A 285,839-nucleotide genomic window follows, 5' to 3' on the forward strand; every position below is an offset into this window, starting at 1 on the left:
AAAAAGTGAATTATGCCTTTCTCTTGTAAATAACTGATTTTCTTTTTCTTCGATTTCAGTATGTCCAAATTCTTGTCAATACGCCGTGGCTTCATGACTTGAAATAAATATCAATTGATTTTTTCCTAGCTGTTGATAACACATAAAAATGAACTCGCACGCTCGTAACAGCTATCATACGTGTGCACAATACTGAGGTACTGACGCGGGAGAGAGATACATATCCATAGTGGAAAATCTCAGTCTCAACCGTTGAAAATTATTATATTTGCCGCTCATTGTTGCTTGATAAATTCAGATAAATTTTTCACTTTAACCGGTTTATTTGGTTGTCATTAACAATAAGAGATTAATAACACTGTCCGTAACATACATTCTAAAACAATCAACAATCGAATTGGAAAGCGCAGAGACGAGGTTGTGATGACGTCATCGGTCATGAGAATTCACGACACAAAATACCACGTGATCTCTGACTTCACGTGCTTCTTTTCAGTTCTGCTAATTTAGCTTGGCAACACTGGCTGTCTTGCTTAAGTTTCCGTACATTTGTGTTATTTTCAAAACTGGGAACCATGTTGAAAATATCATTCTCTTCCATTGTGAAAAAACTTCGAGAAACGACATTGTCCCCGATGTCTTTCCATCGTGGAAAATATCATTTCTCAAAGTGATATTTTTAATTCTACATTTTATAACGCATATGATTATTAATTTCATGAGTAGTTTAATTTTATTAACTTTGTCATATCTCAATAAGTAATTTGTGGAGACATTAAGATATTTTAGAGCAGTAGATGTAAAAAATGAGCAATGCCCTTGTCGGGACTCAAACCACGGACCTCTCGGATGCACGTCGAGTTTGCTGACCGCTACGCCACGAAGGCATGCTAAGAAGGCGGGAAAAATACCTCATAAATTTATAAAAGATTTGTGATGAAATAAATAGGAAATCTCAAGATTCTTTTTTCCCCTCACGACATGAACTCATATTTTGAAGAACACATAATAAACTCAATACGTACAAAAACAAAATACACGATAAAGGTGAAATATGCAAATATCATCTTCTATTTGTTTTATTAACTAAGATAAATGGGAAAAGTGTTGAATTAAAAGGTTATTTCTTGAAATAATTATATAATTTATATCAATAATACTATTTACTACATTGAAAAAAATTGAGAGGGGAGAGAGATGCAAAGAATGGGTTGCTTTGAGCCTCCTAATTTCTAATTTAGTCCATTTTGCGGCGAACAAAAACTTCTGAATGGAAATGCAGCTGTCATGGATACGAATTCTGATTAATTGTAATACGAATTCTGATTGTTTGCATGGGAAAATAGCTGTGCAGCTTTCTCCCATAGCGAAGCGTCTTCTTAATCACGTCATAATATCATGTGCATTTAGGAAAAAAATTACGGATCCCTATTTATCACCAGATAGCTGACAGCAGCGCCCCGCTGTTTCCTTCTCTAGGTGGGGGTGTGCGGGTAAGGAGATTATCTTTCTACACACTTGTTTGCCCGTGCAAGGTCGTTGGATTTTTAGGCGCGAATACTTGAGACGCGCAACTTGTTTATCTGAACAGCTGGTGCGTGATATCTTTTGAACTCTAATGTGATGTAAGAATACGTGTTCGCCGTTAGCCGTTACACAGGGCTCCGAGTTTACAACGCTGGAAAGAGTACAGCTGTTATATTGAATTATTTATTCATTTACATGCTGATTTATCCATCGTGATCTCTGGATCAAGATGGCAGATAAATTGCAGACTTACCAGTTAAGTATATTTACTACCCTTTTCATTGGATATGCTTGCTATGCATATAACAGAAAAAGTGTATCCCTTGCCATGCCTCAGCTCATGGAAGAAGGTTTGGATAAAAATCAAGCAGGTAAGCGTTTTTATATTTTTAATAGGTTAAGGAATAATTAATGTACACAGGAATTAACATACTGGAATATAGAATCAATAGTAAATGTCAAATATTCTGATTTAGAATCTAAGTTTCAAGTTACGAAAGCAGGCAGCAAATAACCTCAGTATTTAAGCATTCTTTTTTTAAAACAATAATAATACGAATAAATAAGGCCCTCCGTAGAGCATTTATTATAAATTCCTTAGGTATTTTCGTATTGTTGGAATATTAAATGTAACTAAAATAATTTTTAAGATCTGAATTTTGCCTAAAATCAAATTTTATTTAAAAAAATTATGGAGACTTAGGCAGTTATTCGTGTTTAAAAACTGGCGCTTCTTTTATCATCATGCCAAAAGTAATTTAGCTTAGCGAACATCTAATCTATATTAACCCTCGCTTTTTTTTATTTCTTGAAAATAAGGCATCTTTCGCTCGGAAAACTCTATCCTCTTAATAATGTATTTTACCCGCAATACTTTTATTATGGGAATAAAAGTGATGTTAAATTTATTTGCACATTTTGTAAAGTATGGAATTTTTTTTTAATAAAGCGTTACTAAAAACTACATTATTTTTATCCCATGGAAAGTATTTGATTGTAAAGTATCTTTGTCATATGAAAGATTGAACTTAATAATTGATGAAGGAACGTTAATCAAATATAAAAATGAAATGAATAATGGTCAGTTAGAGCAGCAACGTAAATAAAAATAAAAATTTTATATTTTACTCGTTTAATAATTGTGAAGGACTTTCAGTAGAGTCGGTGCAACTGATTCGGCTGCATTGGGCAACGGAATTTAGGGGCGGCAAAATGTTTTTAACTTATAGAGGCACTGGACCAGCAAAAATTGCATAGGGCACCAAAATATGTAGCGCTGGCTCTGTGTAGTAATTGGAAAGGAATCTAGTTCTTGTACGTATGCAATGATGATCCTAGACCATGGGTCTGCCACGTGCAAATTAAAATTGGGCACCTTTTTTACAAACCTTGTGCTTTAAATTTTTAAATTAATTACTTTAATTACTCATTTAGCAGCCTTAAATTCGGACGTCCACATGCTGTGCACTGTCTAGGATCGGCTCTGTATGTATGTATGTATTATGGTGAATCAAGTAGCATGACTTTATACACTCATACATGCAGACATACTACATATATGCATATGAAATACATTTTAATTAAATTATAAAACTTTCTGTATTTTCAGCCGTATTTCTTGTTATTACTCTATTTAAACGGTCATGAAGGTTTCTTCCATGATGACATGGCGTAAAGATCATGTAAAATTGTAAATTTAAATAAAAATCATGATAAATATAAAATTATATTTTTGTAAAATTTTTAATAATTTTATGTATTAAGTAATTGGAGCTATAATTTAAACGATTACATGTAGATCTTATGCCATGTCAAACGGCAGCATTGCTTAGAACCGACGATATGCCTGGCCAAGTGAATAATAAAGATCTTGAATAACTGATTGGCAATACTTGCGAGGCCTTTCGATGATAGAGGCGTTGGTCGCATAACGTAACGTGATATAAAGTCATAAAAAATATTGGAAAGACTCTTCTCTAGACGTTTCTGACATCAGAAGAGTTTCATCTGTTTTTTCAGATTCCACACTTGAAAGGATTTTTTGCTAATTTAATAGCCGAAATTGGAAGAACGTGCAGTTTTCTAACCTTTATCCGAGACTGCCAGGTTAAAACGTAAATTAAGACGTCCCATTTATTGTGTGATTTCATTAATAAAAAGAGCACGATTTATTCTATAAGAAGAATTGTGCATTAAATACAAAGAAAGAAAGGAGACGTAAATAATTATTGCAGTGTTTTAAATAATGTTCATGTTTAATTGTTTTTAAGTGCCTAGTTTAAAAAACTACGTATTTTGTTACTACTATATATTAAGTGGTAATATAATGAATAATGCATTAGTGCATATCTGACCGTAGCAGTTATCTTATGTAAATGATGAGTCAATGGAATTTAAGCAACTTTTTTCCGAGAGTTTAAAATTTCAGCATTCACACTTAATAACAGCAAAATGCTTCCAAACGAAAAGTAAAAAAGTACGTTTTTATTTTTTAAAAATTACAGATATCTTCTGAAAGCATCTGTTCCGAAACCCTCTTTCTAGAGACCTTTTCTCTATTTTCCCGAAATACCAAATGTCTTATTATACTGATATAGAAAACTGCTGCTTAGCTCATCCCCCTAGTATAAAGAAAATTGTTGCTTGACGATCTTGGTTTGTTGAATTTAGGAACGTAAAAAATTTCAATATAGGAAAAAAAAAAGTTGGAATACCCACGGGGATCTAAGAGAACTGAGACGATTAAGAAACTAGTAAACGTTACTCAACATTCAAAGTATTATATTCTGCCTAAAGTTGACAGTGGACTATCATGCATTCAGCATCATTTTTGAGTTGACTTGCAATACTGAATGCATGCCGCAATGAGTTGAAAAATGATTACAAAAATCAAAGCCTTTTCTTTTTTATATAATTACCGTACAACAGAAGTTAATAAAACGTAATAAAATCTAGTTCATAACCCATTTCCTTAAACAAAAGTAAGTGTAATTTTCCTGAAGTCGATTTGTCAGCTAATTAAATAACAAAGAAAAAAGTTTCATTGTTGCAGAATTTACATTAGTGTCCCCATGTTGTTGCTGTCACTATTATGCAACTTCAGTTCTTTACGGTTTTTATTCGTAAATTTTTTGTTAAGACTGTATATGCATTATTGTGACCAGGGCAATAATGTTATAGTTTCGGCCCGATACTATTGTGAAATAAGTTTATGGCATGTGTTTTACTTATACACTCGATATCTACGTACCTGTCTCTCAGTTCTCTATTACATTATCACATCACATAGGGAAAAAATATTTATTGACTTCATGCCAAAATACTTGAGTATCTCTTAGAAAGCAAATACAGAAATAAAAAAGTGAAAAAATACTTAAATATTTTTCAAATGTGTTGATTGATAATCAGAACTTTAAGAATAGGATGCTGTAGGTTTGCAGATGAAACGTATGAAATTCATAAAAATGGATTAATTTAAATTAGAAAATTTATGTATAATTCTGAGTAGTTTTAATATTTTCTAGAGATTGCTATTAAAAGTAATATGATCAATCATCTTTTAGAATAATTAGTATATATCGTCAGCTTAATATAAAAAAAAAGAATCAGTAATCAGGTTTTTTGAAAGAATTGTAGGAAGATTGATTTTTTTTAGAACATTTATTTTAACTTTCAGCTGCACAAGTTCCAGTCGAGTAGATAAGACCACTGAATATTGTTGAAGCAAATTAGGTAAGCAAAATTAATTGTGGCAATCTATGTCTCGAGAAATGATCAAAATATCCAGTAGCGGATTTATGAAGTCTCACCTGAACTTTTAGAAGCCCATCACCTTTAGATACAATACAAATTTATTATTTAAAAAAATTAATTAACGATTTAGGGGCCTGATCCTTGGAATCCCTCTATGATTGCGACCTGCACGACTTCATACATCCGATTTTGAAACGTATGGTATTATAACTAGTACCAGAAGTAGTCGCCTTCTTCCTAAAGGCACTTATTTAACAAACCGGCGCTTCATGTTTGCAAGCGTATCATAATCCGAACGTGGCTGACGCCATTCACCGTAATAATGTCATCTTCCAGTTCCTATGCTGTGATGGTTGCCAAGATCTGTAGAAATCTATGGCAGTGGTCTTTTCCAGATGTTGTTACATTTAATTTTAAATAGTAGGAATGTATTGTTGTATAATCAACACATTTTGTAATTAGCTGGAGTGAAAACTGGTTTATCTCCAGTATAACGTCTGTCATACTTTTAAAAGGTCTGTAGCCGTCGTAACCAAATTCTTTAAAGGTAGTATCATCTGAAAGGACTATGGCAATCGATGTCTTAAAATACTAGAAAGAGGCATAGCATAGCAGCTGAAATTCGACACCATCGTCTTAAATGGTATCAGCCATGTTCAACTCATTCAGATGCTCTAAAGCAGGAGTTTCCCATTTTTTTTTTTTTTTTTTTTTTTTTTTTTTTGTCCCCAAGAGCACATTATAGGATCTTTATTGGACGGCGGGCACCATTTACGTTTTCAAGGTGAATTTACAGTTGGATAGAGTCTGCACATAAAAAAGAGATCGCTCGCATTTCGCTTTATGCTGGTATCTGTGTCTGAGGCAATTTCTATTTCATTAAAAATGAGACAACTTTCAAATAGAATTTTATTGAAAACTAAAACATTTTTATTGTGATCCCACAGTGGCGGGCACACATTAAACGATCGGTGGGCGCCTTAGTACCCGCGCGCATAGTGTTTAGAACCCCTGCCCTAAAGCATGAAATGCCTTTGAGAGAACTTCATAACAGTTTCCATGATCATGTTCTTTTTCGATTCTTAAGCTGTGCATGTTTCCAAGATTTATAGAAATCTATGGCCATGGTCTTTTCTAGATGATGTTATCTTTCCTTTTAAAAAGGCAAGAGTGTATTACAATATAATCAATACATTTTAAAAACTTTAGTCAGCTGGAGTGAAAACGAATTTAGGAAAAAGACAGCAATTTCTAACACTGTGATACGTTGACAATTCTTAAGTTATATGCCTTCAAAACTACAAATGCGTATCTTACTTATTTATAGCAGTATATAAAGGGTGTTGCAAAATTAACGCAAGATTTGAATTTGCCACTGTTCGTGCAGTAAAGTTTTGGCAACCCTATTTAAAAAAACTATTTGGCAGCTGATAGTTTAGGGTTAGTAGAAAAGAAGCATTACACGATAGTGCAAACGTGTTTTCATTGTTGAAAAATATCTCAAAAACAATGAAAGTCTGGCGGCCACAGTTCGTAAATTTCGATGAAGCCCATTTTCACCTTGATGGCTTTGTTAATCGTCAATACTGCTGTATTTGGATTTCAAAGAACCCACATGTGATTGTCGAAAAACAAATGTATCCTTAACATGTCACTGTCGGATGCAGATTTTGGGCTAGAGGCATCATTGGTTCATAAAGTTAGTCAAGCAATGAAGTTAATGGTGCTCGATATAGCGACACGATAACATAGTTCTTTCTGCCTGAATTGGATGATATTGATGTGGACGACATGTGGTTTCAACAAGACGGTGCCACATGCCATATTGCCTCTGAAACAATTCAATTACTGCACGAGATATTTCCTGGCCGTGTACTCTCTCGTTTCAGTGATGAAAAATCGGTTCCCTGGATCGTGTGATTTAACACCATTAGATTTCTGCTTATGGGTTATTTAGTTATTAAGTCAAAGGTTTATGTAGTGATGGGCAACTTCGGTACTTTCTTGTACCCGATACGAGAGTAACAGGTACAGACAAGTACCCGGTACAAAATACCCGTTACTCAAGTAACCGTTACCTTGAAAAGTACCGAAAGCCGATTTCAAGTACCGAGTACTCAAGTAACGATTTGGAGTACTGAAGTAACGAAATACCGGAGTAACGGTTTGCTGTACCGGAGTACCGTAGTAACGGTTTGCTGTGCCAGAGTACCCTAGTAACGATTTGGAGTACCGAATTACCCTAGTAACGATTTGGAGTACCGAAATACGCAGCTAACGATTTTGCTGAAGGAACTCTGCCACGTCACCACGTGTTTGATTTTATCTGTACGGAGTAAGATTTTGAATATCAGAAAACATGTCAACTACGGAAGTGTCTGAGGAGCAGGAGAGCGCGGCGGTTTGTTTCTGGTGTTGGGGTTTGTGTAAATTGTCTTTGATGGCCAGTGGGGGTTGGGAGGATTGGCGCACTAAGTGGATGGATGAAAACATTTTCGCTTTCGGTTGTGTCTTGTGTGCAGGCGCAGCAAAATCGATGGGTGCTCTATCAATTTCGTGAAAGGGGTCGTCCCTAAATGATATCACGCTTGGAGGGGGTTAGTGAAATTGTGACAGTTTGTGACAAGGCGGGGGAGGGCGTAACAAGAGGTGTGACATCATATTTTGAATAAAATAAAAATGTTTAAAATCAGCAGATTGAATTTTGAAGTTATTTTTAAATTATCAAAATTTGAAGGTATTTCCTTAATTGGGGCGAAAGCAACTTTCATGTGATTTTTTTTTTTTTTTTTTTTTTTTAAGTTACATTCCTTTCTTTCCAAAAAAAAAAAGGCATTCAGAGTAGGTTTTGAGAATAGGGTAGCGGCAGAAATTGTAATTTTATTGCTATTGTGTATTAATTATGTTTTTGCCGTAAACTTTTCTCTTATTTCATACAAAATAAGTGCACGAATCATTATTATTGTTATATTTACAGATGTCATTTAAACATATAGTTTAAATTTAAAAATAAAGTCTGAAATATGATCTATAAGGTTGTAACGTTGCGCGCCTCCAACTTGCACGCAACCAAGAGGTGACTGTTGAAACTGGATAAATGACAGAGTCTTGTTAAGGGTTTAGGTCCCTTTTTATTCAACGTAATAAATTACAAGTGCGTGCTCTTGACGCTCACAAACTACGCCAACTCGGCGGTAAAATAAAAATAATAACCTGAAAAGAAACTAAAGACAAGACTCTAACTACGAGGCGCTCTAAAAGTAAGTAACCTCACCGCGTTTTACAATACCGCTGCTAATTCAGCAAACTTTGAATATCACGTTGAACGATTAACAATACTTCCAGGCAAGCACACAGGCCGAAACGCGGGGTTCTTCAATTTCTGGCTAACTACCTCCACGCTCGTGAAGTAAGAACAGCACACCTCGAACTCGTTTCCTTTCTATTTAACTCAGAATACTTCCGCTGAAAATTTGAATCCTTGCGCGTTCTACTAAAATTTACATACTCTGGCATTGGCAGTTCCAGGGGAAAGTAAGGCTTGACAGGAAAGATAGTTTAAACTTAAAATAAATGTTAGTTAAAATAAATATAAACCCTACAAGGTAACGCTACGTTTTTGAACTGCAAGTATAAATTTACGTAATATTGCGTGACATGTGACAAAGGGGGGGAGGGGGTATGTTGAAGTGTGACACTTTGTGACAAAGAGGGGGAGGGGGCTCCAAAATAATGCAGAAAAGTGTGACATCATTTATGGACAGCCCCAAATGAGCATAGTTGCGTACTTGAAAAACGTCGGAAGATTTTCTTTGTATGATATTGAAGGAAGGGAGAGTGCACTATGTTTTTTTCGGTTGTGTTGTGTCGTGTTGTTGGAGGGAAACAAAGGAAAAAAAAATAGGAAAATAGAAATTTTGATGCAACACTGTACTATGAGTAAAAATGTCGCAATAAATTTAAAATGGAAAATTAACTATAACTAGCTGTGTAGCAATCCGATAGGATGCAGTTTCCTAAGTAAATATCAGAAATTTAATGATCAATCTGTTTTAACATGATATTTTTTATACGGATAAATAACATACCACAGAAGTCGTTTAATACCTTCAATTCGGTAGTAAAGGGCATACGGGTGCGTAGGGTCTAGAAATTAAAATAATCACAAACCTTTATCCCACTTATAGATAAGATAATGACCTTCAGTACCACTGCGAAATAAAACTTATTCAAGCTACCAAATTTTAAAAAAAGATAAATCTCTTATTCTCTACTCTCCCCTATATATATTAAAAATTCTGAATAAAAAGTAAGATAATTTAAACATTAAATATAACATAAATGACCTTGTGTATTTAATTGTACAATACTGGCATAAAATAAAATTTACACATTTATTCATATACACATGATTGAAGAGCTTTTCCACAAAAAAGTTTATACTGTTCCTCTTTAAATTACATTTAGGTTTATTTTGAGTTAAATTTGTACTTTTGGAGATTTGGCACCGTACAATAAACAACAAAATGATTAGAAATATTTTTAACAAAAAACAAAAAATATGATTTTAAAAAATGCATAAACATATATATTTCATTTAAACATTTTGAATTACCAAAAGCACTAGAAAATGAGGTATGTTTTGAAAAGTGAGATAATGTAATATATTTGGATGTACTACAATAATAAGTAAATTTCAGTAAAATGGTTAAAATATTTTTAAAAACGCGCAATATGATTTTAAAAGGCACATTCAATATAACAATTTTGAATTGAAGATTATCAAAAAAGACTAGAAAATAAGATAGTAAAGGGTTTAAAACTGTGAGAGCGCAATACCTGGATGCAGTAACTGCTGTAAACACAAAAATGCAACAGAATGGTAAAAAATATTTTTAAAACTCAAATTACAGCCAAAGCGCATTCGACATAAGAATTTTGAGTGAAACATTATTAAAAACACTAGGGAATAAGGCAGCATGTCTTTAAAACTACGAGAACGTAATATCTGGATGCTGTAACAGCAAAAAGCAACAAAAATATTTGTAAAATCGCATTATAGGAATTCAATAAGTACATTCGATATAAAAATTTAAATTATAGATGATTTAAACACTAGAAAATAAGATAGCATGCTTTCAACTATATGAGAACTTAACATATGTGAGTACAGCTAAGTAAATAATAGAATTGTAGAACTTTATATTATATTAATAATCTAAATACAATTTCAAAATAATATTTTTTTTAAGAAATTGACATTTGAATGAAGTAATATTTCATTTAATTAAAACAAATAAAACTTTGATAGGCTGTGCAAAACGTTATAAAAGTATCAAATTTTCTAACTTTATGGAAATTTTAGGCATTTAATTCCTTCTATTTTTTTTTATAAAAACCACTTAAAATATGTAACGAAAAATTAAGCATAAAAAATTGACTCCCAGAAACAGTTTTGAAAATAATGCAGCGAAAATAAACATAGAGATAAACATTTTAAGCTGAACTTAGGTTGGAATTTTAAGAAGGTCAACAAATGATTAAATATTATAATTGTAATGTTAGAAAATTAGTTGTTTCAACTTTTGTCCACTCAAACGGTTTCGCCCGATCATTCAGATCCGAAAAGTGGTAAGTGAATTTGCTTCGTTATTTAGTGATATTCCAGGATTTACTCAGGTTACTAACCATAGTATTGACACCGGAGATTCAATGCCAGTTCTCCACAAAGCATACCGGTATGATAAGAATAAGGAAAAAATTATAGAATGGCATATCACCGATATGCTACGTAAAACGATCATAACGCCCATCTCAAGTAGTTATGCTAGCCCGATGGTTTTATGTAAGAAAAATAATGACTAACCTTTGACACATCCAAAAAGGTGGAGATTCGCAATTGACTACCGTAAATTAAACTCCATGACTAAATATCCAGTATATCCGTTACCTATTATTGAAGAAATTCTAAGGAACATAACATCCACCAAATATATGACGACTTTAGACTTAACGACTGGTTATTTTCAAATAGGGGTTAGGCCTGAGGACGTGCCTAAGACTGCTTTTATAACCAATTCTGGCACTTATGCATTCTTTCGTATGCCGTTTGGCCTTTCAGGGGCGCCGGCAACATTTCAGCGATGTATGGACATTGTGTTAAGACCTGTTCTTGGATAGTCCACATTTATCTATTTAGACGATATCATTATTACTAGTGATAATCTCGACCAACATGTACAGGATTTAAGACAGGTGTTTTCTTTATTAAATGAGGCCGGTCTAAAAGTTAATGTCGAAAAGTGCAAATTTGCAGCCCCTGAATTAAAATATTTAGGTTACAAAATATCTCAGAAAGAAATCGAGACAGACGAATCAAAAATAATCGCTGTACAAAAGTATCCGACTCCAAACACGGCGAAGAAGCTCTCTTCTTTTCTAGGACTTTGTTCATATTATAGGTCCTTTATAAAAAATTTTGCAGCTATTGCTGAACCATTGTTAAAATTAAAAAGGAAAAAGGCAAGATTCTCGTGGACGGCCGAAGCCAATAGTGCTTTCGAAAAATTAAAACAAGCATTAACGCAAGCCCTGTGTTGAAATTTCCTGAAAAGGATGAGAATTTAGAAATTTCTTCGGATGTTTCGGATTATGCGGTAGGAGCGGTACTTTCGCAAAATCAGCAGCCCGTGGCATTTTTTAGCCGAACTTTAAATCAAACACAAAGAAACTATTCCGCGACCGAGAGAGAGGCACTTGCAGTTCTGTTAGCAGTGCAAAAGTTCCGAGTCTATTTTGAAAAGGCGCCAATAACAGTGTACTCTGATCATGCGGCGGTAACTAGATTGTACTCAGGGAAAAACTTATCCCCAAGGTTAATAAGATGGGCACTCAAGCTACAACAATATAATCTGGTAATCAAGCATACCCCCGGAAAGGAAAATATTGTAGCAGATGCCCTATCCAGAATTAAAATAGATGAAGAAGGTAATACCGTAAAGGTGGCAATGCTCACAGCATGTACAATAAATTCCCGAGAAACTGTAATAACCGAACTGGGTAAGTATCCTGAGTTTCGAAGCATTTATGAGTATTTAAAGGATCCTGAAAATTTTAGCCACCAAGATATTGTGGCGATAAGAAATAGGGCGGCCCATTACGAACTAATAGATGGTCTATTATTCTATACAAAAACTACGAATTCCAACAACGAATTTCGACCTGTTATCCCAGCTAGTCTTAGATTAAATATCCTGCAGGAGCTCCATGGCAGCCCTTTAGCTTCTCATGCTGGTATTCGAAAAACTATCCAACGCGTACGCGAGGCAGTCTATTTTCCTGAACTGCAAAAGTTAACAAGGGCGTATGTCCAGTCCTGCCCAACATGTCAAGCAGTTAATTATATTAATTTCCGCCCGGCCGGGTTTCTAAATAGTATTAAATCCGAATTTCCAAATGAAAGAATTGGCATCGATTTATTGGGCCCTTTCCCAAAAAGTCAGTTAAATAGAAGTCGCTATCTCCTTGTTATGGTTGATCATTTTAGTAAGTGGACCGAAATTGTTCCCTTAAAACGAGCCTCCGCGAAATTAGTTACTGATTCTATTTTAAATAAATATATTTTAAAATACGGGGCGCCCCTAAAAGTTATATCGGATAATGGTCCTCAATTTGTAAGTAATGTATTTGAAGACATGTGCCAAAAACTGGGCATACGTCATTTAAAAATGGTCCCGTATCGGCCGCAATCAAATATAGAGGAACGGGTCAATAGAAATATAGTGAAAATTATCCGTAGTTATGTTAAAAATTTTCATAAAAGCTGGGATAACTATGTCAATGAATTTGCTTTCGCCCTTAGGACCGCAAAACATGATACAACGGACAAAACTCCTGCTGAGTTATTTTTAGGCAGAAAGATTATAACGCCGTTAGATAAATTATTTTATGTGCAACAAAGAGCCCCAGAATTTAAAATGGGTGATAAAGAAAAACTAATTAAAGAAGCAAAAAAGAATACGGAAGTAGCACAGAGAAACAAAAGCTGTATTACGACTTGAAACGACGGGGAGTAATTTATAAAGTAGGGGATGAAGTATTAAAAATTAAGCATTCACTTTCTTCAGCACCAGAAGATAAAACTGCCAAATTTTTTCCACGATTTGAAGGACCATATGTCATAGAAAAAATAACTCACGCTGTAGTGGTGTTAAAAGCCAGAAATGGTGAAATCTGCTCCGCAAACATTGATCAAATCAAACCCTACTATGATCGTAATAAAATGTAAATTTTCAAAGATCTTTTGCAGGATCCGGCACGGCAGGCACAAGCTCCAGAGGTGGAACAACGACAAGTACAAGGGTAAGCCATTAAGAGGCAGGAGCAAGTGAAAAGAAAGTTTCCCCGCGGAAAAATTGAAGGTAACAAGAAAAAGAAGCCGTTCCACCGTCCAGAAAAGAGAACTCACGAACACCCCCAGAATGAAGAAGGGACAAGGACGACGTATGCAAAGAGAGCCAGGAGAAATGACGGCAACTATAACTCGGCTCTAAAACGGAAGATCTACTCATCGGACAGGACTCTACGCAGCAAATGTCGCCGAATTGCGGAAGGACCATCAGCGGCGGAGGAAAAGATGCAAGGAAAATTTGAACGGCCAGCAACGAGGTCCAAGCAGGAACACGAAAGAAGTTTCCCGGTTCCGCCAAGCCCAGCTGCCATCAAACGGCCAAGACCACAGGCAGAGGCGAAAAAGAAGGTATTCAAGGCTGACCGAACTGGGAAAAAAGAAAGCTTCTAGAGGAAGGCACTGAAGGGCGAGCCCGCACACGAAGGAGGATAAATCAAACAACAATCTACGCTACTTTCCAGGACTGAGCTCAGAAAAGAATGTCCGAATATCACAAAGATAAGTAAAATTTTATGTTACTTTGCAAACTTAAGTTAATCTTTCATTCTTACTGCAAGTGGCAGATTTCAAGAAGTTTTACCTCATGCGAGGTCTACCTTTATCGCCAAAAGGGCGAGAAATGAGTTGTTACCGATTTTGGTATTATGTTTTTCAATTACTCGCGTGTAAAACTAAATTTGATGTATAATAGCGATGTGTAAAGACTTAAATATTGTAAAAGTTATTGTATAAATTTTATTTAAAACATTCTGGCAAGAAAGAAGTTTTAGTCTGAAAGACTTTTTGAAATGTAGTATTTCAATGTAGAAAAATTGGCACTTGCTTTGAAAAGAATAGAAGTTAACAATGTACTACTAATGTATGTTGTCAAATGCGTAAAATTAACGGCATGTTAGTATGTTCTTATATACAATGTGAACTGTTATTTCAAATGTTAAGAAATACCGTGATATGGTAAAAGTGAAAGTAATGTTAACATTTTTTTTTATTCGTGTGACTGTAAAAAGACTAAATCATGGTGAATATGTGTTAAAGGTTGAATGAATGTAGTTAGGCTCTCTGACGCTACACTTCAGAGTTAGCCACTTTTAGAATAGTACCTCAGGGTTTAGAGTTGAAATTAGGGTGTGTTAAGAGGTCTCGTTATGTTGAATTTTAACACGTTAGTGTTTTGATTGTAGGAGGAAGTGTGGCACACGTAGACATAAACACATTCGTGTTTGGTGTTCTTTTACAACACATGTCAGAGAGCACGGGGAGAGATAATTAAAATAGTCATGAATGAAATAAGAATGTTAAGAGAAATATAATTATACATGTTACTTGCCATTTCATTGTGTAACATTTCATTAAACTAGTTTTCCTTCCAGATCTCTGGAAGGAACCAGATTTGAATAAAAGCTCCTGTTTAGATGCAGTACAGATGAAAAAATTGCGTCTCCTGGGAGCTGCTATTGTAAAAACAAATTTCTTTCTTTTAAATTTCTAGTTTCTAGCGAAACATTTTTGTAAAAGATTGGCCTCGCGTTAGATTCTAGAGCTAAAATTTTCAACAAGGTCGTTTTAGACCTCAGTTTCAAACTAATTAACTCTGGCGGGAAGTATGTAAGGATCTTAAGTTTTACTAACGTTTATTTTATTTTAAATCTTTACTATCACTTCTTATTTTCTACTTCCGGGCAGAATTATAAGCGTTAACGTATTTATGCAAAGTTTGTCTGGCGAACGCCAAGTATTTAAGTTGTGGTTTTTTGCCAAGCGAGAGAGAGGAAGCAGTTAGTCGAAGCAGGCCGCTTACCTTAGAAGTTTTACTCAGTTGCTGGTTGTCTTCCAGGCCAGAGGTTTAATCCTCTTGATAACTTTAAACGTATTGTAGTGTTCACAGTTCTCTGTACTACATACGGCTTCCTGTTAATATAAGGCCAATCTTCCACGTTTATTATTTTAAAGTTAAATTAGAGTTTAGTTTTATTTTTATATTTTTACGTTTAGACCACAAGTAGTGGGTACGGAAGTACCCAAGTACGAAGTACGGAAGTTATTGTAAATAGAGAAAAATAAAGGGTTTTGTATACCCTTCTTGTGTATCCTGTCTACTTCCCACAGTTATTGAACATAGCTTTAGTAAGCTCTCTGTTCCGAGTCAGGTCCTTGCATGTTCCCGAAGAAAGTAAGACGGAACATTGAACCTGATAAGATGACTTTTAAGTCTTTTATCTTCTCGCTAGAGCACAGATATTTTCGAAGATTTTTTGCAGCGATATTTCTTCTCCTGTAAACTATCACAATATCCCTAATTTTCGTTAGAAAGTCGTTAACCTCGTTTAGAGAATTTGTGACAGCCAAACTGAGAGTGTGTGCAATGCATCCTAATGTTTTAACTTTAGTTCACTGTCGACAGCGTTAATCATATTTTTGGCATTGTCAGTCACTATTAAAGACACTTTTTCCATCGGAAAATATGGTTGGCAAATGCGCAGGATATTTTCTGCAATATTTTTGGCTGAATGACGTTCATCAAAAATTGAGCAGTCAATCAGTAACATTTTCCTTTGCATGTGTTCGTCAATAAAATAGCCTGTCACGGCCATGTAACTTTCAGCCTTTTGATTGCTCCAACAGTCTACAGTCAAACAGATATTTTGTACAGCACTAAGAACGTTTTTTAAACTATTCTTTTTTTCTTCATAAGCAGCACAAAGCAAGGATTTAGAAACCGTTTTCCGTGAAGGCAAGGAATAGGTTGGATTCAAAGCCTTTGAGTATTCTTGGAATCCCTCATTTTCTACGATACTCATTGGTTGTAAATCCTTATATAATATTTTGATCAGTGCGCGATCGATTACTTTTTTTTATGTATATCCATCATATTTCTTTGGACAAACTTATGCTGGACTGAGATTTTTGTGAAAATACACCAACAATATCACAAGCACTGTTGTCTACCGTAAGTTGTGTAGTCTGCTGGAATGTGCATGGTTGCCCACCATCTGCAGGGCTAGTGACGACAGAACGGGCTGCAGCGGCATCAATATCGTCAACATCTTGATTCGGCAAAGCGCGTTTCTCGTGCAGATTTACACAAAGATGCTTCCTTTGCAAATGTTTTTTTTTAATTTCCTGTTGAACCACCTTTGATCGATAAAAGGTCTTTACAAATGTCACACATAACTTTTTCGTCTTCATTAGTATAGGAAAAATGCTGCCAAACCAAGCTGAATTTCCTTTTCTTACTAGACATTTTGTAATTCGATTTTTTTTTCTGAGGCGCAAGAAACTGATAGAGACTAAGCAATTCTATAACGTACCGATACTCACCAGTATGGGACAAGAATGAATCTTATGGGAAAAGTGACGAAGTTGGGAGATGGTCGTCAGCATCGTCAGATAAGCTTAAAAAAAATTCTATTAACGACTTCCGCTGTTCACTCCAGCTACAAATTCTAAAATCAGCACTACGCTGTTAAAAGGGTAAGTGCAATATCTCCTAATGATTCTATTAATCAGGCATGAAAGAGCAAAAAATGAAAGGAAAAAAGGGAGGGACATGTATGTTTACATAAACATGTCCGGATAATTTCCGATGTTCCATTCGATAGTTCCCCCCCCCCTCAAATAAGCTCCAGAGGGAGTTAAAAAAAAAAGAAGATTCGGACTGCCAGGTCATTCACCTCTCTTCCTATCGGAGGAGCGTCGTCACGTCCTGGAGTGTAAAGCAGGCGTTGACAATCCTGCGTTAGGCACGTGACCTGGGTTTAGTTTTTGGCGAGATGAAAATCTGTTTTAGAAGGGGGAAGAATTATCATAAGTGGGTCAGTTATCTTTGTTCTTTCATTAGAAAAGTTTTAAATTCCGTCTGTATTTTATGTTGATTGGCTTAGTGATCCACTAGATGCTGTGACATTTTCTGAAGTAGATACAGCGGGATAAAAAAAGGATCATATGATTTGCGTTGCCCTATTAAGCAAACAAACGAAAAATATTTTTCATGATTTATGCTAAGAATATGTTGAGGGAAAGGAAGTAATCTAGTTGGTAGTTGATTCCATTCACCAATCCAACAACAGCAACTTACCAAATCAATCATTTCAGATCCACGCAGTTTTTCTCCTACAAACGATGAAAAATTAAAACATGCACAATTCGGATAGTAGATCATCTAGCGCTCCCTTCCCTTTCCCTCTTGACTATACCGACTCCAATTACAAGCGAGCAATGCCGGCGAAAGTGGCTCCAACTGCTTCTATTCCCCCCCCCCACACACACACAACGAACGACCTTTCGAAAAATTTCCACCATTTCCCACTCGTCCTCCCGCGCACACAAAGGCAATTAATTATATACTACCTCAAACTCTAGTCTCCGTGACGAACGGAACGGAAGTTCCCCCTTTCACGTTTGCCATTCCATGCCCTATTTCAAGGTCAATGGACACAAGGAGCGCATATCACCATTTCGCAAATACAACCAGATACTACTGTCCTCGTACCAAAACCGAAGTGAGCTGAACCCTCATCGATCCTCCAGTAACGTATACCTAAATACCGAGAAGAGACGCATATTTTCGTTACAAAGTAACGAATACCGAAAAGTACCCGTTTCGGTACAGAAGTAACTAATACCAAAAAGTACCCGTTTCGGTACAGAAGTAACGAATACCGGAAAGTACCGATTTCGGTACTGAAGTAACGGGTACTTGGATGTACCGATTTTCAGTACCCGTTACAAAATACCCGGTTCGGTAGTACCGACTCATCACTAGGTTTATGCCAACAGGCCGACAAGCACGCGTACACTGAAGGATAAAATTGAACGCTGCATCAACGAAATTCAGCCACATTTATGCGAAACGATCAGGGAAAATTTCGACAAAAATGTGAGTATGTGACAGCAAAGCCGTTGAGGCCATTTGCCCGTGTGTTATTCCATACATAAGCCTATCCTGTGTACTCTACGATTCAATAAAAAATATCAATTTAAAGGGGAAAAACTGTGTTTTTTATTTAATTCAAATCTTGCGTTAATTTTGGTACACCCTTTAGAAATCTCAATGTGCGGTATTTTCAAGTTTTATTTCAAAAACAAGTGCCTTGCACTTCTTGTATACGCACTTCTTGCACTTTTTCTATCATAGACGTTGAAATTGTTAGAACAAGCTTCGCAGACCGACAAGGTTCTCAAATCTCAGTCTCTAAATATATATTCCTGAAGAATATTGAAAGTTAATATCAATGCTAACAGATTATGCACAGTCCAGAAAACTTAGAGCGCATAACCACTATAATTGCTGTACTTGTCTCAGAAACGTTCGAAACATTATGCGCCGTTTTGTCGAGTATCTACAAGGTGGAATCGGTCACTTGAAGGTACTGGACAAACAGTTGTTGTAAGTTATTTATTGTAGGATGTCTTTCAAGGTATGTACTATCTCAATTACATTTGCCTGCCTTCTATATTATGTTTGTACTAGACGATAGTTCGAGTCTCCTACGAATGGAACATCATGCCTGATTCATCGTCAGTAAAAGCAATATAAAATTTCAGGAAATAATTTCATCTTTATAGGATAGCTATTTCGATGATATTATTTATGCTTTATGTATTCTAATATTTCAAATAAGCATTTCATTTTGGACCGAAAATTAAATAAATATATTTTGCAGGTCTTATAATCAGCAGTCAGAACGTCGCATATGCGATAAGTAAGTTCCTTGGTGGAGTCCTCTCCGACAGAATCAGCGCGAAACTGCTGCTTTCAAGTGGTCTTGTTGCTTGTGGTTTAGTGACATTAATCTTCGCCAGCTGCTCTTCAGTGGAAGTTTTCGCTCTTCTTTGGTTTCTCAATGGTTTTGGACAAGGCTGTGGTTGGCCTGCTTGCTCAAAAATTTTACGTCAGGTGAGGAAAAATACGAAATATCAAGATGAATCTTTTTAGCTGATAGTGAGTGATTCTAAGATACTTTTTAAAAGTACACTAAATGTCGAAAGTTTTTGTTGAGAAGGCTGAATATTTACAAAGGCACAAATGAATAAAACTTTCGAGAAATCTGTTTTCACGTTTCTTCTGTGTCTTACATAGTTTATAGTCTTACAAGTATCTGATCTTTGAATAAAACTGGTTAACAAGTTGGCTATCTCTACACTGCAAAAAATGGTAACCAGTGGGTGTTAAAATCAAAATTTCCCCTTGAAAGTATAGAATGCTCGAGTAAAGCATTTCGTAGGCTAAACAAACTGGCGTAAAACAAAACAGCTATTACTTTTCATATGTCTGGAATATATTTTAAAATAAACTCTCGGCCCACATAAAATAGTATTTAAAATCGGAAGAACATATCAAAGTAGGCAAATGAAGCAGATTTTTTGTTGCTGAATTGTTATAAATAACTGAAAAAGTCTGTTATTAATATTTTCTTATTACACAAGGAATTTTTCTGATATATAATTATAATTCATATTTCATATATATATACATAAATTTATATAGACGTCAAAGAAGTAATTTATCTAAAACATGAAATGCATACGATCTGCAGCCAACCGTGGTAGTTAGGTCTGAGATTTGAATTCCGGCAAGCGGACTGGCTGCATGGGCGTTTTCGTGGTTTTCTCCATGTGTAACGTTATACGATCCAGTTTCTCTTAGAAAGGCCTCCACAAAGGCATCCCGTCTTTCAGGCAAATAGCCCTCGAGTGATTTGTTGTAATTAACTAAACCAAACCAACCATGAAAGATGTACGACTTTTTGGCATACTTAAAATACTTAAGAATATCTCTCGTGAAGATTCAGATGTCAGAAAGCATACTAAGATTCTAATAGGTTGGAAAACCTTTCTCAGTATGAGAAAAATTTTATAAGAAATTGCAGATACTTTCACATTGCTCATCACTTGAACTTTGGAAAGAAAAATAATCATTGTGACTACTCAAAAAGTGAAATTTAAAATATGATACAGATCATCTATTATTAGTGTCATTATTGCTGCTATTATTTTCTTATTATTATTGTTGGCAGTTTTGCGTTTATAAATCCCCAGAACTTTACAGACATTCTTGCGAAGGGTAGCGTTTTAGACAAGTTTCAGCTGCTGAGTAAATATTTGGTTCAGTTACAGTTTGGAGAAATAAATTATTTGAATTTACTATCACTTTATAGGAATATACTTAATCTGGTAATGCTAATTTAGACTTATAAGCCTAACAGACGTGAAGTAACCTATCGCTATGCCTAAAACAACAGCAAAGTCTTGAGAAGGTTAGAATAAACTTTTTTATTTATTTCAACAGGATTTAGAATATAAGGGTACTTTCTTGTGCTAACAATTTCCACAACTCATGGAAATGGTGATTCAGAATATATAGAACAGGCCAAATTAAATCAGACATTGAATCGTAGTCAAGTACTACCCAATTGAATATGACTGGAAGAGGGCTCACTAACTATACCAGAGCTTAAGAATTAAAGTATTTCCAGCCAGAAGCTGCCAAGCCGAATAATTACTACTATTAGAGCTGGCAGAAAATTAACAACGAAGTGCGCCCGCGAAGCCAGAAACACTCACTATCTCAAATCTAGAGGCCTCAGTTTAAATACTCGCAACTAATTTGCATTCTGGTTGGGCATGCGGAAAGGAGAAGTGATAGTGAAGACTGAAATTATAAATAACTGCTTAATTAATATAAGATTCTCCAGAACTCGTGTTAGAAAATTTATTTCTCACACATGCGAATTATATCTGTTACATATATTAAATTCTTCTTAAGATCTGACTTAAAACTGCAATGAAGGAACAAGTGCTGTGTTGGTGACATTCACCTTGTAGAAACATTAGGTATTCTTTTGGAAACAGGAGAAGTGAAAAATGAGCAACGCCTTCACCGGGAATCGAATCACGGACCTCTCGAATAAGCGCCCAGCGTGCTGACCACTACACTACGGAGGCATACTGAGAAGGCGGGAGAAATACCTTATAACCTTTCCAATTTCTTATTTAATCCAATATTTTGGGTGCAACAGTTTTATTCTATCGTTTGAATATTTTATTTCATACATCCTCCTTTTAAGTTCACGTCTTTTTTTCTTACATTAGTATTTCATTCGCCACAATTGTTTTCCTTGCTATTAATGTTAAATGACGATATTTAGTGATTGAAACTTTATTATAACATTTTCGGACGAAATATTAAAATAACTCGGGTAGTATTTGCATTGATTACATAAATCAACTTTTAGTATTTTTTATGTTATAATTTTTACTAAAGTTTTGCAAGTATTATTTGTGCAGCATTGTATTAAATTTGTAGCTTATAATTTTAGGTTTTTAATTTCATTTCGAAAGCTGCATTTTGTTTTTAACGGGCATTTACTGTCTGTCATTTCAGTGGTTCTCACCGACTCAGTTTGGTACATGGTGGAGCGTCCTGTCCGCCAGCGCCAACATATCTGGTGGCGTCTCACCATTTTTGTCTGCATTTTTAATTATAAATTACGGTTGGAGGTTCAGTTTAATCATAGCGGGTAAGAAAATCACAATTTTGCTATTACTGTTATGAAAAAAATTGTTTTGTGAACTATTGCAAAATGTTCGCAGCGTAAAATTTAATTTGAAAGAACATCTTGCGAAACAGAGAGTGTATATAACAAAGAAAAACATTTTTTACTTTTTTATGCTAAATATTACACTGAATTTCTTCATTTACATACTGTTATAAACTGCACAAAATTATTTTCTTGTTGAGGAAAAAGTGTCAAAAAACGCAGCATGCTAAATAATCTCCAAAAATCAGCATTGCTGACATTGCACTTGTTCCCTAAGCGTGTAATGTTCAAATGTTGTCCGTTTTACTAGAGGTATTTTATAGCGAAAACATTTGGACATTCACAAAGCGCCAGTGTCGTGAAATGCTAAATTTCATCACCTCGAGATGAAACGCATGCGGTTCCTTGGTTTGCTGAATATCAGTCGATTATCTCAAATCAATGACTGTTCAGTTCCGATCAGAACGGATGTTTAAACAAGACACATCTATCTTATAAGAAGATGGAATTGGACAGAAGAGAAGCTATAGCTGATTTACCCTGGTGTAAGATGGATCCAACATGATGGTTCAGTTTCCTTGCGATTCACGTAATATCAGTTTATTAGACGTTTTCAAAGTCTACGCTATCTTAAAATTTCAAGATATCCGGAATTGGTTTCCCTAAATTCAAAGTGTCTTTTCTTTTTCCCTTAAATTCGTTCAAGCTGCAGGAACCTTTTGGCATAATACAGACAATCGACTCGTGTGTTACAAATAGGCTGTCATGAAAGTGATCTAATCGTTTTGTTAATAAATGTAGTAAGCTATTCTTAAATAATTCATAATCTTCCGATTCAAGATTACATTTCTTCACGCGACAACGAATTAGTATGTTCAAACAGGATACCATGTATTCATTTTTCATTAATAAGTGGTTATAGTTGTTCATGTTGAAATGCATTGAGATTATTATTATAATAAATGCAATTTTTCGCAAAAAGATGGTATAAGTACATCGATGCATCTGGTTCTTTAAATTCTCTTAATGATACAGGCGCGTAGAATCTTGGAGTGTTTCTATCGGCCGATAAAAGAAGTTCGTTTGCAATGTAGAGTAGTTTTGTTCACAAAGTAAACTCATTTTGTTTTTTGTTTGGTCATGATAATTTGATTTAACCGGAAAAAATTGCTTTTAAATAAGTGATTCAGTCAAAATTTAATAAGTACTTAAAAATTTTGCAAGTAAATCTAGACATAATACTGACCCTCTGAATAAAGATTTCATGGCTTACTGCATTTATAAATCTTATTCTTTATAAATGCGGTAAAAGTGGCTCCCCTTGAAAATGTTTTCCAAACGAAATTTCCTCATCCATTCAAAATGTTTCGGGATGTGGCATTTCAGATCTGATAACGTAGAGATCTGGTGAGTTGGATGGCTATGGAAAGTTTTTGAAATACGATGAGTGTTCCTCTAATCAAAATTGGCATCTCTAGACTTGTATGTCTACATATTGCTCTGTTAGAGGAGGTAAAATCCATAAAAATTAAGCAGAACATGAAAGGATGTAGTTCAGAGTTTCTCAACCGGTGGTACGCAAAGAAACAAAGTATTTTTAACTGTTAAATTCAAATATTAAATATCCCAGCATCCTTTTTACGTTTTTTCTCTAACACTCGTAAATTTACGCGATCTGAGCTTTGTTGAAGGTCAATAACCGCTCATAGACTTTAACAAAATAATCCGTTTTTATTTTTGCAAATATTCTTTTAACCATAGACATAATAAAATTTCTCATTGATAATGTTTTTATAGAATATAAATAGATATAGTTTGTATAAAATATATTTATAGAATAGAAATAGATGTTGTATATAATAGGAAAATAAGTTCCTATAAAAAGATAATAGTATCTCCTTAATTCCTCCTTAGGTTGGTCGATTTATTAGCATAGCTGCACTTTATGTTGCCACCGTTTGCGGGCTCATAGTAATCTATTTTCAATTAGAATAATTTTTTGCGTCGATTTGCTGTCTCTAACAGCAGATATTTTTCTCTTGTTGCTTTGTATTCTTTACTTTTCTACGCGATTAGAGAATACCGTCGTTTGTTTTTGAAGAACTCGTAACATACTGTGCATTTAAGTATATGTATTTGTGAAAATATAAAAAAACAAACCTAGATTTTCGAAATGGAGAAATGACTAGGATTGAAAGCGCGGAAAAGTGAAGATTCGTAGGTAGTGGATCCAGGACAATCTACTAACACTAAGAATATTGAAAAGAAAAATTATTTATCATTTGGGTTTACTTGGAATGGAGATGAAATGGACCCTCAAACTCAATGTGTTGTTTGTGGGGAATTATTATACAAGCATAAAACCACCATTTCTTAAAAGACATCTTGAATCTAAGCAAGACAATTTAAAGGATAAATCTGAAGAATATTTTAAGAGAAAATTATCGCAGTTAAAAAATATTAAACAAGTAATGAAAGGGTTTCTTATTTCAAGTGAAAAAGCTTTGGACTTTGGAAGCTAGTTACCTAGTAAGCCTAAGAATTGCCAAGACTGGGCAGACTCACAATATTGGAGAAAATCTTATATTTCTAGTAGCTAAAGATACCTTTTTAATATTATTCAAAGAAAAAAACGGTTATTGAATAATATTCCGTTATCAAATGATACAGTAAGTCGGCGAATGAAATGGCTAATTCAATAAAAGAGACACGTATTCAAAAAATAAAACACAACGAGTGTTTCGGATTGCAGTTGGATGAAAGTACTGATATAACGAACTTTGTTCAATTATTAGTTTACATATGTTTCGAAGAAGATAAAAGAATTGCCGAACAGTATTTATTTTGTGAATATCTTCATAACAGAGACTGCAAATGAAATTTTCAAAGTAATTGATAATTTTATGTCTGAGAATGGTATTTCTTGGTATAAATGCATTGCGTATACAGTGGTGGAGCTCGGGCTTTAACAGGAAAAGCATTCCGGTGTTATTTCTCAAATAAAGAAAAGTTTCACCTGAAACTAAATTTACTCACGGTTACATTCATCGTGAAGCCTTAGTAGCCAAAACAGTCCTCGAAAACCTGAAAATCGTTTTGAATCAAGCTGTGAAAATTGTTAATTTTATTAAAAGCCGAGCTTTAAATTCAAGACTATTTATGATTTTATGCGAAAAGATGGGCAGTGAACACGAAACATTTTTGTTACATTCCGAGGTAAGGTGGGTATCCAGAAGCACAGTTTTAAATCGTCTTTATTAACTTCGATCAGAAATTCAATTTTGCTGTGTGATTCAAAATTTGAATATCAAAATTGTTTATTTAGTGAATTATGGTTGGCGTGTTTAGCATTGCTGATATTTATGGAACATTTAATAAATTAAACTTAGAATTACATGGACAACGTGTTAATTTGTTGACCATGAGAGATAAAATAAATGCAATGATAAAAAAAATTCGAGCTAATAATCAAAGAATTGGATAGTAATATTTTTAGCTTTTTACGACTTTTGAAAAGTTTTCTAACCGAAAATAAAAGAAAAATTCGCCTCTGACATTAAAAAATCATTGTTTTTCATTGATAAATAACTTTAACATATATTTTCCCAATGATTATGAAAAAGAAAATGGATTAGAAATTCATTTTGTTCAAATGTACTTGAAATTTTATCTCGTGAAGAAAAATAAGAATTGATAAAAATTTGCTGTGATCGATCTCTAACCGAAGGTTTCAAAAATAACACACATTTTATAACCATATATGTATGCTAAAAATAACACAGAAAAAGAATTTAAAGGCATTTCAAATAAAGCTATTAAACTTTTATTGCTTTTTTGCACAAGCTATTTGTTGAACAAGGATTTTCTTCCGTGTTATATTTGAAAAATAAATACAGACCAAAATTAAAAGTGGATCCAAATTTACGGTTAAAAGTAAGTAAAATAAGACTAAACATAAAGAAATTTATCTCTCTTAAACAGGTCCAAATTTTACACTAAATTTTAGAACTAAAGTATTATAACTTAAATTTTGATAGTTAAAATAGCAACCAATTTTGATCATATATAATACAAATAGCCAATAGGTTGTGCAAATATATATATATTTACTAAATATTGATTATATTATCTCCTAATATATATATATATCTGTAATGAAATGTAGATTCTTATATATATATATATATATATATATATATAATATTTCCCTTGAGGAATTCAAAAATAATCATTGTAAAATATAGTCGTGGTACTAATTTTTAAAAATTTTTGCTTAGATGGTAGGCGTTAGTCAAAAGGTTGAGAACCGCTGATCTAGTTTTCATCAGAAAGAATGTGGAAATGGAGCTAGTCTATTGGAAATGTTTGCAGACTTATATAAGTCCACTGAAGGTCAACATAGTAAACTTTATACCGTACGGAATCTTCCTAATATCTGTATAGTCTCTTTTTGACTTATGAGATCCTCGACTTCGTGGGGTTTTCTTTGCAAAAAGAATTTTTTATCTGCTTGAAACAATTGGAAATGCGACTGGCTAGATTGGACTGTTAAAGACTAGACTATTTACTATTAAGATTAGACTACTTACTAAGTGTCTAGTATCGTAATTGTCGAACTCGAGGGTGCAGCATAACTTTCAAATTAACATCCGTAAAATTAACTTGGAACATAACTCTTAACTTAACGTACCTAATTGGTGTTCGACATTAGTTGCTAAAGCTCCAAACATGAAAGGAATGTTCTGCAATCCTCACGTTGATGTTTGTTGATGCCTTGTCAGTGAATTCATGTTACATGAGGACGTGGGGTAGTGTCCTGCCCTATCACGTGATGTAACTTTTGCCAACTGATGCTGGTCTTGTTTATAGTGAATCTTTTTATGGTCACATTTCTATTACAAGCTCCAAATATTTGACAGAATTCTTATAGTCACTTGAAAGGGATATATAGTATGAAAATCCAGATTTCTCATCTACCTCCAAAATAATGTGACCTGTCTCAAGAACGCTCAACGATATTCACATATTAGTGTATATAGCTAAAAATTACAGATTTAATTCGCGAGATTGTTCTTCCCTGTCATAATGCTAAATTCTTTGAATAGGCATCAGATAATACAGATGAGGCGTAGGAAATGGTATAGTTGGAGTATGTATATATATGTTAATGTAGTAAAACAAAAAGTGTTCATAAATAATGCTTATCAGGTTCAATGTTTCTTCTAACCTTCTTCGGAAACATACAATGACCTGACTAGAACAGAGAGCTTACTAAAGCTATGTTCACTAATTGTAGTAAGTAGACAGGATACAGACGAAGGGTATACAAAACCCTTTATTTTTTTCTTTATATACAATGACTTCCGTACTTCGGAATACAATGACCCTCCACTCGGGGTCTAACTTAAAAGATATCAAAATAAAACTAAACTCTAATTTAACTTTAGAATAAGATTGGCCTTATAATAACAGAAAGCGTATGTAGCACAGAGACTGTGAACACTACAATACGTTTAATTTATCAAGAGGATTAAAACCTCTGGCCTGGAAGGCAAAGTAGCAACTGCGTAACTTCTAAGGTAAGCGGCCTGCTTCGAACTCACGGCTTCCTCTCTTCTGCTTGGCAAAAAGGCCACACTTAAATACTTGGCGTTCGCCAGACAACTTTGCATAAACTCCTTCACGCTTATAATTCTGGCCGGAAGTAGAAAATAAGAAGTGATAGTAAAGATTTAAAATAAAATAAACGTTAGTAAAACTTAAGATCCTTACATGCTTACCGCATTCTCACACAGGCACACTTTACATATTTGCATCGGATTTTAAGGGGACATATGCATGTTAAAAAGATAAAAGGAATTTCCCTTCATGTGTGTACCGCAGAATTTTAATTACCCTCCTCTTTAATTGATTCAAAAGTAATTTTAAATGTTGTCTGTATAAAAGTAGCAGAAAATTACAGGAACAAAAGCCTGTGTTCTATGTCTCGAGTATGAAAGGTACCATTTGTACATTTGCAGAAAAACTACGAATAGGCCACAGAAAAAGAAGAAACGCAATTTGATTTTTATTTTACCAATAACATCTACAAATGATTAGCAAATGCAATAATGAATCACTGTTTTGAGCAATATATTCTGCTGTTTAATAATCACCATTCATTGTCGCTGCTATAATTTGTAGTAAGTACTGCTGCGGTTTTATAAGTGTAATTGACGATAGTTTGAATTACAAGTATTATAAACATTAGATGCATCGTTTCATAGCCTATCGTCCTAAATTTATTCATTAGTTTGAGTAGTAGAAAAATGCCAAAGCAAACAAATATTATATCCTTAAAGGAAAGGCTACTTTCGTGGAGAACATTTTAAAGAAGACTGTCTCGTATTCGCATAACAAATAGGGTAAAAACGCGCATGCAGCTAAGCCGTTCAGAGGAATTCAAATTCGCGTCAAGGTGGTAGTCTTTTCAGTTGGACATTAGTGGGCTTCAGATATCTGATAGCCCGAACTTAGAGGGAAAATAAATAAATAAATAAGATAAAAAAAAAAACCTTAAAGCTTTCAGATTTTACATTACGTTCAAAAGGACTTGTTAACATTTTGTGTGTTACCCGCAAAATAATTTTTAGAATTTCCGATACACAGTTGCGCGCTGGAGATTTTTTTTCTTTTCCGTACAGTTTTGCCATTGCTCACTTTGAAATTGTCAAGTTTCTTAATTAAAAATTTGTTAAAGTTTCACAAAATATGAAATAGATAATAAAATAAATTCCAGATTCCAAATTTCGGCTTCCAGATACCCGTATTCGGGTGGAAACGTAAGTTATTCAAAATTTGATGGCTCTAGGTACCGATGTTTTATCACTATGCATGAAACATACATGCATTTATGCAGAAATTCAATTTCTTTAAATATCACACAGAGCTCTAATATTTGTTGGCAACAATTTGAAAAGTGAACCGAGATTTATAAAAAACAACGGAAAACGCCAAAACGAAATTAATAGTCCCTCTGGGCAAGTTGCTCTTTTGGACTAAAAAGATGCGTTTGGGATTGCTGCTAGTAAGACCTTTTGAGGACAGACTACTTTATAAGATTATGAAAGGTTCAAAAAAGAAGGTAGGAAATAGCTTTTCATTTTTGTACCCTCTCCTCGAACTAGAGTCGAATTCAATTTCTAAGTACTAAAGGCTGTGAAGTACCAAGACGGTCTTACCTTTCCATGTCGTTTGGAGTGCCAAGATGATCTTCCTCTAAAGGAAATATCGTCTTGAAGCTTTATATATTTAGGAATGCTAGTTTATATATTTACACATTTATTGAATTATCTTGGTATTTTGATGTTTATAGTTAAAAACTACGGAGGATGAAAGTCGATATTTAGGATTGAATGTCTCCCTATATGTTCTAAATAATTATATTGCACGTATAACCGAATATTTTTGTTCTAGGTACAGTTTCTGTGGCGTTAGGAATTGTAGCTTCTTTAGTTCTTATTAATTCACCGACAGACGTTGGACTTCAGTCCTTTTCCGCTAAACCGCCAGATGAAAAAAAAGGTAAAAATAGCCATTTTATATATTGAAATTAGGAAATAAAATGGTTAAAATAATTTTAATATTTTTATTTATTTATTTATTTTGTCATTTAAAGAAACTTAATGAGAAAATTATGTCGAAGATGATATCATTATACGTAACTATTAATTTCTTTTATGGCCATTTTCATAATAGCAACCATGTTGATGTTGTAATGCTGCTAGCTCTTTCCTTAATAATTCAGATGAATAGTTGTGTAGATGAATAGCTATCACAAACTTGTGTAAACATGTTGTGGTTATGATATTTTGAGATGTTTTAAATTGACTTTTACCTATCTATTCATTGTTTTAAAGGTATCTAACGTAACAGCAAACAAATAAAAAAAGGTTTAACTTAAAAATAGCAATAAAAAAATCTGCTTGAGGCATTGCAGTTTTACTATTTTCACTACAATACCAACACTTTGACTTATTTCAACTTATTTCCAGCCAAGCAATGATTTTTTTAAAATTAATACGTTTTACTTAATTGCTTAATTTTTTTCTGAGTTACTAATTTTATCTGGAACGTTTGTATCTGTTTGTTATTAAATTGCACATAATTTCTGTTGTCAAGTATCATCTATAAATTTTATATTATAACTTTTTGACTTTAAAAGCCTTTCTTTATAATTTCTTGCTTTAACAATACACTGCAAGTCTGCCGACTTTCCGGTTATCTGCTATTCAGTACCGTTAAAGAATTATTATTGCAGACATATATGATTGATTATGAAAGGTCTGTAGAAGTTTGACTCGCATATAGTTTTCTTGCTTCTGTCATATTTGAACTATTCTTAAAAATATGTCTTTCTTCCGGAGGAGTTGTAGCAATTTTAGTATCTCCTAATAAAATTTATTGCTTTAAATGGATGTTAATCGTATTACAGTGGATATTGTATTTTTGAATGTGTTATTCCAAATGCATTCTGTATAAATAACGTAGGTTAAACATTCTAAAATTACTTAAACTATGATGAAACTGGGCTGAAAAGTTTTGAGATAAATTGCATGTTATATATTTGAATATTTTAATGACTAACTTGTTAATAAATTCCTAAGATTTCTAACTATGATAGTATTTTTAATATCCTGCATTTTTTTGTAATGTTTCTTTATTTAAAATTATTCTAATGGGCATTATAGGAAAGAGTTTTCCACATAATCCAGTAACCATTATATTAGTTTTTATGAGCACCACTGTATTTAGGAAAAACAGATGTTGAACTATTTCCCTTTCTTAATTACATCATGTTATATTTCTTACTTTTAATCTTAGGCGTTTAAATTGATTGCTTGGAAAAAATAAGAAAAGAAAAGAAAATTTAAGAAAGAAATCTATACTTTGAATCCTTTTTTTCATAATATACTCAACTTCCATTAGTCTGCATTAGATGGTTGTCTTTATATGAAGTACTTCGAGTATTCTAGGAAAGGAATTCACATTTGTAAATGCAAAATGAAAATCAAAGTTGAAGCAAGAGCGGTACTGTCCTTTACTAAATGTGGGAATGTGAACTGGAATTCAACTAGCGCTCACTGAATACTCGTAATGAGAAAGTTTTTCAAATCTCCAGATGGAAAGAATGTTTAAATATAAAAAAGTACAGATGAAACAATTATGATCCATTACATTAGTTACATGAATATCATAGTAAGTGGTAAATATCTGTGCATCATGAGTTTCTTTATTTTTTAGTAAATAAAATGCTGTGATAGATTTAATTGCGTCTGAAGAAAACATGGATTTGGTATAACAGTATGATGTATAAAATTATGTAATCTTTAAAAGAGATGAACAGGTCTATTCAACTGTTTGATGGTAATATTCATATTAAAAATGCATTGCTCTTGGAAATTTATATGATTGCAAGCTTTCATAAACAGCTGAAAAAAATGTAGGGCAATAATTAGTGGCGTATTATGTAAAATTAAAATTAAAAAAATAATTCAGTGTTTTCTTGTGGTGATGAACTTAGTCCTTACCTGCGGCCGAAACATTTAGGAGAATTTCAGCTGAGACTGAAAGCACAGATTTGTTAAGGATTCTATTCATCTGTTTACAAAAGAATGGAATTCAAAAATTTTAAATCGTTAATTACATTTTAAAAAATTACATTAATTAATTAGATTTTAAAATATCTGAAACTGTCTTCAGCGGTTTTTGAATTATTTTACATGGCTCAAAGCTTCATTAACAGACAAGTATTTAAACGGTAAACAAAACTGCTACCAATCTGCATTGAAGCTTCCGTTTAACAGACTTCTTCAAAGATCCCTTTTATGGGCTACAGAAAAAATTGCAGAAAATCCTAACTAATAATCGTAAATGGGCAAATGTATCTTAGTACACAAGTAAAACATAATTTTCGCTCATATTATTCATGGATGAATACATTAAGTTCTTGGCATTTCCAAATTGAATTGTGTTATGGATGAAATACCATCTTTTTACTTTAGAGAAAACTGAAAAAACAAGAAAATCATGACGTATTTCGTTGCGATTAGATAACTGAGTAAACAAGCAGAGTAAGAGCTGTTCTATTTAGCTCTTGTTGTATTTTTCTAGAAAATAGTTGTGTGTGATATGTTTTTTTATTGTCTGTGACGATGATAAGATTATTATCCCATTTATGATGAAATTTTCTTTCGATTATGCAATTTAAACACATTGCCCCCTCCCAAAAGAAAAAGGAATGCCGGTTCTTTAAATATATTTATAAATAAAGAAGAGCTTCGGTGTCAAGTTGTCCTACATTAGATATTAGATATCTAATCACATCATGGTGTTGACAGAAAGATTGAGACATTATGCATTTTTATTATTCTAAAATTTGTTTTGATAACTTTTCAAGTATCAAACTAACACTGCTGTGTATGTGACCACCTGCATTCAAAAATATTCGGACTCATACTGAATGCTGTTATAATTTTAAAAAAGTAAGTATTTGCTGTAGGTAACCGTGTCAGTATACAGATGCACTTTTACTAAGCCTGTGCTATACTTCTGCTGGCTAAATTAACTATTAGTATAAAAAACTATGAGCACAAGATGGTAACGGTGAAAATAAAGGTTTGTTAGAACTGATTATAATCTAGTTAAAATATTTATTAAACTTCGATAACAAAATTCAAATATTTATTAAATTTCGATAATAAAATTGCTCCAAACTAAAGTTTAGTTTTTTTTTTTTTTTTTTTTTCTTTCTTTATATTCGCTTACCTTTTGTTTAACAGAATAAAATGAAAACTACTTTCCTCGTTTGCAAAAAGCATGAAAAACTAAACATGCATATTCAGAAAGCGTTTCAGCAAAGTGAAGAATTACTTAGAAAAATATACCGGAAGGTTAAAAAGAAGCATTTGTCAATTGAATCAAAAGCCCAAGCATAAAAGTGAAAAAGATTTTAAATGCATCAAAACCTTAAAATTTTTGCTTTTTCGACATATATGGTACCGCTTTTACGCCTTCGGATGGACGATTTCGCGAAGATCAGAAATAGAGTTTATGTTTAGTGATGTTCTTGTACTTCGGAACCAAAGAATTCTTGAAACTGATATATCTCATATCTGACCCTAATCTTGTAGGAAGAGTCGAACGACCTCAGAATTAAGTCAAGGGTTAAAACTCTTCGAATAGGTTCAAATGAAAATGTCGAAAATTTTGCTTCAGACCAGTGGCGGAGTAATAATATTCAAAGAAATTATAAAAGTATTCAAGAGAAATCTCTGTAAAAAAAGTCTCTCTGTTTTTTCTGCTGTTTAGAGAAAAGACTACAGCGCTAGATTTCTTTTATTACAATGATTCTGTAATCCTAATAAGATTATTAAATTTCATAACTGTGATGTAAATTATTTGCATTCGCCGGTATATTAATCCTTGGACCAACACCGTTTCCATAAATTTAAATTTCAGTAATATTAAAATTTCGTGCAAATAAATTTGATTTTTTTTTTTTTTTTTTTTTTTTTTTTTTTTTTATAAAAATGAAATGTCAGGAACGACTGCCCCTATTTTTAACATCATTTCTGGGAAACAATTCGTGTAGAACGAATTATAGCGTAACCTTCGACGTATTATTACGTTCCATTACAAATGTTTTATATTTAAAATGAAAAATTAAATCATTTAGTTTTTTTAAATTTTAATTATTAAAATAAACGCTTACCTCTTATGTTACTATATTAATCAACAAGATGTTCAACAACTTTTTCTTTAAATGTATTTACTAATTTATTGGAAAGAGAAACAGTAAAAGCTTACGCGAAACTTAAACTGAAATTAGAAGCTATTATATATTAGCGATTCTGTAAACACTATGTTGTGAATGATAACCTTGCATCGCTCAGGCTCAGCAAAATTTTAATGGTGCCTGAAATTGTCAGAATATAGAAAAGGACACATGACATTATTGTGCTTTCGTACTAATAGATGGAGCCACTACGATGGTAAAATATTCGTTCTTTTATTACCAGGTGATCTATCATTTTGATATAGTATTCGTATTTATAATTTTTGCTTCTGTATATTTTTTCCATTTTATTAATCAGTTAGACCTGATATTTGGGAATATTTCCTTCGATGGGAATATATACATACTAGGGAATGGCAGTTTTTGATCGTTAACTAATTAGAATTTAATGACACTCTTCGATAAAATATTAATTTATCTTTAACTTCGCAGTATTAAATAAATAAATTTTAAAACAGTGCGTGCTTTGAATTCGCTTTTAGTGCTATGTTTCCATAATTTGTAAGAAACAAGATGTGAGAAACAGCATAAAATTGCGAAATTTAAAATAAGAAAAATTTAAATGCCAGTTTATCAAAAATATTTAAATTGGAAATACCTTTTTAAGGTAATATTAAAAAGATAATTTTGAATTTTGGCCAAATTTAATTTTGCTGTGGAGATCTTTTATTATGCAAATCTGAACAAATATGAAATTCAATAGGTATTGAGATAGGGAATTTTTTAGTGTGTTATCCGACAATGTCAAACAAATTTTTCTTCAATTTTAAAATGTCCATAATTTAGCCTTCTTTCTTTAGTGTGATAGGGGATCATCTTGGCGTGACTTTGCATTTCCTGAGCATTTACCATCTACGTGGTTTGTGTAGACTTGCCATTTCAAGACGCATATGATTTAAAAATTAGGCAAAAAAGCAAACTTTCATTGACGTAGATTTTTAGCAAAACTCTATCGATTTCGTTGGCGATCTCATACAGATCCTTCTTCTTCGGGAGCAAAAAAATATTCGAGACCTATGTAAGCCATACAGCCTTGAAACTAATATAATTTTATTTAAAATCTTCCCTAAGCAAAGGTTAATTTTTTGACTATTTTAACTGTTACGTTGCCTTGTTTCTCTTCCAGTTTGAGTTTTTAGGTCTGTCATTTTTAATTTTTCAGTCACACAGGGTAAAATGCGAATTATCAGGGGTATAGCCATTCGATGGTTCTTAAGATTTTAAAATTATTTTTGAAATTATAACAATATATTATTTAACTAATTGAACGATATAAAAGTAATATATGTACATCTCAATGATTCTATAATGTTTTAATGTTTATTTTTTAGCAATATAGGTAATTGATATGAATTATAATGTATCTAATTTGTATAATTTGTATGTTATTGGTAATATTTTTGAATATTTGTACCTTTCGATAATTAATAAAAGCTGTTTCTTACTTAGGTGTAGAATAATCGTCTGTTTTCCCTTCAACAACGAATTTTAGTTATTCTAAAAGCCTTTCTGTTAAATATTTTTTGTATTGCTGTTTTTTCTGTTGCTTATCCTTGAATGGACAAGCACATGATTAATCGTCGGTTGTATAAATGATGCTATTAATAGTTATAAAACTTGAATACTAATGCCTGCAAGATGTATTTTGCAAGCTGCATCGACATTCCCCAGGGAGTGGATGTGGAGCATCTTCAACCTCTCTTTCCCCTGACACCATTCTTTTAGAAAATCTTTCGATCGATGGATTTTAAGAGGTCCTCACGCACATATGCTGTATATTATCCAACTTCCTTCATTATTAGGATCCGAATCACAAATCTTCTGATTACTTCCGCTGGATAGCATTTCTCACTTTAATAATTTGTTTTAATAAGCAGTTGCAATAAGAGGTAAAGAAAACTCAGTTATATATATTTTTAGGTGAAAAGTCTGCATCTGAGGGTTCTGTTGCCGATTTATTGCGATGTCCATCTCTGTGGCTTATTTCATTTTGTTACATGGTAGTGTTTTGTGCCAAGACGAGCACAGTCGATTGGGGCCAACTGTACCTCCTGGAGGACAGGAAACACACGCAGTATGTTGGTGAGAACCAGCTTAATCTTTTCTTTATGTATTTTTAAATTTCAGAGTTTAGCTTGTATGTATTAGTATGCTTCATTTCTTTTCGCTTTCTATAATATTAAAGTGACACTGATTGAACAGACTCCTGTATTTGAATGAAGCAGCATGGAACAGAATTTAATATAAAAATATATTTTATTTCACACACAGTAAAGAGATTCGTACCGGAAACAGTCTTTCTCCTCCCAACAGCACCCGCCAAAAAGGACTCAGAGACGAGCCTCGTTAATTGGTATTTGGCCCTAAAAAGGGCCTTTACCAATGCATATTTATCATTCCCTGTTAAGGAATATTCTAGAATATCCCTCAAAAGATGGGAGAATTACCTGTTAAGGAATATTCTATTAATGAATATTCTATTTAATTCTATTAAAGAGAATCAAAAGATGGGAGAATCCAAGTGCGTATCTTGATGCTTGTGGCGCCCTCCTTTGGTAGTGATGATAAGCATAATTTTGAAGGCATGTAAAAACGGCATAAAATAAAAATGGCATGATAATTTTGAAATGATGATCAACAGAGACGAGAGAGAAGTTGTGACTAAAAACATAACACGTGATGTGCGCCTCTTGCTGATTGGCTAATGCGGCGCACCTCTCGCTAGCATGAAAGAAGTGTTACAATATGCTTATAAAATGGTATTCTTTACTATGCATGCATACGCTGAATTCGATGAGAAAATCCGTAAAATGTTTTAAGCCTAATCGGTTTGCAGAGTTTTATATGACAGTTTAGTGACTGTTAACATTTAAAAAGTATGCATTTACAGCCATTTATCGGTAATTAAGCTAGATCTAAAAAGGCATCTTAAAGTTTCAATTAATATGTTTTGAAATATAAACAAGAAGCTACATTAAGGTAAATAAATAAATAAATGAACCAGACAAGAAAAATAAAATCAAAGTGTGTAGAGACATTAGGTATTTTTGAAGAGAGATGAAAAATGAGCCATGTCCTCGCCGGGACTCCAACCACGGACCTCTCGAATACGCGCTGAGTGTACTGACCACTACACCACAAAGGCATGCTGAGCAGGCGGAAAAAGTACCTTATAAGTTGCTATCACACGTCGGTTTGTTTCAGAAGAACAACTGTTTTGAACAATTTTTCTGCATTGAACTGCCAATCACCATAGATCGCTTTGGGGTTAACACAGGGGAAACTGGTTCCCCATTACAAACAAGCTGATAGCCGATTGGTTGAAAACGAACAACTTGTAATTTTTTTGGAAAATAAGGAAAAAGTCCCACGTCTTTGTTTCAATATTAAACCAGGCAGAAAAATTGTCCGAAACAGTTGTTCGTGTGAAACAAACGCCGTGTGATATGGGCCTTATACTCCCCTTTTAAAGGGCGACAAGGGTTAGGGGACCCAATCGCCAAATCCTGGTGCTTGAGAATCATCATGCAGCACCTTTTGTCCCTGTTCGGACGCCGCTGTAGAGATATTAGGCATTTTTGAAGCAGGAGAGAGGAAAAAAAAAGGCAATGCCTTCGCCGGACTCGAACCACGAACCTCTCGAATACGCACCGAGTGTGCTGACCACTACACCACGAAGGCATGCTAAAAAAAGGGCGAGAGAAATACCTTATAAATATAATGTTTGTGATAAAATATGAAATCAAAATTCAAATATAACTGCACACGAAAAAGTATTTATATATCTCTGGGGGAGAAACTGCAGTAAAGCTCCAAGGTAGCATTTTAGTAAAAGATATTATTTATGTATAAATCAGCAACTGATTCTTATAGATAGGCTTTTGATTATGAAACTGGATTTTATATTAACCTTTCAAAATTCCTGTGCAAGCATTATATCAGTTTTTCGTACGGCGAAGAGAACTATTTCTGCTAGTTCTGGAACTATTTCATATAAAATGTTAGAAAAATTCATAAATTTAAGTTAACGGAGAGGAAGAAGAAAACCATTATATCTGAAAAGAAAACTTTCTCTAGGCAGCACTGCAACTACTACGTAGTGGTATGTTGCTGCTATGGGTTGGCATAAAAATAACCTCACTCCGCTGCGCTTTAGTTCGAGAAGTCGCAATGTATAACAAAGAATTATAGAAGTAAACTACATAAACGTGTAGAATTATATAATCGTATAATAAGTCATAGAAGACAATTATCTTGTTTTAAAAGAAATCTTTTCAAACATTCAGAAGGTCTTGTGTCCCGAGGTTAATTGTCAATCTTCCCCAGATTTTCGTGTCCTGTAATTTTTTATTTATTTATTTATTTATTTATTATTATTATTATTATTTTATTTTATTTTATTTTAGTAACCAATTCAGTACTGGGTGTGTGTTCAACCGAGTTGTCTTAGGTCGAGATTATCATTTAACTGGAGTGTTATTTTATACATTATTCTGCACAAACAGAGACATGTTGGCCCTGAAAAACAAAAGAAGGGCGATTTCAGCAGTTTTTGGAACGATTTTATTTCATATGTTCCAAAATCCATAAAAACTTAAGATAATTCAAAATTTAATCTTCCAGTTTGAATTTCTGAATAGAATAACTTTTGCATTTTTATGCTTGAGAAAATTTTATATGTCTGTGCATTTTTACGGAGATTCATTCTACCAAAAGGTAGCATAAGAATTATTTTAATACAAAAATAATCTAAAATTTGTAACCTAAATTTAAAAAAAAAATACCCCTTAAATCAAGTAATGAGCTGGTTGATTCTTAACATCAGAATTTCAAGATAGTGTAGATATAGTAGAATTTATCTCGGACAAATTGCAGAAAATTATTGAACTACTGTTGTAATTAGGAATAAACTTTATTTTGAAGATTACTTTCAGATCCATTTGATATATTACAAATTGAAATTTTGCTATGATTATCATTGCTTAACATTCAAAAGTGAAAGATGGTATGTGGAGAAAAGCTATTTTATTCACTTCGATTATAAATGCATTAATGCATTAATATCCGAGAAGCGTAACGCGTAAGAAGTCGCTCGAGGCGGGAGAGACGATGCTAATCTTAAAGAAAGACAATGCTAATCTTAAAAAAAGAGGGCGGTAGCATACCAATAGCCGCAACCTCAGAATAATATAAAATGTATATACATGTTTTATTTTTAAACAAATCGCTTCAAGATGCATACGGCCATCTCCTAAACACTTGTCTGTCGAATTTTGTTACTGAAGATCTTTCCAACTTTCTTTTATCATTATTTCATAGTGATATTTCAATTTCATGAGCAAACAAACAAAAATGTAAAAATGATTTTCACCCAATAACGATGGAATTTATAATAACGGGCAGTTTGTATTACATATTCAAGCAATTCCATATACACTTTTCTAAGAAATTTGTTTTAAAATATTTTATTTACTTGGAATGATCTTGACATAGTGTAGTTTTTAATTAAGTAAAATAGTTTATTAATTTTTTACAATTCATTTATGGTCTTTTTTTTAATTTAATTTTGAAATACATGGTTATTTCTGCGAATGAGTGGAGGGGACTATCGGATTTTTTTCGCTTTATTGCTATATTAATACTTTTTCACCACTTCGGCTTTGAGCCATTTTTACGATGTTGAATTCTGCTGTCCATTGTTTAAATAGTATTTTAATATATTTTTTAAAATTTAGTTTTGCTTAATTTTCATTGCGTGTTTTGTTTTAAAATCATCCTTTAGTTTTATTACAGTTAGATGTACACTTCTTAGCTTTAATGATTTATTAAATTTATGCTATGGTAATTACAAAGGAGAGAAAGGACAAAAGGTTATAGAAGTTAAATACATCTATTTCATTTTGGCTGTGATTGCTAATGAAGATTCAGCTTTTTTCTATTGCAGCTCTTTTTCGTTTTTTAAATTGATTTGTTTGTGTTTACTTCAGAATCTTTCAGGTTTTTTTCTTTTTTTTTTTTTAGTTTATCCTGTTGTATTGGTATATTTATATGCTTACTGTATTTTAACAGCAAGCGCCTTTACCAGTAGCGTTGAAAGTGGTGGTTTTCTGGGTGGTATTTTGGCAGGCTACTTAACAGACTGGGCACTGAGAAACAGACCTTCCAATGTAAGTAATTTAATCTTTTGAAATTTTTAGTTTTGTATACGTATTATATTCTTAAAAACTATATTTCTCCGGCCCTTTTTTAATACTTAAAGTTTTATATTTACTGTCATAGTAATTTGTACATTGTATTAATTTATTGCATTTTTGTTTTTCGAGTTTCGTATGTTGCTTCGCAATGTCGGTAAACAAACAAGGCTAGGCTGTTTCCAAGGCTACTATAAGTCTATAATGACAGTTTCCATAAAGAAGTGGCCGAAAAAAACATAAAGGGAGTAGGGAATATTTGATTTTGGGCAGATTATAAGTCAGTAACGTCACGGAAGAGCAAACCTTGTGTAATCTTTTTTATTCTTACGACTCGTTTAATAAGGCATATTAATTAAGTTATGAAGAATCTGTATTCTGTATTCTTATGTAGATTGTTCATCTTAACTCTAAAATTTGAAATGCACTCTGTGTTGAGGTCCAAATATGCCATTTTGCCTAGAATACTTGTCATTTGATTTTTAGTGTACTTGAGATTTATATCCTAATCTTGTTGATGTTTTTATCTTATAGCATGCAATATCTTTGTCGCACCTTCCTGCAGTGAATTATAGTAACATATAGTATACATATATCCGCAATTAGATACCACAATTTAAATGTAAGACGTCCACAAAACTGTGTTAGCATTTAAAAATCTGGAGTGTTCGCCTAATAACCGAATTATTTTAATTAGTTTGTTTTTGAAACAACTAGCATACTTTTAAGATGAAAACTAGTCCACAAGAGACTGAAGGGAAAATTATTGAACACTAAAGGCTCCCGCCAATTTTTTTAGGGGGAGTGAAAAAAAAACTGAAGTAGATAATTCCCCCCATATTAAAAAAAAATTAATTAAACTATTTTTTACCTTTTAAGTTTTCTGAATGTCTTATGTTATCTGCCTGTTCTTAGCCTTACTATATAGAACGAAACTGATCAATCCATCGGTTGAGGCATATATTTTGAGCTGTTTAGAAGCCACCCAGCCCTGTAGTAATACATTTTTCTCCTGCTCACTGGTACATCACGACGTCGTTCTTGGACGGGTAGAGAATCTCATGCTTATGAGAAATTTGGAAGCCCTGTTTGTAGTAAAACATAATTTGTTTTTGCTTTCTTGGAAGTTTATTGCAGGACATATTCAATATTTCAATAGCCACCCAACTTTTCGAATGAATTAAATATTTTTGGTGATAGAAATATTCAATGTGTCCCATTTTTTTAACTTATTTTCGATAAATTTTATATTCATTAAGCAAATATGGACTCACAGTAAAAACAGCATCCAAATAATATTGATTTCTTTTTCACTTCAGTATATCCGTTTTGCTCATGATGGAAATCGCAACTGAAATCCTTGTGATTAAGAATACTGAAATTAATCAGTGATTGAAGACAGGCTAATTTAAAATTTTGTAATGAGTCACTGATTACTTTGAGTGATTTTACGTTACCTTATAAGGTATTTCTGCCGCTTCTCTAGCGTGCCTTCATAGTGTAGTGGTTCTGCATGGTGTGCCGGTATTCCAGAGGTCCGTGGTTCGATTCCAGGCGAAGGCGGTTGCTAATTTTTCATCTCTCCTGCTTCCAAAAGTCCTAATGACTCTACAAACCTATGCGTTAATTTTTATTTTAATGTAACATTTCAAGAATTCCATGCCATAGAAATCTGTGGAAGATTTCATTTATGAAAAGTTCGATTTAAATAACAGATGAATTCTAAAATATTGAAATGATCATGAAATTTTTGGAAGTATTTATACTTTCCAAAATTAATTTATGACAAAATCATCAGTATATGATATTATCAGATTTAGAATTGTCATTTATGATAAAAACTAGGTTAAAAATAATAATAATAAGGCGTTAAAATGATAATTGCACATTCATTGCGTTAATTGGATCTAAGAAATATAATTGTATATCTAGTCTATTTAGATTTTTTTTTGAAGCCGGGAAACGTGAAGAAATCAGCGATGGCCCTAGCTGAGATCTGAACTCCGAACTGCCCGATTGCTAGCTGGAAGTGCTTTAACTTACACCATGAAGGCACGCAGTAAGAAAGGAGAAAATACCTCACAACTTCAATTACATTTTTAAATTAGCCAAACAGCAAACTGAGATTAACACATGTTTTGGATAAAACTCTATTGATGTCAATGGTATTCAGACACAGGTCCTTGTTCTTTTGGAGAAAACGTTTTGCACGATTGGGAGGACCAACAAACATAGTTATAACGAAGTCAGTATTTATATGAATGAGTATCATGTGCGCCGCATCGGTTTGGTATTACATATACTGTATATATTACTTCTTACAGAAATATTATATACAATATTTCTGTGATACAGATCCACATTGTATATATGTGCGTTATATAGCACTTGTTTATTTATATTTATACCGCATTATTTATAATTCAAATCATCAGGTTTTCGGCCTCTAATGCTATTAGTAAGCGAAACAGTGAAATAAAAGAATATTGATTTTTTATTAGAAATTCAAAAAAGAGGTTTTATGTTAGGGAAGAAATAAACTTTTCAGTTTATAAATTGATACATTTTGTAGAGAAAAGCTTTCACTTTTTTTAGAAAAATAGGGGGTTGAGAATGCTATGCTTAATTTAGTAACTCAGAATCAAAATAATTAACATAACTAAACTATTTTTTTAATTTATTAAGACGCAATTTATTTATTTAATTATTAATCATGACTTATCATAAACGACAGAATGCAAAGTTTAAAAGAGAAACATTTTGTTTAAAATCTTTTAAACATGTTAATAAAAAATCTGTCGTAATTATGGCTTTTTAAATAAAATGTAAATATTTTGCGCTATACAAATATTTTATTATTTTAACGAACACAATATTTTTGCTTAACAGGCTGATAAGGAACGAGGAAATCCTAGAATGCCCATGGCTGCTTATTTTATGATAAGTGTTCTTTGTTGTTTGCATCTTCTCCAGTTTTATGTCTCCGAATCATCATCTAAGGTAATTGGAGTAAACTTTTTATATTTACATGTCATTCACTAATGGTGGGGGGAACATTCTTCAATAAATGTGTTCATACCATTTCTGTTACAACTGTGTAGATTAAAGACGTTTACGAAAATGATGCTTAAAAAAAAAAAAAAAAAAATTTTTTTTTTTTTTTTTTTTTTTTTTTTTTTTTTTTTTTTTTGGATATGCTATATTAGCATCTATTTCCCGTGATATTCTTCTAAACGCTAGTAATTATTTTTGTTCTTGCAACTAAATTAACAGTATATGCATTTTTCCTGAGAGCAGAATGATTGAATTTAAACGTATAACTACGTATATACGTATAATTAAATATAAACGTATGCTGTCTTATAAAGTAAATGAATCTTCAAAGATATGTCATAATAAAACTAGATGACTCTTTCATATTTCAATTAACGTCATCTTAGAGTCTATTTTTTGCTCAAAGCCAGAAACACGTTAACACCATTTGTGCCCTCACCGGAATTCGAACCATAGATTTTTAAAATTGCTCGAAGGATATACTAATTGCTTACACTTACAGGGAAGAATGTATTTATTTCTTACGTCCTTTCTCAGTTAGGCCTAGTCGACAAAAACAAATCCCGAAGTGTTATGATCCTGTGATTTTTATTTCGGATTCCACTGTATGGACTAATAGGTTTACCGTAGCAGGAAGCTTGAGAAAACTGATTGTGCCCTTGCCGGAATTCAAACCACGGATATTTTTACTGTCATCTGGATGTGTTAACTACTTATATCACAAGATCACGCGCAGGAAATTGCAGTGATCGTTATGTAGTATGTGATCTGCAGCTGAACTTGAATCTTCCCTCTGAGATATCACACTTACGTTATTTTTACTTTATCTTTTCTCTTAGCTTCGTTGGATTCGTAATCTTTTGCTGAGTTTGCTGATTCGCAATCTTTGCAGGTTCTTCATCCCCACCTCCTTCTTCAGAATGTGGAGAAAAAAACTCAGTAATTCCTCGAAAAAATGAATTTTTCTTTAGATAAAACTTATTTGAATGTTGCGCAGAGATTTTAGCTTTATTGTTGTTTTCTGTGTTAAATTTATTGTTTATTACAGATTTATGTGAAGTAAATGTTATGTATTCTAATTTTTTCATTTTTAGCTTTGGATATCAACCATAGGTTTCGTACTAGGAGCTGGATTTTACGGACCCATCGCCATTTACGGCGTTGTTGCTTCAGAATGTGCTCCGGATCATCTCAGTGGCACTTCTCATGCTGTAGTCGCATTAGCTGCTAACAGTAAGTATTGATATTTGTTTTGCACATGTTAAGATACACTAATTGTAGAGAACTGGGATCAGGGTACAGGAAAAGAAGTCACGACATAAGGTTACTTCAATATGAATGATATAAAAAAAAAGCATGGTGATTTCAGTAATACATTTTTTCCACAAATGCGAATATATGAAAAGTAACTCTACAAATTTCTCAGGACATGCACATATATTCGATTACGGCTTCCTTTGTGACACGGAAGATGTATACAGCTTAGTTTAATTCTTCCCATATCACTGCCTATAATAGCTTGGTCACGTGAATCAACCATGTCACCTACGCTGCTCTGACTGCTGTAAGTCCGTTGAAAGGGGAAGGTGCTACGAACTTGTCTTTCACATTCCTTCTAAGAAAATCATAAATGGTGCTTGAGGTATCGTTTTGCTGTTTATGATTACACGGCAGGCCATTGTCTTTCTGCAAAATGAAAATGGATAGTTTTTTTTCTTCATGTGGGTAACAGACATTCGGACGGCATATCGACGTATGTAAACTTTGGGAAGATTAGCTCTGCGAAGAGGAAAGGCCCAGACACATTATGGTTGGTTAGAAGGTCTGTAAACTGAAAGTGGCTATGGTACAGAAAACGTTTGACTTCGGTGAAACACGCTCAACCCCCAAAAACTTAAATTATGCCCGTTCACTGTGTCGCATAAATGAAATATTGCTTCATCAGTTAAGTATGAATTTGCTTACGGAATCATCCATCTCCAACCATGCCTGCAAATGTAAGCAGAATTCTTTCTGTTTTTGTTCGGTGGTAATTTTTAGCGTCACGAACATATGAAGTCTTGAATTACTTTGCCTCGAAGGCCTTGAATTACTTCGCACTGTTGGTTGCATCAATTTAAGTTGCCAACTGGTATGACACATTGACTTGCTGGTACTTTTTAGTAAATCGCACGAAAGTTTCATCCATTTCTTTGTTGCAGTGGGAAAAGCCATCCATTGCATTTTTCATGCATACAATCCTTTTCCTCAATTGATTTGCCAACCTTGTGATTTGGGACAGTGAAAGGCTTTTCTATAAAACTAGAGTCAGAAGTGTCTCCGAACAACAGTTGAAGCTTGTTATGTCTTCCAAACACAATAAGCTTTCTGTTTTGCTGATGCTGCAGTTTTGAATATCAGTGCCCTCTAGTTGGTATTTCCGAAATGGAAAGCTTTTCCATGTTGCCAAATGAATTTGGGAGAAGTAATCTTTCGTGTTACAATTGTATTTATGAAATAAGTTTTTTATAACAGTCAGAGTATATTTTTTGTATTCCATATGTGTATTTTTTGTGTCATTCATTCTGAATTACGTGTATTTATTTTATACCTTTATTTTTCCTGCGGAAGTTTTTAAAGAAAAATATAAAATCGTCTTCTACCCAAACCTTAAAATAATGATTTACATTAGGTTTTGAATATAATTAATTTCTATACTTAACGATTTGCATATTAAGTATTCCTCCCCTCTTAGTAAATATAAATTGTATCAAAACTCTTCATATCGCGGTTGTAATAATAAAAGAAGCTTCTTTCTCATGGTATGCAAAAAGTGCTCAAATTTTTTTTTTTTTTTTTTTTTTTTTTTAAGAAATCACTATTAAAATCATTACATGAATTCCTAAAATATCATTTAGCTATCTTTATAGTAATTATTGTTTATATTTATTCGTTAATAGTCATAATAATTATTATTTCTCTCTTTATATTATATTTATTTCACTATTATAAAATATCAGTTTCATTTCACCATGTAAGTTCAATGAATAGTTCTATATACTTCATAGTATTCGGTATTTAAATAAATATTTAAAATGAAACCGAAAGTTTATATGAATCAAGTGAAGATATGCATTATATTATACGGATATTATTGCACTACTTATATTCATTTCACTGTTATAAAACATTATTTTTATTCCACCATGCATATACAAGGAATAGTTGTAAATGCTTTACATTATTCGGTATTTAAAATAAATATTTACAATGACACTGAAAATCTATGTGAATCAAGTGAAGGTTTCGTAAACATCTCAGTTGGGCACCATATCAGAGCGTGTTTTTTCTGTGAGTACTTGCATTCAAATGCTCAAAAGCTGGAAGTGTACTTTTCAATCATGGTTCAGTCTTTATTTCATTTTTGATTGATTTTATTATCCGTAATTCTAATCTAGGTCAGAAATGCAAATCCTCATCTGAAACACCCTAACATACGTACAATTCATTGAAATAGCGTTTGAAATTATGCACTACACTTCAGATTAAATTACCCAAAAAAGATAGTGAAAATTAAAATATAAAATAAAAACAAAATGCAATCAAAATAGGAACGGAAACAAAGAGGAGAGAGCAAATAAAAAATACAAGGGACTTGAATGGATACTATACTGTTGCAAATGAAGTTATTACATATTTGGCAGCCTGTGAAAGTGAACTGGCTTAAAAAGGGAAGACGATTAAAGGATTTATGTTGCTTACGTAAGCGTATAACAAGAGTGTAGGAAAGAATTTTATAGTGTGTGTGTGTGATTATGGCAAAGCCTCGAGGGCTATCTGCCTAAGAGGAGGGATGCCTTCGTGGAGGACTTTCTAAGGGAAACTGGCTCGTATACACGTTACACATGGGGAAAACCACGAAAACGCCCATGTAGCCAGCCCGTTCGCGGGATTCGAACCTCGGACCGAACTACCAGTGTTCAGCGACTTTACCGCTCGGCCGCTGGTGGGCCGAAAGAATTTTATAGAAAAATGAAAATTTTTGGAGTCGAAAAATAGATGAATCTCATTATTAGAGATTTCCTTTCAAGTAACGAACGTGAAGTTATATACGAACGATTGTAATAAATAAGATGTCTAAATGTCATTTTTCTTGATCTATCAATCAATCATAAGTCTTGGTTAATCTTTCAAACATTTTTCTTTGCTATCTAAATGAGCTATAAATAAGTTCTAAGTTAACTGAATTTCCTTCAGTTCAATAATATTTAGAATGTGACTAATTTTAGAAATCTTAAATAATATTATTTCATTAAAAATAATGATAGTATTTTACTTTGAGATTTGCAAACATTTTAAGATATTTTCAACATTTTCCATAACGATATTCGTTTATCAGTAACAGTTTATGGGACTTCAATGGATACTATACTGTTGCAAATGAAATTAATGAAGAGTTACTTTACGTAATTTAAATCTTTAATGGTTTTGCGGAAACTCCATAACTTATTTCAGTTTTCACATTGCTTATTTGGAAACATGATTAATAATTTTAATACTTCTACGAAATACAATAATTATTACATTATAAGCCATAATATTTAACGTCTGATTTCTTTAATGTTGTGTGTGCATTGTTAAGTAATTCTTATCAATAATTAGGATTTTATTTATGTAAATATATTCCAGAGATTTTTCTTATTTCAGTTGGTGCTATAATATCTGGGCTTCCATTTAGCTACGTAGCGAAGTACTACAACTGGTCGGCCATATTTTTCATTCTGGAAGTGACTACTGTGATTAATCTGCTGATTATGTTCCTTTGTAGAAATATGAACTATAACATGGCCAAAACGAAAGCGGATTAATTAACTATTTATCATAGGCTATATATTTTTAAATATTTCTATTGTACATACGCATTAACTTCATTATGCATTCGTTTTTAATGACTCATTGTTGAATCTCAAATGTGAGTTATTAGAATTTAATTTTTTATTAAATATTAATGTGAAAATTAATGTGTTATTTTTATGATTAAAATTATGTTGTTCTTGGGCACTAAAACTCAATTTTAAGTCAAATCGAAATTTTTTATAATTCCAACCTTCTGATTGATCACCTTGGAAACCTCTACTTACAAGGTTTGGCACAAACGAGAGATTATTATTATTATAGTTATTGGATGCAATTTTGTTGCATTTTCAATACTTTGAAGAAGTTAAACGAACGTTTGCGTTCGTTTCTTAACTGATTGTGAAACACTCATAATCTTTGTAGCAATCTTTTCTATAGTCTTTGTGATAACATAAAAGTATAATAAATGAAGTATTGTTATTATACGTAATTCTTTAAATTGTTGTCTGTAATCTTCAGATTTCCTAATAATCGTATTAAAAAGGGATACGTTAAGGTGTCTGTATGAAAAGGTGACTTCGTTGATTGTTATTCTGTGGAGTTCCATTAAGAAATCTTTCCTTCAATAGGACAAATGTAATTTCTCTTTTTCAAGACGAGTTTCGACTAAATACAGTGGGTCACTGTGTTTCCACCAATAGTTATAACTGCATATTTGTTGAATATTTTAGGCTAATTTTTATAAAACTATCATACAAATTAATAGCTTCTTAAAAATATTAACTCCGCTGTATTTATATTTTTATGTTATTTAAATTAAAGAAACAAATTGAAATTGCTTATATACATTAACAACCATCTTAACTTTATGTCGTCTGAAGAAAAAATAGAAATTAGAAATTGGGTACTCAGATATATGAAGATCGGATAATTTGAAACCTCCTCTAAAAAATTAAATTTGATATTTCATGAATTCGAATTCTTTCACACTTCTATGTTCATACGCATTATAATAATTAAATAACGACATTAAATAAGTAAACCAAAATAGTGAAGAAAAAAGTAGGGATGATACAGTGAAACCTCGGATCACGAATATCTCTCACAAACAAATCGGTTAATGCACAAAATATCTGAATAAAAAAGGCTCCGATGAAGAATTATGTCTCGAGTTGCGAGCAATCAAATCAGCAACAAATGATTTTTAAAAGTTTTTGAAGTAACCCTGTGCCACAGGTTAACACTTACGAGCTGTTACATCGTTTTAATATTTCCATTGCTTAATTCAGTGGTCTCAAACTGGCGGTCCCCGAAGCTATTTTAGCCAGCTCTCGAATACATTTTCCGTTAATTTATTAGTATTGTCATTACATTATTTATTATGGAATGAATTTGAAGAAAGGTTAAAAATTTTTAATTATTTTCAGCCCAGTTTTACATTATTTTCACTGCCATTAAAAACAAACATATGTAACGCCCCAGAAAATCTACAAATGTATTAATTAAATTACACTGTGATATAAATCTTAATGAAAGATTTGAAGGTACAGATTTGATCAAGCTTTCCTGGGAATACATTTTTATTTGAAAAGTCTTTTTCTGCAGTTGAAAATAAATCAATTACAGAAAAGAGTCAGGCTGATCGATGAGCATCTATGATTCATGATACAGATAGTTTATAGTAATTTTTCTCCGAGGTTCCAAACTTTATCGAAATCGAAACGCCATGAGATATTGCAGCTAAAAGTTAAAAATTTACATACAAATATATATATTTTTCCTGTATGCGTCAAAGAAAAATTTAATAAATAAAAGAAACTTAATAGGTTGTAATTATTTATTTTCACTTGGAAAATTTCTATAATTTGTTTAAGTTAATGCTATTTAGCGGTTAATTCAACGCATTAAAATTATTTAAAATAAATGCCAGTCTGAAAATCTAATACAAAGCTATCAATATGTTTGCATTACAAGTATAACCAACGAAAATTGCTTATAGATTTCAGACAGAAAAGAAATAAAATCTGTATTTTTTTCTTATTACATTTTATGTATATTTTAATAAATCAAATTTAAATTTAAAAAAATGTTTCATTAAAAAAATTGGCCTATCAGCTGCTTTCAGATCGTGAATTCGGCATGTATGCTATTTGAGTTTGAGACTACTGGCTTAGTTGGGACCAAGTTAGAAAACCTGGCGCCAAGTGACCATGATGAAAAAAATTATAGCGAGATTCATTTGAAGGCAAAGACTTTGACAGGTATGACAGGAGATTGCTATGACATTTAGTTTTTTGGGGGTGGCTTGGAACTTATCAATGAACACATAGGGGAGTTGCTGAAGAACCATAAAATTAGCTCAGTAAGAAATAACTGTAGAAACTTAAGAATCAGCAACAGAAGCTGGAGACGATATTACCCTGATAAAGAAACAGCAAGCTATAATATAAGTATTTTCAATCAGATTTCATGTCTCACTTTAAAAACATTTTAAAATATGGACAACAATGAATCACATGGAGCAAATTTTGAATAAAACGGATGCCCTTTCGAGTCTGCGCTAGAGTTCAGTGTGGCTGAGCGAGAAAGAATAGGCGAAAGATTTTCCCGGAATACAGTTACGTAATGTTTCTATGGAAAGAGATTTCTCATCCAAACAACCGCATCCTGTTTGTTGGTCACTTATATCAACTTTTCCGACAACTTTAGTAAAATTAAGTTTTCGTCCATTTTATCCGCTTAATTCTTTTGTCTTATATTTAATAGCATCTATTGATTTTGTGTTCTAAACTTTCAGACAAAATATTAAAACATGTTTTAAAATTTAAATGCGTAACTATTTGTTGATCATGCATATTACCTGAATACCTGTAAACAGTAAAAAGAGTTACAACTGCTTCATAAATTCAGTTGTCTCAAGTATAGGTTAAAACAAGGCCGGCACTTCAGCATACATATAGACATATTAGGTATTGCTAGGCCTTCCTGTCTGCTAAACTTCCTCCCAATTTAGAATTCTGAGAAAAAATATCCCAAGCGCGGTCTTTTTTTTTTTTTTTTTTTTTTTCCCTCGCTCTACTCTCAACTTTTCGAGAGGATTTCGAGTCTCTGTGTACTTTGCGTGCCTCCTTTCCGCACTCGTACATTTCCTACAATCAAATCTCAGTTTATTCTTTGATGAATACTACTAAGCAATTGAGTAATTAAGCGAAAAGCGACATATTTCCCATAATACTTAGTAAATGGAATTGAAATACTGCTAACCTTTTATGTATAAATCTCATCAATGTTAAACTTATTTCTAAATATTTTCTCTATCTTTTCAATTTCTTTATATTTAAGCTACATGTGACCTTATATAATTGCGTTTATAATACACAAAATAATAACGCGCTGTTATTAATTCTGTTATTCTATGGTTAGTATGGCGCAGTTTTGTTCTTCACACTACGGTGATTAATGTCCTAGAATGAATCTATGATGTTCAAAATTGCTCGCTCCTGTTTCTAATTTTTCTCATTCAAGAATTAGCCCTCAATACTTTACTAGAATGCAAAGTTCCTCTGCTGTGATTTAATTAAACACTTTAATCATACAGTTTATACGTTTAAGTTATGGGCAGTTCATCAGCCTGATATATGTACAATATTATCTGTAGATTATCTAGACTTTTAAATCTCCATTTCTAATATCAATATAAATTAAAACCGGAATTTGTGAAAAGTGAGATTTTATTAAACGATTATAACTTTATCAATTTTCACATCGGTTACTTTTTTTCATAGGTTGAAATGAAAAAACGCGCTATTAATGCTATTTTTATGTAAATAATTTCAATAACTTTGCATGTGCAACTCCTACTTGAACTTTTTTCACAAATTCTGAATGCTTCATTGCTAATATTTTGTGGGAGGCCACCTTCCCATTAGAGCTCTCAGAGAAGTGTCCAGTTAGCTGTTTCGTAATCATTGTTTTTATTTATGTTACTAAGAGGCGCTAAGACTTGTTCACTGTTATATGCATATAAAATATTGTAAATAAAAATATATTTATTTGTATCATATTCTGCCATTTAATTATTTAATACTAACGTTTATTTAATTTTGCAAGTCTTTATACACATGGAATACAGCGCACAGTGTCATACTTGAATGCTGCATTGCATATATTTAGATGTTGGAAGTGTGTGTATTTCTTTATTCGAAACGTATTCATTAAATAACTGCAATACTCATAAATTTTAATGTTGTTTAACGCATGTATTCATTGTTCATTCATCCATTCGTACTGCTCATGTTAACAGTCGTGCGATTGTCAACTACATCGGAAATTTTCAAAACTGCTTTTCGCAGCTAGGGCTGCTGCTGGCCATAAATCATTTTTAAAGGGGTGCTACTAACGGAGGATTATCTTTTGTGGTCATTTAATCTTAGCATTGGGCAGCATGAAAAATAAAGAAGTTTTACTTACATGTAAAAGAAAAAGCAATTTACGAATTTTTATCTCGATTTGTTAAGGGTTTAAATATTCATGTTAGGATGCTTGGGTTTTGATTGCCGTAAGAAGCTGATACCCAGGAACTGCAGTTTCGAGAATATAGAATAATACATGCATCAAATTCTCTATCTGTAAATAAATATAACTTGAGGTTCTTAAAAGTCTAATTTACAATTAACAATCAAATTAATAATGAATTTCTTAAATAAATTTTATTCTAAAAGCACATGAATGTATTACTTACATTAATCAAAGCATTAATAATTACATTACTTACTCAAATTATTGATGAGCTTACTTCTGACAGTTATATATTCGAGTTTTTCTTAATTGTGATTTTTATTTTTATTTTTCCCTTAGGAAAAGTGGTCTAAGATAGGTAAGATTTTTCAAGTTTTCTCAGCCTTTTTTTTAACGCAATTGTTATTTAAGTGATTTTACCATGTAATGACCACATCCTGACTATGCAATTTGTAAAAGGAAAAATCTGGTTAAATCTGGTTAAAATCTGTGATTTTACTTCTTATTTTAGAAGAAAATTAATATACCTCTATTTCCTTATATTTACCTATAATACTTTATACAAATTGCTAATATTAAATGTTTATTCTTTACTAATATTGAAATGCCTTAAAGAGGATTTGTTTGTATACTTTTCGCTATATTTTATTAATTTTAATTGTAAAATATTTCCCTTTACACCAAATATGAATATCTTCAATAATCGAAGACTACGGGCATCATGTAAAACAATATGCTAGATCATCATGTGTATGTCAAGACAAACTATGTAATTATTAACTGTAATATTTTCTTTCTTTTTAGCATGATAAATTAAAAAAAGATCTATTAATCTTTTACACATATATATTTTATTACTAAACAATGTTTGCCATAAAAATACTTGCAAAAATGTATGGACATTATCATAAATACAATTTTTGTGCATCTTTGCTGTTACATATTTCATTAAATAGTCACAACTCTAAAAAATGCTGCAAGAACTGAACGTAAAAGTAAATTTTACGATCATTCTGGTAATCATATCATACTTTATAAGTCTTTTATGATAAGAGTTTTGACTAATGACTTGAAATATTTCTCCGTTCAGAAGTCATTACAAGAAAATGATGATCTACTGATTATTTCAATGCACTTTGGCTTGGCACGTAGATTCTCAACGTTCATATTGCACGAAACCAACTTTGCACAACAGTAAATTAAGTAATTTATCATTTAAACATCACGACAAATCTTCAAAAGAATCATCAATATTCTTTAAGAATGGCGATAAACAGTTTTACATTTATCAATGTGTTTTACAACATTTTCTCTCTAAAATATTCTATATTTAGAAAGATCTCCCTCAGATGAACGTAGTTACATATATTTCACCCGAAAACAGCTTTTCAGTACCTAATTTACCTGAAAATGTAATTAATATATGTCGTATATGAAATTTGATTCGAAAATCTTCATTTTATAGCTTTCAGTCCTTACCTCTTTCTTTTAAGAATAAGAAAATTATTCTTTTAACTAAGAACAATGCTTTTATCTTAACTTCTTATCATGGATCTAAGACCCTCTTCGCTATTCTGTTTGATATATAATTCTGTAATCTTTCAAAATATCATGAAATTCAGTTACTTCGTAAAAGTTGTAGACCTATCGTGTTTGAAAAGTATTTCTTAATTTTCCAGCATTTGAAAGATTTCCTGAAACAATGTACTCTGATGCGTTTTATGTTCATCTAAAACATCCGCAATGCTATTATTTGAAATATAAAATTCCAAATGCATAAAAATTCTATAATACACTGTAATTTCAGATGCCGGTACCAGACCTTGAGCATATCTGAAACATTTTTGTTTATAATACAAACCTCAGTTTTTCCAGTATTTAATGGACAAGAATTCTAGCTGGTATATTCTTGATTCGTTATAAATAAAATTCAAGTCACCGTTCTCAAATATTTCTGCTTTCAGCAGCGTTCAAGTCTGTTGGAAGCGTTGTTATTCGAAGTTTAGGTTTACCAAATTTAAGTACGCGTGGTCTATTCTGAAACTTTTTGGAAGTTCCTCGTCTACTTTCAAAGTTTTGTGTCTTGTCTTTTGCACCTTCTTGCGATTCAGTAGTAGAATCCGTTTGTTGTGTACCTGCATATTCAGTTGTTTCAACCATTTCATTATACGCTTCAGTTGTGAAAGAGCTTGTATCTTCGTTCACTGATACTTGTGTTGTAGATTCTGATTCATATAAGAAACTGGCATCTGAAGTTACATCAGTGCTTTCGTAATTTAAGAAATCTGTATTATGATCACTGCGACTTACTACTGTTTCTGTTGTTTCAGGACTCTCCGTCGTAGTTGTTGTAGTTGTCTTTCGAATTTTCTTTGTAATCGATGATCTCGATCTTAAGGAATTTGGTGTTCTTGGCACTATCTTTGATTCTTCTTTAAGCAGAGTTGGTGATGCTGTACTCGTTGACGTACGGGGCTTAAATGCTGGCTTTCTTGTGCGTGGCTTGCCAAATAGGTTTAATCGGCTTCCATACTTTTCAGTTCGCTCTGGAGATTCACTTGCGGTAGTTTCAGTTGATGATATTGTAGTGCTTCTACGTGGTTGTTCCGTTGGTTGCTGTTTCCATCTGTTACTACTTCTTTGAAACGTTGTTCGCGTAGTTATTTCCTTTACAGCTGGCTCTTCTGTAACAGATTCAGCGAATGATTGATCTTCCGAATATGGTGTTGTGGGCCTTGGTCGTCTAGGTCTGGGTCTGCGTTTACGTGTTTTGCGGCGAGTTGTAACTTCTGGACCATCCGTTTGTGGATATACCTCGGTCACATGGTCTTTGTCTTTGACATTCTGTGTTACAGCATCAGATGCAGTTTGGAGATTATTTCTCTGTATATTTCTAACTGAATCTTGCTCTTCGGTTATGGGATCAGAAGGATCAATCGCTTCTTTCTCAGATTCTGTGGGCACAGTTCTTGGTCTTGGAGTAGTTACAGGCCTTCGCGGCGGAGGGGGGAAAGTCGGGAAAGGTGGAAAAGTAGGTCTTGGTGGCAGTGGTTTTCTCTTGGGTAAGGGTCTTTGCGTTGTTGTTTCTGGTGGAGATTCTTGCAAATCTTCATTGCGAATTTTTTGCACCTGTTCCCGACTGTGATAATGTTCACTATCTGGAGGTAATACTCTTTCCTCACTGCCATCACCATAAGATTTGTCTTGCGGAAGAACATAGCGGTTATTTACTTCTGGGTTGTTTTGTTCATGATGATATTTAGTGTCTGGTATGTTCTCACGATGATGAATATGGGAAGGAGGGGTGTAAGATTGTTCATCCGCACTTTCAACTGTAGATATGATATTGAGATTTTCATTCTGATGTGGATATGTGTTATACTCTCTATGTCTTGGTCGATCTTGTTGATAAGGTGCTGCAGTATCATAGTTAGGTGGTGGCCTCTCAATTTGAACTTGTTGGCGATGCCTTGGCCTCTGTCTTTGTTCTGTATCATGTTGCGGACGAATGTACTGGTTACTATAAGATTCTGGGTCAGAAGGTCGATTTCGTAGCGGTGGTGCTGATGTTGGATAAAACCTGTTGGTGGCAACTTCTTCTGTCGTTGACGGCCTTGGTCTTGATGGTCGTCTTCTTGTCACCACTCTGTCTTCAGAAGGAGGAAGGGATGTCCTGTAATCATAATACGGTCGTTCCTCCACAACATTACGAACGATATTTTCACTTACAGGTTTAATTCTTTGTCGCTGACCTTCTCCTCGAACAATATACCTTTCAGGATGTGTTACTGAAGGCAAGGGTGTAGTTCTGGAATAATGAGGAGGTGAATATTGTTGAGTATGTTGAGAAGGATTTCTTTCTCTTTCGGTTTGTCTCGAACCTTCGTTGCGAATTCTTGGACGTTCTGGCTCTCTCTGACTATAGATAATTTCTCTTTCATAACCCTCAGTATTAGAAGAGTAGGGACGATTTCTGTATCTAGTATCTTCAATAGTATTTGGTGAGACATTTTCACTTGGTACTTCTCTTGTTATAGGAATGAAAGGATTATTTTCTGGGGGAAAATTTTCCGAAGGCACTTGAATACGATAGGGTTCCCTGCTGCGGGGTGGCAGCGATTGAATGTGATCATTTGTTATCGTATGTTCAGCTGGTCTTCTTAACGTCTGAGGCTTTCCTGCATACCTTCCTCTGTTTCGACCATTTTGTCTGTCTGGTTGCGGAGATGGAGATTGTTCCCTTGTAGCAGATGGCCTTGCTCTGATTCTTGATGGTCTTGATGGAGGAAGCGGAGGTGTAACATACGGTCGAGAATTTTCCTCTGGTTGTTTGTTTCTTAAAGAAAAAAGAATTTTTTAAAAATTCTGTTAGTGTAAAAAGAAGGAAAGAATTTGTCGGCATTTTAAATAAAGCAGATAATTTTAAGGCTTAAACTTACATGATTTAACCTTGCTGCTACATAACATAAATTTTTGGCATACAAAGATTTCATATATAGAACAATTTAATAAAAAAATTCTTTAACACATATTGAAATAAAACTGAGGAATAATCATTTAAAAATTTGAAATTTATTAAACAAATATATTAAAAGTTAAAATTATTCTATAGTTTTGGGTGGAGGATGAGCTTATATTTCGGTTACTGTTTGTTTGTTATATTTATAAAAAACTAATACATTCCAAAAGAATTCTAAAATGTTTGTTAATTTGGTAGCTTTTTAGATATTTTAATGCACTATTATTTTGTCTCTTAATTACGAAGAAAATAATTTCATTTGAAAATGGAGATAGTTATGGTAAAACACTGCTATACTTTTTTATTATTTCTGGATTATTTTATAATATAGTTAATGCTAGTGAAGGAATTATATAAATGCCATTAAAGTTGTTTTAGAAATAATGCTAAACCTTCATTAATACGAAAGTCATCGGAATATTTGAATGTAAAAATAAATATAATATTTCAATAGGGAAATATTGAGAACATGTAAACAAAGATTTTAAAATTGTTTGATAAGTTGACTTGTAATGGACACATACAATAAAGTTTAATTAAAGAAATGCATTGGACATTTCAATAGAAGAATCTGATTAATAAGTTATAAAATAAATTTATGTTAACAGATTAATAGAAATGTTTTAGTGATAATATAAGAAAATTTATATAGAAGTTTTCGTGCAGTATGAGCATGGAAAGGCCGTCAGATATTTGAATAAAATGTTGTTAGAGTCGAATATGCGATCCATAAAAATGAATTTTATTGGCCTGCGATAAAAATAGTTTTTTCAATATTTTAATTATTTTAAATGACCTATATATAAACGTATCATAGACATGGCATTTTACGACATTCTGGAAAAGCAGCGAAAATGTCATGTCATTTTCCAATTTAGTCCTCAGCTTTAATGAAATACGGATGTTGTTCATTCAGAATGATTTCTTTGATTAATTATGAATTTTGAAAGAATTTGTAATTAAGAAGTATGAAAGAAAGAACCTTTTATTAAAGCATTATTATTATAAGCAATAAAAAAGGACCTCTTATTAAATCCTTATTACTATAAGTATTAAAGAAAAAAACCTTTTATTAAATCAGCAATAAAAAAGGACCTCTTATTAAATCCTTATTACTATAAGTATTAAAGAAAAAAACCTTTTATTAAATCTATGTAACTTACCTACTTAGGAAAATGAAAAACAGGAGATCAAAGCAATCAAAATTTTGTTTTTGCTAACTACATTTGTGGAAATTCATTTAATTTAGCTAAGAGTTTCATGTTAAAATCATGTTATTATAGAAAATGCTTCATACTACATGTTCACGCAAGACAAACCACTCTTTTCATGTGAGAATCGATACGTTCGTTATGGTATACAGATTAACCATAAAATCGAAATATCAAAGGAAAAAGTCAGAAGGATGATATGTTTTACAATTACAAGCACAGAATTGAATAGAGGCACCAAATTTTAACAGTAAAAAACTGCAAATTATGTTCCAAATGCTAACCAACTAGAGCAGTATTTTGTTGTTACACAAATATATTTCAGCAACTAAAAATAACCGATCATTAACTAAATAAAGTATTTAAAATCTGATGACTTTACGTCATAGTACAGATTACAAATTTAATAAACACTGAGGAAGCAATTTTGAGAAATCAGTGGAATTATTTCCGTCATTTAGAACATTACAAATTGCATCAAAATGAAAGTAACAGCCAAAATATTGCAAACGACTGCTTATTTAGAAACACGTAAATTTAAAAAAGAATAGCTGTGAAATATCCATTTAAATTTTTGGTTGAGTATACACTCCTGCTCAAAAATTAAACGACAAAGGCAAAACAAGGAACAAAACAAAAACTATTTCATTGATATGCGTGAAATTGATTGAAGAGGTTGGCGCGGCATTACTAGACCACATAGTGAGCAATAAAGGAAAGGTTGTATTATGACCATCGCATCACGAAAGACCAAATGGGATGGAAATATCACGTTAATAACAGGTATGGATGGTAATGGATGCAATGGAAACATCGCGTTAATAACAGGTATGATACTCTGTAGCTGAAATGCATACTTGACACCGGCGAGAAAAGCTGGCAATTATGTCGTTGATGGCTTGTTGTGGCAGTAGCGCCCGTTCCTGTAGAAACCTGTAGGCCTGGAAGGTGCCTGGCGGTACACTGCTATCTTCTATTCGTCGTTCCAACATGGGATTCAGGTCTGGGGATCTAACAGGTTACATTAGATGCGGAATGGTTTCAATATCCAGATAACTCCGCACACTAGAGCTCAGAGCTCTACGCGGGCGGCTATTATCCTCCATAAATTCCGCGTCGGTACTCACTGCAGCTATAAAAGGAGCGACGCGCAAGAGGTTGTAGAATTCAGTCCCGATTTCGATCGGCTGTGACGAAACCACTAAAAATAACGTAGAGGTCGGTGCGGCCGTTCGTTGCTATTGCAACCCATATAAGTAAGCCTCTTTCTCTGTAATGGTGTCTTTCGAAGATGTTTGGCACCCGATAGTGTGTTTCTTTCTCTCACCATGTCATTGCCCTTCGGGAATCGATCTGGATATTAAATGAAACTCTGGATATTAAATGAAATGCGTAAATCTGGATATTAAATTAAATGCGTAAATCTGGATATTAAATGAAATGCGTAAAGAATACGCGTTCCCACTACTCTGGCGTCTAACTGCGATGTTCACAGGCCCAATTCAAACTCTCTCTCTGACATGCGATGGGGACAAAAGAACACAAACCACAGGTCATCGGGCATACATCCCACCTTCTTGCCCTCGATGTGACACAGTTAGGCAGGATATGGGCCGTCGGCTGTCACGCTGTTAGTGATCTACGGTGTTTGGCACATAGCAACAGGAAGGGATCGTCTGCCGTTATGGTAATCCTTCGGTGACCAGACACGCGTCTTTTACAGGTGTTTTGATTACTTTGTAAAGATTCCAAAGGTCTATCAATGACACTACGATGTACATTCTGCTCTTTCGCAACAGCGGATTGTCTTGCATCAGCCTGCAATATCCAGACAGCCCTTTAATGCATTTCATCATACAAATGGTGCCTCAGGCTCATGCTTTCCGTTTTGGCTACCTTGAATCACACAGAGTTATCACTGCTTGCGAATTTACGCATAGGTCCGGCGTGCTCCTTTTTAAGGCGTTGTGATATGAGTGCATAATTGTGTTTAATGCTGATTTTGGTTGCCTATTTGCATTTTAAGTGTTAACAATCTTTCACCCTTGATTTCGTTTGCTGTTAGCGTTTACGTTCCAGTTTTTAGACATGAACTTTTTAAAGAAAGTTTTAAAGAAAAAGTACATCTTATACCGAGAAATACGGTATATTACATCATACTTCTCAGGCGCCATACTATAATTTCAGGCTTAATAGTATATACGAAAAGACTGTATCTCTAAATAAAAATTAGATTGTGATTCAGACGCATATTATTGTGAGTTAGGCAGCTGATTAAGATAATTTTAGCGTGAAAGTGATTACTTACAACTGTGCAAAAGCTAATTTTTTAAAGTTTTACTGTTATTTGTAAATTACACACGTTAAAAATGGATGCTTTTATGTAAAAAGGTTCAAGCGTTACTGTAGGAAAACGACCCAATGTTTTAAACCGTTTGTTTCCTATCACGAATAGTTATGCAATGAGATAATTACAGATAAGCGGAAGAATCATCATTCCTGTAAGTTTTTTATCCGACAGTTTCAATTGCTTTTTAATGGAAGTCTTGGATTTTTAATAACTAATATAAATTCCGTGAGTTGGTAGTTGAACTATGACAAGCAGTCGCAATTCTTCCAAGACAAAATTATCAGCTAGCGAAAGACTATTCCAGAGCCCAAAACTGGTTATAAAATGACAGGTCGTATCACTCAAGGTTCTTTAATATACTAAGGTTAGGCCAGGAACGGAAAAAGCGTGCCATTGGTTGCTGGTAGTGACGTCACCCGGGAGACAAGACGCATCGGCCGACGCGTCTGCTACATGATTTTGGTAATGGAAAAAATGTAAACTAAAGCAAAATGATCATTTTATATGTGGTAGATACACCAGAAATACCGGGTATATACTTTCCGATTAAGTATTTTGTTAAAGAAAATGTTTATTTTATGCACAGAATTCGTACGAATGCTGAAAATAATTGTAAACATTAAATTCTTTTCGTAAAGGAAAGCATTAGAAAATGAAAAACGATATTTAAGTTAATTAAGGGAAATAAATATTGCAAAACAAGGTATTTTTGAATATTTTTTCGTAGTATTGTTTGCACTAAATAAATCTTGTTGAACAGAACACATGATGGCATAAGTGCTAAGACGTAAAAACATAATCAAAAAGTATTATTCTGTTTATTTTCATTTCTCATGCACTTTTTTTTAATACAAATGAACTTTGACATTCCATCAGAAATATATGATCGTGATTTTCAGTTTAAATTACATATTTCAAGCAAAAATATACATAAAAAGATTTGACTTAACAAATTCATATTTAAATACCATAAAATTCTACAAATTTCTTAATATCCGTCATTATACTTTTAAATAGTATACTTATCACATTCTTTTTAAAGTGAAAAATCACTTCATACTGATTCACTTCAGATTTTAGCAGAAGTGCATATATTTTCAGTATAATCTAAAAGTACTCTTATAATCCCTTTAACTCCCAAGATTTCTATATAACATTTATCCTGACGTGATTATTTGCTTTAGTAAATAATCTTCGATATTGGCATCCTATTCTTCCTTCCATACATTAAAAATGGAACAATAAAAATACATTTTCTTACACATATACGCACAATAATAATAATAATAAACTTGCCCTACATCTTAGTTTCGGCCCACCAGCGGCCGAGCGGTAAAGTCGCTGAACACTGGTAGTTCGGTCCGAATCCCGCGAACGGGCTTGCTGCATGGGCGTTTTCGTGGTTTTCCTCATGTGTAACGAGTATACGAGCCAGTTTCCCTGAGAAAGTCCTCCACAAAGGCATCACACCTATTACGCAGATAGCCCTAGTGTGCTTTGCCATAATTAAATACACTACCACATCTTAATTTAAATTCAGACTGTACACAAATTAAATATTTTTAATTACTAATGTATTTTTATAAGGTTGTTTCTTAAAATACTTTTGTTATACTCGAAATATGTGTTCAATATTGAATTATTTTTCTTTCTCTTATAATTAAAAACAAGTTATATGGAATCAAAATTAAAACATATGCAGCAGTTAAATAACACTGAACAGAATATCTTACTTACTCTTTCGCTATTTTTATTCTAGCATTATACACAGATTTGATTTCCTTCAGGTTCAAGCATGTGTAAGTTATATCAATTAAATTACATCACACATACCTGTATGCATCAGTTAAATAACACTGAAAGAAATATGTCACTCACTCATTCGATGTTTGCATCATAGTGAGGTCGAGAAATTGTTCTTTCCTCACGGTGAGGCATGTATCAGTTTACTTAGTTCGCAAAGCTTAACCCAGACGCTACTTCAATACATAGAATTCCGTTTGGGATGTAAAGAAAGTAACCAAAACATGTGAATGAAGTTGGATACGCGAATTTATTAACTAATCATTCAGGTACTCAGTATTGGTAAACATGACATGAGTTTAAATATCTCACTACGATGTAAGCCTCATACACAAAATGAAGATTATGATAAAAAATGATTTAAAATGAGAAATTTTTCAATTTAAATGTAAAATAGCAGTAAAATGAAAAATAAATGTAAAATTACATCACAGTTATGTATGAAAGCTACATAAATTCATTAAAAAATAGTTATTTTATCCGGTTGTAAAGAGTGTTTTCCGCCAAAAAAGGTATTAACGTGTATAATTCTGACACAACGCTATAGCACAATTTGCCACTTCCGCCTAGGTATAATAGCAAATTAACAACACAAATCAAATCAAACTGTTGATGCAACGTAAGTAAACAAAAGCCAAGAACTAACGCTGTCACCCACATGACGTCATGCGTATGTGGCATAACTTTCTCCCTGCACTGCGCATCGCTCTTGGCCCCCCCCCCCTGCGTATCACTATAGGAAAGTTTACGGAGCGATTTCTAGCTCGAAGATTCGCACATCCCTTTCTTAGCAGCCTTTCGATTTATTTAGCTTTAAGTGTCAAGAATTCACGTACGTAAAATTTTTAAATTGCAAATAAGAATGCATCACAGTACAACTATCAAGAATCCGGAATAAATATATTTTTGTTGCATGCATTAGTATTTATAAACTTCGATATTTATCGTTTGTTTGTTTGTTTAATATAATAGGCATTTTTTTTTTCCATGAAGCTGCATAAATCTTTAAGATTTCGATTCCCATCTTTAGTTCAGTTTATATTTATTCGATTTAAATTTTGAAAAAATATATAATAATTTAATAAATTACCTGTCTTGATGTGGAGTTACTGAACCTAAATTTGCCACTTGATTCTGTTGTTGGAGGTAAGGAACGCCATGCCCACCAATTTCAGGTTGATTATTGCTTTGGATTCGGGGATTCTGCTGCGCTGGTCTTTGTTGGGCTAGAAACTGTTCAGGAGTTTGCTGTTGAAGTCTTCCTTGATTTAATGTTTGATCAGGACTAGCCTGGTAAAGCCCTGCAGCTGGTTGTTGTTGATTAGAATAAAGGGAATGTTGGGCTTCAGCCTGCGATGTTGGCCCTAAGTGAAGTATATTTGGATGGGCGAAAGGAGCGTTATACACTTGAAATCCTGGGAAGTTATTGTAGAACGCATTTTGGAAATCAGGGAGATTTTCATGTACTTGTGGATTTCGTGGATTTTCACTTTCTTGGTTATTGACAGCCCCATTTTGAAGATTTTGTGGTCTGCCTCTTGCTTGGTTAACAACACTCTCCTGTCCCCCATGTAATCGGCTGTTAGAAGCCGTATTTAAATGACTGTGGGAATCACTGTTTGTTTGACTTGACTGTGACTGAGGGCGGATGACGCGTTCAACTTGTTCAGGTTGAGCTCGTAAATGATTAGGTTGCCTAAACTGTGTTCCATAAAGTGAAACCCCATCATTTTGCAGAAGTGCTTGAGGATCAAAATAATATGAGGATTGACCTGGGTTATTTAGAAAAGATGGTGGCTGAAACGGAAAGTTCGGTAGTTGCACATTGCTTAAACTGTGAGGGTAAGTGGCTTGGTTATTGTTTTGTACGCCGTTTTGAACTTGTGGTTGCTGGGGCCTTTCAGCTGGCCTTTGCGCCGGTTGCCTGTGTGTTTGTATTACAGAACCTCCAGTGGGGTATCTAGGATCTGCTATTCCAGGTTGCTGTAAGCTTAACTGTCTGACATTCCCTCCTTGGTCAGGAACATAAAATAAAACATTTCGTTGTTCAGATGTCTGCTGATAATCCTGAAATTCATTATCTGAGGAAGAATGTGCTTCTAGTGTTTTCTGTGGGCGTTTAGATTTCTTTGATTTTGATTTCTTTTTACGGCGTGTTTCTATAGTGACTGGAACTACTGGAACATCAGCTGGGACTATTGCTGGAGCAAAAGGCACCTCCAATCTATCCTGTGGGAAAATTGAAAAAAAAAAAAGATTATAAACGATTTTAACTTTATGCGATTAATACAACGATTTTAACGATTAACACAAAATTATGAAGCAGAATTGAATGAACCCAATGAAAGAAAACTGTTAAGTATTTGGCAGTAAAATTATTAAAATAACAATCAAATGCTACCTCATGAAGGTAAACAAAATAAAGTAATCGTTACCTGACGTGAGCTCGCGGAATTATATATTCTGCTTTCTTCAGTAATGTCAGGAACTTTGGCATATATAATAGCATATGGTCGATGAATGTTTGCATTTTGTACATTTCTTTTTTTTCTTCGTGGATTTTTAGCCGCAATCTTTTTATCTGATTTAGAGATTAAAAATAATTTTTTTGCTTTCCTTTGAAATAAACTGTAATTTGTGCCTGCATTTTTCTCATCTTCATTTTTATGTACCTCTACTAGAAACTTTCCATTTTCATGCGCGTTTTTTTCTTTGCCATATAATCCATCTAGTTCTGAACCTCTCATTTCTGCAGACGAATGTTGATGAGAACCACGACTAAACGTGGATGGTTTGAACCTAAATTGACTTCTGCTACGTGTTTCATTCACTAATGGTTGATCTGCTTCTATTTCTTTCAAAATGCCGCTGAAAACTTCGAAGATACTATCCAGCTCCTCTGTTCTTTCATTATCAGCGTCATCGTTGTCGGAACTTAAGGGTGTGGTATTAGATTCCTTCGCATCGAGCATTTGGTTTGGCTGAGGAATAACGTTTGAAATTTTGTAATCTGTAGCATCGTTTATAGCAGCCGCTGTCGTGGAATCTTTTTTTCCTATTAAGTCCTCTGGCAGAACGAAATGTAGACCCGAACATGCTGTTGGAGTAGTCTCCTTTAAATGACAAATCCTGTGCTTTTGACTGCCCTGGAAACAAGGGATGGTAACCCGTGTGCCATCTTTGTGGCAAAAATGGAAAACTTCACAGTCGAAATGTGGATCTGCATAGTAACCTAAAACTCTGTTCTGACAGTTGAATTTTATCTCGGAAAATATGCTGTTGACATCAGCTGTTGATTGTTTCCCAGCTTGTGTCTGCAAAAAATATAAAACGTTTTGTTAAAAGCGGCAACACTGCAATATACATTTGTAAGGGCATTTTGTAATATTTTAAAATTTATTATGCAGGTTGTTATAGCACATTCCAAATAAAACAGAGGAATATTAGTTTCAATTTATGAATATGACAAATATTTATAAGCAATGTATTTTTTGGAATGTGTCTGAGAGGTTTGTTCCATGGGATACTTTATAAAAAAAAAATAGTTTATATTTTTGGCTTGTTTACTCGCTAATTTTAATACATACGAAACTCGTCATGAGAAACCCGTGTAATTTGCCTTCTGTACTAGGCAAAGTTAACAAAGGTCTGACGATTTCATCAACTCGATAAGCTACAGGTCCCTTTATACAATATTATTTCTTTTACATATTTCTTAACTGCTGCAATAAATTTATAATTATCCAATTTTCCAATATTTGTTTAAATTTAGGAATTAAAAATTATAGTTTGAGAACCAAACCTAACTCTGTTTTTCTGGGTTATTTTGTATTTCCGTGTAGCTTAGCATTATGCTTGTTTGTCAGAAATCTAACCACTGTGGTTTCGAGAAGTTATCTACATTTATTAAATGATTGTCAATTTGAATGCTTCAGTGTATTTATTATGTATCCAGGAATGCATAATTACCTATTCAATAATTATAATGCGTGTTTCATGAATATTTAGTCTAAAAAATCTGCATATGTAATAATAGTCGAAGATGACTTTAGGCTTCAAATCCGCTATCCTCGTGAATTATGGTTCCCGGAAATTTTCGAAATATTTCTTCTAAGAATACGGTTAAGAATCTAGCTCATCGCAACCTGTTACGCCAACACCCGATAGCGAAGTATCTACATAGATAATGGCTTACTGCTTTCTTTTTATAAGCATAGCTGTTTTCAGAAACGAAGTTGTTCCTAGGATGGACATATTAAAAACTAGAACAAGGTCACAACGCCGCTACTAGACATGCTTTCCTATCGATTAAAAAACAAAACAACTGAAATGATGAAAATAACAATAATAAGTAAAAGAAGCAGCTACAGTTAAGTGGAGGAAGTGATTTGGGTCGCTCGAGCGCAAAGAAATTGTATAGTCTGACCTTGAACTTCAGCAGTTTTCATGACAATAAGCAGACAAAAATGTGCTATGAAAGTGTAACTTACGCATTAATATCAGTCTTTGCAGCTGTGATATGTTAAGTTTTCACACCATACTTCTGGGAACTCACGTGTCATTGCCCCTAATACATGATCTCATTTCAAAGTATCATGAAAACAATTCTCAGATCATCTTCCAGGCATTGTGATGGTTAAACCCGCGTTTAACTTTTAAAATTGTCTAATATATGCGAAATGTCAGGTATCCCTAAAGGGTAAAGGGTTATAAAATCTAAAAGCGAATTCAGGTTTTCTGATGAGTTTTATTATCGTTTTTCATTAAAAACGGGATGGCGAGATAGCCACATAATAACATAAGAATTTAAAAGCAAGCATTAAAAAAACTGAAAACATCATTCACATTCCTATATTAAAAAATTATGAATTTTTTAAATCTTAAACTAGAACCAAAATTTAATAAATATAAAGATTGTTTTCAAAATTTTGCTTTCTTTCTTACAACAGGAAATTTCTTACATCGGAGATTTTTTACGACCGGAGTCGTCATAATTCTCCATGAAGAAATATCCCATGATCATTCGCAATTATATTAGCTGTGTAACTCCTTTAGGTATTTAAAGCTTATTTACATTACATAATAATTTGTGACATAGCGTTATAATTGTTTAATAGGCAAACATATCAAAATCGTAAAAAACAACCTTATATTTAGCGTAGGTATAATGAAACACTCAATCGATTTCGAGGGCAGCTAAAGGTCCCTCCTCATCAGGAGAAAGAAATACATAGAAAGAAGAAAATAGGAATCACAGAAATAAGAAGTTCAGATTTTGAGCGTAATGTGCATCTGCCCCTCGCTCCCTATTTTAACTTCGCTAATATTTCTTTATGCTTGATCAGACAGCCTGGCTCAGTAAAAGTAGGCAGTCTGGCTCAGTAAAAGTAGGCGGCCAGTGCAACTCTGATTAAAAATCTAGTTATAACCACGTGCAGTGCTGATAAGCACCACGTGTTTCTGTGATTCCTATTTTCTTCTTTCTATGTATTTCTTTCTCTTGATGAGGAGGGACCTTTAGCTGCCCTCGAAATCGATTGAGTGTTTCATTATACCTACGCTAAATATAAGGTTGTTTTTTACGATTTTGATTGTCACATTAGCGTGTTTCTCTTCTAGTCTAGGCAAACATATATTCATTTTTAAGTATTAGGCTTTACTTTTTCGCCCTAAAGATTTTTTTGAGGACTAGAGAGGGAGATAGACGAAATCTGGTAAAACCTGGTTTTATATTAGCCTGTTAAAAAATATTTAATTTCATGTAATATATTCATAATAAATCCAGTGATTTTATTATAAGTGATTTTTTAAATACATACAAACTTAATACAAGTTTACTCTGTGTTTACATAATTCACAGAATTTATTTTAGCATAAATAAATTTTATTATTTTATTTTAACCAGCATTTTATGAAATACGCAAAAAACATTTCAAATCTGACTTTGTTTTTATACATTTATTTTTATTTGAGCTTTTCACTGTTTCGTTTTGACAAAAAGGTGCTACTATTTATAAAACGGTAATATCGCTGTACACTGGTAGTTTAACCTGCGTCCAAATATGGGCAAACGAATATTTCTATGCAATCAGCCCATCAAGCAAATAGGCTGATTGCATGTGTTCATTCATAGTTTTCCTCATGTATTCCATAAAAATTAGTCTTCTTCCCGAAGATATTCGTTCCCATGAGCATCATAGCCTTAGTGTATTTTTCCATAAGGCTTCCATATTAACTATAATAACACGGCATATAATACACAGTTTAAAACGCCTGCGCTGAAAATACAGCAAGACTAATTTTTATAGTGGTCTTTAGATGATAAATTATGTTTAGTCCTCACCCTTACGCGTTTTTGAAATTTCGTTGTTACAACTGCTTTGCCCCTATATACACAGTTCTGCGAATTATAAATTGTACTAAATTTATTGTTCAAGAAAGATAAATCCTCGCCATTCAGTGCAAGTGCTATATTCTGAAAATTTTATAAATCTATTTAATGATTTTTGACTGAATTTATATAGAAGTCTTGTGGTCTGTTTTTATTGTGTAGCAAGCAACCTTTTATAAAATATGCCCAAACTTACCGCTTTTTTCTTGTAGATTAATGCGATGTACATTTTAATGTTTTATTATTATAAGTTTTCAAGAATTTTTATGTAATATGCATTCTCAGGGTATCAATTTGTGATGAAGTAGATCAACATATAGTATCGTTTCGATTGATAAACTGGCTAAGCAAAAAACCTGAAACTGAGGATCCAAAAAATCTGCTCACTATTTTGACTGCAACAAGCACCATAAAAGAAAAAGAAATTTAAAGAGAATGTCTAATTTCTGATTTAGTTCTTTATTGTTGTTTAGAAAATAGACATACAGTATACGCAGCATTTTTACCTAAAAACAGAATAATCGTATACCAAAATATTCTCTTATTACATTCATTCAGTATCTCAGTAATTTAAAAGTCTTCCAAGTTATTTTAAGTATTAACATTTGTATTGGTTATTATTCTATATGCGCGTACCCCTAAGCGAAACATAATGAGTTAAATGATACAAAAATTAGGAGAAACACAGATTTAAGCTTTGTATTTAAAGAAATAATTTTTCTCTTTTCCGTTATTTAGATGGTGCAATTAAATATTATGTATATGATGCTAATGAATACTGTTAATATTTCACGGTGTTTACTGAATTTCATTATAAATGTTCACATTCTTCCATAACAATGACTATTGAGGAATTCTATAACAATGATGTTTCCTATGATACTGAGTTAATCAAATATTGCATTGCATAACAAGCTATTGTGCTGTTAACGAATGAATGATGCACGTGTGGTTAAATGTGTAGAATCAAATTACGTAATATCTTGGTTATGTCTACATAATAACTTGGTCTAGATCTCAGACGTTAATCTCTCGATTTAGTTTATTTTATCGATATCAGTTTGTGAGAAACTATCTAGGAAAAATCTAGGAACGTTTACTTATCACATTTCTGTCGTCCTCTATTTTCTTTAGTGTTTTTTAAATCTGCCTTCTGGTCTGCATAAAAAACGACATAAAAGCTGTTGTTTCATCAGAATAATATTCTAATTCATGGAGAATATATAATATTTTGAAGAAGTCGAGGTATAGAAAAGAAAATTAAGAATTTCGGGTACACTGCAGAACAACGTCTGATGTTTATGAATTCATTTACATTAAAATTCCGCAAATTATTAATCAGTAGAGGCATCTATTAACACTCAGGTTTATATTTCAAATGGTTTATCTATAAGGAACTATTATATTCCTCTGCACAGGCTCTCGAGGTGCAACTGCTAGCCACGTCCACCAAAGAACTTATAGATCTATTCGCTTCGGTTCTTAACGAGGGCATGACTTATTTTTTTGTTTCTAGTGTTCTAAGAAAAAACTTATATTTTTAAATATTCAGATTGCGTATAATCATACTACTTATGATGAGACTATTAACTTACGACTGCTGAAAAATAGAAACAATAAATGAAGAACTGCAGAGATTTTACAAGGAAAACAAAGAGATATTATACACAAAATAGATAAATAATATGAATAAAGTTAAAATGCTGTTTCAACCTACATGAAACCCAGACTAATTTTACAGACCTGAAAATAAATGGATTGACTACGAATATTTTTCTTTAATAATCTTTAAGTTCTGGAAAATTGTAGAGACATTAGGTAATTTTTGGAAGCCGAAGAGATGAAAACTTAGCAACGCCTTCGCCGGGAATCGAACCACGAACCTCTGGAATAACTCCCCCTTTTAAAGGGCGGCTGGGTTTTTAGGGGACCAATCGCCAAATCCTGGGTGAGGAGAATCATCATCCAACACCCTTTTTAGTTCGATCGCCACTGTAGAGATATTAGGTTAATTAGAACAGCCGGAGAGAAGAAAAATGTGCAAACGCCTTCGCTGGGAATCGAACCACGGACCTCTGGAATGCCGGCCCAGCGTGCAGAACCACTACACCACGAAAGCACGCTAGGAAGGCGAGAGAAATACCTTATAATATATATATATATATATATATATATATATATATATATATATATATATATATAATAGGTATTAAGAATTTGTGTGTCTTCAAAGGGATTTTTAAGAGAAAATTTAATTAAAATTGCAAAGACATCATATTTTTCGGAGCAAGAAGCGTATGCCTTCTCCAGATTTTTGACCAGCTTCCTCCAGTTGTTAGATGGACGTTCTAACCGCTTACACCACGACAGTATGGATAAAGAATGTGATAATTTCTTTGCTAAAATTCCCACATTACTCAGCTCGTTCTATCACCCTAATTTATTGAAACTATCTCATAATTTCTGACATATTTATACAAAATACATATTATCAGAAACGTCGTTGGGCAACAACATAAAATAAAGTATTCCTTCCTTAAAAAAATAATCATTTCAGACCATATAATAGAGAAAATAAATAAATAAAGTTTAGAGCAATACAATAAAACTACCTCCTCTGTCCTTAGATCTGTTTGTTGCACTACTGCGCACTATTCTAAACTAGTCGCATTAAAATCAAATACTTGAGTACATTTATGTCAAGAGCTTTCACGCATGAGTTTCGTAAAAATTTTAATTAAAGTTAAGCTTAGCCTAGGAAATGCCTAATCTTAATTTTTTGGGGTATCTTGCACATCTTAAGCGATGATGAAGCTTTTCCTGCTTCCATTTCAGGAGCATTTTTTTCCTTCTTCTTTTAGAAGCACGTAAAAAACGGAAACTTCGCCCAGATTCGAATGTAGCTAAAATCACTGAAATGCATAGGTTACCGTGCAGTAAAATAAAGTAAGTGTTCTTCTTTAATAATATAAGTAAAGAAGACATAACAGTTAAAATTGTAGTTCTCTTTAATAGAATGTATTGTAAATATGTCGAGGCAATGACCATTTATGGAGCAAGAAAAGTTATTGCCTTTTCCTGATATTAATCGTATTTTTGGCAGTGGAAGATATACACAAGATGCTATTTCAGATAAAAAATATTTCTTAGTAATGTTATTTATGCAAATAATTTTATAATTCTTATGATCAATCTGGTCTGGATTGCTTAATAAAAGCAAAGCATATAACGTTTTCTTGCTTAGCTTCATCCCAGTTTTCAACGAAGGCACTGAAGAGTAGAATCTGATAGTCTGTGGCACAAGCCTCTCGATACAAATTTCATATAACCAAATTTTAAGCTTCAATATTCCATAAAGACATTACAATCACATATATGCCGGCTTTATCTGGGATTCCAACTGATACCATCCGTGCTAACTAGTCCGATTATCAACGTATGGACAAAGGTAGTTTTCATCGATAATAATTAATTTCTCAAACATTTATTTCTTTTCACAAAGTTAAAATCTTTTTAACTGCTTCTCTTGGGAAAAAGAAACATATATTGGTAGTGATATACTTATGAAATGAAGATTAAATGTAATAAAAATTTATTCAATTACATATCCGTCTTTATTTGCCTTTTTCCGCCTTTTTAGCTGATGGACCACAAGAAAAATAATTTGCTTTACTATTCTCGGACATTTTCCTAGTTATAAATCCTCTTTATAGTTTACCACGCAATGTGCTAAATGTCACTAAATCATTTTGCATTGATAGACATTATTCGGAAGGCTTTTATATAAATGCAATGGCACTTCGTGGCCAAAATCTTTGTTCATGATGATGTATATGGGATGCCTGAAAAAGATTTTGTATATCAGTTCTCCGCAATTCTCACCTGCGACGCACAAAAAATCTTTCTGGAATTTCGTGGCACACCAAAGAGTTCCGAGTTATCAAGGAAGTGCCGAAAAAATTCAAATGCTGACACACTTACAATCACACACACAACAGTGAAATATATAAAAACATTTAAAAAAGACATTATTAAGGAAAAAAATTGTCATTGTGTATTAAATACATGATAAAAAATTGCAAAATGTCAAATACATGTATTTGATTGCGGCACACCTATATCCTACTCATGGCACACCAGTGTGCCGCGGCACACCGGTTGCGGAGCACTGTTGTATATTAAGGGTATTAATCTTTTTCTTCATTTTTAGTCTAAAGCATAAGATGCTTAGCAGTTAATAAATGCTTTTTAAGTAGATATTAGCTAAGATATGCTTTCTTTTATCAGAAATGCTAGCAGCTAGAAAAGTTACCAAAGGATATTAAAAGAAGTATATAACTGTTTCGTTGATGAAAGGTTCAAGTAATGTAACTCATTCAGTACGTTATAGAAAGTGTATTATGCTCTCGATTTTTTACTAATTCATTTAATCAACTCTAGGTAACAGATTTATTGTGTCACAGTTCGTTTAATAAGAAGTTTATCAATTAAATAATAATAAACAGCAATAATAATTTCTGAGACTTCAGAAGACGAATTATAAATTAAAAACTTATTGTTGTAGCAAATTTGATTTTATTGTCATTCGATTTCCAGTTTTTTTTTTTTTTTTTTTTTTTTTGTAAAGTACCTTCAAAAGGCTTAATGAGTTTTTGAAAACGTTTTGAAATATCATCTTAGAAACAGAGGGGGGGGGGAAGAATACTAAAGAGAAAGGTATTGAGGAATTTTTTCCTTTGCTTTTGAAAAAGAATTAGAAAATGTTAAACTATGTTCCGAGAACCCAAAAAAGGTTTAGGTAAATAATGCAACGAGCATTTCTTTAGCTTAACTTTTTTTTTTTTTAAGATCAAGAACATAAATTCTTTCTTATACATACTATTAACTTAAAAAGAAATTATTTTAAAATCGTAACGGCGATGTAGATCTCCCCCCCCCCCAAATGTTAGTGTACTGACTGCTATGGAAACCACAGGCTTTCTAAGGGAACAGCTGTTTAATACCAGTAATACCAGTAATATTTATGTAACTTATACCGGCGAAAAATTTAGGATATGATATAGATTATAGTCTTTGTTACGTACGCATTTCCTCCTTTTTCGTGTCTAATAAAGCAGCAATCTGATGTCAAGGATTTATTCATTTCAGAATGTAAAGTAATTTTTGAAAGATGAAAGTAACAGTAGCTGACAGAACGTATCAGGATTTCAGTAATAGTCTCGTTTACTCCCGGAGGCCTTTCACTCGTCATTGTGTTACAACACGCTCCATTTACTTCCTAAGCGTTGTGTCCTTTCTTCCGATTTGTTGCTATACAATCTCAAAGTAGCTACGTAATCTGTCATTAAATGTTTCAGAAGACTGCGTAACACAAGTCGAGTATGATACTGCCAATGTTTGTGTCATGTTTTAACTTTTGAATCGGATTAACAACGATAATTCTAATCCTCCTAATGAGGGTCATTGTGCGTACTAAGTTCCAATAATTTTCCCGAAGAAATAGTTGCCTCAATTAAAAAAATATTGTGGATTTGATAATTGTCTGGTTTTAAGATCGTAATGACCTTACTAATTTATTAAATTCTGTAACTTCTCTTTTTTTTTAGACCAAAAGGTGTTAGCCCAGAAAGGCTATGAATTTCGTTTTAGCATTTTGCATTGATTCACGGTTCACTTTTCAAATTGTTGCCACCAAATATTATCGCCCTGTGTTATATTTAAAGAAATTAAGTAATGAAGACTCTGCTTAAATGTATGTAAGTTTCTCGCATTGTGATAAAACAACTGCACCTAGAGCCATCAAATTCTGAATAACGTAAGTCTCCACCCAAATATGGGCATCTGAAAGTCTTAATTTGGAATTTGAAATTTGTCTTTTTATCGATTTCATCCTTTGTAGCACTTTAACGAATTTCTGATTAACAAACTCAGCGATTTCAAAGCGAGCAGTGGCAATACTGTATGGAAAATAACGTTTATCTCCAGTGCGCGGGACTGTGTATCGGAAATTCTAAAGATATGTTCTGTAAGGATTATGTTCATTTTGTTAACAGTTAAATTTTAAATTCCTTTCCTGTCGATTCTTAACTTCAACTTACTATTTCCGGCCAGAACGTAGTTTTAGAATCACGACTGAATGCATAATGAGGAAAAGCGGTATTTAACCGCGAAATTCTTTGGTGTTTGGAAGAAAGATGCCAGGTTTCTGGCTGCACGAGTCCGCCTTTATACGCGCTAAAAAATTAGAAAACAATAACTAATTTAATTTAATTTAACTCTTTGTTGCAATGTATGTTCTTTTACATGAACTGAAACCGGAAACTAATAAAGGAAGATATCTCATTTTATGAAACATGATATTCAAAATTTATATACTTTTTTGGGATATGATTATATTCACAAAATTATGCGTATATTTTTAGAATTGTATTGCTTGGTAAAAATGTTTCTTATTTAATTCCATTGTGTTATTAGTATTTTTATTGAGATTTTATTTGTTCGCTGCATAAAAAATGATAAATAACATACGAAAAATAATTAAATTATTTTAGTTAGTTCCATAAAATAAAAATATATTTGTGCTAAAATAGTTCCGCCTTCATGTTTTATAACTTCGATTACGCGTGATCGATGCATCTTGAACAAGTTTATTATTATTATTTTTATTATTATTATTATTTATTCACTGCTGTCTATTATGGCAAGATCGAAACTTCACTTCTTCAACGCAGAAAAACTACATGAATGCATATCCATCAAGAGTTAGTTGGTTATAGAAAATAACAGAATTTAACTGGTTCTTGATAAAAGAAACTGATAATGCTAAACATTTATAAATCTTTCTGAAATTCTTTTGAGAATGATTTTGTCATTTCTGTGGATGTAAAAAATAGCTTGAATGCCTGTGTAACCACTATAATGAAACAGTTTCATTGTATAATTTCTTTTAATCAGCATGAGGTAGACATAGTGACTCCTGTTTTATTCAGTTGGTAAACTGTAGCACATATTTATTATAATACTGTATTTATTTTATTGGTAACTGTATATATAGCCAACTTAAAGATTACCATATTTTAAATATAGATCTTCTACATAGTAATAACGACAAATTTTATAGATTTTGAAATAAGAAATAAATTTCATACTGATTTTTTATTAATGAAGTGTCAAATAATCATTACATGTTATCGTACTACTAGCCTATCATATTATTGAATTATATTATAATTAACATAAATAAGAATGCTGTCTGGTAGACAATCATTCCTTCTAATAAAATTCGCTAAAATTTTAGTGTAAGTTTTTTTAACAGCGATGTATTTAAACAAGAGGAAATCTGAATTCGTGTTTAGACTTTAATTAACAATTCTGTCAATTTAATTTAGGATTTTACAAAGTATCGTAAATTATGAAACCACCTGACACAAATTCTCTGGTGTAGGTTTAAAAAAAAAAGTATCTTAATACGTGAAATTATATAGCACAAAAATTTTTCACTCCAATTAAATGTTAAACTGTACTTTTCCAGTATTTTTTAGCCCAAATGGGATTTAAACCAGAAGGGCTATTAGTCTCGAAATGGCATTTTGCGTCGAATCACTTTTCCTATTGTTGCCATCGAAGATTATCGCCCTGTTTTAAAGAAAATAATCGATGAAGAATCTGCATGAATGTATGTATGTTTCTAGCGTTTTAAAGAAAAACAACGGCACCTACATTCATCAAATTTTAATTAACATAGTCCTCCACCCGATCATCAGCACCTGAAAGCCCGAATTTGGAATTTGTTTTATTGCTTATTTCATATTTTGTCAAACTTTAACGAATTTTTGATTTAAAAAAAAACTCAACAATTTTAAAGCGAACAGTGGCAACACTGTAAGGAATAAAGCATTTTTATCTCCAGCGCGTACGACTCACTGTTGGACTTATGCTGTTTTTAAATATTTTTAGCCCAGTGTAGCGTTAGCTGAAATTCTCTTGAAACATGTATGTGTAAATGAAAAAAACGCACCTTTGGGCGTAACATAAAATTTGAAAGTTTATTTTATTTTATTTATTTATTTATTTTTGTGCACGTGTAATGATTTGAGCGAGAATGTATCGGATAAAGTAATTCACAATATTTAATTTCAACACATCAGGTGGTTCACTGAACCATTTCAACACATCAGGAACTTATAGTTCATTTTATGCATTGCAGACTTTAAAAATGAGAGAAAATGTTAAAATAATAACTGATTATGAATGTTAAAACAATGAGTTAATATTTAAATCAGAGAGTAAACTAGTTACATCATTGTAATAATTTAAATATTATGATTAAATTTATTTACTATTTTTTACACCGTAATCCGCAGAACTTAATGTATAGTTATGTATAGTAATGTTAGATAGTTGTTTCGTTAATAGGATATCACTTCTAGCAACAGTCCCTAACTTTTCTGATAAACGAGACTTTTCTGAGAAACGAGATTCTGGTAGCACTGGTTTAAACAGGAGGATTCCTAAAAAAACGAGCCCCGTTGGAAGCGAAGTTTTGCCTAGCTACGGAAACAATGTTGCAGCTATACAGAAATTTTTCAAACCTCACCGAAAATATCTGGGCTGGACCTGTGTCCTGGATAGAGATAAACCAATCAGACGAAAGTTCTGCTAAGATTACATGATCCCAATTTGAGCGATAATCGATTACTGTTCTGGCCTTTGTGGTAAGTGAAAATGGTAACCTAGCTACTTGGGTTTCCTGGAAATGTGCGAGTATTGATAATTGTCCCTTTCGACGTCCAGTCCCTCGCAGCGGAAACATAATGTGATTAGACCTTGCTCAACGCATTTCAGCAGAAGATCTCTGGATAATAAAAAATGTTGAAATAATGCTCTGGCATCTGTTATGTAAGACACCTTTTAAAGCCATTCTGTTGAATTTTATGTTTAATATATCTTTGAAAGGAAACATTCTGCGAGAAATTTGAAATTCTTTCCAAACATATTCGTTGTTTCAAGAAGATGTGAACGCGACTTTCGCTAAGCACATTTTTCACAACTAGATTTTGGGAGATCGTAGAAGTTTAGGCTTCCCTTTTAAAAATTATCATAATACTTTTGCAAGAATATATTATTTTCTGTTGACAAGTACATGGATAATAAAGGGTGTCCCAAAATTCACGCAAGAAGTAATTTTGATAGAAAGTGCAGGTTTATAGTTAAAAATTGTAAAATGGCCTCCACGGCTGTGTTGGTACACATGTGCTCTTTTGTTCACATTTTCCGTGACTGTTTTGCATAAATGTGACTGAAGTTCGTTGATACAGAGCTCGGTCTCCTCCTTCTAGGCGTGCATGGTCGTGGACTTGTTGGCATAAATCTTAGATTTAGAAATCTCACCCCCGAAGAAAAAGGTCCAACAGGGTTAAATCACGTGATCTGGGCTGCCAGTTCTCATAATCAAAACGGGAAATAACAAGACCGGGAAATGACTCATGTAGGAATTAAATTGTTTCTCGGGCTGTATGGCATGTGGTACCCCTCTTGTTGAAATAGCATGTCGTCCACATCCAAATCTTGCAATTTTGACACAAAACAACTGGATTATCATGTCGCGATAGAAAGCACCATTAACTGTTATTGCCTCACTAGCCGCATTTTCGAAGAAAAATGGTCAGATGATGCCTCAAGCCCAAATTCCGCACCAAACAGTGACACGTTCTGGATGCATTTGTTTCTCAATCAATTGTACATTTTCTGAACCTCATATGCGGCAATTTTGTCGATTAGCCAAGCCTTCGAGACAAAAATGAGCCTCATCGCTGAAAATAATTTTGTTTGAAAAAACAGCATCCGCTTGTTGTTTCATAATCCATTCAATGAACTGTGCGTGGTCAGTAGGCTTCAAGTTCTTGAGTCAAACTGAACTTTACAAACATTAAGATGCATGAGAATGCACTGTAGAGAGCATCTTGAAAAGTGAAGTTCCTAACCACACTGTTGAACTGATGTCCCTGGACTCTCAGCAACGATCTGACGAACTGCTTTGATATTTTGTGTTGAACAACTTGTTGATGAACAGCCAGTGTTTAAGATCACTTCTAGTTTTCCTAAATTTTTAATTAATCTCGTCGCAGCTGATGAAGTTAAATCACTATTCCGACCATATTTTGTACAAAAATTGCGAACAGAGCGGATAAAGCTTCGTTATTTTTAAAATATTGGTCAACAATGAAAACATATTGTACATTCGTGTAGCGCTCCATTATCAATAGCCCTCAATTGTCAGCTGTCACGTCTTTTTTTTTTTTTTTTTTTTTTTTTCGGGGTATGTTGTTGTTGGCAACACTTTATCTGACAAAAGGCGCAAAATTCAAATCTTGCATGCATTTTGGAACACCCTTTATAAAAACAAAGTTTTAAAAAAATGCATGAAAACAACGCGTTTTAAGATGTTCATCCTTATTTTCTAATAGCTCACACATCGTGAAAGATGTTTAATATTTTTGTAGTCCATAACTACCGGACTGAGTTAAAAAGTAGTATAGATGTTCCACTAAACATTTAGCTATTAGCCATAACTATCTAACTGTCACTATTTGTTCCTAAGTTATTTCTTTTTTTCTTTATACATTTTATGAAACATTCATGTAAAATGGATGGAATTTATTAGTCAAATTTGCTGTTTCAAACAAATGAATTTATTATTTGCTGCTTCAAACAATTGAATTTATTTTCTGCTGCAGATTTTCAGGCTTTAAATTTAATAAGCAGGTACTGTAAAAGTTTCGAATGCCCTATAATATTATTCTTTCGTTTACACCCATCCTTTTAACAAACTGCAGTGAAAATATAATTAATATGTATAATTGGAATATACGAGAAGTACCATATATTAATTTAAAAGAGGAAAACTACATTTGAAGAAAATGGTGTATTTTGGAAGAGGATAAAAAATAACAATAGATCAGATTATTATTTTGATACAGTGCGATCATCGAAACTGTATTAATTACATTTCAAAGATTTTGCACTGAAGAAATTGTTGCTAAATGAAAAATGATTAAAAAAAGAATATTTCTAAAACGCGACTCCCTCTGTTGCTGATAATTAACCCAATAATTGACTAAATGAGGATAAAAGCATAATATCCATCAGCGAATCAATATTATAGAATAAACTTTCTTTTCTTTTTTACTCAACAACAGCGATTGTACGAGCCTAAATGAGATATCCAGACCAATATTTGTCCTAATTTCTGTCTAATCCCATTAATTGCGTAATAATCGGATTGTTCTCACTGGTGTATTCCGAAACTCACGAGATCTTTCCAAAGTCAGTTTTGTACATGAAAGTAATTGTTCATAATCCTACTTTCTATTATTTAATCATTTCACTAAGGAAGTTTATTTGATCTAATCATTTGCTTGAGTACCGATTAGACATTAGCGTATTCATGGGTACTCTGATACGAGGAGGAAAAGTTATCGCTTCAAATAATCGCTCTGGTTTTCATTAACTCCTCAGCTTTAACAACTGAAATTTAAATTATATCAACAATTGCTTACCTCATTCAATCAATTCCATATAATCCGTGATTCCCCTCTAGTTATCTATAAACATATATTTTTCAAACACGTGACAAATTTGTCACGTGTGTAGCAAATATACGCTCTTCAGTTGACTGATTTATCCCTCAAATAAAATCTGTAATTTAAAGTAAAATAATTGTATGGGATGCTTCCAATTATGTTTTTAAATTACTGTTGCAAAGAGAAATTATCCGAATTTTAACTTTATTTAATAACTTCCGCTATCAATTTCAAGAAAGGCTTCTTTCTGAAGGCAGAAAATCCTTATTGTTTTGTTTTAAAATTAATTATATGAATATAATAATTTTTTCTTCAAATTCTCGAATAAGATTTTGGAACAGAAATGAGCCGTTATTTTTAAGAAGATCAAGCGAGGAATAGAAAACACAGCGTTTTTCTCGTATGCATGGAATTTGCTCTAGCAGAATTTTTTACATCCATTTACATGAACATTCAGACCTGTTATGTTTCGAAGCAATGTAGAGTAATGTAGAGATTTACAAAAATATGCCGCTTGAGATTCGAGAAATTATCGAAAAAAATCAAAAAGAAATTTCAGACATAAGAGAGATAGTTTGAGGTCTATTTAGAAAGTATTATATGTTTTTTTATAATGATGGTTACCAATAAAATAACTATTTAATGAAAAACATTAACCATATAGTAACTGTTTATAAATATGAATCTAAAATCCATCATTTCAAAATTAATCTGCACCATGGAACCGTACGCTACGGGCATTGCAGATATCTTTCATCCACTCACAGATCAGTATTTCAAAAAAGAACATAATCTTTACTTCACGCTTCTGCTTAATGCGTACTTACTTTTCCATTTTGCCTGACTTTGCTGACACGTTGAGAATAATTGCTGTTTGTCGTCCATTGTCTGAAAATGCAAGCTTCTAAAAATTGGTCTAGAAAGCCTATTGGGTGCCTGATGGTTTGTGATATGTATATCAAGAATGAGTTGTCCAGTAATAAATTATGTCTTGTCTTCGGCCACATCTGTCTGTAAATGTCATCTTTATAGATATACAGAAAAGCCTTCGCCAACTTGTTGCAACGCCACCATCTTCAATACATTGCAGCTGTCGCCCAGCCATCAAGATATTAGATATATATAATGTGTGTGTTCTCTTTCTATAATTACTGTTTTATTAATTTGTCATTTAATTGTTTTTGAAATATGATTTATTTCCTTTTATGGAATACAATAATAAAATTCCAAGTAGATCGAAATGAACAATTTTTATATCATTTTTTAATTTTTAGCCAAAATGTTAAAGCATCCAATGCTGTTCAGAATAATTGTAATATGAATGGAGAAGACATTGTTAAAGGAAGAATTGCATTGAAACCGTTTTTATGTTTATAAAGGGGTAATTCGACTATATATACTCTCACTGTGACCCTCTTATTCAGTTCAATGAGGATGGATTGGACAAGTTTATCCGAAAGGATGATTGAAATCTACATCCAAAATGCATCCAAATTCCAAATGTATATTCATGTGATACTGTTTTCTTCATTTATTGGATAATATCCAGAAAGAATTGTTTCATGGGCCATACGCTCTGAACAAACAATGTCATTGCTCCACTGTTAGAGCCAATTTTCTCACTCATTATAAATTTCTCGTGGACACAAACAGAGATTTCTTTATTACATCTTTAGCGAAGATGGAAAATGAAATGTTTACGCCAATATAAAGTAAGGAGAGACTGTCTTTATTCCGACAACCGATCAACATTTCAAACCAAGCTTGAATGCATTCATGCTTAACAGCGTTATGCGTTTAAACTTAAGAGCATTATGCGTTTGGTAGGGTTGAGAATACAATAACAAATTACTGAAAACAACAACATGGTCGTTCAATCTGAGTTAAATTAAATTATTTATAAAAATAGCTGAATGAGAGGAAATTTCAGAAATGTAGCAAATGGTATACGAATATTTTATCGTTTCTCCGAAGACAACATACGTTCAGAGTGATTTTCCGTTGCTTCATTGTACTTTTCGATTTATTAAGTGTTATTGTTACTTTATTGGCGCTTTATTTTTCAGAATGCCAGTGCTGTTTTTCAGACTCGTATGTACGTAATTTGATGTACATCCTATATGTATATAATCTAATATATGGCATTTACATCTATAACGTATTTTTTTTTAATTTATTTTAATTTTCGTTTTAATTTTTTATCATTTTATATCATTCTATTGAATGTTTATCGATCATTTTTATCTTTTTGCTCTGAAAGATTTGCTAAATTAAATCTCATGAAATTATATTATACTTAGTGTACTTACTTTTACATATATATATATTCACATATTGTATTCAAAACTGGGTGGATAATACTTAACTTCCCTAAGTATTGATTGTAAATAATATGTAATTCTAAATCCGAAAGTTTTCAAAATAAGGTAAGGAATTTTATGGAAAACCATTTTTTCAATATTACGGGCAAGAGGTTATATAGTTATAAAAATCTAGCTTCTTATATGCAAAAATTCCTATTAGCAAGAGATTCATAATGCTTTAATATGTTATTCTGGCACCAAATTCCTGCACTCTTATGTATCAAATTCGTGAATTCATTATTTTATTTAGAAATTTAATAGTAAGTGATATTTTACCCAATATAGATCAGTTAACTGCCAAAACAAGCAACTTTTCTTCAGTTTCTTATTGAACTTAATTTAAAAAGTTTTAAATTTTCTGAATGATAAGATTGGCAAAGTGGTAAAAAGTAAATTCGTTCTTGAAAAGAACTCGTTGAAGAACGAAGCATTATCATTGTCATACAGATTATTAAAGCATCAGGAATATTTTAATATTAATTGAACCTTGCACCATAGAAATTATATGAAAATTATATAAGAAATTATATGAAAAATTAAGAATCATTTCGGTTTACCCAGTACTGAAAATACTTCCATAAAATGTCATCTCGAACTTCGAAATTTTTGTTTAATTGGATCAAAGTCTAGGATCAATAGTTAAAGAAAGAAAGCCTCTTTTGCACACCCTCTGTGTATTTAAATATAGTGTATACATACGTGTTCTATTATAGGATTTTGCAAAAGCATTTCATCTAATTTCGATAAAGAAGCAGGAAAAAAAATCGAATAATTAGACATTTGAGTTACAAGAATATCAGCAAGGTACGTCTATGTAACACCGAAGGTTCTAAATAAATAAACTTACTGTACAAAATATTGTTACTTAATAACGAATATTTAACCTTCAAATTAATTTTGGATTTATTTTCAATACATAACATAGTTACAGATGCGCTTTGTTTAGAAGGATAATTCCTTTTCTTAATTTTGATATGCGAAAAAAAATTATGTGTTTTGCTTAATAGCCAAAATAAATTGAAACAATTTGGGGGAAATAACAAAGGGAACTGAAGAGATACATTATTTTTCCTACTAAAGGCGGTAGACTGCACTCTGTCTTTAAAAAGGTGTCTGATTTTTTTCTACATTCAGTTTAAAGAAGCTGATAATAACTACTTATCCATGCTTTAATTGATTTCTGCCATATAAACGCCATCTTTTAATTAAGAAATGATATTTCGTAAAAGATTCTTATTTATGTACTTTTTGTATATGCATGAAAAAGATTATCCCAGTACTTTATGAGAAAAGATTATTGAACAATAAGGAAAGGAATTATCTTCTATGTATGTTCTGACAGATCTGAAGAAATATGGATAGTGTAATTTTCTGTAGTATTCTGTGGCGAATTTCAGTTAAAGGAAAAATTACCAGTCATTTAAATTAGTTGATTTCGGAAAACACAAATGTTCGTCATCCGGGTTTCAGCGGCACTCTTACTTTCAATAAATTCCTTATATATATATGATTATGTCGACTGGTTTGACCAGTTTTTAAACTAGAATAATACGCCCAGACAAAAAGAGAAGAAGTGAGTTTCCATTTCAGTTTCTAGGAAACAATTCGCTTTTTTCTTTTCTCAAGGAATCATGACCATTGTTACCGTCATATAATCACTCTTATAAACCTCATTTCTATCATCTTATCGGTAGTGGGTAACTTTCGTTCAATGTAGTGACAGGCGCTACTCGAAATATGGGTGTGTGAGCATGAAGAAAATTTCGTTTTCCTTCGAAGTCGATTACGTAAACTGCATAATGATGGTTATAAAGCTATTTGTTATTCCATTAATCACTGTTCCTCTAGTATATGATTTTGCGCAATGCCTGTCAAGTTTTCTTTTTCATTTTATAATTTTAATGAAAATTGCACTGCTGTTGAAAAATAAGCGATGGACAAGAAACTAAACAATGGCATAACAATTTTTAAGCGGATTTGAATGAAACGTATGTAAATATTACTACAATATAGGGCACTAACGAGAAGATAATTCGTTGAATGTTTAATAATATAACGATATAACCAAACGTAGATCATAAATGGCCAAAAGCCAGCAAATAATAGAAAATATGTTTGAAACAAGGATTAAGATTTTCCTACCTAAATGGAAATTTATCTTAATTTATGTTTCGAATAAGATTTCTGAAACAGTTTTTGTCAGATCATTAGAGCTTCTTAGGGTTAAAGATCTGAATTTCATCTTCTCAGAGGGCTCCGCTATTGGTGCAAATAAAAAAATATGAATAGACAATTCAAATATCTGATAACTTTCTAAAACCATTTTGCTTACTAAGGTTGTTAAAGCCGAATTTTTCTTAACAAGACATAACAAGAATGTCTCAATTTAATATTAAGGGTAGTTACTGTGCATTCATCAGAACTCTCTGCAAGGTATAAAAACAATGAATGATTTTAATAGCTCGTCATACCAACGTTAAAATATTTGAGCCGCTGCAGTGGTATTTTCTGCTCTGGTGTGGATTATGATTTCTGCCTATATTAAAGAATAATACAACAGAAATGTCTCCTGTTGCATGGACACTAATGGATGATGTCGCGTTTCTAGTGCTCTCTCCATAAATACGCAATTAAAATCCGCTTAAATGCAAATTATTATTTAGAGGGTGGGAAACGCTTATCAGAACATATGAAATGGATACTCATTATAACAAGGTACTTGAAATTATTCATAAGCATAACATAGTATTTCTATGGAATTAAATTAAATATCAGTAACAAAAATTGCTGTTAAATTGCTGAGAATGCTTGTCAACAAATATGTTAATAAATTAATACAGATGTATTAATATAATAGAGGTGGAGCGTTAACATCGAAGAACATGTATTAAAAATCGCAATATGTATATCAATAAATCTGATCATTCATTCTTCTCTTTGTGTCAGCGAAAAAGCAGACACTGATTGGTCATAAATCGGAACACAAAATGATGATACGAAAATCCTAAGAAAAGCTCTAGTATATGCAAAACTTGAAGATAGGTGACGGAGGACGGGGACGCCTGGTGTTTAACAGAGGTAAACAGGCATATGACCCGCGCCCTCCCCTATCTACCGGGAGTTTATTGAGGATTTAAAAGAATTATTACATTGCCATATAGGGGCCGATGAGAGATACATTGGCTACACACGTGCGTTGTAAAGAAATTAGGAATTTTGGAAGTAGAAAAGATGAAAAATGAGCAACACCTTCGCCGGGAAACCACGGACCTCTGGAATACGAGCCCAGCGTGCAGACCACCACACCACAAAGGCATGCCAAGAAGGCGGGAGAAATACCTTATATACCTCCTTTTAAAGGCGCCTGGCGTTTTTAGGGACCCAATCGCCAAATCCTGGGTGTGGAGAATCATCATCCACAACCCTTTTATTTCGGGGGATACTGTAGAGTCATTAGGTAATTTAGAAGCAGGAAAGATGAAAAATTTGCAACGCCTTCGCCGGGAATCGAACCGCGGAATGAGAATACAAAATGGAATTTGTCGGCACCGAAAACCATATTGACTTTTCGAATATTTACGAGGTAATGAATTGAGATTGTGTGACCGAGACTGTAAGAAACTGTTACGAATTTTATATACGTGTAAATAATTTTAATTAAATTTTATGCAAATTGCAATGTGTTTTGTATAGTGTAATACGGAAAGACTCATATCGCGAAACATCGTTGGAAAAATGAGTGTGGAGGGGTAAGTCCATTTAGCATTGAGGTAAATGGCTATCTCGCCAAACCAACTATGGTCATTTGGCGACTAATTTTTGTCACCAGATTTGCGAGACATAGCCAAAAGTCGCCAAGCTTGTCAGCTATTTGGCCACGTTTTGGTCCGATTCCTGTGTAACTGTATCCGGCCCTACTTAACTGTAACTATGTATGCCTTCCAACAGTTTCGAGATGTCGAAGGAACTAAGTTCTAGGCGAACGGGGCGAAACCACATAAGTTAGGAGAGAGCAGTGTAGCTCAGAGTATTGAGAGTTCAGTATACTAAAGAAATCACCGTGCGAGCTTCGCTTTTAGATGCGCTTTGCATTGTCTTGTGTTCAACATTCTTAGTAGTTTGAAATGGTAACTCTTGATTGTGCTTTGTCATATGTAGAAGAACTGTGCGAAAATTTTTGTGTGCAAAATTTCAAAATTGTAAAGTGCTTTTGGAAAAATAAATTTCATCAAACTGTCATCGGTTCTGTGTACATTCAATCCATTGCGAATCAATACGCACGTAATTGGTCCGATCCCTGTGTATCCCCCGTACTGGTCCGATCCCTGTGTATCCTTTCAGGAGACTTTATATAATACTAATTCAAATTCCGAAGTCAGTCTTGGATAGAAGGAGAATATACTGGACAGGGCGACAGAAGGAAAATACATTGGATCTGCTAAGATATCAAAATTTCAGAGAGTATTTCAGCAGTCTGAATCATCTTGATGTGTTAAGAGTTTTAAAGTGATATGTAAGGATATACTTTTTAACTTCCTGCATTAATTTTCGAACACTATAACATCTTGCTAGTGATTCTCCCTAAAACTGATGATAAGTACAATAATTGACAACGTTATGGTAGGCCTTGTTATTCAAGAATTTAAGAAATGCAATAAAATTATTTTGTTAGCTTTTTTAATGAAGCTGCTTTCTGTTTGTAGAACTTAAGGGTATTTTTATGAAGCTACGTTAATTATTTTAGTTACATACTTTGTATTTTAAGAAGCTTCCTCCATGTGGTCTTTCTTCTGTGGAATTCTTTCAACCTGCATTTTCTCAATTTTCCACTCACTTAAATTACTATCAATTGTTAACTTCCTGTTTTCAATTAAATAAATTAAATGTCTCTAGTTATTTGGAATACAGGGTGCCTTTTAAATCGTTTTCGGATGCATGTGTTATTTTCCTTTTTCAAATGATTTTATTAGAACTAAATTATCTTATTCTTATTAAATCTCCATGCTTAAAATATGGCTTTTAGTTTAATTTGAACTACAAGAGACAGTCAACATAACAATCAAGTACTAGGTTTTGGGATCTGTGATATATGTGTGTGCAGAAATGGAAGGGAACTAAATCGGAATCAGTGACATTCCGCTAGCAATTTTACTCATTTTGGCATCCATTTTGTCGCATGGATTCTATGTTCATTCTTGAACGTATAGCACAGTTGCCCCGAACCTCATATCGAATCTCTCTCTAGGAGTTTTCGCTTTCACATGTCATTTGGATGTCACATTTCCTCTACACAGAGAAAAAATATGTCAAACAAAAATCTCAAGTTATTGAGGATGTAATGTTTTAATTTCAATACAACCAGTTAAAAATTGAAGTAACACTCATTCAAAAACAACGATTCACTTATCAAGCACTCTTTCACGTTTTGAAAAAATCGGATGTAGACATCCCATGACTTTCTTGTAAGCTTATTAAATTATACACATTTTTTGCTGCACTTCATTTAAATTTAGTTTCTCGAGTTATTCTAACTTAATTAACAGATTCCTCAAGGCAAGTTGAAAATCACATCAAAAATTGCAAATTTTGAAATTAAGTATTCCGGTCAATTTTTATTGCACGGAAGTCAAACTTCTTGTATTTTTATTTTTTCTTAACTAGTATAACACTTTCCTGAATATAAGTGCAGGAATCGAGAGACCGCATTAAAAGTTAGGTTTCGTCATTTGTTCAACCAATGATTGTGAAAATAAAAGTTGGGTAACAATTTTAAGCTGATTAAAAGAGAGATGCACAACTAGTTGTTACAGTAGTTCCATATGCAAAATTTCAACTTTCTACGATTAATCATTTTTGACGGATGCGAGATACATACGTACATACAGATGTCAGGAAAAAAAAGCCATTTTTAGCTCATTTTTACAATGCGTTTTGAAATAAAGGGTCCTTTATTCTGTATTCCTTAAAGAGTTGTCCACCAACGGCCGAGCTGTAAAATCGCTGAACACTGGTAGTTCGGTGCGAGGTTCGAAGCACGCAAACGTGCTTTCTGTATGGGCGTGTTTTCCCCCATGTATAATGTATATACGAGCCAGTTTACCTTAGAAAGTTCTCCACAAAATCATCCGTCACCTTAGGCAGATAGCCCTCGAGGGCTTTGCCATAACCAAATAAACAAAACCAACTTTAAAGAGTCCTTTATTCTGCACGTTCAGAAATCATGCAAAAAATAGTCCAAATGTATTCGGGAAAGGTCAAAATGGATATTTCCTTTGAAATCCGAAACCCGAAAGTTTTCGCAATTACAGTACCTCCTTTACTTTGCGCGTGGAAGTAAAAACAGATAAACAGGCTTAGTCATCTGTAAACGTTTCATCATCACTATAAAAGAAATTTTGACTCTACGGTCATCCGCATGAAAAAGGCCAAAATTAAATTCAGCTATTACATTATATATTTCGCAACTCAATAAATAACTTTGTCGATTTACCGTATAAAGAGAATGTCACAGCAACGACTGAAGCGTTGGAAACGTCAAGATCATAAAAATATTTCTCGTTAAAAGTAAGGGAAGAAATTTCAATCCAGTTTATGTTTCGAGTTGCTCTCTACAAGTTGAATCTGTTTTGGTAGCATATTAAATTTCAAATAAATGCAGTTTTATGCAAAGTAGTAAATAAACAAATATCGGTGGTTGTTTCGTTATTCTGAGATACGTCTTCGCGCGTGGCGAACGTGATATATTCTAAAAATGAAACTGACATGTGTACTCTACGAGTTGTTACAAAAACGTCGACCGTGCAACGCAGACAACTAACGACTACGAGCGTGTCCGTTCGCGACTGAAGAATTCCGAAAACGAAATCTTTAATATTGTTCGACGGTGCGTGAAGTTGAACGCTTCTTACTAACAACAGCATGACTTGTATACGCTGAGATCTTAGCGTGCCTGCGAAACAATGGAACGAGACAGCAGTTTTCGTTGCGCAAGTGGAGCAACAGTATTGTTAGCAGAAGCAAAAGCGATTGTTTATTCCATCCAGAATATTTCCCCAGTTTCTTTCTTAAATTAATTCACGCGCTGGAGGATTTAGATGGTGGTGGTGAAGGTAGCGCATATGCGTTCCTTTATACAATGAAGCTTTCCAGAAAGAGCAGTGAGCGGTAAGAGTTCTTAAAAGGATTCTGAAAGTAGTATTTCTTACACCCGAATGGCATAGGAATGCTGAAATATTTAGAGAAAGCATTGCTATTTGTGTTATTTTCCCCTCTTCTTTACTTACTAAGAAAAAAGATTCGTACTGGGCTTCCGTCTAATTCAAGTGGCGGTCTCCTTGCTTATGAATTAAAAATTCAATAGGAAAGTTAGTTTAATTTTGTTATGGATCATGAATACTACGTGTGATAAAATACTGACTATTTTCTCAGAATCGCCAACTGATTAGTTTTTAAATTTTTTGCGTATCTTAAGTTACAGTACATGACGTTACGCTACCATTTATCGACCACACAGCTTGGTAAATTACCAGTTTTACGTGTTGCCATTCTACCAGACTTAAAGTTTTAGTTTAACATTCATCGCTACCTAGCAAATTGAAAGCTGTCATAGATGTTATCGGTCCGAGTGACACAAGATCGAGAACTAACCTTTCAAATTAAAAGTGTCTTTCATCCACCTAGTGGTTTAAAGCTCTCTTTGTCTCTCTCTCTCTATATATATATGTATAATTATATATATATATATATATATATATATATATATATATTTAATTAAATATATTTTATTAATTAAATTAGTAAGTATAGAAAGGCAGTCATTTGAATTTACTTACAGCAACGGATCCATTTATGTTGGAAGCATCGATGACATTTATTCTTGAAACACCTATTATAAATAAGGAAGAGAGCTATTATATGATAAATTGTTTAAAAACATTACTAAAAAGCATGGTAAAATGCATATTATGATATTTGATAAAACTTGTATTTAACTTACGCTGTTGGTAATGAATGTATAAATAGCATATGCCCTCAATGAGCCTTTAATTTACACTAAATTTAAGAAATTTCTAAACGTTTTTGATTGAGCTAGTATTTAAATTAACGAAGCATAAATAATAACTGGAAACAGTGTTTACTTTAAGGGATAAATTATTACTTGAGGCAATCAAATTTTTTAGGAGTTCAGAAGAACTCATGTAAATAAATTTTGAATAGGAGGCTGGGTTTTTCCCATTTCCGAAGAAAAACATTCTTATTAATTTCAGTAAAAAAGATGTAAAAATATTGAAATTAAGATATATAAGGGCACAATAAGCAAAGTTGCCCACCAGCGGCCGAGCGTTAAAAGCCGCTGAACACTGGTAGTTCGGTCCGGAGTTCGAGTCCCGGCGAACGGGTTGGCTGCATGGGCGCTTTCGTGGTTTTCCCTATGTGTAACGTGGATACGAGACAGTTTCCCTTAAAAAGACCTCCACGAGGTATCCCTCCCTTTCCGTGTGGTCCCTAAGGGCGGAGCACGTAATAAGCAAAAAATAAATAAATAAATAAAAATAAAAATAAATAAATAAAAATAAATAGATAAATAAGCAAAGTTATTCATAACGAAGTAAAGAATCAATAATCACTTTTTTTCTGAAGAAAACCGAAAATTAAATTGGTAGTCCTAAAAGATGCACTCACTCATCGAGAAATATGAACAGCTTTTAAAATACAAAACTTTCTACATTATGAAAAAATGATAAACAATGAAATATAAAAAGCAAATGATACAATATTTATCTTTCTTTTTTTCCCTTAGTTAATGGTACAGCCTAAAATTATACTAGATATCTGAACATAAGTCTTTTCTAGATCTAGCAAATGGAACCTCTTATATACCTTTCGCGCTTAATAATTGCATTCAGGCTATTCTTTTAATTATATTAGACTATTATCCCCAAATTATATTTAGACTATTATCCTCAAATTACAATAAAACATACCAATATAAAAAAAATTAAATTTTTAGATCAAATTACTAGATCAAAGATTAAATTTACTAGATTATCTTATTAGATCAAATTTTTGGATTAAAAATTTTTAGATCAAATTGCAAGGACAAATTTTGAAGCACATCATTATCAAGTGTCTTCCTTTAATAAAAATACTGTGTAAGAAACTTCATGGTGATCCCTCCCTAAGACGACTGTCCTTGCAAAAGACCAATCTTCCTATGAACATAAGTAAATAACATTACTGAACATCAACAACAGTGATGTTCTTTAAGTGTTAAGCTCTAAAAGAACCAAAGTTGGCATAATTGGTCCAATTAATGCCAACTTTAACCCATTATATTATGGTATTTATCAAATGATGCTACGGTTCGTAGCATAATTGACAAAGTATATCAACCAATTATGTTATGGTTCAATTGGTCGTCTTCGAAACTTTTGATGCTATTTACAATATTTATAAGCTAATTTTATGTAATTTATAAACCTTTTTCTGAACACTAATTGACATACCTAACAGGAAAACTACAAATGAAGCGAATATCCTCTGTAAACCCATTTTTCTTGCGCTAAATCATATTCTTATCACAGCGACTGGAATCCATGATACCTGCAAATAAAAAAAAATATAAAATGCTTAAATTTTTCAAGGAAGGGAGTAGATGAAACTACAAATGTTAAGAAAAATAATAATAATAAAATTTTGAAAAGAACACATTTTTCGCAGATGATATTTCATAACATACTCCACTTTAAACTACTTAATTCTCTTTAGAGGAGATATAAATGACTCTCCATTTTTTTTATTCCATTTTTTTAGTTTTAGAAAATTTATCTCCATTTTTTTAGTTTGTAAATAACTTGTTAATCAGGATAGAAGGAAAGTCATTTGAAACTAAAATTCACAGATAAACTTCTGGGAGAGTCCACAGCAATAGGCTTATTTTTATTTACTTTTTTTTTTTTTCTGTTTGTTTCTTTTCACCCACGTACACAAAGTATATCATTATACTCCACTATCCCGTTCGAGTTTACGAGCTACAGCCTTTCATTTTTTTTTTTCGTTGCGTAAAGTCAGCCGCGTCTTGAAACACTGATAGTTGTGTATGCGTTCTGTCGATCTATAATTTATTTTGTGAATTATGGCAACGAAGTCAATCAAAATTTCAAAAATTAAGAATGAAACAACTTAGAAGTGATACTAAAAATCGAAAAGATGCATGCAAAAAATATTCTCAAAGCAGTGGTTCTTGTAAAGACAATTTACGTTATGTGTCAAAAGAAATTGTTTCACTGTAAAACACAAGATAACCGTGTGAATTAGGAGTCACTTCTGCAAAGTTTTAATATACTAGATATTGAGGTTACATATTTTTAATTTCAGATCCCCATTTCAGAGTAGTGCTGCTGTTAGCATGCGAGTTCAATACTGGGAGAACTTTCGTATACTTTGCATCTAGAGTTTCTACCAAAAAGGCAATTCCTCCTCTAGTACTAATGAGTCTGTCTTTCCTAATTACTGTTTGTTCTTTTATTTTTAAGTTCAGTTTAGGGTATGGTTTACCGTACTTGGGTAAGAGTCCCTCAGAGCTCTCTGCTAAGTCATCTTCTCTTCCTTCTGTATTTGAATACCATTGACCCTCAAATCAGTGCGAAAGTGGCTTGCTTTCCCAATGACATTGCAGTCTGGCGTACTCACTCAAATATTCCTTTTTCGCAAACGGTTCTTCCATAGCAAAGGGATGCAGGGCATTGGAACTTGGTCAAAAGAACTTAATATAAATACTGATAAAACTAATTAACGTACTTTTTCTACTAATAGGAAAAACGGAAAATCTTTTCATCCTATTATAAGTTTGTATGGTTCTGAGATCAAACAGATTTCATATCCCTAGGCCTAACACTAAATACAGAATTGAGATTTTTTTTACAACACTTTAAACAAATCTCTAACAAAGCCTTAAAAAGGCAAAATATTCTAAAAAGATTATGCGGTGAATCTTCGGAATCAAGACCAAAGACATGTATTTCGCTTGTTAGGCCCACTCTAGAATATGCTACATCCATATGGACACCGGCTTCATCTTCTGTAAAGGAAAGGATCGACAGCATTCAATACAGGGCTTCCAAATTCATCATTAGAGATGTTTCGGCCACAAACATTAAAGCAGAAACTGAGTGTAGCCTAACCTCCTTGGGAAACTGAAGCCACTATCAAAATTATTTAGACGCCATCAAATTCATAAACGAAATTCGAAGCTTTGCAGACTATCATTTCTCTAATAAAACATTCAGAGCATGCAGTGGGAACAATAGACTGAAAAGGTTCGTCACCCTTACAAGTGGACCAAGAGATCAGAAAAATGTCTTACAGCTTGAAGCTATTGGTATATTTAAAGAAACCACTTCTTTCCATCCGTCCCTCTCCACACTCAGTTATAAACTTAAATTTCTTACAACCTTGCACCAAAAAAGAATCAATTGCATTACTTAATGAGAAAGGTACCGACACCATAAATGAACTTACAAACTTATTTCCTAGCTACTGCCTACACAGATGGTTCCTCTGACTTCGATCTCAATAAAGGAGGCGCTGGAATACATTTCATATACGCAAACGGTAGACATAAATCCCATAAAGTTTCTGTTGGAGAAATTGCCTCAAATTATGCCTGAGAACTGGAAGCTATTAAGTGAGCTTTGAATATTTTTCACTCCATTGAAGTTCAGAATTCTAGCGGCATCATAATTTTCTCTGATTTCAAATATGCGCTCGCGGCGATCCAGAGGGACAACTCTCAACTTACCCAAGATATTCTTGTGCTCGTAAACACAATAATAGGTGTCCCAAAAGACTTCAGCTTACAGTGAATTCCAGCGCATGTCGATATTTCTGGCAATGAGTAAGCCGACTACCTTGTTAAAGAAGTTCGAAATGATACTCAACTTTCCAACAGTTTAACCCTTGCCACTGCAGATGCACTAGCCAGCCGAAGACTCCTCTCCTAACAAGTTAAGAAAAATCTATTCCCGAGCTAAACTGCTACCGAATTATTTCAAAGTATTTCATCTACCATAGCCAGAGGGATAACAAAACATTTTAAAAGAATGAAAATATCCCTTGATGGTCAGCGAAATGGAAATTGCTGCCCTTACTGTTCTGTTATACAACTTTCTCCCAGTACACATCTTTGCCTGTCCTTCCATACCAGCCAAGCTCTTCAGAATTGATTTTATCCCCCTGGAGTGCCAGCTCTTATATTCTTCTACGATCTTCGACATCGCTAGAGCTGTTTTCGTTGCTTTTGGCCCTATTTGACCTTTCTGCACTAACTTTTGGAGAAGGTAAGAACATTTCAGAGCAGTATGCGACCTGACTTCCGATCGCCAGCACTTTCCCCGCTATCGTGCTGATCTTATACTAATCACCTGAAAAATTTATGAAGCAGAGAGCTTCGGTTGTTTACGGCAGGACATCAGAATTTATAGCAAGTAATTAATATGCGATAACACAAAAATGAGCATACAAACACGCAAGAAAACATTGTTGCCATTAACACAATGCGTAAAGTAACAGATAATTTAATATAATAATATCCTTTATAGAAATATATTACTGACACCTAAGATTGACCAAAAATTGCATTGTTACCGACCAGTTGGTCGTGCCTGGTTTGGTTAATGAGCGATAGATTTCTTCAGTTTTAATTTTTATACAATGAAGTCAACGCTATCTAAACCGACAGTTCTTTGTAGGAATCATTTCATTAATAATGTTCATAATTAATGAATAATTCTGATGTCATATAATACGTACCTCATGCAGAATCATTTGATTTTTTTCCCCTGTTTCAATGCTTAATCCGCATTTACATGAGGGTAAGTATTTTTATTAATAATAAATAATAAGAAATAATTTATAATAATTATTAATTATATATATTGTAGAGTCATTAGGACTGTCGATGTCAGAAAGCTGAAAAATGTGCAAAGCCTTCGCGGTGACTCAAATCTGGACCTCTCGAATACGCGCCGAGTGTGCTAACCGTTACACCACGAAGGCATGTTTGGCCCCCTTTTAAAGAGCGACTGGGATTAGGGTGCCCATTCGCTAAATGTTGGTGGTTAAGAAGCAAATTATGATGATTCTTAACCTTTATCCATCCTTTAATCTATCACCTTTTAGTTTAGTCACCACTGTAGAGACATTAGCTTATTCTGAAGTAGGAGACATGAAAAATGAGCAATGCCCTCGCCGGGACTCGAACCTGGATCTCTTGCATACGCGCCGAGTGTGCTACCGTTGCACCACGAAGGCATGCATAAAGGATGGAGAAAATACCTTATAATATAATTTAAAATATTAAAATAATTATTAATAATAAAAAGATAGCTGTATTTTTATTAAAACGTAAATCGCAAACATTGTTTGGGAATTCGTTATTCAGTCATGTAAAAAACCAACTGACAAGATTAGAAATTTTGCACGCAAATAGGCAACGTGTTGTCTCAAACAAAGGCTGTGAATCGCCGAAAATTAAGAGTAATGTCCTACACAAATATCTGAGAGTCTTAATATAGGTAACATGATATGTACCCGAGAGGAGTCAGTTAATTGTTTATATTTTCTTGTTCCTTCCAACAAGGAAATAATTACCTTCCTTCACGGTTATAATTCAGTTTGATGATTTTCCTTGATCTCATTGTGTAGGGTATATCAACCAAAAATTATCAAATACAAAATCAAAAAGAGTTCTTTCACTTTTATTGCTTTCTAACAGGAAAATCAAAATCAGATTGGTTTTTAATTTTCCACTGTAGATAATATCTTTGTAAAGATAGTCAGGTTCATGCACATAAAAAGCAACATTCCTTGTTTGCCTCCTTTGTACACTCTTACTTACAGCAGAGAAATTCTGAAGTTTCCTCAGATAAGTAATTCAGAGAAACACAAACGTTCAAAATTCAAAATCTTTTTCCGTAAAGCATATCACGCTTTCTTGCAGAGACCTATTCAATCCTATTTTTAATCTAAAATGCTTCCCTGCAGCATTAACACAGACATAATTTACATAATTGATTTTTTTAGTAGATATCGAGTGTCAAAATCAGCAGTTGAAATTTATTTGTGTACTTCTTTGTTTGCCGTTAGCGAAGACACTTGCGACTTTCATTTCCTCTGTTTCATTTGTGTTTCGTAAGTGGAAAAGCTATACGTGAAACAGAAATTAGAAATTTTCTTTTTCTGGAGTATGCGATGAGCCTGTACTCCAGAGGTGAGAGGATTTATTAGATAAAAACTGTCGATAATCAGTTTAAAATATTTAAAGTAAAATTTATTGTGAAATAATTTTTTTTATATTGCTATAAAAACATACTCCATTTGCTTCGTTAAACACTGTGAGGTATTAGAACTGATTTCCTTAAAAGTTTAGGTTCGAAGAAAATAATTTATTGCTATTTAGCGCTCAGCGTGTATCAACTTTTAATGTCACCTTCTTTAGTACATCCCTCAGTATCAAGGCCGATATAAAAGTATCTAACATCCCCAAGCAAAGAAAATTTAGGTGCATCTAATGTATGAGTACATAATAATGAAATTTGTCTACGATTACTATCTGTAATTATATAGATGACCTTGCTACTTTTTGAAGGTGATCTTAGAGAACATGATTATTACTTTTTATGTTACATTCATCTTGATTAATATATTTTAATATATTTTCACAAGTACTGTTTACTTTCAGCAGAGATTGTCGTAAAAAAGTAATTGCCACAGGAATTCCGGGATACATTTATTTAAAATATTCAAGTAATACTTATTTAGTATTAAATTAAGCTTTATTTAGTATTAAATTTAGCTATATTTAGTTTATTCTTTAAAAATCGAAAAGGTTGAACCATCTGTATTTTCTTTGGTTATGTAAACATACTCTAGAATTTGAAGCTTCTATGCAATCTCCTAAGTTTTTCTTATAGTAAAACAGTCTTACTGGGCCTATTCGTAGAGTTTTAGAATATCTCCATAAAAACCAGTTGTTTGAATGCTCTTTAATCCTCTTTTTATGTTTTTCTGAATTGCTGAAATGTTCTCAAAATGGATTACTGTAGAAAACGAAATAAGCAATTGATACAAAATCTAGAAAATAAGTTGGGAGGATTTAGTGCAAAACAGAAAATTTTCTGACTTAACTCGTAGACTTCTTTTCAAGACTTCTTCGTTGAATTTATGCTTTTTTGTTTTGTTTTGTTGAATTCAATGTCTACTGTTAAGTTAAGGATTTTTTGTGAGCTTTCCAGTTGAAAACGATCTTCAGTAATGGTCTTTATTGTCTTTTGAAATGAAAATATTTATGGCCAAAGCGTTTTTTTTTTTTTTTTTTTTTTGTTCTATCCAGATTGCTGTTCCTCTGGATTATAAAGAGAATACTGTTTTTATTTAATTGTTACAACCTGTTATGAAAGATCAAGTGTTGCCTGTGTTGTACGGTGCATCCATGAACTCCATCAGAAAGACTTTAATGAGAGGGCGGGGAAAAAAGAAAGAAAATTTGTGGGGCTGTCGGTGGATGTGTGATGAAAATTCCCGAAACTTTAAGAGCTGAAATTTACTCTCACAGTTCCACGAAACATTTCGAAGTCGAGGATTTAGTCGTATATTTGGGAGTGAATTGAGTATCAGAAAGATGCACTAACTAAACAAGATACTGATACTTGAAGACAGGTAGCTACTAACTAAACAAAAATTATTTGTACCTTTTTTAATTGAAATTCACATTTATAAACGTATCAAACTCTCACATATGCAACAATGTTATTTTAAATCTCTACTACCATTTACTAGGTAATGTTTTTATTTCAAATTGCATGTCGGTATTGAAAAAATGCAGACAGCGACTTAATGTGATTTCGGGAAATGACTTTTTCTTGTAGATAAGACTATTGGTAGTTCAAGATGGGTTCAAATACTGGCCAATGAACTGGCTGCATTGTATAACTTTTATACTAAATTTATATGTACGTATATACTATCGTATAACTTTTATATTAAATTCATATGTACGTGAATGTGAGGCAATTTCCTTTAATAAAGCCCTCAACGAAGCCATCTGTCCCTTTTAATCAGATAATCCTACCGTGTTTTGCCGATTCATTTAAAAGAAATGCATTCCAGAAGTACAGCAAAATTCAGGATAATCAAAGTTCAGTCTTCTAACTTGAAGTTTGGAGTAGAATTTATAGATGCATGATTTATATATATTTATATATATATATATACATAAGAAAAGAGGTATAGAAATAATTTAAGGAAAAAATAATCTAAAAAGAACCAGATGAAATAAAAAATAACTGGAAAGATCTGTTCAAAATTCGAGAAAAAAAAAATCTGATATCCCCGAAATCTTCGAAAATTTTTTAAAAACTGTCAAATCTAATTGCGGAAATTCACGCTGCTATAAATTTACTATCTTACTTATAATGAATTGAAACGACCAGCTGGCTAGTTATAAAAGCGCTCGTACGTGCTCCTTTCTGCTGTATCTCTAAATTGATATGCTTAAAATCGTCTATAATATGCATTAAATGTAGCTATGTTAAAAATATTGTATTTTAAATTGGCTTTTGATTTCGTAGTGACAAATGAAGAGAATTAATTTCTCACATAAAGAGAAGTTTCGAGAAGTTTTTGCATAAAGAAGGTTACATATAGAGAAATAATTTGGGTTGACACATAAAAAGAATTAATTTCTTAATTACTTTTCATTACTTTGGAAGGTCATCACTGGAAATAATATAGGAATATAGGGGACGTCGGGGACAACTATCGATGATACTCATTCAGTTTATTTTCGCTCTTCATTTTCAAACATTTATCAAAGTAATGGGGAATTTTTTATGTTTTACAAATGTAATAATGCTTACTATACAATATTTCTTTACTTTAAAAAAAATGAGACACCTTCAGTTCTTGTGAATGATTCTTATGAATTGAGCTCCCATTAAATTGTTAATATGCAAATAAACGCATTCTTGAACTTGTTATGCCACTGCATAGACAAGCATACGGAATATTTTACTAAGATTTTATAGGCACATGTTAAGAATAATGGCAATGTAACAATACATCCTATTAATATGAAGACTGACAATTTTTTCAATGATTAATATGCAAATAAATCTCCTGCTTTAAATACGTCTAACTTAATCGCTGTTGAGTACAGTATGACCTTAAAACATCATTCCAGGCATTCTTTGAGAGAGGAGCGTTAAGCGAGCAGTTTAGGTCAACGGCATTTGTCTCAGAATCCTTGATATATGCGCAATAATAGAGAAACAAACCCTCTGAAGAGATCCTGCTGTTATGAGCGATATTTGTTACGGTATTGATTTCATAATACATTGTCCATTTTATTTCTAGGCCAAAAGAACAATGACGACGATTACTAACTGCTAATCGGTCGAAATGAAACGTTGTGACAGCTATCTAGTAATCTGGAAAGAACTTTGAGGAACAGAAATTCTGTGGATTAGCTTAGAAGAAAAAAATTTAGCTATAACATTGCATTTATTAAAACGCCACTATTAGAAGGCGAAGAAGTATACTGCAAGTAATCTGCGATCAGTACGTAACTAAAACCGTCAAAGAATTGGCTCTCTTTTTAAATATTACCATTAAATACAGCATTCCGACAATGACTAATTTTAAGTTTTTTTATATTTTGGCTTAGTTGGTTGTAAAGAAGATGCAATATATCGACAGATTTGTTTCAATAGATTACTGAATTGATTCAAACAAATCTGCCGCTAGTTTAAAAGAGAGATTAACAGCGAGATGTTTTCTTGAATAAGACAGGAAGTAGAAGATATTAATTGTATAATAAATGACTTCCGTTCTATTTGGACAGATAAATGTTATCTAGAATCGACTAACTATGGAATACAATTCAATGGATAACTTCGGTTCCAAAACGCAGAACAGCTTAAATTAAACAAATTTATTACGGAGAATGACTTAGTTACATTATAAATAAAATTTGGCGTGTAGTCTTAACTTATATCTTGTATTATATATGTATATATATATATATATATATATACATAATTAACAGGTTAACTACTCATATGTACTAATATGAGTAATTAACCTGTTAATACGTTCTTAGAAGACTTTAGACAATGGCTTTTTAATCTCTGACTGGATATCCGGAACAGTGGTAGAATCAAAAAAAGCATAACAATAACCTTGAAGAACCGTCAATGGCGAAATGAGTACACATTGTCATTAACTTTAGATCCCAAGGATATCAGTCAGACTTCTGTCCATCGATTATCCGAGTTTAATCCACTACATCCCAATGGAAGAGTATGAAAGTCAACCTTTCTTGCCATACTACTAACCTCTCGAGAATTTTGGACTGATGTAATTTATATGCCCATATTACGCAAAAACATGGCAATTACAAATTGATGTGCCTTATTACGGTTTCCAGCCAAGATCCATTATCGTGAAAACTACCTCCGTTAACAATGAAAACAACAGCAGTGAAAATGGTGAAAACATGATTAAGAATATTTAAAACTAGTACAAACACATATTATAATTGAACCAAATGTAAGGAAGAAAAATCATTCTAATAATTCTTCTCGTCATAAACTCAACAATAATGTAGTGCATCCACTAAATATTCAAGCGTAGAAATCTGATCAACAAAAACGAAGTAACTCAATCTGTCAGTAGTTAAGAAAGAGTAAGTAGATCAAATGGTTATAAAAATCTCTCCACCATTTCGATATTTAGAACGAAAGTCTTTCTTTATACAATGCTTTTCTCATAATGTCTTTCTTTCTTATTTTAATTACGAAAGAGCGAAAGCAAAAAAAATAGTTCCCTACTAAAACAATGCTATTGCTTAAGCAATAGTAATAATAATAATCTAATAGACTTTAAAAAGAGGTACTTTTGCCATGCACGTTTGTTCCTCTGCCCTTAATAGTACTTTTGGGGTCTTTTTGGTCTGTGCGTTGTGCTTCTATGCAAGTGAAAGTCGTTAATCATGTGAGTCACTGTAAACAAAACTTCAGAAAAAAAAAAAAGAATTAAACGAATGAATATGTTGTAACTGTTGAGAAAGATACAGATTCTAACCTGACATTTAATTTAGATATGCTGTTGCGAATTTAATAGCCATTTCAAGATAGACTGTTTGGAAAAGCCTCCCGTTCCTTTATACCTTCGTATTTTCAGAAGCATGTCAGTTTCTGATTGTAATTCGTTTTTTTTTTAAACTAGGTCACTAAGTTCTTGCCCACTCCGTCTGGGAGAAAAAGAGTAAACGTGTTATTACCATTACGCCAAATTAAACAAATCGCTCAAAAAGGAAAGTCTCGGTAAATCGTCAAAGGGAATAATTAAGTTCCTTTAAATTTTAATATATATTAAATTCTAAGTTTACTTTAATTGATAAAAGTAATAAATATAATTCCACTTTCAGAAAGCTGGATGCAAACATACAATAAAAGCCACTGTTACGTTATCAACTAAATCCGCAAATGGCAAATGTACAGAGTGCATTAATTTAAACTTTAAGGCTTTTGAAAGTGTGACTTTTATTTTGTGTTGATTCAAGTACAAGAAAGTTAACACAGCTCAACTTCAGTTTTTGATTAACTCAGAAAGAAATCGGACGTTTTTAGCCATTTAGGAAATGTAAAGTAGATTGATACATTGAAAATATAATAGCTACATAATGTAGCTAGTTTACAGACTGCAGTTACAGTGTGGATTTCGAGGGGCTCCTTAATTTCATACATTTGAAATTACAAACCAGTAATAATTATCCGGTTCAGTTTTAAATTCAATTAGCGCATATAAGTACAAAATATCATACGAATTCCGTAATACATCAAGCGTTCAAATGAACAGAAATTCAATGGCGTAATTTCAATCATCAAAGCCACCAAAATTTCTAAAAACGTTAATTCGAATTCTAATTGATTGGCAGTTTTTCAAAAGTCATTCTTCTTTTTTCTTAAATATGACTATTGAGGTTTTAGTTTTACCTGTTACTAAATATAAAAAATATTATGCACAAAAATAAAAGTATAATAGTATGAATAACAATGAGTATTTTGTTTTTACAAAAAATGACACCAAATGATTGTATAACTGGTATGCAATATATGGTGTTAGAAACATATTTTAGTTATAAATGATTAAGAAATATATAATTATTGCTTTTAATTTTCTCAGTTCGGTAAGCAGAGGGTTAAATTTGATAGATAAATTAAACACCTTGCGTTTGGGCGAATGGTAATATCCTCAGTAGTTAAATGCGTAGCTGTGTGGATGATAAATTTATACGTTATGTTTAGCGCAGAGGTAACATTTGCCAAAATAAAGGGATTATATGTTCATGGTACTGTCATTTTGTAAAGACTAAGAATATTTCTAACGTTAATATCATGGCCATAAGCTTTAAATGTTTCCTGTTTTAAAAGAAATTATCACATAGCTTTCTAAACAAATAATTTTCATTGCGAAAGCACTTGAATAGCGTGTGTTTCACTAATTCATGCCAATATACTCGCAAGTAAAATCTACGGTTTGTAATTTAACGAATGTTCGAAATAAAAATTATCATTCCATATTCTTGGCTAGCTATTGAAATTATCATAAAAGAAACTGAAGCAGTCATATTGTAAACGTTACCATAAAATAAAATCATAAAAGATACCATAAAAAATGACAATCACAAAATAAAATGAGAAACAAATTTCTTATCAACATCAGTTGTACAAAAATTTATTCTGGTATAGTATGCCAAGTTTCCTATGACATTTGACTCAAAAGGAATAGTGATTTTATCTTGAAAATAAACAAGTCGTCTTACTGTAGAGCTATGGAAATAAAGACAGTGTTTCTTCGTTGATTGTTTTCAGACAAGGCCTTTTCCTAATGGAACGTCAAAGCTAACTACAAATTACAGGTTGAAGCTGGGAAACACCCGTTAGTCATCAAGGGTCACCGGATAACGTACAGTCTAACACAAACGACTACGGATAACGACTATGGATAAGAAAAACAAATTTCCTTGAAAGCATTCAATGCTGAAAAATTGTCTTAATTTTTAAATCAATGCAATTTAGATCAGAGAAAGACTAACTGATTGCAGTTAAGCGACTGATTTATAAGAAAAGATATGACTAACAACGTTGATGAAGCCTTAATTAGAAAAACCTTCCTTTTAATGCGACATTTTTTAACCCACTTTAGGGCTTATATTTGTATATTATAAGAAACAATATGACTATAAAATACGCTAATGTTATTATAAAAGCAGTTCCCAATATCATTAAGGCCTATTTGTTGCTCCACTTGATCTGCACATTTTTCATACAGCAAACAGCTTAGTTCTTCATTTTTTTTTCATGGAAAGAAAGGTGGGTTTTTATATTATTCCTTGAGATAACTCATACTGAGCAAAGGAAATGAGATGTTGCGAAAAGAAGTGCGTTTGTTAATCTTCCAAATCAAGCTCGAGAAGAAAATCATTATCGCCGGTCCTACTGACCTAGAGACAGTTATAAACGACGGAAAGGAGGGCGATAATAATCTACTTGATCATGAAAAAACATTAGTAGGTCGCATTTCCCCTTTGGAAAAAGGAAGCATCCCAACTCGGTCATTTCTCTTATAACATGAGGAGAGTGGAAAAATCTCTAAATGGGTGACGTCACAGCTAGGGGCCATGATCATGATCGAGATCCATTTAGCAATAGCTGAGAAAGCAAAGATGAAGAAAGTTCACCTGACAAAATATCAATAAAAGAAAGAAGGCAGGCATTTTCCTCTTTTAAATATAAATTCTCGACTACTAAATTACTTATAAAGGATTTTAATTGAAATAAGAATAATATCAGTAAAGTTGGGACAATGATCTTTACTAATATACATGTACTGAAGAACAAAACTAGATGTGGGTAGCATTGAAAGACATTTCTTCCTAAAAGACACCGTTGTCAACATATTCAAAAGATGGAAAGCAACCTGAATAATTTGCGTTCCTGAAGTAATCTGAATGTTATGAATATTCACTCGTATACCACATGGCCCATATACTTTTTCGGATTTTTCTTTCCTTTTTTTTCTGAGCATAAAAATAAAGAGATTTGATTCCACCATTAATCCAACAAGTGAGCATTTCCGACCACTCAGCTATTTGCCTGTACTTCGGCTTAGTTTCGATTTATAAATTTTTGATCGTGTGGATTTACATTTATGCACTCAAATTTAATACTCAAGAAAAATTCTAATTTTGCTTGGTCTTGTCTTCATATGAAAATATTCATATGGATTACAAGAAACAACCTGGCATTCGTTATTAGTTGTCAGTTTTTAAAAATGTAAATAATCTGCTGCATTGCAGGTTTGGGCCAAATTGATTTGACAGACGGAGACACCAATAGTTGATATCTGACCAATAGTTGATATTCAAGATGACGCAAAACTTTGCATTGAGTATATTGTGTTTAGGCCACACTTTGTAAGATAAAAAAGTACCATTGAAATGTTTTTGCTGTTTCGTATCATGTGTTTTAACGTGTTTTTTCACAGCATCACTTAACATAAAACACAGCATAAAATGTATACAATTTAAATTAATCTTAAAATTAATCGTTTGAGTAATATAGTGATACCAGTATTCAGGTACTGTGATAAAACCTTAGACATGATCCATACTTTAAATTGGATCAGAAAACGAAAGAAAAAAATTGGAGTTTAGAGAAGCATAATTGTAATTTCATCGAAACCATCAATAAAGTGCAACACATATATCCATTGCTGATCTACGTATTGCCAATACTAAGATTTATCCAAATATTCTACTATTAAGCAAATTATGTGAGTAACCCAGAGTGTGATTAATATAAATGGCAACTCTGTTAACTATATATCGAGCTGCTAAAAATCAATCACGTTAATTCATTTCAGCATTTTATCAATATATTACTGTAAATTTTGATTTCGAAAAGTTGATTCATTTGAAACTAGAAAGCAGTTAGCTGAGTATTACGCTCACATTTGGTCTCAGTTTTTGTGTAATTTAGAAAGAAAATTTTAATTCAAAATAACAGATTCTTGAAGAATTGATACTTGCAGTTCATATAATCACTGAATAAAATCGAAACTTAAAGCCACCAAGTAATTCAAGAATTTCTTAGCCTAAGTGTGCTCATAGAGGAATAAGAAAGAATATCAGTGAGAAGAAAATAAGATTAAGAAAAGTATAAATAAATAACCTACATTCATTGAAATTGAAAAAAAACTTCATTCAATTGCTTAAAGTAAATTTTTTCGGCGTTTCAGGATCTATAAATGTGAATAGAATAACTCCTGAATGCGCGTACTTTCCAGAATTGAGAACAATGGGTTCTGAGAAAATAATTTAATTTTCACAACACAAAATGCGAAGGGGAGACAGAATGTTTTTAATTCCATTTATTAAGAATTAATAATTTACATCAAGAAATGGTTTTTGTTGCTTTCAAAGGCAAGTTTCTCATCAGCTGATAAATAATGTTAAAAGAAAACTTTTCTTTTTGATGCAATTACATTGCCATTCATATCTTACGTAAATAAAACTGTTCACTCATATGATGAAAGTACACATAAGTATACATTATTATGAAATAATAGTAGTTTCAGTGATATAGATACGAAAAATTACTTAAATGGGAATATTTTTATAGGTTTTAAAATTCTGTTTTCTCTATGGCGTCTAAATGAATAAATTATCTCATAGAAATTTATTTGCACTAAAAATGGAATTGTTCTTGATTTTCGAGTAAATAATCATATTTTTTTTCGAAATTATGCAAAGGAATATGAACATACTAGCACGTAATTATTCCTCCAATAATTCAACAAATTATTTAATTTTTGAGCCATAAATTATTTTGAAAAGCTAGTTACAGTTATTATTTTAAAGCTAGTTATTGTTTCTTACATGGAATTACTTTATAAGTTTTCAATCTGAAGATCCTTCTTGAAAGATGCAAAATTGTGAAAAAACTGGGGGTGCGGTTCCAAATCGTTAAGTTCGTCGACCTCTCAGAATTATGTTCCGCCTATTTTCAATAGATTGCTCACGCAATATCTTTTCACTTTCTCCACTTCTTTTGTAGTTTGAATTTATGAGGTTATATGTCAAAGCTAGAAAATCTTTTTTATGTGATCTTTTACGACGCAAGGAAGCATCATCACTGACGCTTACAAATACTTGAAAACTTTGTAAGAGTTTCTAAGCCGTTATAATTCAGAGAAAGTTTTAAAAAAATTGCCTCCAACTTAGTTTGCGAAGCAATTAAAAACCTGCAAAGTTTGGTCCAAAATCGGCACTGTAAATGTTCCAGTAAATTTAAATGACTAATTTTTAGTAACTTATAATCTATTTTGGCGCAGACTGTTTTTCATATTTGTTATATATTTTAATGTTAGGTGTATATTTAAGATTCCAAGGCTTTGCAACTGACTTTTTTATCGCTCATAATTAAAATTATTCTGTCTAATTAACATCATTAATTTAAGTAGTTAATATAATTTATCATTAATAGGGCAGTATTACTTTTTATATGAGAAAGAATTTATTTTTCTCGAGAATGTTATCATAACACTACTTGTAATGCGAACGTATTAGACATGAACAGTAAAATTAAAACTTGAATATAAATTCAAGTTTTAGTTTTATATGATATATAAATAGGAAAGAAAAGAGAACTAAATGGCTCTATTTTTATTTGAATTTATTTACTTCATTCATTTCTCTCAAAAAGTTATTTCAATAATATCTAAACAGCTTTAGGGTCTAATAACTCAAATAATGTTTCGACTTCGAAATTATACGTAAATTCAATAAATAATATTTCTTGCCTGCCTGTAAGGAAGTAGTGTCAAAATCACAAAGTACACAATATGGAAGTATATTTTATCTAAAGTTCATTAGATTAAATTCTACAATTACGTTATTGTTTCTAGTAGTATTTTTTAGTTGCAAATTAAATTTCCTATTTCACAATACTGTAATGATTATATTTTTAAAAACGTCGAAATTGCTCATGAAAGTTTCAACTATACAAGTAAATAAAAACGACACAGAACGTTGCAAAGGAGAAAAGTTTAATACACTATACGTTATATATATTTTCCTGAACTGAAAAGAACATCAAGGAAATCTTAATCAACTATATAAGTAAATAAAAACGATACAGAACGTTGCAAAGGAGAAAGTTTAATACACTATACGTTATATATATTTTCCTGAACTGAAAAGAACATCAAGGAAATCTTAAAGATCTTATAACTGATGGTAACCTATCTGAGGGCACATTATAATATGAACTCAAGGTTCGTTTTCGCAGTGAAACAGCGATTTCTATAACAAATAAATGAGCGTGCAATGACAAATTTAAAAAAAAAAAAAAATTCCTTTGCGAACATGAGAAAGTAGGATAAGACAATAATTCTTTAAAATGTTCCATCTTATGAAATGAATGAATATACTAACAACTCTAAGTAAATAATCCTTGCTTTCTCTTGCTATTTTATTGGGATTAAGATATGCTCTAAATGATACTTCATGTGTACTATACTGTTACGTTCCAAATGGCTTAGTGAATTGTCATTATATGTGCTAAAACTATCAGAGTATTTCAAGTAAAGAAGAAAACATTAATACAGTTCATCAATCATATCATTAAGGAACAATATTATTGGTAACTCACAGTCTATTACTCATTAAGGTAAACATCAATTACTCTGTTTCACAAATAAACCATACTGCACTAGAAAGCGAAATTGCTTGTTTCAGAGATAATGATGCAGACTTTCCATAAAACGTTTCCCAGTGCTATCTATAAAGAGCTTGCAATAAATATTTTTTATTGTTTTAATTATTATAACTGTTTCAGTCAACTGTCGAAACAAAATGTTTGATCAGAAAGTAAACGAATTTAATTATTTTAATAAAGCCTCAAAATGTGTCAGTCTATTGCAGTGAATTATACATATAACAGTGCATTCTAAAACTCCGCAAAATCAGATTTTTATCAGCTAATTTTAACTCAATTTTTCAGTTTAATTTTGATAACTATTGAAAAATAAGGTTCAGAACATTCCGTTTATCTGCATAAAATTTTAACAGATCCACATTATTGCCATCAATTTACAAATCTTAAATTTAAATCGCTTTCTGAATCTGCCTTACTTTACGAAGCGTAATAAAAACACAAATATTGTAATAAACACGAATATTGTAATAAATATTTGTTATTTCAATCCAAATATTTCTGAATTATTTATGAATATAAGGTGCTAAGTAAAAGTAAACATGAATATTTCTAAATTTCCTGATGTAACATTAAAAATATATTTCAACAAAATTCCAACAAAATTTCCTAATGTAACCTTTAAAAATATATTTTTTAAATGAAAGCGCGGAGGTGAATCCTTCCCGTATCTAATTATAAAAAATAAAAAATAAATAAAAAAATAAAAACGAATTCCGTTTCACCTGACAGCTAAAAAAAAGCCTACCTTGTCATAATCACTGTTGAAGATTTCTCGAAAACAAAAGAGAAAACAATTCCTATCGCTCTTCTAAACGCTCACAAGACTAGCTCAACTTAATCAACAGAATGACATGGAGAAAGAAGTTCCAGTTTTATATGTCCAAGGTAGAACCCCCTTCTCGGTGGCCTACTTATTCGACAGGTTGGAACGTGGGTCTGGATGGAAAGTAAGAGCAGGCCTCTTCGCCGCTTAAATGACTACCGAAGAATGGATGTACATTGAAAAGTCAAACTGTTTCTCTTTATAATCTCTCTGGAGATACACTTCCATCAGCTTTGAGGACGCTTTCTTGAATTGGGGGATAAAGATCATGATAGTAAGATGCTTTTGGGATTATATGCAAATAAGCCTCTCTCTTTTCTATTAAAGCGCGATCAGATTTCTGTCTTATAACTCAAATTAAGTAGATGTGTGCCAGAAATTACAATTTCTCCCAAAGACTATAGAAAGATAAATTTCTGCTTATACGGAAAAATTCGTTGTTTTCTTGTTAATACAAGTCTTTTTTTCGTAACACAATTTTCTTGCTGAATGCCTTATCATAGTGGGTCAACAAAATTTCAATAACGAATTTAATTTAAATATTCTTATGCTTTAACAGTGCATTACGACGAAATTTTGAGTTCTGTATTAAATGCACTTTGGGAATCTAATTGCTGTATGTTGCTTCCGTTTTGTCAATTTAATACATTATATATCTAAACCAGGTTTGACTGTACTATAAGACGAAGAAACGCTGGAAATGTGCTAATCAAAAATGTGTTGTATTCCATACATGTGACAAACGTAAATTAGCATTCTCTATTATCGAAGAAAGAGAATCCTGAAGAGAAAAATATTTCATTTAAAAAAAAATTTTAAAGCTGTTTCTAAAGTTGCAAAGTTTTCTAAAAAATTTTCTTTATTTTTTTCGGAGCATTACAGAATTTCTCTAATTTAGCAGGCAGACGTTCCTGCTTTTTTTTTATTTCTGCTTGCTGCTCTCTTTTTATTGCAAAGCTATCAAAAACGCAAACTTCTTCATTCTGCTGCTACTGCTTCATTACATATAGATAAACAAAAGTTCAAAAATTCGAAATTTAGATAATATATATTATTACAGTTGCACAATATGCTGCGAAATTAATTAAATAAACAAGAGATAATAATTAAATCAAAATTAGATCATGAAAAGAGCTCTCTAACAGGAAATACACATATCAAAACTAAAACAAAAACATTTTAAAATTAAACTAAAACAATACAATAAAATTAATAAAACTGATACAAAATATATATAATTAGTTGAAAATTCTCGGTCTCTATCAAGAAGCAGTCAAAGAGTTTTTAAAATGCCACTTTTCTGAATTATATCTAGAAGATAGTTAGTGCTGGAGATAGTTAATTATATCTAGAAGATAATTAGTGCTTAGTGAGGAAACGAATTTATTTGGAAGAAACTAATCAAAATTAAAGTAAGAATTTAAAAACAATTAATGCAGAGAAGTTTCAAGACTGGGAAGAAAATGATTAAGCTTGGAAGCTTAAAATGGAAAAAGAAACAACAATGAAAAATCAAATAATTAATAAAAAATTAAAAAGGCATGAAGCAAAACCCCCATTTGGCTATTTGCCGAGTAACCGTCGAGAATGCTATCTGAAAGAGTTGCAACAGGAAAGTTTGAGTAAATGGAAATAACAAAATGCAATTAGTGAACTGAATTGCAAATATTTAGTCTGTAAAACTGAAAAATGAAAAAGGTGGAAATTGTAAATTTAATATAAAACTTGAATTTTGCTTGGGATTAATTTCGAATAATTAAATTTAATAATTAAACAAATTAATTTTTAAAAAATATTTTTAAATACTTTTTGAAAATGTGAAAGTGGTGGAAAGAAATTTCAAATTAATTTTTTTTTTAATTTAATAGAAGTAAATTAGCTTTTAAGTGAATTAAAAATGAATAATGTGGGTAATGGGGAGCAGAAAATGTTTTGAAAAGAAAAAAAGCGAATTAATAGTAAAATGTCCTCGCCTATTTTGAGTATAATAGGGCTGAAATAGAAATGGCCATTTGTTAGCAAAAGAATATAGAGGGACTATTCACAAATTTACAAGTATATTTACAATTATTACGCATCCAGTAAGTGTAATTTTTATGTAGTGAATTTTTTTATTATTTATATTAAGTCTTCAACTGTAGTGTAACTGTTTGTAATTCTTAGAATCTGGTTTATAATGGTATAAGCAATTACTTTTTTGGACCCTATGCTTCTGTTTTATTCTGGTTTCTTACTCAAAATGTAATTAATATTTAATTAATACTTGTTTAGCAGATTGTGTTTGATTTACCCACTGGTTATTCAAATTTCTTATTCGAGAATTCTTTTTTTTTTTTTTTTTTTTTTTTTTTTTTTAAATTCAGCCCACCAGCGGCCGAGCGGTAAACACAGTAGTCGCTGAACACTGGTAGTTCGGTCCGAGGTTCGAATCCCGCGAACGGGCTGGCTGCATGAGTGCTTTCGTGCTTTTCCCTCTGTAACGTATATACTCTGTGTAACGTATATACGAGCCAGTTCTCCTTAGAAAGTGCTCCACGAAGGCATCATTTCCCTTAGGCAGATAGCCCTCGAAGCTTTGCCGTAATTAAATAACCTAACCTAACCTTTTTAAAATCATTTTTAAATTTTTATTTTGGGGTTGCGATGGAGCAGGTGATATCTTAATTAATAATTAAATTTTGATCAAATATGAAAATTCACTTCGTTGCATTTTTAAAGCATTCTAATTATTTAAACTATCTTAATTGCCATTTTCTTTTAATTTTATTTTGAAATGTGCCACTGTTAAGAATCATCTAAATAAAATTCAGAAACGAGGCTCTGCTGAAACCTCTTCGGCTGCGCCTTGAAAAAGACGAAAGAACTTTCAATAACCTTTTATATATTTGTTATCATCTTTATTAACTTTTTTGGGCTTTTCAGTTTTGAAAGAGTTGGGTTTACTTTTGATATGTGTGTTTCCTGTAGTAAATGACCCCCTTTTATGGTCTATTTTTGATATAATTACTATCTCTTGCTTATTATATATAGAATTTTAAATATATATATATTTAAAAATTAAAAAATTAAAATTTTTCAGAAAGTTGAAAAGAAACTATAATTTGATTTTGAGACAAGACCAAGCAGTTACAATAGGCCTAATAAATTTAAAAATTAATTCTCCTAGAATTAATTTAGTGTGTATGAAATGAAATTTTTTATTTAAAATAAGCTGTTTAAATTCGTGAATTTAACAGTAAGGTAAAATTTTGCGACATCATTATTTCCGCACTGAACATTCATTTCGACATTTCAGCATGCATTTATTCATTATTATTCCAAATTAACGACCCGTAGAACACTAGTATGCTTTAATAAAGAAAATAATTAATTCTAAACGCATCTGGGATTTATTTCACGGGATCTTTTTTGCAACAAATATTTCCCTTACGTGGCAATACTTTCTACTTTTCAGGTCAGCAAATCCTCGAAAAGTAAAAAACATCTCGAAGATGTATCTTTCCAGATGTTTATAAATTATATTAAATTTATAAACATAGAGAATTTATAGAACTGAGTAGGAAAAGAAATAATAAACATGTTATTCAAGAAATTAAGTACAGTTTCTTGCGACTGAACGCATAATATAAGTTATTTGAAAAAACACGCTGTATGCAAATGTTGAATGTTAGTGGATGTGTTTTTATAATTTTAGGCTGATAAGCTATAACTAGCATTTCGCATATTTGTGAGCTGCTTTTTTGTATTACACAGTGCCTTCCTGTTGTAATTGGAAACACGTCTGGCTAGCAGTCGGGAGATAAGTTCGAATGACGGTGAGGGCACTCTGCATTTTTTTCTTGTTTCCTGCTTCTATAAACCTAATGACTCGGAATAAAAAACCGATACTGAATAGATACAAGTCGGATCAAAATATGTTGAGTGATATTATTTTATAAAATCCTTGTAAAACTTATATGATTTTAATTTTTTTTAGAATTAAGTGAATGTTTAAATGTTTGCTTAAACACTTTTCAGGTGGCCAAATGTTTCAAGAGTTTTCTTATTATCTACTTCAAAGCTTCAAGACTTAACTTTGTCCTTTCTGCCCGAAAATTTCTCCGAGCTCACAAAAGAAAGCAAATATTTTAATGTTTCGGAGCAGTGTCAAGGAGAATCATATTATTCACGTTCAGAATACAGTATAAGTGTTATCACTTCTTGACTTTCTATTAGCCCGTATGTTCTTTTTGATATTTCCTGTTAAGAGAAATGTTAGTTAAATGCTTAATTAAAAGTGGTGAGCGAAAGGAAAATAAAAAGGAGGACAAACGTTTAATTATAAGGATTGATCGCTTTTTCTCGTACGTGCTTTCGGTTTGTAAGTGATAGCATATCTAGCTTACAATTGCAAGATCCACGATTTGAATCCCGGTGAGCACATAGCTGTTTTTTCACATTTCGTGCTCCGAATAATATAATAGACTACAAAATGAGGCTTTTTTGTTGTAAAGAACTTCTGTACAAGATTTCTGGCATAATGTTTTGCGTATATATAAGATTTTTTTTTCTCATTATCTAAATTTCACATAAAAATTATTTGCATCTTAATTTCTCTTCTTTTTATATTTAATATATCATTAATTCGGGCATTGTAACAATATCTTTAACCCATAGTTAATGCCGTGGCATAGTCGTTATAGAAGAGAAAATGAAAAGAAAGAGGAGAAAAAAAGGAGAGTTTTGCCAAAAAAATGCTTCCTAGTCTTTCATTTTTTAAATTAATCGTAGATGGCATATGAATACACCTTTGGCAGTAATCGTTACTCAGATTAGTTTTAAAGGCATTAGGAAAGGACAACTATACATGTATGTTTGGGTACGAAAACCAGTCTTGCGTATTATTCAAATAAATTAATAATGAGGAAATAAATAAATATGCCCACGAGGAAAAACCTAAGCTTCATTGAGAATATTTATTCTAGGTGAGCATTGCTCGTCTGACTCCGCTTGATTGATTTGGAAAACTCACTTCCTGCCGAGCTTCTCTTGATCTCGAGTTTGTAGTGAACACAGATGATCTGATACTTTTGTTCGCATTTTTGACATCGCATGAATGATTATTATACTTGCAAGCATACATTCTGCAGCATTGTTTTTGAAAATTGTCTAAATATCAGAATCCCGTTTCACTCGAAAATGATTTTGTTTATGTGCGCCATTACTAAATATGCTAATATTTCTCATTTTGCTATCCGTTTTAAAGTGAAAAAGAAATGAATATTTATTATTATTTAAATTTTCAATTTCCGAGTTCATCAAAAGATTTAAACAGAAAGTCAGAAGCTCTTACGAGATAATTATTTTATGCGAAATGCTCAGTAATGTAATGTAGAAAATATTTTTAATTTATTTGCTTTGGAATTTTCGGGAAACTAAATTAGTTTCGCGTATTGCTTTCCAATTTATTATTTGCACTTCACAAGTACTTACTTTCTAATACTCTTTTAAAAAAATAAGACATATAATAATAAGGCACATGTAATATAGCAAATAAGTATATGACCTTTGATTTTTCCCAGGATAAAATGAAAAATAATTTTCTTTAAAAAAAATATATTGGACCATTTTTAAATCTTAAATCTATTCCACATAAGACATTCGATTCAAAATATTAAGTAAATTAAAATTTATGAGCATTCTTTTTCGTAAATTTCGATACCTATTTTTTTCTCTATTCTGTAAATTTAAACTCAAATTAACATTTGAATGAACTATTAGCTTAATCGAAACACTGGCTTATTAGAATTTTTTATTTATTTATTTATTTATTTATTTTGCTTAATACGTGCTCCGCCTTCAGGCACTACACGGAAAGGGAGGGATGCTTCATGGAGGTCTTTTTAAGGGAAACTGACTCGCATCCAAGTTACACATGGAGAAAACCATGAAAACGCCCATGGAGCCAGCCCGTTCGCCGGGGCTCGAACCCCGGACCGAACTACCAGTGTTCAGCGGCTTCTGCCGCTCGGCCGCTGGTGAGCTAACTAATTAGATTGCCAGACGAATTACCATTTCATGCTTACCCTTTAATACCAGAATACTTGCAAATGTGAAACCATTACAAGATTTATTCAAACTTTAACTCGAAGTTACAAAAGGAAAACTTTGACAAAATCAATTTTCGTTTGACGCGGGATGAGCAGACAATTATTTACAAGATAAAGTTTAAATTTAATGCCTAACAAGATGCTCTATTCTAAGACAGCTATTTATTTGAGTTTCAATCAAGATCACTAATCTGCTCGTAAAAACAGTGCTCAGGCAGACAATAGCAGAGAATTTCATTACGGAAGTCTGAGATTTTCAATCTTCTCTTCTAAACTTGGATTCTCATTCCCACTTAGAACTCATTTTCATTTAAATATTCTGATGGATTAGACAAACCAGCAGGCGTGCAGGGCAGGTTTAGCATAAAATATAACATGTTAATTAAAATAAACTCAATCAATTCATTTAAATCATAAATCTGAGTGAAAACGTTCATCATTTAAAATACTTAGCAGATGTTAAAATTTATTCTTTTTTAGTTTATAATTTAACCGCATCTTATAATTAAGTCTGAACTAGCTTATTTTCGGTTGAATAAAGTTTCGTATATATGTATTTTTAGTATTCTTTTCTTTTACTGCGCTTTCTACTGGTGGCAACTAAAATGCCGAATGCTACGTCGATGTCATTCTGTATCATTTAATAAAACATAATAAAGTTAATAAAAGTTTTATTATTTTCTTTAATCCTGTCACTAACGTTTTTATTAAACAAAAGTTATTAATTTTTTGATTAAAATTTATAAAATCTGCCATACTGAAACAAAACATATTTGCATAAACGTAAATCTCGTGCAAGAAATATCACCTGAAATATAATATTCGATGTAACAGAAAAATAGATCCTGTACTGAACTTTAAATCTAACGAAGTGAGGCTGTGTAAATAATCTGGTTAATAGCATGTTTATTAAATAGGGATTAACAATTTATTCAAACCAATACCATTGTCTTTGATCCATGCGTTTTGAGAAACAATAAAATAAAATACACCTGACGATACTTTTAACTCTTTAAACTGTGATATAAAGCAGCTTTTCGATTCAATTTAGAAACTTCAATTTTAGTTTGTTGTAGTTTGATCAAAACATAACCTTCATTATGTTCCATTTTGAGGACAGGATATCAATGAGCGTCTATTTTAACAGACTAACGAATTTAGATTAAATTTCTCTTCCTCAGAATGTTTTAGCGATTTCTTAAGATTTGTACAATTCTGTTCTTCAGAGTTTTAAAACTTCCAACAATTTTCTAAATATTTTTGCTGTGTATTCTATTTACTTGCAAGAACTGTTTTTGTATGTTATTATTCAATCAATAATTGACTGACGGATAAAATAAGCTAGTGTTTTTCGTGATACAGTGTTTGAAGAAATTATAGTCTTTAAAAATGTCCACAAAGTTATTCATTTAAAATATCCGAGTTTTTTCAAGCTGAAGTTGCAGATCCGGTCAGTATTCTCTAACCGTGTTTCTTCTTTCAATCATTTATAATTTCTTAATAATTTAATATACACTGAATACAAAAGATCTCATGGTTCCTCATACAAAAATTCAGAAAAAAACCCGCTCTGCTTCCCTGTGGCGCATTAAGATTAGAAATGGAATTTTGTAAGCAAAAGTATGAACAATATACGCTGTATTATAACTGGCAATGGTATTTCTAAGTTAACAGAATGTGTGCACTGTTGTTGTATTTTACTCTGTCTTCTTAGCTGTGAAGAGGAGTGTAATTCTTCACTTTTCCTCAAAGGCATTTTTATATTTAAGTTTTCATGAAAAGAATAAAGCAAGCTTCTGAAAATAATTCCAATTCAAAAAATGATGTGGTGACTATATTTACAAATGACTTTTATCTATATTGATAAAATATTGTAGTAATAAAATTGATTTTGCAGTTATAATTAGTAGTTAATACTGTTTATAATGGTTATGCCATCACTAATCCTAGAGGTATATAATATCAACAGGAAGCATAAATTCATTGCTTTTTAGCTAAGCGAATATTTTCATGGTTTTCCAAATTAGGAGCATACTTCAGGGAGAAAGTCGTAGTTATCGCTATAGTATGCTTAATCGTATGTACTTCTTACCTACTTTTACTTATTTCGGTGAGAGTACATTTCTCATGAATGGTTCTTTTTATGCTTTCGAAGTTCTTTTTTTAATCTGATGAACTCGAATTGCAGGCATGAAAGTTGTTTCGAATCTAGAGCACTAAAATGTAGAACCCTGCCCTTTCCTTTAGGTTTTCATCCCCCAACCTTTTCTTTCATTCCTCCATCCCATCCTCAATATCCAGCTGCGCTCATAACCAACACTGTCAAGTCGAATCAATTTTATTTTTATTTTTTTCAAAAAAGAGGTAGTGGCCGAGGTATTCCTCAAAGTCAATACACGAAGGTTATCAACCCAACTCTAACCACAGGTATTCGGAGATAATTTTTTTTCCTTCTCGTAATTAAGAATCGGTCAGGATTGTATATATCATTTTCTTCATTAGTGTCTTCTTTTAATTATAGCAGAGCAAAAAAAAATGATTAATTGTTATTATCAAACATATCACTGACTGGGCGTAACAAACATTAGCATACAATGAATACGTTTGAATTATTAACAGCAAAAACATTTTTCGAAAAGTCGAAACTCTTAATTGTTTTACTCAATATAACCTTTCTGTATGTATATATGTGTAGCAATATGATAAATTAATCTTTAAATTTAAATTGAAAAAACAAAACCAAAGAACATTGCAATTTTTCTGTTGGAGCTATTTCAGACATGACAAACGACAAAACTCTATAGTTTGTTGTAGTGTGTTTAATAAAAGCAACAACCTAAGTCTAGAAGTAAGCATCTTTGTTTATTTATTCATTCACAAATACTTCCTTTTAGCATTAACAGAAGACAGAAAGAGGTTTTCAGAAGAAAAGATGTCGAAAGCATCGATAAGAACTTCTGAGATAGATTCAGAGTTTAGAATTCAACGAATTCAGTTATTACAATCATGCGATTTTGGAAGCTCATGATGAAAAAGAAATATTTACAAGGTAAAAAAAAATTTCTTATCGTTTCGGACAGTCAGAAAGAAAAATTCATAAAACAAATCCTCAAAGTAATCACCATCAACATCCAGTGCCTTTTGCCAACGAGTGGCTAGATGTGCGATGCCATCGCGGTAAAACTAAGAAGTCTTGGACGCAAAGAAGTCCGTGAGGGCCTTTTCGAGGTCTGGCCGGTTGAAGAATTTCCCACGAATATGATTGTCCAGGTAATTGAAAAGGTGGTAGTCTTTTGGCGTGAGGTCTAGGGAGTATGGTTGATGGAGTAGCGTCTCCCAGCCCAGTCGGTCGTCGGTGGCCTCCCGAGCCACTTGCGACCTCGCATTGTCATGAAGGAGGAGTACACCCTTACGATTGATCAATGCTGGCTCTTTATGCATCAGTGCCTGATGCACACGTTCCAACTGCTGCGAGTACAGGCCTGCCATGATGTTTTGGCCCCCTGACAGGAGCTCATAGTACACCACTTGGCTACTAGTCCACCAGATACAAAGTATGATCTTGTGTGAGTTGAGAGAAGGTCTCGCAGCATGAGGTACAGGGTTCCGTGGTGACAACCAATGTCTGGAACGCCAGGGTGTGTCATATTGGACCCACGTTTCATCGCTGGTGAGTACTCGATCAAATATGAATGCATAGCGGTGCCGAGTAAGCAGTGACAAACAGGCAGGGACATGATGCTGCTTGTTTGCATCGAACAGTGAGTGGGATACTCACTTGTTCAGCTTGTATGCCTTTCCTATGCGGTGCAAATGGAGTCTGATCATTTCATCAGAGACTTGGAAGTGTGCATCAAGCTCATCACATGTTTGACTGCTGTCACTCTCTATGGCTGCTGGTGCATCAGTAAGAGACATAGCCCCTGACCTGAACATCTGGAACCCTTGCCCAGCGGTTCGTTCGTTGACGGCATCATCCCCAAAGGCCTGGTAAATTCGAAAAACTTGATTCTGCTGCTGAGAGGCCCACTTCAAAATCATAAAGAAAACACCTCCGAATGAGCGCTTTTGATGTGCCCGTTTCAGTCAGTTGCTGTGTGAGTTATGCTTAAAGCAACGCGATTTCACACTCTTGGTCAATGTCCGGACTCCCATCCTAATCACTTCTTCGCCAAATTTGGCGACTATTTTTATGTTGGGGTTCACTCTTCCAGAAACGGCAAGAACGTTTTTGGTTACCTTGTATAATCTGAAATTACATTCTTGGAGTCTGTATTCTTGGAGTTATAAAATCGAAAAGAAAATTTGATAACGTGAATAATATTCAAATACAAATAAGAGTAATGATCATCATCATATGTGTCTTCCTTTTCTGGTGAATTATATAATCCAACGAAAGTTTTCTAAAATCAATTGAAAATTTACTAAGTTTTGGAGACACTTAAAATTTACTACGTCATGGAGAACATCATTATGCTGCTAATGGAACATATTAAAACTGCATGGATTATAGAAGAATATGGTGAGCAGAATCTGCGGACTTAATTCTCGAATTCAGACAACAGCAAAACAAAAGTTGAAATCTAAAACCAGTAAAACCTTGGATGATATCCATAGCTCTTCCAGTAAAATATGTAAGGCAGTGAAAATTTTCTGAAATCAGTTTGAAAATTCTGCACGTTTTGGAGACACTAGCAAATACCATCTTACTACAGATAGGTGAAAGAACAACGTGGGCGTCATTAGTAGTGTGAACTAACTAATATAGCTCACATTCATTACAGAGCGTTTCGAAGACTGAAATACAAGCCAAGTACCAGAGAGTAAGGGAGTTTTATCAACCTCGTTATTTGTCTTTCTTTTTCTAACTTTGATTACATTAAAAAACTTCGCAAGTCATTTATAATGAAAATTATACCAGTATAAAATAACTACCAACTGACTTAATTATATAAAAAATATTTTCTTTTTGGAGATTAAAATAAACGGAATGAAAAACGAGCCAGTAAGATAATAGGGAATGAAACTTATTCTGCAAACAGTAGTTTTGACAGTTAGCAGAACCGCACTTAGTCTTAATAACAGTCTTGGCGTGGGGATTAGTAGGGAATGCTATGTTAATGCTATGTTTTAAACTTAATTCAATCATCGTTCCAAGTTCGCTTGGGGACTAAACATTGGGGGTCCTGCGACAAGCTGACCCATTGTTCAGGGCAAATGCTTACGCTCCCCGGTGCCGACGATCAAGAAAGCAGATTTCGGGGCACTGCAGACATTGGTCCTTCAGGGCTGTTACGCCACTGAGTTTAGTTCTTAGTTCAATCCTCGTTCCACGAATGATCCGGCCTTAATTATTTAATTTCTCTAGGGATTTCAAACTGGATAATTATAGTGGCAGATTCAGTTATTGAAGGAAAGCATGAAATGATTATTTTTTGGGATAAACAGAAGTTTTGTTATCATTACCCGTGTTTGCTATCATAATTCGGCTGAAACTCTGCAACTCCGGAAGTCATATTTCCTTTATGTTAAACTGTAAATTAACTTTTAGGGTACTGAAATATCAGAGATTTTTAATTTTAGTACCAATAAAATATGATTATCTCTCTGTAGTTCTTCCAGCCGCGCTACTCCAAATCCTAAACCTCCTCCACATTTTACAGGATCCGTAATATTTTGAGGAAGAGACTCGGAATTTCATCTTTATTTCGATAATCCCAATGTAGGTATTTGTTCTCATAAAATCTCTTCCTAATGGTTAGAAGCCTATTCCGTTACTTCCCTGCAAACTTCTGTCTCTTGACTTGATTTATGAGAAATTCAGGTAAGAAATCGTTGTTAATTTAATAACTTTCAAACTGCTCTCTCATTTATAGATATTTCCTTTATTTTTGACATTTTGGAAGTTTATTTAAGTGCAGTAGCTTTTTATAAACATATTTATGTATGCGGAACAACAAAATGTCTACGGTAATCATTTAATTATTTTGAATTGGCCGAAAGAAAAATATTTTTCAAATTATTCGGTGCTTTATATTAGCTCACACGGCAGAGTCCGTTCATCCAACCTAAAGAGTAGTGCCATACTGGATAATAATTTATTTTGAAAAGTCCTTAGGAACAGTTTTCGGCAGCAAAAATGGAATCAAATACATATAGCATGGTTATATAAAGGTATATATTACAATACATTTAATCATCTATATTGCAATGCATTGAGATATTTACTACCCGTTCTTTAGAATAGTGGGCGGATATCTAACTTTTCAGTACATTTTTAGCCATCAAACGGTAGCATTACATTGCTGTCCATACGGCTCACGAGTGTAACTTCGATACATCATCATTTAAGGAACGGTATATTTAACACTTTACTGACGAAAATTATCTCTGAAATGGTATCCCTTTCTGAAACTATTAGCGTCAGTTTAAAGACACACATAGCGAATTTCTGTCAATGGCATTTTTGTAGGAGTAGAAACATTTACTTAGATTCTTCGGAAAGAACTTTGATAATTTTTTTAAATCGTTAATGTTTATGTTTTTGGTCGTTTATTTCAAAGAATTCTTTTAATACAAACTCATATTTTAATTCACAAAATTTATAAATGTTTCATTTAATACAAGAGGTCATGTTCAAAGAACAGGAATTTCTCTAGCGCTATTGTTTCAAGAAAAGCCTGTGTAAACAGATTATTTAAAATAATTGTCAGAAAATATTATTTCATAACCTTGTAGAGTGTATTAGAATGTATGCAGATTGGATATCGAGTAATGTGTGTACTCCTCATAAAGAAATCTAAATTTGAGCTTTTTTGAAGTGAAACGTTATGAGGACCGTATATAAGATACAATTAAATATGCATAAACCCTACTAAGAAACTTAAAGGGATATAGAAGATTACTAAAAATAGAGGATAATGATGAATATTTATAGGAAACTGGATTAGAAATGTGTCTTCACATTCTTATTCTTGATGAAGTACGAAATCGGCATCATTTTATTGATCAAAGTTTTTTTTTACCTATTAGATAATAATCTGAAACATACTTCTTAATTCTATAAAAATTTTGTAACAAAAGAGAACTAGCTAGATTTCAATTTTTGCCCTGTGCACCCCAGAGCTCCTATTTCAATCATACTGACTATTTGAGAGATTAAGAGTCTCAAGAGCTCAAAATACTGAATCAGAGCCTTTATGGAGCAAGTAGAAAATGCATAAAATTTCTAAAAGGAAATTTAGTATATTTAATCTTCTAGGTGCTAAAAAGATTGAAAGTTGTCATTAAACCTAAACTGATTTTAAGCTAAAGGCTGACTTTTCTAATCTTTTCTCCTGATAGTTCAATTCAAATAACTCTTTTGCTGTTCTATGCATTCATTAATCCCTTTTTCAGCTAGTCAAGACAATTTAATAATAGTAATAATTATTTATGATTGTTATAATAATCCTCATTTACGATAGTCATAATATTCTAATAGCCATCCTCAAGAATCTCAAGAAATTTACCGTAAAATCTGACTCCCAAGCAGCTGTTTTAACGATTAAGAGGTAATTTTGTTGGAATAATTTTATGCTTAAATAAAAATTACAAAAAAATCTGCGCATAAACAAAGAACTACATCCACTGTAGAATTGTAAAACCCTTCTTGACCAGAAATACGAAGAAGTCCAGAAGGAAGCTGCTTCTGCTGAGAAGAAGGAGAAAGCAAATGATTCGTGTTTAATGTAAATAGGAAGAATCCTCTGAAGGGGTGGAAATATTCAAATGAATGTGAAGTTATTTACATTTGCAAAATTATTAATATATTTAAGCGGAAATTTATAATTAGAAATGAGAAGTTATTCAGTTCATACTGGACAGCGGCATCTCAATTCAAAAAAAACCTGTTAGTAAATATAATAGTATATATGAATGTTTTTATAACTATTAAATTAATTAATTTCTATCATATGTAGTATTTTGGGTGTTTTTAATATTTTTTGGAATTTTTTAAGTTTCATGATTTTGGACCGGGCTCAGGAATTGATTAAATTTATTTCAATATTAAACTATGAAAAAAATGTTAAACTATGAGGAAATAATTTCCATAATGAACGTTATTATGGAACGGATTACATTCTTTGTGAAAGGCAGCATTGTGTAAATAAAAATAAAATTAACAAATGAAATATTAAGTTACATAGTTCATTGTTTTATCCTTTATTATAACAACTATTAACTTGATTTCAAAAAAATATTTATTTTATACACATCAAAATACTTAGAGAAAGTATAACATGAAATTTATAAATTATATTTATTATCATTATTCATCCGTTTATAAAAATTATTTTTGATTGAGAAAAAAATATTTATTTTATCAAAACGCAATGTAACCCATGCGGTTGAAGGATTCGTTCCTTTAGACTAGCGTTTTTCTTTTCCTTCTTTTGCACATGTTTTTTAGTGTCAACCGAATTCTGTCTTTTCAATATTCAGCTTGGAATAGTATCTTAGGATTTTTACGTATGCGATGAGCATTTTATTTACAACTAGAATAAAAACTCCACATTCTAAGTTAAAAGTAATATTTTTCACTTCTTTGATTTATCTGCCCAAAATTTTAATTTTGTACTGCTGTGCAATCTTTTTTTAATAGTTTCGTACGTATATAATGTCTTGTTTTACTTTATGACTCTCCTTTAAATAAATTATTTTCTTTTAAATTATTTTACTTTCATTTCTTGATTTGGTTTGATTATGTATGGAAAGAAGTTTCAAAATCTCATTTTAAATTGCATGTACGAATGTTTACATTTACATGTTACGAAATCCAACCGCTAATTCTCAGAGGACCTGTATACGAAACAAACGTAAAAATATTCTGCATTAAAAGACCTGTAACACCAATCGTGCATTATGCTTAAAATATAACAAGGTTATGCTATTAGTAAATACAGACAAGACAGTTTACATTGTATAATAACAATGTTTTGATGTAAATTCCTGCCTCGAAATTTATTACTAACGAACCTTTTAGCAATCACTGAATATCACTCTTATTATTTTTCATGCTCTTTTTAAGCAGAAATATGCAATGCATTGTAGTAAAGCAATTCCCATATTTTGAAGTCCAGCGAGAAAAATAAAGGAAAAGGCTGGTGAACGTTTCTAGGAACTGTACTGTTATTTCCATGAGTTGCACGCAACAGTTCTTTCACCCATCGATTAATATGAGAAGAAATGTTATCCTGCACGAAACATGTGTTTTCTAAGTGCTAAAACTTTTCTTTAAAGAGACAAAACCGTGTTAAAGTGGAAAAGCAAATAATATCAGGCCTCAATGGACCATAAGATAGTATACTCCGGTGGATCTCTCTAGACCATGAATTATGAAAGAAAACCGCTTGGGTTATAAATTTTGAAATAAACTCGCGAAATATATACTCTTACACAGGTTTTCTAGACTGGCTTTCCATGCACAATGAATGGGTTTAAATTTCATAATACTCGATACTTTTTAACCCAAAGGACGTTAGCCCAAAAGGGCTGTTATTTTCGTTTTGGCATTTTGCATTGGTTCACCATAAATTTCGGTTCACTTTTCATACTGTTGGCACCAAATATTAGTGCACTGTGTTATATTTAGAGAAATTAAATAATGAACAATCTGCATAAATGTACGTATGGTTTCTCTCATTGTGATAAAACAACGGTACCTAGATCCATACAATTTTGAATAAAGTAATCTTCCACTGAATATGGGCATCTGGAAGCCCTAATTTGGAATTGGAAATTTGTTTTATTAACGATTTCATATTTTGTAACACTTTAACGATTTTTTGATTAACAAACTCAACGATTTCAAAGCCAGCAATGGCAAAACTGTTCAGAAAAATAAATTTTTTATCTCCTGCTCGCGAGACTGCGTATCGGAAATTCTAAAGATATGCTCATTTTAAAATCATTTTGCGATATTGCTGTTGAATTGAATTTTATAGTTTAAGTGCGAAGAACGTGATATTTTATTAAGTAAACTCGACGGACAAAACGTCAAAACAAAATGCCTCTTTGGCGTAATGTAAAATCTGAAAGCTTTCAGATTTTATTGTTTATTATTTTATTTTAAATTGCTCTGTTTATAATGAGGCAAAAGGATCAACCATATAAAAAAAATTGGAAGTTTGTTCATTCCCAAATGAGGTTTTTTACTATGCATGTCTTAGTCTATCTTCCGTTGTCAAGTGTAGCGAAGAACTTTGAAGAAGAAAATTGATCAACTCGGAAGGTTTAGTTCTTGTGACGCCACCCTAGCCCTTTGAGTGTCACGGCATTTTAGAAAATTATCTGAATGACGTTAAGGTATTTTTGTTTACAAATTTACTCACTAAAATATTTTCTCTCTCAATATAATCATTTTCCCGTTCGTATGAATTTTCTGCGGTACCTACCAAACTACTGGAAACATTGTCGTAGGTCATTTTCTGACACTTATTTGTTGATGAACTCCATTTTTTCTTCATTGTATAGGGAAGGGTTTCCTGAGACCTCCCAGGACGTGTGCTTGAGGTATAAGAGTTAGAATGTACATCCGTGAATATAACATCCGTATCCGAATTTCAGCGACAGTATTGTTGAGTTTTCATATTTCCTGTTCTGAAAAGCTCCGATGGCTATTATAACTGTACCAACAGACTGAAATCTTCTTACATTGAACAAAGACTTGATTTTTTGAAACAAGAAAATTCACATTGATTTAGGTGAGGAGAGAAGGGTGTGTGTTCTTTTCTTGATGAAGAAGTAAAGTTCTCACGGATATCAGAGGATTTATTTTTCCCACTCTTTCACGAAAATTGGCCAAATTTCTTTGCAGAAGTCTTAATTAAATGCCCATTTTTCAGATACCTATTCCATGCGAATAATTTCTCGAATATCGAAAACCGTGTCATCACTGCTTTTTACGAGCTTTCTTTGACTTTCCCTCTATGTTAATTGGTGGTTAATTTCACAAATGAACTCTAAAAATCCTATTTTATGACTAATTGTAACATTTTTTTAAACGCTTAGGATGTTTTCAGTATTTTGAAGAATGACAAAGCAAAGTTTCATTCGTTTTTTTTTTTTTTTTTTTTTTTTTCATTCGGGAAGCAGAATTGTCAGTATCTCTTTCAGACATTTTTCCCTCATACTGAAATTATCACATAAAATTTCTCACAGTCTGTGTGAATGTTTACTAATTCATCCATTATCCAAAGAGTGAACCAACGGTTTTTATGTCTAAATTTCACACATATTTAGGATGTAAATATTAGTCTTGGATGTGCAGAAACAGCCAATACTTTGATCCCTTTCGATCTCTTCTTCTCCTTCCTTAAATCTTTCAAAGTAGTCAAAAACTTGAATATGTGATAGAAAATCATTTCCATAAAGTTTTCATAACAACTCATAGGTTTCTGTAACGGATTTATCAGTTTTCACGAACACTTTCAAATGGATATATATCATAATTCCGTAAGGAAGCAAAAATGTGTTTCACTTCAATTTAGTATTTATTTATTAATTTTTATTACGGCATAGTATGCGAGAAATGATGCCTTTTTAGAGCATTTTCTAAAAGTTTACAAGATATTTTTACAAGTACGAATTAAAGCTAATCAAATCTGTATCTTCACACTGTTGAAAAAGATTTATACTGCACTGTAAATTAATTGGATCAACTTTTGGTTTTTTTCGTGCGTTACTCATGTTCGTTTTTAATGGAAATTAAATATAAACTCAAACTTTAATGAACGAAAATCGTAAACTTTTTTTGCACGGAAGCCATAAGTGGCCCGCGAGTTGAGTGAGGGTGGGCAGCATGTGGGAGTCGGATTGTAGTCTTTACATAGTATTTTACTGATAACACTTTACCTAGTATTTTTTATAAATGTAACTTGAATAACTATTTGATATTACTACGCTACAAAATGTCTTTCGCATATATCTAACTTATGGAAAGCGTAGCAGAAAAATACTTTTTGATTCTTTTCCTAAAATAATAATGACATCTTTTAATAAGAAAGCTAAGCGATGGAGCTCTAAAAATATGGATAAAAAACTGTTTACATGAATTATAGCACGTATTAATGTAATTAGGAAAGATATCTTAACAAAAAAGCTGGATAAAGGGATCTCATTATTATTTTATGTTATAAATAAATATGCTTTTCTGAATTTTTAACATAACATTTCAAAAAATAATTACACCAGAGTTGTTTTTAGGGTTAAGTGGTTTACTACAGCTTAAACTGAAGCTTAAAATGAAAGTCCATTTGCGGTTAAAATTTCCAAGATTGGCATTCATCCTAATAAACTGATTTACATGAAAAGTATACTTTTCAATTAAAATTGCTTATGCTTTTATCGCCAATTAAAAAAACACTCGCCAATCACGCCAGCAAATGAAGTTTAGCCCATAAGCTATTAGAAGATATATTTTTGGGTCTTCCGTCCTTGAATTATGCATTGAGTTTTCCACGCCAGGAAAAGACCCTATTTGAGGAAGGTTCGATCTCTCATCTCTAATTAATCTAGATAGACAACTATGATAAGCATTGCTTTCACCTGCGGCTCATTATAGTACTGAAAACTCTTCGTCCGAACTGTTACGTGATGCAACGAGATTGTTCCGTCGGGCAATTGTTGTTGATCGGCCCATAAATCAGGGGGAAGTGAGGGTTGGTAATATCTGTGCCAATGGACGTCGACCTCAGAGGCTCTCTTTGATCCAGATTTCTTATTCGTTTTCATTTATTTTATTTTCATGATGTCGGGTATTTCTTCAGAAGCTAAGGCGTTTGCTTTGTGTACATTTCTCAGTCTGATGGGAAATTAAATTTTACTTTTTTCTGTCTGGAGTCCGCTGGTTGGACAAGACGAAGCAATACCACACACTATTATGAACTGAGTCTAAACATTTTATTACAGTTCCATAAAACTATATAGAATATCTACAATTTTTCAAATTTTTGACAGCTAGCAACCGGCATTCCTTTTTATCTGCTGCTTCTCTCTCGCAGAATCATAACAACAGCATCAAAATACACTGCAATCGAAATAATAGTATATGTACTTTTCGAGTTTGGGAGGGAACGGGAGAAATGATCTTCTAGCAATGATGAAAGGGGGTACATGGAGAAAAAAGGCTGAGAACCGCTGCTCTAAGTCCTTAAATAGTTAAAGGCTGTGTATCGAAACTTTGCTGTATTAAGTGAGACTGGTTTATACTTGTATTGACCGCATCTAAGTTTTAAATAATATTAATACTTTTTGAATTACAGAATTCATCTAGATTCTCAAAACAAGAAATTTATATATCTGAAAATAAATTAAATTTCCCTTTGGTAAATTTCTTACACTATTTCTGTACCTGATTCAAATTCTTGTAGCTCGGAGTATCTTACAAATAATCTCAGAACTGTTTTAAATCGTGTATTTTTAAGTTCCATTAATTTTTCATTTATTATATTAAATTAATAGTTTTTCCTAAGAAATTAAAAGCATAATTCCAAAGAATATGCATATAAAAAATTTCGGAAAACACGATAATTTGCAACTAGACTCTTTTGTATAACTGCTGCATAATTTCTGCTTTTATTTTGAGAATGAATTAAATAAAACTGAAAATTCACATTCTGAATTTTTTGAAAATGAAGAATTGTATTATCTTCGTTTGTAAGGATCTTAAGTTTTACTAACGTTTATTTTATTTTAAATCTTTACTATCACTTCTTATTTTCTACTTCCGGCCAGAATTATAAGCGTGAAGGAGTTTATGCAAAGTTGTCTGGCGAACGCCAAGTATTTAAGTGTGGCCTTTTTGCCAAGCAGAAGAGAGGAAGCCGTGAGTTCGAAGCAGGCCGCTTACCTTAGAAGTTACGCAGTTGCTACTTTGCCTTCCAGGCCAGAGGTTTTAATCCTCTTGATAAATTAAACGTATTGTAGTGTTCACAGTCTCTGTGCTACATACGCTTTCTGTTATTATAAGGCCAATCTTATTCTAAAGTTAAATTAGAGTTTAGTTTTATTTTGATATCTTTTAAGTTAGACCCCGAGTGGAGGGTCATTGTATTCCGAAGTACGGAAGTCATTGTATATAAAGAAAAAAATAAAGGGTTTTGTATACCCTTCGTCTGTATCCTGTCTACTTACTACAATTAGTGAACATAGCTTTAGTAAGCTCTCTGTTCTAGTCAGGTCATTGTATGTTTCCGAAGAAGGTTAGAAGAAACATTGAACCTGATAGTGGCGCCCGACGAAGAATAACCATGGCCGAGTTTCAAGAAGAACCTGTGCTGCCTGCTGAAACAGCTCAGAATCCAGAAATGCCAGCTGCCGCCCTGGAAGGATTTGGGTATATTGTCCAGACCATGCGCGCTTCGATGAAACCAGAAGCAACGTTTAATGGAAACTCACAGGTAACCAGTTTTTTGGAAAAATTGGATGACCACTTCATGCTCTACCCCGTGCACGAGTTTCAAAAAGTTACCTTAGCTACCAGCGCTTTGAGGGGCCAAGCGCTTAACTGGTTCAAATGTATCGGCAGAAGTCTCTTGGGTCAAGCAGGAAGTCCCACCTATACCTACGAAAATTTCAAGACTGCCCTACTAAAAGCCTTCCCTGTTGTAAGGGATCGTGCGAAATTAGAAACAGAACTTTTCAGTATATATCAACAAAGAATGGAAAACATCTCGAGCTTTATTTTAAGAAAAATTCACGTTTTCAAGCTCTTGTATGGAAACCGTCCGGATCCTGAAATAATTCAAGTGATTTTGCCGAGGTTACTACCCCAAGTGCAAGACTTTATTGAATTGAGAAATCCGACTACACTGGAAAAATTATTTGAGCTAGCAATCCAGTTTGAAAGTAGAAGAACGGCGGACGTCGAAAGAAGACGCCAATATCAACAGCGAAACCAATTTGGTACGCCAAGACTACAGCAAACTCAAGCACATGGCTACGGAGAAAAAGCGAATCAGTGGGCAAGGAAACCCGAGCATTCAAAAACAGCCAGCGAACGTCGACAGTTCAATAGCAACCCAGGAAAAAAGTCTCAAGGCCAGTGGAGAAAGAAGGAAAGCACCGAAAGAAAAAATAATTTAAACTAAAACGGATTTCTGCTGACGAGAGGGTGCGGAAATCCGAAGGCCACGAAAACCCCTCTTCCTACAAGTTAAATACAGTAATGGTGAAAAATTTAACTCTTCCGAAGATTGAAGTCTTGGTAAATAATATCCCGGCCACCGCACTCCTGGATACCGGCGCGCAGTGTTCCTGTGTGGCAGAAGTCTTTTTTAGAAAGTATTTTCGCAAATACCGCATATATAATGCGGATAATACAACAGTATTAGCGGCGCAAGGAGAACAATGTAAGTGCGTAGGTAAAGTACCTTTGTACATCCGTATCAAGGACGAACAAGTAAAGGTGATGTTTTTTATAGTAAAGAATTTGCAAGCACACTTAATACTAGGAATAGACTTTCTTTCAGACGCACAAGCTACACTGGATTTTAATGAAGCGTCTCTTAAGCTGACGATGAAACCAGTGCGTGTAGAAAAGGTTGAACCGCCAAGGTTAAATCTCGACCACCTGCCTAATGACGAGCAAGATAGAATCCGACAAGTGGTAAGTGAATTTGCTTCCTTATTTAGTGATATTCCAGGATTTACCCAGGTTACTAACCATAGTATTGACACCGGAGATGCATTGCCGGTTCGTCAAAAACCATACCGGTATGATAAGAATAAGGAAAAAATTATAGAGTGGCATATTACCGATATGCTACGTAAAAAGATCGTAACGCCTATCTCAAGTAGTTATGCTAGTCCGGTGGTTTTATGTAAGAAAAATAATGATTATCCTTTGGAGCATCCAAAAAGGTGGAGATTCGCTATTGATTACCGTAAATTAAATTCCATAACGAAATATCCGGTATATCCGTTACCGATTATAGAAGAAATTTTAAGGAACATAAAATCAACCAAATTTATGACAACTTTAGACTTAACGAATGGTTATTTTCAAATAGGGATCAGGCCTGAGGACGTGCCTAAGACTGCTTTTATAACCAAGTCTGGCACTTATGCATTTTTGCGAATGCCGTTTGGCCTTTCAGGCGCCCCAGCAACATTTCAGCGATGCATGGACATTGTGTTAAGACCTGTTCTCGGAAAGTCCACATTTATCTATTTAGACGATATCATTATTACTAGTGATAATCTAGACCAACATGTACAGGATTTAAGACAGGTGTTTTCTTTATTAAATGAGGCCGGTCTAAAAGTTAATGTCGAAAAATGCAAATTTGCAGCCCCTGAATTAAAATATTTAGGTTACAAAATATCGCAAAAAGGGATCGAGACAGATGAATCAAAAATAATCGCTGTACAAAAGTATCCGACTCCAAACACGGCAAAGAAGCTCTCTTCTTTTCTAGGACTTTGTTCATATTATAGGTCCTTTATAAAAGATTTTGCGGCTATCGCTGAGCCATTGTTAAAATTAAAAAGGAAAAAGGCAAGATTCTCGTGGACGGCCGAAGCCAATAGTGCTTTCGAAAAATTAAAACAAGCATTAACGCAAGCCCCTGTGTTGAAATTTCCTGAAAAGGATGAAAATTTAGAAATTTCAGCGGATGCTTCGGATTATGCGGTAGGAGCGGTACTTTCGCAAAATCAGCAGCCAGTGGCATTTTTTAGCCGAACTTTAAATCAAACACAAAGAAACTATTCCGCGACCGAGAGAGAGGCACTTGCAGTTCTGTTAGCAGTGCAAAAGTTCCGAGTCTATTTTGGAAAGGCGCCGATAACAGTATATTCTGATCATGCGGCGGTAACTAGATTGTACACTGGAAAAAATTTATCCCCAAGGTTAATAAGATGGGCACTCAAGCTGCAAGAATATAATCTGGTAATCAAGCATACCCCCGGAAAGGAAAATATCGTAGCAGATGCCCTGTCACGAATTAAATTAGACGAACAGGGTAATACCGTAAAAGTTGCAATGCTGACAGCGTGTACAATAAATTCCCGAGAAACTGTAATAACCGAACTGGGTAAGGATCCTGAGTTTGGAAGTATTTATGAGTATTTGAAGGATCCTGAAAATTTTAGCCACCAAGATATTGTGGCGATAAGAAATAGGGCGGCCCATTACAAACTAATAGATGGTCTATTATTCTATACAAAAACTACGAATTCCAACAACGAATTTCGACCTGTTATCCCAGCTAGTCTTAGATTAAATATCCTGCAGGAGCTCCATGGCAGCCCTTTAGCTTCTCATGCTGGTATTCGAAAAACTATCCAACGCGTACGCGAGGCAGTCTATTTTCCTGAACTGCAAAAGTTAACAAGGGCGTATGTCCAGTCCTGCCCAACATGTCAAGCAGTTAATTATATTAATTTCCGCCCGGCCGGGTTTCTAAATAGTATTAAATCCGAATTTCCAAATGAAAGAATTGGCATCGATTTATTGGGCCCTTTCCCAAAAAGTCAGTTAAATAAAAGTCGCTATCTCCTTGTTATGGTTGATTATTTTAGTAAGTGTACCGTAATTGTTCCCTTAAAACGAGCCTCTGCGAAATTAGTTACTGATTCTATTTTAAATTAATAAATTTTCAAATACGGGGCGTATGTTATATCGGATAATGGTCCTCAATTTGTAAGTAATGTATTTGAAGACATGTGCCAAAAACTGGGCATACGTCATTTAAAAATGGTCCCGTATCGGCCGCAATCAAATATAGCGGAACGGGTCAACAGAAATATAGTGAAAATTATCCGTAGTTATGTTAAAAATTTTCATAAAAGCTGGGATAACTATGTCAATGAATTTGCTTTCGCCCTTAGGACCGCAAAACATGATACAACGGGCAAAACTCCTGCTGAGTTATTTTTAGGCAGAAAGGTTATAACACCGTTAGATAAACTATTTTATGTGCAACAAAGAGCCCCAGAATTTAAAATGGGTGATATAGAAAAACTAATAAAAGAAGCAAAAAAGAATACGGAAGTAGCACAAAGAAAACAAAAATTGTATTATGACTTGAAACGACGGGGAGTAACTTATAAAGTAGGGGATGAAGTACTAAAAATTAAGCATTCACTTTCTTCAGCACCAGAAGATAAAACTGCCAAATTTTTTCCACGCTTTGAAGGACCATATGTTATAGAAAAAATAACTCACGCTGTTGTAGTGTTAAAGGCAAGAAATGGTGAAACCTGTTCCGCAAACATTGACCAGATAAAACCATTCTATGACCGTAATAAAATGCAAATCTTTTCAGATCTTTTGCAGGATCCGGTACGGCAGACACCGCAGGTACAAGTTCCAGAGGTGGGAAAACGACAAGTACAAGGGCAAGCCAATGAGAGACAGAAGCAAGTGAAAAGAAAATTGCCCCGCGGAAAAATTGAAGGTACAAAGAAAAAGAAGCCGTTCCACCGTCCAAAAAACAGAGTGCACGAACACCCCCAGAATGAAGAAGGGAGAAGGACGACGTATGTGGAAAAGACCGGGAGAAAGGACGGCAACTATAACCCGGCTGTGAAACGGAAGATTGTCTCATCCGACAGAACTCTCCGCAGCAAAAGTCGCCGAACTGCGGAAGGGCCATCAGCGGCGGAGGAAAAAGTACAAGAAAAATTTGAACGGCCAACAACGAGGTCCAAGCAGGATCACGACAGAAGTTTCCCGGTTCCACCAAGACCAGCTGCCTTCAAACGGCCAAGACCACAAGCAGAGGAGAGAAGGAAGATGTTCAAGGGTGGCCGTAGTGGTGAAAAACGGAAGCTTCCAGAGGAAAGCACTGAAGGGCGAGCCCGTACAAGAAGGAGGATCAACCAAGCTACGGTCTGCAGCACCTTTAAAGACTGGGCCCAGAAAAGGATGTCTGAATATTACAAAGATAAGTAAAATTTTATGTTACTTTACAAACTTAAGTTAATCTTTCATTCTTACTGCAAGTGGCAGATTTCAAGAAGTTTTACCTCATGCGAGGTCTACCTTTATCGCCAAAAGGGCGAGAAATGAGTTGTGACCGATTTTCTTATTATGTTTTTCAATTACTCGCGCGTAAAACTAAAGTTGATGTATAATAGCGTTGTATAAAGACTTAAATATTGTAAAAAGTTATTGTATAAATTTTATTTAAAACATTCTAACAAGAAAGAAGTTTTAGTCTGAAAGACTTTTGAAATGTAGTATTATTACAATGTAGAAAGAATTGGCACTTGCTTTGAAAAGAATAGAAGTTAACAATGTACTACTAATGTATGTTTTCAAATGTGTAAAATTAACGGCATCTTGATATGTTCTTGTATACATGTGAACTGTTATTTTGAATGTTTAGAAATAACGTGATATGGTAAAAGTGAAAGTAATGTTAAAAAATTTGTTATTCGTGTGACTGTAAAGATTAAATCATGGTGAATATGTGTTAAAGGTTGAATGATGTAGTTAGGCTCTCTGACGCTACACTTTAGAGTTAGCCACTTTCAGAATAGTACCTCAGGGTCTAGAGTTGAAATTAGGGTGTGTTAAGAGGTCTCGTATGTTGAATTTTAACACATTAGTGTTTTGATTGTAGGAGGAAGTGTTGAACACATAGACAGAAACACATTCGTGTTTGGTGTTTTTACAACACATGTCAGAGAGCACGGGGAGAGATAATTAAAATAGTCATGAATGAAATAAGAATGTTAAGAAAAGTATATTCTATATGTTATTTGCAATGTCATTCTGTAACATTTCATTAAACTAGTTTTCCTTCCAGATCTCTGGAAGGAACCAGAATTGAATAAAGCTCCTGTTTTGATGCAGTACAGATGAAAAAGAAAAAAGATTGTTGTATATTCCGGGAGCTGCTATTGTAACAAATTTCTTTCTTTTAAAATTTTCTAGTTTCTAGCTAAGTTATGATTGTAAAAGTTTGGCCTCGCGTTAGTTTCTAGAGCTAAAAGTTTTCAACAAGGTCGTTTTAGACCTCAGTTTCAAACTAATTAACTCTGGCGGGAAGTATGTAAGGATCTTAAGTTTTACTAACGTTTATTTTATTTTAAATCTTTACTATCACTTCTTATTTTCTACTTCCGGCCAGAATTATAAGCGTGAAGGAGTTTATGCAAAGTTGTCTGGCGAACGCCAAGTATTTAAGTGTGGCCTTTTTGCCAAGCAGAAGAGAGGAAGCCGTGAGTTCGAAGCAGGCCGCTTACCTTAGAAGTTACGCAGTTGCTACTTTGCCTTCCAGGCCAGAGGTTTTAATCCTCTTGATAAATTAAACGTATTGTAGTGTTCACAGTCTCTGTGCTACATACGCTTTCTGTTATTATAAGGCCAATCTTATTCTAAAGTTAAATTAGAGTTTAGTTTTATTTTGATATCTTTTAAGTTAGACCCCGAGTGGAGGGTCATTGTATTCCGAAGTACGGAAGTCATTGTATATAAAGAAAAAAATAAAGGGTTTTGTATACCCTTCGTCTGTATCCTGTCTACTTACTACAATTAGTGAACATAGCTTTAGTAAGCTCTCTGTTCTAGTCAGGTCATTGTATGTTTCCGAAGAAGGTTAGAAGAAACATTGAACCTGATACGTTAATAAGCAATTTTTTAACATTTTCAGCCCAAAATTATGTTTATGCTATTTTTTGATGATTCCCTATCAAACCAATTACAGTGCCCCTCCGTCACTAAATCTTTGATAAGCATACTAATTGCCAAGATACATTTGTTAGATCATTTTAGTTATTTTGACTATTGTTCATGTTTAAAATATATGCGAAATGAATAAAATAGTTACTTTGCAATTCAATGAAAAACTTCTTTAATAAATTTAATACCTTGCTTTCATAAAACGTCACTTGATTAAACTCTAATATGCTTGTATATAACACACAAACACGATTTTATTTTTAATTTCAGCTATATTTTAACAGAACTGATTCAGGAATTTTGTCGACAACAGTTGAGGTGGGAAGAATACTACAGAAAAACTCACGATAAATATTTCTCCTCTAAGACTGTTTACTATAGTATGGCAGTTGTTTTGACGGAACTAGGTTAGTTTTCAGGGATTAACTTGCGCGTCATTTCTTTTGGTACGCAATAAATAAATAAATAAATCCGCAGGCTTAAGATAATCCCTAATACAAGTGTACCGTGCCTTACACATATAAATGACGCAGTCATTTCATGAAGAAATTCATCATTTGTATATCATTGTCTCTGTTTAAAAAGGCAGAGATATTCATATGTAAAAGACGCTAATATCAGTTTCAATAAAGAAAGTTTATATCAATGGCTCTTGAAGAACACATTAACTTAGAGCTACCTGTGAAAATTTCAGATTTACATGAAAAATATACAATAACATCATGATAGCATCATCATAATCATTATGGTCTTTTGCATTGATTATGCAATAACACAAAATAGACCCTGTAAATAATGAAAATAGATAAATTAGGTAGCCATGATGATGCTACTTATTCATTTGAGCTTTTGCAGCTGAGGATGATGATTCGGTAAAACCATCGAAACAAGTCCTGTAAAATTTGAAAATACAACCCTGATTTTTGTTGTTTGACTTCTAAATTAGTATTTGTTCGGCGTGTTATTGTATCTTAATTATTTATCACGCTTATTTTTTTTTCTGGTTTCATTTCTCTATATAAATTGCTATACTATAACTAACTTTATGACAATTACAATTAAGACACAGAATTCCTAGAAAAGTAAGGTTGCTTTCTTCCCATTATGCATGTCATCATTATGAATTCCTAAACTAAAATATTTTGTTCATTTGTTTTTCACTATCTAATAGAACTTTTCTGAAACTCCTGAATTGCCTTGATTTTCAGCAAAGCTTCAGTTGCAAATTGTTCCCATTCCTGCATTGCTGTCTTTATTTATGCTGTGTTAGTTTTTGTCTATTCTGGTTAATAATGTTAGGACGAAATTCCTAAAATACCTTAATAGTATCTTTTCTGCTTTTTCTTATATAATATTTAAGTTCTGGCAAAGACAATTCGAGATATAATGAGCGAAAAAGGTAAGAAAATGTTCCAGAATGGGGCTTATTTGAAGGCGAAAAATTTGGCACTGGCTAGCACCGAGTAGTTCTTACGCCTCGGTGGATACAGTGATAGAGATTAATGGATCCACATTAAGAAGCTAACGGCGTACATTAGGAACTTTCTTTCTTGCCAATCACAAAAATTTTCTTTAACAGCTCTCTATATAAATGCTTAAAGACGTTTCCTTTTTATAAATGCAACGTTTGTTCTTACAACGCAAATACTTCAGTAGGGCAATACTCAGGCGTAGGCTCTTTGAGTAAAGCAAGACTAAATTGACTCAGAGAAAACAAAATTAACATTTTTGTAACTTTTCTCAGTATGAGCATCATTGCCCATGGTTATGAAGATCCATGAATTTAAAAATCATTTACAGTTAAGCTTTTGAAGCTCAAATCATTTGTTTATACTTTGCTTTCTTTTGTGTAGAGAGAAGTCGAAGTTTTAATCCTGAGCTAGTTTAATTATAATATCATTCTGCTGCATTACTATCTCAAAGGTAGCTGATACAAAATGAAAGCAGATGGAACTTTTTGATAAATACAGTTAAATTGATAATAATGATACACAATGATTATGCGCTTAAATTTTGGCAAGGCAACATATTGAATTGCTTTCTAAGCACTCTGCTAGGTAGTACTTAAAACACTCAAATTTTTGTTACGAAATGCCTCATAGGATCAATACGGAGTGGAACTGGCACTGCGCGAGATCGACACACCACATTATTGATATCTCACTGAACCGGATAAGTAGAGGATCGACACTGACACGTGACCGAAATTAATTACGGGCATGCGATCAATAAGATAAAATAGAATTTTTAATAATGATGCAAAAAATTAATGCGTATTTTTTTCGTCGTCCCAGAATCATCACAACATGCGATCAGTATCACGTAGGATCGATACTGGCGTACCATCAACATGACGTAGGGCTGACTGAGCCGCCCAGAACGGAGTTTACTGCGGTACCCTAAGGCCCAGTTTCGAATCCCGGAGAAGGCAGGGATATTTCTAAATTTATAGTGTCCGTGTGGCATGGGGGCATTCTAAATATGCGGTGAACCGAAAGTTTTCTCGAGAGGTTGGTGGTAGGAGAAGAGAGGTGCGAGACGCTCGGACCCGTCCCACGGGGTGCTCGCCATCAAAATTTGGGGCGGGACTGATCGAAGTCATACTGTCAGCTGTATGGTGGTCAAGGCTCAGGCCAACGACAGGTGCAATCTTGCACTCCTTGCCACGATGAATTTTGTAGGTTTGTTTACTGTCAGAGAAGTGAGATAAGTCGTAAAACAACAACAAGTTCGACTTAATTACAGGACCAACACCGAAATAGAATTAGCATTATACAGAATCGACACCGGCAAAGGATTAACACAGAGTAGAATCAAAACCGGCATACAGTCGTCACTGATATAGAATGAAGGCAACGGTGCGTAATCAAGAGGGAAAGAATTTCATCAAATTATTAATTTTTAGGGTTTCAGTTGCTGCATAGAATCAAATTCGGTTTTTGAGCTATAATGTGGATCTTGTGCCGCTCTTCCAAAAAAATGCCTATTTCAGGAACTGTCACTATACCTTCTAACAAATTTAAGTTTAAACTTCTTTCACGGTTTTTAGTAGCTGAGCAGTCCAGGAGCTGCAGAACTTATCTAGCTGGAAATGTGAACAGCAGCATGATTATTAAAGTTAAATCACAACTACAAACAGGTAATTAACATACTGAAAAGTTTTTCCTTTTTTCTTCTTTTGAAATGCTTTCGAGGGATTTTTCTGCAGCTAATGATTGGTCTTTAAAGTAAAAAACCGATAAAACGCAGTAACCATATTTGAACATATATATTATATCAAGTGTATTTATTGTAATATATGCATGTACTTATACATTATATTACAACTATTTGAACTATTTGAAAGGCAGTAAAACTTTCTCATCAGCTTACCCCAAATATCTTTCATCTGCTCTGTTCGGAAAGCTGTCACTTGAAGTTAAATATAAATGTAATATTCTGACCGGAAGTCCAAAACAGTAATCGAAACTTACTGGTGTCAATTTATTACAAAAAGTAAGCAACTGATTTCTCGCAAGACAAGCAAAATCTGAGGAAAATAAAATCCATTTGTGTTTATATGTAACGAAAAAGAAAGATTTTTACCAAAAGGACCTAATGTAGTTGCTCTCAGAGTTAGATTGGACTTATTAGATTGTAGAAAAGCACCGGTGTAGTCCGCTTGCGGTAAGAAATGTCTTTATGGAGAACTTTCTATGGGAAACTGGCTCATATTCATGTTACACACCAACAAAACTATTCTCTCATCTTAAACAGCTTACATCCTCATAAATAAATTCAGGACCTTACCTGAGGTGACTACTTTATACGGAAACTTAAGTCGGAGCTAATGAAAAATTAAGTAAAGTACAATATGCCTAATTTTTGCAAGCTAATGTAGAACATTACAGCTTATATTTTCATCAAAATTAGCATGCTGATGATCTTCTGTGAATTGGAAATTACGCATGCAAACTACTAATGTCCCCGTTTTTCGTTACCTGTCCCCTGTGTAAAGGGGTCGAATTATATTAGTAAAACAACGGGATCTGGAGAAAATCATGTTAGCCTTCTATTTACCTTCCTTGTGCTACCTATACCATACTATACCATACTATATAAGTTTTAGAACTGAATTTATTCATCTGGTCCCAAAGAAACTGCCAAACGGTCCCTGGAAATGGCTACTTATACATCTCAACTAGCTTATACATCTTTCACTGAAACGTCGTTTGCTAAAACTATTATCAGATAAATCGATGTGTAACTCGATAAGAAAATTTTCGGAGAAATACGTTCCTTTTAGAAGTCCAAAGGAAGCCATTCCTCTGATCTGAGACGAAAGTCACCTTAGCGCTCGAGAAATATCGCAGGTAACACAAAGTCGAAAATTTCAGAAATTATACACACTCCCACGACTCTGAACTCCGCTATTGAACTGAGTGACTAGCGTCTACTCGCAACCTCCTATTTGTAGGACTGATGAAGAAATAAGTTAAACACTTCCGGAAGTTTCAAGCAAAATTGGATCTAAGGTTCGATGAACGCTTTTCCAAAAACTTCCGAAATCGCTTCTCGCTGGCAAGAAATCGCCATATCTTTTCAAGGCCCAAAGAGAGAATTTCTTTACATATCTGTGTTTCTGCCTGAGTTATCCTTACAAACCCAGCTTCAATTGATTCAGCATTAAAACATCGATGACATAAAACATTAAATAAACACTTATAATTTCTTCAGTAACTACGAATTTAAAACTAAATGAAATTCAAAATAAATAACCATAAAATCATTACAAAATGCATTAAATAGATGAATAAGTAGTAAATGAAATTCAAAAACATTTCAAAAATGCAGAAAGCTCACATTATAATCAAATAAACACAAATATGTACAAGAATTTATGACAATATTAATAACCGTTTCTCTCATAATTTTGAAAATTTGCTACATAAAATGAATCATAAATTTTGAAATTATTTAAATAAATTACTTATGCATTCAAACATTACAAACAGAAAAAAAATAAAATTGCACAAGTGATAATCATCACTAATGGAAAATGTGTTTACAAGTTTAAATTAATCTGTTCCAACACTCATCTGTCGAGAGCTATGAGTAAACTCATTACGGTAGAGTTGAGAGAGTACGATTTCAGCTGGTTCCATTCGAATGAGTGTGAGAACTATTTTTATTATTTGTGCGAAAAAAGGTGCGCTCATAATTCGAAGATCGGTGTCAATTTTCCCCTTTAATTTCCATAGAACTCAGATCAGTTTGGATATTTTGTGCCATTTTACAATTATATGGGAGTCTGTCGTTTTCTTTTTTCTATGCAAATGCACCGGAATATGTTATCTTATCACTTTCGGGAAAATTATGATATCCGAGAAAGTTCATTACTCACTTTTCAGTGTTTATGCATGTTTCTCTTACTCTTTCTTATCTGTTTATTTTTCTGTCTTTTGTTTTTTCTTCCTCACTTCCCTTGTCAAAAAACCTTAACTTCCATTTCTTCGTAAATGAAAAATAAGATATGTTGATATATATAGATTTTAACTTATACTGCAGATTTTTTGCACATTTCATCAATACTTTATTTTTCTATCGAATTCAATCTAGACATCTTAAACGTAGTTTCAACTGCAATCAGTAATGCTAAATACACGTTATAACACATTACACAGATTTCTAGTACTAAGCAAACTTTTACAACAGTTTAAAAACAAAATATGTTAATACGACCAAAATGTGTGCAAATACATGACGTTATTATCAATATTTCTGATATCTTTTAACGAAGAATTATACTGCTGTTTCTAAATGATTCCAGATCACATACTTCCCATCAATTATCAATCATTGCTGTTAAAAAAAATTACTCCGTAAAACCTTGCTTTAATGCTTTTTTGCGACATTTGATATGATTTATTTAGGAGTATTCAGATTGAGATATAATTAGTCTCGCATGTAAAACTTTTAACATTTTTATGCGTTTAGCAAAATTTAAATAATAATTATGTTTATTAATCAATAAAGTGTAAATTTAAGTAATTGAAACACTTCGAATTGTCTCAGTTAAAAAATAATAAAAAAATATGCATTCAAAAGAATTACTAGATAAATTGACAAACTGTTAGTCAGTTAAAAACAAAGTCCAACATTAGGAATCAGCGTAAATGTTTAAAACATTTTGCAGTACTAGTTTCGATAGCTTTTGAACTCTCTTCTTCAGCTGCTAAGTGCAAATGAACCAAATAAAGGTTAAAGAAAGATAAGATAAGGATAAGGATAAGAAAAGTTGGACAGAAGTTAAGCTAACGACGCCATCTATTGATGAAACAAGAAAAACTAAAACTAAATTTCTTTAAAGGCTGAAGGTAAAGCTGGATTGCAATGCGGGCCATTAACTAAAACAGATTTTTTTTTTTTTTTTTTTTGGATGTGAAACGCTTCTAAAAAATCTAATTCACAATGGAGGACGTTTTCTGAATAATTTTGGCTGCAGAAAAATGGAAAGTGTGATGTGCATTCCAACAATGCTGAGCAACAGCGGATTTCTGTGTTTCCTTTTACCTATTATGTGCCTCATGTTCTTTAACACGAAATTTTAAGGTTCATTTTGTTTGACCAATGTAAATTAAACCACACTGGCAAGGAATCCTGTAAATACCTCAGGAATTCACATCCGGAATGGAGTCCTTAAGCATGGAACTAGGAATTTTACTGATAGGAGAAGAAACAACCTGAAAGTTAAATTTCTGCAAAATACGTGCAATTTTAAAGCTAGTTGACGGAAAGAAAGGAATGAAAACATAATTCCTATAATCACCTAAAACAGGATTGTACCTTTTGGTGTGTTTCGATGAGAATTTTTTAACTGCACGGTTAATAACGTTGGATGAAAAGCCCCTGTATATAGCAAATGCTTTTAAATAATTTAGTTCTTGATCAAGAGCTGATTTAAAGGAGCAAACTTGAAGTGCACGAAAAACAAAGAAATAAAATGAAGCTAACTTCTGTTTCGTCGGATGACATGATTTGAAGTGTGGTGGAAGGCAAACCGAGGAAGGTTTACGGTAAACAGTAGTAATGAAGTCAAATATGTTACGTGTGACCAAAATGTCCAGAAACGGAAGAGAATTGGATGTCTCAAGTTCAAAAGTGAACTGAATAGCAGGATCAATGGAATTCATTATTGTAAGACCATTATTTAAATCATTTTCATTACCATCAAACAGGGTAAAATTGTTTAGGTAGCGGAACCAAACTGGGAAGTTAAAGTTTCAAATAATCTAGATTCAAAATAATGCATACAGATATCAACAAGGATTGGACTAAGAGGGCTTCCCATGGCTAATCCCTCGGTTTGCTTATAATACTTATTTTGAAAAACAAAATATGTATATCATCTTATATTTCTTCCGTCTTTATTTGGTTCATTTGCACTAAGCAGCTGAAGAACGTAGTTCAAAAACTATCAAAACTAGTACTGCAAATGTTTTTACAAATTTACGCTGATTCATAATGTTGGACTTTGTTTCTGATTATTATTCAGCGTGATATTTAAACTAAATTGTTAGTCAGTTGCTTATTATGCGGTCAGGCAGAGTTCCTTGCCTCAGGCGGAATAACTTCATAGAGTATTTTCTAATAAAAATTGGTTTATATTCACAGCTTCAGTCAAGGTCTTCACGAAACCTTCATGCAGCTAGCTCATTTGCTGAGAACCGAAGTCGGCACGAACCACTAGTGTTCCGTAGTTTATATAATCCGGCCGCTGATGGTCAATGTGCAACAGGAATGTCATTTTGAATCTAAAAAACTTCCTTTAGGAAAAGATTGGAAATTTGTACAGAAAGGTTACATTTAAGGAGCGAATTTGAAAACTTTTTCAATAGTGAATGATATTTAACAGAAAACCTGTTACCTGCCATTTAATTGTGTTACTATCCACCTATGAACATTCGTTTAAAAAGAGACAAGAACCTGAAACCGTAATACTTTTAAAAATTATGTCGAGTCAGAATAATCGATGACATCGTAAAAGAAAGACATTCCATTTTAACACTGTTGATTATAAATAACGAGCTATAAAAGCTGTCAATTCACTTACCCTGAAAGAGTAGTAATTTTGTAGCGAACTTACCCGTATAATATAAATATTTGTAAGTTTGTACTTATAAATAAAATCTCGGGACAATTGCTTTGAATGAAGTACCAGAAGGTTTAAACTGTGCCTTTTATTTAATTTAATTTAGCAGCATATTTAATTTTTTACGTAGAGAAATGTGGTCATGAAGTGTGTGGATGTTGGGGTGAATAGTGTATGTATGGTGTGTATTGTGAATACAGCAAAGCACACTATGGCTATCTGCCTAAGGGGAGGAATGCCTTCGTGGAGGACTTACTAAGGGAAACTGGCTCGTATGCACATTACATATGGAAACCACGAAAACGCCCATTCAGCCAGCCCGTTCGCGGGATTCGAACCTCGGACCGAACTACCAGTGTTCAGCAATTTTACCGCTCGGCCGCTGGTGTGCTTGGGGTGAATGGAAACAGTCAACCATGAACGAAGTGTCGCATTAGCAGGCGGAGATTTGTATAACTTAGATTAAAAGTACAGTTTATAGAATACCAAGTTTAAGTTTTTGAATATTAAATTATCGATATTTATAATGATTAAAGTACTCGTAAGACTTGTATGTGTATGTCCAAGGAGGATGCATGATGTTTTTGTATTTTGATAAGTATGTTCCCATGTTTTTCAAAATTTTTAAGAATTTAACAGCTTTATTTTTGATAACTTCTGTGCTAACTCATGTTTTGAGGTCTTAATATATTACATGAATTTTGATGTACCAAGGAATGTATGTTGTCTCTGTAAGAGTTTTTAATTATCCGTATTTGGCTGACTTTTCTACGTATTCCCATGTAGTTCTTGCATCTTGCTTAGCAGACCTGGATAATTATTCAGCAAAATAACGTGTGTTTATGGCATCAAGGCTAGTGGACACTACAAAAAGGTGCTTAGGGACTCAACAAAGGGAGCACCAAAAAATTTCCAGTTCCTGCATTTGTTTTTTCAGTTTGTACGAAATAAATTTTGTTTGTACAACATTTCCTATTTCCAGTTTTATGATGGAATGTATGATGCATTAAGTATAAGTTACACAAGCTGTAGCTTAGGCTACCCTTTCTTTATCCCCCCAATTGTCCCGTGTCCATATAAATAATTGTTCTCGTATCCCTTGAAAAGGGCCCCTATCTTAAATAAATTAGGCTAAATCAAGTCTAAATCTGTCAAGTTAGATAAAGTCTAAATCTGTCAAGTTAGATCAAGTCTAAATCTGTCTTGGCGTAAATTTATGGGGGGGGGGGGGCACCAAAATCTTTTAAGTGTCTACGGCCTCTATAAAAGTGTTAATCCTGCTGAATGGAAGTAGCTAAATATCAGGATATGACCGGAGCAAACTTGCTATCTAAAGATATGCTGCTCGTTTCTTCCATTCTTTTTTTCCTTCAAATAGTATTGGGTTGTCTTGTTTATTTATAGTCGTATCGTTCCTAAAATGCATCGAAATACATTTCTGCGTGTTTACTCTCATTCTTTTGTCAATAAACCTAACTTCAGGTGTGTATGTGTATTTAATTATGGCAAAGCACACTAGGGCTATCTGCCTAAGAGGAGGGATGCCTTTCGTGGAGGACTTTCTAAGGGAAACTGGCTCGTATACACGTTACACATGGGGAAAACCACCTAACTTCAGGAATAAATAATTTTGCTAATGACAACATTTTTATTTGCAGAGTACAGAAACAAAATTTAATAAATTTTCGTCAATCGATTGCAAATTAAAGCTCACTGTTCGTTACTGCTAAGCGTGGAATTAAAGAATCTTATTAAATATTGGTAATCAGTCGTATGGGGAAAAGAAACGTCAAAATTCGGTATAGAGCCATCTATTGGATGAAGCATGCAATTCTCTTCCTACTTTAACAAGTTTACCGCTTCGAATGGTTTTCCTTTATCTCTGTATTAAAGTAATTCAAATTGAAATTCTTTGCATCTTTATGGCACGTTATGGCTGATTTTTTGTTCAAAGAGCATTGCAACAAGGTGGCGTTTCGGAGCGCTCATTTCTGCAACAAAAGCACGCAAGTCTTGCGTGGAAATCTCCCGGAACTTCTTTGTCGAGTTCATGTTGAACGATGCTGTTATTGTTAACACCACTTTCCCCTCCTCTGTCCATCTAATATTTAAACTATTATTCGAAATGCTCTGGAATATTTAAATCTCTCTAATGAGGTCGTTTATTGTAAAGTTTTCATTTTAAAGCATTTTCCCCCCTTATTTAGTAACGAGCTTCACCATGAAATTCGTGTTTTATTTTCTAAAGTTGTCTAAGAAACCTTCTTTTTTTCAGTTTATAATTAAATTGTTTCTTTTCTTATCCTACAAAATTTCACTTTTTTTTTTTTTTTTTTTTTTTTTTTTTCCCAGGGAACAGAGAAAAATGGTAAAGAAACTTCGGAATAGTTTGCTTAGCGAAACGAAACGCAAAAATGGTTTAAGAAAAAAAAACATGTGGGTTGAGCAATTTATCCGATATTTTGAAGCGACATGTTTTTAATGCACTCAGAAGGTTCTTATTTATTAAAAAAAATTACCATAACAAAGCAAGCGAGAATGATCTCCTCCAAAGCGTTGATTCCGGATTGTCTAAAGTAGATAATGGAAGCTGTCATGTATCTGGCTGAGGTGAATCAATCAGCTGCCTGGCAGAGCCCAGCAAGTGAGAGAGACGACAGTTGCATGTTAGCCTCAGGGGAGGCAGGTGGTAGATTAACTATGTTGTAGGAGCGAGGTAGTGCTCCGAGTTTACCGTTATTCTTTGAATGTTAATTTTTTTACTATTATTCTTTGAATGTTAATTTTTAATAAATGTTTGTTTTCGTTATGGTGCCTTATTCATCCGTAAGGTCATTACATCACGCTCTCTTTCGAGAACCAGAGCGAACGAAGCCGACTGGATTTTGAGAAAATGTGAGAAATTTTTGTTGTAATTTTAAGGAAAATTTCTTCTAAATATGTTTAAGGGAGTAGTTAAAAGTGATTTGATTTCGGTGTTGAAGGAACTCGGTGAAGAAGCCGATTCTAGTTTAAAAGTTGTAGAATTAAAAGATAAGCTTTTAAGTTCTAAAGAATATTCGAAAGATAAAGATTTTGTTATTGAATTTCTTAATACTACGGTTGAAGAAAGGAAAAAGTCAGAAGAAATTGTGAAACTGCGTTTGATGCAAATCGAAAGTAGCAACGAATCTAGTAACAACGTAGAAAATACACTTTCATTAGACAAGCTTTTGAGAGTTGTACAGGCATTATCGATTTCTGTACCTAAAAAGGGTGAAGCATGGAACTTATTTTCTGATTCCATAGAAAGGGCTTTTAAGCATAAGAACGTACCAAATGAGTTTAAATCTGAAATTTTACTTAAACTTATAGGTGATAAATCTTCTAATATTCTAGTATATATTAAAGATGATGATTTGAAAAATTATGAAAAAATTAAATCCTTAATCTTTAAGGAATATGAACCATCACCAATTATATGTTTAGAAAGGTTTCGCCAAGCTCAAAGGTTGACTGGAGAAACTCATTTGCGTTCGCCTCTCGTTTAAGATCATGTTGGATCCATTATTGTAAAAGTAGAAACGTCAATGATTTTGAGTCTTTAATTAACTTGATAATTTCTGACAAACTTTTTCAAACGTTGGATAGTGATTTAGCGTGCCATGTTTTAGTTCGACAAGGTGAAAGTTGGCTACGTCCAGAAGAACTAGCGAAGAAATGCGACACTTATTTCATTGCAAAAGGTAAATCTTTTGATGACATAAGAGGTGAAAAACGCATTAATTTTCGTGATTCATACAACAAAAACTCTAAATATATTCCACCAGCGCTAAGAAAAGATTCAGTCGTAAACGAACAGAAACATTCGTTCAAACCGCAAGAATGTTAAGTGTGTAGTAGCAGTTTACATTTGGCTAAGGATTGCTCGAACAGGCGAAATAAATTTGAGAAGTCCAATAAACAGAACGATAATTTCCCAGTCAAACCGAAAGTTAACACTTCAAGTAAAACGAAGGACAATGCGGTTGTTATAAATGTAAATTCTAAACATTTACAAAAACGCGAGTGTTCCGACGGAAAATTTAATTTTGTTTCCTTGAAAAAGATTACTATGTATTTACATTGCAGGGAAGCAAGTAGAAGCTATTCAGGTACGGAAATACCAATTTCGAACACTACATTAATTCCTGATTTAAAAATAGAAAGTAAGGGTAAAATCATTTTAAGTTCTGCATTTGGCGATGTCATTTTATTACAAAAAACCAAATAGTTGTCTATTCGCCCGTAGAAGCTCTTTTCGCGTTGACAGATAAGCTCAATGTTCAATGTTTAATTACACTAGATGTATGGGATCGCATATTTGAAGACGAGAATGAATCAATAGTCTACCCCGAGACGAAACCGGAAACTCATAAACAAAAACAACCTAAGGTTGGCGCCGTTGAACTGTCAAATGTAAATCTTTTTTATAGCTCAGTTGCGAATCAGAATGATGAAAGACTAAACAGTTATTCGGAATCGAATAAATTTAAGGTCGATCAGAAAAACTGCCAAACATTAATAAATTCTTTTAAGGACGCAGAATTAGGGAAGAATAATTTCTTTTTACAGGACGAATTATTGTTTCATAAAGAAAAAATATGTGGGGAAAACATACAACAGTTAGTTTTGCCCGAAAATTATCGAAATAAAGTCCTTCAATTAGCTCATGATTCCATATTCGGAAATCATTTAGGTATGATGAAAACTAAAGAAAGAATTAAGCTTTCATTTTATTGGCCGAACATATCCAAAGATGTAGAAAATTACTGTAGAACATGCGAAAGATGTTAATTAAAAAGTCCGGAAAGACAATCGGATAAAATTCCGATTACTCCTATTGTTCGCGCGCCATATTCCTTTCATACGGTAAACATAGATATTATTGGTGAAATTTCGCCTCCTTCAGAAAGGAAACATAAATATTTTTTGTGTTTGATAGATAATCATTCAAAATGGCCAGAAGTCATACCTTTAAAAAGTCTTTCTGCTAAAGCTACTTGTGATGCCCTTTTAGATATTTTTCTGAGAACCGGCATTCCAGAAATAATTTGTAGCGATCCAGGCACTAATTTTACCTCACAATTAACTCAAGAATTCGAAAAAAGGTTAGAAACTCATCCTCGTTTTTCGATGCCTGATTTACCCAGCATCAAACGGATCAGTAGAAAAATGGAATCGGGTATTTAAACAAATGTTACATAACGTAATTCGCACAGATCCTGTTAATTGGGACAAGCACATACCTTATTTACTTTTTGCGTATCGTGAAGTTCCAAATTGCACTACAGGTGTATCTCCATTTATGCTTATGTACGGTCGTGAAGCTAGAGGTCCCTTAGCTGTGTTAAAATCATCATGGTCCAGTGAAAAACCATTACCTCTTAATCTGAGTAATTCAGCAGTTGATTATCTACAAGAATTAAAGATAAATTTAGAGAAAGCATCTGAGCTCGCTTCTTTATCTGCCGCGGAAAAACAAGAAGCTTATGCATATTATTTTAACCGTCGCAAAAGTATGAAAGAATTTAAAAATGGTGATCTAATATATTTACTTATACCAGACTCTAGCAACAAGTTATATGCTAAGTGGACAGGTCCAGGTGAAGTTGTTGAAAGAGTAAATCCTCATTCTTATAAAGTTAAATTACCCGATGGGAGTGTGAGGCATGTTCATGTGAACAAAATAAGAAAATTTTATGTTCGAGCACAAACTGTGGGAGTGATATTTGAAGATGATTCTGAGTTTGGGGAAATTCATGCAACTCCAAATAAAGGAGATTGCGCAGCAACTAGAAGGGACATCGAGGTGGATATTAGTCATTTAGAGGGTAGCAAACAAAAGGAATTACACGAGCTCTTACTCAAGCACATCGCGTTATTTTCTGGTGAGATCCAAATAGCGTTGGTGAACATAGAATTCGGTTGTTACCTAGAGCTGAAAGAAAAAAGCCATATATCTATAAGATCCTAGAATCTTTGAAACCTAAACAGATCGAGGAATTAGAGAGCTTGGGTCTTATTGAGCCAAGTGAAGCTGAAATAGCATACCCAGTCGTATGTGTTGCCAAGAAAGACGGAAGTATGCGGTTATGTATTGACTTCAGGTTGTTGAATCAAGTAACCAAGCCTGTTGATTTTCCAATGGAGAATGTGACTGATCTAATCAATAAAATTAGACACGCGAATATTATCACCTGTTTAGATGTCTTGAAAGGTTACTGGGAAATACCTTTAGAAGAAGAAAGTCGTGATTTAACATCATTCAAGACACATCGTGCCCAATATCGTTGGAAAGTGATGCCTTTCGGATTAAAAAATGCAGCTTCTACTTTTCAGCGAGTGATGAATGATGCCTTAAGAAAACATGGTGATTTTTGCAAAGCGTATATTGATGATATTGCTATCTTTTCACCAGATTGGAATTCTCATCTCAAACATTTAGATGCTGTGCTAACTACATTAAGTGAGCTCAGGTTTACGGTGAACGTAAAGAAATGTGTTTTTGCACGTTCGGAGATAAAGTATTTAGGACATATAATAGGAGCTGGAAGACATCAACCTGATCCTGAAAAATTACAAGCCATTGAAATTATAAAAAGTCCTAAAACAAAGACTGCTCTAAAGAGTGCATTAGGCTTATTCAACTATTATCGTGATTACATAAAGAATTATGCAGAAATAGCTAGCCCATTGACGGAGCTTACGAAAAAGAAAATTCCTGAGATAATTCCATGGACTGATGTTGAGGAATCAGCATTTCAAGAACTGAAACGTCGACTGTGTGAAGCACCAAAATTGTACACTCCAGAACCAGGAAAACCTTACACCAAAACAATGTGATGCTAGTTCATATGGTGTTGGTGTCACAACGAGACAGCAAAGGCAGTTTGCATCCTATCAGCTTTGCCAGTCAAAAACTTTCGAAGACTCAGCAGAACTGGTCAACTATTGAACGCGAGGCTTATGCCGTTATGTGGTCATTAAAAAAGTTCGAGTATTGGGTGTTTGGATCAAATATCGAGCTGATCACAGACCATAATCCATTATTATATTTGCATAAGTCGGCACCGCATTCTGCCAAATTACAGAGATGGGCAATGGCATTTCAGCGTTATAATATTCATATTTCTCATTGCCCTGGTGCACAATTAAAAAATGCAGATGGTCTTTCAAGACTAATTGGTGAGTGAAATAGGTGTGAACTAAGTATGAACTAATATGTTTTAAAACTTTGCATTAGTTACTTTCTTTTGTTCCGGAATTGTACGAGAGCTACTTTCCATCTGTTTTGAAAACAAATTACTGATTTAATGTTGTATTATAATATTGTGTTTTGAAATAGTATTCCATATATGTTTTATTACAGATTTATTACAGAACTCCGGTATTGTATCAAGTCGTCTGTTCATCTGTTGTGAGATGAATGTTTATTGCACTTATTTTAAAGTATGTTATTACGTCATATATATGTAAGATAAAAATGTATGAATCAGAATTATAATATAACTATAAACATTAATTCTTCCTCTCTATTCTAAAATCGTAATAACTTATCTGCATTGCGTCATTCAAATTAATCATGCGATCTTACGTAACCGTTAATACCAGATGCCTCTTGACAACCAATCACCGAATTGTAAACCAAATCTTTTCTCTTCGCGTGCTTCCATCTTTCATAACTACGCACTTCAGCTTTTGCTCTCTACCGTGCTAAAATGTAATTTCGCTGGCTTGCTTTCTATCCCTACAATATCAAAAATGTAAATCTTCTGTGGAAAGGCACGACTAGAGTGCCAAGTGATTGTGACCACAAATATCAATTGGAAATAAAAATGGAATTAAAATCGCTTCTACTGCCAAGTTTTATTTACGAAGTCAACACATTAGCTTACGACGCAATCAGATTACTTCCTCTTCAATATAGGATAACTACGCATCTACAGTGCTCCGTCATTTCCTTTGCTTTTATTATGACATATACATGTTCATATATTTTGAATTAGTTTGGTTAAGGAAAAATATATAATGAGATACTAGGAAAGTATAGGTATTACATTTGTAAAAGTGTTTATGTATGTCATTTAAGTGCTTAATTGTTTATTTCAGTGTGAGAGGATTTAAATATTAAGCATATGTATGTGGAGTATACAATTTAATTTTGTATTTGCTGATTCAGTTTTCAGATTCTGCTTCGCTTTGGCGTAGCACAATCTTACCGGGGGGGGGTGTCATGTATCTGGCTGAGGTGAGCCAATCAGCTGCCTGGCAGAGCCCAGCAAGTGAGAGAGACGGCAGTTGCATGTTAGCCTCAGAGGAGGCAGGTGGTAGATTAACTATGTTGTAGGAGCGAGGTAGTGCTCCGAGTTTACCGTTATTCTTTGAATGTTAATTTTTTTACTATTATTCTTTGAACGTTAGTTTTTAATAAATGTTTGTTTTCGTTTTCGTTATGGTGCCTTATTCATCCTTAAGGTCATTACAGAAGCAAATCACGCAAGGGTAGCCTGTCTTAGGATTTACTAATCTCTCGTAGCCCTTTTTAAGGCAAAATGAGTTGTCTTCAATTCACTTATGGGAAACAACCAAAATTCCTTCGCAACTACCACAGGAATGGACCCTTGAAAAGCTATCAACGCTCAATGGTCTTTCCTTGTGAAGCCCGAAAGTTTATTCGAACTGTCGGGTTTATGCCGTACAAGCTGAAAAACCAAATGCGGGATTTTTTTTTTCAAGTTTAATTTCTTAACTGCATAATGCTTGCGATATTATATATTTTTACGAAAGTTTATTTCGAAAGGTACTGTTTTACTGTAGAAACATTAGGTATTTTTGAAGCAAGAGTACATGAAAAATGAGCAATGCTGTCGCCGGGACTCCAACCTAGGAAATCTCGAATACGCGTCGAGCGTGCTGACTATTACACCACGAAGGCATGCTAAGAAGGCGGGAGAATGAAGAAATACGAAGAAAAACTATATTTTTATGTAGTGTTTTTATAATATAATCTTCTAAGTTTTTTTTTAAATGTTTATATACTGACTAAATTTATGATTGTGGAAATTTCAGAGTAAACAGTATTTTAGAACATTCTCGTACTTTAGATGATTTGTTTACAAATTTTTCGTCACCAGAATTCCGCCAAATTTACTATATTTCATATTGACCCATAGTATACCATGTAGAAATATTATCATTGTTATATATTAATAGAATTTGTTTTTACTAAATTTAAGGTGATTAATTTTTAACTTCTATTTATAGAAAATAATACGGATGAGTAAAAATATATAAACGTGGGTTCGAATCCCGCTTCTAATGATATCTCCATTTCTCCTGAAATACTGTTTGATGAAGTTAGTATTAATTTAAATATTAATGTTAGAGATGATTTTTAAAGTGCCAACAATAATTACCATAAGGACTTTATTGAATATAACTATTGTTAGCAATTTATTCTACATTTTCTTTTACTTCATTTTAAAACAAAAATTGAACACTTCTAAAACTTTCATCTCAGTAATATGGTTATAACCACAAAAAAAAGCACTTCTCAGAGAAGAAAAAATATGTTTAGTTGCAGGAATTTGTTTTCGTTCAAGAAAAATAGCTAATGCCTAGCTTCTTCAACAGTCTTTTGAAAACGACAATAGTTTTGATGAAGCAATGAAAGCGAATATTCTTTATTCTTGAAAAAATCAAGAAATGTAATCTCAATGTCAGAAATTGTGGAAATTATTTTGATTAATTGATAGATGGCGCTAGCGTTGTGTGTTAACGAGACGCGACGTGCCTTCTGAATTTCCAGAGACTCTCCACCGGCAGTTCGATAGATGGATGTCTGATGGTTCGCACACTATTTGATTAGGAACACTTCGGTTCCTATTTGATTTCGATTTTCGATTATGAAAGCATATAGATTTATTTGTCAACTGAACCACCATGTTTGATCTATGATCTGTAAATATTGTACATATTAAAAGTTACATTTAAAAAGTGATTGATGTCGATTTATAGATCTTAGAATATTTTGAAACAGCTGGTGCATTAGGCCGTCAAGAATTGGATTTAGCACGTTGCAAGTGTGCGAAGTCTGCAAAAAAGGTAAGGCTAAACTTTCTGATTTGTTTTAGTAACTATGGCGGAAGAGTCTGTTGTTAAATTAAAATCGAAACGCAAAGTTATCAGGACCACCGTGTCCAAGATTCTAAAAAAAATCGAATCGGAGTTGAATAAAGAAGAAATTGATACAAGTACATTAGAAGAAAATTTAGATCAATTAATCACGAAATCAAAAGCTCTGAGTGAGTTAGATGCTCAGATAGAGCGTGACTTGAAATCAGAGGCAGAAGAGTTTGAAACAGAAATTCTATCTTGTATCGAATACGAAGAGAAAATTCAGTTATGGCAATTCAGAGCAAATAAAATGAAAGAATTTAATAAAGTAACAAATTCGGATAATGAAAACTCTCTTAACGAAACTAATTCTAAAATCGAAAGCAATGAATGTACGCGTCTGCCAAAGTTAACCATCGCTAAATTCTATGGAGATTACACCCAGTGGACAAGTTTTTGGAACTCTTTCAAGGTAGCAATCCATGATAATGAATCTTTAACAAAGATCGAAAAATTTAATTATTTAAAATCGTACTTATGCGGCAACGCCGCAAACGCGATAGAAGGCTTTTGCATTTCGGAACCAAATTACGATGAAGTTGTCGAAATACTTAAAAACAGGTTTGGCAGAAAAGATATAATTATAAACTCACACATGCAAAAACTCCTGAATCTTACCCCAGTAACCAAATCCAGTGACACTTTAAAACTTCGCAAACTTTGTGACACTATCGAAACTCAAATACGCAGCTTGAAATCATTAGAAGTCACACCGGATAAATACAGTTATATGTTGATTCCAGCCATAATGAAAACTCTGCCGTCTGATATAACCTTAGAATTCAATCGTAAAACGGATTCGTCATCCTTTTTTAATGTTGACGAATTATTGCACTTTGTTCGTTTAGAATTGGAAAGTCGCGAGAGAAGCCATCTTTTGCTCTCGACTCATAAATCAGAAAGCACTTCCTGTGTTTATAAAGAGAAGGGTGGGAAGGGGAGTATCGTCCATTCCACTTACCAGCTCTTGGCGCCGGTTAAAGAAAACAAAAATACTAATTGCTGTCTGTTTTGTAATACATCCAAACATGTTACTGAAGACTGTGAATCACTGACAGTTGATGAGAAGAGAAATTTATTACGTAAACATTCCCGATGTTACCTTTGCCTGAAATTAAACCACCGCCTAAAGCAGTGTCGAAGCGATCTCGTCTGCTCCAAGTGCGAAGGTCGACATAACCGTTCAATATGCTTTCGCGCTGAGAAAGAACGAAATGAAAAAAATAAAAGTGTAGAAGATTCGCATGTTCTTTCAGCATTCTCACGCAGCAAAATTAAAACTATTTCACTTCAAACTTGTTGCGTAACACTTCGAACAACTACGCAGTCGGTTTTAATTAGAGCTCTACTGGATTCAGGTAGTATGCGTTCCTTCCTAAGAAAAGAAATCGCGGACAAATTGAAGCTTCCTGTTATTCGAACAGAGACTCTTTCGGTATTTACGTTTGGAAATAAAACACCCATTAGAAAAACATTTGACGTTGTTAAGATAAAATTACAGAACAAGGAAACACCGAATTTGAAAATCGAAATTAAAGCTCTCGTGACTGAACAAATTTCAAGTTCTGATTTACCACCTCCTAATCTGGATAGACACATTTTAGGCAAACAGTTAGAAGGTTTACAACTCGCAGATTCTTGGGATTGCAAAGAAAAAATTACTCTTTTGATAGGAGCTGATCATTATTATGATGTAATAACTGGGAAACTTAAGCGTTTAAACAAACATTTAGTAGCTGCTGAAACGTTATTCGGTTGGTCTCGGCTAGGTTACACTAAAGGTACAACACACACGTCCACAGCCTTTAATATCATAGTTGAGGAAGATATAATATCTGATCAGATAAAGAAATTTTGGGAGCTTGAAAGTTTAGGTATAAAACCTGAAAATGAATTATCTGACCCATTAGACAATACCATAATGGAAAAATTCGAATCGGAAATTTTATACAGAAATTCTCGTTACAAGGTTAGGCTGCCATGGAAGTCTGATAGAAAATATGAGTTACATGACAATAAAACGATTGCGCTGAAACGATTTGAGAAACTTGTAAAGCGATTTCAGAATAACCCTGAACTCTTTTATTCGTATCAAACAGTTCTACAAGATTATTTACAACAAAACATCATTGAACCAGTTCCAGACACTGTTGATAGTGAATCTCAAATCACGTTTTATTTGCCTCACAGAGAAATCGTTCGCAGTGATCGAACTACTAGTAAACTACGTATCGTATTCGACGCGTCTTCACATGGACCTGGTGAAATATCGTTAAATGACTGCTTGCATATTGGTCCAAATTTGTATCCTGACATTCTTGAACTTCTGTTGGCCTTCAGGCTTCATCCTGTAGCATTTACAAGTGACATAAAGCAGGCTTTTCTTCAGATAGAAGTAGATGAGAAGGACAGAGATGTAACGCGTTTTCTGTTTACTAAAAACCCATTCGATGATCCACAAAATTTTATAACTTATCGGTTCACACGTGTGTTATTTGGCGTAAATAGCAGTCCATTTTTACTGGCTGCAACCATTAAACACCATTTGAAACAATATGAGAAAACCTACCCTGCCACTTGCGAATTTCTAAATGATCACATTTATGTAGATGACATCATTGGAGGACACCAAAACGTTGAACTTGCTTTCAATACCAGTTTAGAATGCGTTAACATTTTTAGAGATGCTAGTATGATTCTACATAAATGGCACACCAATTCTCAAGAACTGCGCGAATTATGGATTAAAGAAGGTATTGAATCCGAGGAATCTAGTCATGTTTCGGAAGCTGGAAATCCTCCATTGAAAGTGTTAGGAGTCGCCTGGGACAACCAAGGTGACATAATTTACTTTGATGTAAAAAAATTGATAACATTTCTCTCAAAACAAGTTAATACTAAACGTTTCGTCCTACAAGCAATAGGACGAATTTTCGATCCTGTAGGTCTATTATCACCGTTTGTACTTAGAGTCAAAATCATATTGCAGCAAATTTGGACACTTGCTTTAGATTGGGATGATGAACTACCAGAAAATTTATGTTCTGTATGGAAAACATGGTGCAAAGAAGTTTCCAATTTGGACGAAATCGGTATTCCACGATATTATTTTTCTGCAATCGGTAATAGTGATGTGGAAAGAATTGAACTGCATTGTTTTTCTGACGCTAGCAAAAAAGCGTATGGTACAGTAGCGTATCTGCGTATAATTTCTAGCAATGAACAAATATATACAGTTTTTGTTGCTTCAAAGACTAGAGTAGCGCCTTTAAAACCGCTCACCTTACCTAGGTTGGAACTAATGGGAGCTCTTTTGTCAGCCAAATTAGGCACTAGCATCAATAAAGTTTTGAAGTTACAACCTTCTTGTTTTTTCTGGACTGATTCGAAAATAACACTTTTCTGCATAAAAGACTGTGCAAAGAAATTTAAGCTTTTCGTTAAAAATCGTATTCAGGAAATACAAAATTTGACATCCCCAGAAAATTGGCATTATTGCCCCGGTAAATGTAATCCCGCTGATTTGGCTTCGAGAGGAGCTAAACTTCCAGATTTGAAAAACAATCCTATCTGGTTTCAAGGACCAGAATGGCTTAGAATGCCGTCTGAGTTGTGGCCTCGACAGAATGAAGAGAAACCTGTCACTGAAGAAGAATTAGAATACCGCAAAAATATTAATGATATTTGTGAATTTGTATGCACGGCAGTTGAAGAAAGGGTAATAGACATCTCAAAATATAGTAATTTAAGAAAATTGTTGAGAATAACTGGTTGGATGAAACGATTCATTGGTAAAATTAGGAAAACAAACCATTTGACAGGTCCATTAACGACTGAAGAAATAGTAGATGCCGAAAATTATTGGATTCGATCTGAACAAGAACGTTTTTATCCCGAAGAAGTTGAGTCTCTGAAGAAAGCGAATAAAGTCGAAAAGAAATCAGCTTTATATCTTTTTAACCCATTTTTAGACCAGAACGGGATACTGAGAGCAGGTGGAAGATTAGAACATTCTAGTTTGTCACATGATGAAAAACATCCGGCAATTCTTTCAAGAGACTCCTGGCTAACAAATTTGATAGTAGAAAGTGCACATGTTAAAATGATGCATGGAGGAGTAGCAACGACCTTAGCTGAAATTCGAAGTCGCTTTTGGATCCCAAAAGGACGTCAATTTATCAAGAAAATAATAAACAAGTGTCTTATTTGTAAAAGATATTCATTGAAGTCTGCTGACCAGACCACTTCTCAACTTCCAGAAGACAGAATCAATGAGACACCACCATTCTACGTATCTGGCATAGATTTTGCTGGACCGATTTACGTAAAAAACATCGAAGGAAGTCAAAAAACCTATGTAACATTATTTACATGCGCTATCACTAGAGCCATACATCTGGAACTTGTACCGAATCTCTCTACAGATTCTTTCTTGATGGCATTCAAAAGATTCACATCTAGGAGAGGCAATTGTCGAGTAATTTATTCAGACAACGCGAAAACTTTTAAAAAGGGAAAAAAAGAACTCGAACATTTCTCTAAACTATTGTCGAATGAGAAATTCCAAGATTTTCTGTCGAATGAAAGAATCAGGTAGAAGTTTATAATAGAACGAGGGGCTTGGTGGGGAGGCTTCTACGAGAGATTAGTAAAATCAGTGAAAGAGTGCTTACGAAAAATTCTCGGTAAAGCTTTACTAACGTTTGAAGAATTGTCAACAGTTTTAGCACAAGTGGAAGCTGTTTTGAATTCTCGTCCTTTGACATATGTGTACAATGACCACAAGGAACCGTTGCCACTGAAGCCAGTCAATTTTTTGATTTTTGGAAACAAAGATTCTACATTACCTATCAACTTTAATTCCATTGTTAAAGATGGCTCTAACAAGTCCTCTCTGACTAAAAGAAAGATTTATCAAGATTTATTGGTTAGGCAATTGTGGACTAAATGGAAAAAACAATATTTGATGGATCTTCGGACAGCTCATCAATTAAAAAATCCTAACGTTTATGATGATCTAAAAGTTGATGATCTTGTATTAATTGAAGGTAACAATAAGTGCAAACTTTTGTGGAATTGTGGTAGAGTGATAAACGTTTTTCGTGTTCGTGACAACAAAGTTCGTTCTTGTGAACTAAAAACTGCTGATGGAACAATAATAAAACGACCAGTTCAATTATTATATCCTTTAGAACTTTAAAAAAATTTTTTTATTGTTTAATAATATGAATAAGATTGAATATGTTTTTTATGCAATTGTTTATATTACTAGTTTAATTTCATATGCTTAGATTAAGAATAGTTTAGATTTACTAAAGTAGTGTCAAATTATATTTGATGATAACATACCTTTTTTAGAATTTAGTGATTATAGTTTGAATATATTTTCTATTCATTTAATATACTTATCAATTGTTTATAATTATATGTTAAAATACTTATTGCTATAAATTTGATTCTTGTTAGATTGATGTGAACTCTTGACAGAGTTCAGGTGGGGAGTGTGTGGAAATTATTTTGATTAATTGATAGATGGCGCTAGCGTTGTGTGTTAACGAGACGCGACGTGCCTTCTGAATTTCCAGAGACTCTCCACCGGCAGTTCGATAGATGGATGTCTGATGGTTCGCACACTATTTGATTAGGAACACTTCGGTTCCTATTTGATTTCGATTTTCGATTATGAAAGCATATAGATTTATTTGTCAACTGAACCACCATGTTTGATCTATGATCTGTAAATATTGTACATATTAAAAGTTACATTTAAAAAGTGATTGATGTCGATTTATAGATCTTAGAATATTTTGAAACAGAAATAATTCTAAGTCTGTAACGAACGCTAGCAAACAGCCTCATGTACTGCAGCGCTACCTTATCGGACGCTATTCAAAACACCTACGCTCGAACTTCGAGCTTTGGCAGAGGACTATGAACATGAACTTTTTATTTTCATTTTGAGTAATATTTCTTTGTGATACTTCTTGTTAGTTTTGTCATGTAACTTTCTTTATGTAGTGTTTGTGTTTAATTAAATTTCTTTTGTTAAATGTTAAAGTTTGTCTGGTTTTAAATTTTACCAGTTTTGTTTAACAACTTTACAGTTAGCCGTGCTCACAACGCTACATAAAAGAAAATGGCTGCCCAACGGTGGGCCTCGAATAAAAGTCGCACTCTTTACCGAAACTCGAGCTCAATTTTTTCTTATAGCTCTCTAGCTTTTTCTGGTGATATGAACAATTTCGAATATCCATTTCGAAATATGAAGGATTAATCCAAAGTCCTTGGTTTTGGTGTGAAGCAGTTACACAGTAGGTAGAAGATTTATTTTGTGTAAAATTTCATTCATTGTGATGATTTAACATAGAGTGAAAGTCTGTTTTATTTTATAAATATTTAAGTGTTAACCGAAACATTACTTAACTGAGATTGTATTTTGATCATATCGGAAGTTAGAAGGTGTTAAATTATATTATCACAACCCATGATATTTCAGTTATGAGAAAATAAATATGTATCCTTAATTACATAGTACATCCGTATTTTTTTAAAGAAAAAGAGCAAAAGTAGTTCTTTGTTAATGTTATTAAAATGTGTAGAAATGATTTTATATTTGCATTAATATTGTTTATAAGTTTTAAAGCTTGATTCTATCTTGTTAAATGGTTATAATATAACTGAAAACAAAACTTGCTTTTGAAATAAGTGTTACGTATATTCCATCCGAGAGATTGTTGCCAAATACAGATTTGTCCTTGAACAAAAGATATCACTCGTAAATAACTCTTATTTAGAATTTGTGTCGTATTAATATGCTTTCACGTTCATTGTTTTAAGAGTGAAAGATTAATGATGTTGGCAGCTCAATAAAACTAGTTTGGTAAATAAAAAATATTATTTTTATACGAATGTGTAAAGAGTAATATTTGATTAGAATTTTGTGAATTTTGATATTGCTTACGTGGAATTTTTGAAAGTATATTCCATTGCTATTAAATTAAACCCACATTGCTTAAACTTGCATATAATTAATGCTAAGGATTGAATTTTATTTTTATATTCGGTCATACTGTATTACATTTTAACTAATTAGTGTTGAAATTATTTCCAATTTCTCAACATATATGTATATGTATACAAAAGCAATTCTGTTTAAAAAACTTCTGATTGCAAAGGTGTTGTTATTGTGCATTTTGTGTTCAAAATATATTTAAGAAAGATTAATATTTCTTTATTGTTCTAAGTTGTTAATGAAGATGTTATATTCGAAATCAAAAAGGTATAGTAAGTTTTAATAGTTCCCCTATTCTTATAATTTCTACCAGTGAACAATATTAACTTAGATTAGAGACTTTTTCAACTACTTAAAGAAAAAAAAAACTTTACATAAATCCCCTTCGGGATGGCGTATTTAGGCAAAGGCCGCAAAGAGGACCTTAAATTACTAGCTTTAGAGCTTGGATTACAAGTTGAATATAACTTAAAAGTTGTGCAATTGAGAGATCTGATAACGATTTCTAAAACCTATGATGAAGAATTTACAAAAAATATGTTAAGCAATATAATCGATGATCGCGTAAAAGCCGAAAAAGAAGCTGAAGATAGGGCTGAAAAAGAAGCAGTAGAAGCAAGATTAGCCAAGGAACGCGAGTTTGAATTAGAAAAAGTTTAAACTCCAACTTGAAGTTAATAAGAATATGCCTAAGGAATCTGTTTCTCAAGTAGATCAGTCTAAATTGGATTTGAGTCGCATTCTTCCAAAGTTTAACCCAAAGGAAGATGAGATAGGACTTTATCTGACCATGTTTGAGCGTCAATTGAAGTTCGTAAATATACCTGAAACTGATTGGATCCCATACTTGATTGAATCATTACCATCTGAAATAAGTCAATTAGTTGTTAGAGAAAACGAAGAGGATTCTAAAGATTATGCAAAAGTAAAAGCTATGCTTTTGAAGCGATACAGACTCACAGCTGATAGGTTTCGACAAATGTTTTCTCAGCATAGAAAATTTGCAGAAATTATATGGAAGGACTTTGCTTTTGAATTGAAATCTTATTTTGAAGGATGGATTAAAGAATTGAATATCTCTAGTTTCGAGCAGCTACGAAATTTGATCATTGCAGATCAAATAAAGAAAAGAACACCTCTCGAGGTAAGAAAACATTTTGTGGACAGTTTATCAGAAATGAACAATCCGTTGGAGCTCGCAGAAAAGCTCGATTATTATGAAAATGTAAGACTTGGCATGAAGAAAAATGGATCTTCCAATGCAAAGAAACCATATTGTAAAGAAAATATTAAATTTGTTCCAGAAGGAAAATCTAAAACTAGTAATCCTAAAAACGCTAACCAGATTAAAAATACAAATGTTGACAATTCAAAATTTACTAATTCTAGACAAGAAAGGAAAACTTCTGTTCATTGCTATGGTTGTGGATATCCCGGTTTCATACAATCAAAGTGCCCTAAGTGTAATAAGTTAAAAGAAGAAGTTAAAACTGTCGTCAAATGTGTAAAATTGCATGCAGTTGAATCATTCGATCTACTGTCTAGTTCCATTTTTTTAACTGTTTGTGGTGAAAAAGCAGCTTTTTGCGCTGATACAGGAGCGTCGAATTCTATTGCAGGAGAAAGATTTTATAAGTTGTTACGAGATCGACGATTTGTATTTAAAACAACAAATATTACGATGGTACTAGCTGATGGCAAGGAAAGAAATGTTCAAGCTTTGACTACAGTGGTAAATCTTAACGTTGAAGGAAAGATAGTCCGTATGAAATTTATTGCTTTGCCAAAAGCAAAAGGTAACAGGACGTTACTTGGAACTGATTTTCTACAGGCTGCGGGAATAGTGCTCAACATCCAGAATGGCACTTGGTCTTTTAGTGAAAATCCACAGAAGCAGTATCCCTTTTATAAAGAAACATGTGAAACTAAAGAGACTGCAAACGTACTAACATCTTTGAAAGTAGTATCTCCAGAAACAAAAATGTCTGCTGACACTCCTGTTGCAATAACGGAAGCAACCGAATCCGTGAAGTTGAGAGATGATGAAGGAAAGCATTTGACGAGAGAACAACGGAAGAAATTAAATTCATCGTTACAAGAATATAAAACTATCTTTCAGCCAGGGGGAGAGCCTACTCCTTATATTGAACACAGAATCCAGACCGGAAATAATTTACCTGTTCCCGAGTCACCATATAGAATGACACCCACGAAGAAAGAGTTGTTAAAAAGGAGCTAGATTCCTGAGCTAGTAAGCTCAGGGTATCATTGAGGAATGCGAATCACCCTATGCGAGTCCTGTTGTGTTGTCCCTAAACCTAATGGTTCCATCAGACTGTGTATAGATTATCGAAAATTAAACTCCCAAACCATTCCATATATACCAAACCATTACCAAGAATGGAAGATTTGCTAACTGAAGCAAAATCACCGAAATACATGTCTACCATTGACCTAAGAGCAGGTTATCATCAAGTTGAAGTTCATGAAGCAGATCAAGAGAAAACTGCCTTTGTTTGTTCATTTGGTACTTTCAAGCTTTTGCGAATGCCATTTGGGTTGCGGAACGCGCCTGCAACTTTTCAACGACTTATTGATAAATTTAGATCAAGATTAAAAGATGTTTTTCCATGGTCATATCTCGACGATATCATAGTGTTATCAAAAACCTTTGATAAACATTTATCAGATTTGAGGAAAGTGTTTGAAAGACTTTCTGTGGTTAAACTAAATGCTAACAGGAGCAAATGCCATTTTGCTTGTGACAGAGTGAAGTATTTAGGTCATTGGATTACAGAAGACGGTGTAGAGGTAGATGCCGAGAAAGTATCTTCCTCCATTCAGAAAATTCCTAAACCAACATGCGTAAAGGAAGTTCAGTCTTTTCTACAAACGTGTTCCTGGTTCCGAAGATATGTTCCTAAGTTTTCAGAAGTTGCTAGACCCCTTAGTGACTTAACCAAAAAGAATAAACAGTGGACATGGGGTGAAACCGAACAAAAAGCATTTGAAGAGTTGAAAAAAAGGTTGATTTCACCGCCTGTGTTATCTCAACCTGACGGAACTAAACTGTTCATCATTAGGACAGATGCCAGTAATTATGCTTTAGGAGCAGTCCTTATCCAAGGAGAAGGTCCAGAGGAACGTGTGATTGAGTATGCAAGTCGATTGCTAAGCTCAGCAGAAAGAAATTATTCAACTACCGAAAGAAAAGCTCTTGCAGTAGTTTGGGCTCTTGAGAAGTTCCGCGGTTATATAGAAAACCAAGAAATAAAAATTGCATCTGACCACCAACCTCTTAAATGGCTAATGAGTATTAAATCACCATCTGGCCGTTTGGCTCGATGGGCCCTTCAAATCCAGTCATATCATCCAAAAATTGTCTACACTCCAGGCAAATCCAATGTTATAGCAGATCTTCTTTCTAGACCATCTTATGCAAATAATGGCTTTGTTTGTGATTTAAATGCTGTTGCTATAGATTTACCATCCCGGAAATCTAAAGACATTCGTGAGGAACAAATGAAAGATGAAGATGTAAGGAAGATTATAGATTGTTTTGAGAGTGGCAAAAAAGATGCAAATTATGTAAATTGGACTAGTAGAGGATATCTCATGAATCAAGGAGTTTTGTATCGTTACTCTTCCGACACAGACTCTGAAGAGGCTCAGTTAGTTGTCCCTTGTCAAGAGCGAGAACGAGTCCTACAGCAGTATCACGATTTCCACACTGCAGGACATTGTGGAGCTGAAAGCACGTACCATAAGATTGCCCCCAGGTATTACTTTCCTGGTATGAGAAAGTATATCTCAGAATACGTGAAAAATTGTGCTAAGTGCAATCGGTATAAACCAAATAACCAGAAATCTGCTGGATTACTTCGAACACCTGTGTATGCACAAAGGTTTGAAACACTTGCTATAGACCTTTTTGGCCCACTTCCAAAACCCCAACTGGGAAAAATGGATTTTTCTTATTGAAGACACTAGTACGAAATGGATAGAGCTCTTCGCCTTGGAAAAAGCCACTGCGAAAAATTGTGCAAAAATCTTCATCGAAGAAGTTTTTTTACGTTATGGTTTACCTAGAAGGTTGATTAGTGATAATGGCACACAATTTGTTAGTGCGGTAATGCAGCAAACCTGTAACTTCCTTGGTATTAAACAAGAACTTATTCCTGTTTATCACCCTCAAGCAAATCCTTCCGAACGAAAGAACAGAGATTTGAAACCGAAACTAGCTATACTAGTCGGTGATGCTCATAATACTTGGGAAGAAAAACTGCCCATGATTCGTTTTGCCACGAATACAGCAATATGTGACACTACAGGTCATACCGCTGCTTATTTGCAATTCGGAAGAGAACTTAGGACGACGGATGACGTTAATCACGATTTAAGAGCACTTATTGAAAACGACAACTTTGTTGCCGAAATTACGCCGTATCTGAAAGAATTCGCTCGTTTGACACCTCAAATCAGGGAGCGTGTCGAACAAAAACAAAACAAAAGAAAGGAATACTTTGATAGAAGACGTAGACAAACTTACTATCAGCCTGGTGACAAAGTATGGATAACTATACATCCAGTCAGTAAATCCATACAGAAAAAAAGTAAAAAAATTATGCCTAAACGCGAAAATCCGTATCTAGTGATTACTAACAGATTTCCTACAACATATTACATTGCAGATCCTGCTACTCCTGATGAAGTGTTAGGTACTTATCATACCAATATGATGAGACCATATAAACTGCCTCCGTCGAAAGACCTAGGTCCTGTGACTCCCATAAGGAAAAGAGGCAGACCTCGCAAAATTGAACTATCGAACACGAACTCTTTGCCGGGACGTCGTCAGAGCCCGAGGGGGAGTCTGTAACAAACGCTAGCAAACAGCCTCATGTACTGCAGCGCTACCTCATTGGACGCTATTCAAAACACCTACGCTCGAACTATATAGTTCGAGCTTCGGCAGAGGACTATGAACATGAACTTTTTATTTTCATTTTGAGTAATATTTCTTTGTGTTACTTCTTGTTAGTTTTGTCATGTAACTTTCTTTATCTAGTGTTTGTGTTTAATTAAATTTCTTTTGTTAAATGTTAAAGTATGTCTGGTTTTAAATTTTACCAGTTTTGTTTAACAACTTTACAGCTAGTCGTGGTCAGAACGCTACAAGTCTAGATTCCTCAAGAGCATTCTAGATTCCTCAAGAATTTCTGGTGTATAATATTTAAAGCTTTCATAAAGTCTTTACAGAAGTTATGAAATCTCTAACTCCCATGGATACCTTGAAACACTTTATTACAGGGAATAAATTCATAAAAGAAAATAAAAAACAAGTTTTACCAGCAAAACAATAATGGTAATTTCGTTGAAAAATATATATGAGACGTTCTTGAACTTAGGATATTTGTGAAAGAGTATAATGAAAATGAGGAGAAAATCTTTATTATACAGCTGCATTTTCTGTAGAAAGACCTTAAATATTATATTTATTGCTTCGTTCTAATATACACTGTAGAGACATTAGGTATTTTTTGGAAGCAGGCAAGATGAAAAAATATGCAACGCCTTCGCCGGGAATCGAATATATACTCCCCCTTTTAAAGAGTGACTGGTGTTTTTAGGGGACCCAATCGCCAAATCCTGAGTGAGGAGAATAATCATCCAACACCCTTTTAGTTCGGGCGCCACTGTAGAGACAATAGGTATTTTTTGGAAACAGGCAAGATGACAAATATGCAACGCCTTCGCCGGGAATCGGACCACGGACCTTTCAACTACGCGCTGAGCGTGCAGACCACTACACCACGAAGGCTCGCTAAGAAGGCGGAAGAAATATCTTATAACACAAACAAGATTTTCTGCAGAAAAATCAAAAAACATTACAGCTTTCAGATATCTATTGAAAACATTTCTAAAGAAGTGCAAAATTTCTTATATTCAGAGTAAAACGCTAATAGAAAAATTGCTCCATTTAGCTTTATAATGTATTTTACGGCTAATATTTATGAAAATTTGTAGCTTTGCCGTAATTAATAAAAATATTTCTAACGCTACTTGTTACATAACTGGTACTGAATATTTTTTTTAATTTTTATGATGTTTCCCATTTTTCAATTACACAATAAACTAAATTTCGCAGGGGAAAAAAGAAAATGAATATTTGGTGCTTCTTTCATCTGCTAATGGCAGTATAATTATAAGAACTGTAAACTGGATGATACAAAAATTAAGCTTTGTAATGAATAATTGCGTCAAGATTTCTTTTGACACACAGCGCATTAGAACCGGTATCTTTGTTCCCTGATAAATATTGGAAATCTGCCTATCCTGATATTAAGATATAATTAATCATGGGCAGTTTTTCTTCCCAAGTATTATGAGCATCACCGACTAGTATAGCTAGTTTCGGTTTTAAATCTCTGTTCTTTCGTTCGGAAGGATTTGCTTGAGGGTGATTAAGGTAATATAATAAGATATACATAAGATATAATTTCAACAGGATTCACTTCGGCAGAAATTTATCCATTATTCTTACAGATTTGACAATAATTTTTTAGAACTTAAGTATTTTAACTTTGTGCTCTTGCAGAAGTGACTGCGACTCTTAAATGAAAGGGAACGCAGGGAAAACGCACCAGTTACAAATAAGAATGAGGAGGTACATTTTCTCAAAATTAGTTTAATTCTAGAGAAAAGACGAAAGAAATGAAACTGGAAACAATGCTCCGCAGAGAGGTCAAAAGCCTTAACGACTTTTGGCCATTGAAATGCTTGGTGTTTAACTGTACCTCTTACAATGCTAGGGAGCAAACGCACAAAAAAAAAAAAAAAAAAAAAAAAAAAGCGCTCTGACCTTTCCATATTCTCAAGAGAATAGATATTTCGAATAGAAGAATAGAAGCTGAACAAAATAAAACTGCGTGCATTTTGTAGATTTGTTAAATGAGTATCCATTGTGAGAGAGGGAGAGGGAAACCTTGGACGGTTCATATACGTTGTTTGCATACACGTGCGAGGACGTGCTGCGTAGCGCACGACGGTTTACAAGACTCAGAAAGCGGTCCAAGGATGTCGTATTCTGGTGAATTTTGTTTGTATTTCACTATTGTTGGAACTCTTTTCGTGCAGCCTTCGACACTTTATTTCTTTTCAGAACAAAAAAAAAAAAAAAAAAAGAGTTGATGATCATGAAAAATTACCTACAAAAGAAAAAGATGATCTACATGCCCTTGATTTTGACTACCTTAAAACAAATGAACTGGACACGAATACGTGCCCCTTGGCCTTAATGTTACAATCATGCTAGCAGCTGAAGTAAATCAAGTTTGTTTTTATTCACGATAACTTAAAGGTTATTCCTATTAGCTAATTAATTATGACAAAGAATTCAGGTGATATTTATTTAGGTTGACTGATTAAGGCAAAGCAACTAGAGGGCTATCTGCCTTTGGGAGAATTCGAAGAGGAATTTTTAAGAGAAACTAGCTCTTATTCACACTACACATAGGAGAAACCACGAAACCCAAACAATAGCCAGACCGTTTGCTGATGTTTGAACTTAAATCAAGCTGTAGCAGTGTTTAGCGCTGGGCTATTTGTGTTTGTTAAGGACAGATACCTTTGAAGGTGACTCCCTAGAGGAAAGGGGATACATTACTTTTTATAGGGGGTAAATGTAAAATTTAAAAATATTATTCTAAAGCTTGGATCATGATATAATGGCGTCGGAGAGGTCGTTTATGAGCACACAGTATAAATATCCATAAAAAAATCAATTAGATTCATTAGAAATTATTTCAAATAAAATTATTATTCAAAAATGAAATAAAATTTTAAAATAATTCAAAAGTGTTGAAACACTGTTTTGTTCACTGTTTTGAAAATAATCGAAATTTTAGACTGTATGCCTTATCCATTCATAATATAAAAGATGAATTAAAAACCTGTGTCAGAAATGGCGACAGTCCTCAAATCAGCAGTTTGTTAGGAACAAAATAAAGATCTTTTGCCTTAAAACTGGCAACAGCTGTAAGCACTGGCAATTTTACAGGCCGCGTGGATAATTAATAGTAAGGAGGCATAGCGTAATGTAATGAACTTAAGCGGATGCGAAAAATGAAAAGACTGGACTATAAATCTTTCTTTCATCCAAACGAAAAGGTCTACGCAACGATTATGGGAAAATTTCTTTGATGAGAACTGCCATTAATGATATGTAATAGATACTAGAAGAAAACGCATCACTCATTAATTATATGACCCTAAATTTAATTATCTTAGGCAAATTAAAACAAATAAGTTATCTCCAATCATATGCATATTAATCAAGCTCAATATTATCCAAAGAAGTTAATAAAAATACAAGGATTTTACTATTTTTAATTTGAAACTACTAAATAAAGAAGCAATCAATACGGACGCGTAATTACATAAAAATACTAACTGTCTGCAAATATGATATGTGCCATTTAAATAAATAGATGTTATAGGATCTTTCATTAAATTCCATAAATTGCTTCGGTACTAATGAACATAATAACTTCAATTCGGTATTAATACAAATTTATCAAGCAAAATGTAATCTTAAACCGTGTAATGACTTTCACACTTAACTGTCAGTAACGTCAGCTCAGATCTACGGATTTAATCGTCGCCAAGAAAGGGTTGAGCTTGGGCTTAGGATTTGGGCATCTTAAAGATGACAGCATAATTTTGCCCAACATGTTCCAGCTTTGAGGGAGACCACCACAACCCCCAGGATCTCTTGTTCCTCTTCCACCAGCTTCGCAAAAGAACTTTAAATGCTACTATGCTGTGAACACACTTACAAACATATAAGCCATCTGTGGGACTCGAATGTGGGCCCAAAGCTATGGCAGCTGACTCCCCTCCACTATGCGAATAGGGTGGCGAAATCTTAAGTCCGACCAATCAAAAACTGCTGGGGAGCAACCTCAAAATTTTTGAATAAAAACTAATTGAAAATTAAGTTATTAGCTGGAAAAAGATTTAATAACTTTCCTTTTTACATAGTCACGTGATATCCTTTTATGCCCATGTCAAGGCATCTCGAGATTTGCTAATGTATTGTCTCAAATATTATGCCTTTTAAAGTATTTTAAGCCTAATTTTTAAGATACAAGGGAAAATCTTTATAGTATGTTTACACTAGTGCGTCATTTATACTGACTCGTATTTGCTTAACTTGCATAATACGTATCTTGGTTACAAAATTTTGATCTGATTCTCCTACGTGTACAATCGTCCGGAGCGACTTTTTGAATTTCTCTGAAATGAAAATAAATTATTTTAATCCATTTAAGATAGGAGTAAGGGATTTCATACAAATATTTACACATTATTTACACAGACAATATAGCATTTATTAGACAATTTAATAATAGCACATATTAGGCATAACGCCTTCGTTCCTTGGTTGTATTTCTAACGTGCAAACGCCGGAACATATTCCAAAGAGTTAGGATGTCAAAGGCGTCACCTAATATCTAATTTGCTGCATAAATTCAGAACATCTTCTGTTTTGAAATTTTGAAGTATTATCAAAAATTCTGTCGCAGCATATAAATCTGTATTTTAAATATGTGTACATTAATTTTAATTCAATAGTAAAGACATGGTTTTATAAAACAGCAGCTGCTGATATTTTCAAGCAAAGTTTAATCCTATCTGAAACCTAGAGAACATTGAAAATATCTTCGTCGATGTAATTAAGCTATCTATCGACATTGCATCCCATTTGCACTAGGCTTAATTGGATAGAATGATGCATTTTTTTCAGATGAATTGGTATAATAGTTCCGAAGATAAAGGACGAAGAACCTGGAGTTAAAATGTTCTACTTGGGAAATTGATTAAAGAAAATTAAAGTGTTGCATTTGCTGTATGAGTTACAACCTCAAAAATGGTTCTTAACTTTTTTTTTTTTTTTTTTTTACTTCTTTCCTTTTTTTCGCTACATGTCGAAATACCCTCTTGCTTAAGTTTTCTATTCAAATTACAAATACTAAATAAAATAGAAAATTGAATATGCTTAACATATTAAAGTTAAACATAAGCTTAAGGGTATGAAGTTTCTGTAATTTAGGTAACCAGTTATTTTATGCTTTGAATCTGTACTGTCACCTATCTCTTTTCGTTTCTTCGCCAGAATGCAAATTAGTTCGCATGTATTTAGGTGAGGTTTTGAGACTGTAAAGGCAAAGCGTGTTCTGTCATTCGTTGACCAAGTTACTAGTTTTGCTATTATAGACAGAATTTCTGTCTTCGGCCTTGCATTATAATTGCCGGTAGTTGAAATTCCCGCCGATGAAGTTGTGAGCCAAATTTGCGTTAAATTGCCCTGCGTAGCCTTTGGTTATTAGTCTATTTAATTTTAGTTTTACATTTGACTAACTGCTTTTAAGTTTCTGGCCTTAAATATTGGTGGTGGTGTAACGAGGAGTAACGAGGAGTACGTTCTGTTCAACTTATTTAGTTTTAAATACAGGGTCTTTTGCACACTTTTCAACTTTCTGTGACATTTAGTGATAAGTTGCTTAACGTCTACACAGAGTTTAACATTGGATGATACCCAAGATATTTAAATTTAACAAGGTTTTCGAAATTTAATAAATATATTTTATTTACGTAGTAAGTTATTTATGCGCTTGCATGATGGTTAAGTTTGATTTGTTCTAGAATACAATGGCAATGAAAAAAAGTCTGCTGAATTTATCTTGTAAAAATTATTATGTTTGCAGCAAATCAACAGCAATGCAACAATGTTTAAATAGAAAATCAACAATGTTTACAGCAATTTTTGTTTACAACGAATCAACTGTTCACTGAAGTCTTTAACTATTTCTTTACTTTTTTCAAATTTAATCAGCGTAATTCAAACCCAAAACAAATAACGTAAATCTATTTAATGAGGTTTATAATATTAAACCATAAACTGATTTCTGACATATAGGATATTAAAAGTTTTATAACCCTATGTACAGGATAGACAACAAAGAATCCCCTACTCTTAAGACGCATCTATATGACTTTTCTCTCAAGCTCTGATGCAAATTAAATTTTAAATAAACGAATCAAAACTTATTTCAGGGGAAAAAATAACTTTTTTACTGACGCATTACCATATAAAAGCAATGGCTATCAAATTAATATCAAACTATTATAGTTTAACGCAATTCTTAACTTCAGAAAAATAATTTTGAGCAGTTTAACAGTAAAAAAATGAATAAATTCAACTTCATAAGTATCACAAACAAACAAAATTGTCTCACTGACTATAGATTGTCGAAACTTTGCTCAAGTGTGTGATAAAGGCCCTAATGTTGCGCTAGTGAAGGCAGTAGAAGTGCTTGGTCGCAAGGTGGACTTGTAACAAATTTTTTACGCCGGTTCTTGGCTTTCTTAAACTGCTATCAGACCTGCAAGCTATCTGTGAAATATTTTACAAAAGATTCGAAAGAAACATTTTCGGGAATCCTTGATTCAGGACATTTGATTGGTTGACTTCCGTTAAATTCATGGCTAAAGTCTTAGTGAGACAGATCTGCAAGCGAGACATTTTCGCTAGACTCGCAAAATGTCTCGATGTGTAGCCAGGACATAGATTCCAGCGGAATTGTTTTGGCTAGAAACCTTTCCATTTAAGCGAATGCTAAGGAAAACTTGTTTTTCGGAAAAGTTTCTCCTAGAATCGTGAGTCACTAGATTTAATAATCGAAATGTAATAATGCAATTTCCGTTCCGTTTGTGTAGGCTTCAAAAACCTATTCCGAGCCCCACTCTCTTCTTTAGACCCAGCATTCTAACAACATCCTACGTTAAGCATTATAGCTTCTGCTGCTTTCATCTCCGTAAGAATTTAACAAAGTTGAACTGAGCTCCAACAAAACTGCAATCAGCCAAAACCTTTTGCTTATTTGTGTTAATTATTCCGTTCAAATTCTTCATTACAGCTCGTTATTCATGTCAGCTAACAAGAGATTCTATTCATTTTGCTGCAGTAATGTGTTCTACTGGCCATTAGAATTACCTTTTCCAGCTAATTAATTTGTATAAGCTAACCTATCTCTTCACATAAGTGATTTGACAGAATTGACAGACACGACAGACTGAAATTTAAAAAATCATAAACTTTAAAAAAATAAAGGAACCTTAGAGCCTATTTCGTTAAGCAGATATCCCCGATCTGAAAATAACTGACGGGCTAGAACAAAAGGAGGGTTAAGAAGAATAAAAGTTTTTTTAACTACATTTTAAATTTAACAACATTTATCAATACATGCATAAGCAATGATAATAAAAATTCAAATGAAAAAAATTATATTTATTTCCTATTTGAATTCCAAAGATTAGTATCCGTAATAAGTTTTTGTGGATTATACTTTATATTCTGACTTATTGACAGCTAAGTATTAAATTTTCAGACAGACATTTATTTCAGATAACTCTATTTGAATTAATTATTAAATGCTTTTAACTTGAACTAAAAATAAATAAACAATGGAAGACTTTCAAATCTCTATACAAAACTACAGAATAAATAACGATAATCTAATTCCTTTCTTTCATTTGTTAGACTTTTGTTCGACACCAACAGAAAAAAACAAACATTATTGTACGTAAATAATTAAAAACTTTATTTACTGCTATAAACTGACACTGATAGTATTTCGGTTATGATAAAATTTATACACTTGGATAAAAATTGCTAGAAACTGGCTTCATCACGTATCGTAGATGTTCGTCGGTCATTCGAAATCTTTTCTTGTTAATTTTCAACTATGCAAAACTTTGTTCACATAGAAATGTATTCCTTAATAAAAAAATTTTTAAAAAAAAGTTTTTTTTTATTATTGTAACATTTCTCAACTGAAGTCATTTATATTTTGACAGATATGAATAAAATTAATCAAATATTTGTCTTCAAATCCTTAAAACAATTGTCACACTGTACATTAATTAGCTCCATTTATAGACTATCTGAATATTATTCACATTCCTTTTTAATGATCATAAAAGCAACGTAAAATCGCTCTTAAAATGATTAAAAATCTTTAGATCTTTTTTCAAATTCTTATCATAATAATGCTATTTTTCTTGCAAATACTTGGGATTTTTCATCTGAAACAGCAAGGCAAGATTTAAAATTTCAGATACATGAAAATGTACGCATTTTTTTCCTCGCTGTGCTTTCCATAATTGCAATTTAACTTTAAAAACTTAATTATTAGCATACAAATTTGTTATTTTCTTGCAGCTCTTAATTGATCAAGTACTTACGCGAATTTAAAAATCTTTTCATGACAGGTAATCGGCCGTTCACATTTAAGGGGACTTGGTACTCCAAAATCGATGAAATTACAGATTTTGCAATTTTTTGCTGAAAAAATACCTTAATACCCTTACTACACTGAAGAGAAATTTTAAAATGATTTGATGATAATAAATGGTATAAAAAGACTAAAAATTTTGACAATCCTTTAAAAACCACACCCCTCAGTGTTTACTTTTTTTTACTTCTTAATGTTTTCAGTAACTTACTAAAAATCAGTGTAAAGGAAAAGGAATGTAATTAAATGTGACTCCAACTATCACCAATCTATGTTTTGGTGTTTAAACTAATTTATTTAAATACAAAGTGAAGTTTAAAAAAAAATTTTTTTTCACCTTTAAACTGGCAAGTTTATATATATACAGAGAGAGAGTTCAGCAAATATTTTTATGCACATTATCAGTCAACTTTCCTATGCTTATTCAAAAATTGAAATTATTTGTGATAAGACACGATCAGAAAAAGGTGGTGTAATGAAAGTATACAAGTTTCTGACTATAGCATTATTGAAATAGTGCTAGAACAAAACATTAAACTCTTAATTAAAATAAACCTAAATTAATTTAAAATGCCATTTATATACGAGAACAAATGCCTAAAATAAGAAAAGAAATCACATAGGCTGCTGAGTGTTTTCTAAATAAAATGTTTTATGTCTGTTAAAATTTCAAATTATGCTTTTTGAAAAAATGAATAAAACGACAAATTAATATTATTAATATTGATTAGAAGTGTTTTAGAAAACATATTATAATTAATTCATGCATTAAAATTGTTCTGTTCGTGTTTTAAAAAATAGAAACAGTTAAAGAAAAATTCTACTTGCATTTTACAATTTTTTTTTTCAATATTTCTAGCCAGATAAGGTTTTAAACAAAAGCTTGTAATTTATGTTCACATTAATCAGTTGAGCAATACTGTTCTTAAACTTAATATGTTTCACAAACAATAATCAATCAACAAATGGACTGTATTCCTACACTTTTATTTTATTACACTTGTCAGCGATGCGAAATAATTGATACAAAATAAGCGAGCCATTCTACATGGCTGTCACAAACACAATTCTATCAATCAATTAATCTTGTTGCCACACATAAAGTTCAAAACTAAAAGAAGAAAAACAAAAGGAATTTACGCTGTTTGCAACAATAAAAGGAAGCAAACGATACTCACATAAACATCCTGGCCCTCGTTGAAATCCCACGGGATTTCAACAGTTGGAGCATTTTGAAACTTCTTAGTCTGTAATAAAGATAAACATAAAAAATAATACAAAATATTATATGCGAAGCAGTTCATAGTTTTTTAGTCTGAATAGGAAGAGGACACAATTTCACGACTGGTCGTTTTATGACACCATGACCAGTTTTAATACTAGCAACTCTGACTCTTTGATCTGAGCCCGGATGAACAGCAATTATTCTCCCTAACCTCCATTTAAGAGGCGGAAGGTTGTCTTCTTTGATGAGGACTAAGTCATTGACTTCTAAATTGTTTTGACATTTTTGCCATTTAGGTCTTTGTTGAAGCTGAGACAGGTATTCTCGACTCCATCTTTTCCAGAAGTTCTGAAAAATAAACTGTCTCACATGCTATCTGTCAATGTGATTGAGAGAACTATAATTTAGGTCTGGTTCAGGTATGGCAGTTAAAGACGTTCCTATTAGGAAATGACCAGGTGTTAATGCAGTTAAATCATTTGCCGATGTTGGACACAATGACCTAGGGTTAAGACAAGCCTCAACCTGCGCTATCAAGGTCTGAAATTCCGGATAGGTCAGCACAGTATCACCAACAGTCCTTTTTAGATGTAATTTCATTGACTTTACTGCCGATTCCCATAGTCCACCAAAATGGGGAGATGATGGCGGGTTGAATATCCATTTTATTTCCTCTAAAGACAAAAATTTGTGAATTTTTTTATTTTGCTTACATTGCAAAAAACATTTTCTGATTTCTTTGTCTGCACCTTTAAAGTTAGTACCGCAGTCACTATAAATCTCAAATGGTTTCCCTCTTCTTGCAATAAATCGTTTCAATGCACTTAAAAATGGCTTTGTTGACAAATCTTCTACCACTTCAAGATGTACTGCCTTGATTACAAAACACACAAATAAGCATACGTAATATTTAAATGATTTTTGTCCACGTCCTGCACGATGTTTAATCATGAACGGTCCAGAAAAATCTATTCCAGTTCGATGAAATGGTCGCGATTGTGTTACTCTAGATTCCGGTAGATCAGCCATTATTTGACTGCAGTTTTAGCTCTAAGTTTGCAACACGTGATACAAGATCTTACTACTTTTCGGATAGCAGATCTAGCAGCTATGATCCAAAATTGCTGTCTAATTAAAGATAGAAGAAGTTCCGGTGCTGCATGCAGATATTTGACATGAAAGTGTCTAATTATGATTTCTGTCAGATTGTGTTGTAAGGATCTTAAGTTTTACTAACGTTTATTTTATTTTAAATCTTTACTATCACTTCTTATTTTCTACTTCCGGCCAGAATTATAAGCGTTAACGTATTTATGCAAAGTTTGTCTGGCTAACGCCAAGTATTTAAGTTGTGGCCTTTTGCCAAGCGAAAGAGAGGAAGCAGTTAGTCGAAGCAGGCCGCTTACCTTAGAAGTTTTACTCAGTTGCTGGTTGCCTTCCAGGCCAGAGGTTTAATCCTCTTGATAAATTTTAAACGTATTGTAGTGTTCACAGTTCTCTGTACTACATACGTCTTCCTGTTAATATAAGGCCAATCTTCCACGTTTATTATTTTAAAGTTAAATTAGAGTTTAGTTTTATTTTTATATTTTTACGTTTAGACCACAAGTAGTGGGTCTTTGTATTCCGAAGTACGGAAATTATTGTAAATAGAGAAAAATAAAGGGTTTTGTATACCCTTCTTGTGTATCCTGTCTACTTCCCACAGTTATTGAACATAGCTTTAGTAAGCTCTGTGTTCCGAGTCAGGTCCTTGCATGTTCCCAAAGAAAGTAAGACGGAACATTGAACCTGATAGTGGCGCCCAACGAAGAAGAATAACCATGGCCGAGTTTCAAGAAGAACCTGTGCTGCCTGCAGAAGCGGCTCAGAATCCAGAAATGCCACCTGCCGCCCTGGAAGGATTTGGTTACATCGTCCAGACCATGCGCGCTTCGATGAAACCAGAAGCAACATTTAATGGAAACTCCCCGGTAACCAGTTTTTTGGAAAAATTGGATGACCACATCATGCTCTACCCCGTGCACGAATTTCAAAAAGTTACCTTAGCTACCAGCGCTTTGAGGGGCCAAGCGCTTAACTGGTTCAAGTGTATAGGCAGAAATCTCTTGGGTCAAGCAGGAAGTCCCACCTATACTTACGAGAATTTCAAGACTGCCCTAGTAAAAGCCTTCCCTGTTGTAAGGGATCGTGCGAAATTAGAAACGGAACTTTTCAGTATATATCAGCAAAGAATCGAAAACCTCTCAAGCTTTATTTTAAGAAAAATTCACGTCTTCAAACTCTTGTATGGAAACCGTCCGGATCCTGAGATAATTCAAGTGATTTTGCCGAGGTTACTGCCCCAAGTGCAAGACTTTATTGAATTAAGAAATCCGACTACACTGGAAAAGTTATTTGAGCTAGCAATCCAGTTTGAAAGTAGAAGAACGGCGGACATTGAAAGAAGACGCCAATATCAACAGCGAAACCAATTTAGTGCGTCAAGACTACAGCAAACTCAAGCACACGGCTACGGAAGCAAAGTGAATCAGTGGGCAAGAAAACCCGAGCATTCAAAAACAGCCGGCGAACGTCGACAGTTCAATAGCAATCCAGGAAAAAAGTCTCAAGGCCAGTGGAAAAACAAGGAAAGCACGGAAATGAAAAATAATTTAAACTAAAACGGATTTCTGCTGACGGGAGGGTGCGGAAATCCGAAGGCCAAGAAAACCCCTCTTCCTTCAAGTTAAATACAGTAATAGTGAAAAATTTGACTCTTCCGAAGATTGAAGTGTTGGTGAATAACATCCCAGTCACCGCACTCCTGGATACAGGCGCGCAGTGTTCCTGTGTGGCAGAAGATTTTTTTAGGAAGTATTTTCGGAAATACCGCATATATAATTCGGATAATACGACAGTGTTAGTTGCGCAGGGAGAAAGATGTAAGTGCATAGGTAAATTACCGCTATACGTTCGTATCAAGGACGAACAAGTAAAAATTATGTTTTTTATAGTAAAGAATTTGCAAGCACATATCATCTTAGGGATAGATTTTCTTTCAGAGGCAGAAGCAACGGTGGATTTTAATGAAGTGTCCCTTAAGCTGACGATGAAACCAGTTCGAGAAGAAAAATCGGAACCGCCAATGTTAAACCTTGATCACCTGCCTAATGAAGAACAGCGAAGAATCCGACAAGTGGTAAGTGAATTTGCTTCGTTATTTAGTGATATTCCAGGATTTACTCAGGTTACTAACCATAGTATTGACACCGGAGATTCAATGCCAGTTTGCCACAACGCATACGGGTATGATAAGAATAAGGAAAAAATTATAGAATGGCATATCACCGATATGCTACGTAAAAAGATCATAACGCCCATCAGACATCCAAAAAGTGGAGATTCGCTATTGACTGCCGTAAATTAAACTCCATAACTAAATATCCGGTATATCCGTTACCTATTATTGAAGAAATTCTAAGGAACATAACATCCACCAAATATATGATGACTTTAGACTTAACGACTGGTTATTTTCAAATAGGTGTTAGGCCTGAGGACGTGCCTAAGACTGCTTTTATAACCAATTCTGGCACTTATGTATTTTTGCGTATGCCGTTTGGCCTTTCAGGGGCCCCGGCAACATTTCAGCGATGTATGGACATTGTGTTAAGACCTGTTCTTGGAAAGTCCACATTTATCTATTTAGACGATATCATTATTACTAGTGATAATCTCGACCAACATGTACAGGATTTAAGACAGGTGTTTTCTTTATTAAATGAGGCCGGTCTAAAAGTTAATGTCGAAAAGTGCAAATTTGCAGCCCCTGAATTAAAATATTTAGGTTACAAAATATCTCAGAAAGGAATCGAGACAGACGAATCAAAAATAATTGCTGTACAAAAGTATCCGACACCAAACACGGCAAAGAAGCTCTCTTCTTTTCTAGGACTTTGTTCATATTATAGGTCCTTTATAAAAGATTTTGCAGCTATCGCTGAGCCATTGTTAAAATTAAAAAGGAAAAAGGCAAGATTCTCTTAGACGGCCGAAGCCAATAGTGCTTTCGAAAAATTAAAACAAGCATTAACGCAAGCCCCTGTGTTGAAATTTCCTGAAAAGGATGAAAATTTAGAAATTTCAGCGGATGCTTGCGGTAGGAGCGGTACTTTCACAAAATCAACAGCCCGTGGCATTTTTTAGCCGAACTTTAAATCAAACACAAAGAAACTATTCCGCGACCGAGAGAGAGGCACTTGCAGTTTTGTTAGCAGTGCAAAAGTTCCGAGTCTATTTTGGAAAGGCGCCAATAACAGTGTACTCTGATCATGCGGCGGTAACTAGATTGTACTCAGGGAAAAACTTATCCCCAAGGTTAATAAGATGGGCACTCAAGCTACAAGAATATAATCTGGTAATCAAGCATACCCCCGGAAAGGAAAATATCGTAGCAGATGCCCTATCCAGAATTAAAATAGATGAAGAAGGTAATACCGTAAAGGTGGCAATGCTCACATCATGTACAATAAATTCCCGAGAAACTGTAATAACCGAACTGGGTAAGGATCCTGAGTTTGGAAGCATTTATGAGTATTTAAACGATCCTGAAAATTTTAGCCACCAAGATATTATGGCGATAAGAAATAGGGCGGCCCATTACAAACTAATAGATGGTCTATTATTCTATACAAAAACTACGAATTCCAACAACGAATTTCGACCTGTTATCCCAGCTAGTCTTAGATTAAATATCCTGCAGGAGCTCCATGGCAGCCCTTTAGCTTCTCATGCTGGTATTCGAAAAACTATCCAACGCGTACGCGAGGCAGTCTATTTTCCTGAACTGCAAAAGTTAACAAGGGCGTATGTCCAGTCCTGCCCAACATGTCAAGCAGTTAATTATATTAATTTCCGCCCGGCCGGGTTTCTAAATAGTATTAAATCCGAATTTCCAAATGAAAGAATTGGCATCGATTTATTGGGCCCTTTCCCAAAAAGTCAGTTAAATAAAAGTCGCTATCTCCTTGTTATGGTTGATCATTTTAGTAAGTGTACCGTAATTGTTCCCTTAAAACGAGCCTCTGCGAAATTAGTTACTGATTCTATTTTAAATTAATAAATTTTCAAATACGGGGCGTATGTTATATCGGATAATGGTCCTCAATTTGTAAGTAATGTATTTGAAGACATGTGCCAAAAACTGGGCATACGTCATTTAAAAATGGTCCCGTATCGGCCGCAATCAAATATAGCGGAACGGGTCAATAGAAATATAGTGAAAATTATCCGTAGTTATGTTAAAAATTTTCATAAAAGCTGGGATAACTATGTCAATGAATTTGCTTTCGCCCTTAGGACCGCAAAACATGATACAACGGGCAAAACTCCTGCTGAGTTATTTTTAGGCAGAAAGATTATAACGCCGTTAGATAAATTATTTTATGTGCAACAAAGAGCCCCAGAATTTAAAATGGGTGATATAGAAAAACTAATTAAAGAAGCAAAAAAGAATACTGAAGTAGCACAGAGAAAACAAAAACTATATTATGACTTGAAACGACGGGGAGTAACTTATAAAGTAGGGGATGAAGTATTAAAAATTAAGCATTCACATTCTTCAGCACCAGAAGATAAAACTGCCAAATTTTTTCCACGATTTGAAGGACCATATGTCATAGAAAAAATAACTCACGCTGTAGTAGTGTTAAAAGCCAGAAATGGTGAAACCTGCTCCGCAAACATTGATCAAATCAAACCCTACTATGATCGTAATAAAATGAAAATTTTCAAAGATCTTTTGCAGGATCCGGCACGGCAGACACCGCAGGCACAAGCTCCAGAGGTGGAACAACGACAAGTACAAGGGCAAGCCATTAAGAGGCAGGAGCATGTGAAAAGAAAGTTTCCCCGCGGGAAAATTGAAGGTAACAAGAAAAAGAAGCCGTTCCACCGTCCAGAAAAGAGAGCTCACGAACACCCCCAGAATGAAGAAGGGAGAAGGACGACGTATGCAAAGAGAGCCAGGAGAAATGACGGCAACTATAACCCGGCTCTAAAACGGAAGATCTACTCATCCAACAGGACTCTCCGCAGCAAATGTCGCCGAACTGCGGAAGGGCCACCAGCGGCGGAGGAAAAGTTACAAGGAAAATTTGAACGGCCAGCAACGAGGTCCAAGCAGGAACACGAAAGAAGTTTCCCGGTTCCGCCAAGACCAGCTGCCATCAAACGGCCAAGACCACAGGCAGAGGCGAAAAAGAAGGTATTCAAGGGTGACCGAACTGGGAAAAAAGAAAGCTTCTAGAGGAAGGCACTGAAGGGCGAGCCCGCACACGAAGGAGGATAAATCAAACAACAATCTACGCTACTTTCCAGGACTGAGCTCAGAAAAGTATGTCCGAATATCACAAAGATAAGTAAAATTTTATGTTACTTTGCAAACTTAAGTTAATCTTTCATTCTTACTGCAAGTGGCAGATTTCAAGAAGTTTTACCTCATGCGAGGTCTACCTTTGTCGCAAAAAGGGCGAGAAATGAGTTGTTACCGATTTTGGTATTATGTTTTTCAATTACTCGCGTGTAAAACTAAAGTTGATGTATAATAGCGATAAATTGTATAAATTTTATTTAAAACTTTCTGGCAAGAAAGAAGTTTTAGTCTGAAAGACTTTTTGAAATGTAGTATTTCAATGTAGAAAGAATTGGCACTTGCTTTGAAAAGAATAGAAGTTAACAATGTACTACTAATGTATGTTGTCAAATGCGTAAAATTAACGGCATGTTAATATGTTCTTATATAAAATGTGAACTGTTATTTCAAATGTTAAGAAATACCGTGATATGGTAAAAGTGAAAGTAATGTTAAAAATTTGTTATTCGTGTGACTGTAAAAAGACTAAATCATGGTGAATATGTGTTAAAGGTTGAATGAATGTAGTTAGGCTCTCTGACGCTACACTTCAGAGTTAGCCACTTTCAGAATAGTACCTCAGGGTTTAGAGTTGAAGTTAGGGTGTGTTACGAGGTCTTGGTATGTTGAATTTTTAACACGTTAGTGCTTTGATTGTAGGCGGAAGTGTTGAACACATAGACATAAACACATTCGTGTTTGGTGTTCTTTTACAACACATGTCAGAGAGCACGGGGAGAGATAATTAAAATAGTCATGAATGAAATAAGAATGTTAAGAGAAATATAATTATACATGTTACTTGCCATTTCATTGTGTAACATTTCATTAAACTAGTTTTCCTTCCAGATCTCTGGAAGGAACCAGATTTGAATAAAAGCTCCTGTGTAGATGCAGTACAGATGAAAAAAATTGCGTATCCTGGGAGCTGCTATTGTAAAAACAAATTTATTTCTTTTAAATTTCTAGTTTCTAGCGAAAAATGTTTGTAAAAGTTTGGCCTCGCGTTAGATTCTAGAGCTAAAAGTTTTCAACAAGGTCGTTTTAGACCTCAGTTTCAAACTAATTAACTCTGGCGGGAAGTATGTAAGGATCTTAAGTTTTACTAACGTTTATTTTATTTTAAATCTTTACTATCACTTCTTATTTTCTACTTCCGGCCAGAATTATAAGCGTTAACGTATTTATGCAAAGTTTGTCTGGCGAACACCAAGTATTTAAGTTGTGGCTTTTTGCCAAGCGAAAGAAAGGAAGCAGTTAGTCGAAGCAGGCCGCTTACCTTAGAAGTTTTACTCAGTTGCTGGTTGCCTTCCAGGCCAGAGGTTTAATACTCTTGATAAATTTTAAACGTATTGTAGTGTTCACAGTTCTCTGTACTACATACGTCTTCCTGTTAATATAAGGCCAATCTTCCACGTTTATTATTTTAAAGTTAAATTAGAGTTTAGTTTTATTTTTATATTTTTACGTTTAGACCACAAGTAGTGGGTCTTTGTATTCCGAAGTACAGAAGTTATTGTAAATAGAGAAAAATAAAGGGTTTTGTATACCCTTCTTGTGTATCCTGTCTACTTCCCACAGTTATTGAACATAGCTTTAGTAAGCTCTCTGTTCCGAGTCAGGTCCTTGCATGTTCCCAAAGAAAGTAAGACGGAACATTGAACCTGATAGTGTTTTGAAGGTAATAAGATTGGATGTTTTTCATTTTCTGATAGTTGCACATTTCTCAGTCTTCCTCCTACACGTAACACTTTGTTGTCATCTAAAATTGGACACAAGCTAAGGAGGTTGCTGTTTGTAGGTAAGTCCTTTCCCAACTAAAAACATTGAATTTCTTTAAAAAAGTGAAATCGCTGTATTATTCGGACAATACAGAAAGTTGCAGCTTGAATTTCATTACTAGATAAAAAAGACGTATTTCTTTCTAGATATGCTACTTTAGAATTCGATATGAATCTTAATATCCAAGCAAATATGCGTTGTAACTTTGGAAATGAAGATATATTTGATATAATAGCAAGTTCCTGTACAGGTTCAGAAACTACAAATGAGACTATTTTACGTGCATCTGGTAATGCCTCTTCATCTATAAGAATATTTTTAGACAAGGCAATCTCACTGCACTTTAACCAAGAAGGACCATTCCACCACAATTGATGAGATAATAGTTCTGCAGGAAATAACCTACGTGAAGCACAATCAGCTGGATTTTCCTTTCCATCAACATGACTCCACTTCTCAGGTGGTAAGATGGATTGTATTTCAGAAACTCTATTGGATACGAATACTTGCCATTTTTTAGGATCTGACCTTAGCCATGACAACACGATTTGTGAATCACTCCAAGCTTGCACTAAATCAAAATTTATAACTAATGCAGCTTTTACAGACTGAATCAAGCGTGCCAATAACACTGCTGCACATAATTCCAGTCTTGGAATCGTAATAGATTTTAATGGTGCTACACGAGTTTTAGCTATTACGAGTTTAACATTAATGTCAGAGTTATTGCAAGTTTTGATATAAATAACTGCTGCATAACCTCTTTCAGACGCATCACAAAATCCGTGAAGTTCACATCGAAAATAATCAGGTAGCAGAATTTTCCTAGGTATATTTATAGAATTCAAAAGTTTAACTTCTCTACATAGATTTCTCAAATTTCGATCAATCTCTTCTGTTACAGGATCATCCCATGATAACTGTACTTTCCACAATTGCTGAAGGATCATTTTAGCGAGAATTACAAACGGAGCTATCCACCCCAATGGATCGAATAGTTTTGCTACGAATGACAAAATAATTCTTTTAGTCGGAACACTTTGATACTCTATTACACCGACATTACATTTGAATTCATCATTTTCCGGATGCCATTCCAATCCCAGAACTTTCAATGGTTTGTCTTCTATTACACGATGAATATTGTCACTATCTGTGTTTGTTAAGCCAGAGGTTTTTAACAACGACGGTTCACTTGTCGACTATTTGTGAAGCTCAAAGCCACCACTTTTTAGCAGATGTTGCAATTCGTCTATTAATGCAATACCTTCCGAACTATCTTTTACACCAGTTAACATATCATCAACATAAAAATCTCTTAAAACTATATTCTTTGCCTTTGGAAAGTTCAATCCTTCATCAATCGCTAACTGACTCAAAACTTTGGTTGCAAGATATGGAGCAGCTGCAGTTCCATATGTAACTGTTTTCAAACGACAAACTTGTATTTGCTTATACGGGCTATCTCTCCATAATATTCTCTGAAAATCTCTATCTTTTTCATGAACCTTTATCTGTTTGTACATCATTTTAATATCAGCGGTTATTGCAATGTTATGAAGTCTAAATCTTAGTAAAATACAAATTAAATCATCTTGTATTTTTGGGCCTATATTTAGTGTATCATTTAAAAAAACACCTGCGGTTGTTTTAGCGCTCGCATCGAAACAACTCTCAATTTTGTTGTTAAGCTAGAATCCTTCAATACGAAGTGATGTGGGATATAATAGTGTTTATTCTCTAATTCATAATCTGTGTCTGGCACTAATTCTACGTGTTCTAGTGAAAAGTACTCTTTCATAAACTGAATATACTGGTTATAAATTTCTTTCATAGATAACAGCCTCTTCTCCAAGTATTGAAATCTTCTGTACGCCACTTCACGGGAGTCACCTATAATATCTCTATTATGTTTGAATGGTAATGCAACTGTATAACGACCTGATGTGTCTCTAAAATGCGAGTTTTTAAAATGTTCTTCACAAAGTTTTTCTTCATTTGTTAAAGGTTGTACATTTGGAAACTTTTCTAACTCCCAGAAATAATTTACTAACTCATCTGTGTTTGTATTCAAATGATTTACATATACTGGCTCAAAATTTGTAGATTCAAAATTTGTAGTACCCGAAATTATCCATCCCAACCTCGAATTTAGAGCAAATGGTAGATCAGGACCACGTTTGACAATTTCTCCCGTCATTAAATGCAGAAATACATTTACTCCAAATAAAATGTCAACTGGTTGTGACTTGTAAAATAATGGATCAGCTAATTGTAAATCACTGAAGTTATCGAAGATGATTGATGGCAAAGATACATAGGGAATGTTATCTGTCACCTTGTCCAGTACAAACGCTGATGTTGATACACGAATATCACTTTTAAAATGAGAAGTGAATACTAAATCGACTTCCCCATTACTTATAGTATTCAATTCTCCTAGATATGATACAGAAATGGAATTATCTTTCACTCGTAATCCTAATTTCTTCACACAATCCTTTGAAATAAATGATCTCTGAGATCCAGTGTCACATAAACATCTACACTTCACAAATTGTTGCTTAGAATTTTGAACTTTTATTAAAGCAGTACACAATAAAATGTGACTGGTTTGATTACCTTTTGCATTCGAATCATAATGAGAGGCACAAACTGTGGTTGAAACGTCCTTAGGACTCGTTAATTCATCTCTTTTAATGATAGATTGCGTAGGCGGAGATATACTGTTTAACTGAGTTTTATTCTTTGAATTATTTACAATGTGCAAAATACTGTGATGCTTCTTAAAGCAATGTTGACATGTATTTAAACTCTTGCATTTTTTGAGCAAGTGCATATTAGATAAACAATTAAAACAGTAACGATTAGATTTTACAAAATCTATCCTTTGCTGAACCGATAAATTTAGATATTTCGAACATTTGGCTAAACTATGATCTTCTTTACAATAGCCACAACCCAAAGTAGCAACCAGAACATTATTCTTATTTTGAAACACAGATTTAGGTACCTTATTACTTGTTGATTTGCTATTTTGAAGTGTTCTTGCATAGTTTTTTAGGAATTCAATTAAAGTCGTAAGCTTTGGAGTTTCATTAGATTTTAACTGACGTTCCCACCATAATTTTGTAGCAGGGTCTAATTTTTGCAAAATTAAATAAGTCATTAAAGTGTCACCAAAATTATCAATGGTTTGATTCAATACTTCTAAAGAACGAATTACTTCATTAATATTGTCAACTAAATTTAAAATAGCAAATGCTGATTCATTTTGAATGGTTGGTAAACTTAAAAAACGTTTAATATATGCAAAAATTTGTTCTCTCTTATTTGAATATCTTTCGTCTAACAGATTCCATGCTATTTCAAAATTACAATCCGAAATTTGAATGGTTTGAATAATGCGATATACTTCACCTTTCAACGAAGCCTTCAAATACTACAATTTTTGAGCATTAGATAAATTTGTATTATTTCTTACACAAGCACTGAAAAGATCTTTAAAAGCTATCCATTCTGTAATTATTACCACCAAAAGTCGGTAATGTTAACTTGGGTAATTTAATATTGTCAAGAACCTGTTCTGAAATTACACTATTAGAATTATTTTTATTATTTTGATTTTTTAATATTTTTTCACCTTTAAATTTCCCCAAATAAATTTTATCTGTGTACTCCTGAACATTATCTATTTCGTTTTCTAATTCTTTAGTATCTGTAATTAAACTTTCGATTTCAGAATCAAGCTTCCTTAACTCAGTTTCTTTTTGTGTCAATAATTCAACACATTCCTCTAGTTCTATTAAATTAATTTCATCTGCAGTTAAAATAGTTTCAATTTTCTTTACATAATTAGTAACACTCCTGCGTAAGACCGCTCTTTTTGTTTTAAAAGTTATAAGTTCACTCATAATTGATCAATTCAAAAACAGAAATTGTTCTTAAATCACTTAACACTATTATTAAAATGAAATCGAATTCTATGTTGTATTACAACATTGTTCTTAAAATTTAACAACAAATTAAACGAATTTTTGTTCAAAATCCACTTACCTTACAAAGTGGATAATTTTCACCAACCATATGCATATTTGCGTTGTTAGAATACACTTAGAACAGTCACTATCTTCACTAGCTCTCCGGCTAGACTTTTGACCAACAATAAATGTTCTTAAACTTAATATGTTTCACAAACAATAATCAATCAACAAATGGACTGTATTCCTACACTTTTATTTTATTACACTTGTCAGCGATGCGAAATAATTGATACAAAATAAGCGAGCCATTCTACATGGCTGTCACAAACACAATTCTATCAATCAATTAATCTTGTTGCCACACATAAAGTTCAAAACTAAAAAAAGAAAAACAAAAGTAATTTACGCTGTTTGCAACAATAAAATGAAGCAAACGATACTCACATAAACAAATACTAAGTAAGTTTTTATATATATATATATTGAAATTCGGTATATATATATTAGAAATTTTTAAGAATTTGAAATGATTTAAAGACCATTCCGACAGTTTACATTCTTTAAACTGCGTTTTCTCAGTTTGCAATTTTTCAATATGTTCTTTTCGTTTACTTGAAGTCCTAAAACTTGGACAGATATGGACCAAATTATTTACTATTTTTACCACGTATTTAAAATTATATATTAATAAAAACAAGGATGGGTTTTGAAAAATAATGAAAAGAAAAATTATTGGAAGTAAAAATGTGATTGAAATCATATTTTTTAATTTTTTACATAAAAATGTACTTTTTATTTTATCCCCAGAAACTAATTCATTAATTGCAAAATCGATCCTTAAATCTATTAAGAACACTCTAATAAATGCAATAAAAAAATTTGGGTCAAAAGCATTGAAAGTTTTAAAAGAGAAAAGGAATTCCAATTCTTGAATTTTTAAAAAAAGTAATAATAAATTAAAAGAAAATTACTAGCAAAAAAGCTTTTTTTCAGCTTAAAATAATTTAAGACCACTTAATATTGTTCATAAAAAATAGATGAAAGTTCTTAAATAAGTCATTCAAAAGGTACCAAATTTCCGTTAAAGCCGTTAGGCACCGCGGGTTACACTTTGAGAGCCACTACCATAAGCAATTAACGAACTTAATCATTTTTGTTCTAAAAAAGCTAATGGATCAAGTACTTACGCGAATTTAAAAATCTTTTCACGACAGGTAATCGGCCATTCACATTCAAATGAGAGTGGATGGATGTTCACGGATTACAGAATTTCAAGTGTCAGAGAAGATTTATATGCACAGTTAAGGTTTCATAATCCGCTCTTTTGTACTAGGGTTATGTGATTTACATTTGGATCAAGAAACCACTATTAGCTTGCTAATTTCTATTCATCGGGAATACAGTTCACAAGCACCTACCAATAAAGAATGAATACTTTCAGTTGCTTTGTTATGCACTGGATTTAGATAATGCGAAAATGCTTATCGTATTAGGCTTCAACCTCGTCGAAACATCCTCATTAAAAAAAACAAGACCAGAGATCAGCCATTTTTAACCACTTGTGTTAAATATTTCTACTTGTATTATTATTCTCTTTCATTTATTCTCGGACATTTTATCTATACAATTTTCGAAGAATCTTTCAGAACTGATAAGCAATGTTTTTAATTAGAAAACAAGTTTCATTATTCTTAGCTTTCTAATCACTGCATCTAGCATCTTCTCGATTTTGTGCGGCAGAGTGCTGTGCAGGATGCCAGCAACTCAGACCAGTCCCGATACAAACCAAATAGCTAGACTAAGTTAAACCAGTCGTCTGGATTAGAAAAGGACCTAATTTCGAACCTTCGGTCAACGTTCAACAGAATTCAAAAATCTTTTGGCCTTAGTATTACTATGTGACAACTTTTAATGTCAATAATTGCATATTTTAGAACTATTAACAAGCAATAGTTATAATAATAATTCGTTCTTATTCCGTTTCATTTTAAATAGTTATCTTGACTGGTATCTGATTAGTTTTAAAGAGAACATCTGCAAGCTGCAGCATAAGGAACACTAACAATATGCAATAGCGACTATTGCATCTAGTTAGTGCTCTGAAATTTCAAACTTTTGTAGGAAATTTCAAACTAACCGAACATGTAGCTGAAAATACAATTTTACGACTTCTCTCCTTCACCGCGTGATCAGTTATTTTCACCCACTGATTTACTGAAACTTCAGATAATGTTAAACATTTTCTATGTAAAAAGAAACTCGAAATCGCTACCTCGATGAGAGGCTTGTTAACATAAGCATAATTTCGATTAAGGCACGCTCCAAAGTTTCCCATTTTTATTTATTATTCTCTAAGAATATTCTCTTCACATACAGTTTGTAATTAAAATTCTTAACTTCTGCAAAGGTTGCAAATTTATCTACGAATATTATTAGAACCTCTAAAGGACTTAGTTTTGTTATTAACATTAGAAAAAGCTACGCATGTAAGTTGAACCCTTTCATTTCCCTAAAAATTGTTTTAAATTAACAAAACTGCAGTAAAAACAATAAATTCTTGAACTGAAATATAAAAGTGAAAAAAAAAAAAAACTGAAATCTCCATGAAGAAACTTTGATTCAAAGTTGTGAATTAAATAAAGTATCTGATGTAGATACCACATGACTTCCTTGTGCGGCCTATTAAATTACGAGGGCAATCCCAAAAAAAAAGGTCTCCTATATTTTTAGATATACAAAGAACCGTTTATTTTCTATAATTGCTACATCACTTTAAAGATTGAAGAATGCTTTATTTTTCAACATAATCGCCATTTCGGTCGATGCATTTTTGTAGACGCTGTGGCAGTTTTACAATGCCCATGTCATACCAGCTTGCCGCCATGCCCTTCAGGAAGCGTTGAGGAGCTTCAGGAGCATCCAGATGATCCTCCGATCTTTACGCATTTTACAAACTCAACAATCGCGAAACTCAACGAATACGAACTCAACAATCGCGAAGTCTCGTCGGCAATCGACGGCCTCCCGCTCCTTTCTTCGTCATGAATTTCAGTACGACTGGCTGTAAACTCTCTACACCACTTGCGAACGTTTTTGACATCCATGCACGACTGTCCATACACTTCTGTCAATAGGCGGTGAATTTCAACCGGTTTAACGCCATTTGCGTTCAAAAATCGAATAACTGCGCGCACTTCGCACTTGGCGGTAACGTTTATCGGGAGCTCCATTTCGAATGGCTGCCAAGCCAAGGCTGAGCATCCGAACGAAGCGCCTGCGTGCTTATGTGGTAACGGAGAAGGCACTGTTAAGTCCCTCTGAAGCCAGATGGCCCTGCCATCGTTACTGTTTACAAAAAGAATGTGAATTACTTTTGGAGTTGGCTTCAATGGCGAAGCAGAGAGTGATTGTAGGAGCCTGAGCGTCTTCCAAAAATTAGTATAATAAAGGTAAAGATATGTTACAAAGTAGTTTGTTAATTAGTTTAATTGAGAGTTACAGTCCATTTAGAAATCGCCGGACCAAGCTCCATTTCGAATGGCTGCCAAGCCAAGGCTGAGCATCCGAACGAAGCGCCTGCGTGCTTATGTGGTAACGGAGAAGGCACCACTTACAACAGTGTTGCCAACAACCGTATTAAAACTTTCTCTACATCCCCAAAAAATAGGAGACCTTTTTGGGGGGGGATTGCCCTCATATACACATTTTTGCTGCACTTCATTTAAACTTATTTTCTCGAATTTCATTAAAAATATATGGAAAAAAAATATCCGTTTTGGGAAAAAAAGGGTACTTTATCCTGTCTGTAAAGAAAGAAGAAAATCGAAAAGAAATCGTTTAAATGGATTCAAGAGCCATCAAACTGGATATTTTCATTGAAATAAGATATCCGAACATTTTTGCTTTACTTCGTACAAGGAAGCAAAAATGAAAAACTATTGCCATCTGCGAAAATGAATTACTTTTCTTTGCATCCAAGCTCAAAAATATATTTAAATTTAATGAATATATGAAATAAGAATAAATCTTGTTCGCATATGAGTTTTTGCTGTAAAACTTAAAAAGAAGGGTAAAAAAAGGAGAGTGAAGAAACTCTATAAATTTAATTTTTTAATTAAGACATTTATTTTTAATTAATAACTAATTCTCATGGCTTTAACTACATGAAAGCTTTCAAAACTATTTAGCATTCTATGCAATGTTCGAGGCATACGATTTTTGCGCAAAGGAAATTGTTTAAATAAATAGATATTATTTTAAGTACAGTAAAAATTTTTATAATTCTGAAAAATCATGAAGAATCAGAGATAAAACAATCGTTTTGAATATTTACGTTTTAAATTTACACCTCGGAAACATTTGCGTCTTAAAATACTTAAAACTATTTTTAAGAAAATAACTCAGTTCAAAAATGGAAGATGACATCTTTTGGTATGTCCCATAGTTCTGTGTCCACGGAACAACAGCTGATGCGCGAATTATAATGAAAAGTGTTCTTTTAGAAATGAAGTCAGCGACCTACATTATCCCCTAATGAAAACGCAAAAGACAACAAATGGAACATTTCCCATCCAACTTCTATTTGTCAATAAGGAATAATGCAAAGCATCGACAATAATTCTTTAGCATTGCAAATTGCAGTGATGAACCAAATAAATCTCTTGGCAGCATGTACAAAGATGAATGAAGTTCCTGAATTAAGAGTTCTCACTTTTCTTTGTCAAGGAGATTGGTTTGCGTGGCCAGAAAAATGAATTATATATTTCCTTCACTAAATAATTACTGAAATTCTACAGTACCGTTTCATTTCACGATTTTTTTTTCGGGGGGGGGGGGGGGGGGGGTCCGCGAAAGTCTGTTCACTAATTACTCATTTTCTTTGGCAATTCGTCATCTTTTCATCATAAATTTCCATTATTTATCATACTCAAAAGTTGGCAATGTCTGTATTTTATTCCAAATTGCCTTAGAAGAATAGACATCTGTCGGACAGAAAGTCTAGCTTCGATTAAGTGAACTATCGGATTTCTTTACCTTCTTCTTTTATCAGTTTCTTCCCACTGTTTAGTAGATACTGCTACTCATCAGACTGATATGAATTCTAAAAATGCTTTTATGCCATTCAACTTCATTCTGAAGCTCTTTTCATTCTTGAAAATTCGTAACGAAGTCAATACTTATTGATAACCTAGCTCTTCAATTTCAGTTAGGATAGTAAAATTTAGTACTTGTAATCTCTAATCTCACTTTTCTTGTTCTTGAATGTAGTGTTATCCACGTTAGAGATGGATGATTCGCTTCGGAACTAATTCAAAGAACTGATCCACTTTACGGAGCAAATGAACAGTTATTCCGCAAAACGGAGGGGGAATTCTTTTACAGCTTATTGAGAGCTCATTTTGGAAGTGTGCCACTAAACTTTAATTCCTCCTACATAATCACTAACGTTGTTTCTTTATTATTTACTGGTAACGTTTCTGACTACCGTGTGTGTGTATTAGAGATGTGCTATTTGTTTAAAGAGCGAATGCTTGACTGGCAGAAAAAAGAGCAGGAACTCTTGAGTTCACCTACCGCGAGCTGTTGTTGGAAGCATGCCAAGAATGTCCGATTCCTATTTCACGATAGTTTCATGGTTTAGTTTCATGACATTTACGGCAAAGTCGCGAGGGCTATCTGCCTAAGGGGATTGATGACTTCTTATAGAGGACTTTCTAAGACTGACTCGTATACACATGACAAAACCACAAAAACGCTCATGCAGTCAGCCCATTCGCGGGAACCGAACTATCAGTGTTCGGTAACTTTTACCGCTCGGCCGCTGGTGAGCCCATTTCACGACAGAAAAAAATATTTATCGTCCCGTGATAAACGCGAGTTTAATTTTTATCTATTTCCGGCTTTTTCAAAAAAAAATTTTTATTCTAGAACTTTATTGTTAGTTCTGTGAAGAAAGGAGGTTTTAGGATATATTAAAACCACAACTGAAAGAAATCATTTCAGGGAATTAGTGTTTGTTTGATTCGATTCTTCCGATCGCATTCCTCGCTAACCGTTTCGGATCCCATTGCTCGTCCGATTCTTTTCGCTCTTCATCCTGCCTAATAGCTCTTGATTTACTCTTCGATCCCGATCTTTTTTCTCAAGCTTATCTTTAGTGAACAGTGAGTTATAAAAAAGAACTGATTCTGTTCAGTGAATGAAAAGTTCTAATCTGATCGCATAAAAGTGCGATTTTGTCCATCGCTAATCCATATTGTTCCATGCTCCTTACACATATTAAGAGATACCAGCCTTCGGGTAAAATCTAGAATCTCCGCACTTCTCATTATATCTCTCAGTCTCCCGGCAAGTATCAATCTTCTAGTTATCTGTCTGAATTTAGATCCTTTCTTTCACATGTAGATCTAGAATAAAAATTTCAGAAAAAGAAAGATATGAAGGAAATTTTAAGAAAGCTCCTTAAAATAACAAGCAATAATTAAATAGAATCCAGTTTAATAATCCTTATAATTATCCCTAAAATAACTGGATAATAAAGGCAATGATATTAGAGTCATTTAATAAACTTATTTTTTCTTCCGTTATTTTTAAAATAATTTCATTCATGTTAATTTTTAAGAAATGTATTTTATGAATTTTAATATATTTACATACAACATTTTGTGAAGACTATGTAAAATTTAGAATTAATTATTACAAATCTTCCAAAAAAGCTTTGGAATAGCACAAACAAGAAAAAGTTAGCAACTTCTCTAAAAGAATAATTTATTAATAAATAAAATTATACATTTTTCTTCACAATACTATATTTTGATTTAAGATTCCTGTTCCAGAGCATAATAGGTATAATGAATGCCACTGCAATTTCTAAAGCAAAGAAAAGGCTGGACCATCCGTAATACTCTGCTATGAAACTGAAGGGGTAACCTGATATTATCGCTCCAACTGAAAATGATAACAAAAATTTTCATGTCGGTAAAATTAAACACGTTATTCACATTTATTTTGAGGAAAAATATATAATAACAAAATTTAAAATCTTATTTCAAGTATAGTTAGAATGGAAACACTCTAATGTGAAACTTAAAGTTAGATGATAAAAAAACAACCTTAGAAAAGATCAGGTTTTGAAGAAAATTAACATAGAGTCATCTGTTGAAGAAAAGAGTAATAAAACTTGAAAAGGTAAGAGTTTTCAGTGTTAGGAAGAACTAGTTTGGAATTAATCTCATTAACTTCAATAGGGTACATTTTTGTGAATCTGAAAAGCTTTAAAGAAATCTGAGTCGCCTACTGAAGAAGCTTTGTTGATAATATCCGCAAAAGCCAAAACTGCAGTTAAATAATTACCTGTCATTAGTTATAGAAAATTGTTTATTTCTAGCTTTCGAAAATAGGATTAGTGTTATTTGTTACGTAATTTTAAGACCATTTTAATTTGGCAGATATAAACCCACACTGATAAGAAATATTGTAATTTCTCAAAGAATTAAAATCACAGATAGGATTTTTAGGAATCGAAGAACAAATTTTACAATTTCAAAGTTGCTCGGATTCTCCATAAGTTCAGCTTTCAGTTCATTTTCTCACTTGTCAATAATATTCGCCCGATCTCCGATACTCTTTATAATCAATAGAGATTCACTCAAAGTCAACGATATTTTACTATGTTTTATTGCCTAATTTTAACTTATTTCAAATTCTCGATGATGGCTATACATAAATTTCATCAACAGTTATTTAAAAATTTCCAGAACATCAGAAAATGATAATTACAATTTCACTCTCATGATATGAAAGTACAGAGTTCTTGTGAAATATTTATCATAAACTGAAGCCATGTAAAAAGAAGAAACATTTACCATTAATTCATATGGGAAACATTTTCCATCGTTCCCATGCCTGTATAAAAGCGCTTATCAAATCCTAGCAAAATGCTTAACACCTAAAATAACACTAAATGCAAGAGTTTAAATAATATATGTAGTACAGTTTTATCACTCAGAAGTGGAAGATAGCGAATTTTGTGGATCTTAGTGGAAAGCGTAGAGGTGATCATAATGTATAAACTGAGTTGTTTGGAGATTTAAGTGGTGGAAATCAATGACCTTGTTACTTCTTCTTCTTCTTCTTGTGCATTAATAAGTGAAAATGGAGAAAGAATATTGAACCAACATCATATTTTATGAATAATATTTAACTGAAAAGTAGCCGTAGACAAATAGAGGTTAAGTTTTATTTTAATACATTTTCACTAATGGGAAATCTGCGTCCGCTTATCTCCAACCAGCTATCCGAAATTAAGCATGCATCCAGACAAAGATAATAATAATGAATTTTAAGCATGAGAATCATTAAGTAGGAAACGATTTTTTATTCTTCCTGAATTTTAAATGGAAAGTCTGATTTACATAAGTTTGTAGGTCCATAACAAGAGTAAATATATTCTCTAGATTTGGCTATATTGGGATGCATTTCTCATTTTAAATATTTCCAAAAATCGTAATTCTGTAGTGTTGATCCAATTTGTAAAGTAATAATTTCATTTTCTAACGTATGTTTTCAATATTAAATGTGTCAGAAAGATTTTGGGCAATATGTGTGAAATATGTGTGATTTTGGGGCATTTAAATCCGTTTGAAAGAAACATACACATGTTGCACAATAACTTTTTCAAAATTATGAAATCTGGTCTCAAAATCATCAATCGCTTTTTTTAAAAAATTTCTGGTATTTTTCTACATTCTAATTATATAACTAAGGCGCCATAAATGTAAGCTTTGTTAGCTTCTTAAATATTTTATTCTTCTCCTTTAAAACTAACATTACACTGAAGTTATGTGCGTTGGTATTACAATCGAAAACTTTACTGCTAAGCTGCATTCACATTTTATTATTCACATAGCAAAAAGAAAGAACTACTAATTGTGTAAAATCCTAAATACAGAGATAAAATATCCACTGGACTCCTGTTCTATAATTGACACTTATCATTCACTGTGTGTCCTGTTCAAAATCTTTTTTAAAACGTTGTTTATCCATATATATATTTCAACATCGCTAAAACGTTGTTTATCCTTATATATTATTCCAGTTAGTGTTATTCTATTTTTTATTCTAAAATCGTTTTCTTTTACTTATTCTTACTATTGCCTTTACCATTTTTTGAACTTTGTTTTTCTGTGACCATGCACTTGAAAGCCGTTGAGTTATAGGTTCCTCATTCTAACCAGTACAACGTCTAGGCATAGAGCCAACAATAGCTTTCTTTGGTGTGCCTCTTCTTCGGAAAAGTGTTACAGTCACAGTGTCTATTGAAACAGGTAGTTCATAAATTCGTAAGGCTGAGCTGTGGTAGATCCCAAGGACTTCATCTCGCTCAGCTGCGTGGGCAATGCCATGCGTAGTGGGTGAGCGATTGGTGATCGCTAAATAAGGTCCTTCACGTTTAGGCATGAATTTTCGATTTTTTTTATTTTGTGATCTGCTAATAGGATGTAGCGTTACTCATACTCTGTCACCTGCTTTGTAGGAAGCCTTTTGTCGTTGACGATCAGCGCTCTTAGATCGTGCGTAATATCAACCGTTATTCTTAACTCTCCGCGAAACTGCTCAGAATCGCGAAGACTCTATTAAAACAGCGTGGAACCTTGACGATTCTTGAAAACTTCTCTGAATCGGGATGATTCCTTTAAAACCGTAGAGAATCAGGGTGATTCCATTCAACTTTCACTGAATCGGAATGATAAACTTAACTGCACAGAATCAGGATGATTCTTCAAAACTCCGCTGAATCAAGGTGATTCGTCTAAAACTGCATAGAATCAGGGTCATTCGTCTAAAATTGCATATAATCAGGGTCATTCCATTCAAACTTCACTGAATCAGGATGATTCATCCAACTGCATGAAATCAGGATCATTGTTCAAAACTTCATTGAATCAGGAGGATTCGCTCAGAGCTGCACAGAATGAAGGCAATTCTCTTCAAACTTCACTGAATGGAAATAAATCATTTTGCTGAGTAGAATCAAGATGATTTTTTTTTTTTTTTTTTTTTTTTTTTTTTTAAGCATCACTTCTTCGTTTGACCAGTGGGCCAAGGACTTAGCTTCTCTGAGAAGATGGTCCAAGCGTGGTAAAGAATAAGTGTCTGCAATAGTAGTGGAATTTATTTTGCGGTAGTCGAAGCAAATTCTTATGCTAGGTATCAATATAACAGGATTGGCATAAGGAGATTCGCATTCTTCAGTTATATTACTAACCAGAAGAGAATTCTTTTTCAGCAGTTATCTTTTTCATTCTATAAGGAGGTTCTACAACTGATACACTGTTCCCAGTATTAATGCGATATTCACTATATGGTGTTGGATCTCTCCCTTGTTCGAAGCAACTCTTCAATTCCTCCAGTAAGCGATTTAGTTGAGTACGTTTAGTTGAGTCTATTTAGATGTTTACCTTAGTCACTTCAATGATTTAGTAAAGAGGACGTTTAAAACACTTTAATTTAATTAAACGTTTCTGCATTTCTTTTCTGAGAATCAGAAATGGATGTAGAATTTTCGTTCTTGAAGTCTTAAACATTGGTTATTCTCAATCGAATAAATCACCCGGGTCCAGCGTTGAGCTGCCATTTTATAACCGGAAGACAAAAAAAATCTGAGCGTTATCAGCTTCTTAAATATTATATTCTTTTTCTTTAAAACTAACATTACGCTGGAGGTATGTGTGTTGGTATTATAGTAGAAAACATAATTACTAAGCTGCATTCACATTATAAAAAGAAAGAATTACCAGTCGTGTAAAAGCCAGATCTTCAACAGCATTTTTAAAACATTGTTGATCATTGATCATTATTTGTATTTCAGCATTGTTAAAATGGTTTTACCTTTACGTCTTTCTCGCTTACCATTTTCCGGCCAGAATGCAAATTTCTAGTTTACGCGTATTCAAATGAGGTAGAAAGAGAGAGCATTTAAAGGAAGATTTTAGATGATAGAATCAGAGCGTGTTCCGCTTGCTGAAGGCCACGTTTGCTACTTGATTCTCTTAAGAGTTGGTTATCTGCGCCGTTGCATTATTCTCTCCATTTAACTTGCCACGCCGACTTTCGGTTTTTGAGTCAACTTGTGCTTATTTTCTCTGTGTAGCTTTTTGGCTAACTTACAATTAACTTAGTCTAACTTAAATTCTCTTACGTTTTGAGTTAAGCCATAAATTCTCTTTTGTTTTGATCTAAGCCATAAATGCTGGCTGGTTCTATAAGTACGAACTATGTCTTCTGTTAATCTTTTATCTGAGATAAATAACAGAGTTTTACACCCTTCCCTTATGTCTGTCGTAATTTCAAAGACATAGTAATAAGTCACTGTCAGATAACAGACTCTATAATCCTTGTATACTTTGTCAATATATCTACATCTTAAGTCTTTTCTTTCAAAGCAGACATACCCAAAAATTCTTCCTTAGATACATAATTTTTAAAAGCCATCCTAATAAAAAGAAAGACGCTGTTGCGCTGGATCACTTATGTCTGTCAATTCATCAAACTGAAGGAAAAAATAGCATCTATTAATATCGTTATACCATTGTTCGCTTATATTTTGACTCATTTTCTAAATCCTCCGCATCACGTTTGATAATTGTAGATTTTCAGTTGCAATAATAAGTTTAATCTTACTCTTAAAATCGTTAAAAAAATAATCTGATATTTCCAAGAAAGTTCCTTTTATAAATTTCTAGTCAGAAAATAGCTTACATTTTGTTGCCAGAATATGGCTTACTTTGGTTGATGCAATAGTTACTACACGAGATTTCAGCAAATGTTTTATTAAAATATTTTATTGATCTCTTTATTAAGATCCCTAATTTTATTTTTTCTCAAGTCATTATTTTGTAGATGATTCGATTGATGCTTGTTATGTAAAATTTAAAAAGAACCTCTCCAATTACTCTTTTTTTAAGAAAAGCTACAAAGGCACTGTACATTAAAGAAACAATATTTATCATTGTAAAAAAAGTAATTAAGTTTCTATAACTCTTTAAAAAAATGTTTGAAAGCTTCCAGATTTTATTATCATGCCCAAATGGGTCTTTTTTTTTCCCATTTACAGACACATACAAGTTTCTAGAACATTTGGGCTAACGCCATATTAGGCTAAAATATTTAAAAATAACATATCTTTAGAAATCCTACAGATAGTCTCGCGCGTTGCAAATAAAGATGTTTTATTCCCTACAGTGCTGCCACTGCTCGCTTTGAATTTGTTCAGTTTTTTAATCAAAAATTCTTTAAAATTTTACAAAATAAGAAATAGACAATAAAAAAAATTCGAAATTCCTAATTCGGGCTTCCAACTGCCCGTGTTTGGGTGGAGGACTATGTTATTCGGAATTTGATGACTCTAGGTACCGTCGTTTTTTTCACAATGCAAGAAACATATCTACATTCATGCACATTCTCCTTTATTTGACTTCTTTTAAAATAATACAGGGAGTTAATATTTGGTGGCAACAATTTGAAAAGTGTTTCGGCCTTTTACGGTGATTCAACGCAAAATCCCGTTCGAGACTAAAAGCCTTTCTGAGCTAACGCTCTTTGGGCTAAAAAAAGACCAATTTTTTATTTATTTATTTCTCATTTTAATGGTGTCATTTATCTTGACATTAGCTAGGCTCAGCTATACCTCTATCACCAGTGATACTACAGAGGGTCTGGCCTAGCTTCATGTTATGTTATGTATGGAATAATAATACACAATAAAGCACATGTTATCAATCCTTCCAACCTCTTTGTTTATTTGCCTCTCCACCCACCCATCCCGATCTCAGATGTTTCCTCAGCAGCGATTTATAATGAAGGGGGCAAACACAGTGAAACACTGAAATGGTACGATTTCTGATGTTTTCACTCCAAATATTTGCAGAAGAAAACAAAAATTTGCAATCACATGATTTTTGCTGCCACCTCCAGAAAACCTGAAATGGGAAATGCTGAAATGTACGCCATATCTATAGTGGAATTTTTTCAGACTCAGTCTTTGGTCTTACCATTCCCAAACAAAGAGACGATAGCGTTTGCAGATCCGCTGAGATGGGGTGGAGCTGATTCTGATGCTGCTATTTGGAAGAGCACTATGCAACCGTAAATATTCATCCCCAAAGCGAAACCTGTGAAGATGATCCACATCTAAATAAACAAACAAACAAAATTCTAAGTGTGAAGTAAATTGTAAAAGCTAGCCGTTAATTCGTTGCTATTCAATGGTAACAACTACTAATCAATTTTAATCAAAATATTTAATGATTTTAGTTTATTATTTAAAATTATATGCATGAAAAGTTTTTTTTGAAATCCATAGTAAAATATCATTTAATCCGAAATCTTCATTTAATTCCTTAAAAAATACGCAATTGTAACGGCTGCTAATGTTTAGAAATAAGTAACACACAAATAAATACAAAATATTTGTCATAATTCAAATACTATGAAGCAAAAATATATTGAAGAATGAGAACATAGGGTTTAACAACAAGGTGGAAAAAGTAATGGCTGCGCATGGATAAATTTAAAAGGACTTTATTACCAAAGGTATAAACATCTACAGTTTCTTAATATAATCGCCTGCTATATCTAACTCCACTTGCCATCTTACTAAAAGGTGTCGTGTTCCAACAGTACACCCCCTTCTGTTGATATCTCAATAGACCTAACTTCATGACTTCAGCACAAGATTCTGTCTTCTGTGATTATGTCGCAATGATTCTTCCACTTTTCGCAAGGAGATCAAAGTCTCATAGCAATTTAGCATGCCAGGTATTGCAGTACCTCTTATCACTCGCATTGTTACACCGTTCGTTATTATGGAGAAGGATGAGATTTGTTACTAAAAAGTGGCATCGCTTTCTCAAATGCAAATAATTCCAGCATCTTTGAAAGCAGTGGGCAGTGGCATAATCAAATTCGCGACCGTCGCCTATGACAGTAACAGTAGGAGATACTAGTGCACCCATACTCACCTGATATGAGTTCGTGTGATTATGGTCCTACATCTAAAATAAAAGAACCACTATGAAGGATCAATTACAATGGAAGAGAGGAAGTTATCCGTGCTACAGGGAGCTCACTGCAGGACATCAGCCGAAGTGAAAGTATTGATGGAGTATAACTTCCAGTAATTTATCAGAAGGTGGTAGACACTGAAGCAATTATATTGTAAAAGTTTGGGTAATGAAGTCTTTTCAGAATTATAGAGAGTTGCCACTACTTTTTAAACAACTCTTATATTCTGAGTTAATTAAAGTACTTGAACATCTTCATTCGAATGATCTATTAGTAACACTTTCAAAAAACAGAATTCTTGCATCAATTGAAAATTAGAAAAATGAGTTAACTCTGGGAAAGTTAAACAAGACGTGATATTCAAAAGATTTATTTCTGCATATGAGGAGGGTTAAGAGAAGAGAAACGAAAAAGTTTCAACCATGATCGTTAGGTTAGTGAAAGTCCTGCCGTGAGGTTAGGTGTCATTAACCTGGCGTTAGGTTAGTGAAGTCTTAAATATATGTCTGAAATTCGTCAGGAAAAAAAAAAAAAAAAAAAATATGATATCGAAGAAATAATGAATATTCAAACTCTGCATAATGATTTATTTTTAATAATAAAAGAATGGAATCTAAGAAGCAAGTGAATTTTTTTTTTATTTTAAAAGAATGTATGTACTGGCAGCAAAATGATTTCAAAGCAAATTTACGAAATTAAAAATTATTTATTTAGTCGAAAACGTTAATGATTTTTCTATTTTCATTCCCATTTATGATTTTAGTTCTTATTTTAAGTGTTCAGTACTTGTTCATGAAATCGATTCTTCATTGTATTAAAGTTTTAGTTTGAATACCATTTAAGCTGCGCTACACTTTAGGTGTATAGTCGGTGGGGAGCGCGTCCGGGCACCCCTGTTCCCTACGTTGCATAATTATGCTGAAAAATACAGCAATTTTAAAAACGTTTGATGAATAAAAATTACATTTTTGAAATCAGAAATAGATTTTGAATTTTGGCAAAAGAATCAGAAGAAAATATTTCAGCTCTCAATCTAATTCTACTGATTTACAAACTGTTACTTCTTGCATTTATGTTGTACATTATTAAAATATTTAAAGAAGGTCGTAATTGAAAAATCAAAACTTGAAGGAAATCGTCTTAATTTTCTTCCATTCACAGAAGAAAGCTCTTTCCAGACTAGTATGATAATACAAACTCAGCTTTATGTAATAAAAAAATAGATAAAATAAAAGTAATGCATAATAATAATGTAATTTTAGTTGATCATTCTATTATTTCAAAAAATAATAATCAGATCTCCTTTGCGTTTTATAACAGCAATTTTGTGTCATGCTCCTAAAAGGAAATACTAGGTTTTTTTTATGCGCTGAAGCAACCGAAAATAGCCTTTCAAATTTACTTGGAATTCCCTCAATGTTTTTAATTAAACATTTAAGTTCTGTATATTCTTAGCGCAGATAAAAATTACACGCTGGTGAAATCATAAAATGTATTTACATGCGCAAGGCTTAAAAGTAGCCTTCAGAATGCGAACATTCTGTTGAGTCTTTGTGTAAAATTTGTTCTAAATTTCTTGCTTTTCGTTTATATACGAGATGAAAACAATTCACTTTGGTTATTCATGGCTGGAAAACTGCTGCGTGGATGACTGGACATTACGGCGACGGCGTAGTGGATGATCGCATGGAATTTGTAGAAGCACGACCAGCTTGATAGTTAAACATCATTTATTCTTGAATGACGAATTTCTTAATGCATAACTGTAGAAGACTAGAGCTTCTAAACACGCCCCATAATTTTAGATATGCAATTAAATTTTGTATAATGACGAATAGCTAGCAGAGACTGAGCGACAAGCTGTCAACACGCAGGCGAAGAGACGAAAGAGAGGGAAACTACGCAATTATTAACTATTTATGCAAAATAGGTGCACAAAGTACAGCTAAACTGTGAGTGGTTAAATTTTGACTTTCAGTTCCATTTATATCATCAGAATTAGATTTTTCTGGAAATGACGCAGAGCAAACAGAGGTACTATTTTTAAATTTGAGAAAGGAAATTTACGTTGCTAATTAATCTTTGACATATTCTTTATTTTTCTTACATACATATATATTGGATTTCACTTCTTTTGGTCTTTGTGTGGAACTGGTTCTAAATTTCTTAATTTTGTTTATATAGTTTCTAAGACGTATTATACCCCAATTACGCGAAGACTTTTATAGCATACACTTTTCTTTTAATAACATATATTTTTCCTTTTCCTCAACTTTGAGCCAGTACTGCTTTTGCGTTTTAAGATTTTACAGAAAACAGCATCTTTTACAAATTTCTTACGCCGCTTTTTTGGAGTCGACGATCACCCCACTCGAAGGTTTTAATTTTTACAGACCGCAAAGTGCACACAAAGTTAACACTTTGTACCCTATTGCATTCTTTTTCTAAGAACAACAATTTTTTGCACCTGCAGAACGGCTTTGAATTCTGCAAAGAACATAGTTTGGTCGGCGGAAGAATTAAGTATGTTTTCGTTTAGAAGGTCGTCCTAAATAAGTTTACATATTCTTCCATTTTTGTTTCCGATTGGTTTCCAATTTTTAGCTAATAAAGCTCAGATTTGATTTTATTCTTTAAAGATTCTTTGTGAAAAGTTTTTCGTTTTCTTGGCATTAAAAGTTTAGTTTACCATAATGGGAAACTTCCTAATTTTTTTTAGTGTTGTTTAAATGGCAATTTGGTTTGAATTACATTTGTTTTACTCTTTATATTTATTTGCATTTGAATTTCGGATTTTCATATCATGATTTTAGACCAATTTGATTTTTGTAATCTAGTCCGATTTATGTAAAACTTGAGTAATCTAGTCCGATTTATGTAAAACTTGAATATTTAATGGATATTTTACATAATGTAAAGTTTTTTGGGGTAGTCAATGTTATGTTTTTATTCGTTTTACCAAGTTTTTCGAAGGCATATACGGAAAATCCTGGTAGATTTGAGATTCGGGTTTTCGGTTTTATGAATTTTAGTGTCTTAAACGAAAATGTAATAGATTCTTTTTTCGGCTTTTGATCTCAAATGAACCAGGAGAACGAAACACATTTTCGAAACATATTGATCGACTTTTGTGAAGCTTTAATTCATTTTCCCCTGAGGAATTCTGAATAGGAGTTTCAGTAAAAGGAGATTAATTATTATTTTTATAATTTTATTGTCTTGTATTTTTTCCCTTTTGCATTTTCATTTTTATTTTTAGAATTTGTACTGCTACGAATTCTTATTTTAATTTTGATATGTTTGGATTTTGTGTTAAACCTCTTATACAACATTGCTAATAATAATATTGTTGAGGAATAACTTTGCTTTGACTCCAATTTACTTTTAACTTTAATTTAATCTTTAAGTAATCTTTAAATCTCTCTCTCTCTATATATATATATATATATATGTAGAATCGGTACTTACTGTCTAGGAATATGATGTTCGTAAACTTACTTTCGATGGTGGCTGTCTAAGGGCTAATAAACTAGTCCGATTTACGTAAAACTTGAATATTTAATGAAACATGAATAGTTGCTACGAACTACAAAGTAATTACATACGTAGAAGGAAATAGATGAGATTATTTATAAATGAAGAAAAGGAATCGTATTTTATAAGTAAACATCTTTGAATCGCGTCATCGTCTTAATGGCGGAATCTTCTATCATCTGACTTCGTCTGTCTTAATCGTCTGACTTCTATCATCGGAAAAGTAAAAGATTTATTTTCACAGCTTGTCGCGTCATCCGATTATAATGAACGATGCCATCCCACATATATATACCTATTTTACACAAAGACCCAAAGTGAAATTTAATACCAATAATTTTCCAAATATCCTATAAATATACAAAATAAGAATGAAAGGAATGTCAAAATGAAACCTAAAAATCATAAAAACCTGAAGATGTATACCAAAACCAGAAAAAATACAAAAGAAGAAGAATTCAACCAAATCTAATATAACGTTATTAAGAGGAGGATACATCAGACTCAACTGCAGTCCCCCTTCGACTTGAAAACCACTGCGTTTCTGCATCCAAAAATCAGCTGATGAATTATTCTTAAATATTTAATTATAACAGTTCATCTGAAAAATTGAAGTCCTACTCGACGCAGCGTAAAACTTGCAATGTCAGATCAAGCAAATGAATTTAATTAGATATTTGTTATTGAATTTAAAATTGAAAAAAAAGTAGAAAAACAAAAATTCAAAATAAAAATAGTAATAAATAAACCGAGAACACAAATTTAAAACTTAGTCAGAGGACGAAGAAGCAATCCAGTAGTGAAAAATAATAATCACACCCAAATGAAAAAAATCCCAAATTTGAATAAAGTAAATGATTCAGTACATTTTTTCACAGAACGTAAGATTAAACTTGAAAAAAAATTGAAATTAAAATGTAGAAATACAGATATATATAATGGAAACAATTATATAAAAATTGATTTTGATTAATTTTACATATTACAATGCACTAAAACGTAAAATTTAAAAATTTTAAGTAGATTTAATTTAATTTAAACTAAATTTAGTCAATTAATTTTAATTACAATTAAATATTTATGTTTTTGCAAAGGTTTGAATTTATATCAGATATTCTATTAGGAAAAATTAGCCTGTTTTGAAAATCCGTTTTAACAATGGGTGTTCCGCCAAATTCAAGGCTAACTATGGGGCCCACCAGCGGCCGAGCGGTAACGTCGCTGAACACTGGTAGTTCGGTCCGAGGTTCGAATCCCGCGAACGGGCTGGCTGCATGGGTGTTTTTGTGGTTTTCCCCATGTGTAACGTGTATATGAGCCAGTTTCCCTTAAAAAGTCCTCCACGAAGGCATCCCTCCCTTAAGGCAGATAGCTCTCGAGTGCTTTGCCGTAATCTAGTAAAATAAACCAAGGCTAACTATGTTCCTGTGTTTGATTTAGTTGCTAGGCGATAAACTGTCGTCTTGGTACATAGTCTCAGCATCACATAAAAAGCCGCTATGTAAAAGCGCCTAACGTAAAAGCGCCATTAGTTAAACTAGAAGGCTAAACTTTTACACTCATCCTGTTGATATTCGGTAATTCAGATGCATTTGTGTTTAGAAGTAAGGAGAACGGTCTTTCAAATATGAAAATCAAATATTTCCACCATTTTTATTCCCAGGAGCATTTTACGGAAAGAAATAACAAAACAAAGCTCTGAAGAAAATATTAGTAAAGGCTATACACATTTTTTCAGAATATATATATATATATTCTGAAAAAGTACTGAATCAAAACTGAAAAATATATTGTCAAATAATAATGCTTTAGTTCTGGTGCGAATGCGTAATCGGATTTGTATACGTAAATGGCGCTCTGACAGCAGTAGGTGCCCACCAGCGGCCGAGCGGTAAAGTCGCTGAACACTGGTAGTTCGGTCCGAGGTTCGAATCCCGCGAACGGGCTGGCTGCATGGGCGTTTTCGTGGTTTTCCTCATGTGTAACGTGTATACGAGCCAGTTTCCCTTAGAAAGTCCTCCACGAAAGGCATCCCTCCCCTTAGGCAGATAGCCCTAGTGTGCTTTGCCATAATTAAATACACCAACACCACCAGCAGTAGGTACTACAAAAGAAAGGTTGTTTATTATTCCGTTTTTACTTCGTTCCTATACATCGGCGGTTACCATAGCATTTGTTTTAAAATTTTGTTAAATATCATAAGCAGTGAGTAGAATGAGTATGCACTTATGTTTAGAAAACAGAATCAGCTACGGTATGGTTCGCGGTTTGAAGCCAAGGTAATCTCATGTGCAAGCTAAAAGAGAGCTCGCCTGTTGTCGTCTGAGGTTTGTTAAAACGGTTTCAAGGCATCAGATTCATAGTCAGAAAGCCTGAGCAAAAAAATCCACGATATCCAGTGAATATCAGCATCTGGCACTTTCAGTCAGGCGCCATAGGTCTCTTGCAGATAAATATGGGATGGGAATTTTTGATAGAAGACCCACCGTTTACATTCCACTATCACATGCATACAAGAAAATGCGTCTGGAATGATGTACAGAAGATCAGCTGTGGATCAAACATCAGTCGGTGAAAATACTCTTCAATGACGAATCTAAATTTAGCTTAGACATTGATTCCCAACGTATTTTCATCCGAAACGAAGTTGTTTTAAAATTTATTATTTCAACATCACGTTTTTATTTGTTTAATTACAGTAAAACATTATAGGGCTATCTTCTTAAGGGCAGGGATGCTTTTGTGGAGAACTAAGGGAAACATGCTGGTATACACGTTACACATGGGGGAAATTATGAAAACGCCCTTGCAGCCAGCCCGTTCGCCGGGAATCGAACCCCAATCTGCTAGTGTTCAGCGATTTTACCACTAGGCAACTAGTGGGTTCCTACATAGAGAAATAGACCATTATGACTTTGCAGATATCATACGGGATGACCACGTGGCACTCTATTTGTTTCACAGAAGCTTCATGATTGCTCAAAAGTACAGAGGGAAGATATTAGCCTCATGTGCAACTTTTCAAGGGCGCAGTTTACCCTCAGTTCCATGGATCAAAACGCACTTCTTTTGAACTCTATGCAGGGTTCAAAAGTAGACGAATTTCTTCAAAATGAAGATGGATTGACCAAGTCATATATTCAGTTATAGATCAATAAACCCGACTGAACATGACTGAGTGAAATTGGGAAGACAATCATAATTTGTCAATCACCTTCGAGAATCATTCGAGAGCTTGAGAATTACTTTGTTGCAGAAGTGGATGCGGCTGGCATATGAACTCATTTATTGTCCCGTTAACAGTATATTACGACTGTATTTCTGCTAAGTATAATGACTATATTCTATATTTTTGTTCAGGTAAAATTATACAAGACAGTATGTGGAAAGCAGTTTTGGATATTTCTGCTCTTCTACGCAGTAGTCAAGATCATGAATGGATACTTTCACTATTGCTTAACATAGATTGTTCCAATAATGTCGGAAAAATTTTTGTTATAAAAAGAGTGTTTATTGTCTTAACATTAACACAAGTTTACATACACTGAAACAACGAAACTAAAATTCACTTACCATGGATGAACTTTCAGAAATAGTGACCTGTAGAAGATGAATGAACAAAAGATTTCCCAGCATAAAAATAATAGCAACTCTCAAGCGTAAATTTGGCTTACACTGTTGGTTCGTCTACAAAAAAAAAAAAAAAAAGTAAATAAGCATCTCCCAGTAGTTGTGTAAAAGAATAATGTCACGTATCTTTTATTGTTGCAACAAAAATGCAATATGCTTTCAGATTAATAGTACGGAATACATTTTACATTTCAAGCAAAAGTTTCAGTTTTAGAAATATACAATATTTCCTATTTTTAAATTTCAAAACAGTTATCATAATTATAGGTAATCAGGACATTTTCTTAATTATAACTATAAAATATGCACTTGTACATAGAATTTTTTAATATATTAAAATGTTGTAATAATGTGAACATGAAATGTCCTCACGTAGTCTGGAATTTTCAACCTCTTTTATACCAATTTCTCATTGTCTTGAAATTTAAAGAAACCGCTGTTGTTTAAACATGGAGAAAAAAAAATCTGTCATTTAAAGATCAGATTAGTTGTAGGGACCATTACGATTCTTTGACGCAGGAAACATGAAAATTCGATACTTGTGTGTTATCGCAACAACCTTAATAGAAATCACCAAATTTTCAGAATGTGCCAAACTCTGACAACAGTGCGCATAATCATTCTTCAGGCAATCATGCTGATAACAACATTCATTCTGTCTAACAACATTGCCATTTTCGTATGCCTTCTTTTTTATTGTTTTTTTGCAACGGTTTTTATAAACAAATCGTGATATTTTTTGCTATCAACTTAATTTCAAAATATCCGCTTGTGGAATTTGCCAACAGTGGAAGAAACTGTTGTAAAATTTCTACAGAAATAGGGAATTTTGTAGCAAAATGTCTAGATAGATACGTTTGGTAGAAACCGGTATTGCCGCTATCTGCGCAATACTATATATCTGCAATTCTCTGATATTTTTTAAGCGAAAACAGGTCACTGTGAACTTAAGGAGAAGCGTAAGAAAATTACATAAAGGTATGGTGAAGCTTGGTGAATCGAAAGCTTGGAACAGCGTAAAAAAATAACATAAAAATTTGATGAAGTGTAGGTAAGTGTTTTAATTTTTAATATATCACGTAATACTCATTTAATAATTATAATTTATGTTTTAATTGCTAAAGTAGGTTTCCTTCTCATATGCTGATAATGTCTGCCGACTTACAGTAAATATCGATAGTTTGAGAATCTTTCTAAAACATTTTCGAAACCACCAGCTTGTACCCGATAAATAACTTTTCTCTTTTAATCTGTAAAAAATCACCAAATTGCTCCAAGGTGGTTGCGTTAGTACGTAAGTACCGAAAAATTCAAGTCTGCCGTCACCTGCATTACAACCGTCAATCTTCCAGTTGCTAACTAGATGTATAACCTCTTTCACTATGCGATCATGGATAGAAGAATGGAAAAATTCCTTACATTTTCCCCTTTTTAAAAAGCGACTACAAAGGGGCACGAGAATCAATCTACCAAATCCAGATGGAAATATCGACTACCCCACTTTCATTTCAAAAGGCATTGTAAAGACTTTCGAGAAGAGAGAACGTGATAAATCAACTGTCTCTCGCCAGGATGCGATTCATGGATCTTCTGCTTGCAGTTGCAATCGCGGAGCAAGTGCAAATCACTTGCTCTGCGAGTGCAACTGGCAAGCAGAAGATCTATCAGCGATCTATCAGCGAAGATATTACATATCATTAAAGTGAAAGCTGTTTTCACTGCTGTGTGTCAAACTTACATTAGCTTAGTATTTCTTTACTATTTAAGAAATGTTGTTCCTCATGCTCTAAAGTTTTCTAACTGGAAATTTTGCTCTATCTCTTTTCGTTTTCGATTTGCAATTCCTACCTGCCAAACTGCGCCACTAGGGACGCTGCTTTTGTTTGCATTAAGTCGGGCATAGTGGCTTTACTATACACAGAGCTTAAATTGCGCCGGTGCTTCTTAGTTTTAGGGACGAATCCTAATTCTAGTCGGAGCGCACCAGAGCCTTAAATAAGAAGGCTCCGGCACTTCTTTAATGTAACTGAGCAACAATTTTCGCAGAAATCTGATCTCGAAAATTTTATTTTTTTAAGATAAAATTGTATTAAAAATCTATTTTAACTTCTGAATGCATGCTTCTCTTTCCTTGTGAAACAAATCCTTGGATGGAGGTCGAGACTTTTAAGAAATAGAAGCCCCCTGACGTATGTCAAATGTTTATTCTCCAGAAAATACAATGAATTTATGGCAGCGGGTAAATTTTTCTTTCTAACGCTAGTGTCTTTCTTTCTAACGCTAGTCTCTAGAAAAGATCTTGTAGACGTTTTGGAAAGATGTAAAAAAGACGGGGGAGTTAAAATTCTAACTTGTTACTTTTTTTCCAGCTAACCCTCAGATTCGGTGAAAATTTGTTCCCTTGCCATATTCTGCTTGACAACTAGAATTATATTGAAAGCAGACAGTGGTCAGAAAATAGTGGACTTTTCTCATTTTGATTGCATACCTACAGGTTGTCCGTTAAAATTTTCTCCATATTCTCTTACCTTTTATGGCATTCTCTATATTTTCGTTAGTGACGCTTTAAACATTTTAACGTTTTTTATTGTCTGCTGAAAAACGAATGGTCTTTATCTCTATCATCCCTTGAACTAGCACATTATATTCAGAGCTTAAATTAAACCGGAGCCCGGTTGAGCTATTTCTTTTTGTGTAATTATAATTCCAGCCGAAACCCCAAATAAGTCAAGGTCCAATACTTTATTTTAATACTTAATTATTTACCATTCATTTAATAACTTATTATATTTTTATTTATCTCTTTGCGTTTTATTAAATTTTGATATTAATTGCTTAATTATTCTAATCATTAATTACTTAATTTTAAATCATTTTAAATAATTAATTATTTAACTGTTTAATTATTAATTATTTTACTAGCCATTTTATTTATTTATTTATTTTTGCTCTTCTTTACAGGCAGTCTACCATAGGGCTCCGTGGGTGTACTCCAACTGCGCTGATGAAAATCCCCCCCTCGTCCTGAGATAGTCCAACTGCGCCGATCAAAATTTCTTTCCCCCGTTGGCCACAGGGTTACAATTTTATTTTTCGAAGCCAATTGTAGCCAAGAGGAAAATAAAAATAAAGAAATATATTTTTTATAAATGAATAGTGGATTTGTTGCTAATCTAGAGAAACTAAGCTTCGGCAACAACAAAGATAACGCCTTCTTTTATTATTATTGCGAATTAAGTCATGCTTAATCCTTTCTGGAATTTATTGCAAGAAATAAGTGTTTAAGATTTCTAGACTAAATTTCTTAGGGGTTGAAATTTAAAAAATACAGCAGAAATGAGAAGAGAATTTAGATCTCTTTCATATCATAAGTTTATTAAGCATTATATACTCTACACGGAGCACCTTGAAACTGAAATACGGACAAAGCGGCACAGAAAAATATTTTTTGAAAAGAACTATGTAGTAATGCATAAATGAAAGAAATTAAATAAAAACTATCAAAGAAAATATATAATAATTATTACATCAAACACTCTCTTGACCGCAAGTGATAGAATTTTGTTTTCTCGTTTATCTTTCAGCAGAGCTTATAAAATTAAATAATCACTTTCATTCGCGTAAAATTATAAACAAATGTAAATTATTATAGAAAACGCATAAACACTACAGTGTGAAAGGAAAATTCTGGAATGAAAATGTTAAGAAAATTATATGAGAAATAATCCATAATTTATTGATATCCATATAAACTCTATGCTTTTGGAAAAAGTTACATATAATTTGCACTGAGGTATCAATCACCGAAACCAAGTTAATTTCCTTATTTTTTCTTATCAGAGGGATTTGTAAAAAGACACGCTAAGGTGAAAAATTTTGCAATATTTTTAAAGGATAAATTTTAAAGTATTTTTACTTCATGAACTGAAATTTTTACTATACATTTTTACACAGTAAATAAGTACAAAAAAAAAAAGAAAGAGTTAGGGGATCAGTGGGATTAGAACCTCGGGTCGAACTACCAATGTTTAGTGACTTTTCCGCTTGATCATAAGACCTTTTGAAATTAGGCTGAACAGTATATTAAAGAAAATAGAAGATACAGCACACGTAAGAACAAAAGTGAGCTGAATTAGAGATTTACATGTTTAATGAATAAGTTAATCTTACCTGTATGCCATTATGAAATATTAGGAAGTAGCATAAAAGCATGAGTGAAGAAGGCAATGGCAACTAAATCATTCTAATCTAAATGTATAACATTATCAGTATCTGCTATTAATTTCAATACTGCTGAAAAAATTATAAATGAATTATATTATAAATCGTATGAACTCGTTGCATTATAAATTACAACAGTTAGAAATATTATTAGCGCGATTTAGCGACCATCTTTGTTAACAAATAATTTCAAGTAACTAATTTTACAAATAAGTCAGCCTGAAACTAGGTTAGAAAATAAGCTACATGCTGAAGATTAAGCTTTGCCAAGGAGTTAGAAACATCTTCTGTTAACTAGAGTTATGAAGCAAGAATTTGTAAAAATTATCATTTAAATATAAATTGGCATAAATACAATAAAAATTATATAAATTTTACATACATGAAAACTTGAGTACAGTGCAACAATATGTGAAAAAGGAATGGATTAAAAGGGAGACTGAAAATCCCAGGATATGAATGTAAGGAAGATTGATTTTTTTTTTTTTTTTTTTTTTGTTAATTATAAAAATTCTGATGACGCTCATAATTATCAATTTATTAATTAAATGTGTATTAGAAATTAAATGTATGCCAAAGTACATCAGGTGGAAAACAGAATAAATATTTTCTAGTATTAGAATATGAAATTTGTTAAAAGTTCGTTTCTAGTATTAAATATAATAAAGTTCATTTCTAGTATTAAAATATGGAATTTGTAACAAAATTAAATAACCTTAAAATAACTTCAATGATTAAAAATGGAAAGCTTAATACGGGAATATATTGCTATAATATTAGTGTGAATTTAGAACGACTTAAGAAGTCCAATTTTTATATTTAATAAAGATAATTTTTATAATTAAATTAGAACTGTTTACCTAAAATGGTAAATTTGAAAGTTAAAACCATTCTGCTATCTAAGAAGATTTGTTAATATTTATCTAGACAAGAAACTTATTTAAGGTGAGCTACAAATCCGATATTTGATGCGTTGATTATCAGTTTTGTGTATGTCATTAATCTATCAATTTTACTATTCAAAACTGATATATATATATCAGCGACTAAAATCTACAATTTGGAAAGTTTTTAATTCTTACAGAGAATAAAAAAGATCTGGCTCATCATTCCTTTAAGCAGTGTGTGTGTGTGTGATTATGGCAAAACCTCGAGGGCTATCTGCCTAAGGGGAGGGATGCCTTCGTGGAGGACTTTCTAAGGGAAACTGGCTCGTATACACGTTACACATGGGGAAAACTACGAAAACACCCATGCAGCCAGCCCGTTCGCCGGATTCGAACCTCGGACCGAACTACCAGTGTTCAGCGACTTTACCGCTCGGCCGCTGGTGGCCATAAAACTTTAAAATGAGTGTAAAAGAAATTAATTTTTTTAGCACACGCCAGACTTTAAATTAATATTTGTTTTACATGCACAATTTTTACAAATATTGATAAACGAAAAATAAAGGCTCGCAGTCTCAATGGAATGTCCCATTAATGGCGATAAACGACTTCTTGTAGCACCCAGTCTTCTTGGAAAGAAATGGGGGACAGGAAACGTCGCGCAGTTCGTGGATTAAAAAAGAAGGGGACGGGGATTTTCGATCAAATTTGGCGCAGTTCGTACCCTACCGGCTCTATCACTTCTAATTTTAGAAATTAAGCCCTGACTATACCGATACCTATAACTGTAGCTCTTTCCTTTCGCAAGAATTTTCAGATTTCCTATGCACTCGGTATACGTTTGTGCGGCCAATTTCGATGAAAAAGAGAGATACACAACTTCATGTTATAGCAGTCCCATATGCAAAATTTCAACGTTCTACGGCTGCTCGTTTTCCAGTTTTGGGAGGTATATATATATATATATGTATGTACGTAGAGACGTCACGAAATAATTTCTTTTGAATCCATTTTAAATCCATTTTGGAAAAAAGAGTCTTTTATTCTGCCCGTACGTACAGAAGTCACACAAAAACATCGTTCCAATGTATTCTAGAAAGTGTAAAAGTGTATGGCGGTCAAAATGGATGTTTTCGTTTAAAAACGGTACTCGAAATTTTTTGCGATTGCAAGGTACGATTTACTTCGTACAAGGAAGTAAAAAGATGAGAAAATAACCTATTCAGGCTCAGTGGTCGGCAAGAAATAAGCCAAGAAAGATATAGAAATACATGCATGTAACAAATTCTTTCTAAAACTATCATATTTCCTTTCTAAAAACTTTTGCTGTTTATGCTCGTCATCTGCAAAACATTGGTTCAAAACATACAAAAAAAATAAATATATATATATCTATATATCTCTTTGGATATATATATACTGCAAAATTTGTAGAATATACATTTTTCTAAGTTTACAGAGAAAAAAAAAGTATTTTTCCCAAAACTTAACTTTTCAGTTGTGAAGCCATTCGAAGCGGAAAACGGGATGGGCACAATTTCTAATAATAATAATATTTTCTTAAAGTATGTGTAGATGGCAGCACTATCTCTTTCAATTAAAACTGATATCGAAAGAAATTCAACTGATGAATGTCTGTCCGAGACATTTAATAAATAACATTAAAAACTGTAAATGCTGGTGAAATTCTGTAGCTCCTTTCGCATGCATAGCTTTATCGGCTGAGGATGAGACGAGCAGGAGACGAGTGAAAAATTTGCCCTTGTGCAGTTTGTTTTTAACGAGGCACTCAGAAGAAAGCTCTCTTTACTTCCTTTCCCCGCTGATTTCTACGGTGAAGAATTGAAATTCATTTCTTTGGATATTTAATTATCTATTTTCTTAAATTATTTTTTGCTATTTTATTTATAAATTCGAAACGTAAAAACGAAAAAGTTACATGACTCGAATAATTTAACAGCTATTTCGCTGCTCTAGCAATTATACTTGGGGAGAACAAGAATATTTACTTATAAACTTATACACATGCCTTCACTGTACTTCTTCACCCCAATATAGCTTGCACGTTGAAAAAATTACTCAAAATAAAATAATAATAACAAAAATAAACTATATAATACAATATGAACGTCTCAGAGACAATTTAATGAGACTTCTTTTTCTTCTAATTATTTGACAAATAAATTAAGTTTGCGTTTACAAGTCTCATTAAATTTCGGAACGAAATTTGTCTTGGTTCTCTTTTTAATCAAACAGGTATGGAACTTCAAAACACTTTTCCCTTGACAAGTTCTGTTATGAAGCTCCAGACAGGAGAAATTAAAACATTTTTTGCATAATTGTTTTTTTACACCATTACTTCCCTTGTTTACTTTTCTTGTTCCATAGTTGTTTTAGCATTTTAGTTTTTATTTCTTCTTTCCCATGAATGTCCCTTTTTTTCTTACGTTTTTGCTTTTATGTAGTTCATGCATTATTTACTTGGTAAAATTCGGGTCTTATTACTGATAGTTGGATCTTTTAAATGCTTTTAAATTCTTAAACTGAAATTATGATTTAGCAGCATTTTGCGCTAATCTTTTCATTTAGTACTAGCGTGCTTTATTCTAAAAACATTTACTGCTCCTTTTCTAATCGTGAAAATGAATATACATCATTGCTTTTACTAATTATGAATAACCGAAATTTTTCTCACATATGCATATATATTTCAGTATTGTAAAAAATTTAATTATTTTCATTATGCTGCTTCTTCTTTCACTCGACTAACGTCACATTAAACTGGTGTCATATTTTCTACTTAGCCTCAACAACGTGTCGAAAGAAACATGCGAATTTCCATTTTGGTGATATCTGATTGGTTTGCTTACGCGTAAACCAGTTCTTTGGGCAAAAGCTATGAGAGACAGTAGCCTAAAAAAGTTATCACACTCTTGGCTACGGTCCCGGCTAGACGGGACTTTTCTGAGAAACGAGATTCTGGAAGCACTACTGATTTAACCGGGAGGATTCCTACAAAAAAGAGCCCCGCCTGAAGCGAAGTCCCGCCTAGCTACGGAAACGATATTGCGGCTATGCGGGATTTTTTCAAACTTCACTGAAAATGTCTCGGCTGGACCTGTGTCCCGGGTAGAGACAACCAATCAGGCGAAAGTTCTGCTTCTGAAGCATCACGTAATCTCAATCTGAGCAATAATCGATTAGTATTTGGCGTTCAAGTCTTTGTAGTTAGTGAAAATGGTAACCTAGCTATGTGGGTTTCTTGGAATAGCGCGGGTTCTGAAAATTGTACCTTTCGACGTAAAGTCCCGCGTTGCCGAAGCATAATGTAATTGAAACATTATGTCCCAAGAGAAGCATTTTCATCAGTATTGTAAAATGTTTCGTGTAGCTAGCCGAGACATCGGTTCCGACGAAACATGTTTCTGCTACGAACCGTTTAAATGGTAGGAGAAGGAGAAACTCGTTTCTCGAAAAAGTTTCTTCTAGCCTTCTGCGTCGCTAGACGTGATAGCCCCATTACAGTACTTGATGATGAGCCACCCAGCTCTCTGATAAGCCACATTAGAGTGTTGTAGTACGCTTATATTCTCTTTTGTGATGGAAAAATAACATAATTTTGAAAATTCTTAATATAAAAAATACATTACATAAGTGCTTACAAGTTTTGTTTTCGAAATGAAATCATTAGTAATAATAAATTATCTAACAGACTGAAGTTTCCAAAGAAAATGCAATCTTAAAAGGGACTCCATTAGTGTCCCCATATTAGCATCGGATCTTTGATTTTTCTGACGTGGGGCAAAAGCTAAAACTGCCGCACTCACCCATCATCCTTTAAGTTTCTCTAACAAGTTTTAATTTGTTTAATAAATACAGAAATAGGTAGGGTTTGAAGTAAAAAAAACTAAGCTCCCTTTTATACTAAATTCCTTACGTGCTTTTTTTTTTTTTTTTTTTTTTTTTTTTTATAAAGGAAAAATACGTACCAAAGTGACATAATTAGAAAATCGTCCCCTCCTAAGAGAATCGCCTTTCTGGTGAGCTTAATTTCAGATTCAATCCTAACCTTAACTCTAATCCTGAAGTGCTTCTAACTCTCCAGTCCTCGAAACCATTCGTTTTTCCGCTCTAGGGGGAACGGGCATCTCCTAAGCTTCTCACTTTTCCGTGTATTGCATACTGGTTAAATTACGTTAGGTCAGATTATATGAATATGGCAAAGACAGAAAGACTATCTGCTTAGAGGAGAGGTGCTTTCGTGGAGGAATGTTTTAAAGAAAACTGGCTCGTATTCACGTTACACATGAGAAAATCCAAAACACAAACCATGCAGAGAGCCCGTTTGCCTGGGTTTGAACCCAGGCAAGGTCGAACTACCAGTATTCAGCTGTCTTAATGAATCAGCCACTGCTCAGGACATTATCTGATTATTTACTATGTGTTTCGCCATTAGGCACTGCATGGAAAAGGACGAATGCCCGTGGAAAAAAAATTTGTAAGGAAAACTAGCTCTTATGTATACACGGGGAAAATCACGGAAATATTCATATAGCTAGCACATTCACATATACTTGACCCTCGGACCGAACTACTAGTGCTCAGCGGCTTTTATTGCTCAGCCACTAGTGGGGCCATTGCATACAAAATGTGGGCTATTGCGGAAAGGAAAATTTCTGAAAAGATTATACAGAATATGGGCTATCTCTCATAGTATTCGTACTTCCTGTCTTGTTTTTCATATTTCATATTTCACAAGTAATTTTAAGTTCTTACCTGTTTTAACGCCATTAAAATATCACGGAATTAGTAACGAAAATTAAAATTTCACTCTGTAAGCCTTTTGTTCTGCAAAGAAATGCATGGAATCGTCATAATTTGATCTGCGGTTTGATTTTCGGTTTCCAGAATCGCGAGACTTGATAAACGCTCCTGGCTCACCGATGATCGTAGATATTTTTTAATATGTTTTAATTTGCTGAAACTTCTATCTGAACAGGTTGAAATGTTCGTGATTCGTCCTCAAACAGTTCATCAGATTGCTTTTTTTTTACAGATTGCTTGACAAAGAAAAAATGTGCTTTGCCATTTTTTCTTTGTCAAAATAGACTCAAATGCAATTTTTTCGGCTACTGTTCTAGACTCTTGTATCCAATATTCCATAGGATTTTTCTCTCATTTTTTTATAATTCCCAGTTTTGGTTAGTTCTTTCGTTAACTACACAGAACGCGGAAGAGGAATTCCTTTTGAATTTCTATATTTACTCGATTGAATTCTGGAAAAATATTAGCTCAAATTTTCAGGTTGATAGTAAATTCAAAATTTTTCACAGCATGTACCAGATGTCCTACCTTATGCTTTGATTCCGCATCAGGAGAAATATCTTTAATTTCTTTTAAATATTTTAATATTTCCGGTAAATTCATTGAAGAACTTTCACAGCCACATATTTTGCCGACCATCTTGCCTGGCTGCTTCCTTTTAAGTTGTATTTTGTACATTTTTTCATAATATACCATCGAGTAGTGCATCCGACAAAAAAACGAAGTATTTTCTGAGTAATTTCAAACAGATTAACTGCTTCCGCGCACAAAGAAGCAAAATGCACACCGACAAGATGCGAGGAGTGGGCCAAACATGGCCCAAATTCCTCCAGTTTATACATTTCTGTAATCCTAGCTTGTACTGTTTTAGAAATGCCAGTCATATTAGACCCGTTGTCGTAGGACTGACACTGACATTGTCCAATATCTAAACCATCAAGTGTCAATTAAGACACTAATTTTCTACAGTGCATTGAGAAATAATTCTCCTATCTTTCCACCAACTTCTATGAAATCAATTAAATTTTCCTTTATCTCACACACATCAACACACGTTTTGACGTATTGAATTACATGGTTAATTTTTTTCTGTATGAGACACATATGGAGTGCAGTTGAGCATTATTGTGTAGTATTTGTCTTCTTTAATATAGTTTAAAATGCTACTTCAGACTATTTTGCCTTTAAGTTTATAACTTCATTTTGAATTATCTTTGATAAATATGGTTCCTTTACCTTTGTTTGGCGCTTTGACTGGTACTTAAGAGTTGAATTATGTTTGCAAGCGGAGAGATTAAATTCAGAAAATTTCCTTCGCTAGGCCGAGAACACTTTGTGAACAGGCTCCTTGGGATATCATCAGACCCAATAAAAGAACGACAGTTTGTTGAAAGATACAGTACTGCATCCATGACTATATAGAATTTCTCTCCATTTCTCTTTCTCTGTGTGAATGAGTCGCTCAGTGTCGTGATTGATGCTTTGGCACGATTTCATTTGTTTTACTCGAATTTTCCACTTAATGATGTACCTCTGTGGATTCCAGACGCTTCGTACTCAGTTAAATTTTCCTAAAACTTTTTTTTTTTTTTTCCAATTAATAAATCCTGAAGTATGGTGTAGCGGCAGCACCTTGTTTTTGATAAATCTTGCAGAGTGTACAAAAAATTTCATTCTTGGTTTTAGAATATGTAAACCAAGATCTCCTAAGCTTTTCATTATTTACTAATGTTCTGTATTACATGTCAAATGTCTGCTATCACGTTCAGTAGGACCGGGTTAAACGTTTTCTGGATGTTTACTGGCTAAAAATACTGATTGACTGCTTAAGAAAGATTGTTGATAATCTTTCATTTTTTTCTATGACCAGCCAACTGCATGGGTCCAACAAATGGAAAATTTTTAGTTTTTCGTCTTCCTGCTGCTCGACCCCATCTAAATGAGGAGATCTTTAGGATCATGGTTTCATGTCCTCCAGCTATTCGTTTGATGTCAATGAAGAAGGTTGTTCTTTCAAGTGCTGACTTGTAGATTGTTTGGGAATGATATATGCAGTCATGTTTGGTCGAGAAAATTGCAAGAAATATTTATACCCTCTAGGAATCTCAGCATAATCGGAACTGCGGTAGGGTCTCACGGTTTACTTTCTTCCGTAAAGTTATTTTTCACCTTAGCTGAAATTTGTTTTCTCTGTTTGGCCTTATCTTTGGCTCGTTTTCTATATTCCGCTTTTCTCCCCCTCGGCGCGCAGATCGTTTCTTTTAATCTAAATAAAATTCACTATGAATTGCCTTAATAAGAATAACTAAGAATATACGTAATTACACTGAACAGTCCTAAATAAATGGTCGCGTCTCGCTAAATATAGTGCGGGCTATTAAAAGCAAGCATATTTTAAAAAACGAAAAAAATAAATTAGAAAAAAAAAAAAATCTGAAATGTTTCAGATTTTAAATTACGTCCAAAGGGGCGTTTTTAACATTTTGTGTGTTACCTTTCTTTATTAAATATCATGTTCCTCGCACTTAAACCATAAGATCCAGTGCAACAGCAATATCGCAAAATAGTTTTAAAACGAGCATATCTTTAGAATTTCCGATACAGAGACTCACGCGCTGGAGATAAAAATGTTTTTTTCTGCACAACGTTGCCATTGCTCGCTTTGAAATCCTTGAGTTTGTTAATCAAAAATTCGTCAAAGTTTTAAAAAATAGGAAATCGATCATAAAACAAATTTCAAATTTCAAATTTGGTCTTCCACATGCTCATATTTGTTGAAGGATTACGTTATTCAAAATTCGATGACTCTATGTACCGTTATTTTATGACAATGTGAGAAATATACATACATTTACGCAGATTCTCATTATTTAATTTCTTCAAATATAATGCAGGACTCTAACATTTTATGGTAACCGACATTTATCCGTCCGACGCAAAATGCCAAAACGAAACTAATAGTCCTTCGGGATTCAAATCCCTTTGGACTAAAAAAAAAAAAAAAAAAAAAAAAAAAAAAAAAAAAAGGGTACAGAAGATACCTGAAAACTAAAAAATAACCATAAAAATAATAAATCTAGCTTTAAAATCCAAAATACGCTCCACTGTACCGAGTCAAACCAAAGGTGAGCGTAGTCGCCGACTTGCTGCCAAGAAATCTAAATGCCTTGCTTCATCTTGAAGATATAATGATGGTGTCTTGTATATATATATACTTGACGATTATTAATTTAAATTATTTCATTTGTCCGGGATCGCCCAAGGTTAATTTTTTGGGGTTAGCTCTCAGAAAATAGTTATAATGCTTCCCAGCAGATGTTGCTATGGAAACCAGGCGACTTCTTCAACAAACCATCGTCCTATTTCTCATTTGAATACACCTCGCCCAGACAGGAAACAGTAGAGGGACTTCAGACGTTACTGATAGGGTCAGTATGATTCTATCAGTGACGCCTGGAGTCCCTCTATTTGCGTCTTTCTGATCTTACTGTAGTTGTAATCGGCTGCACTTAACTTTAACTCATGTTCCTCTAAAAGGGTTCTTAGTATTTAATTATAAATCTTCTTGAAAGGGGTTTTTAAACTTGATCTTAAAACTATTAACATTGTACTAAAATTAGAGAGCTGTTTTAGCGAACAACATACCAAATACGATCCAGCGTTATATTTGAATTCGCCGCCCACGAGAGTTGCCTCCCGGGGCAAGAACCCCGGCTTGCCCCCCGCTAGATCCGGGACTGCCCCATATATCCAAACTTGCTTCGGGAACTCGAAAATGACTAAAACCGGCCTGTCACATAAACTTCGAAAAGACAGTTATTCTAATTCTTTTACCATCTCATTAACACCATTGATGCCAAGAGATATATTTATCTATAACATCGTAGTTACGGGCAGAAGACAGACTGAAGGAAGAGACTATTGAGACTAGAACCATGCCAGATTTATTCTTCCCTTTCACATTATTGCAATTTATTTAGTGACAACATGTTCGATAAACAGTGATTTGAATTTCCCCGAATAAGTGTTAAATTTTCATTTTTCCCCTTTTATGCAAAATTTCGATTTTTTTAATGTGAAAATTACGTATTCCTAACAACAGTGTTTAAAAAAAAAATAATAAATAAATAAAATAAACAACAGTTTTGTTAAATGCATTTTAAGGAACTGTATTATTTAGTATCATAGTGTATAGATGGCAGCACTTATTATTCGCAAAGTACATGCTGTTCGTTAATTCGAAGAAAAGTTCTCGTAGAAAACCACAGGCATTACAAGGAATTTATTTCTTCAAGTCGTTAGATATGCGTAACAGAGGTTAAATACGCTTAACGTAGAACGCTTATGATAACGCACTTTTTTTTTTTTTTTTTCTGTTTATGACTTTTTTTAATTCGTAGTTGTTGCTTCAATAAGTTGTTAAAGTATTAAACTAAAATTTTTTCATACTAAGTTTATAGTAATTCCTAAATCGAATGGAAATAAAAGCACAGAACATAAAGGCATTTAACTAACAAATCGTAATACGAATAATGTTCTGATTTGTTTGGGGAAAAAAATATATTATTGTACCTTTTAATAAAGCTGATGGGCATCTTTTGAAATATTAAAATAAAGAAAGAAAGAAAAAAAAAAAGAAGAAGCTAAAGTCAAAATATTGAGTGACATGTTAATTTACAAATGGAATTTGGAAGGCGTGGAATAGATGGAACAGGAATTACCCAATTTTAAAAGTGATCGAAACAAAGTTTAAATGAGAAAGCCCCATGCTATCCTGGAGATAGTTTGGCGCGGACTCCTGACCTTGCCAGCCGGACGTGCTTTCTAATTACCCCACGAAGACACACGGTGAGAAAGGAGAAAATATTTTACAAATTTACTGATTGACAGAACGGGTATACGAAGAAGAAATCTAGTACTCACTCTGGAGGCACGAATGATGCAATCAGTCAGAAATCCAGCTGCAATTCTTCCGAGAAAACCTCCGCTTTCCACGCTACTTATAAAAGCGCTGGCTGTAAAAAGAAATTTAATTGAAAAAATATAAAAAATAAAAAACAAAATCTGAAATGTTTCAGATTTTAAATTACGTCCAAAAGGGCGTTTTTTAACATTTTGTGTGTTACCTTTCTTTATTAAATATCATGTTCCTCGCGCTTAAACCATAAGATCCATTGCAACAGCAATATCGCAAAATAGTTTTAAAACGAGCATATCTTTAGAATTTCCGATACAGAGACTCACGCGCTGGAGATAAAAATGTTTTTTTCTGCACAACGTTGCCATTGCTCGCTTTGAAATCCTTGAGTTTGTTAATCAAAAATTCGTCAAAGTTTTAAAAAATAGGAAATCGATCATAAAACAAATTTCAAATTTCAAATTTGGTCTTCCACATGCTCATATTCGTTGGAGGATTACGTTATTCAAAATTCGATGACTCTATGTACCGTTGTTTTATCACAATACGAGAAATATACATACATTTATGCAGATTTTTCATTATTTAATTTCTTCAAATATAATGCAGGACTCTAACATTTTGTGGCAACAGTTTGAAAAGTGAACCGACATTTATGAGTCCGACGCAAAATGCCAAAACGAAACTAATAGTCCTTCGGGATTCAAATCCCTTTGGACTAAAAAAATTAAAAACATATACTAATTGCCTTTTTAACTAGAATAAACAACAATGAAGTACCAGTTAGTAATTTATGTAAATCAGTTTCATTTGTCTTTTATATTAATCATTATTATATCAATTATTTTTAAAGCCTTTTTATATTATTTATTCTTAAAATCGCTTAGCATATTTGAATAATGATATTCTTTTAGCCTTTTTCTTGAAACTTTGCCAAAGTATTCCTTAATTATAGCAGAACAGAATGTACAGCAATCCCAAATGTTTCCATAAACTTACCTACATACTGGGACTGGTTCTTTTCATTTATGAGGTAAACCTGCCCCCAGTCGACGGCTGTGGACCTGGCGCAGATTACAGTCATGAAGCACAAAGATAACAACCACATAAATGGATCGGACAATAAATAATGAATTGTTGCTTGCTTTTCAATCTCTGAAACAAATAAAATCGGTGTATCCATTTCTTCTTTCAAAAATTATGTCAAAGATTTTTTTCAAAGACCGTGAATCATTGCTTATATGATTGTTTTTTGCTTGTTTCTCTAACTGAGTTCATTGGGATTCGAAACTGGTTCAAACTATTCGTACTCAGCCGCCTTATTCATTTAATCACTGAAAGGCATCACTTATAGGATCGATATTTCCATTATCTGACAAATATTTTCGTCGGAAGTCAATTTTCTAGTTGCCGTTTAACTATACGGCATACCATCAGTCATTCGATATCCATTTGAGATGAGCGTACAGATTGGATTGGATTAGTTAAAATACGGCAAAGCACATGAAAGCTATCTACCTAAGAGGAGAGAAGCCTTCGTGGAGAATTTTCTTACGGAAACTGAGCGTATTGACATTTTACTTTGCGAAACCCTTGAAAAGTCTGTTCGCGGTATTTGAACCCGAATTGAATTTCTTAAGTGCAGCGGGTTTTTTACTCAGCCGTAGGTGAATCAGTTAGTGTACACTAATGTAAGCAAGTGAATAGAATTACTAAATATCTTTAATTCTGATTGCAGTTTACTTAGAAGTTAATGCTATGAGACTAGATTTTCTAAGAAAGCCTTCCAAGAATGTAAAATACATCTCAGCTTTGTTTAGAGTTCTTCTCTTTACATGTTAGCCGGTGAAATTCAACTCATGCAATTTGCATGAGTTGATATCAGATATGCAAAAATGATATGTTTAATAGTTCAAATATGTAAGAATTTACATTTTCAATTTTTATTAAGAAAATGAATGTGATTTAGAAACGTGTAGGGATTTATATTTATTTTAACTAATAATTTAAATTTTAGTTCAGAGTTTCCTATAAGCCTTCCTTCCCCTAATTGTCAGTGCCAGAATAGTTAATTTTGGTAGCGCGTGACGTGAATGTAAATTCTACTTTGAGGAGGAAAGTTTAAATACCGAGGTTTTAGAAGGAGAGTGAGAGAGTTGGGCTCGAGCAGCCGTCTCTGCCGTAGGTACAATTGCTGATTGCTGGTTCAAGGGGCTTAAATGCATTTATCTGCTGCCACTGGTTATAGAAGGGGTCAAAGGTCGGTATCTCGTTGAGCCCTGTAGATTAGTTTAGCACTTGTTAAACATTTCAACTTTGAATTTTCCAATTACCTGCTTTTTCAGTGACCGCCCAAGTGGAGGCGAAGTTTGTTAGCGTCAAGTTGACGCAGTGTGTAAATTTTAAAGAGTTAATAAAGAGCTTGAACCCTTCTTCTATGTAGTTTCCTGCTACTCCTGTATCTAGATAGAAGTTAAGCACCTGGACACTACAAACATATAATTGCACACTATTTATTTAAATGAGCTATGCAGAGATTGTGAATTGGTGTAAAAAAATAATATAATAAAATTGTAAAAATAAATATAGTGCGGGCATACAAATACAACCAAAAGTAATATATTTAGACATATTTTCCACGTTTTCACACCCTGCTTTCATAATCTGTGTAAACAGAGTGTACGTGTAATAGATTTCTGTACTTTATATACAAATAGGCGAAGTTTATATCTAAATCAAATTTTAAATACTTCAGAACCTAGGAAGCGACAGTTTAGCTGTATCTGTGTTGTTCGGGGGGGGGGGGACTTTCACCTTGTTTTCAGCATGCTGAATGCTTTTATAGTCTGCTGTTGTTGTATGACAGAAAAGCAATATATAAGCAATGTTTTAGTTTTTCAAAAAGGGAAATGATTAAAATATTTATTAATCAATGATAGACGTCTCATGATACGTTTGGCTGAGCAAAATCTGTTAAATTCATTTAACATGTTAATATGAAATGAAAACAAAAACTTATTAAGAATACTTGTTTTTGAATATATAAAAAATTAGATAACTTACTTCTCTCTTCAAATGCAGTGGAGCAAGAGGTTTGAGGTGGAATATTGGCGGATGAAACAACGGAGAAAAGAAGGAACCATATTGCCATCAAAACAGAAATGCTTCCTGAAAGTGATAGGCTATTTATTACATTGCAAGGAAACAATAAATTAGTAAACTTAAAAAAAAAAAAAAAAAAATGTTCGTCGAGCGTAAACGCGCAGCGCAGATAACGATAAAATTATAAATAGTGTCACGTAAATCACTAAATGCTTCTCAAGATGGTTAAACTTAAAGACAGGTGTAAATGAACAATTAGAACTTTGATCGCTGAATAACTCTGACCACAAAACTGACCTTTAAATGATAATACTATCATATTGATCATTAGTAGTTCCTGAACTTCAAACGTTCTCATAATTTCAGGTATTACGTTTATATACACTATGAAGGCCGTTGTTAAGTTTCCATGAAATATAGACCATTCAAACTTAATCTTTCGGTGTAAAAATTACCTGAATTTAAATGTGAGATGACATGATGTCATTCTCAAATCACGTGTCACATGTTGAGGAAAGCAGTGGTATCTGAATTCATGTTATTGACAACTAATGCACGCATCCAATCGCCAAAGTACAGCAATGTTTATAAAAGAAGGATATCACCGACTTATAAAATCCATCATTTTCCATTTATTTAAAATCCACGGGACATACATGAAATACATTCTGAAGTCGTTTTGATTCATTCTCACAGATTTCAATTCATTACAATTCGAAAATGCATTATAATCTCCCACATTTAAAGGACGAATCGAGAGGGAACAGACACTGTCGCTAAATCTAGATGGTGACGACTTGTTGTTCACGGCATTTTAGGTGGGCGCCATTTCGTAGAGCTATTTAAAAATTTTCGAAACCAAAAAATCGTAAAAATTCGATTCTTATACTCTGAAGAAATCCGACTAAGAATCTTGTGACCCTTGCGTAACAAAGGAATAATCCTCAAAAGCAACTTATTATTATTTTTTTCCGGTGATTTAATTTAAGAAATGCACAGAATTTTAGGAATACAAATTACGTTTCTGTGTGTGTGTGTGTATTTTATTGTATTCCCTTCGTTATAATCTGGTTAAAGTATTACCTACACATAGAGTACTTTACTTACAAATACATATTTTCAAGGGCCACGAAAAGCATAAAAGCGCTAAGACGATTAATATCATCCAATGTTTTCCATAACTAAAATGGTTTTGTTGTGGTCCTAAAAGAGAAAGTTCGAAATTTACATCCTCCTTAATTTTCGAATATGTATTTATATGTTTTTAATTTGAAAGTATTATTGATGCATATATATAGCGTCCAAACTGTTTATTACAATATCAATTACAGATGCACTTACTAGAATAGTTTTGTCACTACTCCAATATTATCGTGGACATCTGCGCAATAACATATTTAGCCGTATTAGATAAATAATATGTTTAGTTTTGATTTTTAAGAATATTTATTTATTCCCATTCATATATATGCAAGTGCTTTATTCTGCATATATAGCTCTTTATATATGTAGGCCAAATAAGAGGAATTATTGAGAATTTCACACAGAAACCGCCGTACCGCAGAGAAACTGTCCCAAAGAAATGCTTCTTATTTTATTCTACAAGGCAAAATTTAAACGCTCTCCTGCGGTGCATTTATCAGAAACTTTATCTTTTATTTCTGAATAAACAGGTGGCTGAACATACAGCACTTCACAAAAAAGAAGGAAAATAAGAAATATGTGCTTGATGAAAGAGGCTGCTCCGCTCCCCATCCTGGGCAAATTCTGAAACTAGTTTTAGTTTTACATAAAACACGTGAACAGGCAACCTCCGCATAATATCACATTTCAACAACTCTGTTGCTCTCTAACACAGATGAAGAAAAGGCTCAAAAACAGATATTTTAATTTAAAACCTTTAGAAAGAAAGCAGATAATAGAAATGAACATGCTTAAGCCGAAAAATTAGGAAATGAAGTCAAGAAAATATTATGATTTAATGGGTGCTTACGAGTGAAGCGGAAAAAAAAAATAATAATCCGAGGGATTTACTATTAGTAAATGATAGTTTTGGTAAATTACTGATGAGTTTTATAAACGTATTTCTTATTAGCAGGAATGTGATAAAAGTTTTACTAGTTTTTGGAATTCAACCTTCCCTTTTGTTCTGTTTCTTCTTTTCGCATGGCTTGAATTCATATGAAACGGCAGGTTTCAGAAACTTAAGGATGATGTTAAATAAATGTAATATCTGTATTTTATTTCAAATAATAATTTTGAACCCGTCAAGAACGTTATTTTTTAAAGCTTCTCATTTCACGCTTCATCCAGAACTACATTTTTCCTAGATTCAAAAAGATATTTGTAACAAAAACAATTCTAAAGAAGAAAAATTCCCTCTTTGAAGTCTGCTCATTTAGAAGAAAAGCAAAAACGTTTGTTTTTAAATAGGTGTATTATGATTCTGCCCAATTTTTCTGTCAATTAGATTAATAAAATTTATAAGAAAAGCTTTCCAAAATAGAGTAGCCTTAATCAGTTTCATGCTTTAATTTTCGAAAGAGATTAAAGTAGATGAATGCTTTCATTGCACAATGAACTGGAATTGCCTCACCTGCGAATAAAACACTTGCTCGCCATCCGAAATTGAGAACAATGAAAGCTGACAGAAAAGGAGCAAGACTGCTAGAGATGTTATAGCTGGATGATAGCAGGCTCCACCATGTTCCAAACTGAGACGGTGTGGCTTTCTGCGAGTAAAAGAAGTCACTTTTAATCAGGATAATGGCATATTTCAGGAATCAGTGATTACCTATATTTTTATTTCAAATAATAACCATTTAAAAATATAACTAACGCTAATTCCATGGTATAAGGTTTTGTGGTTATGAATTCAGTTACCTTATTATTTGGCTTTATTTTCCTTTCATCTTTTATCGATTCCCTCCCCTAGAATGTAAATTTAAGTATTAGTGTAGAGCTCTTGCGTTTAGACAGGAAGTATTAGTAGTATAGGCCAGACATGTCAAACACACGGCCCGCGGGTCGCTTGTGACCCATAACTTTTTTTTTTTTTTTTTTTTTTTTTTTGCAGCTGTTGGGTCATCCCAAGAAAATAACAAAAATTATGTCATTGTAATATATTAATAAAAATTAAAGTTTCATCCCATATCAAAGCGTATATACGACGGTTACAGCCGAAAACATCGCGGACGAAAACGTCGCAGAGAAAACAACGCAAGGCGAAAACGTCGTGCTACAAAACATCGTGGGAGAAAACATCACAAAGAGAAAACATCGCAGTTCTAAAACATCGTGGTACAAAACATCGTCGTCGAAAATAAAGCGGTTCAAAAACTTCACAGTTCGAAAACATCGTCGTCGAAAATATCGTGGTAAAAAATAAAGTATCTACAAATCATCGCATGACGATAACATCGCAGACATGTTTTTTTCAGGCTTTAATAACTGTAAATAGACATTCCCATAATAATTTGTGAGCGCAAGATGTAAAGAAGGATGCTTCTTACTTTCACATTTTTTTATTAACTAATAAATTTTTGCTGAAAAAGTAAGAAGGAAACTTAAGCATAGAAAATTAAATGCAACTTATATATTATATTTTTTATGAAAAATTACCAGTAAAAACTTTATAGAAAATGATTTATTAATGGTCATTGTTAGCTAACTATGTCGGTTTAAAATTCTATTAAGTGCTATAAGTTGCATTAATTTTCTATGCTTAAGTTTCCTTCTTATTTTCTCAGCAAAAATTTATTAGCTAATATAAAATATGAAAAACAAATTATCCTTCTTTCTATCTTGCGCTCACAAATTGTTATGGAGTATTTATTTATAGTTATTAAAGCCTGAAAAAAGCATGTCTGCGATGATTTGTAGATACTTTATTTTTTACCACGATATTTTCGACGACGATGTTTTCAAACTGCGAAGTTTTTGAACCGCTTTATTTTCGACGACGATGTTTTGTACCACGGTGTTTTAGAACTGCGATGTTTTCTCTTTGCGATGTTTTATCCCACGATGTTTTGTAGCGCGACGTTTTCGCCTTTGCGTTGTTTTCTCTGCGACGTTTTCGTCCGCGATGTTCTTGCCGCGATGTTATCGGCGGATACCATATACGACCTCAGGTACTAAAAAGACCTCTTTGCCTTTCTTACTAAAAAAGACCTCTTTTTGATAGCCTGTTTGCAAAAATATTTGCTTAACCGATACGGAGAAAATGCTGGCCCATTTACAAGTGGTATAAACAAAAATTCAGTGCGGCTCAGATGAAAAATTTAGAGAAATACATATCGCCGAATTTTAAAAACACCTGTTTGTGTATTTTTCAAACAGCTAGCTACAAATTTGCATAGCGCACGATTTCCATATGGTACGTATCAGTGGCAACAAATTTTTTAACTAATAAAAAAGAAAAAATCCTCAAAGAGACCCAACTTAACAGAATGTTTATTTTGTATTTCGCATGTAAGTGAGTTTGAAAGTGTGCTCTAAATTAGCCAGAAATAGTGGGCTTTTGCTTCGGTTAACGTTTTCTATTGTGTAACCATCAGGCTGATATGTTTTAAACCCTCAGTTTCAGCAGAGATACTTTTCATTAAAAGGCAGACAAGGTTATAAGTCGTCCAAGACAAGGTCTTTACGCAAGTACTACAGGTATGTTCGGAACTTATAGTAAAAGGATAGCCGTATAATATGACATAAATATAATGAAAGAGGTTACTCTGTATCTTATATCCTAGACTAATTCTGAAATTAGCGTTATTTTTACATTAACGCACGTATATAAGCAGCCTCGCCATGATACCACATTTAAACAATACTGTTGCAATGAAGCCGATACTAAAAGCTGGTTCTTCGATTTTTATATAACATTTTGGGCAGAAATCAAGCCTTTTTAAATTCGTAGGAACTAGTATAAAAAAGAGGTGCTATGCTTCAAAAGCTAAAAACATTTACAATTTTATTTCTGTATCTCAAGTTCAACGTTGACTTTTATTGTTAGTTTTATTCGTTGAATCAATAAGATTCAGAAAATTATGAGATAATTAGTCATAGACTCTTTGTTACTTTTATAGTCACACTTTTCTTTCTGATGCTCAGAATTATTTATATACATCACAATAACTAATATAATCTTAACTTTATAATTCAATTATTTTTTTTAATTATTATTAGTTCTACTGATAAATCTATACGCTTGTAGAGGTTTGATGGTGAGGCAAGACACAAGTATAAAATATATAAACTTTATGTAACATATCAATAATGACATTCCGAAGAGAAAAAGGAGCTGCCGCTGCATGCATGCCATTCTCTCCTCCATCCGCAGCTCATCTGAGGCGGGCATGCGCAGAACTCACAAAACTTCGTACGGTGTTTCCATAGCAACACCGCAGAGTATCCCCCCAGTGAGGGAAACCGAACGATACACACACAAAAAAAAAAAAAAAAAAAAAAAAAAAAAGTACAGAATTTATATTATACAATGACAAATGTGAAGGTAAAAGGTATACAACATAAAACATATAATAAATTAAACTGCATAATGAAATATTGAATATAGTAGGTGGTAGACAGATGTTGAGGGAATCTGACATGTCGTCCGGATTTTGTGATAGTCTTAGAAACATTTGACATGATAGGTTTCAATGTGTCTGTCTTATTGTAAGGTTTAGTGTTAGGGACAGAGGTTTGATCACTAAGTGAAAAATGCAAGTTTGAGTCCATCAATTGAAACAGTTTGATTTTTACCGTGCACAGAGATGATAAAGGTTTTATCATGTCGCTCAATGACTGGATGAGGACCTGAGTATGGCTGTTGAAGAGGAGGCTTGACTGAGTCAATTCTCAAATAAACATGAGAACAAGATTTTAAAGATGGGTGAATGTGGATAGGCTCTGAACAATGTTTTGATGTTGCGATGGGAATCAGAGACTGCATTATAGATCGTAACGATTTACATATGCTGGTGTCGGGGATGGCGGAGAAAGCTGATCTGAGCACAAAATATCCGAAGGCAGTCTTATGGTAGTACCGTAAAGTAGCTCAGAACAAGTTGTTTGGATGTCGTCTTTGACGGAAGATCTAATACCCAAAAGTATAAGAGGTAACGATTATGTCCAGCGAGGATTCTCTTGCGATTTTATGCTGTTTTTCAGCTGGCGATGGAAATGTTCAATGATTCCATTTGATTGAGGTTTATAGGCAGTGGTACGAATACGGTGAATGCCCAGCAGGTTCGTAAACTCCCTGAAGAGATGGGATTCAAAGTTCCGACCCTGGTCAGTAGTGATAGTGGAAGGGCATCTAAAACGAGCTATCCATCCACTAATTAGAGTTTTACAAGCTGCTTCAGCCGACATATCAGATGTGGGAATTACTTCCAGCCATCTCGTGAAGCGATCGATTATGCTCAAGCAATACTGATAAAATTTAGAAATTGGCAATGGGCCAATAAAATCTATGTGAATATGAGAAACTCTGGCATCAGGAAATAAAAATGTCGAAGTGGGTGATTTCCTGTGCTTGTATATCTTGAAACGTTGACATTTCTCACAAGCCTTCACGGAGTTTTTGTTAAAAGTGTGTATGTTAGGCCAAACGTAACGTCTGCGTATCAATTTTGAAGTGGCAGATATTGCGAAAGGTTGTGAATACTTTGGAAGATGATAGGTTTAAATGAAAAGGAAATGGAAGGACGATTGACATTGGTTGTGGAGTCACAACAGAGATAAATATCTTCAAGCGGAAAATACTGTTAGCAGAGCTTTAAAGAAGAAGATTTAGAAATTAGTATTTGTTGTAGTTCATGGTCTGTGAGTTGTGCTGAGGCTAACTGTTTGAAATCCAGAATAGGTGAGTGAGACACAGAAGCTACTTCTATTCGGGAGAATGTGTCAGTAATAACATTTTCCCAACTTTTAACATATTGTATATCAGTGAAAAATTGAGAGATATAGTCTAGGTGTCTCAGTTGTCGAGGAGAGCACTTTTCTGTTTTTTGTCTGAAAGCGAATGTTAGTAGTTTTTGGTCGGTAAATATGATGAAGTTGCGAAAATGTGCCGAAATTTCCTGGATAGACTCATAAATTGCCAGAAGTTCGCGTCATATGTAGACCATTTCCGTTGCCTGCTATTCAATTTTAAAGAAAGGAATGGTATTAGCTCCCATTGACCATTTTGGAATTTCATGAGAGAGCTTCCAATAGCAACATCAGATGTATCGGTCCACAGATTGAATTGAGCACCAGGAATGTCTTAAGAGATCTTTTGGATCTTTATCTTTGTCTTTGGATGTCTTAAGAGGGTAGCTTTTGTAAGAGTTTCTTTAGTTGCTACCTTTTCGGCGTTCTCAAACCACGGGATAGGATTTTCAGTCTTCTTAGTTGGACGGAATGATTTCTTTTTGTTAGAATGACTTTCGAGAAGCTTAATTAAAGGTGACAAAACGTGCGCTGCATGTGGCACAAATCTGCGATAGAAACTGAATAGGCCAAGAAATCGAAGCTGTGTTAAGCTTGTTGGTCTAGGAAATGTAGAAATGGCATCAACTCGATCTGGAATGGGAGAAATACCTTCTTTAGAGACTTTATATCCTAAGAAATCTAAGGTAGGAAGAACTCCGAATATACACTTTGAGCGTTTGATTGCTAAACCATAATGATCTAATCTTTCAAAGAGAACTCGTAGATTGTTAATATGCTCTTTGTGGTTTTTTCAGGCAATCAAAATATCATCAATAAATGCCTATACACCGGTTAAAGCTCTCGTCACCTCATCGATAAACCTTTGAAAAGTGCTTGATGCACTGCAAAAACCAAATTGCATCCGAGTACTCTCGAAAAGTTCAGATGGTGTGCAGATAGCAGTTTTATGGACATCCTCGGGAGCAATCGGAAGTTTATTAAATGCTTTGACTAAATCTACATGGGAGAATATGTTGCACCCATGGAGTTCACTTGTAAAATCAATAATACTAGGGATTAAATAATTGTCCTTTTTAGTCTGAGGATTAAGGGCTCTAAAATCACCGACAGGACGCCAATCATTCATATCTTTTTTAGGGACTATATGTAATGGCGAAGCGTAACTGCTGTTGGATGGGCGAATGTGGCCTAAATCTAACACATGTTGAAATTCCATTTTTTGCAATTTTCAAACGATCGGGTGCAAGCCGACGTGGTTTGGCAAAAACGGGAGGGCCAAAGTTTCAGTATGATGCTGAACTGAATGTTTGACAATTTGGTTTGCACAAGGAGTTTGAACAATACGAGGAAATTCATTTAAAAACTTAGCATAATGATTATTACAAATTACAGATTTCACTGAATATATACTAGCAAAATGTAAAATACCATAAGAATTTAATTTGGTGTAAGTATCGTTTAAGCGGCGATTTCTATGATCTGGTTGTAGGTTAAAATAATGTAAGAAATCTGCACCAATTATAGCAGTTTGAACATTGCGTACATAAAATGGATAAACAAACTGTTTTCTTAAACCTAAATCTAAAGATAATAACTTTTGTTTATATATATTTATCTTAGTACCATTTGCAGCCAAAAAAGTTTAAATAGGAGTAGTAATTTTATCAGATCTTGAGGCTGGAATTAAGGAACAATCACTACCTGTATCAATTAAAAAGTTAATATTGGTTTTGCGATCACGAAACAATAGGCGTCGAGAACTAGAAGGCGAGGCGTATGTCGCCGCTACTCCTTGCTCTGGAAATTTCCCTGAAAATTGCAAGGTGGAGTACACTTTTTTGCTCTAGAAGCAAATTTTTGTGGTACCAACATAAATCACTTTTTTCAGATGGTGGAATCTACTTTTGAATTAGCAGTTCCAAAAGCTTTAACAGAATCCAGAACCAAGTATAACGACTGTGTGGCGCATTTACCTCCTGACATCGCTATGACCATGAGGGATATCATCATTTCTTCTGACAAAACGGATTCATATAGGAAACTGAAGAATGAAGTCATTTCTCGTTGTGGTGAAAGTAAATCGCAGGAAATACGTCGCTTCAGAGGATTTCTCACGATTTGTTGCATGACGAAAATTACGATTACGAGAATGACTTCTTGAACGTCGTAGACATGCAACTTCCTTCAGAAGCGATTTTATCTCTTTAAGCAGTTCAGAGTTCGGTGTAACATTAGATGATGCACAAGAATCAGAAACTACGCTTACCTGAGCAGATGACACTTCCATTATTTTAACCGCTATTTCAGCAGGTTTTGTGTGGTTGGGGGGGGGGGTGATTGATGCTAAAACAGATTGCACATTTGTAGGTAGCGGCTGCAGAAATTATTCCAAAACAAAAGTATCCGTCACGTTATGATTTTCTGCACGCCGCTGCATAACGCGTAAGAGTTCAGACGGCTTTCGAGCCCCTAGTTGCTCATCGGCAAGTAAGCGACGTATTTTCTGCGATTTACTTTCACCACAACGAGAAATGACTTAATTCTTCAGTTTCCCATATGAATCCGTTTTGTCAGAAGAAATGATGATATCCCTCATGGTCATAGCGATGTCAGGAGGTAAATGCGCCACACAGTCGTTATACTTGGTTCTGGATTCTGTTATAGCTTTTGGAACTGCTAATTCAAAAGTAGATTCCACCATCGTGAACCACAGAGATGGATCAGAAGGAATGAAAGGAGGTATTTTTATTGCTGATATTTTATCCATCGTTTATGATGTTTTGTTTAGTTCCGTTTTCGTAATGTGGTGGACTGCACGCTGGGCGCGTATTCCAGAGGTCCGCGGTTAGATTCCCGACGAAGGCGTTGCTCATTTTTCAATTTCTCATGCTTCCAAAAAAATACCTAATGTCTCTAGAAAATTTTCTGACGTAATGAGTTTTCAAATAAGTTAATAGTCTGGAAATTTGCCAAAAGAAAACAAGGTTTCTGAAGTACTGCAGGGATTGGACAATGAAACAGAAATACTTAAATAATGTAGAACGTATTTAAATAAGTAAAATTTCAAGCGGACTGTATTCATGAAAACATATTTATTAACTAATGAAAGAACAATGAAAACTAAAAGAAGATCCTCAAGGCAACAGACGATCTTTTCTACTCTCGCCATAGCTCGAGCAAGTTAATTTACAGCTGCCTGTGGTTGCCATCTAGTTTTGAAAATGTGGCCTAAACATCCCGCCCACCATTGAAATACAGTTTCAGTTAATTACAATCTTAAACACAAACTTTTTAAACATAATAGAATGCAAACATTTTTTAAACTCCTAATCAAATCATACTCAGTCTATATGAATTAATAGTTTGTATCATATCATAAAGGGTTTGTTTCATGGTTTAATAAAGAACAAAGCTTAACGATAGCTCTCTTGAGTTCTCCGTGTGCAGTTCGTACCGTTACCACACGGATCTTACTGTCTCTTCCAGGATGGAGTCTAATGACTCTTCCCACACACCACAACAGTGGTGGAACGTTTTCTTCTTTGAGTAAAACAAGATCGTTGACCTGAAAGTCTCTTTTTGGTTTTTGCCACTTAGGACGTTGTTGCAGTTGGGAAAGGTATTCTCTTGACCACCTCTTCCAGAAATGTTGTAGGACGGATTGATGGAATTGCCATCTTTGTCTGTAGGAGATAGGCTCTTTCGAAAGCTGCTGCTCTGGTAAAGTAGAAACTGACTTCAAAATCTATAGAATCCTCAGACATCTGCCAATGGACGTGAGTTCAAGCAGGACTCGACCTGAGTGATGAGTGTAGTGAACTCTAGATATGTTAGTATTGCAGATCCTACCTTTCGAAGAAAGTGATGTTTCATCGACTTGACAGCCGATTCCCACAAACCGCCAAAATGAGGGGCTGCTGGAGGACTGAAGATCCATTTTATACTTTCGGAGGTAGCATAAGCTCGAACTGATTCATTTCGTTCATATTTTGAAACCACTTCTGGCTCTCTCTATCAGCTAGTTTATAATTAGTGTCACAATAACTAAAAATCTCTACTTGTCTATCTCTTCCCGAAATAAATCGACTAAGGGATTCTAAGAAGGCATTAGAAGAAAGATCTTCGACTACTACTGCTCACGTCGAAAAGCATACAAAACTTCATACGTAGCACTTGAAAGACTTTTGACCACGTCCAGATCGGTGTTTTATCGTAAGAGGTCCATAAGTCCACACCAATCGTCTAGTATATGTAACACGTGGGACAGATCAATCGGACATAATTTATGTGCTCAGTTTGGTTCTATATCTGTAGGAGATAACACATTTGTTTAGGACTTTTCGAATGGAAGATCGAGCAGATATCATCCAGAAGCTTTGCCTCAGAACACACATCAATAACTGAGGTGCAGCATGTAAATATCTTAGGTGAAAATATTTAATGATCAGTAAGTTATGAAATGCTTTTTAGGAAGAAGAATTGGATGTTTTTCTTTTTTGCGAAATATTAGCATTTCTTAAACGACCACCTACACGCAAAACGCCTTCTTTGTCTAGAAATGGATTTAAGCAGAGGATCTTACTACTCATTTTCAAGGGGGCTAAGTAAATGGGAAATTTCTTCTGGAATTCAGAACGTTTTATCACCTTTAGAATTTTGATTTTTGCTTTCTCGAGCTCATCTCTAGTCAGGAAATCTAACGATTTCTTCTCAGGATACGAACTGTTATTCGCAAATCTTAGACAGTAGACCAAGACTAATTTGGACCACGAAGAATATTTTGAAATAACAGCAGGTTCTTGAACTCCTAAAACACTGATATTAAAACACTTCTTTTCTTCTTTCAAGACATTTTCAGGAAGAGAGAGTGTCTCTAAAAATGGAAGTTCTCTATTTCATCTATAGGTTTGCTTAACCAATCAGGACCTTTGAACAATTTATTACAATTTGTTAGTTGAGATGGTAAGATACCTCTCGTACCTAGGTCCGCCGAATTATCGATTCCTGAAACATGACACCATTTCGCTTGAGGAATCATCGTCTGAATCTTGGACACTCGATTTGCAACAAATGACTGCTAGCGATAAGGTTTAGAATATAGCCACGCGAGCGTTATCGTTGAATCTGTCCAAGCTATTATGCGCTTAACTAGTAAAGGAAAGTCTCTTAAGACTGCATGCAACAGATTTACTAGCAATAAAGTCGAACATATTTCTAGACGGCAGAGATAGGGCTTTCAGAAGTGAAACCTTTGTTTTAGAAATAAGTAAAGAAACGTTTGTATCTGAATTTTCCGAAATACATCTTACGTAAATCACGCAGCAATAAGCCTTTTTAGAAAACAGAATGCATGAATTTCTAGTTCAACACTCTTGTGTTTTCAATACAGATCTAGGTATTTTTAGTTGTTGGATTAGAGGACGTTCTTTGCGAAAGGATATCCTTCTCTTCTTGTCATGTCTTCTGGGATGGATTGATCCAAAGTTAAGTTGTTTTTCCACAGTTCCTGAAGAAAGGTTTTTATAAATATCATGTTATGAGACCGAAGCGATCGAAAACATGCGAAACTTCTGACAAAATTTCTTTTTTTAAAAATATCAATTTCTCTTCGATTGATAAAACTGCGAACTGGAAACAGTCATCTTTTGTATTCCATTTAATACCAAGGACATTAACTTCTTCACCTGAATCGACTTGCATCATATCTTTTTCTTCCTCATTAGTGGTTCTTTAAATATTGATGGAACATTAGAATGCCATTTTCGAAGGTTTAGCTTTAGAGCTTCCCTGATGAAGCTTCACTCAGAAAATCATCAACACGCCATACCGTTTTCTGTGGCATTTGTAATTCCCTACTGCCTTCGTACGTCGATTTCCGTGGGCTTCGTTCGTACATGCGGTGAATTTTTTCTACTTTATCCGCTGAAACACGTGGCCTTCCGCTACTTTTCCCTTTGCACCGACATCCTGTTTCTTTAAACATCCGATGCCATCTGCGTATGTTCGCATTTGGAGTTTCTTGTTTGTAACGCTGACGAAATCTCTGCCCTGTTGTAATAAAATGACATTTTTCAAATTCTAAGACTCAGAATGCTTTCTGCACGGGACACGCCATTTTTACTAATGAATGAACAGGTTTCTTATCGTTGCGAAGTTTCAACACGCATGCGTAGGCTTCCGCTTCACTGCATCTGCGCCTTACACGTAAAGAAATTTTGTAGTTCCGTCTACATTCTGTGTTACTCTTATCGATAAATTCTTTTCCATTAAATAGTTATAGCGGTTTGTAACCGCTATATTCATTTTGACTTACCTTGTATATAATATGTTTATATTTTAATTAGTTAATAATTTTGGGGGCATTTGGAACCTGGAAGCCTTCCCGAGTGCATTTTGAAAGACACAATAAATCCGCCTCTGGGTGTGGATAAAATATGGTTTGTTCGTTTTTTTTTATGGCCAAGAACACAAGAGATATTTGCCTAAGGGCAGAGATGTCATCATGGAGAACTTTCACGTTATGCGTGGAGAAAATCATGAAAACGCCCATGCTGCCAGCCCATTTGCTTGGAATCGAACACAAATCAAATTGTCAGCATTCAGCATCTTTACCACTTGGTTGCTGGTCAGCATGGCTACAGTAAGTAGTCCAACTGTGTTCGAGCTGCTGTAAGCTTGGAAACAGTGAGAGAGTTCTGTGATTAACCAATGTCCTCCCTCTTTCTTTAAAAAATTTTTCTCCACCGGAATCATATGTATTCGTTTACAGCAATATGTGACTGTGAAATTTTGCAGGAAAATAAATAAATCCACTACAGAAACATCTGTGTTATTACAGAAAGCGTATGTTGTTTATCACGTACTCAAGCTTTTGATTTGTTCAGGACATTTAAGGAGGAAAGTAACCAGACTGAAAATGTTCAGTATATACGTTGCTCTTGCCCATCCAAAACTGATGTTATTATCCAAAAATCGGCGACATTTTACGTAAAAATCGTCGGATCTAAGTAAGCAAAAATCTAAGGAATGGTGAATTAGTATATAGTAGCATACGACCCTAAAACTAGGTGCCAATACTTAACAATGGAAACGTCCGTCTTTACCTAAGGGAAAGCAAATCCAGTTTCAGAGCAATAACGACAGTTTTTCCCTCGATTTCCGCGTATCCAGGGAAATGATTATGTGGAATGGGTACCTGAGGGATAGAGAGTTAACCAAGTTTATTACAAGGAAGTTTGGCCAGATCATCGTGAGTGACAGCGAAGAAAATTATCCGAAATGTGAAGGAAAATTCATTAACCATGATGAGCACCTGGCCTGGCTATATCAAGTTAATGTCAAGATTTTGATTAAGCACAAATTCGTCCTATTTCCCTGATCTAAATCCAAGAGATTTTTCTGTTTGAAAAATCAAATCTGCATTACAATGAATAAATTATACCAAAAATGACTGTAACATAGCTTTCAACTGTACATGATTCATATAGAACAGTGCAAGAAACGGACAGAGAAATTTATTGAAAGGAATGTTTCTATTATGTAATTCCATAAATGAAGGATATTGTAACAGTAGTCTGGTTAATTTCTAGCCACTTTTCATACTGCAAATATTAACTTATGTATAGAAAATATTCTGTTTTTGATCATGCTCCTTTTTTTCCTCTCTTGTACATATGAATGTAAGGAATTCTGCCGTTTTAGCCTCACCAATTGAATTCCTATGCATTGTAGAATGTATTGTTTAAATAACAGGAAAAAAAGTCATTCCTTCTCCAACAAAGCAATAAAAAGTCAATGCGGTTAGTGCGGCTGTTATGAAAATAAGGAAAATGTTGGAAAAGTAGTGGAGAAATGTGGGTAAGAGGTCGGGGAGAAAGAGGAGTCAAACATTTTTTAACCACAAACAACTGCAATTACTTGCATAGTATATTTATGGCAATGAGACAGAGTGGCAGCTAAGACACTCAAAATTTTGAGCTGTACCTGTAACCCGACATTTCTGAGGTTGTACCTGTAAACTGACTATTAAATTTCATAGTGACAGTTTTTATCCCTCTCCACACATACACACTTTGCTACATCAATCAGAAACAAGTATGTATTTGCTCATGTTCGTGATTATTGGGAATATAAAGTATTGAGCATGTTTGGTGTTGTTATTGTTGTAAGTAACATTATGTTCTCATTTGGCGTGCATTTTGAAACTTAAATGTATTTCTCCTCCTGCTATAAACTAAAGGATAAAGGCTGGCGTTGATTCATAAGAGATAACAATTCAAAATAAACTTACTTGTCTCAGTATTTTGGCGCAGGATGGCCATCCGCATCCTTGTGCAAGACCATTGAAGAACCAAAGGCAACAGAAGATAGAAATTGAAGAACTTGTCGAGAAAATAATTGTGGTCAAACCACTTGCTACCAAGCCGATTGCGAATAAGACATACGGATTTATGCGGTCAGACAGAACACCGACAAGGAACTTGCTGCCAGCGTAAGCAGTATTCTGACAGCTCCGAATTAAACCTGTTTCAAAAAAATTTCACAGTCGCATATTTAATGATTCATTGTGTGGATAATACTCAAAATTTAAAAAAATAAACAGCACATTGAAAAAGACATTATGTAACATCAGTTACATAACTTCTTCAAAGTTAACTAATTTATGTTAGTTGCAATAAAAAAGATTTCACTTAGCTTGGTCAATAATTTGAGGTTTATCTTTATATATTCTAGTTATATGAATTTGGTATTAATGAAATTTGAGTAATGGTGTAGTATGCCATCGACCACTTTTAGTTCCTTATTTATCAGCCACCATTAGATTCCAATTTTTAAATATGAAAATAAACAAAAATGATTAAGAATGCATAAATGAAAATGTTCCCAATAGTTCAGAAAATTACCTGTTAAATTTCTAATTACACTAAATTTAAATTATTTCAAATTTTATAAAACAAAGTAGGGCCGGTTTTATGCGCCCTTCAGCCATATACATTACGAATAACCATGGACAAAATAATAGTCATCATGTTATTTATTATTATTATTCACTCTATCATGTTTCTGTGAGATAAAATGGAAGTATTTGTAGTGTGGTTCGCTGCACTAGAATAGGTATAGAACCTTTAGCTTTAAAATCCCTCTTCCCGATTCAGTTGACCAAGTTTTCATATTTATATATGCGATAAAATGGCGGTAAAAGAAGATGATTAAAGCAACAACATATTTTTGTAGTGCCATCTAAAAAATAAATAACTAAATAAAATGGCAGATCACATAATACATCATTACTAAAATCTGAAATGCAGATTACGATATGAAGTAGTTCAGATTATTTAGTTTAAACTGAAAGTTTATAAAGCAGTTCTGTGAAATGCACCGATAATAACCTGAAATCTATCCATGAAAAGCAGCTTCATTCTTAAAGGTGAAAACTTCTTTCTACAGCACTATATACAGATATAAAAATATCAGGACCATAAAAATTCGCCCTTTTAATTCTTCTTATTATTTAAAAAAATGTAAAACCAAAAATTCGACAAAGCTTATATCAATTAGAATAATAAAAAGCAATCAAGACTGACTTTAAAAGGTTGCTATAATATTGGTAATAGTGAACGATGGTGAACCTTTTTCAATTAGTATTGCCAGTTAAATTACGATTTATTATTTTCAGCTGTCCAGTGTGCATTTGTTATTTTTCTTTTTAAATGTCGTCTTTAAACCTCTGCTTTCAGCTGTCGAATTATACTTTGTAACTGTACCTACTGTTTAGTTATTAACTTGCATCAAATGTGAATTGAATAAACAGCATTTTAAAAATATATCATTTTAATACTAAGTTAATATAAAGTGTCCTAAAGTAAATATCCTTTATAGTAAGAGAAAAAGTAAAATAAAAGTAATTAGTGTTACATATATTTAATTTTTGTATCAATACGGTTCTGAATATATTATTAATTGTTTTTATTTTTTCACTGCAATGTTTTCTCCAAACTCCGAAACTCAGAAAATCGCGCTGATACCATTTCCTTTAAATTTTCTAAAATATCCAAATAACTCTTAAATATACTTTTTCTGTCTTTGGAAGATAATTTATCGAAAAACCTCGATGTCAGTTCTAAGCGTCTTTTAAGCGAAGGCAACTATATAAATTTCTTTGTTTCAATGCCTTTAAAGAATACGTCAAGTTTGCGACCAAAGAATCTTATGAACAATCTATTTGCACTTTTTTCTTTCCCTTGCAATTTCTTATTCAGATCATTATATAGTGCTGCAAAGTAGTTGAAAAACATTAAATCACACAGCCTAACAGAATCCACGAGTTCTCGAAATTCTTGCTATTTTATTTATTTATTTTATTTTATTTTATTTTATTTTATTTATTTATTTATTTATTTTTATTTTATTTAATTTTAATTTTTTTTTTTTTTTTTTTTTTTTTTTTTTGTTATAAAAAGCAGAATTTCACCCAAACCCTAGTGAAATCTCAGAAGAACTTGTCCACGACTCACGAACGTTATTATACGTAAGATGTCCACCATATTGTTTGTTGGTGTTGGTGTATTTAATTATGGCAAAGCACACTAGGGCTATCTGCCTAAGGGGAGGGATGCCTTTCGTGGAGGACTTTCTAAGAGAAACTGGATCGTATACACGTTACACATGGGGAAAATCACGAAAACGCCCATGCAGCCAGCCCGTTCGCGGGATTCGAACCTCGGACCGAACTACCAGTGTTCAGCGTCTTTACCGCTCGGCCGCTGGTGGGCTTGTCCACCATATTGAGATTCAACTTCTGTAACAACTTCAAGAACTGGGGATGATTTAGAGTACTTGCAGATATGAAGATCACAGTTTTAATTATTACAGACAAAGCAGTTTGGAATGACTTCACAGTAGCATTTGCACATAGTGCTTGTCGATGCAAAAGGCAAAGAATCTGTGCAATGGGAATTAAACTTCTTCAGTCAGAAATTTTGCAAAGCCGTTATGTATTCCTACCATATTTGAGGCACTACCAGTTGTTACAGACATAATTTTCTTTCAATCAAATCCTATTTTTACTGCAACTTCTTGGTTTATTTCATTCATTATATCTTTAACTGCGGTCGTGGTTGTTAAACTCATCAATGTAGATAATTCTTCTCTCATTACATTTCCGCAAGCAAATCGAATGAAAACAGGTAACCTTGCTCATAAAAATCACATCGGTGCTTTCATCAAGGCATATTGAAAACACCTCGACGTTATCTAAATCAGACTTATTCCATCCTTCATAGTATTCTCGCTGACAAGCAGTTCTTTAATTCTTTCTGATTATTTTTTGCAAAAATATTCAAATAATTTGTCGAATGTGGCTAAGAAAGTAGTTTTCAGAAGTTCAACATCAGAAAACGGTTTTCTATACTGTGAAATGAAGATGGAAATTCGCTTTAGTGATATCATTCTTTGGCTTAAAAGAAAATGCAAAACAACTTATTGTTTAATGTCTCGCCTTTTTTTTTTTTTTTTTTCCAATGAACTTTCTTCTTTCTTTATTTTGCATGGAGCAAACGCTTTTATGATTCATCTGGAAATGACGCTTTATGGTAAATATGCGAGATAGTAACGTTACGGATTATAAGCAACACAGAACTTTGTTGCTTTTTTATCTTACTTCATAGTTCGTTGTTCACAGTTCTTCAAATATTCAAATATGGTCTTGCTAAATTTCTATTTTTTTCGGAAGCATATTTGACAGTTTTGCATTCAGAACCAAGGGAAAAAATTAATACACACAACACAAAAAACAAGATACACATGCAAATTGAAATTCGAGTGAACACGAAAACTGTTTGTAGGTCAGAAATATGGCACAAGATTGTATTTTCAAGCAGTTATTTTTGTGGGACTACTTGCATTCGTACTAAAGGTGGAGGGAGAGAATAAATAAAGATTACCGCTTTTTGGAACATTTTGGACATGGCGTGCCTTCTTTCGAGCAGGATTGCTCAAACATGTATAAAGGAATAATTTATTCCCTTTCTTTCTTCACTTATTTGTGTATGCATTTAAAAAAAGAAATGAAAGTAAAAGAAGTTTATTGAAGTAATAAATTCCACCACCTTAATAAAAAATCCAAGTTTCTCTAAGATTGGTTAAATTTTTAATTTTAGTGTGGTTTGAGCCAGTAGTGATTTTGAGGCGTTTCTTGGTGAGTGTCAACCGAGTTTTCTTAAGCCGTTGCACGAGAGGCATTATACCCAAGGTCTCCAATCCTACCATACCAGTATTAGATTATGACTATAATACCAAGCCTTCAAAAAAAGGCCACGGGCTGTTCTTAGACACCTCAATTAATTTTTTTGATATGTAATTGCACCAATTGTCTTACAACCTTGTTTTTCATGTATAATATACCATTTTTCATTTCTGCACTGATGTACTCAATAACTTGTTTTTGCTTTTGTTTTTATGTTGTCTTTTGTAAATAATGTATATGAATATCTAAATGTGTCACACTGGACTCTTGGACTCTGTTGCGAATTGGCATTTCTTTTTTACCATCTTACTCCGCACTTACCCTCGCCCGATGGGGCGTGTTAGCTACCGCGGTAGCCCAGTCTCTACGGATCCTATGGACTCTATCTCCATGAATAACCATCTCTTCATCATACCAGCATTTTATCGACCTAGCACCAGGATATTGAACTTTATGTAATCGAAAATCGCTTAACATGTTATCCTAATGTAGCGCACCATGCGCGGGAACCTGTATGCAACATACATACGTACAAATGCTTGATCCGAGATAGTGTGAGTGCTCGTCGTGCTGGACGGCGGCGATTCCTGTCCTGCGGCCTATTATTTTCGATTTCGTCGCTGATATTTTTTTTTTTTTCCACTTGTGGAAGAGTTGAGTCCGAACTGCTCGTGCTGGAGTTCCTGTTTTGAGTTCTTTACCTCCTGAGGTCTGTCTTGGTCTTTTGTCTCCAGTTTCGACCTGCTTCTGTTATCTTCAGTGGAACTTCGAAATTTTAGGGAAGTTGATTTTGTTGAGTTAAAATGCTGCTTGACGGAGGTTAGTGCTGGAACTATGAAAAAATTCCCTTGTGCTTCCCGTTGAACAGACTTCATTTCGGTTCCTGAAAACGATGAAGATTTGGCAGATATTGTTTCGACGTTTTGTGACTGGATCTGGGCAACTCCGTGAGTCCCTCAGATGTGCGTACGCAGAATTCGTGAGTGACCTCAGATGTGCGACGCAGAATTCGTGAGTATTTTCATTGGTACTTTTCTTTTGATAATTAATCTTTAAAAATTTGGAAATGTTTAATGTTTAAGTAGATGAAAATTGAATATTTATTGTTAGTAAATTTCTAGCTGAGAAGTTATTTTTTTAATTAATGTTTAATTGTCAGAAGTTAATTGAACTAATTGGAGGAAGTGAATTTTTGTTTTAATGTTTAAGTGCTATGTTCATGTAATTTCAATTGACCGAGGATATTTTCTTTGATTTTAAAGGGTTAAGATTTTGATTATTATGAAAGAAGTAAGTAACTAAGTTCTTAGTTTGAGGTGTTTTTTTTTTTTTTTTTTTTTTTTTTTTTTTTTATTTAGTTTTTGTCGCGGCACCAAGAAGAAGTCTGAGAAGTTAGTTTAAAAGTTTAAATGAGTGAATGTAAATTCTAATTTTTTTGTTTCTACGTAACACGTTCACGCTCGTGCTGGTTTCTAAATACGACTTTGATGGCCGCTAGTCTTAGAGATATTTTTAATGCTGTTTTCAGTGAATGTAAGTGAATAAAAATAATGTAATTTGTAACTGAAGCGTGCCACAGAAATTTCTAGTGGCATGTGGCCATAGGTTCGGCATCCTGGTAATAGTTCTCCCTAGTTGCGTCCTCCATGAATAACCATCTATAAACTATAACACTCATACTAAATATATATATAACTATAACACTCATACTAAATGATTGTTAATATGATTGTTATAAACTATAACACTCATACTAAATGATTGTTAATATGTTTATGACTGTAAGAAGTAATTTTGCAACGATTCATCTCGACGTCGAAACTTTGGATTTCATTGACATGCCATCATCGATGTTCTGCAATTCCACATTTTAACTTATAGTGACCCGTTAAGGTTCCTTTCAGAACATAGAACCCTTGGTAACATTACACTATTCGCCAAGCTAATGTGCCAAGATTACAAATAATTTTAAAAATGGTAATTTCAGGATACGCTCCCCCCCCCAAAAAAAACGTGAACTTTCTTTCAAGGAAAATTAAAATCATGCATTTGGCACAGCAACTTTGAAACTGCGCTTATATTACGATGCGAAAATTTATCATTTTCGTATTCAGAAAACGTGAAAGATGTTCCTTCGTAGAAAAGTTAGATAAGTCACGTGAACTCAGAAAGTTTCTAATTAGTGGATTCTTGATCAACAAGGAAATTTTATGCTATACAGAGATATTTAAAATTTCATTCGCATGAAGTATTATTTTTCGGAAGAATACTTCAATTCGATTTGTAATAATAAGTGTTTTTGACACATAAGTTCTTCGTACACATTTCAGAATAACTCTTTGCTCACCTAAAAGTCATTCCTCTTTTAAAAAGTGTTCATTCTATGAATATGCATTAAATTATTGCTTGAAATATTTCCAGCAGCAAGAAATGTCATTCCCACGTATTGCAATATTTTTTTTTAATTAAAAAAATATAGGAGACTTTTTTTGAATGTTGTAGCAAGAAAGCAAGATCAAAGATAATATGTAATAAAGTCTTTAACGGAATAAAGACTTTAAGGAATGGAATAGGAAGGAGATTTTATAAACCAAAACTAAAAAGAGCTTTTCCCAAAATTATTTTTACAATTTTGATGATCCTTAAACCTAAACAAACCTTAAATCCTTAAACCTTTTGATATCAAAACTATATGATTTGTTCATTTATTAGTCTTTGACAAATTTATTTATAATTAAAATTTTTTACTTACTTTCAAAGTTGAACCACATTGGACTCATAACTTCTGACTGCTACTCTGTAGGAAAAGGTCAAAAGTGTGGCATGATTGACATAAGTCAGATATAAAATTCTGCAGAGTGCCGAAGAAACCCATCAGACCCTCATTACGGCACAATATTTTTTACAGGAATTGATTTGTGTTTTATAAAAAATTCGTTCGTTGGTTAAACTTCAAGACCATCACAAATAATGAGTAATGCGTGGACCGTGCCTGAGTGTTAGCAAAATCCTTTTAGGTATATATACAACTTTGAATGCTGTTGATTGTAATAATAAACAATTTGATGTGCACACCACATGACTTCTTTGTACGGAATATTAAATTATATGCATTTTTCTTGCACTTCATTTAAACTAATTGGATTTAATTAAATCTACTTCGTCGATAGCGCATTAACCACAATAGAATAAATGCACTCTTTAAAATTCAGTATATTTGTTTACTACCATAGCGACACTCTGACGCATGGTTCCCTTAACAGCGTTACATTTCATTCATTTTATAACTCAGAATGCTCAAAATTTATATTATTTGAAGAATTATCTAATCGTCGCCGCATGTTTTATTCAAATACTATAATAACTCTAAAACGATGTACAAAAGAAATTAGGCAAACGAAAAGAAAAAGAAAAGAAAAGAAACAGTTTTTCACAGACGATTCAGTATTTCTCATTCAATTAATTCAGTTGTACCTTTCGCGACAAGGCAAAAATACATAAAAACTCAAAATATCTGTACTAAAAATTACGAAGTAAATCTTAAACACTTATTACCTCCAATAAGTTCCAGAATGGATTAAGCATGATTTAATTCGCAATAATAAAAGAAGACGTTATCTTTGTTGTTGCGAAGCTTAGTTTCTCTAGATTGGCAACAAATCTACTATTCTGCTGTTTCAAATGTAAACAAACACGGCCGCCATGGCAAAAATAATTAGGCTTAGCCGCACTTAAATAACTTTTAAATTGTTGATAATTCCATAAATATTGCATGCAGATTTACTAAAACATAAAAACTTTAACCGTAAGATAACAATATAATTGAACCAATTTTTAGAGCAAAAAATGTACAATTTATAAACATATAAGAATAAAGAAACTTAAATCACTGAGGCGAGTAACAAAGTCCCTTTATACATATATATATATATATATATATATATACATTTTAACAATGCCTCAAAGTTAGCAACCTTTTTGCACACAAAACAAACATTTTACATTATTAAAGTTTACAGCATAGGTTTTAACAATAGCTCTCACAGGTAGCAGCTTCACACTCAATTTTACATTTTATGAGCGCCCTCTATTTATACAGTTAGCAGTAACAAACTGCTGAACTTCACCTAGTTTTAGCAAATGCTAGTCCACACTCAGGAATTCAAATATGTAGTTCTAGGTCAGTTAAATTAAAACTTGCTATTTACTAACATTTTCATTATTATTATTATTATTTTGATAGATTGTATATAGTTTATTTTACATTTACTTGCTTAATTCGTGTAGTGGAAGTTTTCAATAGGCAGGAGTTTTTAAATTACCTTGGTTTTTTAAAAAATTTGGTTTTCTACTCTTAATTGACATTTAATTAATATTTTAATTCCTAGACATTTTACTTGCTAGATTTCTCAAAATTCCTACTAGTTTAAATTTCGTTTTTAGTAATTCACAACATTTGGTTTTACTTTTGGTTTTGAATTTTAACCTTGCCTATATGGATGACGAAACACGAATTGAGTAATTGAAGAGTTAGGTTTGAAGGTATAACGTCTTAAGCTATTTTAGCTAGTCTTAGCCTGCTCAACAATTATTCACTTATGCAATTTAATTTGGTCTTAAAAATTCTTTAAAAATATTTTTTTGGAATATTATATATTTTTTAATGATAGATACGTGTACTTAATTTATATATGCGCTTAGAATTTAAATGATATTGTAAATTAGTTCGCAGCAATAATTAATTTTATTTTTATTTTTGTAATTAAAATTTCTTAATTAAATTTTAAATTTATATTAACTTTATACGAATAGAGAATATTTGTTAAATTCAAATACACATATATTTACATACTTTTGGTGCGGCCGATTGCAACCAAAATGGGAGCTGCACATTTCCAGCACATTCACTACTGCTGTATACAAAATTTCAACGTTCTGAGGCTACTCGTTTTTCAGTTATGCGAGATACTGTACGTACGTACAGACGCCACGAAAAATTCTCTTCAGAATTCATTTTAAATCAGTTATATAATTTTTATTTGGGGTGAAAGAGTCCTTTATTCTGTCCTTACGTACAGATGTCACGCAAAAACATCGTTAAATTGGATTCGATAGCGATCAAAATGGATATTTTCGTTGAAATATGATGCCTGAAATTTTTCGCGATCACAATACTTCCTTTTTACTTTGTACAAGGAAGTAAAAATAAAACATTATTATCTTATTGTATTTACGTTATATGAAAGTCTTTCTGCATATTTATGTCACTCTAATTTCAGTTAGCATATTTATATGGAATTTCAGTATGTTTGTAGTTGGATAAAAATATAGTTTACAACATCTACTTTTATGATCAGAAATAAAGTACCTCCCATTTCTTTAAGTTAATTGAGATAATTTTAAATTTTGTTACTACCGTAATTTTTCTTTGTATTTCTAGTAACGTTTTATATCTTTCCGTCCCTCCTATTAAATCCTTATTCCATATATGATATTACATTTTAGACCTTTCAAGTAAATTTCTTTAGAAATATTGTCCTTACCACCAGCTGAGTTAGTTAGTTCTAAGCACTGGCCCCCATCCCACCTAGCAGGCGAAACCTGCCATATGGCTATGAGGGAACAGGCCAAGCCACAAAGCATAATTTTAAAAAAAGATAAAAAAATAAAAAAATAATAAATAAAAACGTAAAGCAGATACATACATTTCAAACACTCTCGGTGAAAGGTGAAATAGTATATAAATGTGTCGTTTCCATTTCTGTGTTTTCTCCGAAGTTTAAAATCTTTATAAGTTTTACTTTCAATTAGTTATTATTATTTAAATCTTCTTTATATTATCAAAATTCATCTTAAATTTATTAGTTACTTCAATTATTTCTGTTTTCAGTATGATTTTCTGCTTTATTATATCTGGATACCAATGTTCTTCTTAGTGGTGTATTTAATTATGGCAAAGACACTAGGGCTATCTGCCTAAAGGGAGGGATGCCTTCGTGGAGGACTTTCTAAGGGAAACTGGCTCGTATACACGTTACACATGGGGAAAACCACGAAAACACCCATGCAGCCAGTCCGTTCGCGGGATTCGAACCTCGGACCGAACTACCAGTGTTCAGCGACTTTACCGCTCGGTCGCTGGTGGGCAATGTTCTTCTTATTCTCATTCACAGCTTGCATAATATCTCTTGCAAATTTTTTAAACAATTTATAGTTACTAAATAAATCCTCAAACTTCGCAAATTTATATTTTCCTCTCACACTTCCAGCCAGGTAACAGTCCTCGACGAAATGCTTTGAATCGCGGAATTTATTACAAACTTTGCATATATCATTTCCCTGGAGGTGGAAACTTTTTAAGTTAGCAGGGAACCTACCATTTGCAGTGAGAATTTGATTGAAATCTACATCTCCTAAAATTCCCATTTTTTTTTTTTTTTTTTTTTTCTAATTTTTAAACATTTTAGATAATTTTTGTTTTTTTCAGAGAGATCACACAAATTTTTCCAGTCTTTAATAAGCTTGTCATACATTATAGTACATGTCTTCTTTTTCGAATCTTGAATAATAACCTTTTCGGTCCCAACTCCCAGGGCGGCTTCTTTCGCTAGAGCATCCGCTCTCTCATTCTCATAATGACCAGCGTGAGCTTTGATCCAATGTAAATTCAAAATGTAACCTGCATTCTACGTATTCTTCTGATTTCGTTCGCTGTACTAATTGCAAAGAATACAATCGACGTTTCAGTACTAAATATAATAAGGAACATGATGCTCTTTCTAAGGAATGTCCTGTGTATTTGGAAGAAATTAGATTTATTAAGGATCATCTTGATATATAAAGTTTATTTTATTTATTTTGGTCGGCTGGGACATTTTAAATCATTGTCCTTATTTGTGATTTACATTTTTGCACCACCATCGGAGTGTCGGGAACTAATCAATTTGTTATACAATCAGTTTTTTGTTTTATAAGAGGTGTGACGATAAAATACCACTATAAATAAAATGCTGCCAATAATACTTGCCAAAGGCCTAAGCATTTCCATGTTTTTTTTACGATTTCCTTGGAGCTCAGTACATTAGTCTTAATTTCCCCTTGGAGCCAAACAATAAATTCATCTTTTGTGCACTAAATTTAAATGATGAAGATAAGATCCTTAGACTTTCAAAAACCAGCTTTACTGTAAGATCAAATCTATACTGGTATTTGTTATTAGTACTAAATCGACATCGTAAGCTTTCAGAATAATTCCTTCGTCTAAAGAAATAGCAAATGTGGTATTAATAACATGGTCCTACACATATAAGCCGAAGCTTATCTTAGGAAAGGCTTTGTATGAAAGTATAAAAACGTTTTAGCCTGTATAAAAATTTTTAGTTCCCTTTAAGATAAAGATTTTTTATGATAACATATAAATTTAGACAATAGAAAACCTTTTAATGCATTTAAAATGACTTTTTATTTCAAAATATTGTTCCGTTTATATCAAAAGAAGTTATTTGCATATGCAAACCATTCACTTCCTTCAAGGCTACATTTTTCACATTTTCTGTGACATTACATCAGTCTTATCCTACTACGTAGTCAGATAAACTTGGCTTCTTTAAGCGATTACAGCGTGAAAAGTACTTTGATCTCTTTGCAATCAGTTTATCAAGATTTTGTGTAAACAGATAACAGACTAATTGGTCTTTGAAAATTTGTTTGAATTATAATTTTTAAATAGGACTACATCTACATACTAGTAATCGGAAAATTCTCATATTTTCAGCAATATCTGTGAAACAACACTGCTGTATTATTAGCAACAGCAAATTCTTGAATTACTTTTGATAAAGTACCGTCTGTTTACTTGATATTAAAATTTATATTTTTACTTTTGTTAAATATTAGATTTTCGTCCTCATCTGCTGTGGTGAGCTATTAAAATTTAAATAAAATAATCTATAAAATTAAAGTATCGAATTTTAATGAAACATTTTACTTCGAAAATACAAATAACTATGCATGAACTAGAAAATATTTTTAAATAATAAAAAAATCGTTAAAGTTTAAAAAATAAAAAATCGCATATATCAGATAAGATAATTCTTAAGATATCGATCATCAGATCTCTTTTAACAGTTCAAATTTTTTGTCTATTAAGAAAAAAAAAAAAAAAAAAAAAAAAAATATCCTTTATTCCATTGTCCTTCGACTCAAATGCTTGCATAAAATTCCTCGCATTGTAAAAAGGCCCTGTATAAACTAAATTTTGCCTAATCTTAGTCCAATACATGACTGATTTTAATAGTTTGGCACCTAGATCTTTACGATTCACATTTGATTATCGCTTGTTTGGGGGAGCGGGGCTGGTGATAAAAAGCATATAATTTGATCAAGAAATATTACGTTTACAAGAAATATTATGTGTATACGTGCGAAATTACGTTTTACCATCGAATTTTTAATGCTAGTTGTAAACAATGACCTATGCAGGGCCAAACTGCAATATTTCGAAAAGTTTGTGAACATTTATTTGCAAATCCTGATTTTTTTCTCAACATCACACTAGCTCCATCGGAATAAAATGCAACTAAATGGGGTTTCAAATATTTTTTCGGAAAATCTATATGAACTTGAACATTAATTATACAGGCATATTAAACTTGAAACATTAATTATACATTTAGAAATAGTACTTTCTAGCTCCAAACCAAAATAGCAAGGAGCTCACGAGTTAAACACAAACAGAGCCGTTGTAGCCGGAGGTTGCACAGGATGACAGAATTTAGAGGCAGCAATTTTTTTTTAGAATCTAGAAAAATTTTTAAAATGGCAGAATTTTTTTAATTTAGTGGAAGCAATGGGCAGCAGAGTTTGGAGGCGGCAAAGATTTTAGAAATTAAAGAGGCATCGGGTAGCAGAATTTAGAACCCTCAAAAGCTGAACCGGGCAACAACATGCCTAGTGCCGGCCCTGGGCACAAAATTAACAAAGGACATTTTAGATGGCCTCAAGCCGCAGCAGAAAGGTTCCTGGGAAAAACCCTATCAGTGCGTAGCTTGAATTTAGGAAAATCGCATATCATGAAAAGCATCGTGGAGAGAGCAATAAAATGTTCAAGATCTGAACATAGATTGGCAGCAATGAAAGTTCAGTATTTAAATGTAGAATGGTAGCAAATTTAACAAAGGGCTTATGCGAGCTCGTGCTCCAGTGAATCCTCTATAGCACAAAATGAGCATGCTTTATTTACTGCTAATCTGCTATTACGCTAGGGATACTTCATTAAGGCAGTGATAGAGGTCTTATGCTTATGACTTACACTTCTCACACATTTAACACAAATGATGACATTTGGAAGAAAGAATATATATAAGCAAAAGACACATTTCAATGAGAAAAAAAAATCGGAGGGGGAGAAAAAAGGGGAGGAGGGAATAGCCTTCAGATTGTCGTAGATTTTACATAATGTCTAAATTTTGAAGGCGAGTCACACAGCTGTCTCTTCGGGGGGGGAGTTCCAAATATAAATATTAATGGTTTAATATTCATATTTCTTGAACAAAAATTACAAATTTTATATTTTGTTATTTACAACTCTGATTCTATTGTTCATATCAGTTAAAATCTCTGAAATTGCTCTGAACAATGGAGACTTACACAAATATGAAATTATCTTACCAGCATAATGTGCATCCAGTCCTTCCTCTATAAGTTTTGGCGTTGCAAACGCCACACTGTTTCTGTTATACGCATAACTGGCATAACACAGAAATAGAACTACAAACAGAATCTCCATTTCTTTTCCAACAGACGCAATTTATAAAAAAAGTGTAAACAACAGGAAGCCACATTCTTTTTGAAGCAGTCAGATAAAACGTAACAAGAACAATCACATTTCCGATAACCTGAAAAATGCTCGTATTTGTTGAGTTTTTATCGTTAGTAAAATGAAGCGTTTCCTTTTGTCTTAACGAAACAGCATTTCTACATGCCCATCGTAAGAAATTTGAAATGCAGTGCAGAAAAAAAGATAAATCCAAAGTAATTTCATCAAAAAGACGAAGGACTGTAGTATAAGAACTTCGTATTTTAAATTAGTGTTTATAATTTCTTCTCAAGAAATTTATTGTTAATATTTTTCAATCTGATTTGATTCCAAGCTCTTAATTAAATAAACTGAAAGAAGTTTCTTACTATTTATTGCTTTTGGATGCTCTTTTTATTTCTTTGAATAAAATATTATTATTACATATAATGCACTCGTTAAATTAAAAAGGATAAAGGACTGTGCAGATAACAAAAATTCTGATGTTCGACTGTTTTAATATTAAATATATATGAGTGCATAAGAGAAAAAATAACAATTAAAAATTATTAGATAATTTATTTATATTAACCTAGATTCAGTTTCTGCATTACTAAATTAAAGGATAAAAAAGTTTCAGCGTGGAAAACTTCCAAATGTCAGATAACAGTCTGATATCTCAAAGAGTTTTAAATATTCTATTAAATTTAATTAAATTATAATACTGTTAAAACGCTAAAAATTACAAAAATATTAAAAAGGTTTTTAATGTAAAAATAATGAAATTAAAATAAAATTTCTGTCTGATCTTGGTATACAAATTTCAATTTAACACCTGAAGCAGTTTTAAGCTAACCAGTTGCGAGAGGCCGTTTAATTCAAGACTGAAAAGAAGTGAACAACATAAATTGTATGTAGAATATAAGTTCTTATTTTGAAATGAGTAATTTAAAATGGGAATGCCAAATGGCAGAGAAAAAAATTGCTATGATATTACCTCACAGTAAATCAACACCACAAGGAGACTTATACACTTTTTTAGTGACTTTAATTTGTTTCTGACTGTGGCTTTCTTCTCCTTTCAAACTGCAGTTTCCTTTAAAGTCATCTAAACTTGACCATTTAAATACCTCCTCTACACCCCCCAATATTATTCGATTTACCGGAAAATTCTGCCCGTTGGGAAGTGAAAGAAAATAATACTTTTCATACGTTTAATAATATTTACTGTACAAAAGAATTTGCAGGGTCACATTTAACCTGTTGCATGCGTGATTGCAATCTACAGATACCAGTTTTGAAAATGTCTTCTCCTTAGGCCGAAGAATTCAAGTAGTACTTGGCTGACATTTCCTTCAGTTTTGAATTTTTTCGTCTTCAAAAATTTTTTAAAGAAAAGTATAATCGAAGAGAGCTGAGTCTGGGAAGTATGGTGTGTAGAGTTCCTCACTTTGTAATTCTAAGTTACTGTTGGAAGTGAAGAATCTTAAGAACTGATAAGCGAATAATCGCTTGAGTTCGTGTGACAGGAAACAACAAGATAGAAGGGTAAACTAACCCTTTATTATTCCAACTAAAGTTTAACAAAACTCCATCTTGGAGTGTACAGTAAAGCCTACACTTCGGCTTGAACTTAAGAGACTAAGAATAATACTAAACTAACCTTAAATAAAGAGAAATAGTCGAAGCTATCAAGATTCTAACAGAGTTGACCCCTTAACATTAATAGACTGCAAAGCTATCAAGAGCCTAAAGTACGGCCGAGCGTAATAATAACTTACGAGAGGGTAGCCTAAAAAGGCGGACGCGTGCAGCCAGAATACCTGGTATCTCTCTATCTAAGACCGAAGAACTTCGCGGTTAAATACCGCTCTTTCTCATTATGTATTCAGACGTGATTCTAAAACTACGTTCTGGCCGGAAGTGTAAGTTGAAGTTAAGAATCGATAAAAAAGGAACTTTAACTCAAAATTTAACTGTTAATAAAATTAACATTTCCCTTACAGGTGGATGCTGCCGAATTTCTCAGCCGAGCTCTGCGATTTTTTGACGAGTCACCAAAAAAGCATGCGTCCCGGCGTTATCATAATGCAGTATGATGTGCTTTCTATTGAACCTCACAGAATTTTTTTGACTGCTTTTTTTAATAGTCCATTTGTTGATAATAATATCTTTTGAAATGAGCTTTATTTTTAGGTTTCAAAAGCTCATAATATATCGGTCCTTGTGCCGACCGACCATACACACAGCCTTCTCTTATTCAGGCTCAAACATGGTTTAGAAGTGGATGGGCAGGTTGTCCGGCTCACAATAGGTTCTTTTTTAACGATATTTTCGTAAATAATCCACTTTTCATTATTATACGGTCCGAAAACGGTTCGTTTTTGTTCCGAGCAAGCAGAAATGCGAGTATAATAATTCGATCACGCAAACTTTCCTCACTTATCTCATGATCCCTTATTACTATCTGGCTCATCTGGAATATTTACAGATCAATCCCGGTTTCCGAATATGGTCCGAAATGGTTTGTTAAGCGGAATTAAGTTTTTCCGCAACCGCTGTGCTGTTGTCGAAAAAGGATCTTGTTTAATCATGATCTTGATAATGTTATCAACGATCGTAATCACCAACTTCAAATTTTTCGGGCCTGCATGCTCTGTCCGAAAATACATTTCCACCAAAAACCAGTTTCCGGACCTCTTGCCCCAGGCGACAACCATGGAGGTAGGAAGTAAGATGGAGTAGCCCTAAACAGGTTTCTCTCGTACCCTGCTCTGAAGCACCGGCGATACCTACGTGGTGACCAAAACATTGGGTCATTTACCATTAAGTTCAATGGGTTTTGACGCGATCGGATGTAAATATTTTGTAATTACGTCGTATAAATACATACATATAAATAATATATACATATAAATGTATATATTTTCTTTTTCTACAACACTCCAGAGTCCTAAGTATATGAAAACAACATATTTTTAAACAACATTTCATTCTGAACGGAATTAAATGCTATACTTTTCGCAGAACAGTTTTCTCAGAATGGTTTAATTTGAATGAAATATTTTCACACGTTTTCGTTAATTTAATTAGAAAAAAAATTAAGGTAATTCGATTTTATTCGGTTAAGGTACAAAAATTAAGATCAAAGTTTATTGTATTATTATTATTAAAATTATGCATTATTTCTTTTCTATTTATAGAGCTTCTTCCTAAAATACTTTCTTAAATATGACATGATTTTTTTGGCTTCTGAGGCATCTTTTAAATCGAAAAATATAAGTCAATTTATAATTAATGCTCTATTCGGTTCATTTTAAATTAGAGAATTATTAGAAATTAGCGAAATACTTTAAATAGTACTTAACTTTCTCTGAACATTTCTGAAAGGGAATAAAATAAGGATTTTTTTAAAGTATTATTTAAAACTTGTAAATGAGTTATTATAAAATGTAAGGGGAATAATTCTTTTAATTATACTTATCAGATTTTTTTTTACCATTAATTTCAACAATACATATTCCAAAACTCTGTATTACTTTCTTAAGGGCGCATCTCATAGCATTTGCTTCACAATGCCTTTTAACAGATTGCTTTCCAGTACGAACAATTCTTGCTTAAATAGTTTTATAACGTATTTGTGAACAGGATTTCAATTTATGTTTACAATTCAATATTAAGGTTATTATATATTTAGATAACATTTATAATCATTATAAATTAGATACATTTAATCATTAGATTTCTTCACAGTACTTTCACAGTTGTTTATAAGTGAATAAATTCTTCATTTCAAATACATTTATAAATAATTTAATGAATATTTAAGTATTTTGTCAAAGGCAGATACATGCTTTTTGCAAGCACATGCATAAATACCCATACATATTTCCTATTTATCATTTCCGGCATGTGCAAATCTTTAATTTCTGTGCATTCACTATATTTTATTTTTAATTAACCCAAATAAGTAAAACGTGTAAGCCCAAAGGGATTATTTTTCAGATATATAAAATTAAAATGATAAGTTTAAAATGAGCAACAGTAAAGCCTCTCCTCTAAAAAATTTTAAAAGGTACACTGCTCCTCCCCCCCAAAAAAAAGACAGTTCTATATCTCCCGCTCTACTGGGCCGATTGACAAAATTCAAATTGCGTTCTTCAAGTCTCGAAAGCGCGACTTAGGATGTATATTATATTTATATATAGCACTATTCTAACATAGGTATTTTGACACAAAATCGGACTTTTCCTGAAATAACATACCAATGTTTTTACATATTTCGATTCTACAACTCAAATTACGCCTAAATATGAAATTTTGTAAAATTTGGAGCGAAATTTACGGAGAAATTCACGAATTTATGTTGGCACTTTTTTTTTTCAGTTTACGCCAAGAATACTTCACTTGGCGAAATTCTTAATGTATGGCAAACTCACCATCGTTCATTTTTTCCAAATTAATATTTATTCTTTATATTATATTTTTAATTATAACTGTTATTATTTTAAGTAATTTTTCTTTTTCGAATTTCATTTTAATTGTTTTAGTTGCTTGGTTTTTCTCGAATAACTGTTTTAAAAATTTCTATTTACCTATTCGAACTGCGTACATAAAGGTGCAGCGTTTATTATTTTTTTTTTTTTTTTCAAATAGTTTTCTTTATATATATTTTTGGTCATAGTTATTATTTTAGGTAATTTTTAAATTTTTATACTTTTATTTTAATTGTTTGTTTTGCATTGTCTTTTCAGATAATTGTTTTAAAATTTTCTATTTATTCTTTCGAACTGAGCATTTTAAATATATTTATTAATATAAATTTTCCAGAATTTGATTTTATTTATTTGAATTGCGTTTCTTTCGGAAGAATACTTTGTAACCCAGACTACGATGCGTTTGAAAACTGCATATATTAAAAGAGAAAATACAGTAAAGCACAGTTAACACGCCTTTCAATGTTCCGTTCAGAAAAGATATATATAAATAAGAGAGATGTATAACCGACATTTTAACTTATGATGACTTGCATACACTGCTTTAAACAGTTTTATCATTGTGCTCATTACTTTATACAATTTTATCCTACATTTGGTTTCTTAAAATGTTATTCATATTTTAGTCAAATATTTTATTTTTGGAATCGCAAGAATCAAATATCATAAGATTAAAAGGTTTTTAATTAAAAAAAAAATACAAATACTAAATTTTAAGCAAAAATTTATTTTTTCTCCTCTTTCTCTTCAGGCATTCTACTTTATTCTTGCTCTTTTTCTTTAGGCATTCTGCAAGTATATTAAAAAGTATCCAACTTTTCGAAACATCTTGGTATTTCTGACAATCATTTTAAATAAAGTTATCGCCTTCCATTTCATAAAGACCCACAAACTGCCGAGCGGTAAAGTCGCTGAACACTGGTTTTTCACTCCGGGGTTCGAATCCCGATAGACGGGCAGGTTGCATGGGCGTTTTCGTGGATTGTCTCATCTGTACCGTGTATGCTGGTTCCTTCTTCACGAATTATTTGGTCAGAGCCTTTATCAGTCTTTAGTGGCTATACATTTTGAAGGTATGAGATGAAAGGAAAGACTGGTTTCCTCAAGAGGTTTTGATTTATTTAATTATGACAAAGCACACTAGGGCTATCTGCCTATCTGCCTAAGGGGGGATGCCTTCGTGGAGGACTTTCTAAGGGAAACTGGCTCGCATACACGTTACACATGGGGAAAAACAGGAAAACGCCCATGCAGCCAGCCCGTTCGCGGGATTCGAACCTCGGACCGAACTACCGTGTTCAGCTACTTTACCGCTCGGCCGCTGTTTCATCAGGAGGAAAAAAAAATCTTAGGTGACATCCACATACTTCACTGGATAAACTCCTGAATCTTCAAATAATTCGACTGAGAAAATCATTGGATTCTCCATTTATGATACGATATGATGTTCTATAACGTAATTTAAATTTATACAACCATATAGTCCAGTCGCTCTTCACTTTAATCTGCAATGATATCGTTTTTGTCTTTTCTGTTAACACAAGCTCAATTGATGGTATTTGCTGGTGTACACGTCCAAGTGTTTTCTCTTTGAACACCTAAATTCTTTGAAGTATCCTGAAATTATATTCAAAAGCGTCCAACTTTTTTAAACATCTTGGTATGTCTGACAGCAAAATTTCCCTGCAAATTTTTGTCTACTTTTCTCCCTAATTTTCTTCTTTCCTTCTACAGTTATTTTCAGTGCTCACACAAGAAAATTAAGATTTTTCGATTGCTAGACTTCCATAAATTTTGCATTCTTGTCAATTTTTTAAAATATCAATTACATTAATTGCGTTTCAGCTGAAGACAGCTTTTCATTTTCTAGTCATTTTAACTATAAGTAAAGTTTAAAGCGAAGTCCAAAGGATAAATATTTTAATTAAAAGATTTTTGCTAAATGACAAAGAAATAAAACAGTCCAGCAGGGTTTATTCTGTACCACCGAGTAACCCGATTCTTATATAGGCTGAAACAATCTAAATCATATTTAAGAGCATGTTTTTTTTATACAATCTATAACGCGAGAGAAAAATTAGCTTCTTAAAACATTCTTTCTAAGAGGATTAATGTAAAAGATTATTTATATATATATATATATATATATATATATATATATATATATTAAAGCTGGGACTTGAACCAAATTGTCAAACTTTTAAAGTTTAATTTACATGGTGGTTATAATTAAAGTTCCAATTTGAAATGGTCATAAAAGGAAAACTACCGGACCAAATGTTATCAAACTTGGGAATCGTGTAAAGGAGGTTATGGCACTTTAATTTCCGCTGGAAAAAATAGAGTTTAAAAACTCACCACCAGCGGGAAAATGGCGCTGTATACAATATTGTTAAATGAAATAAGACATGAAAACATCTGTTTAAAATGTGTTTAATAGTTTCCGAAACGTGTTACAAAGCATGTTCAATGTAGCGTCCGGCATTTTCCGAAAGCAAGTTAAATCCTGTTACTGCATTCTGAACAGCAGCTCTTAGCATATCAGGAAGAATGTTACGGACATGTCAGTGTATCACATTTTTCATTTCTGCCAGATTGTTTAGATTATCACCATAAACAGCGCTTTTGAGATATCCCCATAGCCAAAAGTCACAGAGTTGAGGTCTGGTGGGAAGAGGGGAAGTGTTGGTTTATAAGACGTTCATTCGTGAAATCTTGCCTAAGTAACTGTGCGACACACTTGAGGTGGGGCCCAGCCCTGCATAAAAATCATAATATCTAAAATGCCACGTTACTGCTGTTCATGTATCACGAAACATTTTAACATTGACTCTAAGTGAGCTGCAATCACAGTGGTCGAGCTGTCGACTCCTCTTCACAGAAAAATGGTTCTGTTATAAAACTAGCTGTCATTCAACACTAAACGGTGTGGAATGACTGCTATGCAATCGAATGCAGTAGGAGAATGCAGCGGAACTGGATAGATAACATGAGAGATTTCTTTGGTCCAAATCGATTAAAAGCGTTTTGCATCAGTATCTTCATGTTTTAGGGCCGAACTCAGGCTTCAAAAATTACAAATTAGCGATTTGTAAGAAAACGATTTCCAGATTGTACGCACTTATGCGAGTGATTTACGATCTCACATTTTCTAATCGCTAATTCGTGGTTTTCACGGACGAATTTCTCACTTACACGGATGGCGCACTCTACTTTTATCGAATTTAATGCCTTTAAATGGTAATTTGCTTACTTCAAAGTTTCTTAAGGGTATACAACATATTAAACCCATGTAACAAAAGGTTAAGTTAGATTCCGACCCATATTTCGTTTAACAATATTGCATACAGCGCCATTTCACCCTGGTGGTGAGGTTTCGAACTTCTATTTTCCGCGGAAAATAAATTCCTATGACCTCCTTTACACGATTACCAAGCTTGATAACATTTGATCCAGTAGTTTTCCTTTTATGACCGTTTCAATGTGGAACGTTAATTATAACCACTCTGTATATTATTAAATTTGAAATTTATATTTAATTTGAAGCTATGCGTTATATGTATACCATGCGTAAATTTTTCGCTTTTATGGAAAAATAAAGAATCGAAGCAAATATACTTAGGATAATGGACCAAAACTGAAAAATTTCCCCTTCCTCCGAAAATAAAATATTGAAACTTCGACCTTGAATTTATTGCGTTATCGAAATATTTAATTTGACTTATCTTCTAAGTTCTAGTTCCGACAACAATTCCGTCAAAACTTCCGAATTACTTAAGCTAAAGTAAAAGATTTAGTATATATTCACTGTATGTTAATAAAGTAATCAGAGTGTAATAAAAATAGATTATAGAATTTACGCTGATGCAACTTTTTGTCTGACTGCACAACATGTAATGGAAGAGAAGGCTTGTAGAGATCTGTTTTTGACATGCCTCTAAAAGTAGATGTCATACTCCTTTTATCTCTTCAATGTCAAAAGACTTTCCTTTGAGAGGCAACTTTATTTTTTGGGAAAGAAAAAAAAATCACAAGAAGACAAATTTGAAGAACATGCAGGACGATTGAGTACACATACTTATTTTCGGAACACAAGCGGTTCTCCGACTGGTTATTGAATAATGAAAAGATGCATTGTCATGCAATACAAAACATTTGGAATACGTTTTTTGACTGAAAACGTAAGATTAAAAGTCATCTGCTTAATTCACAGCCATTTACAAGTCAACTACTTGGGCAATTGCAGAATCGTTTTGATCCTGAGCTTGTAAGACAAACCTAATATCACTGGATTTAGACACTTCTTTAATCTTCCGAGAAAGTTCCTTCTTTAGCTCATATTCCAAGAATATTAAGTGAATACAATTATTGCAAAAGAAATTGAATATTCATTTGCAACTACGGCTTGGTAGTTTACTAACGAGTTAACAAAACTTAAATTCTGCTTTTTGTGTCTAAGAATACAACAATATTTTAAATACTTACAAGTAAAATATTAAATTAGAGATTTAATTGAGCCTCATCAGTTGCCTAGCCTTTGAAGATTGTTAAATACTAATTGTTTGTTGCGAAGTCTAACCCAGGCTTGCATGGTTGTTTTTCGTAGTTTTCTAGGTTCTCTTTACAAAGGTTCTTTATGAAAGCATCTTAATCAAATAACTCCCATGTTCTTTCAATGTCCAAATAACCAACTAACCTAGTTTAAGCGCGATTTCCAAGTGAAGTTATTAGCAAAACCCGAATACTCATTAAAAATTCATGTAGCTTGCCAAACGGGAGTAACATGAAAAATACGGCGCCAATAATTGAATTGCTGTTACGGTACGCTGTTTCTAAACTTAGATGGTCATTCCTTAATTAAATAACCCACCAGCGGCCGAGCGGTAAAGACGCTGAACACTGGTAGTTCGGTCTGAGGTTCGAATCCCGCGAACGGGCTGGCTGCATGGGCGTTTTCCTGTTTTTCCCCATGTGTAACGTGTATGCGAGCCAGTTTCCCTTAGAAAGTCCTCCACGAAGGCATCCCTCCCCTTAGGCAGATAGCCCTAGTGTGCTTTGCCATAATTAAATAATCCAATCCAATCCTTAATTAAATATAATTGATTTGTAACTTCTACTAGAGCTAACGGTAAGAATTGGAGTGTAAATAAATAATATCGTGTGCAATCTTGATTAATATAAAATTAAAAATATTTGCATAGAAAAATATTTGCATTCAGACAGAAAGTTTTTTGAAAGATTTGCAATTATTTTATGTGAAGGATTTATTAATAACCGTAATAATTACTTATTATATTACTGATGATTAGGATTCAGTTCTTGACAATTACATTCTAAATTAGAATTTTAAGGATATAGTGAAAATACGCTACGCGCAAAAATACATTTTAGGATAAAAAATTAGTTGATTTTTTATGTTTTAAAACTTCCTAAATTCATTTAATAAAACGTCGTATTTTTGTTGTTAATTGAATCCAGAATGTTGGGTATCGTTTATATAATTATTCTTACTTTGTAAGGATCTTAAGTTTTACTAACGTTTATTTTATTTTAAATCTTTACTATCACTTCTTATTTTCTACTTCCGGCCAGAATTAAAAGCTTTAACTTATTTATGCAAATTTGTCTGGCGAACGCCAAGTACTTAAGTTGTGGCTTTTTGCCAAACGAGAGAGAGGAAGGAGTTAGTCGAAGCAGGCCGCTTGCCTTAGCAGTTTTACTCGGTTGCTGGTTGCCTTACAGGCCAGAGGTTTAATCCTCTTGATAATTTTAAACGTATTGTAGTGTTAACAGTTCTCTGTACTACATACGGCTTCCTGTTAATATACGGCCAATCTTCCACGTAGGCCCTTGTTTATTATTCCAAAGTTAAGTTAGAGTTTAGTTAATATTTTTATATTCTTACGTTCAGACCACAAGTGGTTGGTCTCTGTATTCCGAAGTTCGGAAATTATTGTAAAGAGTGAAAAATAAAGGGTTTCGTATACCCTTCCTGTGTATCTTGTCTACTTCCCACATTTATTGAACATAGCTTTAGTAAGCTCCCTGTTCCGAGTCAGGTTCTTGAATGTTCCCCAAGCAAGTAAGACGGAACACAGAACCTGATAGTGGCGCCCGACGAAGAAGAATAACCATGGCCGAGTTTCAAGAAGAACCTGTGCTGCCTACAGAAGCGGCTCAGAATCCAGAAATGCCAACTACCGCCCTGGAAGGATTTGGTTACATCGTCCAGACCAAAAGCGCAGCGATGAAACCAGAAGCAACATTTAGTGAAAACTCACCGATAACCAGTTTTTTGGAAAAACTAGATGACCACTTCATGATGTATCCCATGCACGAGTTCCAGAAAGTCACATTAGCTACCAGCGCTTTGAGGGGCCAAGCGCTTAATTGGTTCAAATGCATAGACAGAAGTCTCTTGGGTCAAGCAGGAAGTCCCACCTATACTTACGAAAATTTCAAGACTGCCCTAGTAAAAGCCTTCCCTGTCGTAAGGGATCGTGCGAAATTAGAAACGGAACTTTTCAGCATATATCAGCAAAGAATCGAAAATCTTTCCACCTTTATTTTAAGAAAAATTCACGTCTTCAAACTCTTGTATGGAAACCGTCCGGATCCTGAGATAATTCAAGTGATTCTGCCGAGGTTACTTCCCCAAGTACAAGACTTTATTGAATTAAGGAATCTGACTACACTGGAAAAGTTATTTGAGCTAGCAATCCAGTTTGAAAGTAGAAGAACGGCGGACATTGAAAGAAGACGCCAATATCAACAACGAAACCAATTTGGTGAGCCAAGACCACAGCAAAGTCAAGCACACGGCTACGGAAGCAAAGCGAATCAGTGGGCAAGGAAACCCGAGCATCCAAAAACAGCTGGCGAACGTCGACAGTTCAATAGTAATCCAGGAAAAAAGTCTCAAGGCCAGTGGAAAAAGAAGGAAAGCATGGAAAGAAAAAAGGATTTAAACTAAAACGGATTTCTGCTGACAGGAGGGTGCGGAAATCCGAAGGCCAAGAAAACCCCTCTTCCTTCAAGTTAAATACAGTAATAGTGAAAAATTTGACTCTTCCGAAGATTGAAGTGTTGGTGAATAACATCCCAGCCACCGCACTCCTGGATACAGGCGCGCAGTGTTCCTGTGTGGCAGAAGATTTTTTTAGGAAGTATTTTCGGAAATACCGCATATATAATTCGGATAATACGACAGTGTTAGTTGCGCAGGGAGAAAGATGTAAGTGCATAGGTAAATTACCGCTATACGTTCGTATCAAGGACGAACAAGTAAAAATTATGTTTTTTATAGTAAAGAATTTGCAAGCACATATCATCTTAGGGATAGATTTTCTTTCAGAGGCAGAAGCAACGCTGGATTTTAATGAAGCGTCCCTTAAGCTGACGATGAAACCAGTTCGAGAAGAAAAATCGGAACCGCCAATCTTAAACCTTGATCACCTGCATAAGGAAGAGCAACAAAGAATCCGACAAGTGGTAAGTGAATTTGCTTCGTTATTTAGTGATATTCCAGGATTTACTCAAAATACTAACCATAGTATTGACACCGGAGATTCAATGCCAGTTCGCCACAAAGCATACCGGTATGATAAGAATAAAGAAAAAATTATAGAATGGCACATTAGCGATATGCTACATAAAAAGATCATAACGCCCATCTCAAGTAGTTATGCTAGCCCGGTGGTTTTATGTAAGAAAAACAATGACTACCCATTAACACATCCAAAAAGGTGGCGTTTCGCGATTGACTATCGTAAATTAAACTCCATAACTAAATATCCGGTATATCCGTTACCTATTATTGAAGAAATTGTAAGGAACATAACGTCTACCAAATATATGACGACTTTAGACTTAACGACTGGTTATTTTCAAATAGGGGTTAGACCGGAGGACGTGCCTAAGACTGCTTTTATAACCAAGTCTGGCACTTATGCATTCCTGCGTATGCCGTTTGGCCTTTCAGGGGCACCGGCAACATTTCAGCAATGTATGGACATTGTGTTAAGGCCTGTTCTTGGAAAGTCCACATTTATCTATTTAGACGATATCATTATTACTAGTGATAATCTGGACCAACATGTACAGGATTTAAGACAGGTGTTTTCTTTATTAAATGAGGCCGGTCTAAAAGTTAATGTCGAAAAGTGCAAATTTGCAGCCCCTGAATTAAAATATTTAGGTTACAAAATATCTCAGAAAGGAATTGAGACAGACGAATCAAAAATAATCGCTCTGCAAAAGTATCCGCCACCAAATACGGCGAGGAAGCTCTCTTCTTTTCTAGGACTTTGTTCATATTATAGGTCCTTTATAAAAGATTTTGCAGCTATTGCTGAACCATTGTTAAAATTAAAAAGGAAAAAGGCAAGATTCTCGTGGACGGCCGAAGCCAACAGTGCTTTCGAAAAATTAAAGCAAGCATTAACGCAAGCCCCTGTGTTGAAATTTCCTGAAAAGGATGAGAATTTAGAAATTTCAGCGGATGCTTCGGATTATGCGGTAGGAGCGGTACTTTCGCAAAATCAGCAGCCCGTGGCATTTTTTAGTCGAACTTTAAATCAAACACAAAGAAATTATTCCGCGACCGAGAGAGAGGCACTTACAGTTCTTTTAGCAGTGCATAAGTTCCGAGTCTATTTTGGAAAGGCGCCAATAACAGTGTATTCTGATCATGCGGCGGTAACTAGATTGTACTCAGGGAAAAACTTATCCCCAAGGTTAATAAGATGGGCACTCAAGCTACAAGAATATAATCTGGTAATCAAACATACCCCCGGAAAGGAAAATATCGTAGCAGATGCCCTATCCAGAATAAAAATAGATGACGTAGGTAATACTGTAAAGGTGGAAATGCTCACAGCATGTACAATAAATTCCCGAGAAACTGTAATAACCGAACTGGGTAAGGATCCTGAGTTTGGAAACATTTATGAGTATTTAAAGGATCCTGAAAATTTTAGCCACCAAGATATTGTGGCGATAAGAAATAGGGCTGCCCATTACGAACTAATAGATGGTCTATTATTTTATACAAAAACTACAAATTCCAACAACGAATTTCGACCTGTTATCCCAGCTAGTCTTAGATTAAATATCCTGCTGGAGTTACACGACAGCCCTTTAGCTTCTCATGCTGGTATTCGAAAAACTATCCAACGCGTACGCGAAGCAGTGTATTTTCCTGAACTGCAAAAGTTAACAAGGACGTATGTCCAGTCCTGCCCAACATGTCAAGCAGTTAATTATATTAATTTCCGCCCGGCCGGGTTTCTAAATAGTATTAAATCCGAATTTCCAAATGAAATAATTGGCATCGATTTATTGGGCCCTTTCCCAAAAAGTCAGTTAAATAAAAGTTGGTATCTCCTTGTTATGGTTGATCATTTTAGTAAGTGGACCGAAATTGTTCCCTTAAAACGAGCCTCCGCGAAATTAGTTACTGATTCTATTTTAAATAAATATATTTTAAAATACGGGGCGGCCCTAAAAGTTATTACGGATAATGGTCCTCAATTTGTAAGTAATATATTTGAAGACATGTGCCAAAAACTGGGCATACGTCATTTAAAAATGGTCCCGTATCGGCCGCAATCAAATATAGCGGAACGGGTCAATAGAAATATAGTGAAAATTATCCGTAGTTATGTTAAAAATTTTCATAAAAGCTGGGATAACTATGTCCATGAATTTGCTTTCGCCCTTAGGACCGCAAAACATGATACAACGGGCAAAACTTCTGCTGAGTTATTTTTAGGCACAAAGATTATAACGCCGTTAGATAAATTATTTTATGTTCAACAAAGAGCCCCAGAATTTAAAATGGGTGATATAGAAAAATTAATTAAATAAGCAAAAAAGAACACTGAAGTAGCACAAAGAAAACAGAAGCTCTATTATGATTTGAAACGACGGGGAGTAACTTATAAAGTAGGAGATGAAGTATTAAAAATTAAACATTCACTTTCTTCAGCACCAGAAGATAAAACCGCCAAATTTTTTTCACGATTTGAAGGACCATATGTCATAGAAAAAATAACTTAGGCTGTAGTGGTGTTAAAAGCCAGGTGAAACATTCTCCGCAAACATTGACCAAATAAAATCATACTATGACCGTAATAAAATGCAAATATTTACAGATCTTTTGCAGGATCCGGCACGGCAGGCACAAGCTTCAGAGGTGGAACAACGACAAGCACAAGAACAAGCCATTAGGAGGCAGGAGCAATTGAAAAGAAAGTTGCCCCGTTGGAAAATTGAAGGTAACAAGAAAAAGAAGCCGTTCCTCCGACCAGAAAAGAGAGCGCACGACCACCCCCAGAATGAAGAAGGGAGAAGTACGACGAATGCAAAGAGAGCCACGAGAAATAATGGCAACTATAACCCGGCTCCCAAACGGAAGATCTACTCATCGGACAGGACTCTACGCAGCAAATGTCGCCGAATTGCGGAAGGACCATCAGCGGCGGAGGAAAAGATGCAAGGAAAATTTGAACGGCCAGCAACGAGATCCAAGCAGGAACGAGAGAGAAGTGTCCCGGTTCCGCCAAGACCAGCTGCCATCAAACGGCCAAGACCACAGGCAGAGGCGAAAAAGAAGGTATTCAAGGGTGACCGAACTGGAGGAAAAAGAAAGCTCCTAGAGGAAGGAACTGAAAAGCGAGCTCGCACAAGAAGGAGGATAAATCAAACTAGAATCTTCGCTACCTTCCAGGACTGGGCTTAGAAAAGAATGTCCGAATATCACAAAGATAAGTAAAATTTTATGTTACTTTGCAAACTTAAGTTAATCTTTCATTCTTACTGCAAGTGGCAGATTTCAAGACGTTTTACCTCATGTGAGGTCCACCTTTATCGCCAAAAAGGCGAGAAATGAGTTGTTACCTATTTTGGTATTATGTTTTTCAATTACTCGCGAGTAAAACTAAAGTTGATGTATAATAGGAATGTGTAAATACTTGAATACTGTAAAAGTTATTGTATAAATTTTATTTAAACATTCTGGCAAGAAAGAAGTTTTAGTCTGAAAGACTTTTGAAATGTAGTATTTCAATGTAGAAGAATTGGCACTTGCTTGGAAAAGAATAGAAGTTAACAATGTACTACTAATGTATGTTTTAAAATGCGTAAAATTAACGGCATGTTAATATGTTCTTATATACAATGTGAACTGTTACTTTAAATGTTAAGAAATACTGTGATATGGTAAAAGTGAATGTAATGCCAAAAATTTTAAACTTATTCGTGTGACTGAAAAAAAAAAAAAAAAAAAAGAGAAAAGTATTGTGAATATGTGTTAAAGGTTGAATGAATGTAGTTAGGCTCTCTGACGCTACACTTCAGAGTTAGCCACTTTCAGAATAGTACCTCAGGGTTTAGAGTTGAAGATAAGGTGTGTTACGAGGTCTTGTTATGTTGAATTTTAACACGTTAGTGTTTTGATTGTAGGCGGCAGTGTTGAACACGTATACATAAACACATTCGTGTTTGGTGTTTTCTTTTACAACACATGTCAGAGAGCACGGGGAGAGATAATTAAAATAAAGTCATGAATGAAATAAGAATGTTAAGAGAAATATAAATATTCATGTTACTTGCCATTTCATTGTGTAACATTTCATTAAACTAGTTTTCCTTCCAGATCTCTGGAAGGAACCAGATTTGAATTAAAAGCTCCTATTTAGATGCAGTACAGATGAAAAGTGGTTGTCCATGGAGCTGATAATGTAAAAACAATTTTTTTTTTTTTTTTTTAATTTTTTTTTTGAAATTTCTAGTTTCTAGTGAGAAATGTTTGTAAAAGATTGGCCTCGCGTTAGATTCTAGAGTAATAATTACTTATTATATTACTGATGATTAGGATTCAGTTCTTGACAATTACATTCTAAATTAGAATTTTAAGGATATAGTGAAAATACGCTACGCGCAAAAATACATTTTAGGATAAAAAATTAGTTGATTTTTTATGTTTTAAAACTTCCTAAATTCATTTAATAAAACATCGTATTTTTGTTGTTAATTGAATCCAGAATGTTGGGTATCGTTTATATAATTATTCTTACTTTGTAAGGATCTTAAGTTTTACTAACGTTTATTTTATTTTAAATCTTTACTATCACTTCTTATTTTCTACTTCCGGCCAGAATTAAAAGCTTTAACTTATTTATGCAAATTTGTCTGGCGAACGCCAAGTACTTAAGTTGTGGCTTTTTGCCAAACGAGAGAGAGGAAGGAGTTAGTCGAAGCAGGCCGCTTGCCTTAGCAGTTTTACTCGGTTGCTGGTTGCCTTCCAGGCCAGAGGTTTAATCCTCTTGATAATTTTAAACGTATTGTAGTGTTAACAGTTCTCTGTACTACATACGGCTTCCTGTTAATATACGGCCAATCTTCCACGTAGGCCCTTGTTTATTATTCCAAAGTTAAGTTAGAGTTTAGTTAATATTTTTATATTCTTACGTTCAGACCACAAGTGGTTGGTCTCTGTATTCCGAAATTCGGAAATTATTGTAAAGAGTGAAAAATAAAGGGTTTCGTATACCCTTCCTGTGTATCTTGTCTACTTCCCACATTTATTGAACATAGCTTTAGTAAGCTCCCTGTTCCGAGTCAGGTTCTTGAATGTTCCCCAAGCAAGTAAGGCGGAACACAGAACCTGATAACTTGTCTACAGAATCTGCTGACTTATCCAGCCATTAAGTAGCTGCAGATCATTTCTACATAACCATTGAACTTCCATTAATTCAGTCTGTAGAGGGTTGTATGCTTATATCATAATTTGACTTTTATAAAAATGATTATTCTAAATCTTATGTTTCTATAAAAATATACTGTGCTTTAAAAATATGGATGATAGTATCAGCCGCTCTTTCAGCCAGTTCATAAGCAACAGTTTCTTTAGAAATAAATTATGCAGTTAATGTCATAAAATTCAAATAAACTTCAAACGAAAATTCTCAGTTTTAGACAATTCGATTTAAACAAAGTAAAGTAGCAGACGATAAAACGCCGAAGGTAAAAATTTACTCTTACAAAAATTTACTCTTATTAAAAAAAAAAAAAAAAAAAAGAAGAAGAAGAAGAAAGAGAGAAATTAAAAAAAAGTAGTTAAAAATTTTAATAATATCATCTGTAATTTTTAAAAAAATATCTTTTCATATAGTATTAATAAATATTTATTACGCATCATTGAGGGAAAATATTTTATATAATTAATTCTCCGTAAAATTTTACTTGAAATTTAAGGTTAAAAATAGCTGTGGCAATTCACAGTAACAAAAATCCATAAACCACATTTGGAGTTATTATCGCTCAAAAAAAAAAAAAAAAAAAAAAAAAAGATGCCAAATTTCAAAACGCAAAAATATGAAAATTCGTGTATATCTTAGAAAATTTTGAATAAAAAAGTCTAAATTTTTGCAGATATGCTTAAAAATACACCTACTTTAAGATGATGGTAAAAATTTTATAGGTTATAATTCAAAATTTTTTTCGAAACATTTATAAAAATTATTTAAAAATAGAATTTAAAAAGTAAAACACAAAAAATTGGTAAATTTTATTTGGAATGAACTAAATTTCGAAATGTGAAAAGAAAAATAATAAAAGTTTAATAAAAAAAGAGATATTAATAAATATTTACCAAATTCAATTAACATTGAGGAGCTAAAATTTTGAGAGCTAATATTTTAAAAACTACTCGTACGATTTTTACAAAACTTGGTATTCTGGCATAATCTGAGTCGTAAAATCGAAATATGGAAAAGTATTGATATGTTATTTCAGAAAAAGTCCGATTTTGTGTCAAAAATACCTATGTTAGAATAGTGCTATATATAAATCTAATATATATCCTAAGTCGCGCTTTCAAGACATGAAAAACGCAGTTTGAATTTTGTCAATCGGCCCAGTAGAACGGGAGATATAGCACTGTCCCCCTTTTTTTTTTTTTTTTAGCAGTGCTCATGTTACAATAATATATGGATGGGAAAAAAGTTTATTTTATTTAAAACATTTTGGCGTTTGGAACATAAAATAAAAGTAGCGAATTCTCTATCAAGGGTATCGAAAGACGTATACAATTTTAAAGGTACCGTAAGATATTTTTCATTCTTTAAGCATAACATTTTTGTTAAAATTTATATTTTTGTAGTTCAACAGCTTAGAATTTTATAAAACAAATTCATAATCAAAATCGCTGTTGTTAGTTATCGAAAAATAAACAAGATGTGATTTTTGCGTAAATGTCCCTAAACTGTACAAATTGCTATTATCTATCACGCTATAAATGTTTCTTTCATGTGAAAGTGTCCCTTTTTCGATTTGTATGGAACTGTCGTGTGTCGAAATACTATCAGAACACTCAAGCGAGCGTCTGAATGTAAACAAAGAACTCCCCATCTAGTGACCGAAGCTTCGAAGCAGTGCTTCACTTCTAGTGCCGGTTGGCCACTCCTTCCTTTCTTACCTCCATGGCGGCAACTCTCGTGAGCGGCAAATTCAAATATAAGGCTGGATCATATTTGGTATGTAGTTCGCTAAAACAGCTCTCTAATTTTAGTACAATGTTAATAGTTTTAAGGCCGAGTTGAAAACCTCTCTTTAGATTTATAATTAAATACTAAGAACCCTTTTAAAGGAACATGAGTTAAAATAAAGTACAGCCAATTACAGCTATAAATATAAGATCAGAAAGACGCAAATAGAGGGACTCCAGGCGTCACTGATAGAATCAGCCTGACCCTATCAGTAACGTCTGAAGCAAGGTTCTTTAATATACTAAGGTTAGGCCAGGAACGGAAAAAGCGTGCCATTGGTTGCTGGTAGTGACGTCACCCGGGAGACAAGACGCATCGGCCGACGCGTCTGCTACATGATTTTGGTAATGGAAAAAATGTAAACTAAAGCAAAATGATCATTTTATATGTGGTAGATATACCGGAAATACCGGGTATATACTTTCCGATTAAGTATTTTGTTAAAGAAAATGTTTATTTTATGCACAGAATTCGTACGAATGCTGAAAATAATTGTAAACATTAAATTCTTTTCGTAAAGGAAAGCATTAGAAAATGAAAAACGATATTTAAGTTAATTAAGGGAAATAAATATAGTAAAACAAGGTATTTTTCAATATTTTTTCGTAGTATTGTTTGCACTAAATAAATCTTGTCTGAAGTCCCTCTATCATTTCCTGTTTGGCCGGGGTGTATTCAAATGAGAAATAGAATAGCTTGTTGAAGGAGTTGCCTGGTTTCCATAGCAACGTCTGCTGGGAAATGGAGAAGCATTGTAACTATTTTCTTAAGATCTAGTCCAAAAGAACTAACCTTGGGCCATCCCGGATAAATGAAATAATTCAAATTAATATTCGTAGAGTATATACAAGACACCATCATTATGTCTTAATAAAATAAAGCAAGACATTTAGATTTCTTTGCAGCCAGTCGGAAATTTAGGCTCACCTTTGGTTTGACTCGGAACAGTGGAGCGTATTTTGGATTTTAAAGCTAGATTTATTATTTTTATGGTTATTTTTTAGTTTTTAGGTCTCTTCCCGCACTATATTTAGCGAGACGCGACCATTTATTTAGGACGGTTCAGTGTAATTACGTAAATTCTTAGTTATTCTTATTAAGGCAATTCATAGTGAATTTCATTTAGATTAAAAGAAACCATCTGCGAGCTGCGGGTAAGAAAAGCGGAATATAGAAAACGAGCCAAAGATAAGGCCAAACAGAGGAACCAAATTTTAACTAAGATGAAAAAATAACTTTATGGAAGAAGTAAACAGTCAGACCCTGCCGCAATTCCGATTATGCTGAGATTCTAGAGGGTATTAATATTTCTTGCAATTTGCACTACCAAACATGACTGCCTATATCATCCTCAAATAATCTACAAGTCAGCATTTGAAAGAACAATCTTCTTCCTCTTCATCAAACGAATAGCTGGAGGACATGAAACCATGATATAAAGCTATTTTCATTTAGATGGGGGGAAGGGAGCAGAAAGAAGAAAAATTTGGATTTGTTGGACCCATGCAGATGGCTGGTCATAGAAAAATATAAAAGATCACCAACGATCCTTCTTAAGCAGTCAATCAGTATTATTAGCCAGTAAACATCCAGAAAACGTAAACCTCAGTCCCACTGAATGTGAAGGAAGGTATTTGACATGTAATACAGAACATTAGTAAATAATGAAAAGCTTAGGAGATCTTGGTTTACATATTCTAAAACCAAGAATGAAATTTTTTGTACACTCTGCAAGATTTATCAAAAACAAGGTGCTGCCGCTACACCATACTACAGGATTTATTAATTGGAAAAAAAAAAAAAAAGTTTTAGGAAAATTTAACTGAGTACGAAGCGTCTGGAATCCACAGAGGTACATCATTAAGTGGAAAATTCGAGTAAAACAAATGAAATCGTGCCAAAGCATCATTCATGACACTGAGCGACTCATTCACACAGAGAAAGAGAAATGGAGAGAAATTCTATATAGTCATGGATGCAGTACTGTATCTTTCAACAAACTGTCGTTCTTTTATTGGGTCTGATGATATCCCAAGTAGCCTGTAACAAAGTGTCTTCGACCTAGCAAAAAAAAAAAAAAAAAAAAAAAAAAAATTCTGAATTTAATCTCTCCGCTTGACAAACATAACTCAATTCTTAAGTACCAGTCAAAGCACCAAACAAAGGTAACAGAACCATATTTATCAAAGATAATTCAAAATTAAATTATTAACTTAAAGGCAAAACAGTCTGAAGTAGCATTTTAAACGATATTAAAAAAGCCAAATACTACACAATAATGCTCGATTGCACTGTATATGTGTCTCATACAGAAAAAAATGAACAAGGTGATTCAATACGCAAAAACGTGTCGTGATGTGTGTGAGATAAAGGAAAATTTAATTGATTTCATAGAAGTTGGTGGAAAGATAGGAGAATGTATTTCTCAATGCATTGTAGAAAATTAGTGTCTTAATTGACACTTGATGGTTTAGATATTGGACAATGTCGGTGTCAGTCTTAGGACAACAGGTCTAATATGGCTGGTATTTCTAAAACAGTACAAGATATGATTACAGAAATGAACAAGGTGGAGGAATTTGTGCCATGTTTGGATCACTCCTCGTATCTTTTCGGTGTGCATTCTGCTTCTTCGTCCCCGGAAGCAGTTAATTTGTTTGGAATTACTGAGAAAATACTTCGCTTTTTTGTCGGATGCACTACTTGATGGTATATTATGAAAAAATGTAAAAAATACAACTTAAAAGGAAGCAGCCAGACAAGGTGGTCGGCAAAATATGTGGCTGTGAAAGTCCTTCTAATGAATTTACCGGAAATATTAAAATATTTAAAAGAAATTAAAGATATTTCTCCTGATGCGGAATCAAAGCATAAGGTAGGACATCTGGTACATGCTGTGAAAAATTTTGAATTTACTATCAACCTGAAAATTTGAGCTAATATTTTTCCAGAATTCAATCGAGTAAATATAGAAATTCAAAAGGAATTCCTCTTCCGCGTTCTGTGTAGTTAACGAAAGAACTAACCAAAACTGGGAATTATAAAAAAATGAGAGAAAAATCCTATGGAATATTGGATACAAGAGTCTAGAACAGTAGCCGAAAAAATTGCATTTGAGTCTATTTTGACAAAGAAAAAATGGCAAAGCACATTTTTTCTTTGTCAAGCAATCTGTAAAAAAAAAGCAATCTGATGAACTGTTTGAGGACGAATCACGAACATTTCAACCTGTTCAGATAGAAGTTTCAGCAAATTAAAACATATTAAAAAATATCTACGATCATCGGTGAGCCAGGAGCGTTTATCAAGTCTCGCGATTCTGGAAACCGAAAATCAAACCGCAGATCAAATTATGACGATTCCATGCATTTCTTTGCAGAACAAAAGGCTTACAGAGTAAAATTTTAATTTTCGTTACTAATTCCGTGATATTTTAATAGCTTTAAGGCATGTAAGAACTTAAAATTACTTATGAAATAGGAAATATGAAAAACAAGACAGGAAGCACGAATACTGAGTGATAGCCCATATTCTGTATAATCTTTTCAGAATTTTTCCTTTCCGCAATAGCCCACAGTTTGTATGCAATGGCCCCATTAGTGGCTGAGCAATAAAAGTCGCTGAGCACTAGTGGTTCGGTCCGAGGGTCAAGTATATGTGAATGTGCTGGCTATATGAACATTTCCGTGATTTTTCCCGTTTGTACATAAGAGCTAGTTTTCCCTTACAATTTTTTTTTTCCACGGGCATTCCTCCTTTTCCATGCAATGCCTAATGGCGAAACGCATAGTAAATAATCAGACAAATGTCCTGAGCAGTGGCCGATTCATTAAGACCGTTGACTACTGGTAGTTCGACCTTGCCTGGGTTCAAACAACGACTTCATATAACAGGTAGACGGCTCACCCACAGAGAATTCGTCTGCTAGGGTGTCTCCAACATATACCACGTGACTAATGCTCTTGGCGCTCTTGGGGAGTGATAGCTTAGGCTGTTCATCGCCAGTTTGGCCCGCTTTTGATATGGCAGGTAGTGCTTTTTATTTCCGTCTGCTAACAGCCAGCAGACAACGGCCTCGAATTAGGTTGTTCGATTTTTTACAATTATATTTAGATTTAACTTAACCCCTTTCTTCCTGAATATTTTATCTATATTTTTAATAATCGCTTTAAATTATTTGCACCATTGTTTAAGATGTTTAGGTTAAATAATTTTAGGAAGAAAATCTAAAATAAATAATAAAAAATTGAGATGGAAACTTTAATTTTGAATAACGTTAAAAAATTAATTGCACTACTGTTATAATATTTGAGAAGGTAAAAAAAAAAACCTCGTTTAATTTTAATGCATTGCATCCTAAAGAGAAAAAGAAAATCACATTGTATTATATGTATTTATGCCATTGATTGCCTCTCTTTTCTTGAGATTATATTACTGAAACAAAATAATGCACTCTCTTTTCTTGAGATTATATTACTGGGACAAAATAATGCAATCTTAATTACTGATTTCCACACTCATGTGTATGTCATGGCGGGGATCAATACATCTTATTAACTATAACAAATATTTTATATTGAATATGTATCAAACGGTAACAAACTTCAACTCAGTATTTATTATTAGGATCAAAACAATATTACAGTTAAAAATTCTCTCACTCTTTTTTTTTTTTTTTTTTTTTTTTGTAAATACTATTTAAAATATGGTAAGTTTTTCACATCAATTTTTTTTCAATTATAATAAATTTCTAACAGCATAGTAGATGAGACAGAATTATAATCCAGATTATTTTTATTTTAATTGATTTTATAGAAAATAATGATAAAGCATTGAGCTTTATAAAAGTAATCTGATTTTTAAAATAATGCTGTTTAACTGTTTATGTTCAATGTTGCATGAATCAAGATCTTCAGCTTTTTTTTTTAACAAAGTAAACATATCGCACAATCTTTTCTCAATAATTTAATGCTAATAATAGCATTTTTCTTTTTTTATCGCAGGCAGTAATTGTTTATGAAATCAAAACGCGTACGACTTGGCGAAAAAAGGTTAACGCCAATTGGCGCAGCTTTCTATTTCAACGGAATACACGGAAAAAACATATAAAATTCAATTATTTGTAAAGGGTGATTCCAGTAAATAGTGTCACAGTATTTAATACATTTTGATGCTAATAATACATGCTGAAAACGTCATATACGGCGGCAATTTTCTTATACAATATGGCTGAAACTTTCCAATCAATTCAACAGGGATAGTAAAATGACAAAAATACTGAAAATAAAATAATAAATCATGCAGTTTTAACTTACCTATGAAAAGTTACAAGTCCTCCTTTCACGAAACTTTCTTTACATCCGTAGGCGCTGCAGCGAATAACCATTTTTACTTAAATTTTATGTGACCAAGCAGAGCAGCAGTCTTTCGTCCCATAGAAAGCAATGTAAAGTATTTCCGGACTTTCGGAATTCGCGCAGCAGTCACGTGACACTAATGTTGGAACCGGTTGAAGGTTGCAATACGCTCTCTACCAGTATACTATCTCGTTGGGTTCAAACCCAGGCAAACGGGCTGGCTGCATGGTTTGTGTTTTGGATTTTCTCATGTGTAACGTGAATACGAGCCAGTTTCCTTTAAAACATTCCTCCACGAAAGCACCTCTCCTCTAAGCAGATAGCCCTCCTGTCTTTGCCATATTCATATAATCTGACCTAACGTAATTTAACCAGTATGCAATAACACGGAATAATGAGAAGCTTAGAAGATGCCCCTTCCCTTTAGAGCGAAAAAACGAATGGTTTCGAGGACTGGAGGCTTAGAAGCACTTCAGGATTAGGATTGAATCCAAAAGTAAGCTCACCAGCAAGGCGGTTCTCCTAGGAGGGGATGATTTTCTAACTATGTAACTTTGGTACGTATTTTTCCTTTATAACAAAAAAAAGGGGGTGCACGTAACGAGTTTAGTATAAAATGGAGCTTAGGTTTTTACTTCAAAGCCTACCTATTTCTGTATTTATTAAAGAAATTAAAACTTGTTAGAAAAACTTAAAGGATGATGGGTGAGGGTGGCAGTTTTAGCTTTTGCCCCACATCAGAAAAATCAAAGATCCGGCGCTGCCAAAAACTATCATTAAATTTCAACACTGTAGCATTTCTATTTTGTTGGAATTCGTACAAAAGGCAATGTCGTAAATGAACGTTTATAGGTACCCTTATTTACATGATCAGATCTCACTGAATAATGATGTCTGCGTTCACAGTTCTAATCCTCATCATCGTAATAAACAGAATTACTTTGGCTATTTACAAACATTTCATTTAACTTATCTCCCAGCATTTTGTAGACTCTTTTAAACAGTTCATTTCTTCCCCTTGATAATTCGCCTTTTGAAGGATTTTACAAAGAGATATATATTGTTACTGTTTCTTCTTTTATTAATTCCAATAAATTCTTGGTGTCTTTCACTGTTAATCTTTTCAAAATTTACAAGAGAAAATGTGAGTTTTCTTTCCTGGCTACTTTTTTATTCACCTCCCTTTTTACATTTTTTAGCTGCTTTTGCAATACGTTCAAAAATTGTTTTTCAATAGAGCAAGTACGCTTTTGTTCATTTTCTTTTACATGTTGTAAGATTTATATTAATATTTCTAACAGTTGAGTTAAAGTTACTTTCCTATCTGCCTGAATTTCAGCTTACAACTTCGGGCCATAAAGCATTTTCAGAATCGCGTTTGAATGCAAATGAGGAGAATTGTGAAGTTCTACAGCGTTAAAGAGAGAAAGTGATTCTGACTAGCGCGCGTTCGCCTTTTTAGGCTACTCGCTCTCTTAAGCTATTATTACGCTCGGCCGTACTTTAGGCCCTTGATAGTTTCGCCGTTATTTAGCATTAAGAGGCCAACTCTGTTAGAATCTTGATAGCTTCGGCTATATCTTTTTAGTTAGATTAGTTGAGTTTTAGTTCTTAGTTTCCTGAGTTCAAGCCCGAGTGGAGGCTTTATTGTAACTCCAAGAAAGGAGTCATCTGTTGAACTTTATTTGGAATTATAAAGGGTAATTTAACCCTTCTTCCGTTTTGTTCTCTGTCTCACGAACTCAAGCGATTATTCGCTTATCAGTTTTTAAGGTTCCTCAGCTTTAGCTAACTCGAGAACTTTATAGCCGTCTGTATATTTGTAACTATTTTATCACACTATTTATATTTAACAAAGAAATCTAGAAATACATTTTTATAAATTGCATCCTATATTTTAGAAAAATGTCTTGAGGAATGAGAAAACGGAAAACTTACATTCCTTCTAAAAATTCTAAATGCTGGAGAAGAAATGCTGCTTTAATTTTTTTATAACACAAAATAGTCATAGTTAATTTGCATGCTAATTCACAATTAAAGTAGTAGAGCAAAGATATTTTATTTAAATGCATAGTTTCTACTATCACTTTACTAAAAATTTCGTAATAAGTTTAACAGACAAACTCATAGTTTAACGATTGACGATTTTTTTTAATTACTTGAAAAAGTCATGATGCAAGTCATAGATAAGAAAAAAGTTTTATAAATATTTATATTATAACTGTAATACAATTTTGTACGCAAAATAATCTTATTTCTAATATGAAAATTTAAACATTAAATAAGAAACATTTAACTAAATGTAAAGAACTAAGACAAAATAATTCACCTGGCGGAATGCAAATAAATAAATAAATAAATAAAATAACAAAAGCAGAAATAAATTTTCCCCTTAGGTATTTCTATTTGTATTCAGAGATTAAAAATGATCTCAAAACCACTTTAAAGCATCACAGAACTATACTTTACAACTTAAAGCATGATAAAAGCAACGAAATATCCCATCTTTTTTGCAAAAAATAAAGATAACATTTTCACAACACAAACATTATTTTGTTGGTTTAGTTTATAAAATGCACAACAAATTTTATGTATAGGCTATGCAATTATCTGTGTAACTTTATTTTTATCGAAGTAAAAGTTTGAAATAAAGTGTCATCGAGAAACCACTAAAACGGAAATCTCTCTATCTTAAAACTCTCTGATGCGGAAATCCGGCTTGCTGACGCATGATGGGAAGGGATGATTCTTTTTTTATTTCGTAGAAAAATCCCTTTATTCAGCATATCCTCCATGACGAATGCAGTAGCTTCAACTTTTTTAAATTTACAGTCGCTGCATATCACAAGTAAAAAAATGTTGTTCTAAACCAAATAGAAATTTTATTAACTGAATGCAACCTTATGACAATTATGGGTCAGAAGACCTTACATGAAAGGTGAACATCATGAACTTTGTTACGAACATCACGCTCATAAGAAAGAATTATTTTTCTACGTATTAAAAAAAAAAAAAAAAAAAAAAAAAAATTTCCTTCTTTATGATTCTTTCTCCATACTATGAAATGAGAAAGTTAAAACAACATATACAACAAATGGAGCAAAAATCGCTTTTTGATTTACACGGATTTTAATTGAACATATTATAAAAACTTTTCTTTTTCTTTTTCTCCCCCCTCCCTCAATATCACAATATTCTTGGTCAAATCAGACTAAAATAAAATTGCAGAGCGCATGTAAAGTAGTTTAACAGAATTTCAAGGAACAAAAAAAGCTACATTTATACAAACTTCGTTTATATAAGAATGGTTACCCCATTCAGTTCATTTCTTTTCCACAGTTTTGAATTGAGAGTTTTCAGCTGCCGTTATCAGCAGCCGCACGATATTGTTGTTACTTATAAGATCAAGAATACTTTAATACCTAAAATTATAACTTTTAGTGAGTTTAATTAAAACTGTGAAACTCAAAAAACCTGATATTTATTTTATTTAACAATTTGAAATTATTAATAAGTTCTAATAATGTATAACGAATGGCATGCAAACTGAAAGATTACTGAAATCGAAAGTGTAAAACTGTAGTGCGTTGGTTGATAACCCTTCTTACTTTATGATGCATGGCTGGCAAATATTATATATTAATTAATAATAACTCAGCTGATAAAATTCTTATTTATGAACATGGAAAGAGAAGTGGCTGCACTTCCTATTTTAACATGAAATGAAGCGAAAGTAATTATACGCGCTTCCAGGACTAGGAAAATTGAAAAGGAAACAACTCGAAACTACTTTTCCGTATGAAAAATACTATACCAATGCGTTGATCCAATTAGATTAGCTTTAAAATTTATCTAATCAAAACTTTATGGAATTTTAATTTAAAACTAATAGAAAACTTTCCTTCTTTCGATGGTGACAATGCGAATGTCAGTTTGTGGATGTTAAAAATTATCATTTTGTGTTTAATATTGTTGTTGTAGCGACTCACTTGTCTCTCATTAGCATCAGAACAAGTTATGAATTTTATCGTTCCGAGAAGCGCAGGAATGCGTCTGTCATTGGCATGGGCTTTTGGTACTTGAGGCTTCATTCAGACGTCGGCTTTATTATCATAAGGCTTGGGGACTTATGACATAAAAGACGTTTCAGACCTGGATCATAAGACTTAGACCGTAGCCAATCAGGAAAAGTAAAATTGCGCGTGCATAAATGTGCAGCTGACTTAGCGAAACGTCGACCGAATGTCAATTCGAGTTTGCTTCGTTGTGATTGATCAGCTCTCCTACCATATTGACATAAAATTGTAGAGTTAAAGATTTCAGGCAAAATCTTTAAGCCAGTTTTTGGGACGTAGCAAGGTCTGGTTGCCTGGCAACGAAGCTCGGCATATACTTTTTACGACCCAAAAGTCAGTGCGTGAACGGATCCTTATAGTCAGAGCTGGATTAATCACTAAGCAAAATCAGCTTAGGTATCAAACTTAGTACTTTGTGCTTAGGGCATCAAGGAAAGGTGGCTCTACGAAATGTTGCTTATAAGGATTCAGAATAGGAAACACCACAAAAATTTTCTGTTGCCGATTTTACCATGCCATGTATGATGCAGTTAAACCAAGATCAAGGGAACAGAATGAATTAAAAAATTGGCATAAATATATGCAGAAGCGCTAAAATATTTTAAGTGCTTAGGGATTCTAAAAGTATTCATCCGGTCTTGCTTACATATGACAGAGCCCTTTTGCCCAAAATCGCCCCATTTTTAAAGAAGGATTCATTGATATCCCACTCTTCTTGCCCTATGATCATATTACTTGGAATGACTTTCGGTTAGCCGTGTTTCCTAAATGTCTAGGACTGCAAAGACAGTATATATTTACAAACATACGCC

General features: G+C 33.4%; 3 protein-coding genes across 6 annotated transcripts; 1 reads left to right on the forward strand and 2 right to left on the reverse strand.

The window, feature by feature from the left end:
• The first annotated feature begins 1,515 nt into the window (after positions 1-1,515).
• LOC118196927 (glucose-6-phosphate exchanger SLC37A4-like) lies at positions 1,516-147,247 on the forward strand. Of its 2 annotated transcripts, none has more exons than XM_085815502.1 (9): positions 1,516-1,898; positions 19,354-19,586; positions 22,074-22,209; positions 29,686-29,793; positions 35,987-36,148; positions 40,136-40,233; positions 43,147-43,257; positions 44,406-44,544; positions 146,795-147,247. In XM_085815502.1, exons 1-9 carry the CDS (start codon positions 1,757-1,759, stop codon positions 146,812-146,814), a joined length of 1,149 nt encoding a protein of 382 aa, XP_085671628.1. In that variant the 5' UTR covers positions 1,516-1,756; the 3' UTR covers positions 146,815-147,247. The 2 variants fall into 2 exon arrangements, with proteins under 2 accessions (XP_085671628.1, XP_085671627.1); XM_085815501.1 differs by lacking the exon at positions 146,795-147,247 and adding an exon at positions 47,998-52,210 and having other exon boundaries at positions 1,520-1,898.
• Positions 53,500-109,623, reverse strand: LOC118196930 (uncharacterized). The gene is made up of 6 exons (XM_035368402.2): positions 109,471-109,623; positions 92,391-92,487; positions 90,717-90,769; positions 64,984-65,862; positions 63,639-64,777; positions 53,500-57,001 (listed from the first exon to the last, which is right to left on the reverse strand). Exons 2-6 carry the CDS (start codon positions 92,434-92,436, stop codon positions 54,610-54,612), a joined length of 4,509 nt encoding a protein of 1,502 aa, XP_035224293.2. The 5' UTR covers positions 92,437-92,487; positions 109,471-109,623; the 3' UTR covers positions 53,500-54,609.
• Positions 147,248-195,144: 47,897 nt separating the features above from the next.
• On the reverse strand, positions 195,145-256,579 carry LOC118186910 (glucose-6-phosphate exchanger SLC37A4-like). Of its 3 annotated transcripts, XM_085815503.1 has the most exons (10): positions 256,423-256,576; positions 242,800-243,032; positions 230,457-230,504; positions 230,170-230,305; positions 227,535-227,639; positions 225,471-225,626; positions 224,477-224,568; positions 209,565-209,678; positions 201,446-201,584; positions 195,145-195,341 (listed from the first exon to the last, which is right to left on the reverse strand). In XM_085815503.1, the coding sequence occupies exons 1-10, from the start codon at positions 256,538-256,540 to the stop codon at positions 195,178-195,180; spliced, it is 1,305 nt and encodes a 434-aa protein (XP_085671629.1). In that variant the 5' UTR covers positions 256,541-256,576; the 3' UTR covers positions 195,145-195,177. The 3 variants fall into 3 exon arrangements, with proteins under 3 accessions (XP_085671629.1, XP_085671631.1, XP_085671630.1); XM_085815505.1 differs by lacking the exon at positions 225,471-225,626 and having other exon boundaries at positions 256,423-256,579; XM_085815504.1 differs by lacking the exon at positions 230,457-230,504.
• Positions 256,580-285,839: the final 29,260 nt, after the last annotated feature.

Source organism: Stegodyphus dumicola, chromosome 4, assembly GCF_044657685.1.
Source record: "Stegodyphus dumicola isolate Sdum_Otavi_A_Nest chromosome 4, ASM4465768v1".
In the NCBI taxonomy this organism is placed as follows: Eukaryota; Metazoa; Arthropoda; class Arachnida; order Araneae; family Eresidae; genus Stegodyphus; species Stegodyphus dumicola.

What these genes read in the sequence shown, in the direction of transcription:
- LOC118196930 (XM_035368402.2), bottom strand. Translation starts at nt 92,436, where the DNA reads ATGGGTTTACAGAGGATATTCGCTTCATTTGTAGTTTTCCTGTTAG. An exon ending in ACATAAATGGATCCGTTGCT is followed by an intron (nt 65,863 to 90,716) that starts GTAAGTAAATTC and finishes TATTTTTTGCAG; the next exon opens with ACACAAGCTGGGAAACAATC. An exon ending in ATTCCGCGAGCTCACGTCAG is followed by an intron (nt 64,778 to 64,983) that starts GTAACGATTACT and finishes ATTTTCCCACAG; the next exon opens with GATAGATTGGAGGTGCCTTT.
- LOC118186910 (XM_085815503.1), bottom strand. Translation starts at nt 256,540, where the DNA reads ATGGAGATTCTGTTTGTAGTTCTATTTCTGTGTTATGCCAGTTATGCG. An exon ending in AGCAAGTGTTTTATTCGCAG is followed by an intron (nt 227,640 to 230,169) that starts GTGAGGCAATTC and finishes TATCACTTTCAG; the next exon opens with GAAGCATTTCTGTTTTGATG. An exon ending in GAACCAGTCCCAGTATGTAG is followed by an intron (nt 224,569 to 225,470) that starts GTAAGTTTATGG and finishes TTCTTTTTACAG; the next exon opens with CCAGCGCTTTTATAAGTAGC.
- LOC118196927 (XM_085815501.1), top strand. Translation starts at nt 1,757, where the DNA reads ATGGCAGATAAATTGCAGACTTACCAGTTAAGTATATTTACTACCCTT. An exon ending in ACCGCCAGATGAAAAAAAAG is followed by an intron (nt 29,794 to 35,986) that starts GTAAAAATAGCC and finishes ATATATTTTTAG; the next exon opens with GTGAAAAGTCTGCATCTGAG. An exon ending in AGTCGCATTAGCTGCTAACA is followed by an intron (nt 44,545 to 47,997) that starts GTAAGTATTGAT and finishes TTCTTATTTCAG; the next exon opens with TTGGTGCTATAATATCTGGG.